The 288,358-nt window shown below is 45.9% G+C and overlaps 7 protein-coding genes, 1 long non-coding RNA gene and 1 pseudogene across 13 annotated transcripts; 8 read left to right on the top strand and 1 right to left on the bottom strand.

Annotated features, from left to right (window-relative positions):
• Positions 1 to 36,405: 36,405 nt before the first annotated feature.
• LOC130267648 (uncharacterized) lies at positions 36,406 to 49,761 on the top strand. Its single transcript, XR_008843230.1, has 3 exons — positions 36,406 to 36,490; positions 41,478 to 41,558; positions 49,232 to 49,761. It is a non-coding gene; the product is annotated as an uncharacterized LOC130267648 (long non-coding RNA).
• Positions 49,762 to 75,206: 25,445 nt separating this feature from the next.
• On the top strand, positions 75,207 to 77,389 carry LOC130267607 (E3 ubiquitin-protein ligase TRIM39-like). The gene has a single exon (XM_056517640.1). The coding sequence runs from the start codon at positions 75,239 to 75,241 to the stop codon at positions 76,964 to 76,966; it is 1,728 nt and encodes a 575-aa protein (XP_056373615.1). The 5' UTR covers positions 75,207 to 75,238; the 3' UTR covers positions 76,967 to 77,389.
• Positions 77,390 to 79,603: 2,214 nt separating this feature from the next.
• Positions 79,604 to 179,879, bottom strand: LOC130267636 (actin-binding protein WASF2-like). Of its 6 annotated transcripts, XM_056517683.1 has the most exons (5): positions 179,749 to 179,879; positions 178,555 to 178,742; positions 153,712 to 156,594; positions 153,029 to 153,141; positions 140,046 to 141,071 (listed from the first exon to the last, which is right to left on the bottom strand). In XM_056517683.1, exon 3 carries the CDS (start codon positions 155,932 to 155,934, stop codon positions 154,993 to 154,995), a length of 942 nt encoding a protein of 313 aa, XP_056373658.1. In that variant the 5' UTR covers positions 155,935 to 156,594; positions 178,555 to 178,742; positions 179,749 to 179,879; the 3' UTR covers positions 140,046 to 141,071; positions 153,029 to 153,141; positions 153,712 to 154,992. The 6 variants fall into 6 exon arrangements, with proteins under 6 accessions (XP_056373661.1, XP_056373662.1, XP_056373658.1 ...); XM_056517686.1 differs by lacking the exons at positions 140,046 to 141,071; positions 153,029 to 153,141 and adding an exon at positions 79,604 to 80,415; XM_056517687.1 differs by lacking the exons at positions 140,046 to 141,071; positions 153,029 to 153,141 and adding an exon at positions 115,733 to 115,815.
• On the top strand, positions 103,011 to 105,407 carry LOC130267606 (E3 ubiquitin/ISG15 ligase TRIM25-like). The gene has a single exon (XM_056517639.1). The coding sequence runs from the start codon at positions 103,201 to 103,203 to the stop codon at positions 104,941 to 104,943; it is 1,743 nt and encodes a 580-aa protein (XP_056373614.1). The 5' UTR covers positions 103,011 to 103,200; the 3' UTR covers positions 104,944 to 105,407.
• On the top strand, positions 113,907 to 135,551 carry LOC130367514 (uncharacterized). The gene is given in 5 exon segments (XM_056569935.1): positions 113,907 to 115,800; positions 115,803 to 115,835; positions 130,896 to 130,909; positions 131,745 to 131,865; positions 133,476 to 135,551. Coding segments are annotated over 5 exon segments (3,360 nt in total). The 5' UTR covers positions 113,907 to 114,209; the 3' UTR covers positions 135,077 to 135,551.
• On the top strand, positions 179,855 to 201,889 carry LOC130267619 (tripartite motif-containing protein 14-like). The gene is made up of 2 exons (XM_056517655.1): positions 179,855 to 179,965; positions 199,006 to 201,889. The coding sequence occupies exon 2, from the start codon at positions 199,112 to 199,114 to the stop codon at positions 200,645 to 200,647; it is 1,536 nt and encodes a 511-aa protein (XP_056373630.1). The 5' UTR covers positions 179,855 to 179,965; positions 199,006 to 199,111; the 3' UTR covers positions 200,648 to 201,889.
• Positions 191,374 to 193,932, top strand: LOC130267618 (tripartite motif-containing protein 14-like). The gene has a single exon (XM_056517654.1). It carries the CDS (start codon positions 191,741 to 191,743, stop codon positions 193,313 to 193,315), a length of 1,575 nt encoding a protein of 524 aa, XP_056373629.1. The 5' UTR covers positions 191,374 to 191,740; the 3' UTR covers positions 193,316 to 193,932.
• An 11,259-nt stretch (positions 201,890 to 213,148) lies between the features above and the next one.
• LOC130367513 (E3 ubiquitin/ISG15 ligase TRIM25-like) lies at positions 213,149 to 232,592 on the top strand (annotated as a pseudogene).
• A 15,297-nt stretch (positions 232,593 to 247,889) lies between these two features.
• Positions 247,890 to 287,984, top strand: LOC130367512 (uncharacterized). The gene is made up of 10 exons (XM_056569934.1): positions 247,890 to 248,034; positions 251,317 to 251,417; positions 255,352 to 255,455; positions 264,441 to 266,201; positions 266,914 to 267,131; positions 279,388 to 279,467; positions 279,977 to 280,186; positions 282,264 to 282,377; positions 283,178 to 283,321; positions 285,617 to 287,984. Exons 4-10 carry the CDS (start codon positions 264,443 to 264,445, stop codon positions 287,394 to 287,396), a joined length of 4,305 nt encoding a protein of 1,434 aa, XP_056425909.1. The 5' UTR covers positions 247,890 to 248,034; positions 251,317 to 251,417; positions 255,352 to 255,455; positions 264,441 to 264,442; the 3' UTR covers positions 287,397 to 287,984.
• The last annotated feature ends 374 nt before the right edge of the window (positions 287,985 to 288,358 follow it).

Raw genomic sequence — 288,358 nt, 5'->3', positions numbered from 1 at the left:
ACACCTGATCAAATCGTACCTGCTCCCCTTGTTTATCTATCTGGGCAGCGTATGTATCCTGCCAGAGGCTTACTACACTAGGGTCTACAGCCTGTTTTTCCAACTGTTATGGGGAAACAGGATGAACCTAGTCAAGAGGGAGGTTACGTACCGCACGAGGAGACTAGGGGGTTTATCTATGGTAAACCCTGTGGTGTTCTTAACCAACACCTTCTTGAAAGCTAACATCTCAAACCTCTGGTCAGAGAGGTCTTCTCCGTGGGTACTCTCCTGTAGGGAATGGTTTCGGCCTTTCTTCCAGGAATGGGAGACAGGAGGGCAAGTGAAGGACCTCCGTACGCCCCATGGATATCTTCCGGTTTACGCTACCCCGACTCTGAAGGCGATATGTCGGTGGGGTCTGGGAGTTTGGGAGATCAGGACCCAGTCAAGGCAGTTCCTTGACAAACGGGTTCTGTTGACCAACTTCCAGAAGCCTCTGGCGCTCAGGGACTGCCCAGGTCGGGATCTGAGGGTGGGGTTGTACCTTTTAAACATGAAAAGGATCCCCCAGAAGTTTTGGGACTTGGCCTGGCGCTGCTTTCAGGGGAAGCTATATGTGAGGGACAATTTGATGACCAGGGATGTCCCCGAGAAGAGTGCGGGGACACGCTGGAAAGCATGGACCATTTCCTGCTTCATTGTCCCTTTAATATAGGGGTTTATAACAGGGTGGGCGCTTCCATCGGCTGGAGTCAACTTGCCGGCCTTACCTATCAGGAGTGGGCTTATGGGGCATTCAGGAACCTGGGTGGCCGAGATCGGGGCACTTTATTCTTAGTTAGTTTAGTGGTTAGGTACTACACGTGGAATGCACGGTGTTTAGTGTCGACCCAACAGAAAATCCTCTCCGAGGTGGAGGTCTGTAGGAACATCACCGGTGACCTTGGGAAGATCAGGTCTTTGGAGCATGGCAGTCTTGGTACCAGTAGGGCTTCTCTCCTATGGAGAGGGTTTTCTTTTGATGTGCCCTAGGTACTAGACCTTTTAGGTAGAGTACCTTTATTTTGGTTAGGGACAGTGTCAGAGGGACAGAGATAGGATGAGAACAGGGTTAGTTTGAATGGAGGGATAGGATTAGGGAGAATTGTAGGGGAGTTAGGGAAAGAGTGTAAAATTATTTTGAATGTATCAAGTCTGCCATCCTTCTTCCTGGTGGTGGGCTAATGCATGTGCACGCTAGTTTTTTGTTTTGTTTTTAAGCTGATATGGTATGAAGGGCGACCAAACTTGGGCCTAAAGTGGGTTGTGGTTCAGTGTGTATAAGTTTGTGTATAAGTTGGTTGGGAGGAGTGCTAGGTGGGGAGGGTGTGCTTGTGGGTGGTGGTGTTCATCTTTGGGGGACCTGACATGGGTCAGTTAAGGACTGGACTTTGTGAACTGTAAGAACGGTATGGACTCTGACCCATGTACAAGAGGGGTGGTGTGGGTGAGGGTACAGTTTTAGTGTAGGATTTTTCCTAGGGTTTTCTATTGATTTTGTAGGTGTTTTCTGTAGTGCATATATTTTGTTTATATTATATTTTATTTATATAGTATATTTAGTAATTTTGTACCTATATTGTGTTATATCTATTGTTACGCCTAGCGCTCCGGGTCCCCGCTCCTCCCCGGAGCGCTCACGGCGTCTTTCTCCCTGCAGCTCCCCGGTCAGTCCCGCTGACCGGGAGCGCTGCACTGTCATGGCCGTTGGGGACGCGATTCGCACAGCGGGACGCGCCCGCTCGCGAATCGCATCCCAGGTCACTTACCCGTTCCCGTCCCCTGCTGTCATGTGCTGGCGCGCGCGGCTCCGCTCTCTAGGGCGCGCGCGCGCCAGCTCCCTGAGACTTAAAGGGCCAGTGCACCAATGATTGGTGCCTGGCCCAATTTGCTTAATTGGCTTCCACCTGGTCCCTGACTATATCTAACCTCCTCCCATGCACTCCCTTGCCGGATCTTGTTGCCATTGTGCCAGTGAAAGCGTTTTGTGTGTCTAAAGCCTGTGTACCAGAACTTCTGCTATCCACCCTGACTACGAACCTTGCCGCCTGCCCCCGACCTTCTGCTACGTCCGACCTTGCTTCTGTCTACTCCCTTGTACCTCGCCTATCATCAGCAGTCAGAGAGGTGACCCGTTGCTAGTGGATACGACCTGGTCACTACCGCCGCAGCAAGACCATCCCGCTTTGCGGCGGGCTCTGGTGAAAACCAGTAGTGACTTAGAACCGGTCCACTAGCGCGGTCCTCGCCAATCCCTCTCTGGCACAGAGGATCCACTACCTGCCAGCCGGCATCGTGACAGTAGATCCGGCCATGGATCCCGCTGACGTCCCTCTGCCTTATATCTCTGATATCACCACGGTGGTCGCCCAGCAATCCCGACAGATCGCCCATCTAACCCACCAGCTGTCGGAAGTATTCACCATTGTGCAGCAACTTCAGTCGCAACTTCAGCAGCAATCATCTCCTCCGCCAGCTCCTGCACCCCTTCCGCAGCGAGTGGCCACTCCTAGCCTCCGCCTGTCCTTGCCGGACAAATTTAATGGGGACTCTAAGTTTTGCCGTGGCTTCCTTTCGCAATGTTCTCTGCACTTGGAGATGATGTCGGACCAGTTTCCTACTGAAAGGTCTAAGGTGGCTTTCGTAGTCAGCCTTCTGTCTGGAAAAGCTCTGTCATGGGCCACACCGCTCTGGGACCGCAATGACCCCGTCACTGCCTCTGTACACTCCTTCTTCTCGGAAATTCGAAGTGTCTTTGAGGAACCTGCCCGAGCCTCTTCTGCTGAGACTGCCCTGCTGAACCTGGTCCAGGGTAATTCTTCCGTTGGCGAGTACGCCATACAATTCCGTACTCTTGCTTCTGAACTTTCCTGGAATAATGAGGCCCTCTGCGCGACCTTTAAAAAAGGCCTATCCAGCAACATTAAAGATGTTCTGGCCGCACGAGAAACTCCTGCTAATCTACATGAACTCATTCATCTAGCCACTCGCATTGACATGCGTTTTTCTGAGAGACATCAAGAGCTCCGCCAGGAAAAAGACTTAGATCTCTGGACTCCTCTCCCACAGTCTCCACTGCAATTTGCGCCTAGGCCTCCCGCCGAGGAAGCCATGCAAGTGGATCGGTCTCGCCTGACCCTGGAAGAGAGGAATCGCCGTAAGGAAGAGAATCTTTGTCTGTACTGTGCCAGTACCGAACATTTTTTGGTGGATTGCCCTATCCGTCCTCCACGTCTGGGAAACGCACGCTCGCACCCAGCTCTCGTGGGTGTGGCGTCTCTGGATGCTAAGTCGGCTTCTCCACGTCTCACGGTGCCTGTACGGATTTCTACTTCAGCCAGCTCTTCTCTCTCAGCCGTGGCCTGCCTGGACTCTGGTGCTTCTGGGAATTTTATTCGGGAGTCCTTGGTGAATAAATTCCGCATTCCGGTGACCCGTCTTGTCAAGCCACTCCACATTTCCGCGGTCAACGGAGCCAGGTTGGATTGCACCGTGCGTTACCGCACGGAGCCCCTCCTAATGTGCATCGGACCTCATCACGAGAAAATTGAATTTTTTGTCCTTCCCAATTGCACTTCCGAAATTCTCCTTGGACTACCCTGGCTTCTACACCATTCCCCAACCCTGGACTGGTCCACTGGGGGGATCAAGAGTTGGGGTCCCTCTTGTTCCAAGGACTGCCTTAAACCAGTTCCCAGTACTCCCTGCCGTGACCCTGTGGTTCCTCCTGTATCCGGTCCCCCTAAAGTCGTTAGGGACTCTGCCTGCCACAGAAAATGCCTCTCCCCCCCTCCCAGTCCCTTCAGGCAAGCCTCTGTGTCCCCTCATGGCTCCCGTCCTTGTGTCTCCCTGCCCCGTGCCAGGTCTCGCCCTCTGCCCTCCCTCCCCATTCCTACTCCTGCTGTACTGCCTGCCATTGAGGAAACCATCCATTCCTTCCCGGTGTCCTCATCCCAGGGGAGGCAGTCACCGGACAAAAAAAAGGGGAGACCTAAGGGGGGGGGGTACTGTTACGCCTAGCGCTCCGCCCCGGAGCGCTCACGGCGTCTTTCTCCCTGCAGCTCCCCGGTCAGTCCCGCTGACCGGGAGCGCTGCACTGTCATGGCCGTTGGGGACGCGATTCGCACAGCGGGACGCGCCCGCTCGCGAATCGCATCCCAGGTCACTTACCCGTTCCCGTCCCCTGCTGTCATGTGCTGGCGCGCGCGGCTCCGCTCTCTAGGGCGCGCGCGCGCCAGCTCCCTGAGACTTAAAGGGCCAGTGCACCAATGATTGGTGCCTGGCCCAATTTGCTTAATTGGCTTCCACCTGGTCCTTGACTATATCTAACCTCCTCCCATGCACTCCCTTGCCGGATCTTGTTGCCATTGTGCCAGTGAAAGCGTTTTGTGTGTCTAAAGCCTGTGTACCAGAACTTCTGCTATCCACCCTGACTACGAACCTTGCCGCCTGCCCCCGACCTTCTGCTACGTCCGACCTTGCTTCTGTCTACTCCCTTGTACCTCGCCTATCATCAGCAGTCAGAGAGGTGACCCGTTGCTAGTGGATACGACCTGGTCACTACCGCCGCAGCAAGACCATCCCGCTTTGCGGCGGGCTCTGGTGAAAACCAGTAGTGACTTAGAACCGGTCCACTAGCGCGGTCCTCGCCAATCCCTCTCTGGCACAGAGGATCCACTACCTGCCAGCCGGCATCGTGACATCTATATTGTTTCATATTGTTTCAGCGTTATGGTAGCCGGACCAGTTGCTGTGTTGATATGTGGTTTATTTCGTTTATTTCAGTTATTTGGTCTGTTTTATGTTTTCTTTGGTATTTTCATTAGTTCCGGATAGAGGATCCAGTTAATTTGGACGTTTTGTAAGTGAATGTATGTGTGATATGATTATTTTGATTATTATTATTATTACTATTATTATTTTTGTTTACATATATATATATATATATAGAGAGAGAGAGAGAGAGAGAGAGAGAAAGAGAGAAAAAAGATTTAAAAAAAATATATATATAAAAAAATGTAAAAAAAAATATATATACCGTATTTATCGGGGTATACCACGCACCGGCCTATAACACGCACCCTCATTTTACCAAGGATATTTGGGTAAAAAAAGTTTTTTACCCAAATATCCATGAAAAAATGAGGATGCGTGTGTGTGCGTGTATACCCCGATATACCCCCAGGAAAGGCAGGGGGAGAGAGGCCGTCGCTGCCCGCTTCTCTCCCCCTGCCTTTCCTGGGGTCTAGAGCGCTGCTGTCGGCCCTTTTCACCCCCTGGTTATCGGCGCCGCTGCCCGTTCTGTCCCCCTGACTATCGGTGCCGGCGCCGATAGCCAGGGGGAGAGAAGCGGCGCCGACAGCCAGGGGGAGAGAAGGGGCAGCGGCACCCATTGCTGGCGCCGCTGCCCCGTTGCCTCCCCCCATCCCCGGTGGCATAATTACCTGAGTCCGGTCCGCGCTGCTCCAGGCCTCCGTCGTACGTCCCCAGCGTCGTTGCTATGCACGGCGCGGCGCTCTGACGTCATGCGCCGCGCCGTTCAGCGCATAGCAATGACGCCGGGGACGCACGAGGGAGGCCTGGAGCAGCGCGGACCGGACTCAGGTAATTATGCCACCGGGGATGGGGGGAGGCAACGGGGCAGCGGCGCCGGCAATGGGTGCCGCTGCCCCTTCTCTCCCCCTGGCTATCGGCGCCGGCACCGATAGTCAGGGGGACAGAACGGGCAGCGGCGCCGATAACCAGGGGGTGAAAAGGGCCGACAGCAGCGCTCTAGACCCCAGGAAAGGCAGGGGGAGAGAAGCGGGCAGCGACGGCCTCTCTCCCCCTGCCTTTCCTGGGGGTGTATCGGCGTATAACACGCACACAGACTTTAGGCTAAAAATTTTAGCCTAAAAAGTGCGTGTTATACGCCGATAAATACGGTAATATTTTTTTTTTTTTTTGAGGTGTGCTTGCTACGTTTCTGTTTAGTTTTCTTGTTGCGTGTTCCCAAGTATGGATGGTTTTGAGTTATAGTCGGATAATGATAACTTTTATGTTTATATTTTAACAAGCCAAGTTGTGCTATTTTATTTATTTATTTATTTTTCTTATGTTAATTTTCGGTAAGTGTGTGAGTGTTTGATTAGATATTTTGGGCATATTTTAATATCTTAGTATTTTAGTATCTTAGTAAAGCTGGGCTGGCCGGTTAGGCAGGGTTTTGTTTATGAGGTTTTGTTTTTGGTTCTAGAGTATTTCTTATTTATGTTATAGCTGGTTAAGCTTGCTTTGTGTTTTGTATTTGATAAGTTTTGTATTTTTCTAATCAAAAGAGTGTCAGCAGAGAGCACTGTGGTTAGACAGAAAGGAACTTCCTGTGGAGCATACCGCAGCTGATAAGTACTGGAAGGATTAAAATGTTTATATTGAAGTAATTTACAAATCTGTATAACTTTCTGGCACCAGTTGATAAAAAAAAAAAAAAGTTTTTCACAGGAGTACCCCTTTAAATATTTTCAAACTATGGTAATTTACTTTTGAAGGAAATCTGTCATCAGTATCACCCGCACTAATCTGTCATACAGGCTTGTAGTGTGGGGGATACTGATCAAAATTATACTTACGGCGTCCGGAACTGCCACACCATTCTGCCGTTATTGCTTGTTTTCGGGGTATGCAAATTAGGTCCTTGGGGCATGGGCGGAGCTTGGACCCGAGCTCCTGGCCCTCTGAAGTAGGGATCGACCGATATCGTTTTTTTAGGGCCGATACCGATACCAATAACGGGTGGAGGTTAGGGCCGATAGCCGATAACTTATACCGATATACCGGTATAAGTTATCGGCTATTTATCCCCCGCGACACCGCTGCAGATCATTGATTTAAAGCGGTTCACCCTCCACCCGGAATGCCGCCGGACACTACAGGAAGGATGGATGGCCCGGACCACCCCCATTACGGGTAAGCTTAATTTTTTTATTGACTCGGAGGGTGGGGGAGGGGGCCCGACCGATATAGCGGTATGGGCAAAAATCCATACCGGTATACCGCCCAGCACTACGGTGGGGGGTGCGACGCGGTGCGGTGGGTCGGGGGGGCGGTCGCGGTGTGGTGCGGCGGGTTCGGGGGGGTTTGCGGTCGCAGTGCGGTGGGGTCGGGGGCGGGGCATTATCGGCTTATCGGCAAGTAAATTGCCGATACCGATAATGCCCAAAATCGTGATTATCGGCCGATAATATCGGCCATACCGATAATCGGTCGATCCCTACTCTGAAGTAATCTTCGGCCAGGTGGTCGCTCCGCCCTGCTCCTCCATATGCATAACCCCCTCCATTTTCAAAGGCTAGGGGATAAGATTTAGATTAGGAGAGGTGGTCCGATCACTGGAAACCCCCGTGATCTCCTGCACGGGACCTTGGCTCTCCCTGGGAACGGGGCGTGTCGCCCCCTGCACGCAGCGGCTGCCGACACGCCCGCACTATGTAGCTGTTTGGCTATCTCTGGCTCTTCAATAAATATACATGGATTGGGTGTGTGGACCGTCACTTTGTGCGGAAGTCGACGCGCCCCGTTCCCGGGGAGAGCCGGGGTCCTGTGCAGGAGATCATGGGCGTCCCATTAGTCAAATCTCTCTTAAATGAGAAGTATCATGCAGAAAAATGTATCCCCTATCCTAAGGATAGGGGATACATTTTTCTGCATGATACTTCTCATTTAAAGGGGTATTCCAGTTAAAAACATATTTTTTTTCATATCAACTGACTCCAGAAATTACTTCTATTAAAAAAAAATCTTAATATTTCCAGTACTTATCAGCTGCTGAAGTTGAGTTGTTATTTTCTGTCTGACCACAGTGCTCTCTGCTGACACCTCTGCCTGTCTCAGGAACTGTCCAAAACAGGATAGTTTTGCTATGGGGATTTGCTCCTACAGTTCCTGAGACAGACAGAGGTGTCAGCAGAGAGCACTGTAGTCAGACAGAAAAGAACAACTCGACTTCAGCCGCTGATAAGTACTGGAAGGATTAAGAAATTTTCAATAGAAGTTGTTTACAAATCTGTTTAACTTTTGGAGCCAGTTGATACGGAAAAAAAATGTTTTTTTTAATGAAGTACCCCTTTAAGAGAGATTGGATCATACCATATGGTGCGGCACAATTTTTACAGTGATTTTCTGAAATGTTACTGTCATTTTACTTTAAAAATTGGTAAAAAGTTATTTGAATTAATCTGTATGAGACAAAAACTATTCAATGATTTGCTCATAGCAACCAATCATAGCTCAGCTTCCATTTGTAATGGATCGCTATGGGCAAATTACTCCAGTCCCACTTATTTTTCATTGGATGGAAGGTATTGGGGGATGTCAGACATAAAAATGGGACTGTTGGGGTATCCTACCAATGGTCTCCAAGCCTTGGAGAAACTATAAGTCCCAGCACATAGATTGTCAGGTTCACAACTTCTTCGGTAGGGACACATAGACTCAAAAGGGGGCTTGAGTCCCTGCCCTTTTAAAGGATTACTCCGGTTCTGACTCATCTTATCCCCTATCCAAAGGATAGGGGATAAGATGCCTGATCGCGGGAGTCCCGCAGCTTGGGACCCCCGTGATCATGCACGCGGCACCCCGTTTGTAATCAGTGCCCGGAGCGTGTTCGCTCCGGGACTGATTATGGTCGACCGCATGGCCGTCGGCATGTGACGTCACGCCCCCGCCCCCATGTGACATCACGCTCCGCCCCTCAATGCAAGCCTACGGGAGGGGGCGTGATAGCTGTAACGCCCCCTCCCGTCGGCTTACATTGAGGGGCGGAGCGTGACGTTACACGGGGGCGGGGGCGTGACGTCACACGCCGCCAGCACTGCGGTCAACCATAATCAGTCCCGGAGCGAACACGCTCCGGGCACTGATTACAAACGGGGTGCCGCGTGCATGATCCCGGGGGTCCCCAGCTGCGGGACTCCCGCAATCAGGCATCTTATCCCCTATCCTTTGGATAGGGGATAAGATGTGTAAGCACCGGAGTACCCCTTTAATGCATCTGCCCTATGATGCCCTTACTGACTGGGACTTCACCCCTTTTGGTTGTACATAGAGAACAATGTGCAGATTGAGAAGACCATGTGATGATGATGTCCTTACTGAGATCTGAGGAGCCGTCACAGGATTGTCATGACATGTGGTCACCGATGAAGACACGAATTCTATTTTCATCCTTCAGAATCAGCAATCTTATACTGACACTGAATAATGCATGGTTGTCGCTCCTGGGGAAAACATCGCACTTTGCAAACTCCGAAAACATGTAGAGGGGTCACCAGACTCCGAGCATCAGCAAAGAGAAAACTGACCCTGGAGAACCGTCTACTGTCACACACTCACCTCAGGGAAAATAAGGGGGGCTGCACAGAAATTGTTGGGGTGTTTAGTCCGTTGGTAGACTGGTGAAGACATGGCCGATGGTATCTGGTAGTGCCCTTAGTGGGGCACATGAAACCAGGTCACCCGGAGATGGAAGAATATTGTATACTGCTGCTATCTCTATGGGATCAGGGTATATAGTAGTTATACACCTCCTCTTCAGCTCTATCTGTATACTGCTGCTACCTCTATGGGATCAGGATATATAGTAATTATACACCTCTCATCCAGCTCTATCTGTATACTGCTGCTAACTCCATGGGTCAGGATATATAGTAGTTATATACCTCCTCTCCAGCTCTATCTGTATGCTGCTGCTATCTCTATGGGATCAGGATATACATTAGTTATACACCTCCCCTCCAGCTCTATCTGTATACTGCTGCTAACTCTATGGGATCAGGGTATATAGTAGTTATACAACTCCCCTCCAGCTCTATCTGTATACTGCTGCTAACTCCATGGGATCAGGATATATAGTAGTTATATACCTCCTCTCCAGCTCTATCTGTATACTGCTGCTATATCTATGGGATTGGGATATATAGTAATTATACACCTCTCATCCAGCTCTATCTGTATACTGCTGCTATCTGTATGGGATCAGGATATATAGTAGTCATACACCTCCTATCCAGCTGTACAGTGGTGGCAAAAAAGTATTTAGTCAGCCACCAATTGTGCAAGTTCTCCCACTTATAAAGATGAGAGGCTGTAATTTTCATCATAGGTTATAACCTCAACTATGAGAGACAGAATGAGAAAAAAATCCATAAAATCACATTGTCTGATTTTTAAAGAATTTATTTGCAAATTATGGGGGAAAATAAGTATTTAGTCACCTACAAACAAACAAGATTTGTGTCTCTCACAGACCTGTAACTTCTTCTTTAAGAGTCTCCTCTGTCCTCCACTTGTTACCTGTATTAATGGCTCCTGATTGTACTTGTTATCAGTATAAAAGACACCTGTCCACAACCTCAGTCACACTCCAAACTCCACTATAGCCATGACCAAAAAGCTGTTGAAGGACACCAGAAACAAAATTGTAGACCTGCACCAGACGGGGAAGACTGAATCTGCAATAGGCAAGCAGCTTAATGTGAAGAAATCAACTGTGGGAGCAATTATTAGAAAATGGAAGACTGCCGCTCACCTTCCGTTGCCTTCTCCTGCCGTTTCCCTTTGTCCTTTGCGGGGCACGCTCACTTGCGCGCGTCTTTGCCTCCTAGGGTGCGCTGACATTTCTAAATTTAAAGGGCCAGTGCACCAATAATTGGTGCTCAGCAGAAACAGTCCCTATTTAGTTCCAGCCCTTCCTGCGGCTTGCTGCCGGATCTTTGTGTCATAGTTGTCAAGAGAAAATGATATTGTGTCTTCTCTTGCCGTGTATCCGATCCCTTGCTACAAATACTGACCTTGCTCCTGTGCTGCCTGCCTTCTGACCTCCTGCTAAGTGACCTGACCTTGCTTCATTGCCGCCTGTCCTGACCTCCTGCCTGTCCTGACTACGTCTGTGTCTCATCCTTCCTGTGCCACGTTATACCTCGGCTGCCTGTGGGGATGAGTCGTATCAGGGGTAGCGACCTGGGTGCCGCCTGCCATAGCAAGTCCATCCTGCTTTGCGGCGGGCTTTGGTGAAAACCAGCGGCACCTTAGACTCTGCTCCCTGGTACGGCCCAAGCCATCTTCCTCAACAGGTCAATGGATCCACCTAACCACAGACGTTACAGGATCAGAATGTACAGTAGTTGTACACCTCTCCTCCTCCTTTCTGTATATCTACATTTGTTTAGTCCTATATGAGTAATATTGTCTTCTAATTTTCTCTTCCTTTTATTATTTTTATACCTTATTATATGCTTTGTACCAGAATACACGGGTAACCCGATACTTACCTTTTAAGGATTACAAACAACTGTGTATTTTACTCATAGGTATTATATTGGTCTTTTACTTGTAATTATGTTTATGTGCCAACTTTATTGTCAATGTCTATTATCAATGGGGGAGATTTATCAAAACCCGTGCAAGGAAAAGTTGTCCTGTTGCCCATAGCAACCAATCAGCTCACTTCTTTCATTTTTAACAAGGCCTCTGCAAAATGAAAGAAGCGAGCTGATTGGTTGCTATGGGCAACTGGGCAACTTTTCCTTTGGACAGGTTTTGATAAATCTCCCCCAATATTCTTATTATTTATGATGGTTCTTGCTCCTCTGCTACCAAGTCTGTAATTTATACCTGTGCCTTTAAGTATGCCCCATGCGCTATATCAGTGTTCTGTAATTCAGACACGGCCCCTGTTGCCAGTGCGCATGCGCCGTTCTGGCGCCGCCGGGGAAACGGAGAGTCTCGTCTACGTCATGATGCAGTCATGTGACTTGTCCCATGCTGCGGTCATGTGACGGCGTTCATGTGCCGATGAAACGCCAAAGGTGTTAGCCATATCATCCCTTCAGGTCTGTAATCCGATTGGTACCCTGTGATTTAAATAGACAGACAGACTGGGACAGAGCCACTCCCAGATGAAGGTGAAGTACCGAAAGGTACGTTGGAGTGGTGCTGTCCCGGTCTCTGCCATTGTGTTCTACTTCCAGCATTCCTATAATCGGTCTGTATCCTGCTAATTCTATACTGAGGTTATTGTTTACATGCACCCTGCACCTTTACTATACATAGTTATTTGCTCTCACTTGAGAACCATAGGATTCTGTACAATAACTCAAATGTGCAATAAGTGTGCTGTAGCCACTACCCCTTATGTTTACATAGTATATTCAACTTCATAGTTGCTTTAGGATACGACTTATTTGAATATATTAACTATTGTAACACATGTGCAGCATTCCTCTTCTTATTATATATGTTTTTGTTACGCCGAGCGCTCCGGGTCCCCGCTCCTCCCCGGAGCGCTCGCTTCACTCTCTCCGCTGCAGCGCTCCGGTCACGTCCTCTGACCCGGGGCGCTGCGATCCCGCTGCCAGCCGGGATGCGATTCGCGATGCGGGTAGCGCCCGCTCGCGATGCGCACCCCGGCTCCCCTACCTGACTCGCTCCCCGTCTGTTCTGTCCCGGCGCGCGCGGCCCCGCTCCCTAGGGCGCGCGCGCGCCGGGTCTCTGCGATTTAAAGGGCCACTGCGCCGCTGATTGGCGCAGTGGTTCCAATTAGGGTAATCACCTGTGCACTTCCCTATATTACCTCACTTCCCTTGCACTCCCTTGCCGGATCTTGTTGCCTTAGTGCCAGTGAAAGCGTTCCTTGTGTGTTCCTTGCCTGTGTTTCCAGACCTTCTGCCGTTGCCCCTGACTACGATCCTTGCTGCCTGCCCCGACCTTCTGCTACGTCCGACCTTGCTTCTGCCTACTCCCTTGTACCGCGCCTATCTTCAGCAGCCAGAGAGGTGAGCCGTTGCTAGTGGATACGACCTGGTCACTACCGCCGCAGCAAGACCATCCCGCTTTGCGGCGGGCTCTGGTGAAAACCAGTAGTGGCTTAGAACCGGTCCACTAGCACGGTCCACGCCAATCCCTCTCTGGCACAGAGGATCCACTACCTGCCAGCCGGCATCGTGACAGTAGATCCGGCCATGGATCCCGCTGAAGTTCCTCTGCCAGTTGTCGCTGACCTCACCACGGTGGTCGCCCAGCAGTCACAACAGATAGCGCAACAAGGCCAACAGCTGTCTCAACTGACCGTTATGCTACAACAGTTACTACCACAGCTTCAGCAGTCATCTCCTCCGCCAGCTCCTGCACCTCCTCCGCAGCGAGTGGCCGCTCCTGGGATACGCTTATCCTTGCCGGATAAATTTGATGGGGACTCTAAGTTTTGCCGTGGCTTTCTTTCCCAATGTTCCCTGCATCTGGAGATGATGTCGGACCTGTTTCCCACTGAAAGGTCTAAGGTGGCTTTCGTAGTCAGTCTTCTGTCCGGAAAAGCCCTGTCATGGGCCACACCACTCTGGGACCGCAATGACCCCGTCACTGCCTCTGTACACTCCTTCTTCTCGGAAATCCGAAGTGTCTTTGAGGAACCTGCCCGAGCCTCTTCTGCTGAGACTGCCCTGTTGAACCTGGTCCAGGGTAATTCTTCCGTTGGCGAGTATGCCGTACAATTCCGTACACTTGCTTCAGAATTGTCCTGGAATAATGAGGCCCTCTGCGCGACCTTCAAAAAAGGCCTATCCAGCAACATTAAAGATGTTCTGGCCGCACGAGAAATCCCTGCTAATCTACATGAACTCATTCACCTAGCCACTCGCATTGACATGCGTTTTTCTGAAAGGCGCCAGGAACTCCGCCAAGATATGGACTCTGTTCGCACGAGGCGTTTCGTCTCCTCGGCTCCTCTCTCCTCTGGTCCCCTGCAATCTGTTCCTGTGCCTCCCGCCGTGGAGGCTATGCAGGTCGACCGGTCTCGCCTGACACCTCAAGAGAGGACACGACGCCGTATGGAGAACCTCTGCCTGTACTGTGCTAGTACCGAACACTTCCTGAAGGATTGTCCTATCCGTCCTCCCCGCCTGGAAAGACGTACGCTGACTCCGCACAAAGGTGAGACAGTCCTTGATGTCTACTCTGCTTCTCCACGTCTTACTGTGCCTGTGCGGATGTCTGCCTCTGCCTTCTCCTTCCCTGCTGTGGCCTTCTTGGACTCTGGATCTGCAGGAAATTTTATTTTGGCCTCTCTCGTCAACAGGTTCAACATCCCGGTGACCAGTCTCGCCAGACCCCTCTACATCAATTGTGTAAATAATGAAAGATTGGACTGTACCATACGTTTCCGCACGGAGCCCCTTCTTATGAGCATCGGATCTCATCATGAGAGGATTGAACTTTTGGTCCTCCCCAATTGCACCTCGGAAATTCTCCTTGGACTTCCCTGGCTTCAACTTCATTCCCCTACCCTGGATTGGTCCACTGGGGAGATCAAGAGTTGGGGGTCCTCTTGTTCCAAGAACTGTCTAAAACCGGTTCCCAGTAACCCTTGCCGTAACTCTGTGGTTCCTCCAGTAACCGGTCTCCCTAAGGCCTATATGGACTTCGCGGATGTTTTCTGCAAAAAACAAGCTGAGACACTACCTCCTCACAGGCCTTATGATTGCCCTATCGACCTCCTCCCGGGCACTACTCCACCCCGGGGCAGAATTTATCCTCTCTCTGCCCCAGAGACTCTTGCCATGTCCGAATACGTCCAGGAGAATCTAAAGAAGGGCTTTATCCGTAAATCCTCCTCTCCTGCCGGAGCCGGATTTTTCTTTGTGTCCAAAAAAGATGGCTCCCTACGTCCTTGCATTGACTACCGCGGTCTTAATAAAATCACGGTTAAGAACCGCTACCCCTTACCCCTCATCTCTGAACTCTTTGATCGCCTCCAAGGTGCCCACATCTTCACTAAATTGGACTTAAGAGGCGCCTATAACCTCATCCGCATCAGAGAGGGGGACGAGTGGAAAACGGCATTTAACACCAGAGATGGACACTTTGAGTATCTGGTCATGCCCTTTGGACTGTGCAACGCCCCTGCCGTCTTCCAAGACTTTGTCAATGAAATTTTTCGTGATCTGTTATACTCCTGTGTTGTTGTATATCTGGACGATATCCTAATTTTTTCTGCCAATCTAGAAGAACACCGCCAGCATGTCCGTATGGTTCTTCAGAGACTTCGTGACAACCAACTCTATGCCAAAATTGAGAAATGTCTGTTTGAATGCCAATCTCTTCCTTTTCTAGGATATTTGGTCTCTGGCCAGGGACTACAGATGGATCCAGACAAACTCTCTGCCGTCTTAGATTGGCCACGCCCCTCCGGACTCCGTGCTATCCAACGCTTTTTGGGGTTCGCCAATTATTACAGGCAATTTATTCCACATTTTTCTACCATTGTGGCTCCTATCGTGGCTTTAACCAAAAAAAGTGCTGATCCCAAGTCCTGGCCTCCTCAAGCAGAAGACGCCTTTAAACGACTCAAGTCTGCCTTTTCTTCGGCTCCCGTCCTCTTCAGACCTGACCCTTCCAAACCCTTCCTATTGGAGGTTGATGCCTCCTCAGTGGGAGCTGGAGCTGTTCTTCTACAAAAAAATTCTTCCGGGCATGCTGTCACTTGTGGTTTTTTCTCTAGGACCTTCTCTCCAGCGGAGAGGAACTACTCCATCGGGGATCGAGAGCTTCTAGCCATTAAATTAGCACTTGAGGAATGGAGGCATCTGCTGGAGGGATCAAGTTCTCCTGTTATTATCTACACCGACCACAAGAACCTCTCCTACCTCCAGTCTGCCCAACGGCTGAATCCTCGCCAGGCCCGGTGGTCTCTGTTCTTTGCCCGATTTAATTTTGAGATTCACTTTCGTCCTGCCGATAAGAACATTAGGGCCGATGCTCTCTCTCGTTCCTCGGATGCCTCAGAAGTTGATCTCCCTCCGCAACACATCATTCCACCTGACTGCCTGATCTCCACTTCTCCTGCCTCCATCAGGCAGACTCCTCCAGGGAAGACCTTTGTTTCTCCACGCCAACGCCTCGGAATCCTCAAATGGGGTCACTCCTCCCATCTCGCAGGTCATGCGGGCATCAAGAAATCTGTGCAACTCATCTCCCGCTTCTATTGGTGGCCGACTCTGGAGACGGATGTTGGGGACTTTGTGCGAGCCTGCACTATCTGTGCCCGGGATAAGACTCCTCGCCAGAAGCCCGCTGGTTTTCTTCATCCTCTGCCTGTCCCCGAACAGCCTTGGTCTCTGATTGGTATGGATTTTATTACTGATTTACCCCCTTCCCGTGGCAACACTGTTGTTTGGGTGGTCGTTGATCGATTCTCCAAAATGGCACATTTCATCCCTCTTCCTGGTCTTCCTTCTGCGCCTCAGTTGGCTAAACAATTTTTTGTACACATTTTTCGTCTTCACGGGTTGCCTACGCAGATTGTCTCGGATAGAGGTGTCCAATTCGTGTCTAAATTCTGGAGGGCTCTCTGTAAACAACTCAAGATTAAATTAAATTTTTCCTCTGCATATCATCCCCAGTCCAATGGACAAGTAGAAAGAATTAACCAGATCTTGGGTGATTATTTGCGACATTTTGTTTCCTCCCGCCAGGATGACTGGGCAGATCTCCTTCCATGGGCCGAATTCTCGTATAACTTCAGGGTCTCTGAATCTTCCTCCAAATCCCCATTTTTCGTGGTGTACGGCCGTCACCCTCTTCCCCCCCCTCCCTACCCCCTTGCCCTCTGGTCTGCCCGCTGTGGATGAAATTTCTCGTGACCTTTCCATTATATGGAGAGAGACCCAAAATTCTCTCTTACAGGCTTCTTCACGCATGAAGAGGTTCGCGGATAAGAAAAGAAGAGCTCCCCCCGTTTTTTCCCCTGGAGACAAGGTATGGCTCTCCGCTAAATATGTCCGCTTCCGTGTCCCTAGCTACAAGTTGGGACCACGCTATCTTGGTCCTTTCAAAATTTTGTGTCAAATTAATCCTGTCTCTTATAAACTTCTTCTTCCTCCTTCTCTTCGTATCCCTAATGCCTTTCACGTCTCTCTTCTCAAACCACTCATCCTCAACCGTTTTTCTCCCAAATCTGTTCCTCCCACTCCTGTTTCCGGCTCCTCGGACGTCTTCTCGGTCAAGGAAATTTTGGCTGCCAAAAAGGTCAGAGGGAAAATTTTTTTTTTAGTAGACTGGGAGGGTTGTGGTCCTGAAGAGAGATCCTGGGAACCTGAGGACAACATCCTTGACAAAAGTCTGCTCCTCAGGTTCTCAGGCTCCAAGAAGAGGGGGAGACCCAAGGGGGGGGGTACTGTTACGCCGAGCGCTCCGGGTCCCCGCTCCTCCCCGGAGCGCTCGCTTCACTCTCTCCGCTGCAGCGCTCCGGTCACGTCCTCTGACCCGGGGCGCTGCGATCCCGCTGCCAGCCGGGATGCGATTCGCGATGCGGGTAGCGCCCGCTCGCGATGCGCACCCCGGCTCCCCTACCTGACTCGCTCCCCGTCTGTTCTGTCCCGGCGCGCGCGGCCCCGCTCCCTAGGGCGCGCGCGCGCCGGGTCTCTGCGATTTAAAGGGCCACTGCGCCGCTGATTGGCGCAGTGGTTCCAATTAGGGTAATCACCTGTGCACTTCCCTATATTACCTCACTTCCCTTGCACTCCCTTGCCGGATCTTGTTGCCTTAGTGCCAGTGAAAGCGTTCCTTGTGTGTTCCTTGCCTGTGTTTCCAGACCTTCTGCCGTTGCCCCTGACTACGATCCTTGCTGCCTGCCCCGACCTTCTGCTACGTCCGACCTTGCTTCTGCCTACTCCCTTGTACCGCGCCTATCTTCAGCAGCCAGAGAGGTGAGCCGTTGCTAGTGGATACGACCTGGTCACTACCGCCGCAGCAAGACCATCCCGCTTTGCGGCGGGCTCTGGTGAAAACCAGTAGTGGCTTAGAACCGGTCCACTAGCACGGTCCACGCCAATCCCTCTCTGGCACAGAGGATCCACTACCTGCCAGCCGGCATCGTGACAGTTTTTTATTGTAATTGCACTGCTTTTTTCTATGGAATGAAATAGATAGATAATAGATAGATATGAGATAGATAGATAGATAGATAGATAATAGATAGATAGATATGAGATAGATAGATATGAGATAGATAGATAGATAGATAGATATGAGATAGATATGAGATAGATAGATATGAGATAGATATGTGATAGATATGAGATAGATAGATATGAGATAGATAGATATGAGATAGATATGAGATAGATAGATATGAGATAGATAGATATGAGATAGATAGATATGTGATAGATATGAGATAGATAGATATGTGATAGATATGAGATAGATAGATATGAGATAGATATGTGATAGATATGAGATAGATAGATAGATATGAGATAGATATGTGATAGATATGAGATAGATAGATATGAGATTGATAGATATGAAATAGATATATGATAGATAGATATGAGATAGATAGATATGAGATTGATAGATATGAAATAGATATATGATAGATAGATATGAGATAGATATGAGATAGATAGATATGAGATAGATAGATATGAGATAGATAGATGAGATAGATAGATATGAGATAGATAGATATGAGATAGATATATGATAGATAGATAGATAGAATTCACAGAAACAGCACATCCGCTAGGCAATTAGAATAGAGGTAGAATAGGTGCACGCTGTCATAGGAGGCTTGGTTAGAGGCTCCAACTTCAACAGCAGCAGAGAAATGTCTCAGTGCAAAAAAATGCAACGTTTCGGTAGTCTCACACCACCATCCTCAGGCATGACATGCCTATGGATGGTGGTGTGAGGCTTCCGAAACGTTGCATTTTTTTGCTTGCTAAAGATGGAATAAATCTTTTTTTGCACTGAGATACTTTGTGTGCTGCGGTCTTCTCTGCTCCTAGATAGATAGATAATAGTAAATGATTTCTCTCTCCTCTGATAATCCAGGACATGTCATCACAAGGTTCACCTCCTGGGTCACTGACACTGAGGGATTTGATCCCATTTAACTTTCGGAGACATTTCCAGCATTCTTGTTTCACAGTGGAAAAGTCTAAGCTTGAGCGAGATCATAGCCTGAGGGCCGGTCTGAACATAACGCTGCGGCTCACGTATATCTGTCGTGGAAACAACGTCTCCAATAACACATACAGAACTATAGGAGTCCACCTGTCATACATACATTGGAGTCACATTTATGGGCATCTTCAGCCTTAGGATGCCAGAGCATGATGGGAGTTGTAGTTTTGTAGTAGCTGGGGAGTCGCAGGTTGTAAATCAATTTCTGTATCTTTTATCATGTATAGCCCACCCCCCCCCCCCCCCCCCCCCCCTCCATTCAGGTGTTTGGTGCCTAGACGGGATGAGATTAGAATTCACCTTAAATCATAAGAATGGATGTAACCTTGTAATATACCATCTTTTTTAATTCCTCACATTTAGCAGCTTCTCCCTAGTTTGCAGGAATGGTTGTCAGAATAAGAAACAGTTTGGGGAATTGTCGAGAAGCGGGGTCCGCACACTACTTTCTTGTAGTCACTGGATATCATAATATGTGGTTGCCAGGCCTGGCTAGCCGAGACCAGATTGAGAAGCTAGCGAGGACAGCACAGGAGCCGACATTGAATAGGAAAGTATAATATGCGTGGTAGCCATGGGTGGTGTAGGGAAATACCTTATCACTTTGTGACGCCAGGGCACCGTTAGCTTATACATGGTCCAAAGTTGGAGACAGCTGGGCCATACAAGGGGAGTAAAGGAACACACCAACGTCAGGTTACGGATAACTGTCTTACCGAGTTGGTGCAGATGGTATTACACAAACAGTATGTTGCAGAGTGAGAGGATGCCCTGTTGCCTTGCTGGGACTTTTGGTGCTTTCACCCAATAAATTGATACTGACTTGAGAGAATTGATGATTGTTTATACTACTTCAAATAATTCAAAAACTAAGTTGGACCAGCTGATTTTCTTAAAAAAATTAAATGGTCAATAAGAGACAGAGGAGTGGGGTAACCCTATTTTTCTATAAGCAGCCAGGTAAAAAATAAAAAAACAAGCAGCAGCAGCCTAGTACTACCAGGATAAGGAGAGCAATTTGTTTTGATTCTCCCCTTCAGGCTCCAAGCTTCATTTTTGAGGCTCAGGGCCTGATCATACCCAGTTTTTCCTGGTACCCCTGGTGGCAGTGGGTACAAATGTAAAAACAGGGTGTTGGTGCTCGCTGTTTTATGGGCTAATACTAAACTACAGCTTAGTAATGGATGATGTCTTGCAGACGGCTCCGCTACTAAGCCAAGATTCTTTGATTTCCATAATTCCACAATTTTTTTTCTTGGTGTTGAGATTTAAATGTTGAGCAATGTAGATATTAGATAAATTAACAGACATATAGATGGATAGATATGAGATAGATAGATAGATAAATATGAGATAGATAGATAAAACAAAAAGAAAAATAGCCGGCACAACTACCTAATACACGGATGCACTTTTTCTTTTTGCTGTGCAATTTAGGGGGAGTGGCACTCTCTGTAACCGTGCACCCCTCCCCTGTTTCACAGGAGGTTTTTTAAATTGATAGTGGATCCAGCATGTCACCCAGTCAGAGGCTGTATGCCCAGCAGAGGTGAGTGAAATGAGCGTTAGGGTCCCATCCAAAATGAGGCCACCTCTGCGTGCGTTTTGATCAAAAAGTGCTCTAAGAACCTCCATTTTTGACCAAGAGTGCTCCTGCAACCTTATTTTTTGTATAGACAGATAGATAGATATGAGATAACTTGATAGATAGATATTAGATAGATAGATATGTGGTTGCCCAGTATTACCCCGTGCTCCTGCTGTCCTGTCAGGCAGCCTCCTTCAGTGTCCCCGGGGCCCCCTGCACTTGTTTCCCCATTGTAAATATGTTTTACCATGTAAAGTGTTATAAAATGTAATGTTGCTTTAAGAGTTATACCATGTGATATGTCATGTGATTTTTACCCAGGAGGTACCAGTGACCAGGTGACCCAAAGAGTGACCTATGGCCTCCCTGCTAGTCTCCCCCATATAAGTCCTGGGTGGAGCTTCTCTCTCTTGCTTCCTGCTGAGGTCCTGTGCAGTCGCCTAGTGTGTGTGTCCAGAGTGTTGGAGACCTCAAAGTCCAGTCCTGCAGCCGCCATCAAGTCAAGTAAGATAAAGTCACAGCTTTAGGAGTCAAGTCAAGTCAGTCCCTGTCATCTGTCAAGTCAGCTTGGTCTGCATTCAATTGTCCCAGCAAGCCCATAACCTGTTGGGTACAGGTACACCCTCCGTCCACTGCCTTTCTATAATGCGGGGCCACGTGGCAGGGACCCGTGGCTAATAGCGCGCTGCACTGTTAGCGGTGCCACACACTATTAACCCTTTAGACGCAGAGTTCAAAGTGTTGAACGCTGCGTCTAAAATGAAAGTAAATTGCTGCTCCCGGCTACCTCAGTGGGCTGTTCGGGATCGCCGGCATCCCGAACAGCTGTAGGAGAGCAGGAGGGTCCCCTACCTTCCTCCTCGCTGTCCGATCGCCGAATGACTGCTCAGTGTCTGAGATCCAGGCATGAGCAGTCAAGCGGCAGAATCATTGATCAATGAGACCTATGGGAAACCATTGATCAATGTAAAAAATCAGTGTGTGCAGTGTTATAGCCCCCTATGGAAGCTATAAGATTGCAAAAAAAAAAAGTGGAAAAAAAGTTAATAAAGATCATTTAACCCCTTCCCTAATAAAAGTTTGAATCACCCCCCTTTTCCCATTTAAAAAAACAAACTGTGTAAATAAAAATAAACATATGTGATATCGCTGCGTGTGGAAATGTCCGAATTATAAAAATATATTGTTAATTAAACCGCACGGTCAATGGCGTACGCTCAAAGAAATTCCAAAGTCAAAATAGCGTATTTTTGGTCACTTTTTACATCATGAAAAAATTAATAAAAGCGATCAAAAAGTCCAATCAATATAAAGATGGTACTGCTAAAAACTTAAGATCATGGTGCAAAAAATGAGCCCTCATACTGCCCCGTACATGGAAAAATAAAAAAGTTATAGGGGTCAGAAAATGACAATTTTAAACGTATACATTTTCCTGCATGTACCGTATATACTCAAGTATAAGCCGACCCTAGTATAAGCCGAGACCCCTAATTTCAACCCAAAATCCCAGGAAAAGTTATTGACTCGAGTATAAGCCTAGGGTGGGAAATACATCATCCCCCCCTGTCATCATCCAGACCCGTCATTAACATCCTCATCATCATCACCACCTGTCATCATCCAGACCCTCATCATCATCACCTGTCATCATCCCCTTGTCATCATCCCACACCCCCCCCTTCATCATCCCCTTGTCATCATCCCCACCCCCCTTCATCATCCCCTTGTAATCATCCCACACACCCCCTTCATCATCCCCTTGTCATCATCCCCACCCCCCTTCATCATTCCCACCCCCCTTCATCATCCCCTTGTAATCATCCCACACACCCCCCTTCATCATCCCCTTGTCATCATCCCCACCCCCCTTCATCATCCCACACCCCCCCTTCATCATCCTCTTGTCATCATCCCACACCCCCCCTTCATCATCCTCTTGTCATCATCCGCCCTCAGTGGTCTTCAACCTGCGGACCTCCAGAGGTTTCAAAACTACAACTCCCAGCAAGCCCGGGCAGCCATCGGCTGTCCGGGCTTGCTGGGAGTTGTAGTTTTGAAACCTCCGGAGGTCCGCAGGTTGAAGACCACTGCGGCCTTCGACATCATCCAGCCCCCTCTCACCCCCTTTAGTTCTGTACAGTACTCACCTCCGCTCGGCGCTGGTCCGGTGCTGCAGGACTGTCCGGTGAGGAGGTCGTCCGGTGGGATAGTGGTTCCGGGCTGCTATATTCACTGGGGGCGCCTCTTCTCCGCGCTTCGGGCCCAGAATAGAGGCGTTGCCTTGACGATGACGCAGAAGTACGTTGGCAATGAACGTACCTCTGCATCATTGTCAAGGCAACGTGACTATTCTGGGGCCGGGCCCGAATCGCTTAGAAGAGGCCTCCCCGGTGAAGATAGCAGCCCGGAACCACTATCCCACCGGACGACCTCCTCACCGGACAGTCCTGCAGCACCGGACCAGCGCCGAGCGGAGGTGAGTACTGTACAGAACTAAAGGGGGTAAGAGGGGGCTGGATGATGTCGAAGGCCGCAGTGGTCTTCAACCTGCGGACCTCCGGAGGTTTCAAAACTACAACTCCCAGCAAGCCAGGACAGCCGATGGCTGCCCGGGCTTGCTGGGAGTTGTAGTTTTGTAACCTCTGGAGGTCCTCAGGTTGAAGACCACTGCGGGTGGAGAGTTCACTCGAGTATAAGCCGAGGGGGGTGTTTTCAGCACGAAAAATGGTGCTGAAAAACTCGGCTTATACTCGAGTATATAAGGTAGTTATGATTTTTTCCGGAAGTACAACAAAATCAAACCTATATAAGTAGGGGATCATTTTAATCGTATGGACCTACAGAATAAAGAGAAAGTGTCATTCTTACTGAAAAATGTACTGTGTAGAAACGGAAGCCCCCAAAAGTTACAAAATGGCGTTTTTTCTTCAATTTTGTCGCACAATTATTTTTTTTTCCATTTCGCCGTAGATTTTTGGGTAAAATGACTGATGTCACTGCAAAGTAGAATTGGTGTTATGATTTTTAAAACGTAAGGAGGAAAAAACGAAAGTGCAAAAGCGGAAAAACCCTCCGTCCCCAAGGGGTTAAGGTCTCTGTGTCACTGGTCACCTCCTTGGGCCCTAGCTGAACTGTATAGACTTTATCACCTGTCTATCCTCAATAAAGCTACCGTTGTCCGTAACTTGGTGTTGTAGTCTTTATTGCCCCCCGTGCCTAGCCCAGGATCCAGCGGTATACCTTCGGGTGGTTATAGGCTAAACCACACCCTGGCATCACGAATACAAGGGGTTAATTCCTTCTGCCCCTAGGGTAACAACATCTGCCCTCATCGAACCCTCTACCACAGATAAATATATATGAGATAGATAGATACATATGAGATAGATAGATGATAGATAGATAGATATGATATGAGATAGATAGATATGATATGAGATAGATAGATAGATATGAGATAGAAATTAGATAGATAGATATGAGATAGATAGATAGATAGATAGATAGATAGATATGAGATAGATAGATACATATGAGATAGATAGATGATAGATAGATATGAGATAGATAGATATGATATGAGATAGATAGATAGATATGAGATAGAAATTAGATAGATAGATATGAGATAGATAGATATGATATATAGATAGATAGTTATAAGATAGATATGAGATAGATAATACTAAATGATAGATTTCTGTCCTCTGATAATCCAGGACATGTCATCACAAGGTTCACCTCCTGGGTTACTGACACTGAGGGATTTGATCCCATTTTACTGGTATTCTTGTTTCACAGTGGAAAAGTTTGAGTGAACACGAGACCCAGGAATGAGATCTTAGCCTGAGGGTCGGTCATAACATAACCCTCGCTGTGGCTTACAGGGCTGGACTGGGACCAGAAACAGGCACAGCAGCAGCAGCCCATTTTTTTTGGTGGGGGTCTGACTACTGGTTCTACAGCTGTTGCAAAGCTACAATTCCCATCATGGCTGGAAAGCCTCAGGCATTATGGGAGTTGTAGTTTTCCAACAGATTGTGGTACAGTTTCATTCATAATCCCAACAGAATTTACAAGTGAAGGGAAATGCAGGATCATCCGGCGCTGGAGAGACCGACAACCAGGTAGACATGTACCTCTCTGGCGCGGGATAATCCTGAGTTTCTGTTCTGAATCATTCCCGATTGATTCACTGCACCGGGCAGGAAGCCTGCAGGAGGACCTCATATATCTTGTGCTCTGTTCCATTGTTGAGTATGGTGTGCAGTTACATTCAGCGATTCCCCCAGCATTGTTTCTTCTCAATTCAGCCGAATCCTACCCCTGCACTGTCCCCCTCCGTCCTCTTCCTCTAGACCCCTCTGTCCTCTTTTTCCAGACCCCTCTGTCCTCCTCCTCAAGACCCCTCTTTCCTCCTTCATCCTCCTGCTCAAGACCCCTCTGTCCTCCTTCATCCTCCTCCTCCAGACCCCTCTTTCCTCCTTCAGACCCCTCTGTCCTCCTCCATCCTTCTCCTCCAGACCCCTCTTTCCTCCTTCAGACCCCTCTTTCCTCCTCCATCCTTCCCCTCCAGACCCCTTTCTCCTCCTTTATCCTCCTCCTCTAGACTCCTCTGTCCTCCTCCATCCTCCTCCAAATTCCTCTTTCCTCCTCCATCTTTCTCCTCCAGACCCCACATTTCCTTACTCTTCCAGATTCCTTCTCCATCCTCCCCCCAACCCCTAATTCTTTTTCCTGGAAGGAGACGTTGCGGAGGCCGATAATGTTGAGCTGAATCCACCCGGGGGTCTGCAACATCTGACCCCATACAGTGGGTGTCACGATGCCGGCTGGCAGGAGGTGGATCCTCTGTGCCAGAGAGGGATTGGCGTGGACCGTGCTAGTGGACCGGTTCTAAGTCACTACTGGTGTTCACCAGAGCCCGCCGCAAAGCGGGATGGTCTTGCTGCGGCGGTAGTGACCAGGTCGTATCCACTAGCAACGGCTCAACCTCTCTGACTGCTGAAGATAGGCGCGGTACAAGGGAGTAGACAGAAGCAAGGTCGGACGTAGCAGAAGGTCGGGGCAGGCAGCAAGGATCGTAGTCAGGGGCAACGGCAGGAGGTCTGGAACACAGGCTAGGAACACACAAGGAAACGCTTTCACTGGCACGATGGCAACAAGATCCGGCGAGGGAGTGCAGGGGAAGTGAGGTATACATAGGGAGTGCACAGGTGAACACACTAATTGGAACCACTGCGCCAATCAGTGGCGCAGTGGCCCTTTAAATCGCAGAGACCCGGCGCGCGCGCGCCCTAGGGAGCGGGGCCGCGCACGCCGGGACAGGACCGACGGAGAGCGAGTCAGGTACGGAAGCCGGGGTGCGCATCGCGAGCGGGCGCCACCCGCATCGCGAATCGCATCCCGGCTGGAGGCGGTATCGCAGCGCACCCGGTCAGTGGATCTGACCGGGGCGCTGCAGTAGCGAGGGTGTAGCGAGCGCTCCGGGGAGGAGCGGGGACCCGGAGCGCTCGGCGTAACAGTACCCCCCCCCTTGGGTCTCCCCCTCTTCTTGGAACCTGAGAACCTGAGGACCAGACTTTTATCTAGGATATTGTCCTCAGGTTCCCAGGATCTCTCTTCAGGACCACAGCCCTCCCAGTCAACCAAAAAAAAGGTTTTCCCTCTGACCCTTTTGGAGGCCAGTATCTCCTTTACGGAAAAGATGTCCGAAGAACCGGAGACAGGAGTGGGAGAAATGAGTTTGGGAGAGAAACGGTTGATGATGAGTGGTTTAAGAAGAGAGACATGAAAGGCATTAGGAATACGAAGAGAAGGAGGAAGAAGAAGTTTGTAAGAGACAGGATTAATTTGGCACAAGATTTTGAAAGGACCAAGATAGCTTGGTCCCAATTTGTAGCTGGGAACACGGAAGCGGACATATTTAGCGGAGAGCCATACCTTGTCTCCGGGAGAAAAAATGGGGGGAGCTCTTCTTTTCTTATCAGCAAACATCTTCATGCGTGATGAAGCCTGTAAGAGAGAATTTTGGGTCTCTTTCCATATGGTGGAAAGATCACGAGTTATTTCATCCACAGCGGGCAAACCAGAGGGCAAGGGAGTAGGGAGGGGGGGAAGAGGGTGACGGCCGTACACCACGAAAAATGGGGATTTGGAAGAAGATTCAGAGACTCTGAAGTTGTACGAGAATTCGGCCCATGGTAGAAGATCTGCCCAGTCATCCTGGCGGGAGGAAACAAAATGCCGTAAATAATCACCCAGGACCTGGTTAATTCTTTCTACTTGCCCATTGGATTGAGGATGATAAGCAGAAGAAAAGTTTAATTTAATCTTGAGTTGTTTACAGAGAGCCCTCCAGAATTTTGACACGAATTGGACGCCTCTATCCGAGACGATCTGCGTGGGCAACCCGTGAAGACGAAAAATGTGTACAAAAAATTTTTTGCCAACTGAGGCGCTGAAGGAAGACCAGGAAGAGGAATAAAATGTGCCATCTTGGAAAATCGATCAACGACCACCCAAACAACAGTGTTGCCACGGGATGGGGGTAAGTCAGTAATAAAGTCCATACCAATCAGAGACCAAGGCTGTTCGGGGACAGGCAGAGGAAGAAGGAGACCAGCAGGCTTCTGGCGAGGAGTCTTATCCCGGGCACAGACAGTGCAGGCCCGCACAAAATCAACAACATCCGTCTCCAGAGTCGGCCACCAATAGAATCGAGAGATGAGTTGCAAGGATTTCTTGATGCCCGCATGGCCTGCGAGATGGGAGGAGTGACCCCATTTGAGGATTCCGAGGCGTTGGCGTGGAGAGACAAAGGTCTTCCCTGGAGGAGTTTGCCTGATGGAGGCTGGAGAAGTGGAGATCAGGCAGTCAGGAGGAATGATGTGTTGCGGAGAGAGCTCTACTTCCGAGGCATCCGAGGAACGAGAGAGAGCATCGGCCCTAATGTTCTTGTCGGCAGGGCGAAAGTGAATTTCAAAATTAAACCGGGCAAAGAACAGAGACCACCTGGCCTGGCGAGGATTCAGCCGTTGGGCAGACTGGAGATAGGAGAGATTCTTGTGATCGGTGTAAATAATAACTGGAAATTTTGATCCCTCCAGCAGATGCCTCCATTCCTCAAGTGCTAATTTAATGGCCAGTAGCTCTCGATCCCCGATGGAGTAGTTCCTCTCCGCCGGAGAGAAGGTCCTAGAAAAAAAACCACAAGTAACAGCATGCCCGGAAGAATTTTTTTGTAGAAGAACCGCTCCAGCTCCCACTGAGGAGGCATTAACCTCCAATCGGAAGGGTTTAGATGGGTCAGGTCTGGAGAGCACGGGAGCAGAAGAAAAGGCAGACTTGAGCCGTTTAAAGGCGTCTTCCGCTTGAGGAGGCCATGACTTAGGATTGGCATTCTTCTTGGTTAAAGCCACGATAGGAGCCACAATGGTGGAAAAATGTGGAATAAATTGTCTGTAATAATTGACGAACCCCAAAAAACGTTGGATAGCACGGAGTCCGGAGGGGCGTGGCCAATCTAAGACGGCAGAGAGTTTGTCTGGGTCCATTTGTAGTCCCTGGCCAGAGACCAAGTATCCTAGGAAAGGAAGAGATTGACATTCAAACAGACATTTCTCCATTTTGGCATAAAGTTGATTGTCACGAAGTCTCTGAAGAACCATGCGGACATGCTGGCGGTGTTCTTCTAGGTTGGCAGAAAAAATCAGAATATCGTCCAGATACACAACAACACAGGAATATAAGAGATCACGAAAAATTTCATTAACAAAGTCTTGGAAGACGGCAGGGGCGTTGCACAGGCCAAAGGGCATGACCAGATACTCAAAGTGTCCATCTCTAGTGTTAAATGCCGTTTTCCATTCGTCCCCCTCCCTGATGCGGATGAGATTATAAGCACCTCTTAAGTCCAGTTTGGTAAAGATGTGGGCACCTTGGAGGCGATCAAAGAGTTCAGAGATAAGAGGTAGGGGGTAGCGGTTTTTTACCGTGATTTTATTAAGTCCGCGGTAGTCAATGCAAGGACGTAGGGAGCCATCTTTTTTGGACACAAAGAAAAATCCAGCTCCGGCAGGAGAGGAGGATTTGCGGATAAACCCCTTTTTTTAATTTTCCTGGATGTACTCAGACATAGCAAGAGTCTCAGGGGCGGACAGAGGATAAATTCTGCCCCGGGGTGGAGTAGTGCCCGGGAGGAGGTCAATAGGACAGTCATAAGGCCTGTGAGGAGGTAAAGTCTCAGCTTGTTTTTTGCAAAATACGTCAGCATAGTCCATATAGACCTTAGGGAGACCGGTTACAGGGGGAACCACAGGGTCACGGCAGGGAGTATTGGGAACCGGTTTAAGGCAGTCTTTGAAACAAGAGGTACCCCAGCTCTTGATCTCTCCTGTGGACCAATCAAGGGTTGGGGAATGGCGTTGAAGCCATGGTAGTCCAAGGAGAATTTCGGAAGTGCAATTGGAGAGGACCAAAAACTCAATTTAGGAGGGGTTAGGAGGGGTTCCGTGCGGTGACGCACGGCACAGTCCAATCTTTCATTGTTAACGCAATTGATGTAGAGGGGTCTGGCGAGACTGGTCACTGGGATGTTGAACCTGTTGATGAGAGAGGCCAAAATAAAGTTTCCTGCAGATCCGGAATCCAAGAAGGCCTTAGTGGAGAAGGAGAAGGTAGAGGCAGATATCCGCACAGGCACAGTAAGACGTGGAGAAGCAGAGTTGACATCAAGGACTGTTTCACCTTTGTGCGGAGTCAGCGTACGTCTTTCCAGGCGGGGAGGACGGATAGGACAATCCTTCAGGAAGTGTTCGGTACCGGCACAGTACAGGCAGAGATTCTCCATGCGGCGTCGTGTCCTCTCTTGAGGTGTCAGGCGAGACCGGTCAACTTGCATAGCCTCCACGGCGGGAGGCACAGGAACGGATTGCAGAGGACCAGAGGAGAGAGGAGCCGGGGAGAAAAAACGCCTCGTGCGAACAAAGTCCATATCCTGGCGGAGCTCCTGACGCCTTTCGGAAAAACGCATGTCAATGCGAGTGGCTAGATGAATGAGTTCATGTAGGTTAGCAGGAATTTCTCGTGCGGCCAGAACATCTTTAATGTTGCTGGATAGGCCTTTTTTAAAGGTCGCGCAGAGGGCCTCATCATTCCAGGACAATTCGGAAGCAAGAGTACGGAATTGTATGGCGTACTCGCCAACGGAAGAATTACCCTGGACCAGGTTCAGCAGGGCAGTCTCAGCAGAAGAGGCTCGGGCAGGTTCCTCAAAGACACTTCGAATTTCCGAGAAGAAGGAGTGTACAGAGGCAGTGACGGGGTCATTGCGGTCCCAGAGCGGTGTGGCCCATGACAGAGCTTTTCCAGACAGAAGGCTGACTACGAAAGCCACCTTAGACCTTTCAGTAGGAAACTGGTCCGACATCATCTCCAAGTGCAGGGAACATTGTGAAAGAAAGCCACGGCAAAACTTAGAGTCCCCATCAAATTTATCCGGCAAGGATAGTCGTAGGCTGGAAGCGGCCACTCGCTGCGGAGGAGGTGCAGGAGCTGGCGGAGGAGATGATTGCTGAAGCTGTGGTAGTAGCTGCTGAAGCATCACGGTCAGTTGAGACAGCTGATGGCCTTGTTGCGCTATCTGTTGTGACTGCTGGGCGACCACCGTGGTGAGGTCGGCGACAACTGGCAGAGGAACTTCAGCGGGATCCATGGCCGGATCTACTGTCACGATGCCGGCTGGCAGGAGGTGGATCCTCTGTGCCAGAGAGGGATTGGCGTGGACCGTGCTAGTGGACCGGTTCTAAGTCACTACTGGTGTTCACCAGAGCCCGCCGCAAAGCGGGATGGTCTTGCTGCGGCGGTAGTGACCAGGTCGTATCCACTAGCAACGGCTCAACCTCTCTGACTGCTGAAGATAGGCGCGGTACAAGGGAGTAGACAGAAGCAAGGTCGGACGTAGCAGAAGGTCGGGGCAGGCAGCAAGGATCGTAGTCAGGGGCAACGGCAGGAGGTCTGAAACACAGGCTAGGAACACACAAGGAAACGCTTTCACTGGCACGATGGCAACAAGATCCGGCGAGGGAGTGCAGGGGAAGTGAGGTATACATAGGGAGTGCACAGGTGAACACACTAATTGGAACCACTGCGCCAATGCGCCAGTGGCGCAGTGGCCCTTTAAATCGCAGAGACCCGGCGCGCGCGCGCCCTAGGGAGCGGGGCCGCGCGCGCCGGGACAGGACCGACGGAGAGCGAGTCAGGTACGGAAGCCGGGGTGCGCATCGCGAGCGGGCGCCACCCGCATCGCGAATCGCATCCCGGCTGGAGGCGGTATCGCAGCGCACCCGGTCAGTGGATCTGACCGGGGCGCTGCAGTAGCGAGGGTTTAGCGAGCGCTCCGGGGAGGAGCGGGGACCCGGAGCGCTCGGCGTAACAGTGGGCTCCCTGCAGGGCAAGTGGCAATGTCATCTGGCCACGACTCCGGTGGTTCGGGGAATGAGAGCAGCACCAGTCACCAGGGAGGGGCACTTATGGCCCAGATCCAGCTCCTGGAGTCTCCAGGTGACCTCCAGGACTTCACGTTTGGGAATGAGTTACCAGAGGAGGCACCTGGGGGAAGGAAAAAGAAGTCAAAGAAGACCAAGCTCCAGGAGCAGGTAACATTTGTATATACCCCCCTGCCTGAGCCCCCCAGACTGGCCGCAGAGTCAGTTCACTGTTTGAACCCCATTTCTCAGCCCAGCCTAAGTTCTCGTCACTGTTTGTAGTAACAGTGGTGGAACAGACAATGTATTGGATGTGAGGTCGGATAGGGATATTGGCACAGCGATGGGCAGTAAAGGCTCTGACACATTAAGTTGCTCCCTAATGGGAGGGGGGGGGCTGCTTTGTGCCAGAGTCTGCTACAGGAGCTCCGGTGGCTCTGAGAGTTGGCAATGCTGTTCCTTTGGAGCAGTGGAGTCATCGTGGAGGAGCTTCCGGGGCTAAAATGCCTTCGCCTCCCAGAAAGACTGGACTTAAACCTCCATTTTGTATTGGTGCCGCTTATCCAGATCAGTGGCGCCCAGGAGCAGGAAACTCCAGTACTGATGAGGCAGAGGGTACCAGTAAAAACAGGGCTGGGGCCACTAATAAACAGGCTAGGCAGGCTTCCCGTTCCTTGTATAAGGGAATGGTGACCTGTCCTGTGGCAGTGGCTCCAGCTCTGGTACCCAATACTGATGGTACAATATCTTCACCAGAACACATCAGTCCAGCCAGTATGAATGAGAAGATTAATGTTGGAGAGAATGTGTTTTAAAAATTCATCTGTTAATAAAAATCTGTCTGGGGCACATCAGCTAAAACAGGTAATAATGGTTTGAATATGGATTATGTGGAGGATGGTGGTAAAGGGGCACAGATTAGTGGTGGGGATGTAGGGCCTGGTCCAGTTGCACCCCCAGCGGTGGCAGCTGGGGGGGCACCTTCCTTGTCTTCTGGCTCTGGGGAGAGCAGCGTCTCCTGGGGGCCTTAAGGAGAGGGGATATATCAATCAATGTAGAGAGTAGGGAGGTTGATCTATCCTTTTGGATAGAGAGACATGGTCTTTCGGCCTTCCCGAGAGGAAAGAGGGGGGGATACTGTGTTGTCCTTCCCAACAGGTGGTCTCCGAAGGAATGTGGTCGGGCTGAGGTGGAGAGGCAGTGATACATGTCCTCCAAGATCTAAAGTTTTTGAGCTTCTGCTGAAGTTGGGCATTAAGGCAGCTGACATCTACGCCTTGATACGTCCTTATGGTACCCCTGGGGTGTGACAACATAAACATCTGAGGTACCAGAGATGGGAGAAGGAGAGATGTCCCTTTGAGAAAAACAGTTAAAGATGGCTGGTTTCAGGAGGGAAACATGAAAGGAATTCGGGATTTGGAGAGAGGAGGGAAGATGAAGGGAATAAGCCACAGGATTGAGCAGTTTCTTGACTTTATAGGGACCCAAATAACGAGGACCTAGTTTATAACTGGGTATCTTGAAATGGATACATTTGGTAGATAGCCAGACTTTGTCGCCAGGAGAATATTCTGCCTGAAATTTCATGCGAGAAGTAGCATGTAGAAGTGAAAGACGAGTCTTTTGCCAGATGGAGGAAAAATTCCGCACTTGTTCATCAACGGCAGGAGCTCCAGAGGGAGATGACAAGGGATGAGGAGGACGAGGGTGAGGTCAATAGACCACAAAGAAGGGTGAAGCACTTGTGGAATCTGAATCCTTGTGGTTGTAGGTGAACTATGCCCAAGGTAGCAGATCGACCCAGTCATCTTGACGTGCAGAAACAAAATGGCGTAGATAGTCTCCCAAAACTTGATTCACCCTCTCGACCTGTCCATTGGATTGTGGATGATAAGCCAAGGAGAAATTCAACTTAATTTGTAGACATGAGCATAGGGCCCGCCAGAATTTAGAGATGGACTGAACCCCTCAGTCTGAAACAATATGGGAAGGAAGGCCAGGTAGCGGTACAAAATTAGCCATTTTAGAAAATTGATCCACTACCACCCATATGACAGTATTACCATGGGAAGATGGAAGGTCTGTAATGAAGTCCATGACAATATCGGACCAAGGAAGCTTAGGAACTGGAAAGGGCTGAAGCAGACCTGTTGGCTTGGAATGGGGTGTCTTGTCCCGGGCACTGACTTAGCAGGACCGAACAAAATCAACGACATCCTTTTTCAAAGTTGGCCACCAATAATGTCTGGAGATGAGCCGTAGAGACTTACCAATACCAGGATGGCCGGCCAGAAGAGAAGAATGTCCCCATTTCAAGACTCGGAGTTTCATACGAGGAGATTTTATACGAGTCTTTCCAGGAGGTAGATGTTGGAGATGTTGGATGCTGGTGCTGTAGAAATGAGATGCCATGGCGGGATAATATGCTGTGGAAGAGATTCATCGTCGTGCACATCTGAGGACCTGGAAAGGGCGTCAGCTCGGACATTCTTTTCTGCAGGACGGAAGTGGATGAAGAAGTTGAATCTGGAGAAAAATAAAGACCATCGGGCCTGTCGTGGGTTGAGACTGACTGAACATAAAGCAAATTCTTGTGGTCAGAATAAATTGTGACAGGATGTACCAAGCCTTCCAAGAGGTGACGCCACTCTTCTAAGGCCAGCTTAATGGCTAAGAGCTTGCGATCTCCGATAGTATAATTTCTCTCTGCAGGGGAAAAGGTTTTAGAGAAAAAGCAACAGGTTAAAGTTTTTCCCTTAGTAAATTTTTGTGTTAATACTGCCCCAGCTCCAACAGAAGAAGCATCCACTTCCAAGGCTGTTAGGATCAGGTCTAGATAAAACAGGAGCAGAAGCAAAGGCGGACTTCAACTGTTTGAAAGCTTCTTCAGCCTCTGGTGTCCACCTTTGGATTAGCCGTCTTTTTGGTAAGCGAGACGATGGGAGCTACCAGAGTAGAGTAGTGAGGTATATATTGCTGATAGTAGTTGGCAAAACCAAGGAAGCGCTGGGTCGCTTTCAAACCAGAAGGTTGTGGCCAGTCCAGAACTGCTGACAACTTGTCGGGATCCATTTGGAGACCTTGACTTGTAACAATATAGCCCAAGAAAGGAAGACTGGTCTTTTCAAAAGTGCATTTTTCAAGTTTGGCATAGAGACGATTTTCACGGAGACGCTGTAAGACTTGGCAGAGGTGGGAGCGATGAGATTGAATATTGGGAGAATAGATGAGTATGTCATCCAAATAGACAACGACACAGGAGTACAGAACATCTCGAAAAATATCGTTGACGAACTCCTCAAAGACTGCTGGAACATTACAGAGTCCAAAAGGCATGACAAGATACTCAAAATGTCCATCACGGGTATTAAACGCAGTCTTCCATTCGTCCCCTTTATGAATACGAATCAAATTGTAAGCCCCAGGTAGATAATGTTTTGGGAAGATTCTGGCACCTCTCAGGCGATCAAATAATTCTGAGATTAGAGGTAGATACAAGGTCGCAAAGAATCGTCTTTTTTCTCGACGAAGAAGAACCTGGCTCCGGCAGGAGAAGAGGACTTCCTGATTATTAGGAAGGTTTTCTTGGATGTAGTCTGCCATGGCCTGAGTTTCTGGGACAGACAAGGGGTAAATTCTGCCCCTGGGAGGAGTGGTGCCAGGCAGTAAATCTATAGGGAAATCGTAGGGATGGTGTGGAGGCAATACTTCAGCTTGCTTTTCGCTGAAGACATCAGCAAAGTCCTGGAGGAAAGAGGGCAGACCAGGCAGAGGTCTAGAAGTTGGTTCCAACTTAATTACACGTAGATGGATACAATGGCTGTTACAATGTGGAGCCCAGCATAGGACTTCTCCAGTTTTCCAAACCAGCTGTGGGATATGGAGCTGTAACCAAGGCAGACCAAGCAGGAGAGGAGAAGTACAGTGTGGGAGGATGTAGAAGGACAAGTTCTCCCTATGCAGGAATCCTACTTGCATGGACAGGGATTCTGTGCGGTATAGCACAGTACAGTACAGTTTTTCTCCATTGACCGTAGAGATGTACAGGGGGTTTCAGGAGGCGTAACACTGGCAGGCGATACTTATGCACAAGGGAGGCATCAATAAAGTTTCCCACAGAGCCAGAGTCCATGAAGGCCAGAACGGAGATGATCTCTTTGGAGGGAAGAAGAAGCTGGACTGTTAAATTTAAGCTTGGAGAGGAGCAATTCACACCCAGGGAGGCCTCTCCTACGAACCCTAGATGTGAGCATTTCCCTGTGGCTGAGGGCGCAGAGGACAATCCTTAAGGAAGTGGTAAGCACTGGCTCAGTAAAGACAAAGATTTTCGGTTCGTCGGCGAGTCCTTTCTTGCAGGGTCAAGTGACACCGATCCACTTGCATAGCCTCCACTGTGGGTGGCAACATAGAAGTTTGCGGTGGTTGGTGGAAGAATGGTGCCAGACCAGGGAAGCGCTGAGATCGTGCAGACTCACTTTCTCGTCGTAGTTGCTCTCGTCGCTCAGAGAAACAGATATCTATCCGGGATGCCAATTGTATGAGTTCGTTCAAGGTAGATGGCAATTCCCAGGCAGCGAGGACATCTTTAATTTGACTTGATAATCCTCTCTTGAAGGTAGCACAGAGAGCTTCATTATTCCAGGACAACTCCGACGCCAGGGTCCGTAACCGGATGGCATACTCGCCAACAGTGGAGTTGCCCTGAGAAAGATTCAGCAGAGCAGTCTATGTGGAGGAAGCTCAAGCAGGTTCCTCAAAGACTGTGCAAATTTCTGTCAGGAATGCCTGGAGATTAGTAGTGACGACATCACTGCAATCCCACAACGGGGTTGCCCAGGCCAAAGCCCGTCCAGAAAGGAGACTAATGACGAAGGCCACCTTTGCACATTCCGTGGAGAACTGATCCGTCATGAGTTCAATGTGCATGGAGCACACAAAACCACGACAGGACTTGGGATCCCCCTCATATTTTTCTGGAAGTGACAAACAGTTTTGTTCCGGAGAAGACTGCAGCAGCGGGAGACTGTACTGGAGCTGGAGGATGTGGCAGTTGCTGCTGAGCAGAAGGCAACTGCTGCATCATGGCGGATAGCTGGTTAAGCTGCTGTGCCTGCTGGGCCAACTGCTGTGACTGGAGCGCCACAATAGATGCAAGATCCGCGTTATCTGGCAGTGGAACCCCAGTTGGATCCATGGCCGGATCTTGCTGTCACACACCTGGATGTAGGCTGTCACAAAGCTGTAAGTGGATCCTCCACCTGTGTGGCAGATGAGGAAAGCGGAGTCTAAGGTGCCGCTGGTCTTCACCAGAGCCCCCCGCAAGGCAGGATGGGCTTGCTGTGGCAGGCAACACCAAGGTCGCTACCCCCGACATGGTTTGACCACACAGGTAACTGGGCAAGGCGAGGTACCAAAGGATAAGACTGTAGCGTAATCAACGTAGCAAAGGATCTAGGCAGGTGGCAAAGGTTCGTAGTCAAAAAACATAGCAGGAAGGTCTGGATACATGGGAATGGCAAAACAGGCAATGGGAACGCTTTCTCTCAGGCAAGTGGCACTGAAGATCCGGTAGGGAAGAGTGGTAGGTGCAGGGGCTTATAGAATAGTGTCAGGTGTTTCACATAATTATGGGCGTACTGGCCCTTTAAATTTCAGAGCACCGCCCTAGGAGACAGGGACGCGCGTGCCGGAGCTGCGAGGCAGAAGCAGAGGAGTGGGGTAAGTGACGGGACATCCCACGATGCGAATCCCAGCCCCGCCGTCAGCAGAAGAGAGGGGGACAGTATACTCACGGCCAGGGGCAGTGGCCGGAGCGCGAGATGTAACAAGGACTGATTGATAGTACGGGATCCTTGAAAAGGTCCAGATCAAGGATCCTAGAGGTTGTCAGATCCTTTTACTCGCACCTCTTGTGAAGGAAGAATCTAGATCGGGATAAGGTATCAGCTTTCTTGGCTGAAGCTGTCCCCGAACCAGGAGTCGACCCGTCTCTTGACGTTTTGACAGAGATGATCTGGGAAGAGCGAGTCAGGATGGCAATTGATGGGCTTGCCCTCAAGAAGTCACCCGGTCCGGATGGCTTAACATCTGAGGTTTATGAGACCTTTAAGGACCCTTTGGTTCCCCTCTTGACCGAGGTATTTAATGAGTGTATATCCTCGGGCACTCTGCCGAAGTCATTGAGGAGGTCAGCACTGATCATCTTGTCAAAGGGTAAAGACCCGTCCCGCATTGAGAATTGGCATCCCATAGCGCTTCTCAATGCGGACAGAAAGATTCTGTCAAAAGTGCTGTTTAACTGGCTGGTGGAGTTTGCACCCCGACTCCTTTCGGGGGCTCAGCATTGCTCTGCTCCTGGCCGCAGTACATTTAATGCTGTGCTCAGTGTCCGAGAGGCTGTGGAGCAGGGTAGGGCTGGCCACTGGAAGGGGTACTTGCTGTCCTTGGATCAGACAAAAGCGTTTGATTGCATTAACCATGAGTACCTCTGGTCTGTTCTTCTGAGATATGGTCTGCCGGCAGGGTTTGTTGATTGCCTTAAGACCTTGATCCTTTCCTTAGGAGGATTGATTGTGAACCGTTGGCGGGGGTGAGAATGGACCTCGCGGTGCCGGACTCGGCTCTGGCGTATGCTGATGATGTCACCGTGTTTGTCTCCTCACAATAGGAGGGTCGATGGGTGATATCAGAGGTGGACCGCTACTCGGAGGCATCCGGGTCCAAGATCAACCAGGATAAGTGTGAGAGTCTCTGACTGGGAGATCCTGGTTTTGGTCTCCCGGACGCCCTTGAAGAGCCCCAGGAATCTGCAAAAGTCCTCGGCATCAAATTTGGCCAAGGGGATTACCCCCCAAAAAACTGGGACAGCAGGCTTAAGATCGCTGCTCAGAAGGTGGATCAGTGGAAGGGTTGGTCATTGACCCTCCAGGAAAGAGTTAACCTGATCAAAACATTCCTGCTCCCTTTGCTGATATATCTGGGCAGTGTATGCATGTTGCCAGAACCTCTCTGGACCCGGGTCTACAGTGTGTTCTTCCAAATGTTATGGGGGAATAGACTGAACCTAGTGAAGAGGGAGGTTACTTACCGTACGAGGAGACTAGGGGGGTTGTGTATGGTCAACCAAATGGTATTCTTAGTGAATACCTTTCTTAAGACCAATATTGAAAACCTCTGGAAAGAGAGGGCTCCTCCGTGGGTATCCTCTTGTAGGGGATGGTTTCGGCCTTTCTTCCAGGAATGGGAGACAGGAAGGCAAGTGAAGGATCTTCGCACACCCTTGACAAGAGGGTTCTGTCTTCTCATTTCCAGAGGCCATTGGCGCTCAAGGAGTGCCCAAGTCGGGATCTGGAGGTTGGTTTGAGGCTTTTGAATTCTATCAGGATCCCATTGAAGTTTTGGGACTTGACTAGGCGCTGCTTCCATGGGAAACTGTGTGTGAGGGACAATCTGAAGTGCAGGAGCTCTGAGGACCAGGGATGTCCCCGCGAAGAGTGTGGAGGCATGCTGGAAAGCATGGAGCTTTTTTCTGCTTCAATGTCCCTTTAACACAGAGGTTTACAACAGGGTGGGAGCTTCCATTGGTTGGCCTAGGCTGGCCAGTCTCACCTATGTGGAATGGGCCTATGGAGCATTCAGAAATCTTGGAGGCTGGGACCGGTGCACTTTATTCCTAGTTAGCTCAGTGGTCAGGTACTACACGTGGAACGCAGTGTTTAGTGTCGACGCAACGTAAAAACCTCCCTGTGGATGAGGTGGTTAGGAAGATGCTGGGTGACCTGGTGAAGGTGCGTTCTCTGGAGTATGAGAGGCTGGGTGCTGGCAGGGCTTCTCGTCTGTGGTGGGGCTCTGCCTTTAAAGTGCCTTAGCCTGTTGTCTCCTTCCTTGGTGGTGGGCTGATGCTGGCACATTAGTCTTTTTGTTTTGTGCTGTAGGTATATGGTAATATAGGGCTTGCAGGCACTGAACTTGAGCTTTAGGGGTTTGTGTGGATGAAAAGCCTCTTTGTTGTTTAGTTTTTAGTGTTATATGTATTTGTTATGGTATTTATTGTTGTAATGTATACAGTGACCCCACGACCTAAGATGGCCCCGACATACGATCATTTCAACATACAATGGCCTCTCAGAGGCCATCGCATGTTGAAGGCAGCATCAACATACGATGCTTTTGTATGTCGGGGCCATCACATAAACGGCTATCCGGCAGCGCAGACTGCTTCAGCTGCCACCGGATAGCTGCCGATCACTTACCTGTTCTCGGGGCTCCGGCGCTTCCTCTACGGGATCCCCTGCATCGTTGGCGCTCTCCATCATCGTCATCACGTCGCTACGCATGCCATCCCGTCATCCAATAGGAGCGTTGACAGCAATGGAAGGCGACATCCAGGGCAGCGGTGACAAGCGGTGACGGTCCGGAGCGGCGGGGATACGCGAGTACAACCTCCAATACCAGTGGTCTTCAACCTGCGGACCTCCAGATGTTGCAAAACTACAACTCCCAGCATGCCAGGACAGCCGTTGGCTGTCCGGGCATCCTGGGTGTTGTAGTTTTGCAACATCTGGAGGTTTGCAGGTTGTAGACCACTGTCCTATACTTTACATTGCACGGATCCTTCAACATACGATGGTTTCAACAAACGATGGTCCATTTGGAACGGATTACAATCGTTTGTTGAGGAACCACTGTACTTATGTACTGGATATATTGTTAGTCTGTGTATAATTTATGTACTGTATATATTGTGTGATGCCACCTGGGGTTTGGGTTTAGTTTAGATTAGATGGTGGGTTAAAAGGGGGAGGAGATTTCTATGGGACTTTTATATATATATATATATATATATATATATACAGAAACATCTGGTAACATGTACTGGGGGCATGGAATGCGGGACCTGCTCAGGGCCAAAAAAAAAAAAGTGGTGTTATTTTGTTTATGTTGGTTTATATTATTTTTGTATATATTATTATTGTTGTTGTTATTATTAATTTTGGTATTGGGTTTTGCTTAATTATTTGTTCTTTGGAATTGCAATTGGGTCAGGAAATTCACATTTAATAGTAGTGTATATAGTTTATTAGTATGTTATGGGTATTATAGGAAAATGTCTTGTAAATATTGTATATATTTGTTTGTGTGGTGGAATGAGTGTGGGGTGGACCGGTGTTGTATTTTATGCTACGTTGTTGGTTTTATGATTCATTATATTGATATGTTCTGTCAGATATGATATGTTTATGTTTTGTCATTATTTATTGTTATGTTTAAAATTTTTATAAAAGATTTACAGGATATAACTCAGGATCAACATAATATCACTGTTCTGCACATTAATTAGTTAATATTTTCAGTAATCTGTGTGAATTTTTTAGTATATCGTGGTTTGCACTTTTTCACAGTAATTGAGAATTCAGCTGTTCCAAGATTAATAAAAAAAAGTAAATACTTGGCTAAATTAGGACAATATAATCATCATAATCATTACTGGGGAGAGATAGTAACACAGCACAATAGCAAATAGGACTTGAGTCAACCTTTGGAATGAAGTTGCTTAACCTTCAATCCACCTCTTCTTCTCCAATGTTCCTGAGTTATATGTCACCCAGGATCAGTACAAGATACAAAATGTAATGTATGTACTCAGTGACCCCACCAGCAGAATAGTGAGTACAGCTCTGGAGTATAATACAGGTTATAACTCAGGATCAGTACAGGATAAGTAATGTAATGTATGTACACAGTGATCTCACCAGCAGAATAGTGAGTACAGCTCTGGAGTATAATACAGGATATAAATCAGGATCAGTACAGGATAAGTAATGTTATATATGTACACAGTTACCCCACCCAGCAGAATAGTGAGTACAGCTCTGGAGTATAATACAGGATATAACTCAGGATCAGTACAGGATAAGTAATGTTATATATGTACACAGTGACCCCACCAGCAGCATAGCGAGTACAGCCCTGGAGTATAATACAGGATATAACTCAGGATCAGGACAGGATAAGTAATGTAATGTACGTACACAGTGACCGCACCAGCAGAATAGTGATTGTAGCTTTGGAGAATAATACAGGATATAACTCAGGATCAGTATAGGATAAGTAATGTAATGTATGTACACAGTGAACACCACACCCAGCAGAATAGTGAGTACAGCTCTGGAGTATAATGCAGGATATAACTCAGGATCAGTACAGGATAAGTAATGTAATGTATGTACACAGTGACCACCCCACCCAGCAGAGTAGTGAGTGCAGCTCTGGAGTATAATATAGGATATAATCCCTTTAAATTCTGAGAGAGAGCTACATCTCTTTTGATTGTAATCTTTCATTCAATGAAGTTGGCGTCCATTATTGTTTTCCAGTAATTTGGAGAGACCAAGACAAGTCAGGAATGCCTCTAGGTGAGGGACTGCTCCAGACAGCGGATGCTTTAACGTCTTGAGGTAACTGGACATATAATTTTACTTCTAGTGAATTAAGGGTTTGCCCTCCACTAAACACAGGCAACGTATGAAGGAGTTTTGCCGAGGTCTTGTGGTTTCTTGCCTTCGGTCTGATAATTGGTGGTTTTCATTCCGCTCGTGTTTTCCTTCTGGTTCTCGTACTGTATAATAAATGTGGACAGGATGTAACATAAACATCATTCAAGTAGCTGATAGAGAAGAAGCCATAAACAGGAAAAATACACCATGCTGACATTTCTTTAATCAGGGAAGATTTAGGAACAAATAGATCTTGTATGTAGTGGGACACGCGGAATCAGATGGTGGAATAGATGGTAGGAAGACTCTCAAAGACACTTAAAGGGGTACTCCAATGGGAAACTGTTTTCTTTTTAATCAACTGGTGCCAGAAAGTTAAACAGATTTGTAAATTACTTCTATTTAAAAATCTTAATCCTTCCAGTACTTATCAGCTGCTATATACTACAGAGGAAGTTCTTTTCTTTTTGAATTTCTTTTCTGTCTGACCACAGTGCTCTCTGCTGACACCTCTGTCACTTGTCAGGAATTGTCCGGAGCAGGTTGGGTTTGCTATGGGGATTTTCTCCTGCTTTGGACAGTTCCTGACATGGACAGAGGTGTCAGCAGAGAGCACTGTGGTCAGACAGAAAGGAAGTTCAAAAAGAAAAGATCTTCCTGTGGAACATACAGCAGCTGATAAGTACTGGAAGGATTACTATTTTAAATAGAAGTAAATTACAAATCTGTTTATCTTTCTGGCACCAGTTGATTTAAAAAAAATGTTTTCCAGTGGAGTACTCCTTTAATGATTCAGAGAAGAATTGGGTGAACGTGTTGGGGTCAGATGAGACCAAAATCAAGCTCTTTGGCATCAACTCAACTGGTAGGGTTTGTAGTATGGGTTTGTAGATGGAATGCTGCCTATGACCCCAAGAACACTATCCCCACCATCAAACGTGGAGGAGGAAACATTATGCTTTGGGGGGGGGGGGGGGGGTTTCCTGCTAAGGGACCAGATAACTTTGCAGCACCAAAGGGATGATGGATGGGGCCATGTACCTTCAAATCTTGGGTTAGAACCTCCTTCCCTCAGGGTCTTGAAAATTCACCTGTTAGCGGTCTTAAAGGGGGTCACACCCCTCCTATAGACTTGCATTGAGGGGGCGAGGCGTGATGTCATGAGGGGGAGGGGCTATGACATAACGATCTCCCGGCGCCAGCTCCAGGGTATGGAACAGTTTGTTCCAAACACTGAGCAGCGGAGTACCCCTTTAAACGGAAACTGACAGCAGAGTCACCCGCACTAACCTTAATATAAAGGTAGATAGTGCGGATGACCCTGTTTCTAATGCTTCTTGAGAGGTAAGTATGGCACCAGAAAGTATGGTATGTCCTTCTTAAAGGTGTACTCCCCCGGAAAACATCTTATCCCCTATCCAAAGGAGCTTCTGTGTTTGTGATGCCATGCCCTCGGCTTGTACGTAGCCATCACGCCTGCTCCCATAGACATGAATGCTGAATGCGGCTGAAATTGCCAGTCAACCGGCAGGGAGTGAAGTTTGCTCAGTGCACCGGATGACTATCCTTTGGATAGAGGATGAGATGTTTTCCAGTGGAGAACCCCTTTAACTGCACTGGAAGTGGCTGCTGCTGTATGAGCAATGCTTCCTCCAGCCTGCTCCAGAGATTACCCTGCCCTTTTCTGCCGATAACTTCGCCCCTCTATAAGTATTCATCCCTCTTTCTCAGCAGACGAAGGGAGTGGGGATATCAGCTGACTGCACCAGAATCATTAGAAACAAGGTCACTTATAGTGAGGGAGCATTCACATCATGTTTCTGCTAATACAGGGCATAAGAACTCACGGCACTGTAACTTCATATTCCCCACCAGGATCCCTGATTGGTCAGATTTCACAATCCCGGCCAGGGAGTGCCGCCTGCTTCACAGGTTTATCAGGAGTAAGATCCAATGCGATCGGTACCTCAGCCCCTTTACTACTACTCCCAACATGAAACAAACTCTGTTCCATTATAGGAGTAGTAATACAAGCGCTCCCACAGAGTCACCACAGACTCCCGCAACAATAGTGCAAAACAAAAATTGTCCCAGTCCTTAAGGGGTTAATCTCCTGCCAGCTGTGACTTGTACAAGAAAATCAACACCTAATGAACTATAAAAAAAAAAAATGTGATCAAATTAAAAACAGAGCAATAAATACATATAACAACTAAACAACACATAGAAATAAAACGATAACAAGGGAGGGAGGGAGGCTGCTTTAGGGCCTCTACGTGTGGAAGAGGAGGCCTCAAGGTGGGAAATTACTATAAAGGCGGGGGGCGGGGCATACACATCACAGAAGAAGGGAACTAAGAGGTGGATGATTAGGTGTTAAAAAATCTTAATCTTTCAAGTACTTATCAAGTTAGGAAGTTGTGTAGTTCTTTTTTGTCTGACCACAGTGCTCTCTGCTGCCACCTCTATCTGTGTCAGGAACTGTCCAGAGTAGGAGCAAATCCCCATAGCAAACCTCTCCTGCTCTGGACAGTTCCTGACATGGACAGAGGTGTCAGCAGAGAGCACTGTGGTCAGACAAAAAAGAACTACACAACTTCCTATGTATTATACAGCAGCTGATAAATACTTGAAGGATTAAGATTTTTAAACAGAAGTAATTTACAAATCTGTTTAACTTTCTGGCACCAGTTGATTAGAAAAAAAATTGTTTTCCACAGGAGTTCCCCTTTAAAGATCCTTGGAATATTATTAAATCTAGAAACTCCTTAAAAAGATTAACAAACCTACGATGTACTACAACCCAGCACAATAAACATCACGTGTACTTTAGTAGCACAAGTCCATAACAAACAACAGAGGCAAGAAGCTTACACCAACCGTTACTCACTGCACTACAACAACATGATAATAAAACTTCATAGGATAAGGGATGTAAGAGTGAGAAAGAGGGGAAAGGAAGAGGAATCAGGCTGCTGCCCCACCAAGCCACCGGCTTCGGGCCACAGCCCACAGACCAAGCATCACAGTAACAATCTTCCTCCTAGCATTCTCCCAGTCCTCTGGCAGGAAGCACATGGTAGGGGTTCACACTGGTGTGGTGCTCTGTGGCGGCCATTGTTACTGTAATGCTTGGTCTGTGGGGTGGTGCGGCCCGGAGCCAGGGGCTTGGTAAGGCAGCAGTGGGGCTGCTTAGCCAATGGGTCATTCCCCCTGTGGGCATGGTGTCTCGGAAGCAGTGGTTGTCGCCCGGCGCTATGCCAGTGTTAGCTTTGGGACCCACTCTGACTAGGTGGCCTTGACGTGGCGAGTGGGCTTGTACTTTTTGATCAAAATGTATAGTAATAACCTGTTAGTTTTTGAAATTGCGCTGAGAAGCAAGTAGATCAAATATACAAATGGTGGATGTGTGGCTGTGTTTCTGTTTCTCTATTTTTGTTTTACATTCTTAGTGCCCATTGGCTGCCCTGAAAGAAGCCAAGTAGTACCAAGTAGTCTCAGCTGGGGCTGCAGGGAGCCCTGAAATAGACTTTCAGATAGGATTTTTGCTACCCTAGACAAAACCTCATTTTGCGAAGAGCTCCATGCAGCCAGGGCAGTGTAGCCCCCTGCGTGACGGTGATTTCCCCCTCCTCTGCCTACCCTATTTACACACTTGGGCTTGGGGCTCTGGATTTACTTGGCAGGAGGTAGGTCATGGTTGCCCAAAGATAGCTTACAAAATCCCAGGTGCCAGCATGAAATTCTCAGCCGCCATGATGACCTGGTGCCTGGTATTTGTCGAGCCCTGCACTGTATACATGGCATGCTCACTGCATACATTATATATACACACTGCATACACATAATGCACATTACATACATGATACACACTGAATGCACACTGCATATACTATACACGGATTCTGCTCTGAGAGATGCTGAGTCGTCTATAGAGATGCTGCATTTCCGAGCGGTCCTAGCACTGGCTTGTTTTGCCGGTGCTCACTACAGATGGAATCTCCACCGGGAATATCTCCAGGCGGATATTCCATAGTGTGAATGAGCCCTTGAGATCCTGATATATACATATTAAAAGACAGAAACTAAATTTGGGTCATTGGGTTAAATCACCACATGTAAGAGGTGTGAACTTACCCTGGAGGTCTCCAACTCTATCCTTCTCATCTGTGCTATCATGTAGATATCATAGTACTTTCCTTTCATATGAATGTGATGCCTTTGTTTCTTCCAAAACTCTCAGTTTTCCCCTAATGCTTTTCTCTGACTTCAATAACCAGAGTCTATAAGGGGTTAACCAGGACTAGAAAAAAACTTTCCTCCAAAAAAACAGAGCCAGTCCTCAGTTTGGGTGTGGTATTGCAGCTTTATTACATTTAATGGGGTACTCCGCCCCTAGACATCTTATCCCCTATCCAAAGGATAGGGGATAAGATGTCTGATCGCAGGGGTCCCACCACTGGGGACCCCCGCGATCTCGGCTGTGGCACCCAAAACATCCGATGCACGGAGGAAACTTTGCTTGTCACGCCCTACTCGTGACATCATGGCTATCACGCCCCCTCCCATAGACTTGCATTGAGGGGGCATGGCCTTGATGTCATAAGCGGGCGCAGCCGAGACGTCACGAGCCTCTGGGGTTGCACCCGACGCTCTAAACGAACACCGGGAACCCCGCGATCAGACATCGTATCCCCTATCCTTTGGATAGGGGATAAGATGTCTAGGGGTGGAGTACCCCTTTAAGTCAATGGAGACAAAGTTGTAATCCCACACACAACCTAAGGACAGGAATGTCGCTGTTTTTGGAAGAAAGCAGCATTGTAGGAGGAATCAAGGATTTCCAATGAGCAGCAATGCTAAGTCTGTTCGACATAAGACTGTGCTGGACCAGTATTCTAATTTTTCGGGGAATTTGGTCTAAATCAAGTTCTAATGTGGCTACTTTTGTTGAAAGTCATAGTATCCCAATAACAATAAGAGTCACACTAGCCACCTAAAATCCACAGTGATCCTATAACTTTAAAAGTAACAATATCCCAATAACAGCAGTAGCCTCAGGACTCTCGTAAGGCTGGGTTCAGATTATGGAATTTCTGACCAGGATAAAGAATTTCTTTAATACACCTACCATAATAATCTGATGATGTCATTGCTACTTACACAAACTGAAGTCCTTTTTTTCTTGATTGTACAATTTTGAAGAAATACTTATACATTAAATATAAAAATGGAACATAACAAAAAATATTTTTTTTTAGCATGATACGAGTTTTGTATGTAGTTGTCTACTACTGCTGCAGACTATTTCCAATAAACATGTTGCATTTGCTGGTTTTGTGTAAAATGGCGCCATCTGCTGGTCAGTTTTGACTGTCCACACTTTTCATACCTTTACCTTCATGTTTTTCATCAATATCGTAGAAAAATCCGTCCCAAACAAGCTTCTGAACAATTTCAACACGTTTTTTCAGCAATTGTACTGCCCAGCCTGAGTACCCCTTTAAACACTGAGTGGCCCCTTTGTTGGAGTCCCCAATCCTTTGATAGTTAGATTGTTCCAGTATGGAAATTAAGCACTCGGCTACTGCTAAGCGAATAGATTCAGCACGCAAATCTAGTCAAATCTGGTTTGAATTTCACACAAAAAAAATTGGATTTGTTAGAATCTGAACTTTTTGTGACTTGCTGTTTTAGATACTATTGTCCTAGCTCCTGTATACTGAGCGGCCTAAAGGTAAGCAGCAATGCTCTTTGCATCGAAGCTTGCACTCACTACATTCACAGGGAAGGATGCTCTGCACGCAGGCCAATGAATATGTACCATTGCTCACTGTACTGTAAAGGAGCAGGGACTCCTGTTTTTAGACAGGGGTCCATGCTCCTGTACATACATTATGTGGGTAATCTGTGTATTTCCAAACTGTGATGCCAAAAAAATCTGACACATTTGTCGGATCGGACCTGAAACGATTGTCAGTAGATTTGCCCATCTCTACTAATGACCTCAGACTACACCATAAAATAAAGTGATCAGTTTACTGTGGATCTGTTTAGTGTGAATCCACTCTTAAAGAGGCACTCCGGTGGAAAACTATTTATTTTCTTTTTTTTTTTCAAATCAACTGGTGCCAGAAAGGTAAACATATTTGTAAATTAAAGGAAATCTGTCATCAGAATCACCCGCACTAAACCTGTTACACAGGCTTGTAGTGCGGGTGATCCTGATTAAAACGCTTCTTACCTGGTTAAAAATGGTTCAGCGCTTCTTCAGATATCTATATTTTTAGTTTTCTGTTATTCCCTGGCTTGGGACTCAGTGGGAGGTGTTATCATCTCGGACTCGGCCACACGTCATTCTAGCTGGGCGGAGCTGCCGCCCGGCTCATGAATATTCATGACCTTATCCTCATGCACCAGACCTAGAAAAAGGAGTTAGACCAGGAGGATAAGTTCATGAATATTCATGAGCCGGGCGGCAGCTCCGCCCAGCTAGAATGACGTGTGGCCGAGTCCGAGATGATAACACCTCCCACTGAGTCCCAAGCCAGGGAATAACAGAAAACTAAAAATAAAGATATCTGAAGAAGCGCTGAACCATTTTTAACCAGGTAAGAAGCGTTTTAATCAGGATCACCCGCACTACAAGCCTGTGTAACAGGTTTAGTGCGGGTGATTCTGATGACAGATTTCCTTTAAAACAAGAATGTATTAGACCAGGCTCACTTCTACAAATCACCACCGATCGGAGCGTACCACAAAAGCTCCTTACCCTAGAAGTGAGAAAAAGATTAATAGACAAATTAATAAATGTATTAAAATACATGAATACCAGCCAGCATATCATACTGGGCTGAGACCCACTGGGCCCTAGTAGGTGCAGCTTACAGTAGGGCAAAACTGAATTCTAATAGGTATATACACTTATGCCTAGAAACTCAATAGTAAAATGAATCTAAAATACTGACAACACTATAAAAACACTGCCCTTCAAGAATATATAGCTTGCTGCCTTAAAGGGGTTATCCAGGAAAAAAAACATATATATGTATATATATATATATATATATATATATATATATATCAACTGGCTCCAGAAAGTTAAACAGATTTGTAAATTACTTCTATTTAAAAAATTCCTTACAGTACTTATGAGCTGCTAAAGTTGAGTTGTTCTTTTCTGTCTAAGTGCTCTCTGATGACACCTGTCTCGGGAACTGTCCAAAGTAGAAGCTAATCCCCATAGCAAACCTCTTCTACTCTGTGCAGTTCCTGAGACAAGCAGAGATGTCAGCAAAGAGCACTGTTGCCAGACAGAAAAGAACAACTCAACTTCAGCAGCTGATAATTATTGGCAGGATTACGTTTATTTAATAGAAGTAATTTACAAATCTGTTTAACTTTCTGGAGCCAGTTGATATATACATTTTTTTTTTCCCCCTGGAATACCCCTTTAATGTAAACACTCCTTAATCCATACAGTCTGGGAAAAGTTGGTAGAGTTGTACCACTAATATTGCACAGCGATTTCACATGCCCATAAGGAGATCAGCATCAGGATAATCATGCATATGCTGTTTAGATGTATAAACACAAGTCTTATTGCACTTTAATAAAACACTGCTTTGTTCCAGGTACCTCTCACCCTCCAATGCGCAGTCCATGGAGTGAGTGCGGGAAGGGCTCCTCTGTGGAATCCAGCTGCTGCTAATTGAAGCCGTAGACCTGCTTTGCGAGAGTATAGATTCACCGATGCTCCCGTTCACATACACTGTGCGTCTCTCTCTCAATGGGTAGTGTGATAGCAGAGAATCCTCTCGTAGTCAGCGCTCTGCCCGGTGGCGTCCTTGTGGCACTAGACCAGGTCTACAAAGGATCATGTACACAGAAGGAGGTCTAGATGGCCACACCAGGCTATTGCAGGCTGAAGCGAAATGGATCATTTGGACTGGAGCAACAGGTGCTCTGGGTCTGAATGACCGGAATGATCTGTCTTCATTTCTTTGACTATTATTATTTTTTGCAAATATTTTGTAATATTGAATCTTTCTCTTTCTTTCCTCTTTGTTTTCAATTATTATTTTTTGTATTTATTGTCTTGTACCTGTATCTGTCACAATGTATGTGATTTTATTGTGTGTTACTCTAATTGGTCAGAGGGAGGATATAGACGGTGTTCTGTCCACTCCCAACATGCCTTGACAAAGTGTCATTGGACGTGAACCAGCGCTCGTCTGCGTTTTGGTCCAGCTCCTTTTTGTCCTGCCATGCTGCAATACAGGTTTTTAATTGTAAGTATACCCAGTGCCATGGCTCTTTTCTTTCAAGTAAGGATGCTTACCATGATAAGTTGGGACACTTTTTGGTCCACAAGACCGAATCTACTGTCAGACGACGGTTCTACCTGATTGGAATGCAAAGCATTCAGTGCACTGAGTGTGCAGTCTGCAACATCACCAAGAATGGCCGCAAGGACGGCAGAGCGCCCCTCCATTCCATCCAGAGTGAAAGGCCTATCCAGTTGTTCGCACTAGACCATGTCAAGTTGTCTCCTATCCGGTCCGGGTATTGTTATGCTCTCACCATGGTAGATCACTACTCCAAGTGGGTTGTAGTCGTACAAGTCAAAGATCTTACAGCGAAAACCACAGCCCAGATGTTCTACTCCCATTGGGTACAAATTCTCGGATGTCCAGAGTCTGTCCTCACTGACCGAGGAACGGCCTTTGAGGCCCAACTCTTCCAAGAATTATGTCAATTTCATGCCTGCAAGAAACTCAGGACAACTGCTTATCACCCTCAAGGGAACGGGCTCTGTGAGAGAATCAACCAAGTCTTCATTCACATGCTGCGAGCAGCATCTGTGTCCAAACACGAAGAGTGGCCCCAGTTGTTAACAGAACTATTGGAGATTTATAACAATACCATGCACTGTTCCACTGGATACACTCCATTCTATTTGATGATGGGCCAACATGGCCAGCTACCAAAAGATAGGATGTTTGGACTCCAAGCTCCATTTAATAATTCTCCACAAGTTTCTACGGAATGGGTCACCAACCACCAGAAAAAGATCCAGGAAGCAAAACAAATTGTCAACAGAAAAATGGGTGAGGCTCAACAGAGGCAGCAGCAAGATTACAACCGTCATCCTCCGTAAAACCTCTCCAGATAGGTGATGAGGTCTGGCTGAAGAAATTCCTGAGAACCCACAAACTGGACTCCATCTGGAAAACGGAGCCCTATACGGTGACCACAGTACCCTATCCTGACTCAGATGTGTATGCAATCCAGAAGTCAGGGTACGAACCGCAAGTCGTTCATCGCAACCGAATCAAATTGTGTCACAAGGAGGATTTGCCTGTGCTCCCGAAGCCTCCCTCACCACCAGTCAAACCTGCGAGGGAGTATGTGCCCGGAGAAGGAATTCACCTGTCCATGGATGTTCACTCCTGGCTGAGCTGCACTCTTTGGGTTCATACCAGCCTGTGGGCCTGTGCAACCAACTCTAGTCACTACACCGGTTCAAGTTCTGTCACCGTTGGTACGGGAATATACCCCAATCTCCAGACCGCCTGCCTCTCCCATGTCAGAACCCCCAATTCCAAGTCCCAGTCCTGTCAGTCAAGAGCCGCCACCTACTGCAGCTCCCAAAAGGGGGAATCTGTCACCAGTCAGCTGAGTCAAGAGCTCCTGAAGAGGTTGCTATTCCTGAGTCTCAAGAAATGGTGCTGCGTAGGTCCCAACGGTCCACGCAAGGGAAGATACCCGCTAGATACAAACACTAGAGTATACCACTAATGTACACATAGTTATGTACACATAAGTCAAGTATACCTCAGTCACATAAAGTAGTACTGTATCACTTACATTTCACAGTCTACTAACAGTTATATGTCAAATGTATCTAATGTTGTCATGTATCACTATGTTTGTGCACAGGATACTTTCCTGGCCAGAAAGGTAACAGAAAAGTCATAATGTTATCTGTATTCATTGTCTATCATAAATATGTCTAGAGTAAAAATTAATAATAGTGTTCTGGGGAGATGTGTTTTGAATGCCAAGGGACCCCAGTAGCCAAGGCATTGGGCAGAGAGCCTTAGGCAACCCAATCCACCAATGTTTAATTCATAGTCATAAGTCTAGTCCTATATTAAATATCATGTTGTCTTTAGTAAACTGTTATGCAATTCAGTAAGTGCATAGTCAAAGGACCTTACAGTAAAGGTTGTCATAGTTATTACTAAGTTCGTATGGTAGATATGCATACGGCACTGTGTGTACGGGGATTTAGTGCTGAGTGCAATGGTGACAGTGGTGCTCTGGCTAGTAAAAAGCGTTCATATGTATCCAACAAAGTAGGAGACGAAATGATAGCCGGCACTCACCAGTCTTCTTAAATATCTTCTTTTATTATACTCACATATAAAATAGGTAGGGAACAGACGCAGGGGGGTTACGTGGGTTCCGGACTGAAAGGAAGTGTACACGGAGTGACATCCATACTATAGCATGGTGGAGCGAGAGCTGTCAGCTGTCCTGCTTCACCACTCCCTCACCTTTCTCACACGCTGCTCCATTCTTGCAGTGAGGGGACACCATCCACGGCAGGCCGGTGTTTGGTGACATCACATCATCGCGCCGGAGGCCGGAGATCATGTCCCCGCGGCTCTCAATCACACTGAAAGAATGGAGCAGCATGTGAAAAAGGGGGGCATGCACAGAAAAGGGCAAATTATAAGTGAGGGGCACATGTCAGGGGGGCATTATATGTGATGGGCACAGGACATGGGGCATTATATGTGGAGGTCACAGGACAGGGGGTATTATATATGAGGGGCACATGATAGGGGGCATTATATGTGGGGGCACATGACAGGGCCCCCCCCCTGTCATATGCCCCTCACATATAATGCCCCCCTGACATGTGCCCTCACTTATAATGCCCCCTGTCCTGTGCCCCTCACATATAATGCCCCAAGTCCTGTGCCCCTCACATATAATTCCCCCTAAGGGGGCAAGACAGGGGGCATTATATGTGAGGGACACAGAACATGGGGCATTATATACGAGGGGCACATGACAGGGGGGCATTATATGTGAGGGGCACATGTCAGGAGGCATTATATGTGGGTGCACATGACAGGGGCCCCCTATCATGTGCCCATATAATGCACATATAATGCCCCCCTGACATTTGCCCCTTACTTATAATGCCCCTCTGTCCTGTGCTCCTCACATATAATGCCCCATGTCCTGTGCCCTTCACATATAATGCCCCCTTGTTACGCCGAGCGCTCCGGGTCCCCGCTCCTCCCCGAAGCGCTCGCAACTTCCTCGCATTTGCAGCGCCCCGGTCAGACCTGCTGACCGGGTGCGCTGCAATGTCTCTCTCAGCCGGGATGCGATTCGCGATGCGGGAGGCGCCCGCTCGCGATGCGCATCCCGGCTCCCGTACCTGACTCGCTCCCCATCGGTCTTGTCCCGGCGCGCGCGGCCCCGCTCCTTAGGGCGCGCGCGTGCCGGGTCTCTGCAATTTAAAGGGCCACTGCGCCACTGATTGGCGCAGCAGGCTTAATTAGTGTGTTCACCTGTGCACTCCCTATTTATACATCACTTCCCCTGCACTCCCTTGCCGGATCTTGTTGCCATTGTGCCAGTGAAAGCGTTCCCTTGTGTGTTCCTAGCCTGTGTTCCAGACCTCCTGCCGTTGCCCCTGACTACGATCCTTGCTGCCTGCCCTGACCTTCTGCTACGTCCGACCTTGCTCTTGGCTACTCCCTTGTACCGCGCCTATCTTCAGCAGTCAGAGAGGTTGAGCCGTTGCTGGTGGATACGACCTGGTTGCTACCGCCGCTGCAAGACCATCCCGCTTTGCGGCGGGCTCTGGTGAATACCAGTAGCAACTTAGAACCGGTCCACCAACACGGTCCACGCCAATCCCTCTCTGGCACAGAGGATCCACCTCCAGCCAGCCGAATCATGACAGTAGATCCGGCCATGGATCCCGCTGAAGTCCCACTGCCAGTTGTCGCCGACCTCACCACGGTGGTCGCCCAGCAGTCACAACAGATAGCGCAACAAGGCCACCAGCTGTCTCAACTGACCGTGATGCTACAGCAGCTATTACCACAACTCCAGCAACAATCTCCTCCGCCAGCTCCTGCACCTCCTCCGCAGCGAGTGGCCGCTTCCGGCCTACGATTATCCCTGCCGGATAAATTTGATGGGGACTCTAAGTTTTGCCGTGGCTTTCTTTCGCAATGTTCCCTGCACTTGGAGATGATGTCGGACCAGTTTCCTACTGAAAGGTCTAAGGTGGCTTTCGTAGTCAGCCTTCTGTCTGGGAAAGCTCTGTCATGGGCCACACCGCTCTGGGACCGCAATGACCCTGTCACTGCCTCTGTACACTCCTTCTTCACGGAGATTCGAAGTGTCTTTGAGGAACCTGCCCGAGCCTCTTCTGCTGAGACTGCCCTGTTTAACCTGGTCCAGGGTAATTCTTCTGTTGGCGAGTACGCCATCCAATTCCGTACTCTTGCCTCCGAATTATCCTGGAATAATGAGGCCCTCTGCGCGACCTTTAAAAAAGGCCTATCCAGCAACATTAAAGATGTGCTGGCCGCACGAGAAATTCCTGCTAACCTGCATGAACTTATTCATCTGGCCACCCGCATTGACATGCGTTTTTCCGAAAGGCGTCAGGAGCTCCGCCAGGATATGGACTTTGTTCGCACGAGGCGGTTTCTCTCCCCGGCTCCTCTCTCCTCTGATCCTCTGCAATCCGCTCCTGTGCCTCCCGCCGTGGAGGCTATGCAAGTTGACCGGTCTCGCTTGACACCTCAAGAGAGGACACGACGCCGCATGGAGAATCTGTGCCTGTACTGTGCCAGTACCGAACACTTCTTGAAGGATTGTCCTATCCGTCCTCCCCGCCTGGAAAGACGTACGCTGACTCCGCACAAAGGTGAGACAGTTTTTGATGTCAACTCTGCTTCTCCACGCCTTACTGTGCCTGTGCGGATATCTTCCTCTACCCTCTCCTTCTCTGCTATGGCCTTCCTGGATTCCGGATCTGCAGGAAATTTTATTTTGGCCTCTCTCATCAACAGGTTCAACATCCCAGTGACCAGTCTCGCCAGACCCCTCTACATCAATTCTGTTAACAATGAAAGATTGGACTGTACCGTGCGTTACCGCACAGAACCTTTCCTAATGTGCATCGGACCTCATCACGAAAAAATTTAATTTTTGGTCCTCTCCAACTGCACTTCTGAAATTCTTCTTGGATTACCGTGGCTTCAACGCCATTCCCCAACCCTTGATTGGTCCACAGGAGAAATCAAGAACTGGGGTACTTCTTGTCTCAAGGACTGTCTTAAACCGGTTCCCAGTACTCCCTGCCGTGACCCTGTGGTTCCCCCTGTATCCGGTCTTCCTAAGGCTTATATGGACTATGCTGACGTCTTTTGCAAGAAGCAAGCGGAGACTTTACCCCCTCACAGGCCTTATGACTGTCCTATTGACCTCCTCCCGGGTACTACTCCACCCCGGGGCAGAATCTATCCTCTGTCTGCTCCAGAGATTCTTGCCATGTCAGAGTACATCCAGGAAAATTTAAAAAAGGGGTTTATCCGCAAATCCTCCTCTCCTGCCGGAGCTGGATTTTTTTTTGTGGGCTCCCTACGCCCTTGCATTGACTACCCCGGACTTAATAAAATGACGGTAAAAAACCGCTACCCCTTACCTCTTATCTCGGAACTCTTTGATCGCCTACAAGGTGCCCACATCTTTACCAAACTGGACTTAAGGGGGGCTTATAATCTCATCCGCATCAGGGAGGGGGACGAATGGAAGACTGCATTTAACACCAGAGATGGACACTTTGAGTATCTGGTCATGCCCTTTGGCCTGTGCAACGCCCCTGCCGTCTTCCAAGACTTTGTTAATGAAATTTTTCGTGATCTCTTATATTCCTGTGTTGTGGTTTATCTGGACGATATTCAGATTTTTTCTGCCAACTTAGAAGAACACCGCCAGCATGTCCGCATGGTTCTTCAGAGACTTCGGGACAATCAACTTTATGCCAAAATGGAGAAATGTCTCTTTGAATGTCAATCTCTTCCTTTCCTAGGATACTTGGTCTCTGGCCAGGGACTACAAATGGACCCAGATAAACTCTCTGCCGTCTTAGATTGGCCACGCCCCTCCGGTCTCCGTGCTATCCAACGTTTTTTGGGGTTTGCCAATTATTACAGACAATTTATTTCACACTTTTCCACTATTGTGGCTCCTATCGTGGCTTTAACCAAGAAAAATGCCAATCCCAAGTCCTGGTCTCCACAAGCGGAAGACGCATTTAAACATCTCAAGTCTGCCTTTTCTTCTGCTCCCGTGCTCTCCAGACCTGTCCCATCTAAACCCTTCCTATTGGAGGTAGATGCCTCCTCAGTGGGAGCTGGAGCTGTCCTTCTACAAAGAAATTCTTCCGGGCATGCTGTTACTTGTGGGTTTTTTTCTAGGACATTCTCTCCAGCGGAGAGAAATTACTCCATCGGGGATCGAGAACTACTGGCCATTAAATTGGCGCTTGAGGAATGGAGGCATCTGCTGGAGGGATCTAAATTTCCAGTTATCATATACACTGATCACAAGAATCTCTCCTATCTCCAGTCTGCCCAACGACTGAACCCTCGCCAGGCCAGGTGGTCGTTGTTCTTTGCCCGTTTTAACTTTGAAATTCATTTTCGCCCTGCTGACAAGAACATTAGGGCCGATGCCCTCTCTCGTTCTTCTGATGCCTCTGAAGTAGAGGTCTCTCCGCAACACATCATTCCTCCGGACTGTCTGATCTCCACTTCTCCAGCCTCCATCACGCAAACTCCTCCAGGGAAGACCTTCGTTTCTCCACGTCAGCGTCTCGGGATTCTCAAATGGGGACACTCCTCCCATCTCGCAGGCCATACGAGCATCAAAAAATCCTTGCAACTCATCTCTCGTTTTTATTGGTGGCCGACTCTGGAGACGGATGTTGTTGATTTTGTGCGGGCCTGTACTGTCTGTGCCCGGGATAAGACTCCTCACCAGAAGCCTGCTGGCCTCCTTCATCCTCTGCCCGTTCCCGAACAGCCTTGGTCACAGATTGGTATGGACTTTATTACAGACTTGCCCTCATCCCATGGCAACACAGTTGTTTGGGTGGTCGTTGATCGATTTTCCAAGATGGCACATTTTATTCCTCTTCCTGGTCTTCCTTCAGCGCCTCAGTTGGCAAAGCATTTTTTTGTACACATTTTTCGCCTTCACGGTTTGCCCACGCATATCGTCTCGGATAGAGGCGTCCAATTCGTGTCTAAATTCTGGAGGCCCCTCTGTAAACAGCTCAAGATTAAATTAAACTTCTCTTCTTCTTATCATCCCCAATCCAATGGGCAAGTAGAAAGAATTAATCAGGTCCTGGGTGACTATTTACGGCATTTTGTTTCCTCCCGCCAGGATGACTGGGCAGATCTTCTACCATGGGCCGAATTCTCATACAACTTCAGAGTCTCCGAATCTTCTGCCAAGTCCCCATTTTTCGTGGTGTACGGCCGTCACCCTCTTCCCCCCTCCCTACTCCCTTGCCCTCTGGTTTGCCCGCTGTGGATGAAGTGACTCGTGATCTTTCCACCATATGGAAAGAGACCCAAAATTCTCTCTTACAGGCTTCATCCCGGATGAAAAGATTTGCCGATAAGAAAAGAAGAACTCCCCCCATTTTTGCTCCCGGAGACAAGGTATGGCTCTCTGCTAAATATGTCCGCTTTCGTGTCCCCAGTTACAAACTGGGACCACGCTATCTTGGTCCTTTCAAAGTCTTGTGCCAGATCAACCCTGTCTCTTACAAACTCCTTCTTCCCCCTTCTCTTCGTATTCCCAATGCCTTCCATGTCTCTCTCCTTAAACCACTCATCATTAACCGCCTCTCTCCCAAACTTGTTTCTCCCACTCCTGTATCCGGTTCTTCTGACGTCTTCTCCGTGAAGGAGATTCTGGCCTCCAAGACAGTCAGAGGAAAAAAAATTTTTTGGGTGGATTGGGAAGGCTGTGGTCCAGAAGAGAGATCCTGGGAACCTGAGGACAACATCCTAGACAAAAGTCTTATTCTCAGGTTCTCAGGCTCCAAGAAGAGGGGGAGACCCAAGGGGGGGGTACTGTTACGCCGAGCGCTCCGGGTCCCCGCTCCTCCCCGGAGCGCTCGCAACTTCCTCGCATTTGCAGCGCCCCGGTCAGACCTGCTGACCGGGTGCGCTGCAATGTCTCTCTCAGCCGGGATGCGATTCGCGATGCGGGAGGCGCCCGCTCGCGATGCGCATCCCGGCTCCCGTACCTGACTCGCTCCCCGTCGGTCTTGTCCCGGCGCGCGCGGCCCCGCTCCTTAGGGCGCGCGCGCGCCGGGTCTCTGCAATTTAAAGGGCCACTGCGCCACTGATTGGCGCAGCAGGCTTAATTAGTGTGTTCACCTGTGCACTCCCTATTTATACATCACTTCCCCTGCACTCCCTTGCCGGATCTTGTTGCCATTGTGCCAGTGAAAGCGTTCCCTTGTGTGTTCCTAGCCTGTGTTCCAGACCTCCTGCCGTTGCCCCTGACTACGATCCTTGCTGCCTGCCCTGACCTTCTGCTATGTCCGACCTTGCTCTTGTCTACTCCCTTGTACCGCGCCTATCTTCAGCAGTCAGAGAGGTTGAGCCGTTGCTGGTGGATACGACCTGGTTGCTACCGCCGCTGCAAGACCATCCCGCTTTGCGTGAATACCAGTAGCAACTTAGAACCGGTCCACCAACACGGTCCACGCCAATCCCTCTCTGGCACAGAGGATCCACCTCCAGCCAGCCGAATCGTGACACCCCTGAGGGGGCAGGACAGGGGGCATTATATGTGAGGGGAACATGACAGGGGTATTATATGTGAGGGGCACAGTACAGAGTGCATTATATGAGAGAGGCACAGGACAGTGGGCATTATTATTATGTGGGGGAACAGGACGGGTTATAATTATTATATGCAGGGGCACAGGATGGAGCATTATTACTTTATATGAGGGGCATGGAGTGTTTTGCATTGCAGAGGTATAGGCCGGCATTTATCATTGAAGGTGTAAGTGAAACATTTTTCTACACCTTTTTTTGTGTGCTGATAATGTGTAGCAAATTTATTAAAAGGTAGCAGAACATTTGATAAATTTTGTGCAGGTAAACATTTTCTAAAATGTCACTCTTGACATACACCAAAAAGCTAAGCTAAGTCTGGGCTGGTGTAGTTTTAGAGACTTTTTGGTGGTTTTGCGCCTTTTTTGCGCCTTTTCACAAAAAGGTGCAGTTCATAAAACCCACCCATAACATGTGTATTGCCAAAATCAGTGGATTGCAACTCAAGCGCAAAAAAGGCACAAATAAACCCTGCTTGCGCCTTTTTTGCCCCATTTGTAGACACAAAAAACTGCCTAAAGACAATTATACATGTCGGTCATAGTGTGTATTATAAGAAATATTTCGGGTAGTATGTTTTTATGGGCCACAATACATTACGGTATTGTATTCAGAGGGTGCATGGCAAGGTTATATTCAGAGAGCACAGTATGTGGTAGTATTATATTCAGCGGGTACAGTGTGCTGTACTAATATATTCAGAGGGTTCAGTGCATAGTAGTATTATTTTCAGAGGTTACGGTGTGTGGCGGTTTTATATACAGAGGGTACGGTGTGTAGCAGTATTATATTCAGAGGGTACAGTGTGTCAGAATTATATTCAGAGGGGGGCGTGGCTTGGCCACTGCACTGAATGGCCGCGTGAAGGAAGCACTCCTGCTCTAACTACAGGATAACGGGTGATAAAGCCTGCCAGCGACACCGAGCTTCCTCAAAATAGCTCAGCGACTGCTCATGGCGACCTCCGGCAGGAAGCGAAACCACAAACCCGGTGGTTCTCAGCAACTCGCCTACTTTTTTTGCTCCGGTGACTCGAACAGGCGGTTCTCCCAAGATGACGCCTTAGACCAGGGACCGCATACTCCCTCAGGCCGCGGCAGAACCAAGCGCCCAGAGAAGGAGTTACCAGTCGACTTGCACGTCAGCCCTTACCAGTCGCTGCCTTCCACTCGGGTGCACCAGATGCTGTGCTTCGACGCCCCGGCTCCGGAGGACTCTCGGGGCCTACCCCCGCATGAGACGGCATGCCCCGCACAGAAAGGCCTCGATGTCGCAGCTGGAGGTGAGCTCCTGCAGAGCCGTGGCCCGGAGCCCAGAGCGGCCCAGAACTCCCGACAGGAATCCCCCCAGGTCAGTCCTCTAAAACAACAACGCATTGGCTTCCGCGGTCGTAGACGAGCCTCTCCCGGCTGACCTGTTTTCTGCCTACAAGACCACAGACACGGTGGTCTCTGACACTCTGTTGAAGGACATGTTGTTGGTGCTCCGCAGCTCTCTGCAGGCAGACTTCTCCAAACTGCTCCAGCCCGTACAAGAATCAGCCCTTATTTTATAACAACGGGTAGTGCGGTCTAAAGCTAAATTGGTTTCTTTTGCGAGGGCTCACAATGACCTTCAGGAGGCCCATAATGCCTTAGATGACAAAGTGGACACTAAAATGGAGGACTATAAGGATCGTAATAGGCAAAATAATGTGAAGTTCAGGGGCATCCCTGAAGATGTCCCTGGCCCGCAGCTGATCCGTTATGTTCAACACCTCACTAAACAGTTGCTCCCTGACTTGGAGAGCAATGAATATAGCATTGACAGGGCTCACAGAGTCCTCAAGAGACATTCTGTGCCAGAGGAAGTGCCTTGTGTCGTTCTGGCACGGTTTACCTTCTTCCGCACCAAGGGCCAACTGCTACAGTATTCTCGCAGACACCCCATGCTACCTGATCCGTATGAAGCTGTTAAAATATATGCAGACTTATCTGCGGCCACCCTGCAAGCGAGACGGACATTTGGGCCCCTCACAGAGACTCTCCGAGATTTGGGGGTCCCGTACCGTTGGGGAATCCCAGACAAAATCCTTATCAACTACACACACTCCTGAATGCTGCTCATGGCCTCTCCATCCTGCAAGAATGGGGTATGATCCCTTCGGCTGAGGGTGCTTTGGGTCTCCGCAACCGCTCCCCGAGTCAAAATGATCCGGACTGACCCAGCGCTTGGTTTGTGTGCTACATGATCTTGACTGTTGTCGCGCATGTTGCAGTTACTACTGCTGCGTAGTTATTTGTTCCAGTTCTCCCACCCCCATACAATCGGTGATACAGTTAGCTTTTCTTACCGACTGCTCTAGTGTTACTACTCTTGATTACTTTTGTTCTAACCCTGTTCTTCTATTTCTCGGATCTACCCCACACTCACCTCCTGTTCTCTGTCTTCCCTTTTGTCTATTTCTTCTGTATTGGCCTGTCATACCTGATTGCTTCAACGACTCTTGCTTCTGCTCATCCCAATGTCCTCTTTTGGGACTGCCTTCTTTATATTAGTCATTTCAGTTTGTGCTCTCGGAGCCCAGTCGGGTTTTTAACCTGTCTATTACAGTTCTGTTTCAGGAGCCGCCAGATAGTTGCTTGGAGCGTTGTGTGAAATCCTTGTCTGTGTCTCTAGGAGTCAAGTCAAGTTTTTTATCTTTTCTGCCCTCAGTGAGTACCTCTAACTATTGCAATTGTGACATCCTCGTCTGTGCCACCAGGTCGTAAGTTGAGTTTTTAATTAGCCCCTCACCCCCACCTCTATATTAGATGCAATGGGTATAGACGTTCTTTCCTTAAATGTTAATGGCCTTAACAGCCCACAAAAACGGCATTTCCTCTGGTGAGAGGTGGTGTGACGCCAAGCCTCAATGGTTTGCCTTCAGGAGACCCATGTGTCATTGCATATTCCGCCTCCTCTCTGCCACTGGAGATTCCCGACGATCATACATTCCTCTTTCCATAAAAAGAAGAGGGGAGTCCTGATCGCGTTTAGAGATGATTTAGCGGTCCAAATTTCTCAACAATTTATTGATCCCCAGAGCCGTTATATTATCTTAGTTGTCACGATTGATAATGCTCTGTTTACCCTGGTAAATCTGTATGCTCCTAATAGTGGGCAGAGTTGCTTTCTGAGGAGGGTCTTTAAACAGCTTGCACACAGTTTGCAAAGGCTAACTTATTGTTTGTGGGGACTTTAAATCAGTCCCGGACCAAGATTTTGATCTCTCGGGATCGGCCAGACGTAGATTTTACGACCTTGGGGGCCTCTTGTCCCAATATGATCTCTTTGATGCATGGAGAATTTACCATGCCTCGGAACGTGACTTTACCTACTTTTGTACCAGGTATCATACATATTACAGGATTGACCCCATCCTGGTTTCTAGAGGACTGTTAGATAGAGTTAGTTGGGGATAGGTGAGTTGACGTGGTCAGACCATGCACCCACTTCCCTAGCTATCTCTGACTCTCATTCAAAACACAGCGACTTTGTATGGAGGGCCAACACGCATATTCTGGCGCACGCCAACCATAGCCTGGCAGCTATCGATTCTTTTCTCCACTCTTTACACCTTCCCCGACTCTCTGACGATGCCCTTGGCTCCCTTAACACGCCCATATCCATTCCCCGTTTAAGAAACAAGCCGAGGATATGAGAGGTAGGTTTCTACAATGGGGGTACAGTCATAGATCGCTGAAAAAAGCCTACAATAGGGCAAAACAACAGTCTCGAGCCCAATTACTATGCCCAACACCTAAAACCCGTGGCGATGACAGAGTATGGTTCATCACGAATTACCACTCTCATTGGGACAAAATTAAATCCTGCATGACTAAATAGTGGTCAATTCTGACCACGGAACCGGTCCTCAGACAATATATTACATCCAAACCCCAAATTACAGCTCGACGGGCGAAAAATCTAGGAGATCTCCTAGTTAGGAGTGAATACCTATCTGAACCATGCAAAAATATTTTTGGCTCAAGGGGGCCCAGATGGGGGCCATCAGCATGTGGACATTGCGCTGCCTGTCCCCATATGAGGCGATCCATTACTTTCACGAATTCCCAGACCACGATGACACAGGATGAAACATCAGATGACATGCACTACACACTGTTACGCCGAGCGCTCCGGGTCGCTGCTCCTCCCCGGAGCGCTCGCGGCGTTCATCTCTGTGCAGCGCCCCGGTCAGACCCGCTGACCGGGAGCGCTGCACTGTTGTCACCGGCGGGGATGCGATCCGCGTAGCGGGACGCGCCCGCCCGCGGGTCGCATCCCAATCTCCTCACCTGCCCCGTCCTCTTGCTGTTCTGTCCCGGCGCGCGGCCCCGCTCTCTAGGGCGCGCGCGCGCCGGCTCTCTGAAATTTAAAGGGACAGTGCACCATTAATTGGCCCAATCAATACCTACACCTGCGCCATGTGTATAAAAACCCACTTCCCCTTCCTGTCCTTGCCGGATCTTGTTGCCTTGTGCCCTATGAAAGCGTTTAGTGTGTTCCCAAGCCTGTGTACCCAGACCTTCTGCTGTTGTCCCTGACTATGACTCTTGCTGCCTGCCCTGACCTTCTGCAACGTCGGACCTTGCTCTTGCTTTGTCCCTGTGTACCGCGCCTGTTTCAGCTGTCAGCTGGGGTTGAGTCGCTATCGGGTGGAACCACCTGGGGGTTACCTGCCGCTGCAAGTCCATCCCGCTTTGCGGCGGGCTCTGGTGAAAACCAGTAACCCCTTAGACTCCGTTCCCCTGGTACGGCCCACGCCATCACCCCACTGACACAGAGGATCCACCACCAGTGTCCTCGCTGCATACCAGTCCGGATCCTGACACACGCTATGTAGTCTATTATGCAGTGTGTCCCTGCCCAAAAATCTATCTGGGCCTTACTACATGCCCTCTCAACATCTGTATCCGGGAACACATGAGGGATATCCGAATGGCACAGACGATGGGAACTATTGAAGATCTGAAGACAATACCCAAACACTTTAAATTGTACCATGACTGTGATGACACGCTCCTCCAATTCTGCGGTATTGACAGATTATATCCTGGGACGCGTGGGGGCGACTTGGGGAAACGTTTAGCTCAACGTGAGAGCTACTGGATTTGGCGCTTGGACACAGTGCAACCCCACACGGTTTAAATGAAATGTTCTTTTTATTTTTGTTTCTTTTCCAGGACACCATATATATATAGAGAGATTGCCTTCTATACCATTTATAGATGCCTACACACTTAAGACTTCGGGCCTTGAATTCATAGATGCAACTCCACTGTGTTAATATTTATTTTTCTTTATTATATATGATTGTGGACTGGTGTACTACAACTTTGTTTTATTTAAGGTGATGTAAAGGTTTCCTTATACTTAATATTAAATATTTACACTAACCCACAATAGTTGATACAATTTTCTTTAACCTATTGATAATGTACGTTTATATATTTGGGTTAGGTGAGGTGGTATGGGGATCATGTGTTTACTATATACACTTTTCTCTTACCTGCATCATTTTTAGTTCCCGTCCACTTCTTCACCCTCCCTCTTCACACTTATTTTCACGCGTGTTTTCATATATTTTGTCACAGTTTTTTTCACATAACACCTTTTCTTTCTCTTTTCCTCTTTTGGCACCCATTATGGCCTTTCACGTTTCCAACAATTTTTCCTATACACACCATTCACGTTTATTTCATCCTCCTCACTTTCTGTCACATCACTTTACACATTATTATTTTTTACATTACTTCACTCATCTGTTTTGTTACTTTTACTTACCCAATTCTTCACTGGTTCACATATTCCCATCCCATGTATAATTCCACTTGAATTATAATTTATTACAAACATGTATTGATATGCTTGATCCGTCAGTGTTCTGCTGATCACAGATACTGCCCCTGTTGCTGGTGCGCGTGCGCCGTCTCTGCGCTGCCGGGGATCTGGGTGAGTCGAGTCTACATCATGGCACGGTCATGTGATTTCTCGCATGGCCGTGTCATGTGACGCGGCTCCTTCCGGCTTCCGCGCGGCAGCGGGGCCGGTGTTCGCGTGCGCAGTAACAGCCACAGGTGAGGACTGCATTACTTTCTTATGAAACCATCTGAATGGTGTTCCTGGATATAAATAGACAGATGGACTGGGATAGAGCCACTCCCAGATGAAGGTTGCGTACCGAAACGTACGTTGGAGTGGTGCTGTCCCGGTCTCTGCCATTTGCTGTTATACTTTGGCATACTTTTATATTGATCTGTATCCCTGCAATGTTATTTTTGTTTACATGCACACTGCACTTTACCTGGTATGCAATATTTCTGCTCTCACTGTGAGATTTGTACTCTTTATAAACTGCTAACCATCTGGATTGTGCAATTTAGTATGCTAGTTTACCGAATCATTGGTTATTCTATTGTGGTGGACCCAGTAAATAATATACTATATATACCTCAGCTTCTATTGCAGAGACGGTGATACCACCTTTTTAGCCGTATTCCTCTTTGAAATATAACAATTTTTATTACCTTTTATGTATTTACATTCTACGGAATAAATAAAATTATGTATGCTTTATAAGTGACTCCGATTTTTTTTTTCTTTTGGTGCTTGCCATTCCCCAAATAGAAAAGGCCATTAAATCACTCCCCTCAAATAAATCCCCGGGCCCCAACGGCTTGCTGAATGAATATTATAAAAGATATAAGTCAGTTCTACTACCCCATCTCCACACTGTTTTTACTGATGCCATGACCTCTGGCTCCTTCCCTCAGGAAATACTCATGGCATTAATTACGATTCCCAAGCCGGGTAAGCCCATTGACCAAACTATGAACCATAGACTTATCTCTTTGTTAAATGGAGACGTGAAACTTTATGCGAAGATCATATCGACCAGACTTCTCCCCATCCTCCCTTATCTTATAGCTCCAGATCAAGTGGGCTTTACGCCCGGGTTCCAAGCCCCAGATAATACCAGACGTGTCTTTTCCCTTCTCCAACATTGTGAACATTTTAGTACTCCTGCACAATTTCTGACTTTAGATGCCGAAAAGGCGTTCGACAGGGTGAACTGGCAATACGTGTTCTCGGCCCTATGGGTTCTCGGGCCCTATCTTAGAGGCTATTAGTGCTCTATACTCCAATCCGGCTGCTATGGTGTTTACTTAGGGCTCTCTATCTGACCGTTTCACCCTGTCGAACGGCACGAGGCAGGGTTGTTCTTTCTCTCCCATTTTGTTCATACTAACTATTGAACCCTTGGCCTGTGTAGTATGCAGATAAAGCTCATGCAGATATTGGACAAGTGGAGCATAAACTGGCTTTGTCTGCGGACGACATTATCCTTACCTTGACTGACCTTTCTTCTTCTATGTTTTCCCTCTTACGGACTTTTAGTGACATCTCTTTTTACAAACTTAACTCTTCCAAGTCACAAATCCTCCCAATTCATGTACCCAATGCCCTGTTAGCAACCCTGAATAGGAACCACCCCTTGGATTGGCCGACGAGTTCGGTAACATATTTAGGAATTCAGCTGACGTTTCCCTCTTCCCGTACATTTCATACCAATTTTCCTCCCTTATCTTCTTACCTCTGCTTCGTTGACTGACTTTTCCAAAAAATTTCCGATCTGGCTGGGTCGCCTGGCGGCTTTCAAGATGTTTCTATTACCGAAGCTCCTCTACCTGTTTAGGACTCTCCCTATTGCCATACCTCGGTCCTACTTTTCCTCTCTGAACAAAATGATTTATAGTTTTGTTTGGGCGAACAAGAGGCCTAGAGTGGCCAGGAAAATTATGACTACTCACCCGGATGCGGGGGGGGGGGGGGGGGGGGGCTGGGCATGCCTCATATTGAGGATTATTACCGTGCGTGTATCCTTGACCAACTCCAACACTGGTGGTCTGGCAGTAGGGACAAATTGTGGGTGGGTGTTGAAGAATACTCCTCCCTCCCGATCTCCCTCAAATCCTGTTTGCTCATAACATCATGTAATGGTCCTCCCCCAAATCCCTCTCATCCGTTAATGTCTCTGATAGAATATGGGCACAATTCCTGAAACACTTGTCGCAAAAGAGAATGGTACCATTGAGGGAAATCCCTGTAGGCTTCCTTGTCCACCACATCCCAGACTTAGATTTTCATCCCTGGGTGCAAAAGGGGATACTGACCCTGGGTGACCTAGTTTATGATAGAGGCTCCATTCACTTTCCATATCTGAGAGAGAAGTATGATCTTCCTCATACCAACTTCTACAAAGGGCTCCAAATAAGGAGTCTAATGACGCAGGAGTTTGTTAGCCATATTCTTCTTCCTCCCCGTACTTTAGCATTTTTCCAGAGACCGACTCCATGTAAAAGGGGCATCACACAGTTCTATGATATGATGGAGTTTGCGAAATTTCCATTTATGGTGAAATGGGAGACAGATTTGGGCGACTCATTCTCTGACGATCAATGGCAGCAAGCTTTGAGACACTCTCGTACACTATTACGTTCTACCAACCATAGAGAGGTGATTCTTAAATCTATCTACAGATGATATGATGGAGGAATTGTGGCAATCGGGGTACCCTTTAGCACACATTGAGGAGCTGCCACAAGCTCCTCCCCCTTTGGAATGGGGTTCAGTTGATCTTATGCAAACCCATAGGCAACGATTTCACACTTCACCCTAGCTTGGCTCTGCTACTATTGAATCTAGACAGATTATCTAAAGAAGTGCGCACCCCAGTAGCTCATATTCTAATGTCAACTAAACTTCTGATCGCTAGGAGATGGCACTCCTCGGATGTTCCTAGTTTATTAGAATTGATTAATATGGTGAATTTAACATGTGGTTCTGAGCGATCGAATGCACTGGTCCATTCTCATTCTACAATCTTTCATAAACGCTGGGAAAGATGGCTCGCTGGCCCTCACTGTCCTCCTGTGGACCCCACTTGATTGTACTTTATGTTGAAGGATTAGACTACTGCTTTTGTGGGTCTCTAGCGGGTTGTGGTAATTGAGTATGGCAGCCCCTCTCTTGTGGGCTTTCTCATTTTCTTCTTTCCCTGTCTCCATTCTTTCTTTCTGTTCCACAACCCCAATCCACCCCTGAACCCTTGGTCTCCACCAAGGGATTCTAGGAGAGTTCAGCTTCTCTCCTGCCTGCATTCATCATATGGTGAAAAATGTTCCTGCTGGTGATGTATATGTTAATTCTATTTGTGCATTGCACCTGTTCAGACGTTGTGCTTATGTTTTTGTTATTCAATAAAAACTATTTGAATTAAAAGAATTATATTGAGAGGGCTTGTGCCAGTATTATATTCAAAGGATACGGTGTTTGGCAGTATTATAATAATTATTGTTTTCATATAGAGGATCAGAATCCATCTGGGCGTAAAGTTCTGCTGAGGGAACATTTCGCTGAAACAAGTCCTGGCAGTATGTACCATCTGAATTAGATAAGGAAAGCCTATAGAGAAGACGTCACCTGTTGTCACTGATATCATTCTGTATTCTCCTCATTATGTCCGATCAGAGCTGGAGTCACTTGTAAGTTCTGCAGTTATGATGGGTGAAACAACAACTCCCAGCATATCCTTACCTCATACTTAAAGGGGTATTCCAGGATTTTTTTTTATTTGACTATGCTACAGGGGCTGTAAAGTTAGTGTAGTTCATAATATAGTGTCTTTACCTGTGTGTGACGGTTTTCTCACAATTCTTATGTGATTTTCATTCCAATATTTATTTTTAACAGCATACAAAATGACTGCTGTCTCGGATTTTTCCCAGCTTGCAATGCGGTCGAGACCTGACTCACTAGTCAGCTGATGACAGGGAGCCTGTCTGCGTCAATGGGTTGAGAGAGCAATCTGCAAGTAATGCAACAGCTGGAGGCACCCTGATTGAAAACCACAGGTCTGAAGCTCATTTATGTTTCAATGGGTGGGGTAGCTGATGTGTGGGAAGGAGGAAAATAGTATCATGGGATTTGTAGGCAAACAAGAAAACTGAAAACAGGAAGTACAAGTTCACAGAAAGCTAGCCACAGTGTTCTGGTAATCTCACAGCATAGCCATTTAGCCCAAGACAAACGCAGATCCTTCCTAAGCATGTCCATTACTGTCTGCCAGGTGCGTACTAAAATCACCTTATGCTGGATAACCCCTTTAAGGTCATACTGGAAGCTGTAGTTTTAAATGGTAAAAACTTCTTTGGCAATTTGTATATCTGATTATTATACTGGAAATAATTTTCTGCAACATGCTACACCACGTGTATCACAACATGCTAAAAATAAAAAATTTTAAAAATAAAATGTGACAAAAAAGCAGCAATTTTTATGTTCACGCTGTTCAACATATGGGATCAATAACATTATATTTTAATAGTTCGGACATTTACGCACGTGGCGATACCAAATATGTTTTTAATAATTTTTATGGGGGTAAAATGGGAAAAAAATACATTTTACATTTTTATCGGGGGATGGGACTTTTCAAATTTTTAAATCCGGTTGATCGCATATGTCCGCCATTACCGGCGGGTCCGGAAGCAGCCGGAACCTGCCGCGCATGACGCAAGCACCTGTCCGGTGCTCGTGGTCATGGCGGAGTGTAAATGTACGCCATGGTGCGTTAAGTACCACGGCACCATGATGTACATTTACGTCCATTGTCATTAAGGGGTTAAAGAAACATTACACTTTTAATGTATAACACATGTACAGTGGGGATCAAAAGTTTGGGCACCCCAGGTAAAAATTTGTATTAATGTGCATAAAGAAGCCAAGGAAAGATGGAAAAATTTCCAAAAGGCATCAAATTACAGATTAGACATTCTTATAATATGTCAACAAAAGTTATATTTTATTTCCATCATTAACACTTTCAAAACAACAGAAAACAAAAAAAATGGCGTCTGCAAAAGTTTGGACACCCTGCAGAATTTATAGCATGCACTGCCCCCTTTGCAAAGCTGAGACCTGCCAGTGTCATGGATTGTTCTCAATCATCATCTGGGAAGACCAAGTGATGTCAATCTCAAAGGTTTTAAATGCCCAGACTCTTCTGACCTTGCATCAACAATCAGCACCATGGGTTCTTCTAAACATCAGTCTAGAAATCTGAAACTGAAAATAGTTGACGCTCACAAAGCTGGAGAAGGCTATAAGAAGATAGCAAAATGTTTTCAGATGTCAATATCCTCTGTCTGGCATGTAATTAAGAAATGGCAGTCATCAGGAACAGCGGAAGTTAAAGCAAGATCTGGAAGACCAAGAAAAATATCAGACAGAACAGCTCACATGATTGTGAGAAAAACAATTCAAAACCCAAGTTTGACAACACAATCCCTCCAGAAAGATCTGGCAGACACTGGAGTTGTGGTACACTATTCCACTATAAAGAGATACTTGTACAAATATGGTCTTCATGGAAGAGTCATCAGAAGAAAACCTCTTCTACGTCCTCACCACAAAAATCAGCGTTTGAACGTTGCAGATGAACATATGGAAAAGCCTGATGCATTTTGGAAATAGGTTCTGTGGACAGATGAGGTTAAAATTTAACTTTTTGGCCGGAATGAGCAAAGGTACGTTTGGAGAAGATGGGGAAGAGAATTTAATTAAAAGAACCTCTGTCCAAATGTTAACCCCTTGAGGAGCCCATTTTCACCTCTAGGACAAAGCCCTTTTTTGCAAATCTGACCACTGTCACTTTAAACATTAATAACTCTGGAATGCTTTTAGTTATCATTCTGATTCTGAGATTGTTTTTTCGTGACATAATCTACTTTAACATAGTGGTAAATTTTTGTGGTAACTGAAAAATTCCCAAATTTGATGAAAAAATTGAAAATTTTGCATTTTTCTAACTTTGAAGCTCTCTGCTTGTAAGGAAAATGGATATTCCAAATAATTTTTTGGGGATTCACATATACAATATGTCTACTTTATGATTGCATCATAAAATTGATGAGTTTTTACTTTTGGAAGACACCAGAGGGCTTCAAAGTTTTTTACTTTTGGAAGACACCAGAGGGCTTCAAAGTTCAGCAGCAATTTTCCAATTTTTCCCAAAATTTTCAAACTCACAATTTTTCAGGGACCAGTTCAGGTTTGAAGTGGATTTGAAGGGTCTTCATATTAGAAATACCCCATAAATGACCCCATTATAAAAACTGCACCCCTCAAAGTATTAAAAATGACACTCAGTAAATGTTTTAACCCTTTAGGTGTTTCACAGGAAAAGCAGGAAAGTGAAGGAGAAAATTCAAAATCTTCATTTTTTACACTTGCATGTTCTTGTAGACCCAATTTTAGAATTTTTACAAGGGGTAAAAGGAGAAAATGTATACTTATGTTTGTAGCCCAATTTCGCTCGAGTAAGCACATACCTCATATGTCTATGTAAAGTGTTCGGCGGGCGCAGTAGAGGGCTCAGAAGCGAAGGAGCAACAAGGGGATTTTGGAGAGTACGTTTTTCTGAAATGTTTTTTTGGGGGCATGTCGCATTTAGGAAGCCCCTATGGTGCCAGAACAGCAAAAAAAAAAAACATGGCATACCATTTTGGAAACTAGACCCCTTGAGGAACATAACAAGGAATAAAGTGAGCCTTAATACCCCACAGGTGTTTCACGACTTTTGCATATGAAAAAAAATTATTATTTTTTCACTAAAATGTTGGTTTTCCCCCAAATTTCACATTTTTTAAAGGGTTAATAGCAGATAAGACCCCCCAATATTTGTAACCCCATCTCTTCTGAGTATGGAGGTACCCCATAAGTGGACCTTAAGTGCACTGCGGACGAACTACAATGCTCAGAAGAGAGGGAGTCATATTTGGCTTTTTGAGAGCAAATTTTGCTCGGGGGGCATGTTGCATTTAGGAAGCCCCTATGGTGCCAGGACAGCAAAAAAAAAAAAACACATGGCATACCATTTTGGAAACTAGACCCCTTGAGGAACATAACAAGGGATAAAGTGAGTCTTAATACCCCACAGGTGTTTCACGACTTTTGCCTATGTAAAAAAAATATATTTTTTTTTTCACTAAAATGTGGGTTTCCCCCCAAATTTCACATTTTTGCAAGGGTTAATAGCAGAAAAGACCCCCCAAAATTTGTAACCCCATCTCTTCTGAGTATGGAGGTACCCCATAAGTGGACCTGAAGTGCACTGCGGGCGAACTACAATGCTCAGAAGAGAAGGCGTCATATTTGGCTTTTCGAGAGCAAATTTTGCTCGGGGGGCATGTCGCATTTAGGAAGCCCCTATGGTGCCAGGACAGCTAAAAAAAAAATACATGGCATACCATTTTGGAAACTAGACCCCTCACAGAATGTAATAAGGGGTACAGTGAGCATTTACCCCCCACTGATGTCTGACAGATCTTTGGAACAGTGGGCTGTGCAAAATTTTTCATTTTCATGGACCACTGTTCCAAAGATCCGTCAGTCACCTGTGGGGTGTAAATTCTCACTGCACCCCTTATTACATTCCGTGAGGGGTGTAGTTTCCAAAATGGGGTCCCATGTGGGTGTGTTTGTTTTTTTTTGCGTTTGTCAGAGCCGCTGTAACAATCAGCCACCCCTGTGCAAATCACCTCAAATGTACATGGCGCACTCACCCTTCTGGGCCTTGTTGTACGCCCCCAGAGCACTTTGCACCAACATATGGGGTATCTCCGTACTCGGGAGAAATTGTGTTACAAATTTTGGGGTCGTTTTCCCCTTTTACCTCTTGTGAAAATGAAAAGTATAGGGCAACACCAGCATGTTAGTGTAAAAATGTTTATTTTTTTACACTAACATGCTGGTGTAGACCCCAACTGTTCCTTTTCATAAGGGGTAAAAGGAGAAAAAGCCCCCCAAAATTTGTTAGGCAATTTCTCCTGAGTACGGCGATACCCCATATGTGACCCTATTCTGTTGCCTTGAAATACGACAGGGCTCCAAAGTGAGAGCGCCATGCGCATTTGAGGCCTGAATTAGGGACTTGCATAGGGGTGGACATAGGGGTATTCTATGCCAGTGATTCCCAAACAGGGTGCCTCCAGCTGTTGTAAAACTCCCAGCATGATTGGACAGTCAATTGTTGTCCAGAAATGCTGGGAGTTTTTGTTTTGCAACAGCTGGAGGCTCCATCTTAGAAACACTGCCGTACAATACGTTTTTCATTTTTATTGGGGAAGGGGGGTGGTAGGGGGGGGGGGGGCAGTGTACATGTGTATATGCTGTGTTTTACTCTTTATGTTATGTTAGTGTAGTGTAGTGTTTTTAGGTTACATTCACACTGGAGGCAGATTACACTGAGTCTCCCGCTAGGAGTGTAAGCTGCGGCGGAAAATTTGCCGCAGCTCATATTTGAAGCGGGGAACTCACTGTAATCTGCCGCCAGTGTGAATGCAGCCTGTACATTCACATGGGAGGGGGGGTCAAAACTACAACTCCCAGCATGCACTGACAGACCATGCATGCTGGGAGTTGTAGTTTTGCAACAGCTGGAGGCACACTGGTTAGAAAACCTTGATTTAGGTTCTATGACCTAACTCAGTATTTTCCAACCAGTGTGCCTCCAGCTGTTGCAAAACTACAACTCCCAGCATGTACTGATTGCGGAAGGGCATGCTGGGAGATGTAGTTATGCAATTGCTGGAGGCACGCAAGTACAACTCCCAGCATGCCAAGACAGCCTTATGCTGTTCCTGAATGCTGGGTGTTGTAGTTTTGCAAGATTTAGAGGGGTTCAGGTTGTAAATCACTGTCCAGTGGTCTCAAAACTGTGGCCCTCCAGATGTTGCAAAACTACAACTCGCAGCATGCCCAGACAGCAAACTGCTGTCTGGGCATGCTGAGAGTTGTAGTTTTGCAACATCTGGAGGGCTACAGTTTGAGACCACTTAGTGATCTACAACCTGAACCCCTCTAAATATAGCAAAACTACAAGTCCCAGCATGCCCACACAGCAAACAGCTGTCTGGGCATGCTGGGAGTTGTAGTTTTGCAACATCTGGAGGGCCACGGTTTAGAGACCACTGTAAACTGTGGCCCTCCGGATGTTGCTAGGCAGCAACTCACCTAGCAGGACCCGGAAGTATTGCTGCCGCTTCCGCACGTGGGGGATCCCCGCATGGAGGATCGCGCTCGGGGATCCGGGATCCAGGTAAGGGACCTTCGGCGCCGACCTTCCCTGGACAGTTCCCCCGTTTTGCCCGGACACCGATAGGTGGGCAAAGCTGGGGAACCGAACTTATCGGTCGGTCGCTCGGCCGACCAATAGCAGGGATAGGAGGGGTGGCACCCCTGCCACCAAACTCCTATCCCTTCAGGGGGATCGAGGGTGTCTCGGACACCCCCGATCCCTCTTATTTTCCGGGTCACCAGGTCACCAGTGACCCGTATGACCCGGAATCGTGCAGATCGCAGGTCTGAATTGACCTGCGATTTGCGCCCATCGCGGTCATGGGGGGGTCTCAGGACCCCCCTCGGCGATGTGCCGGGATGCCTGCTGTCAGATAACAGCAGTCATCCCGGCCCGATCACCGCTACAGGTGACGCGGCGCTCCCGGAACCCCGCGACGTACATGTACATCGCCGCGCGCCAAGTGACACTTTGCGGCGCCGTACATGTACGTCGCTCGTTGTGAAGGGGTTAAGCATGGGGAGGATCAATCATGCTTTGGGGTTGTATTGCAGCCAGTGGCACAGGGAACATCTCACGAGTAGAAGGTAAAATGGATTCAATCAAATTTCAGCAAATTTTGAATGCTAACTTGATGCCATCTGTGAAAAAGCTGAAGTTAAAGAGAGGATGGCTTCTACAAATGGATAATGATTCTAAACACACCTCGAAATCCACGGGGGATTACATCAAGAGGCGTAAACTGAAGGTTTTGCCATGGCCTTCACAATCTCCTGACCTTAACATAATTGAAAATCTATGGATAGACCTTAAAAGAGCAGTGCGTGACAAACAGCCCAGAAATCTCAAAGAACTGGAAGACTTTTGTAAGAAAGAATGGGCAAAGATACCTCAAACAAGAATTGAAAGACACCAAGTCTCAAGAATTGAAAGTTTCCACGCTGTGATACTTGCCAAAGGGGGCAGTACAATATATTAACTCTGCAGGGTGCCCAAACTTTTGCAGATGCCATTTTTTTGTTTTCTGTTATTTTGAAAGTGTAAATGATGGAAATAAAATCTAACTTTTGTTGACATATTATAAGAATGTGTAATTTGATGCCTTTTGAAGATTTTTCCATCTTTCCTTGGCTTCTTTATGCACATTAATACAGATTTTTACCTGGGGTGCCCAAACTTTTGATCCCCACTGTACACTGTGGGTAACACTGAAGGGGGGCCCTGGGGACATGAAAGGACACTGCCTGACAGGACAGGAGAGGTACGGGGAAACACCTTCCCGTACTGAGCCACCACATGAACATAGCCTTAAGAGGAGACTGCACTCTAATAGGGGCTCAAGCAGAGTATAGACATGAAGAAATCAACTTCCTTCCCTGTAACTATAGACTGAAGACTAAATGGGTTAATACACAGCTCTTAGCAAACTCAGTGTCATGTCACGTGGCCTTGAACACACCCTATGATATCCAACTTCAGTTTCGTTTATTGTAAATCCTGAAGCCATGGCGTCTGCTGCTCAAAGAAATGAACTTCTCTGTTCCATCTGTCTAAACATATATACAGATCCTGTAACCCTGAGATGTGGACACAACTTCTGCCGGGTCTGTATTGATCAGGTCCCGAATGTACAGGAGGAGTCTGGAGTTTATTCCTGTCCTGAATGTCGAGCTGAACTGAAGAGGAACACAACTCTACACAATAGAGCAGAACATCTACTGCCTACTCAGACACATCAGGAGGAGACGACTGGGATCTGCTGCACCTACTGTATTAACTCTTCTGTACCTGCTGTAAAGTCCTGTCTGCACTGTGAGGCTTCTCTATGTGATGGTCACCTGAATGTTCACAGCAAGTCACCAGAACACGTCCTGACTGATCCCAGCACTTCCCTGAAGAACAGGAAATGCTCCATCCATAAGGAACTTTTAAAGTACTATTGTCCTACAGATGCTATCTGTATCTGTGTGTCCTGTTCATTGGCCGGAAAACATGGGGGACACCAGGTGGAGATGATGGATGAGGCCTCTGAGAAGAAGAAGAAAAAACTGAGGAATGTTCTCCAGAAACTGATCACAAAGAGAGAGGAGACTGAGGAAAGAGTCCGGAGTCTGGAGGAACGCTGGAGAAAAGCTCAAGAGAAATCATCTGGAGAAGCGGAGAGAGTCACTGCCCTGTTTATAGACATGAGGAGACGGCTGGACGACCTGGAGAAGAAGGTCCTGAGTGAGATCTCCAGGCAAGAGGTACAGGTGTCTGCTCTGATCCATCAGCTGAAAATAAAGAAGGACGAGCTGTCCAGGAAGATGAGATACATTGAGGAGCTGTGTAACATGACGGATCCACTGACTGTCTTACAGGAACCAGACACAGGTGACTTGTGTGATCCTGAGGAGGGGGGAGGTGATGAGGACACAGGGGGACATGATAAGACATATGATGTAGATGTGATTACAGGGATGATACATGCAGGCTTCTCTGATATAATGACATATCTACAGAACATCTCACCTGCAAAACCAGGTAATAAGAGGAAACGCTACCACTGGGACCGATCTCCACCCAGTCACACAAAAGCTTCTCCTGTGTCAGGTACAGAATATGGGGGCAATTGTGTAACAGTCAGGACTGGGGGTGCTGGGGAGGAGGTAATAGCTGTAGGAAAGGTGGGGATCTATGGGGAGGGTCCTGCAGACATATTACTGGATGTAAAGACAGCTCATAATAATCTCCACATATCAGACGACCTGAAAACTGCAACATGGACAAAAATAACACAGAATCGTCCAGAAACAGCAGAGAGATTCCAGTATTATCAGGTGATGAGCAGCCGGAGATTTACCTCAGGACGACATTACTGGGATGTGGAGATCAGTAGATCAGGATGGTGGATGGTGGGGATGTGTTATCCCAGTATAGACAGGAGGGAAGATCAGTCACGCATCGGAGATAATAACAAGTCCTGGAGTTTGTGGGGAGGGAAGGCATGTTATAATCAGTATTCAGTGGTACATGACAATAAAGCAAATCTGTTACCTCACCAGATCTCCAGTGATAGAGTCAGGATCTGTCTGGATTATGGGGCCGGGCAGCTGTCCTTTTATGAGCTGTGTGACCCCATCAGACACTTACACACCTTCACCACCACCTTCACCGAGCCCCTTCATGCTGCATTATATGTATATAATGGTTCTTTAAAGATATTAGGGGGAGGAGCAGCTGGGGAAAACTGAGAAATGTGTGAGAAACTGAGACAGCTGTTGAAAGTGCTTCAATCTAAGACATTCATTTTCAGATGCATTTTCAACAAAAAAAATACACTGTGTGAACAATTTCACAAATTAACAAAAAAAAAAGGAAAAAAACAGTGTATAAATATAACCATAATTTTAATTTTGTGGTCAACAATTAAAAAAATTGTGCTCACATGTGGTACTTGGAAAAAATACAGGAAAATATTTTGCAATGACAACAGAAAACACAACATACAAAACACGTGAGCACAGCCAAATAATAGCAAATAAACGTCCATTGCCAAAAATATAATGTTTATTGGGTGTTGGGTGAATGTATAAATGTACATAAAATGACCAATATAGTAATGACAATGGTTATTTGTACTCAATATTCATTTCTTTATCAATTGTCATCTATAAATAAAGCTACGGTATATTTGTACTAAATTAAATTGTAAGTTTTTTTGTTTGTTTAAAATCAGGATTTGTGAACTGTACACCTGAGCGATAAAGTGTAAAATCTTGTGGAAACAGATAATTTTTTTTAAGGAAAAGTAAAACAAAAAATAACATTGTAACATTATATATATGGGCTCTCCCGTCGTTCTCTAAGCTGATCGGGATACCGCGTTTTCACCCCAGTGGTCCTGATCAGCTCTGCTGAGCAGCCAAGATTGTTTTTCCACATTTTAGACGCTGCAATCAACTTTGATTGTCGCATCTATGGGGTTAATGCTGGGCATCACTGCGATCAGACCATCCCTCTATTATGTGTGCTCAGCTCCTGAGTACGCGTCATAGAAGGGGAGCGGGTGCAGGGCATATGTATGCCCTGCGTCCTTAGGGTAGGGTAGCACGTAACAGATCCGCCGTTGACCCGATCTGTAGTGTGCCTCCAGGTGCCTCTCCATGCATCTCTATGGGAGAGCCGGAAATACCTGAACGTTGCCATAGTCAACACTCTTTCGCCGCTCCGAGCAGTCACACAGGTGCCTGCGAGTGGGGTTGTCATGTTCCATGGAGGGCCATAAAATATATTGTCTAGTATATTCTGCTACATACCACTCCACTTACTCCATGACCCGCTGACTCATGATGGCCGGACACAGATGTGAAAAGCGTTGTTCAGCGTTGTTTCAGTTTTTACCTAAGGCAGTATAAAATCTAGAATTGGCCCTAATCATAGCACACCTTGAATGCTATGTATAGGAGCATTGTCTACTGTTTTTGACAGGTGTCCCTGCTGCTGTACATACTGTACTTTCTGTGACACCCAACATGATCGGCACATAAACTAAGCACTACAGCAGGGACTCCTGTCAAAGACAGGAGTCCTTGCTCCTGTATGAATTGAGCAGTAAGTAATATACTGTATACCTCACCGCTCAGTGAACTATTGCTGGGCTGGATACAGAGTGCCAAAACCAGTGAATGTAAGAAAATAAGTGGCAAGTGCCCAGTACAGTAAATGTACTGAGTATATGGTGAGGCATAGAGCATTCCTGCTTCTTAACCAGAATAGGGGTATTAGTCTTTGCTTCTGAACATAGTTTCTATGGCGTTAATGTTAATATACAACTATAGGAAAAGATGAAAAAAAAATTCTAGTTGTTGGCCACTAGGGGGAGCTCATGTATACATATTATTAATAAACAAGTGGGTAAGCTTCCCCTAGAGGTGATTCAGAGTTCTATATTAGAGAGCTAAAGAGTATTAGTACAAAAGAATTCTCAATAATAAACAAATTGTCCGGGATACAAAGTACTAGCGCTACTTATGTCCATGTGGCTGTGTCTGGAATAACAGCTCAGCTCTACACAAGTTACTCTAATCCTGGACTGCTCCTTTAAAAGTGATCTTATTTCTGCAATGAATGGAATCATTTCTCTATGTAATGTTCTATAAGGAGCCATTGATATAGATAATAAATCCAGATTATGACCTTTTGTTTCCTTTGTCTTTCTGTGTCCCTGGTAGAAGAAAGATGATGCCCAGCACTCACCAGTAATGCACAGTGAAGATTTATTATGCTATAGTGTAGTACAAGGATGCGTTTTGGAGCCTTCCTCAGCTGTCTGCTGATACATGTAAATTGGTATACAAAATGACTGTTGTGTTGTGATAGCTTGAATTGGGTAGTGGGTGAACTAGATCAGGTCTAGCAGGGACCACCCCGTAGAAGCAAATGACACCGCAAAGACAACTCTGTACTCAAACTTCAGACACCTACTTCTCACTTAAAGGGGTACTCCGCCCCTAGACATCTTATCCCCTATCCAAAGGATAGGAGATAAGATGTCTGATCGCGAGGGTCCCGCCGCTGAGGACCCCAGTGATCTCCCTGCTGCACTCTGCATTTGTTTAGAGCATCGGGTGCAGCGCCAGAGGTTCAAGACATCACGAGTGGGGCGTGGCCGTGATGTCATGAGACAGCTGTTGAAAGTGCTTCAATGTAAGACATTCATTTTCAGATGCATTTTCAACAACAAAAATACACTGTGTAAACAATGTCAAAAAAAGGCCAAAAGGAAACAAACAACTTTGGGTGAAAACATTAGATTATATTGCTTTGTAGTTAAATTGCCCCCTCCCCCCCTCGCAAAAAAAAAAAAAACTGTGTATAAATATAACCATAATTTTAATTTTGTGGTCAACAATTTAAAAATTGTGTTCACATATGGTTCACATACAGGAAAAATATTTGGCAATCACAGCAGAAAACACAACATAAACAACACATGTGAGCACAGCCAAATGATAGCAAATAAATGTCTATTGCCAAGAATATAACATTTTTTGGGTGTTGGGTGAAGGTATAAATGTACATAAAATGACCAATATAGTAATGACAATGGTTATTTGTACCCAATATTTATTTCTGTATCAGTTGTCAACTATAAATAAAGCTTTATTTGTACTTAATACATTGTAAGTTTTTTTGTTTGTTTAAAATTGGACATTTTCCTATCCTAGGTGACGGAAAAAATAGATTTTATGAAAGACAGGAGGCGAGCATTATATGCAAATTCTTTCTTTACTGCAGACATATAGCAGCAAAACTAAAATGTTTAACAATACTGAGAAGCAAAAAACTTTACAATAGGTAGATATAACCAAGAATGCTATATGTGATGGTTAACCAATGAGGATGCAGCATGGTTAATATAAAGAGTCACTCAATAAGCCACACCTTTCTTCGACAATTAAATTAACTGAGTATAGACATAATCTAAAGAAAAGAAAATAATAAAGCAAAAGGAATTTAGTAAAATTCAATAACAGTCCGATCTGACAAGGGAAGAAGATCAGAAATCCGGAAGGTCAGTCGAAACATCTCATAGGCTGAAGAAGTCCATGAAGTAGTCGAGTATTGAAGGTCAATAGGTAGAAAGTTCACAGGAAAGACTTGCGGAAAGATTAATCCACTTGTGTTGGAGATCAATAGGCTGTGAACAAAAAATATATGTGATAAAAACATATAGGGATGGGATAAGGGAGGAATAATGCTTGGCTCCTGTCTTTCATAAAATCTATATTTTCTGTCACCTAGGATAGGAAAATCTCAAATTTTATTTCAAGGAGGCCTCGCATTATATGCATATTCAAAGCTATAATAGTAACCATTAAAATACATGTTAAACATATTTAAATAATTATAGCAGATTCATAGATACATGAGATTAAAGGGGTACTCCGCCCCCTGACATCTTATTCCCTATCCAAAGAATAGGGGATAAGATGTCAGATCGCTGCGGTCCCGCTGCTGGGGAGCCCCAGGATCGCCGCTGCGGCACCGCGCTATCATTGCTGCACAAAGCGAGTTCGCTCTGTGCGTAATGACGGGCAATACAGGGGACGGAGCAGCGTGATGTCATGACTCCACCCCTTGTGAAATCACGGCCCGTCCCCTTAATGCAAGTCTATGGCAGGCGGCATGACGACCGCCATGCCCCCTCCCATAGACATGTATTTAGGGGGGCGGAGCCATGACGTAACGATGCTCCGGCCCCTGTATTGCCTGCCATTACGTGCAGAGCGAACTCGCTCTGTGCAGTAATGATAGCGTAGTGCCGCAGCAGCGGGACCGTGGCAATCTGACATCTAATCCCCTATCCTTTGGATAGGGGATAAGATGTCATGGGGTAGAGTACCCCTTTAAGGTCTGAAATAGAAGGTTTTGAAGGTGGAGTCAGACGACCAGTTGTCTGCTTTAAGGAGGAAGAAGATGAATGACGTAGGGGATTTGTTTTAGACTCATAGTATTTAAGACATTGAACTACACAAAGTTTATCTTGATGAGGAAAGGCAGGATAGAAGACCTGATGCAAATTGGTTTTAGTGCGTCTATGAATGGTAAACATCACTCCATCAGGAGTATATTGTCTACGAGAAATGTCTAAGGCTTTGACATCAGAAACTCATTAAATAGATATAAGACAAAGTAAAGTTGTAAGTTTAATGGATAACAATTTTAGAGGAAGGGAATCATTATCATCCCAGGAAATAAATAAATCAAGAAGTGAGCTGACGTGGACTGATATTTAGGTAGAGGGGGACGTTTGAAACATATGCCCTTAAGATGTTTGCAAACTAACCGGTGTTTAACTATAGGGATAGAATCAATAGGTTATCAGTGCTATGGTTGATTTCTGAATGGATACTTAAAGGAGAACTCTGGGAATCAGAGCGAAGGGGGGATAGCATAAAGTTTCTTCTGGGGCCAAATTTGTAGGAATGAATCTACCTCTGCTGCTTCTGGATCATGATGCCAACTGAAGAATAGAGGAAGTTGACGATTTAGACAAGATGCGAAAAGGTCCAGATGTAAAGGACCCCACAGAAGATTGAGTTGGTGAAAAACAGATTGATCCAGCTTTCAATCGCTGGAATCGACTAGATAACGTGAGTTCCAATCTGCTACAGTATTGGAAAGACCTGGAACACACTCCGCTTTTAGAGTAATATTTCTGTCCAGGCAAAAATGCCAAAGATCTTTGGCGATATTGGCAACAAATGCAGATTTTTGTCCATTGGACTGCAGAAATGTTGTTCATCCGAATCAGAATACAAATGTGAGATAACTCTTTCGCAAAGCTTTTCAAAGCAAAATAGCCTGCTAAGAGTTCTAGACAGTTGATGTGGAGAAGAGATTCTGGAGGGGACCATTTTCCATGTGTCAAAAGAGTACCATAACGAGCTCCTCAACCGTTGAGGCTGGCATCCGATTCCAAAACCAAGTATGGATTGGAATGGAAGATTGCCTTGCCGTTCCATTCTTGAACATGGTGAAGCTGTCATAAGAGTTCTTCTTTGGCTTCTGATGATAGACGAATTTCGTCTGAGTATCCTAAGCCTTCTCTTGAATTTTTAATCTTTGAAGAGCTCTGTAATGTAGAGGTGCTGGGAATATAGCTTTGATGGAAGAGGATAACAGACCTACAATTCGAGCTTGTCAGGATCCGGACTGGTATGCAGAGAGGACACTCGAGGTGGATCCTCTGTGTCAGTGAGGTGATGGCGTGGGCTGTACCAGGGGAACGGAATCTAAGGGGTTACTGGTTTTCACCAGAGCCCGCCGCAAAGCGGGATGGACTTGCAGCGGCAGGTAACCCCCAGGTCGTTCCACCCGATAGCGACTCAACCCCACTGACAGCTGAGACAGGCGCGGTACACAGGGACAAGGCAAGAGCAAGGTCGTACGTAGCAGAAGGGCAGGGCAGGCAGCAATGGTTCGTAGTCAGGGGCAACGGCAAAGGTCTGGATACACAGGCTTGGGATACACAAAACGCTTTCTCAGGGCACTAGGGCAACAAGATCCGGCGAGGACTGGAAGGGGAAGTGGGTTTATATAGGAAATGGAGGTGATTGCACTTGATTGGGCCAGCCACCAATTAGTGGTGCACTGGCCCTTTAAATTTCAGAGAGCCGGCGCATGTGCGCCCTAGAGAACGGGGCCGCGCGCGCCGGGATGGGACGGAAGGAGGACGGGGCAGGTGAGCAGAACGTGATGCGACCCGAGGGCAGGCACGTCATGCCGCACGGATCGCATCCCCGCCGGGGGACTCAGAGCAACGCTCCAGGAGCAGGGACCCGGAGCGCTCGGCGTAACAGTACCTCCCCCCCCTTAGGTCTCCCCCTCTTTTTGAAGCCCAGGAATCTGCAGACAACCTCCTTGTCAAAAATGTTGGCCTCAGGTTCCCAGGACCTCTCTTCAGGGCCACAATTCTCCCAATCAATTAAAAAAAATCTTTTACCTCGGACGATCTTGGAGGCAAGGATCTCTTTGACAGCGAAGACATCAGAGGAGCCAGAAACAGGAGCAGTAACCTGGGTAGAAAAACGGTTAAGCACAAGAGGTTTGAGAAGAGACACATGGAAAGAGTTAGGAATGCGAAGAGAAGAAGGAAGATGAAGTTTGTAAGAGACAGAATTAATTTGATTCTTGATTTTAAAAGGACCGAGGTAGCGAGGACCCAACTTGTAGCTAGGGACACGAAAGCGTATGTATTTGGCAGAGAGCCACACTTTGTCCCCAGGGAGAAAGACAGGAGGAGTTCTTCTCTTTTTATCTGCATGTCTCTTCATTCGAGACGAGGCCAGTAGGAGCAAATTTTGAGTCTCCTTCCAGATAGCGGAGAAGTCCCGGGTTACTTCATCCACGACAGGAACTCCAGAAGAAGTGGGAATGGGGAGGGGGGGCAGAGGGTGACGGCCGTACACCACAAAGAATGGGGATTTGGCGGAGGATTCAGAATTTTTGAAATTGTACGAGAATTCAGCCCAGGGCAGAAGGTTGACCCAATCATCTTGGCGGGAGGAGACAAAATGTCGCAAGTAGTCACCAAGGATCTGGTTTACTCTCTCTACTTGTCCATTGGATTGGGGGTGATAGGAGGATGAGAAATTTAATTTGATCTTTAATTGGTTACAGAGAGCTCTCCAAACTTTTGACACAAATTGAACGCCTCTATCCGAGACGATATGCGTGGGAAGCCCATGAAGACGAAAAATCTGCAGAAAAAAATGCTTCGCCAACTGTGGCGCAGAAGGAAGGCCTGGAAGCGGAATGAAGTAAGCCATTTTGGAAAAACGATCAACGACCACCCAGATGACGGTGTTGCCATGGGATATGGGAAGATCTGTAATGAAATCCATGGCAATTTGGGACCATGGTTGCTCAGGGACAGGCGAAGGATGGAGGAGTCCAGCAGGCTTCTGGCGAGGGGTTTTATTCCGGGCACAAACAGTACAAGCCCGAACAAAATCAGTAACGTCAACCTCCAATGTAGGCCACCACAGACGGGAGATTAGCTGAATGGACTTTTTAATGCCAGCATGACCAGCCAGGTGAGAAGAATGCCCCCCTTTGAGGATCCTGAGGCGGAGGCGTGGAGGAACAAAAGTCTTTCCAGGGTGGGTTTGCCCCAGTGAGGCTGGAGCAGAGGAGACCAGGCACTCAGGTGGTATAATATGCTGCAGAGGGGCTTCAGACTCGGAAGCATCAGAGGAATGAGAAAGGGTGACAGCTCTGACATTCTTGTCAGCGGGACGGAAGTGTATCTCGAAGTTGAAGCGGGCAAAAAACAACGACCATCTAGCCTGGCGAGGATTCAGACGCTGAGCGGACTGGAGGTAAGACAAATTCTTGTGGTCAGTGTAGATGACAATGGGGTGTTTGGAACCCTCCAAAAGATGTCTCCACTCCTCGAGTGCTAACTTGATGGCCAGGAGTTCACGATCTTCAATAGAGTAGTTCTTTTCTGCCGGAGAGAAAGTCTTAGAGAAAAAAACCACAAGTAATGTTACGTCCGGTAGCGTTTTTTTTTTTTGCAAAAGTATGGCTCCGGCTCCGACTGAGGAAGCATCTACTTCCAGGAAGAATGGTTTCAACGGATTAGGTCTGGACAAAACTGGTGCAGAGGCGAAGGCAGCTTTGAGACGTTTGAAGGCCTCATCCACTTGTGGAGGCCACGACTTTGGATTAGCATTCTTCCTAGTCAGAGCCACAATAGGGGCCACAATGGTGGAGAAGTGGGGAATAAACTGTCGATAATAGTTGGCGAATCCCAGGAAGCGTTGGATAGCACGGAGTCCAGAAGGGCGTGGCCAATCCAAAACCACAACAGCTTGTCTGGATCCATTTGAAGCCCTTGGCCAGAGACTAGGTAACCAAGGAAAGGAAGACTGTTGCATTCAAAGAGACATTTTTCAAATTTAGCGTACAGGTGGTTTTCACGGAGTCTTTGGAGCACTTTACGGACATGACGACGGTGTTCCTCTAAGTTAGAGGAAAAAATCAAGATGTCATCCAAGTAGACCACAACACAGGTATACAATAAGTCCCGAAAGATCTCATTAACAAAGTCCTGGAAGACTGCAGGGGCGTTGCAGAGCCCAAAGGGCATAACTAGATATTTAAAATGTCCATCTCTGGTATTGAAAGCGGTTTTCCACTCATCCCCTGTTACGCCGAGCGCTCCGGGTCCCCGCTCCTCCCCGGAGCGCTCGCTTCTCTCTCGCTACCGCAGCGCTCCGGGCAGCTCCACTGACCCGGTGCGCTGCGATACCGTCTCCAGCCGGGATGCGATTCGCGATGCGGGTAGCGCCCGCTCGCGATGCGCATCCCGGCTCCCGTACCTGACTCGCTCTCCGTCTGTCCTGTCCCGGCGCGCGCGGCCCCGCTCCCTAGGGCGCGCGCGCGCCGGGTCTCTGCGATTTAAAGGGCCACTGCGCCGCTGATTGGCGCAGTGGTTCCAATTAGTGTGTTCACCTGTGCACTCCCTATTTATACCTCACTTCCCCTTCACTCCCTCGCCGGATCTTGTTGCCATTGTGCCAGTGAAAGCGTTTCCTTGTGTGTTCCTAGCCTGTGTTCCAGACCTCCTGCCGTTGCCCCCGACTACGATCCTTGCTGCCTGCCCCGACCTTCTGCTACGTCCGACCTTGCTTCTGTCTACTCCCTTGTACCGCGCCTATCTTCAGCAGTCAGAGAGGTTGAGCAGTTGCTAGTGGATACGACCTGGTCACTACCGCCGCAGCAAGACCATCCCGCTTTGCGGCGGGCTCTGGTGAAAACCAGTAGTGACTTAGAACCGATCCACTAGCACGGTCCACGCCAATCCCTCTCTGGCACAGAGGATCCACTACCTGCCAGCCGGCATCGTGACAGTAGATCCGGCCATGGATCCCGCTGAAGTTCCTCTGCCAGTTGTCGCCGACCTCACCACGGTGGTCGCCCAGCAGTCACAACAGATAGCGCAACAAGGCCAACAGCTGTCTCAACTGACCGTGATGCTACAGCAGCTACTACCACAGCTTCAGCAATCATCTCCTCCGCCAGCTCCTGCACCTCCTCCGCAGCGAGTGGCCGCTTCTGGTCTACGACTATCCTTGCCGGATAAATTTGATGGGGACTCTAAATTCTGCCGTGGCTTTCTTTCCCAATGTTCCCTGCACTTGGAGATGATGTCGGACCAGTTTCCTACTGAAAGGTCTAAGGTGGCTTTCGTAGTCAGCCTTCTGTCTGGAAAAGCTCTGTCATGGGCCACACCGCTCTGGGACCGCAATGACCCCGTCACTGCCTCTATACACTCCTTCTTCTCGGAAATTCGAAGTGTCTTTGAGGAACCTGCCCGAGCCTCTTCTGCTGAGACTGCCCTGTTGAACCTGGTCCAGGGTAATTCTTCCGTTGGCGAGTACGCCGTACAATTCCGTACTCTTGCTTCAGAATTATCCTGGAATAATGAGGCCCTCTGCGCGACCTTTAAAAAAGGCCTATCCAGCAACATTAAAGATGTTCTGGCCGCACGAGAAATCCCTGCTAACCTACATGAACTCATCCATCTTGCCACTCGCATTGACATGCGTTTTTCCGAAAGGCGTCAGGAGCTCCGCCAGGATATGGACTTTGTTCGCACAAGGCGTTTTTTCTCCCCGGCTCCTCTCTCCTCTGGTCCCCTGCAATCCGTTCCTGTGCCTCCCGCCGTGGAGGCTATGCAGGTCGACCGGTCTCGCCTGACACCTCAAGAGAGGACACGACGCCGCATGGAGAATCTCTGCCTGTACTGTGCCAGTACCGAACACTTCCTGAAGGATTGTCCTATCCGTCCTCCCCGCCTGGAAAGACGTACGCTGACTCCGCACAAAGGTGAGACAGTCCTTGATGTCTACTCTGCTTCTCCACGTCTTACTGTGCCTGTGCGGATATCTGCCTCTGCCTTCTCCTTCTCTACTATGGCCTTCTTGGATTCCGGATCTGCAGGAAATTTTATTTTGGCCTCCCTCGTCAACAGGTTCAACATCCCAGTGACCAGTCTCGCCAGACCCCTCTACATCAATTGTGTAAACAATGAAAGATTGGACTGTACCATACGTTTCCGCACGGAGCCCCTTCTAATGTGCATCGGACCTCATCACGAGAAGATTGAATTTTTGGTCCTCCCCAATTGCACTTCCGAAATCCTCCTTGGACTACCCTGGCTTCAACTCCATTCCCCAACCCTGGATTGGTCCACTGGGGAGATCAAGAGTTGGGGGCCCTCTTGTTTCAAGGACTGCCTAAAACCGGTTCCCAGTACCCCTTGCCGTGACTCTGTGGTTCCCCCTGTAACCGGTCTCCCTAAGGCCTATATGGACTTTGCGGATGTTTTTTGCAAAAAACAAGCTGAGACTCTACCTCCTCACAGGCCTTATGATTGTCCTATTGACCTCCTCCCGGGCACTACTCCACCCCGGGGCAGAATCTATCCTCTGTCCGCCCCAGAGACTCTTGCTATGTCGGAGTACATCCAGGAAAATTTAAAAAAAGGCTTTATCCGTAAATCCTCCTCTCCTGCCGGAGCCGGATTTTTCTTTGTGTCCAAAAAAGATGGCTCTCTACGTCCTTGCATTGACTACCGCGGTCTTAATAAAATCACGGTAAAGAACCGCTACCCCCTACCCCTCATCTCTGAACTCTTTGATCGCCTCCAAGGTGCCCACATCTTTACCAAACTGGACTTAAGAGGTGCTTATAATCTCATCCGCATCAGAGAGGGGGATGAATGGAAAACGCCATTTAACACTAGAGATGGACACTTTGAGTATCTGGTCATGCCCTTTGGCCTGTGCAACGCCCCTGCCGTCTTCCAAGACTTTGTTAATGAAATTTTTCGTGATCTCTTATACTCCTGTGTTGTTGTATATCTGGACGATATCCTGATTTTTTCTGCCAATCTAGAAGAACACCGCCAGCATGTCCGTATGGTTCTTCAGAGACTTCGTGACAATCAACTTTATGCCAAGATAGAGAAATGTCTGTTTGAATGCCAATCTCTTCCTTTCCTAGGATACTTGGTCTCTGGCCAGGGACTACAAATGGATCCAGACAAACTCTCTGCCGTCTTAGATTGGCCACGCCCCTCCGGACTCCGTGCTATCCAACGTTTTTTGGGGTTCGCCAATTATTACAGGCAATTTATTCCACATTTTTCTACCGTTGTGGCCCCTATCGTGGCTTTAACCAAAAAAAATGCCAATCCCAAGTCTTGGCCTCCTCAAGCGGAAGACGCCTTTAAACGGCTCAAGTCTGCCTTTTCTTCGGCTCCCGTGCTCTCCAGACCTGACCCATCTAAACCCTTCCTATTGGAGGTTGATGCCTCCTCTGTAGGAGCTGGAGCGGTCCTTCTACAAAAAAATTCTTCTGGGCATGCTGTTACTTGTGGTTTTTTTTCTAGGACCTTCTCTCCGGCGGAGAGGAACTACTCCATCGGGGATCGAGAGCTTCTAGCCATTAAATTAGCACTTGAGGAATGGAGGCATCTGCTGGAGGGATCAAGATTTCCAGTTATTATTTACACCGATCACAAGAACCTCTCCTATCTCCAGTCTGCCCAACGGCTGAATCCTCGCCAGGCCAGGTGGTCTCTGTTCTTTGCCCGATTTAATTTTGAAATTCACTTTCGGCCTGCCGATAAGAACATTAGGGCCGATGCTCTCTCTCGTTCCTCGGATGCCTCGGAAGTTGAACTCTCTCCGCAACACATCATTCCTCCTGACTGCCTGATTTCCACTTCTCCAGCCTCCATCAGGCAAACTCCTCCAGGAAAGACCTTCGTCTCTCCACGCGAACGCCTCGGAATCCTCAAATGGGGTCACTCCTCCCATCTCGCAGGTCATGCAGGCATCAAGAAATCTGTGCAACTCATCTCTCGCTTCTATTGGTGGCCGACTCTGGAGACGGATGTCGTGGACTTTGTGCGAGCCTGCACTGTCTGTGCCCGGGATAAGACTCCTCGCCAGAAGCCCGCTGGTTTTCTTCATCCTCTGCCTGTCCCCGAACAGCCTTGGTCTCTGATTGGTATGGATTTTATTACAGACCTACCCCCATCCCGTGGCAACACTGTGGTTTGGGTGGTCGTTGATCGATTCTCCAAGATGGCACATTTTATCCCTCTTCCTGGTCTTCCTTCAGCGCCTCAGTTGGCTAAACAATTTTTTGTACACATTTTTCGTCTTCACGGGTTGCCCACACAGATAGTCTCGGATAGAGGCGTCCAATTCGTGTCAAAATTCTGGAGGGCTCTCTGTAAACAACTCAAGATTAAATTAAACTTTTCTTCTGCATATCATCCTCAATCCAATGGACAAGTAGAAAGAATTAACCAGGTCTTGGGTGATTATTTACGACATTTTGTTTCCTCCCGCCAGGATGATTGGGCAGATCTTCTACCATGGGCCGAATTCTCGTATAACTTTAGAGTCTCTGAATCTTCCTCCAAATCCCCATTTTTCGTGGTGTACGGCCGTCACCCTCTTCCCCCCCTCCCTACTCCCTTGCCCTCTGGTTTGCCCGCTGTAGATGAAGTGACTCGTGATCTTTCCACCATATGGAAAGAGACCCAAGATTCTCTTTTACAGGCTTCATCTCGCATGAAAAAGTTTGCCGATAAGAAAAGAAGAGCTCCCCCCATTTTTGCTCCCGGAGACAAGGTATGGCTCTCCGCTAAATATGTCCGCTTTCGTGTCCCCAGTTACAAACTGGGTCCACGCTATCTTGGTCCTTTCAAAGTCTTGTGCCAAATTAATCCTGTCTCTTACAAACTTCTTCTTCCTCCTTCTCTCCGTATTCCTAATGCCTTTCATGTCTCTCTTCTTAAACCACTCATCATCAACCGTTTCTCTCCCAAATTAGTTTCTCCCACTCCTGTCTCCGGTTCTTCTGACGTCTTCTCAGTGAAAGAGATACTGGCCTCCAAGACGGTCAGAGGAAAAAGGTTCTTTTTGGTGGATTGGGAGGGCTGTGGACCTGAAGAGAGATCCTGGGAACCTGAGGACAACATCCTAGACAAAAGTCTGCTCCTCAGGTTCTCAGGCTCTAAGAAGAGGGGGAGACCCAAGGGGGGGGGTACTGTTACGCCGAGCGCTCCGGGTCCCCGCTCCTCCCCGGAGCGCTCGCTTCTCTCTCGCTACCGCAGCGCTCCGGGCAGCTCCACTGACCCGGTGCGCTGCGATACCGTCTCCAGCCGGGATGCGATTCGCGATGCGGGTAGCGCCCGCTCGCGATGCGCATCCCGGCTCCCGTACCTGACTCGCTCTCCGTCTGTCCTGTCCCGGCGCGCGCGGCCCCGCTCCCTAGGGCGCGCACGCGCCGGGTCTCTGCGATTTAAAGGGCCACTGCGCCGCTGATTGGCGCAGTGGTTCCAATTAGTGTGTTCACCTGTGCACTCCCTATTTATACCTCACTTCCCCTTCACTCCCTCGCCGGATCTTGTTGCCATTGTGCCAGTGAAAGCGTTTCCTTGTGTGTTCCTAGCCTGTGTTCCAGACCTCCTGCCGTTGCCCCCGACTACGATCCTTGCTGCCTGCCCCGACATTCTGCTACGTCCGACCTTGCTTCTGTCTACTCCCTTGTACCGCGCCTATCTTCAGCAGTCAGAGAGGTTGAGCCGTTGCTAGTGGATACGACCTGGTCACTACCGCCGCAGCAAGACCATCCCGCTTTGCGGCGGGCTCTGGTGAAAACCAGTAGTGACTTAGAACCGATCCACTAGCACGGTCCACGCCAATCCCTCTCTGGCACAGAGGATCCACTACCTGCCAGCCGGCATCGTGACATCCCCTTTACGGATGCGAAAAAGATTATACGCGCCCCTTAAGTCCAGTTTGGTGAAGATACTTGCTCAGCGTAGACGGTCAAAGAGTTCGGAGATCAAAGGCAGGGGATAGCGGTTTTTGATGGTAATCTTGTTTAAACCACGGTAGTCAATACATGGGCGTAAGGATCCATCCTTTTTAGAAACAAAGAAGAACCCCGCTCCAGCAGGGGATGAGGATTTCCGAATAAAACCTCTCTTTAGGTTCTCCTGGATATACTCCGTCATGGCTTGAGTCTCAGGGGCTGACAGAGGGTAAATCCTGCCACGGGGCAGAGTGGCACCAGGAAGAAGGTCAATGGGACAATCATAAGGTCTATGAGCAGGTAAGACCTCTGCTTGCTTTTTGCAGAATACATCTGAATAGTCCTGGTAAGCCTTGGGAAGGCCTGGTAAAGAAGAAGCCTCAGGGGTTTGACTAGTGGAAGGAGATGTGAGACATCGTTTGTGACAATAAAGACCCCAACTTTTGATCTCCGCGGTGGTCCAGTCGAGGGTAGGAGCATGACGCTGGAAGCCGAGAAGAACTTCAGAGGTGCAGTTAGGCAGAACGAAAAATGCAATTTTTTCATGATGAAGTCCAATGCTCATGGGCAGGGGTTCAGTGCGGTAGCGCACAGCGCAGTCCAATTTCTCTTCGTTTACTGAAGAGATAAAGAGCGGCTTGACGAGACGGGTTACTGGAATACTGAACCTATTAACAAAAGAGGCCAAGATAAAGTTTCCTGCAGAACCTGAGTCCAAGAAGGCCACTGCTGAGAAGGAGGAGTTGGCGGATGGAGAAATCCGCACAGGTACAGTCATCCGCACAGGTACAGTGTCGTTTCACCCTTGTGAACTAGGTGCGTGCGTTTCTCCTGACGCGGAGGGCGGATAGGACAGTCTTTTAGGAAATGTTCGCTACTAGCACAGTACAGGCACAAATTCTCGTTTCGGGGGCGAGTCCTCTCTTGTAGGGTTAGGCGAGACCGATCCACTTGCATAGCCTCCTCGGCGGAAGGCACAGGAACAGATTGCAAAGGACGTTGGAAGAGAGGAGCCTGGGAGAAAAATCGCCTGGTGCGAACAAGATCCTTTTCCTGACGAAGTTCCTGGCATCTTTCCGAGAAACGCATGTCGATGCGGGTGGCCAAATAGATGAGTTCTGATAGATTATCAGGAATTTCTCGTGCGGCCAGGACATCTTTGATGTTACTGGATAAGCCTTTCTTGAAGGTCGCTCAGAGGGCCTCATTATTCCAGGATAGCTCTGAGGCGAGGGTGCGGAACTGGATGGCGTATTCACCCACAGAAGAACTCCCTTGGACGAGGTTCAGCAAAGCAGTCTCGGCAGAGGAAGCCCGGGTTGGCTCCTTAAAAACACTTCGTACTTCAGAGAGCAAGGACTGGATAGTAGCGGTGGCGGGATCGTTGCGATCCCAAAGCGGTGTGGCCCATGACACGGCCTTTCCAGACAGGAGACTGACCACGAAAGCCACCTTAGACCATTCAGTAGGGAATTGGTCCGACATCATCTCCAGGTGTAGGGAACACTGGGACAGGAATCCACAGCACTGTTTAGAGTCCCCATCAAACTTGTCCGGTAGAGACAGGCGGAAGCTGGGAGCAGCCACTTGCTGCGGAGGAGATGCAGGAGCTGGCGGAGGAGATGGTTGCTGTAGTTGCGGCAGAAGCTGTTGCAGCATAACGGTCAGTTGAGTCAGCTGCTGTCCTTGTTGCGCGATCTGCTCTGATTGCTGGGCGACCACGGTGGTTAGGTCAGCAACACTAGGCAGCGGGACCTCAGCGGGATCCATGGCCGGATCTACTGTCAGGATCCGGACTGGTATGCAGAGAGGACACTGGAGGTGGATCCTCTGTGTCAGTGAGGTGATGGCGTGGGCCGTACCAGGGGAACGGAATGTAAGGGGTTACTGGTTTTCACCAGAGCCTGCCGCAAAGCGGGATGGACTTGCAGCGGCAGGTAACCCCCAGGTCGTTCCACCCGATAGCGACTCAACCCCACTGACAGCTGAGACAGGCGCGGTACACAGGGACAAGGCAAGAGCAAGATCGGACGTAGCAGAAGGGCAGGGCAGGCAGCAATGGTTCGTAGTCAGGGGCAATGGCAAGGGTTTGGATACAGAGGCTTGGGATACACAAAACGCTTTCTCAGGGCACTAGGGCAACAAGATCCGGCAAGGACCGGAAGGGGAAGTGGGTTTATATAGGAAATGGAGGTGATTGCACTTGATTGGGCCAGGCACCAATTAGTGGTGCACTGGCCCTTTAAATTTCAGAGCCGGGATGGGACGGAAGGAGGACAGGGCAGGTGAGCAGAACGGGATGCGACCCGCGGGCAGGCACGTCCTGCCGTGCGGATAGCAACCCCCTCGGGGGACTCAGAGCAGCGCTCCTGGTCAGCGAGTCTGACCGGGGCACTGCTAACAGAAGATGAATGCCGCGAGTGCTCCGGGGAGGAGCAGGGACCCGATGCGCTCGGCGTAACAGAGCTATCGCACAAAGAGATATCTTGTCTTTGTTGAGGAGGGAACGGATTTCCTTTTAAATAGTCTTTCATTTTTGGGAGGAAGGCTCAGTAGTGTGAAAATCCCAGAAATTCCACCTCCTTGGAGGGTATGAATATAGATTTTTCATGGTTATTACAAATCAGAGATTGGAAAGGAGGGATAACATCCATTCCATGTGTAAACATACCAGGTGACGAGATTTGGCCATAATAAGAATGTTGTCTAAATAAATGATTAGACAAAAGCCCAGAGAACGAAGAGAAGCCACTACAGGTTTCATTAGTTTTGGGAAACACCAAGGGGCTGAAGAAAAGGCAAGTAAATTGCCATTTTTGGTTGTTCCATATAAATTGTAGGTAAGGTTGAAAGTTATGATGAATAGGGACCGTGAGATATGCATCTTTTAGGTCTATCTTTATCAATCAATCTTCTCTTAATAAGAGGTCTCTTAACCCCTTAAGGACACATGACGTTCTCATACGTCTCCATTTCCGAGTCCTTAAGGACACATGACGTATGAGAACGTCATGTGTTTTACCGGCCCCCCGCAACCATCTGGAGCGGAGCCGGTCCCCGATGCCTGCTGAAATCGTTCGGCAGGCATCGGGGCATATCGCCCAGGGGGGTCATTATGACCCCCCATGTCGGCGATGGCCGCAGATCGCTGGACAATTCAGTCCAGCGATCTGCGGCGGATTCCGGGTCAATCGGGTCTCCAGTGACCCGGTGACCCGGAATTATTGGCTGATCGGGGCCGTCAGAGACGGCCCCGATCAGCCAGAGCCAGCAGGGGTGAGGTGGCACTGGTGCCACCTCACGATCGCCCTGATTCGTCGGCCGGATTACCGGCCGACCAATCAGGGCGCCTGCTGCGGGTGTCACTCCCGCAACCCGCTCCGCCCCTCTTCCGGAGGACGTGAGCGGGTGCGGGACGTGCACCCCGGGTGCTGGGGACCCCGATCCCCGGCGCCCCTGTTGGGATCGGGGCCCCAGGAGCAGCGGCGGCGGCGGAGACGACGAGGGACTGACCTGTGCGGCGAGGATCGTTGGAGGTGAGTGACAGCCTCCTGCTGTTGCTTAGCAACAGCTCCCAGCATGCAACAAGGGCATGCTGGGAGCTGTAGTTATGCAACAGCAGGAGGCAGACCACCACAACTCCCAGCATGCCCTTATGGGCATGCTGGGACTTGTAGTTTTGCAACAGCTGGAGGCACATTCTTTCTATGGAAAAGTGTACCTTCAGCTGTTGTGTAACTACAACTCCCAGCTTGCACAATCAGCTAAAGTGCATGCTGGGAGTTGTAGTGGTGCATCTGCTGGTTGCATAACTCCCAGCATGCCCGTTGGCTGTCGGTGACTGCTGAGAGTTGTAGTTTTGCAACAGCTGAAGGCACACTGAGTTAAGTAGCAAACCAGTGTGTCTCCAGCTGTTGCATAACTACAATCCCCAGCATCCCCAGCCAAAGTAGTATGCCTCCAGCTGTTGCATAACTACAACACCCAGCATGCCCTTCCGCTGTCCGTACATGCTGGGGGTTGTAGCTTTTGCAACAGCTGAAGGCACACTGGTTGCAAAACACTGAGTTTGTTACCAAACTCTGTGTTTCACAACCAGTGTGCCTCCAGCTGTTGCAAAACTACAACTCCCAGCATGCACTGATAGACCGTACATGCTGGGAGTTGTAGTTTTGCAACAGCTGGATGTTCCCCCCCCCCCCCCAATGTGAACGTACAGGGTACACTCACATGGGCGGAGGATTACAGTAAGTATCCGGCTGCAAGTTTGAGGTGCGGCAAAATTTCTGCCGCAGCTCAAACTGCCAGCGAGAAACTACTGTGAACCCCCCGCCCGTGCGACTGTACCCTAAAAACACTACACTACACTACACTAACACACAATAAAATAAAAAGTAAAAAAACACTACATATACACATACCCCTACACAGCCCCCCTCCCCTCCCCAATAAAAATGTAAAACGTCTGGTACGCCACTGTTTCCAAAACGGAGCCTCCAGCAGTTGCAAAACTACAACTCCCAGCATGCACTGATAGACCGTACATGCTGGGAGTTGTAGTTTTGCAACAGCTGGATGTCCCACCCCCCAATGTGAACGTACAGGGTACACTCACATGGGCGGAGGATTACTGTAAGTATCCGGCTGCAAGTTTGAGCTGCGTCAAATTTTCTGCCGTAGCTCAAACTGCCAGCGAGAAACTACTGTGAACCCCCGCCCGTGTGACTGTACCCTAAAAACACTACACTACACTACCACAAAATAAAATAAAAAGTAAAAAACACTACATATGCACATACCCCTACACAGCCCCCCTCCCCAATAAAAATGAAAAACGTCTGGTACGCCACTGTTTCCAAAACGGAGCCTCCAGCTGTTGCAAAACAACTACTCCCAGTATTGCCAGATAGCCGTTGACTGTCCAGGCGTGCTGGGAGTTTTACAACAGCTGGAGGCACCCTCTTTGGGAATCACTGGCGTAGAATACCCCTATGTCCACCCCTATGCAAGTCCCTAATTTAGGCCTCAAATGCGCATGGCGCTCTCACTTTGGAGCCCTGTCGTATTTCAAGGCAACAGTTTAGGGCCACATATGGGGTATCGCCGTACTCGGGAGAAATTGGGCTTCAAATTTTGGGGGTATTTTCTGCTATTACCCTTTTAAAAAATGTAAAATATTTGGGAAAACAAGCATTTTAGGTAAAAAAAAATATATATTTTTTTACATATGCAAAAGTCGTGAAACACCTGTAGGGTATTAAGGTTCAAATTACCCCTTGTTACATTCCCCGAGGGGTCTAGTTTCCAAAATGGTATGCCATGTGTTTTTTTTTTGCTGTCCTGGCACCATAGGGGCTTCCTAAATGTGGCATGCCCCCAGAGCAAAATTCGCTTTCAAAAAGCCAAATGTGACTCCTTCTCTTCTGAGACCTGTAGTGCGCCAGCAGAGCACTTTTCACCCCCATGCGAGGTGTTTTCTGTATCGGGAGAAATTGGGCTTCAAATTTTGGGGGGTATTTTCTGCTATTACCCTTTTTAAAAATGTAAAATTTTTGGGAAACCAAGCATTTTAGGTAAAAAAAATATATATTTTTTTTACATATGCAAAAGTCGTGAATCACCTGTAGGGTATTAAGGTTCACATTACCCCTTGTTACGTTCCCTGAGGGGTCTAGTTTCCAAAATGGTATGCCATGTGTTTTTTTTTGCTGTCCTGGCACCATAGGGGCTTCCTAAATGCGGCATGCCCCCCAAAAACCATTTGTCGCTCCTTCCCTTCTGAGCCCTCTACTGCGCCCGCCGAACAATTAACATAGACATATGAGGTATGTGCTTACTCGAGAGAAATTGGGTTTCAAATACAACTAAAAATTTTCTCCTTTTTACCCCTTGCAAAAATTCAAAAATTGGGTCTACAAGAACATGCGAGTGTAAAAAATGAAGATTTTGAATTTTCTCCTTCACTTTGCTGCTATTCCTGTGAAACACCTAAAGGGTTAATACACTTACTGAATGTTTTTTTGAATACTTTAGGGGGTGTAGTTTTTATAATGGGGTCTTTTATGGGGTATTTCTAATATGAAGACCCTTCAAATCCACTTCAAAACTGAACTGGTCCCTGAAAAATAGTGAGTTTGAAAATTTTGTGAAAAATTTCAAAATTGCTACTGAACTTTGAAGCCCTCTGGTGTCTTCCAAAAGTAAAAACTCATAAATTTTATGATGCAAACATAAAGTAGACATATTGTATATGTGAACCCAAAAAAAATATTTTTTGAATATCCATTTTCCTTACAAGCAGAGAGCTTCAAAGTTAGAAAAATGCAAAATTTTCATTTTTTTTCATCAAATTTTGGGATTTTTCACCAAGAAAGGATGCAAGTTACCAAAAAATTTTACCACTACGTTAAAGTAGAATATGTCACGAAAAAACAATCTCGGAATCAGAATGATAACTAAAAGCATTCCAGAGTTATTAATGTTTAAAGTGACAGTGGTCAGAATTGCAAAAAACGCTCCGGTCCTTAAGGTATAAAATGGCCTGGTCCTTAAGGGGTTAATAGATGGATATCTTCTATCTCGAAATGACGGTAGTGAACAAAGTTGTTCAATAATTTCAGATTTATTACCCGTCTGTGACCTCCATCTTTATATTTTACAAGAAAAAGATTGCTGATAAACCCTTGGTTGTCCAGAGGAACTTGGATAATTGCGTTCTTGGAATAAAGGTCTTTGATCTCAGCCTCTACTAGTATTAAATCTGGTTTTGGAAATTGTATTGGATGTGGAGGATGAAGTTGGAAGGGAATGGATAGGAATTCTGCTAACCCTGTACAGTATTCAGAATCCACTGATCGGAATAGATCATTTTCCGCCCACTGGAATTTGGAAAAAATGTGGATTCGGACTTACCTGTAGATGGTCTGGAGTGGGAGGAACCTCGCTGGCCTCTTGCCCTCCAGGGCCATCCTCGGTAAGGAAAGAAGGGTTGTGGTGGAGGCATAGGGACATTGTATGGTAGTCTGTCCTATTGAGGGGGGCCTCAGTACTGGGGTTTAAATTGTGGGGCTCGGCTGGGAAAACTGCTCCGGCTTTTCCCAGCCTTCCCAAAAATTTTACTGGACAACACTTTTTTAAGTGACGTTTGAGCTTTGTCCAGGGTTGAGAACAAGCCAACGTATTTTGAGATTTCTTTAATAAATATATATAAGATATAAGAATACCCCTCCTACCGCGATGTACGGTACCTTGTAGTTCCTCCCACATTAGGTAGGCATCATGTTCCCCCACATTAGGTAGGCAGTATAGTTCCCCCACAATAGTAGGCAGCTCCCCCACAATAGGTCGGGAGTTACCCCACATTAGGTCAGCAGTTACCCCACATTAGTAGGCAGCTCCCCCACATTAGTAGCAGTTTCCCCACATTAGTAGGCAGCTCCCCCACATTTGTAGGCAGCTCCCCCCGACATTTGTAGGCAGCTTCCCCCACATTAGGTCAGCAGTTCCCCCACAATAGTAGGCAGCTCTCCCACATTTGTAGGCAATTCCCCCACAATAGTAGGCAGTTCCCCCACAATAGTAGGCAGCTCCCCCCACATTTGTAGGCAGCTCCCCCCACATTTGTAGGCAGCTCCCCCCACAATAGTAGGCAGCTCCCCCCACATTTGTAGGCAGCTCCCCCCACATTTGTAGGCAGCTCCCCCCACATTTGTAGGCAGCTCCCCCCACATTAGGTCAGCAGTTCCCCCACAATAGTAGGCAGCTCCCCCCACATTAGATTGGCAGCTCCCCCCAACAGACATACAGCTTCCAGCCATATACAGTGTATGGCTGCAGGCTGTATGTCTGTACTGGTCTGCCCCCACAGTGTTCTGATCACCGCTCCTCCGGCCCGGGTCACCATCTACTGCTATGACCTATGGACCATAGCAGTAGGTGCCGGGACTGGATCACTTAAGATAGCACGGCCGGTCACTCACCAGGCTCCGGTCGGCGTGCGTCCTCCTGCGGTCCTCCTGGTCCTGCGCTTCTCTGCCTCTATGGTTGTAGGCACGTGACGTCACTGACGTCCCGTGCGTACAACCATAGAGACGGAGGACCGCAGGAGGACCGAAGGAGGATCGCAGGAGGACGCCGGGGAATGGTAAGTGACCGGCGGACATCCTTATGTCCCGAAAAGATTTTTCGGGACACAAGGATGTCCGGGATAGGAATACCTATGATTATCTGCCCGGGCCGGCTCCCGTGTGTGGCTGCAGGTGGGGGCCGACCAGAGCAAGTAAAAACTAATACTGTATACTAAAAACCAGGGGGCCTCCAGCTGTTGTAAAACTACAACTCCCAGCATGCCCGGACAGCCTTTGCCATGCTGGGAGTTCTAGTTTCACAACAGCTGGAGGCACCCTGGTTTTTAGTATACAGTATTAGTTTTTACTTGCTCTGGCCGGCCCCCGCCTGCAGCCACACACGGGAGCCGGCCTGGGCAGATAATCAGAAGTTTTCCTATCCCGGACCTCAATAAGACGACCCCCGACTTTTCAGAAGAAAATTCGGGGTTAAAAAGTCGTCTTATACGCTGGGATATACGGTATATATAAATATATATATGAGTAAGCACAGGGCTAAATATGGAGAAGCTGTATAAATTATAAGGTATTTAATATGCACAGTATCACAGAAATAAGAGAATTAATAAACATGTACTTATGCTGCGGTAGCAGCAAAGAAAGAGGTTGTGGCTTATTGAGTGACTCCTAATATTAACCATGCTGCATTCTCATAGGTTAACCATCATATATAGCATTCTTGGTTGTATCTACCTATTGTAAGGTTTTTTGCTTCTCATTAGTGATGAGCGGCATAGGCCATATTTGAATTGCCGATATTTTGCGAATATATGGACGAATATTCGTCAAATATTCGCGAACTTCGCATATTCGTTATATTCTTTTTTTATGCGCATATGCAAAAATGTATGTGCATATGCAAAAATGTATGCGCATATGCGCATATTCGCGAATATTGAGCCCTCCCTTCTTTAATGGAATATGGAACTAATGGGCTAGTGCAGTGGTCTGCAACCTGCGGACCTCCAGATGTAGCAAAACTACAACTCCCAGAATGCCCGGACAGCCGTTGGCTGTCCGTGTACGCTGGAATTGTAATTTTGCAACATCTGGAGGTCTGCAGGTTGGAGACCCCTGCACTAGTGCATTAACTCTGTGATTTTTTGCCCATTGAAACCAATAGGCCCATTGTGGTCTATGGGAATCTCACCTTATGTAAAACTGAAAGATAAGCAGGAAGGTCTTGGCAGTACAGTGGATGGGAGACCCTGCTGGTGGTTCGAGTCACAGGGTGGGATGGAGTGTTACAGTGTTGTGGTTAAACTTTACTTTCCTGGAAAAGCTGCTGAGTTGTCCATAGCAACCAATCAGATCGCTTCTTTCATTTTTCACAAGGCCTCTGCAAAATGAAAGAAGAGATCTGATTGGTTGCTATGGACAACTCAGCAGCTTTTCCAGGAAAAGCTGCTGAGTTGCCCATAGCAACCAATCAGATCGCTTCTTTCATTTTTCACAAGGCCTCTGCAAAATGAAAGAAGCGATCTGATTGGTTGCTATGGGCAACTGGACAACTTTTCCTTTGAACAGGTTTTGATATATTTTTGAAAAGGCCCCTGAAAAATGAAGGAGGCAATCTGATTGGTTGCTATGGGCAACTCAAAAACTTTTCCTCTGGACAGATTTTGATAAATCTCCCTCTATGGGGGAGATTCATCAAAACCAGTGAAGAGGAAGAGTGGTGCAGTTGCCCAGAGCAACCAATCAGATTGCTTCTTTCCATTTTAACAAGGCCTTTGAAAAATGAAAGAAGCAATCTGGTTGCTATGGGCAACCTTTACTCTGCTCAGGTATTGATATATATCCCATTATGTTCCTTAACCTCCCATTCATTCATTCATACCCAGCCTTACACATTACATCCAGTTTCAATTAACCCCAATACCCATATTTGGTACCCAATTAACCTAGTTCCCACGGTTCAAAGGCTTTCTTAATTACCAATTGACCTACATTTGTCATTCACGAGTAAAAAAGTTAAACCACTGTAACACTACCTGCAACAGGGTCTCCCATCCACTGTACTGCCGAGACCCTCCTGCTTATCTAACAGTTTTACATACCGTGAGAGTTAATGCACTAGTGCAGTGGTTTCCAACCTGTGGACCTCCAGATGTTGCAAAACTACAACTCCCAGCATGCATGGACAGCCAACGGCTGTCCAGGCATGCTGGGAGTTGTTGTTTTGCAACATCTGGAGATCCGCAGGTTGGAGACCACTGCACTAGCCCATTAGTACCCTATACCATTAAAGAAGGGAGGGCTCAATATTCGTGAATATGCACATATGCGAAGAGCAGAGAGGGATGTTCAGTGATCACTGTGATGTGTACTGTAAAAAAAAAGCGAATATTCGTAATTGAGAATATATAGTGCTATATTCGCAAAATTCGCAAATTCGCGAATATGCGATGTTCGTGATTAAAATTCGAATTGCGAATATTCGCGAGCAACACTACTTCTCATTATTGTTAAACGTTTTAGTTTTGCTGCTATATGTTTGCAGTAAAGAAAGAATTTTCATATAATGCGAGGCCTCCTGTCTCGAAATAAAATCAGGATTTGTGAACTGTACACCTGAGCAATACAGTGTAAAGTCTTGTTGATATAGATCAGTTTTTAAAGAAAAAGTTAAATTAAAAATTAACAATGCAATGTTATATATATGAGCTCTCCCGCCATCCTCTAAGCTGATTGGGATAGCGCGTTTTCACCCCAGTGGTCCTGATCAGCTCTGCTGAGCCGCCAAGATAGTTTTTTCACATTTTAGATGCTGCAATCAACTTCGCTTGTGGCATCTATGGGGTTAATGCTGGGCATCACTGCGATCAGACCAATCCCCTATTATGTGTGCTCAGCTCCTGAGTACGTGTCATAGAAGGGGAGCGGGTGCAAAGCATATGTGGTCAACACTCTTCCGCCGCTCTGAGCAGCCACATAGGTGCCTGCGAGTGGGGGAGGGAGGTTTTTCATGTTCCATGGAGGGCCATAAAATATATTGTCTAGCATATTCTGCTGCACACCACTAACTCCATTGACCGCATGGCCTGCTGACCATTGATGGCCGGACACAGATGTAAAAAGAAAGGCAATTAGAATTTTCTTTTTTTTTACTATGATTTTCAGCATTGTTTCAGTTTTTACCTAAGGCAGTATAAAAGATAGAATTGTCCCTAATCATAGCACACCCTTGAAAGCTATGTACAGGAGCAATATCTCCTGTTTTTGACAGGAGTCCATGCTGCTGTACATACTGTACTTTCTGTGGCACCCAACATGATTGGCACATAGACTATGCACTAAAGCACTTGCTTCTATTTGAACTGAGCAGTAAGTAATATACTGCATGCCTCGCCGCTCAGTGAACTATTGCTGGGCTGGATGCAGAGTGCCGGAACCAGTGAATGTCAGAACAGAAATGGCAATCCCCAGCCCAGTAAATGTACTGAGTATGTGGTGAGGCATAGAGCATTCCTGCTTCTTAACATGAATAGGGGTATTAGTCTTTGCTTCTGAACATAGTTTCTATGGCGTCTAAGTTAATATACAACTACAGTATAGGAAAAGATGACAAAAAATTCTAGTTGTTGGCCACTAGGGAGAGCTAATGTATACATCTTAAGCTTCCCCTAGAGGTGATTCAGAGTTATATATTAGAGAGCTAAAGAGTATTAGTACAAAAGAATTCTCAATAATAAACAAATTGTCTGGGATACAAAGTACTAGCGCTACTTATGTCCACGTGGCTGTGTCTGGAATAACAGTTCTACTCTAATAGGGGCTCAAGCAGAGTATAGACATGAAGAAATCAATTTCCTCCCCTGTAACTATAGACTGAAGGCTCAATGGGTTAATACACAGCTCTTAGCAAACTCAGTGTCATGTCACGTGGCCTTGAACACACCCTATGATATCCAACTTAAGTTTCGTTTATTGTAAATCCTGAAGCCATGGCGTCTGTTGCTCAAAGAAATGAGCTTCTCTGTTCCATCTGTCTAAACATATATACAGATCCTGTAACCCTGAGATGTGGACACAACTTCTGCCGGGTCTGTATTGATCAGGTCCCGAATGTACAGGAGGAGTCTGGAGTTTATTCCTGTCCTGAATGTCGAGCTGAACTGAAGGGGAACACAACTCTACACAATAGAGCAGAACATCTACTGCCTACTCAGACACATCAGGAGGAGACGACTGGGATCTGCTGCACCTACTGTATTAACTCTTCTGTACCTGCTGTAAAGTCCTGTCTGCACTGTGAGGCTTCTCTATGTGATGGTCACCTGAATGTTCACAGCAAGTCACCAGAACACGTCCTGACTGATCCCAGCACTTCCCTGAAGAACAGGAAATGCTCCATCCATAAGGAACTTTTAAAGTACTATTGTCCTAAGGATGCTATCTGTATCTGTGTGTCCTGTACATTGGCCGGAAAACATGGGGGACACCAGGTGGAGATGATGGATGAGGCCTCTGAGAAGAAGAAGAAAAAACTGAGGAATGTTCTTCAGAAACTGATCCCAAAGAGAGAGGAGACTGAGGAAAGAGTCCGGAGTCTGGAGGAACGCAGGAGAAAAGCTCAAGAGAAATCATCTGGAGAAGCGGAGAGAGTCACTGCCCTGTTTATAGACATGAGGAGACGGCTGGACGACCTGGAGAAGAAGGTCCTGAGTGAGATCTCCAGGCAGGAAAAGGAAGAGTCACTGTCACTGTCTGCTCTGATCCATCAGCTGGAAATAAAGAAGGACGAGCTGTCCAGGAAGATGAGACACATTGAGGAGCTGTGTAACATGACGGATCCACTGACTGTCTTACAGGAACCAGACACAGGTGACTTGTGTGATCCTGAGGAGGGGGGAGGTGATGAGGACACAGGGGGACATGATAAGACACATGATGTAGATGTGGATGTGATTACAGGGATGATACATGCAGGCTTCTCTGATATAATGAAATATCTGAAGAACATCTCACCCGCAAAACAAGGTAATAAGAGGAAACGCTACCACTGGTACCGATCTCCACCCAGTCACACAAAAGCTTCTCCTGTGTCAAGTACAGAATATGGGGGCAATTGTGTAATAGTCAGGACTGGGGGTGCAGGGGAGGAGGTAATAGCTGTAGGAAAGGTGGGGATCTACGGGGAGGGTCCTGCAGACATATTACTGGATGTAAAGACAGCTCATAATAATATCAACATATCAGACAACCTAAAAACTGCAACGTGGACAAAAATAACACAGAATCGTCCAGAGAGATTCCAGTATTATCAGGTGATGAGCAGAAAGGGATTTACCTCAGGACGACATTATTGGGATGTGGAGGGCAGTGGGTCAGGATTGTGGAGGGTGGGGATGTGTTATCCCAGTATAGACAGGAGGGGAGGACGGTCATTCATTGGTGACAATAACAAGTCCTGGTGTTTGAGGAGGTATAATAGTCAGTATTCATTGAGACATGACAGTAAAGTAATACGGTTATCTGACAACATCTCCACTGATAGAGTCATCAGGATCTGTCTGGATTATGAGGCCGGGCAGCTGTCCTTTTATGAGCTGTGTGACCCCATCAGACACTTACACACCTTCATCACCACCTTCACCGAGCCCCTTCATGCTGCATTATATGTATATAATGGTTCTTTAAAGATATCAGGGGAGGAGCAGCTGTGGAAAACTGAGAAATGTGAATAGAAACAACCTATAGGAGACAGCTGTTGAAAGTGCTTCAATCTAAGACATTAATTTTCAGATGCATTTTCAACAACAACAAAAAAATCGTGTGTGAACAATTCACAAATTGACCAAAAAAAAACATGCCAAAAGGAAAAAAACTACTTTGGGTGAAAACATTAGAACATATTGCTTTGTAGTTGAATTGCAGTTTGTAACTGCATCATGTCAATTTACAATAGTAAGTAATGGAAGAAGTTTGGTTTAAAAAAAGCGTTTGGATGCTTGGAAATAATATAGGAAAAATATTTTGCAATCACAACAGAAAACACAACATAAACAACACGTGAGCACAGCCAAATGATAGCAAATAAACCTCCATTGCCAAAACATAACGTGTGTTGGGTGAAGGTATAAATGTACATAAAATGACCTAGTAATGACAATGGTGATTGGTACCCAATATTCATTTCTGTAACAATTGCCATCTATAAATAAAGCTTTATTTGTACTGAATTACATTGTAAGTGTTTTTGTTTGTTTAAAATCAGGATTTGTGAACTGTACACCTGAGCAATACAGTGTAAAGTCTTGTTGATACAGATCAGTTTTTTAAAGGAATAGTAAAACAAAAAATAACAATGTAATGTTATATATATGGGCTCTCCCGCCGTCCTCTAAGCTGATCGGGATACCGCGTTTTCACCCCAGGATAGGTTTTCTATAGGGATTTGCTCCTACTCTGGATAGTTCCTGACATGGACAGAGGTGTCAGCAGAGAGCACTGTGGTCAGGCAGAAAGGAAATTCAAAAATAAAATAACTTCCTGTGGATCATACAGCAGCTGATAAGTACTGGAAGGATTAAGATTTTTTAATAGAAGTAATTTACAAATCATTTAAATTTTCCATAATTTGACCCCAACGTACCAAGTCCAAGTTTTAACCACATAAACCACTAAATTGCCCAAAATAATGTTTCATCTGAAAAAAAAAAAAAAAAAAAACTGATAAGACCTCTGGGGGTATGTTTTTACAAAAAATGGGTCATGGGTCACTGAGTCACTATCATCGGGGACTTTTCATGTTGCCTCAAATGCGCAGCGCTCTCTATCTACCTGAGCGGGGTGCGCATTTGAGGCAACATGTTGGGGACGGCCACACACATCACATTCCCAGAATGATGATTCAGAGCACAGGGTTTGGGGTGGGCATATTTTTTAGTTTTGGCTATGCTCTGGGTCATCATTCTGGGAACATAATTTATAATTTTATGTCCCACTGTACCCCATTTTAGTTATTTAGTGTACCCCAGTTATTTTCCCCATGTAATGCCCCTTGAGGGGGGGTCCCACTGTTCTCGCTCCATAGGAGAAAGCCAAAGCTCAAGGATCCTGACTGATCTCCGGCACCTCTGAGACCGGTGTGCATGCTGTTTACGCCAATAAATGAGGTATGTCCTTACTCCAAAGAAATGTATTTACACATTTACAATGACATTTTCTCCTTTTACCACTTGTGAAAGTGAAAAATTTGGGGTAACCCCAGCATTTTAGTGTAAAAAAAATAAAATTTTTCATTTTCACATCCCACTTCATGAATATTTATCAAACACCTGGGGGGTGTTAAGGCTCACTGTACCCCTTGTTACGTTCCTTGTAGTTTCTAAAATAGTATGCCAAGTGGTTTTTTTTTCGCTGTCCTGGCACCATAGGGGCTTCCTAAATGCGATATGCCCCCATTTCAGCAAAATTTGCAAATGTGACTCCTTCTCTTCTGAGGATTGTAGTGTGCCCACAGTGCACTTGGCGTCCACACATGGAGTATTTCCATACTCAGAAAAGATGGGGTTACACATTTTGGGGGGCATTTCTCTTATTACCCCTTGTAAAAATGTAAAATTTTTGGAAAAAACAGCATTTTAGTGGAAAATAAGAATAAAAAATAATTTACACATCCAAAGTCGTCAAACACCTGTGGGGTGTTAAGGCTCACAGTACCCCTTGTTACGCTCCTTGAGGGGTGTAGTTTCCAAAATAGTATGCCATGTTTTTTTTTTTTTTTGCTGTCCTGGCACCATAGGGACTTCCTAAATGGGACATGCCCCCAAAAAACCATTTCAGCAAAATTTACTTTGCAAAAGCCAAATGTGACTCCTTCTCTTCTGAGCATTGTAGTACGCCAACAGAGCACTTGATGTGCACATATGAGGTATTTCCATACTCAGAAGAGATGGGGTAACAAATTTTGGGGGGCATTCTTTCCTATTAACCCTTGTAAAAATAAAAAATTGGGGGGAAAACTAGCATTTTAGTGAAAAAAAAAATCATTTACACATCCAACTTTAAGAAAAAGTTGCGAAACACCAGTGGTTTGTTAAGACTCACTGGACCCCTTGTTACGTGCCTTGAGGGGTCTAGTTTCCAAAATAGTAAGCTTGTGTTTTTTTTTTTGCTGTTCTGGCACCATAGGGGCTTCCTAAATGTGACATGCCCCCCCAAAAAAAAATCAGAAAAACTCACTCTCCACAATCCCACTGTTGCTCATTCCTTTCTGATCCCTCTACTGCGCCCGCCGAACACTTAACATACACATATGAGGTATTTCCTTACTCTAGAGAAATTGGGTTACACATTTTAGGAAGATTTCTCTCCTTTTACCCCTTGTAAAAATTCAAAAACTGGGTCTACAAGAACATGCCAGTTTAAAAAATGAAGATTTGGAATTTTCTCCTCTCCTTTTACCCCTTGTAAAAATTCAAAAACTGGGTCTACAAGAACATGCCAGTTTAAAAAATGAAGATTTGGAATTTTCTCCTTTCTCCTTCGCTATTCCTGTGAAACACCTAAAGGGTTAACAAACCTTTTGAATGTAATTTTGAATACTTTGAGGGGTGTAGTTTTTATAATAGGGTCATTTGTGGGGTATTTCTAATATGAAGACCCTTCAAATCCACTTCAAAACAGAACTGGTCCCTGAAAAATAGATTTTGAAAATTTTGTGAAAAATTGGAAAATTGCTGCTATACTTTGAAGCCCCCTGATGTCTTCCAAAAGTAAAAACATGTCAACTTTATGATGCAAACATAAAGTAGACATATTGTATATGTGAATCAATATATAATTTATTTGGAATATTCATTTTCCTTATAAGCAGAGAGCTTCAAAGTTAAAAAAAATGCAACATTTTAAATTTTTTCATCAAATTTTGGAATTTTTCACCAATTTTTCTACAAAATTTTACAACTAATATAAAGTAGAATATGTCACGAAAAAACAATCTCGGAATCAGAATGAAAGGTAAAAGCATCCCAGAGTTATTAATGTTTAAAGTGACAGTGGTCAGATGTGCAAAACATGGCCGTGTCCTACACTGAAAATTGGCTGGGTCCTTAAGGGGTTAAATAGAACATATTATACCCCTGGGTTATTACATAGGATAGGAAGATGGTAAAATAGTAACTGGCCCATATATGGAAAGGAAGGAGTAGATTTGATGAATGGGTGGGGGTGCAGTGAGATACAAATGTAATATCTGTCCTGGTCTGTGTTCACACACAGCTATTGGTTTGCTGTGTGTGTACAGTTTTACGTCTATGGCTTTTCAGCCCCACCCTCTGTCAGCCAATACACTTTTGGGTGTGTCTATTTATAGTCAGCCCAGCCTAGCCTCTGGGCTGGTGATACTTAATTTACTGAATGACTGCCTGATGTCTAGCTGCTATGCTGGACATGCTGCTAATTGAGGCTGTGGGTGAAACACTTCTTATTTGAGCTTTTAAATCTACTATCTGTTTTTTTTCACAAACAAACGCCATCGTTACTCGGCGGGACAATGCTCTTTACTCCCCCTTTTCTGTTTCCATACTTATTAACTCCCCACCCTTGTTTCTCCCCCCAATTTCTCCCTCTCTCTCCTCCTATCCTCTCCTCTGCTACTCCAGCACTGCCCGTATTTCATCATCATAGCCTTCTGATTCTTGAAAGAGAACCCACTTCCTCCAAGTACAGAAAAATTCAGTGTTAGTATTATGTCACCCTGACCGTTAATTTTCTATCTCTGTTTTAGCATGCACTTTGTATTTTCTGGTTTTAGCCATGTTATGTGGCATGCTCTTAGGATTTGTTTATCCTTTCTGCTGTGTCTGTTCACACTGTGTTTGCTCTTGTATCCATTTATGTGAAGTTCTGTGTTTTTATATTTGTTTTTCTATTGGGCCAGCATCCTGACCTCGGTGGAGTGTGCCGCTGGCCAGTAGTCTATTTGGATTTATTATTAATGGTCAGTGGCATACAAAGGGAGGGCGGGGTGAGGGCGCTCACAAGGGGGGTGCCAGGGGCGGACTGACCCGCCGCAGCCGCCACCACTACTGAGGATCCGGAACACTCGTCCCAGATCCCCAACAGACAGAAGTGCCTTCTCCTGTATGCGCGATACACGCACATACAGGAGAAGGAATCCCCTCTGTGTGAGCCGCATCTGCAGCTGCACAGAGGAGACGTGACCTCCGCCCCCACGCAGCATGCAGTACAGGAGCCGGTGACGTCACTCATCAGCACCTGTACTGTGGAGGGGAGAAGACGCGGGCCCTGCAGCTGAGGAGATCGCTGCGTGGGACATCAGGTGAGCATCCTTTTTTAATTTATTTTTCTCTACATATACCTATAGGGGAGGAGGGGGGTTACTCTACATATACCTATAGGGGAGGAGAGGGGGTTACTCTACATATACCTATGGGGGAGGGGGTTACTCTAAATATACCTATAGCGGAGGAGAGGGGGGTTACTCTACATATACCTATGGGGGAGGGGGTTACTCTACATATATCTATAGGGGAGGAGGGGGTTACTCTACATATACCTATGGGGAAGGGGAGGGGGGGTTACTCTGCATATACCTATGGGGAAGGGGGGGGTTACTCTACATATACCTAAGAGGAGGGGGGTTACTCTACATATACCTATGGGGAAGGGAAGGGGGGTTACTCTACATATACCAATGGGGAAGGGGAGGGGGGGGGTTACTCTACATATACCTATATGGGAGGGGGGGTTACTCTACATATACCTATGGGGAAGGGGAGGGGGGGAAACTCTACATATACCTATGGGGAAGGGGAGGGGGGGTTACTCTACATATACCTATGGGGAAGGGGAGGGGGGGTTACCTATGGGGAAGAGGGGGGGGGGGTGCAGCTGCATATACATATGGGAAAGAGGGGGGTGTAACTGCATATACCTATGGGAAAGGGGGGGTGTATCTGCATATACTTATGGGAAAGGTGGGGTGTAACTGCATATACCTATGGGGAAGAGGGGGGTGTAGCTGCATATACATATGGGAAAGAGGGGGGTGTAACTGCATATACCTATGGGAAAGGGGGGGTGTAACTGCATATACCTATGGGAAAGGGGGTGGGGTGTGTCTGCATATACCTATGGGAAAGGGGGGGTGCAACTGCATATACACCTATGGGAAAGAGGGGGGGGTGTAGCTGCATATACCTATGAGAAAGAGGGGGTGTAACTGCATATACCTATGGGAAAGAGGGGGGGTGCAACTGCATATACCTATGGGAAAGAGGGGGGGAGTAACTGCATATACCTATGGGAAAGGGGGGGTGTAACTGCATATACCTATGGGAAAGGGGGGTTGTAACTGCATATACCTATGGGAAAGGGGGTGTAACTGCATATACCTATGGGAAAGGGGGGGGTATAACTGCATATACCTATGGGAAGGGGGGGGGTAACTGCATATATCTATAGGAAAGGGGGGGATGTAACTGCATATACCTATGGGAATGAGGGGGGGGGTGTAACTGCACATACCTATGGGAAAGAGGGGGGGTGTAACTGCATACACCAATGGGAAAGAGGGGGGTGTAACTGCATATACCTATGGGAAAGATGGGGGGTGTACCTGCTTATACCTATGGGAAAGAGGGGGGGAGGTAACTCTGCCTATACCTATGGGAAAAGGGGGGGGGGGTAACTGCCTATACCAATGGGGAAGAGGGGGGTAACTCTGCCTATACCAATGGGGAAAAGGGGGGTAACTCTGCCTATACCAATGGGGAAGAGGGGGGTAACTCTGCCTATACCAATTGGGGAGAGGAGGGGGGGGGAATCTGCCTATACCTATGGGAAAAAAGGGGTTTAACTCTGCCTATACCTATGGGAAACGGGGAGGGGGGGTTTAACTCTGCCTATACCTACGGGGAAAGGGGGTGGGGGGACTCTGCTGCCTATACCTAAGGAGAAACCTTAACTCTGTTCCTATACCTATTGGGAAGGGGGTTTAACTCTGCTGCCTATACCTACAGGGAAGGGGGGCTACCTAACTTTGTACTTGGATGCCTAACTACTTACCTACATACCCAGCTACCTAACTATGTACATACCTGGCCTTCATACATGGCTGCCTAACTACCTAGCTAGCACCCTACCTACCTAACTTGTCACCTACCTACAATATCTGGCTTCCTGATCTACTTACCTAGTTACCTATTTACCTGGCTACCTACCTACCCGTTTACTGTGCAGGACACCAAGGAGGGCATTATTACAGTTTGTGGGCCTATAGATTGAAAGATTGTGTAGAGGAGGGCACTGGAAAAATGCAGAGTCTGATATGTTTTTCCTGCAGATGTTAAGAAATCCACATGGCGGTCTTATACAGGTGGAGAAGAAAAAGAAAGAGGACGCCGCTGATCAGAAAAGGCGTAATTGTGAGTCCCAAAATGTAACTGCAATCACTTATATGGTATACACATCCTGTGTACAGCTGTTATCTACCGCCATATGGTCCTGTATATAATCACTTATACAGATCCTATATAGTATACTGGCCTGTGTATAGTGGTTTTATTCAGTACAGTATGGCGGTATTATCCAGTTATTGTGTGGTGGTATATATTTACTCCTTGTATACCAGTATTATTGGTCTTGGAAATTTACCTATGGGTAAATAAAGGGGGGGAGGGAGGGGGGTGTAATTAAGAAGGGAGGGTGCAGGTGGGGGGGTGCCAAACAAAAGGTCTGCCCCGGGTGCCAAATGCTCTAGGTACGCCCCTGTTAATGGTTACTCCTATAGTGGAGTGGAGTGTCCAGTTTGTGTGTCCAGTGTGAACAGTGTCCTATCTGGCATCCCTGTTTCCGCTCCATGGGACTCCTTGTGTTCTGGAGGTGTTCTGAAGGGATTGCGATTATTCCTGTCTTATAGTCAGTGTGAACTGTGTTCTATAAATATATCCTGTGTATCTGGCATTCCTATTACATGTCCATGGGGACTTCGTGTCTACTGCAGGTTTTGCATGGGGAATGCGTATATTCCTGATTAATGATAGATCCCTGTTTCTGGTCCATGGGGACTTTGTGTCTTCTGGACGTTCTGGGGGATTATGCTATATTTCTGTCTGTTCCTATAGTCTGTTGACTTATCCGTTCTCCTGTCTGGTGTTTTTGAACTCTATGTTTATTAGTTCTGTACATGACTACTGATCTATAGTGTCCTCTGTTCACGACCACCGATCTATAGTGTCCTCTGTTCATGTCCGCTGAAAGTGTCCTCTGGTGCTCACTGATCTGTGTCCTCTGAACTTATATATTATAGAGTTGAATGTCCCTGTTATGTTTCTGGTTTGTGACCAACTATTTATTAGTAAGTGTTTTTATTAGGCCCCTGCACTTTAGTTCAGGAAGGGACCGGCGCCCAGTTGTCGATCCACCGTTTAGGGTGGATGGTCAAGTAGGCAGGGAGAGATGATTTTAGGGTCAGTTGAGGGCTCACTCTCCCTGTCCCCCGGTCGGTCCATGACAACAAATATTTTGATCACAGATATATGACAAAACTGTTAAAAAATGAAAAAAGGATCCAAAGCAACAACACTAGCTGAAAAATGTGTTACCTGCAAATGATCCTGTCTGATATGCATGCTTCCTGTGGCCTCTGCTGTCTTATCTGACTGCTTGATATTCTTTGCCATTCTGCAGCATGAATACTACATTACCCAACAGCTATTGTGGCTTTCCTCTTACTGCTGTCCAACTCCCTTTCTGAGTGCAGCTCCACCCTCCTGCTCTGTGAGGAGAGATACAGTGTGTGATTGGCTGAGGGTGCACACACCATCCAGCTAAAGGGAGCATGGCTCATCAGTGCAGGGCAGAAACCAAGAAACCATACGGTCTGTGTCTCTGAGGAGGGTGGGGGCTGCTTTCAGAGAGGGACTTGGATAGAGACACTGAGGATGGTGGGATGAAGTATTTTCCTCATCTGCACATACGTGACAACTGAAAGAGTAGAAAAAGCTCTATATAGCTAATGAGTGATATTTAGTACAAAAAATAGGTTGGTGAGAGGGAACGGATGGGCTTTGGGTTTAGTTCCCATGATTATCCATTTAGTACAATGGAACTGAGAGTGAATTTCTACTCAAAAATTGCCATTTTAGGAGCTGAATTAAATTTGAAAATCCTCATAAGGAAAATAAAAAGCAGGAGGAGCAGCTGAGCATACTATGCAGGACAGTATACCAAAGGACCCCACACATTCCATCACTGGTGGTGACTTCCTCAGGGGTCACCACCACCACCCCTGAGGAAGTCACCACCAGTGATGGAATGTGTGGGGTCCTTTGGTATCCTGTCCTGCATTATATGCTCAGCTACCCTCCTTTTGTGGTTTGCTACCCTCCATTTGTTTTATGTTCTAGATAATTTGTGCACTGTGGCGATTATTTATTTATGTATTTATTTATTTATATGTCATACCAGATGCACTGTGTCACTTTGGACTAGCAGCTATTATTATATCTCATTATTGGAGGACAGGAGAGTGGATAGAGGGAGTTCATGGTCCCTCTCTGATGTTGTGCTTTGCTCCTTTAGAGTCTATTTTAATTACTTTTAATTGCCCTTGTGTTTTCAATTCTTTGTAATTGTTTGTAATATATCGTTGTCATAATAAAGATATTATACTTGAACATTGTTCTTTTGAGTGTGCACTTTATACAGTAATATCTCTCCTTTGGTGTGATAAAAAAACATTGACTACAATAAAAGCAAACAACAGGAGGCTGAACAAGTGGCCATGCTTGTGGTGGGGAAAGAGTATACGCACTGAGTTTTCTTCTTTCTAACTGTAAACCAAAGACAAGGCATCTTCTCCCATCTAGCAAATACTGGGGTTAATAGGCGTCTCTCAGATGTAAGTTATGCAATGTCACATGTGCTGAAACAAACACTATTAATTGCACCATAAGTTTCGTTTCTTTTACATCCTGAAGCCATGGCGTCTGCTGATCAGAGGGACGAGCTGCAATGCTCTATCTGTCAGGGCACTTTAACAGATTATATAACCCTGAGATGTGGGCACAACTACTGCCGAGTCTGTACTGATCTATTCCTAAAGAAACAGGAGAAGTCTGGCATGTATTCCTGTCCTAAATGTAGAGAAGAGTTTCAGGAGCAGCCTACACCGATGCAAAAGGTAGCAGAAAATAAACTGTCCACTCAACCACATCAGGAGAAGATTGCCAGGATCTGCTGCACTTACTGTATTCACTCTCCTGTACCTGCTGTGAAGTCCTGTCTGCACTGTGAGGCCTCTCTGTGTGATGATCACCTAAGAATTCATAGCAAGGAAGAAGAACATGTCCTGACTGATCCCTGCACTTCTATGGAGAACAGGAAATGCTCTGTCCATAAGGAACCTCTAAAGTACTATTGTCCTACAGATGCTATCTGTATCTGTGTGACCTGTACATTGGCCGGAGAACATCGGGGACACCAGGTGGAGATGCTGGATGAGGCCTTGGAGAAGAAGAAGAAGAAACTGAGAAATGTTCTCCAGAAACTGATCCCAAAGAGAGAGAAGACTGAGAAAAGTGTCCGGAGTCTGGAGGAACGCAGGAGAAAAGCTCAAGAGAAATCATCTGGAGAAGCGGAGAGAGTCACTGCCCTGTTTATAGACATCAGGAGACGGCTGGACGACCTGGAGAAGAAGGTCCTGAGTGAGATCTCCAGGCAGGAGAAGGAAGAGTCACTGTCACTGTCTGCTCTGATCCATCAGCTGGAAATAAAGAAGGACGAGCTGTCCAGGAAGATGAGACACATTGAGGAGCTGTGTAACATGACGGATCCACTGACTGTCTTACAGGATCCAGACACAGGTGACTTGTGTGATCCTGAGGAGGGGGGAGGGGATGAGGACACAGGGGGACATGATAAGACATATGAGGTAGATGTGGATGTGATTACAAGGATGTTACATGAAGGTTTTTCTGCTATGTCATATCTACAGACCATCTCACTTGGAAAACTAACATCTACAACAAAGGGAGAGATCTATGGGGAGGATCCTGCAGACATATTACTGGATGTAAACACGGCTCATAATAATCTCCTTATATCAAACAACCTGAAAACTGCAACCAGGACAAAAATAACACAGAATCGTCCAGAAGCAGCAGAGAGATTCCAGAAATATCCTCAGGTGATGAGCAGAAGGAGATTTACCTCAGGACGACATTACTGGGATGTGGAGATCAGTAGATCAGGATTGTGGATGGTGGGGATGTGTTATCCCAGTATAGACAGGAGGGGAGATCAGTCATTCATTGGCGATAATAACAAATCCTGGAGTTTGTGGGGAGGGAAGGACTGTAATAATCAGTATTCAGTGATACATGACAGTAAGGTGATCCAGTTACCTCACCAGGTCTCCAGTGATAGATTCAGGATCTGTCTGGATTATGAGGCCGGGCAGCTGTCCTTTTATGAGCTGTGTGACCCCATCAGACACTTACACACCTTCACCACCACCTTCACCGAGCCCCTTCATGCTGTATTACATGTACATAGCGGTTCTATAAAGATATCACAGGGAGCAGAAGCTGGGAAAAAATGAAAGAATGTAAATGGAGGCACAATCAATCTATAGGAGACAACTGTGGGCTTTATCAATATTTCCCTTCTTAGGGACAGATTTACCCAAATAACAGTTAAAGTGACCCTTTCATTTGAAAAAATTGTAACATGTTACAGAGACATTTTAAAAGTTTTGATTGGTCAGGCTCTGGGAGTTCAGACACCCATCAATCATTATACCGAGCCAGGAGAACCACGTGGCTTGGTGCTTAAGGGGTACTACGCCCCCAGACATCTTATCCCCTATACAAAGGTTAGGGGATATGATGTCTGATGGCGGGGGTCCCGCCGCTATGGAACCCCGCGATCTCCCTGTACTGTTCAATTAGAGCATCAGGTGCAGCGCTGGAGGCTTGTGATGTCACGGCAACGCCACCTCAATGCAAGTCTATGGGAGGTGACATGATGGCCGTCAGGCCTCCTCCCATAGACTTGCATTGAGGGGGCGTGACCATGACATCACAAGTGGGGCGTGGCCTTGATGTCACGAGCCTCCACCTCGCATCGCCAGTTATCCGGCACCGAACACAGCCTATATCTAGCAATAAGGAAATGCAAAAATACATTCATACCTGAATCAGATACTACACTATAGATTTTTTTTTTGTTCACTTTCTTATACTTAGAGATGTAACCACATTCATAGTGGCCGCTGTTTGTCATCAGTTGCTGGGAAGTTTCCAGAAAAGTGATAGGAATAGGATTCCAAAAATATAATGTTTGTTGGGTATTGGGTGAAGCTATTAATGTAAATGTTATGAATTTATAAAATGATCAATATAGCCATGTGACAATGGTGATTTGTAACCAATAAATATTAATTTCTGTAAAATGTGTCATATATTAACCCCTTAAGGACACATGACGTTCTCATACGTCTCCATTTCCGAGTCCTTAAGGACACATGACGTATGAGAACGTCATGTGTTTTACCGGCCCCCCGCAACCATCTGGAGCGGAGCCGGTCCCCGATGCCTGCTGAAATCGTTCAGCAGGCATCGGGGCATATCGCCCAGGGGGGTCATTATGACCCCCCATGTCGGCGATGGCAGCAGATCGCTGGACAATTCAGTCCAGCGATCTGCGGCGGATTCCGGGTCAATCGGGTCTCCAGTGACCCGGTGACCCGGAATTATTGGCTGATCGGGGCCGTCAGAGATGGCCCCGAACAGCCAGAGCCAGCAGGGGTGAGGTGGCACTGGTGCCACCTCACGATCGCCCTGATTCGTCGGCCGGATTACCGGCCGACCAATCAGGGCGCCTGCTGCGGGTGTCACTCCCGCAACCCGCTCCGCCCCTCTTCCGGAGGACGTGAGCGGGTGCGGGACGTGCACCCCGGTGCTGGGGACCCCGATCCCCGGCGCCCCTGTTGGGATCGGGGCCCCAGGAGCAGCAGCGGCGGCGGCGGAGACGACGAGGGACTGACCTGTGCGGCGAGGATCGTTGGAGGTGAGTGACAGCCTCCTGCTGTTGCTTAGCAACAGCTCCCAGCATGCAAAAAGGGCATGCTGGGAGCTGTAGTTATGCAACAGCAGGAGGCAGACCACCACAACTCCCAGCATGCCCTTATGGGCATGCTGGGACTTGTAGTTTTGCAACAGCTGGAGGCACATTCTTTCTATGGAAAAGTGTACCTTCAGCTGTTGTGTAACTACAACTCCCAGCTTGCACAATCAGCTAAAGTGCATGCTGGGAGTTGTAGTGGTGCATCTGTTGGTTGCATAACTACAACTCCCAGCATGCCCGTTGGCTGTCGGTGACTGTTGAGAGTTGTAGTTTTGCAACAGCTGAAGGCACACTGAGTTAAGTAGCAAACCAGTGTGTCTCCAGCTGTTGCATAACTACAATCCCCAGCATCCCCAGCCAAAGTAGTATGCCTCCAGCTGTTGCATAACTACAACACCCAGCATGCCCTTCCGCTGTCCGTACATGCTGGGGGTTGTAGCTTTTGCAACAGCTGAAGGCACACTGGTTGCAAAACACTGAGTTTGTTACCAAACTCGGTGTTTCACAACCAGTGTGCCTCCAGCTGTTGCAAAACTACAACTCCCAGCATGCACTAATAGACCGTACATGCTGGGAGTTGTAGTTTTGCAACAGCTGGATGTTCCCCCCCCCAATGTGAACGTACAGGGTACACTCACATGGGCGGAGGATTACAGTAAGTATCCGGCTGCAAGTTTGAGGTGCGGCAAAATTTCTGCCGCAGCTCAAACTGCCAGCGAGAAACTACTGTGAACCCCCGCCCGTGCCACTGTACCCTAAAAACACTACACTACACTAACACAATAAAAGAAAAAGTAAAAAACACTACATATACACATACCCCTACACAGCCCCCCTCCCCAATAAAAATGAAAAACGTCTGGTACGCCACTGTTTCCAAAACGGAGCCTCCAGCGGTTGCAAAACTACAACTCCCAGCATGCACTGATAGACCGTACATGCTGGGAGTTGTAGTTTTGCAACAGCTGGATTCCCCCCCCCCCCCCCCCCAATGTGAACGTACAGGGTACACTCACATGGGCGGAGGATTACAGTAAGTATCCGGCTGCAAGTTTGAGCTGCGTCAAATTTTCTGCCGTAGCTCAAACTGCCAGCGAGAAACTACTGTGAACCCCCCGCCCGTGCGACTGTACCCTAAAAACACTACACTACACTAACACAAAATAAAAAGTAAAAGACACTACATATACACATACCCCTATACAACCCCCCTCCCCAATAAAAATGAAAAACGTCTGGTACGCCACTGTTTCCAAAACGGAGCCTCCAGCTGTTGCAAAACAACTACTCCCAGTATTGCCAGATAGCCGTTGACTGTCCAGGCATGCTGGGAGTTTTACAACAGCTGGAGGCCCCCTGTTTGGGAATCACTGGCGTAGAATACCCCTATGTCCACCCCTATGCAAGTCCCTAATTTAGGCCTCAAATGCGCATGGCGCTCTCACTTTGGAGCCCTGTCGTATTTCAAGGCAACAGTTTAGGGCCACATATGGGGTATCGCCGTACTCGGGAGAAATTGGGCTTCAAATTTTGTAGGGTATTTTCTGCTATTACCCTTTTAAAAAATGTAAAATTTTTGCTAAACAAGCATTTTAGGTAAAAAAAATATATATTTTTTTACATATGCAAAAGTCGTGAAACACCTGTAGGGTATTAAGGTTCAAATTACCCCTTGTTACGTTCCCCGAGGGGTCTAGTTTCCAAAATGGTATGCCATGTGTTTTTTTTTTTTGCTGTCCTGGCACCATAGGGCTTCCTAAATGCGGCATGCCCCCAGAGCAAAATTCGCTTTCAAAAAGCCAAATGTGATTCCTTCTCTTCTGAGACCTGTAGTGCGCCAGCAGAGCACTTTTCACACCCATATGGGGTGTTTTCTGAATCGGGAGAAATTGGGCTTCAAATTTTGGGGGGTATTTTCTGCTATTACCCTTTTTAAAATTGTAAAAATTTTGGGAAACCAAGCATTTTAGGTAAAAAATATATATATTTTTTTACATATGCAAAAGTCGTGAAACACCTGTAGGGTATTAAGGTTCACATTACCCCTTGTTACGTTCCCCGAGGGGTCTAGTTTCCAAAATGGTATGCCATGTGTTTTTTTTTTGCTGTTCTGGCACCATAGGGGCTTCCTAAATGCGACATGCCCCCAGAGCAAAATTTGCTTTCAAAAAGCCAAATGTTACTCCTTCTCTTCTGAGACCTGTAGTGCGCCAGCAGAGCACTTTTCACCCCCATATGGGGTGTTTTCTGAATCGGGAGAAATTGGGCTTCAAATTTTGGGGGGTATTTTCCGCTATTACCCTTTTTAAAAATGTAAACATTTTGGGAAAACAAGCATTTTAGGTAAAAAAAATTTTTTTTTTTTACATATGCAAAAGTCGTGAAACACCTGTAGGGCATTAAGGTTCACGTTACCCCTTGTTACGTTCCCCGAGGGGTCTAGTTTCCAAAATGGTATGCCATGTGTTTTTTTTTGCTGTTCTGGCACCATAGGGGCTTCCTAAATGCGGCATGCCCCCAGAGCAAAATTTGCTTTCAAAAAGCCAAATGTGACTCCTTCTCTTCTGAGACCTGTAGTGCACCAGCAGAGCACTTTTCACCCCCATGTGAGGTGTTTTCTGTATCGGGAGAAATTGGGCTTCAAATTTTGGGGGGTATTTTCTGCTATTACCCTTTTTAAAAATGTAAAATTTTTGGGAAACCAAGCATTTTAGGTAAAAAAAATACATATTTTTTTTACATATGCAAAAGTCGTGAATCACCTGTAGGGTATTAAGGTTCACTTTACCCCTTGTTACGTTCCCTGAGGGGTCTAGTTTCCAAAATGGTATGCCTTGTGTTTTTTTTTGCTGTCCTGGCACCATAGGGGCTTCCTAAATGCGGCATGCCCCCCAAAAACCATTTGTTGCTCCTTCCCTTCTGAGCCCTCTACTGCGCCCGCCGAACAATTAACAAAGACATATGAGGTATGTGCTTACTCGAGAGAAATTGGGTTTCAAATACAAGTAAAAATTTTCTCCTTTTTATCCCTTGCAAAAATTCAAAAATTGGGTCTACAAGAACATGCGAGTGTAAAAAAATGAAGATTTTGAATTTTCTCCTTCACTTTGCTGCTATTCCTGTGAAACACCTAAAGGGTTAATACACTTACTGAATGTTTTTTTGAATACTTTAGGGGGTATAGTTTTTATAATGGGGTCTTTTATGGGGTATATCTAATATGAAGACCCTTCAAATCCACTTCAAAACTGAACTGGTCCCTGAAAAATAGTGAGTTTGAAAATTTTGTGAAAAATTTCAAAATTGCTACTGAACTTTGAAGCCCTATGGTGTCTTCCAAAAGTAAAAACTCATAAATTTTATGATGCAAACATAAAGTAGACATATTGTATATGTGAACCCAAAAAAAATATATTTTGAATATCCATTTTCCTTACAAGCAGAGAGCTTCAAAGTTAGAAAAATGCAAAATTTTCATTTTTTTCATCAAATTTTGGGATTTTTCACCAAGAAAGGATGCAAGTTACCATAAAATTTTACCACTAAGTTAAAGTAGAATATGTCACGAAAAAACAATCTCGGAATCAGAATGATAACTAAAAGCATTCCAGAGTTATTAATGTTTAAAGTGACAGTGGTCAGAATTGCAAAAAACGCTCCGGTCCTTAAGGTATAAAATGGCCTGGTCCTTAAGGGGTTAATAAGGTAATAAGGGTTTTATTGTACTAAATGTCTTATATTATTAGGTAAAATATTACACTGTGTTTTTATTTTTTTTGGGGGGGGGTTAAATAAGGATTTCTTAGAAGCTGTGAATTTTACATTTGGGCAATGCAAAGTCTTGTTCATGCAGATTATTATTATTTCTTTTTTTTTTAAATAACATAACACTGTAATGGTGGTGCCTGATTGGTTCTAACCCGGTGTCTGACATCCCCTCGCCACTTCTTAACTTGGCTCTGTGCACCTAGCTAGGAAAGAGACCGTTGCCCAGTTAGGGGCCACCTTTTAGGGTGGAAATGTGATAGTAGGTAAAGAAAGTGATATGGGTGGAGATCAGGCTGCACTGATGCCCCCCCCCCCCCTTTATAAGATGCTCAATGTGTGTGAATTATTTTGAAAATTGTGACAAAACAAAAGTTTTTTTTTCCATCTCAGCAATGCAAGATAACATTTCCTTCGAAAAAGTTAAAGAGATTTGTATATTACTTCTACTTAAAAATCGTAACCCTTCCAGTACTAATCAGCTGCTGTATGCTCCACAGGAAGTTATTTTCTTTTTGAATTTATTTTCAGTTTGACCACAGGTCTCCTCAGACACCTCTGTCCATGTCAGGAACTGTCCAGAGCAGGATAGGTTTGCTATGGGGATTTGCTCCTGTTTTTGACAGTTCGTGACATGAACAGAGGTGTCAGCAGAGAGCACTGTGGTCAGACAGAAAGAAAAACCTTCAAAAAGAAAAGAACTTCCTCTGTAGTATACATCAGCTGATAAGTACTGGAAGGATTAAGATTTTTAAATAGAAGTAATTTACAAATCTGTTTAACTTTCTTTTTGAGCTGATCACGGGGGGTCACAACGTCACGTCATGTCAGAACCCAGCGTTCTGAATATAATATTTAGAACACCAGGTGACTGCACGGAGATCGTGGGGGTCCCAACAGCCAAACCCCCATGATCAGACATCTTATCCTCTATCCTTTGGATAGGGAATAAGATGTGTAGGGGCGGAGTACCCCTTTAAAAAACATTATTAAAATGGATACAAAAAGGAGAAAAAAAAATGTGATACACTCAAGGAAGAGATATGCAGGGGTTAAATCACATTAATAGGCAAATTATATCAAATAAACAGCCCAGAGATCCAGAAAACCAGACGAAGGAATGGATCTGTAATGAACAGATGGACAGCACTAACAGGTTAAAGGAGCAAAGAGCGGTAATAGTAACGTGACTTCAAGATAACAAGACTTTATCACACTAGCCAGCCATATATATATTTAGTACCACAGACTAACCGAATATACCGTATTTTTCGCTGTATAAGACGCACTTTTTCTTCCCCAAAACTGGGGGGAAAAAGTTGGTGCGTCTTATACGGCGAATACACCCCTATCGCGGCGGTCCCTGCGGCAATCAACGGCCAGGACCCGCGGCTAATACAGGACATCACCAATCGCGGTGATGCCCTGTATTAACCCTTCAGACGCAGCGATCAAAGCTGACCGCCGCGTCTGAAGGGAAAGTGACACTAACCCGGCTGTTCAGTCGGGCTGTTTGCGATTTCACCGCGGCGGTCCCGAACAGCCCGACTGAATAGCCGGGTTAGTGCTTACAGGACACCGGGAGGGACCTTACCTGCCTCCTCGGTGTCTTCTCCGTTCAGGGATCCCCTGTATGGCCGGTGCTTTCCTTCCTCGTCATCACGTACGTGCGTCGGCGTGCGTAGCAACGTGATGGCGGCGACGGAGAGCAAGGATACCCAGCCGGCAGCAGAGACGTTCCGGAGCGGCGGGGACACGGCGACAGCGATGGAGCGACATCCAGGGCAGCGGTGATGGGTCCGGAGCGGCGGGGACACGTGAGTATTACCTCCTATGCAGTGGTCTTCAATCTGCGGACCACCAGATGTTGCAAAACTACAACTCCCAGCAAATCTTTATTTTTTTAGATTTTGCACCTATAAATTGGGTGCGTCTTATACGCCGGTGCGTCCTATAGGAAGAAAAATACGGTATATCCCAACGTACGTTTTTCTATACAGTCGCTTCATCGGGGGGCACATCATATATCAGAAAATATATAAAAAGATATCACAAAGTCGCATCTAAACTAAAATGATACCAATAATAAATACAGATCACGGTGCAAAAAATAAGCCCCAAGCAGCCTCATAAACAGAAAAATAAAAAAAACGTAATATGGGTCATAATAGGGCAATTTTAAACATACTTATTTTGTTAAAAACTTTGACCTTGGTTAAAAGTAGTAAAATAATACATAAACAATGTAAATATGGGTATCATTGTAATCATATTGACCCCCAGAAAAAAGGAATAACGATAACATGCCAGTTTTACTGTACAGTGAAAAATTAGCAAAATTGTTTGTTTTTTTTTATTTCCTCCCAAGACCCAAACAGACTCTGGCCTTAACCCCTTAAGGACAATGGATGTAAATGTATGTCCTAATGCAATGGGACTTAACGCACCAGGACATACATTTATGTCCTGTACATGACGCGAGCACCGGTGCATGCATGGCAGGTCCCGGCAGCCAGGGACCCGCCAGTAATTGCGGACATCAGTGACTGGACATCACATCCCACAATAAATTAAATAAAAAGTGATCAAAAAGGGGTACTCCGGTGAAAACCTTTTTTCTTTTAACCCCTTAAGGACGCAGGACGTAAATGTACGTCCTGGTGCGGTGGTACTTAACGCACCAGGACGTACATTTACATCCTAAGCATAACCGCGGGCATCGGAGCGATGCCCGTGTCATGCGCGGCTGATCCCGGCTGCTGATCGCAGCCAGGGACCCGCCGGCAATGGCCGACGCCCGCGACCTCGCGGGCGTCCGCCATTAACCCCTCAGGTGCTGGGATCAATACAGATCCCGGCATCTGCGGCAGTGCGCGATTTGAATGAATGATCGGATCGCCCGCAGCGCTGCTGCGGGGATCCGATCATTCATAACGCCGCACGGAGGTCCCCTCTCCTTCCTCCGTGCGGCTCCCGGCGTCTCCTGCTCTGGTCTGTGATCGAGCAGACCAGAGCAGAAGATGACCGAAAACACTGATCTGTTCTATGTCCTATACATAGAACAGATCAGTATTAGCAATCATGGTATTGCTATGAATAGTCCCCTATGGGGACTATTCAAGTGTAAAAAAAAATGTTAAAAAATGTAAAAGTAAAAGTAAAAAAAAAGTGAAAAATCCCCTCCCCCAATAAAAAAGTAAAACGTCCGTTTTTTCCTATTTTACCCCCAAAAAGCGTAAAAAATTTTTTTTAGAGACATATTTGGTATCGCCGCGTGCGTAAATGTCCGAACTATTAAAATAAAATGTTAATGATCCCGTACTGTGAACGGCGTGAACGAAAAAAAAAAAAAAAGTCCAAAATTCCTACTTTTTTAATACATTTTATTAAAATAAAAATTATAAAAAATGTATTAAAAGTTTTTTATATGCAAATGTGGTATCAAAAAAAAGTACAGATCATGGCGCAAAAAATGAGCCCCCATACCGCCGCTTATACGGAAAAATTAAAAAGTTATAGGTCATCAAAATAAAGGGATTATAAACGTACTAATTTGGTTAAAAAGTTTGTGATTTTTTTTAAGTGCAACAATAATAGAAAAGTATGTAATAATGGGTATCATTTTAATCGTATTGACCCTCAGAATAAAGAACACATGTCATTTTTACCATAAATTGTACCGCGTGAAAACGAAACCTTCCAAAATTAGCAAAATTGCATTTTTCTTTTTAATTTCCCCACAAAAATAGTGTTTTTTGGTTGCACCATACATTTTATGATATAATGAGTTATGTCATTACAAAGGATAACTGGTCGCGCAAAAAACAAGCCCTCATACTAGTCTGTGGATGAAAATATAAAAGAGTTATGATTTTTAGAAGGCGAGGAGGAAAAAATGAAAACGTAAAAATTTAATTGTCTGAGTCCTTAAGGCCAAAATGGGCTGAGTCCTTAAGGGGTTAAATCAACTGGTGGCAGAAAGTTAAAGGGTACCTCTCATCAAAAAAACTTTTGATATATTATAGATTAATGTATGCAGAATAACTTCACAATTGCATGTTATTAAAAAATATGCTTCTTTCTATTTAATTTTCCACTTTGAAGAAATGACCACTAGGGGTCTCCCTACCAGTCCTGGCAGCAAGCATTTCAGACTCATGCTGGAGTCCTAAACACTACGAGCTGCCAGTCTGCTTTGTTCACAAAGGAGAACACTCAGAGCTGCCAGCCTGCTTTGTTCACAGCCTGTTTGGCTGTGAACAAAGCAGGCTGGCAGCTCTGAGTGTTTAGGACTCCAGCATGAGTCAGAAATGCTTGCTGACAGGACTGATCAGGAAAAATACAATAGAAAGAAGCATATTTTTCATTAACATGCTATTGGAAAGTTATTCAACATTCATTAATCTAAAATATATCAAAAGTTTATTTGATGAGAGGTACCCTTTAAACATATTTGTAAATTACTTCTATTAAAAAATCTTAATCCTTCCAGTACTTATTAGCTGCTTAATGCTACAGAGGAAATTCCTTTCTTTTTGGAACACTGATAACATCACAAACACAGTGCTCTCTGCTGACATCTCTGTCCATTTTAGGACAACAATAAATAAAGCGTTATTATTATTATAATAACGTCAGCAGAGAGAACTGTGGTCGTAATGTCATCAGAGAGCATTCCAAAAAGAAAAGAATTTCCTCTGTAGTATTAAGCAGCTAATAAGTACAGGAAGGATTAAGATTTTTTAATAGAAGTAATTTACAAATATGTTTAACTTTCTGCCACCAGTTGATTTAAAAGAAAAAAGGTTTTCACCGGAGTACCCCTTTAAGGACTCAGCCCTTTTTTGCAATTCTGACCACTGTCACTTTATGCATTAATAACTCTGAGATGCTTTTACCGATTATTCTGATTCCGAGATAGTTTTTTTGTGACATATTCTTCTTTATGTTAGTGGTAAATTTTTGTCGATACTTGCATCATTTCTTTGTGAAAAATTTCAAAATTTGATGAAAAAATAGAAAATTTCGCATTTTTCTAACTTTGAAGCTCTCTGCTTGTAAGGAAAATGGATATTCCAAATAAATGTTATATTGATTCACATATACAATATGTCTTCTTTGTGTTGACATCATAAAGTTGACATGTTTTTACTTTTTGCAGACATTAGAGGGCTTCAAAGTATAGCAGCAATTTTCAAAATTTTCACAATCTGAATTTTTTAGGGACCAGTTAAGTTTGAAGTGGATTTGAGGGGCCTTTCTGTGATAAATACCCCATAAATGACCCCATTATAGAAACTACACCCCTCAAAGGATTCAAAAACACATTCAGAAAGTTTTTTAACCCTTTAGGTGTTTCACAAGAATAGCAGCAAAGTGGAGGAGAAAAATCTAAATCTGCATTTTTTACACTAACATGTTCTTGTAGCCCCATTTTTTTCATTTTAAAAGTGGTATTAGGTGAAAAAGCCCTCAAAATTTGTAGCCCAATTTCTCTCGAGTATGGAAATACCTCATATGTTTACATAAAGTGCTCTGTGAGCTCACAACATGACTCAAGAGGGAAAGAGCAACTGTGGAATTTTTTTAAACAAATTTAGCTGTCTTGGTTTTTGGGGGCCATGTTGTATTTAGGAAGCCCCCATGGTGCCAGAACAGCAAAAAAGACACACATGGCATACTATTTTGGAAACTACACCCCTCAAGGAACGTAAAAAGGGGTATAGTGAGCACTAACACCTAACAGGTGTTTGACGACTTTGCGTTGAAGTTGGACGTGAAAATGGAAAATTTTATTTTTAACACTAAAATGATGGTGTTACCCCAAATTTTTCTTTTTCACAAGGGGTAATTGGAAAAAATGGACCCCAAAATTTGAAGCCCAATTTCTCCCAATTAAGAAAATGCCCCATATGTGGATGTTTAGTGCTCTGCTGGCGCACTACAGGTCTCAGAACAGAAGGAGCGCCACTGGTCTTTTGAAGAAAGAATTTTGCTGGAATTGAAGTCGGGGGCCATGTGAATTTTCAAACCTCCCATGGAGCCAGAACAGCAGAAACCCCCCACATGTGACACCATTTTGGAAACTAGACCCCTCCAGGAATGTAACAAGGGTTACAGTGAGTACTTACACCTCACAGGTTTTTTGAACAGTGGGCTGTAAAAGTGAAAAATTAGATTTTTAATACTAAATTGTTGGTTTTAACCCAAATTTTTTTTAGTTTTCACAAGTAGTAAGAGAAAAAAGCTCCACAAAACTTGTGGCCCAATTTCTCCAGAATAAGGATATACCCCATATATGGCGGTAAAGCACTATGCGGGTGCAAAACGGCTTAGGAGTGAGACAGCACTGATGAGATTTGAGGCCTAAAGTGGTGCTTTGCACTGCAATGGTTGAGGTTCTGAAGTAAAATCTAAAAAAAAAAAAAAAACCCTGCAAGTGACCACAATTTTGAAACTACGCACCTCAAGGAAGGTAACAAGGGGTACAGTGAGTACTTATACCTCACAGGTTTTTTGAACAGTGGGCCGTGAAATGAAAAATTTGATTTACACTGAAATGCTGGGGTTACCCAATTTTTTACATTTTCACAAAGGGTAATTGGAGAAATTGGGTTACTAATTTTGGAGGGCTTTTTCTCCTGAAAATAAATCCACCTATGGGGTAACGTGCTGGGTGGGTGCACAACAAGGCTCAGAAGTCATAGAGGCCTGTTTGCATTTGAGGCCTATGGCATATCAGTAGCTGACGGTTACATACATTCAGAGGAAAATACAAAAAAGAAACACCCACATGTGAAACCATTACAGAAAGTACCCACCCTGAGGAACGGGTGTTTCCTAAATTTATTTTCCAGGAATGGATGAAGGATAGCTTTTGGAAATTGCAATTTTCAACCTATGCTCTGCTTTATCTTTCTGTGATTACGAATTGCCGCCTGGAGATACGACAGAGCTCATGAGCGAGAACTCTTCGCATTTAAGGCCGATGTTTGTTACGGACCTAACAGTTACATACATTCAGAGGAAAATACAAGAAAGGAACACCCACATGTGAGCTTATTACAAACAGTACACCCCCTAGGGAAGGTTTATAGGTGTGAAGTGCAAAAGTTGCAAAATTGCAGTTTTCTTTTACATTTTCCCACAAAATAATATTTTTTTGGTTGTGCCGAACTTTTTATTGTACAATAAAAGGTGTGGTTACAAAAAGTACAATTGGTCATGCAGAAAACAAGCCCTCATATGGATCTCCGCTGCAGCATCCTGCTTTCATTACTGCACAGAGCAAACTAGCACTGTGTGTTACGGCCCGCCCCCTTAATGCAAGTCTATGGGAGGGAGCGTGATGGTCGCCATGCCCCCTCCCATAGACTTGTATTGAGGGGGCGGGCCGTGATGTCACGATGCTCCGGCCCCTGTATTGCCCATCATTACGCACAGAGCAGATCTGACATCTTAACCCCTATCCTATGGATAGGGGATAAGATGCTAGGGGCGGAGTACCCCTTTAAGGCCCAAATGGGCTGTGTCCTTAAGGCGTTACACAAAACCTTAATTTGCAGGACAAAACACAAACATATTAAAACATAGCACACACATTTCATATATGTGTCTATCTTACAAATGTGTTATGAAGCCAGCACCACAAGGATAAATTTGGTGTAGTCCAACACTATAATGTATATACTTTATTAGAATTGCATCACAAAAAATGTATAAACCACGCAATTAAAACCACTTAAAATAAGGGAGCCAGATAACTCATAGCTTCCCTATGCCACGGAGGGGAACTCCAGTTGCCTGGAGACTCCCCCCCAAGGGACACTCGCCTATCCCAAAAGTGTAAATATCACAGTCCCTCAAAACCACTAACCCCTGTACATAGTATAATGAATACAATATTGCACAATGCCTAGCAGCCACAAAACAATATATACTAGTGTCAATGAATAAAATAAATACAACATTGCACAATCACTAGCAGCCACTTGGGAGTATATACTAATATCAACAAATGAATATACGGTCAAGGGAGAAAGAGAAATATATCACACTGCATCTTCTGGAGCGGGTGTCCCCCCAAAAAAGGTCCCCACGCGTTCCGTCACTTCAGGTGACTTCCTCAGGGGCACACACTCCTGAGCCTCATTGGGACTTGTTTTAAGGACATTACATAAAGTTGGATCAGCCTGTAGTGAGGTTTTCCACTGTGATTTTGAGTGTGACTCCATATCCAGACCTCCATGGGTTGATACATTTGATTTCCATTGATAATTTTTGTGTGATTTTGTTGTCAGCGCATTCAACTATGTAAAGATGAAAGTATTTCATACGATTAGTTCATTCATTCACATCTAGGATGTGTTATCTTAGTGTTCCCTTTATGTTTTTGAGCAGTGTATATCACATAGCAGGGTGACTGATAAATAACCCATTGCTCCTCTGTGATCCCACAACTAACTTTTTGTCAAGGAAGCTGTTACCATATGCAAAGTGCAGGATGAGACCTCTGGACACAAGGATTCTATTGAAAACTTTACTCAACCTTCTGGTGCCTTTCCAAAATAATGCAGGTGACTTTAGTATAACTTGGAATGTTACAGCTTTTCAGCAAGAAGAATGGATATTTAGTCACTGTCCCTTTAATTAGTGCTATTAGCTTCACTGAATTTAGCAATACATTGGTGCTTTCTTAGCACTCGTACGGTTAATGACTTATTGCAGATGTGTATGTTAACCTGTTGGGGACAGAGGGCGCCCTCCGTATTTCCAATCACCACCGCTCGCCGGGCGGTGATCGGAACGGGATGACTGCTGATATCTATCAGCAGGCATCCCGTGGCAATGGATAGGGTGGTCCTGAGACATCCCCATGTTGGGGATCGCTGCAAATCGCTGGTCAATTCAAACCGACAATTTACGGCGATTTTGGGCCAATTGGATCACTGGTGACGTGACCGCCCGGAAAATAAAATAAGAGTGATCAGAGCTGTCAGAGACAACTCCGACCATCCTAAAGGATAGGAGCGAGGTGGCAGGAGTGCCACCTCCTCCTATCCCCTGCCATTGGTCGATCAGGACTAACTGACCAATGGCTGTTGGGGGCTGGGGGGTTAAAGTTCATTTCCCCCGCCAGAGGCTGTCTGGGAATGCTGGGAGTTGTAGTTTTGCAACATCTGGAGGGCCACAGTTTGGAGACCACTGTGTAGTGGTCTCCAAACTGTGGTCCTCCAGATGTTGAAAAACTACAACTTTCAGCATGCACTGACTGTCTGGGCATGCTGGGAGTTATAGTTATGCAACATCTGAAGTGGCAGAGTTTGGAGACCACTATATGGTGGTCTACAAACTGTAGCCATCCAGATGTTGCAAAACTACAATTCCCAGAATGTCCAGACAGTCAGTGCATGCTGAAAGTTGTAGTTTTGCAACATCTGTATTTCCGTACAGGATGTTAGGTCTTTGACGAATTTTCATTAAATGTGGCTCACTGTACCCCTTGTTACGTTCCTTGAGGGGTGTAGTTTCATAAATAGTATGCCATGGAGGATTTTTTTTTACTGTTCTGGCATCATGGGGGCTTCCTAAATCCAACATGCCCCCAAAAACCATTTCAGCAAAATGCGCTCTCCAAAAGCCAAATGTCCCTCCTTCCCTTCTGAGCCCTCTAATGCACCCACAGAGCACTTTACATCCACATATGAGGTATTTCCTTACTCAAGAGAAATGAAGATTTGCCGAACTTTCTGGAAATGTTTGGTTCTCTTCTTAGTTTGCTGCGAGACGGCAAGAAAATAAGCATGAAAGCCTTGTATAACACTGCTGGGAATGTATTAAAGTAGTTTTAAAGTGGCTTAAAGGTTCAATTATGGTGACGTGGTAACCCATGGTAACCAATAGCTCATTTAGAAACACACTGCGCTAGCAGATTTTGTATGCATATTAACACTAAAATAAAGCTGCATAAAGTAATCTTGGTTGTTGGTTGATGCCTGCCGATATTAAAATGCATAATGGCTTATTCCAAGCATTCCAAAAATTAGCAACAGGTTTTCAGTCTGGCAAGTGAAGAAGACGCCTTGGCTTTTTACAAGTGTTTCAAAAAATTATTCGTTTTTGGGAGTTGCAACAGTAGGGGGTGGTGGACTAATAGTAGCCAGCATACAGGAAATGGTGGACTGGTGAGAGTTGTAGTATCCAGCATTCATCCGGAGGTGGCAGACTGATAGTAGCCAGCAAACATGTGTCGGACTGGTGGGGGATATAGTAGCCAACGTACAACAGGAGGTGGCAGACTTGTAATAGCCAGCAAACAGATGGCAGACTGGTGGGAGTGTACTACCCAGAGTACAGCTAGAGGTGGCGGACTAGTAGTTGCCAGCGGACATCAGGTGGTGTCAGACTGGTGGGAGTAGTAGTAGCCAGCAGACAAGAGAGCTGTTGGTGGTAATGTCTAATCAGTGGCATATATCATAAGAGGTTTAAATTCTTCACTGATCTATGCCAGATTAATTTTAACAAACGTGAGTTTTTCCACGTTGCGGCCAAACAATCTTGTTTGCTCATAGGGTAAGGACATTGCCTGCTGCACTAAACAATTTCTCTGATGCTTTTCTAGTAGGTGGATAAAGTATTTCTGGTGGGAGAATTGACTCAAAGAGTCTTGAAGAAAGGCTACCCAGCTCAAATTATTAAAACCACTTATGAGCGGGCCAAGAGCCTTAAACGAAGGAATCTCTTAGGTAACAAACCACGCAATAGGAAACCCAAGCATTTCGTTTTTTGTTCAAACGTTCCCCCATTGATACTACTGTACACAGGCACATGATTGAGGGTAGTCACGTCCTTAGCGAGATAGCCATGCAAAAGCCCCTATTCTCTTAAAGACAGACATGGGAAGATGGCTTGATAAAGTCCCACCTGAAAATAATCATAGATGTCGCCATTGCTCCTTCTGTACTATGAATAGTGAAAAGAAGTTATGCTAGCTAGGAGTGTTGAATGGAAGGTACCCCATTTCAGTACTTGTGAAACAAATTTGTTGTTTATTTTATGTCTTGCCCAAGCTATTTGTTTTACATAGGCAACACTATCAGCAGTCTATATGTTTTCAGGAACATTTGAATTCAAGCAAAACGGGAATTGGTTGCCTATGCCTTATTGATTATGTTAGACAACAACATAACAGTAATACCAGTGTCCTTTATTTAGCAAGATTGAAGTTAGTGAAGTATTCTTATAATAGTGGCAATTGCCATAGACTACTGTTGCAAAAAGAAGCTGCCTGGATTCTGCAAACCATTGTGCTTTACCCGTCCTGCGTTAATAATGCATTTGTGCTCTGTTTTACTTTGTAAGGTATAGTCATGCTATTTTGCATAATGTATGTAATGCTATTCTATGTTTAGGCTTCTATAGGCTTCATACATGTGGTGCCCAGGAATTTACATTTTTTTATATCAATCTGAGGTATTTAGCCTGTGCCGATTGCATGACAGACTCAGGAAGCCAGAAGAAGCACTAGCATAAAAAAAACTCTGTTTAATAGCAATTAAAGGGGTACTCCACTGTCCCAGCATCCGGAACATTTTGTTCCGAATGCTGGGTGTGGGCTGAGGGGGTTGTCACGGAATGCCCCCTCAATGCAAGTCTATGGGAGGAGGCGTGGCTACCGTCACTCACCCTCCCATAGACTTGCACTGAGGGGGCGTGGCGTGACCCCAACAGCCTGCATTCAGCGTTCGGAACTAAATTTTCAGGATGCTGGGGCAGTGGAGTACCCCTTTAAAGCTTAAAGAAATACACAGTGGTGAATGCTACCTTTTTATTTAGCTTACTTGTTGATGTCTGGAACTTGGAATGCTTTTCTGGGCTGACCACTGCCAGCAGCAAGCCAGCTATACATTGACTGTGCCCAATAGCCTGAGGGTGTCATTTAGGTGCTTAACTGCATGAATACTAGTAGTACCAGCTGGCTATCACTTGGATATTATTTCAGATAAAGAAACATTGACTTTAATACCGGCAAACAATAGGAGGAGAATGACAAGTGATGGTTCTGCTCCAAGTGGGGGCAGAGTATACACATTGAGAATTTTTCCTTCAAATTGTAAACAAAGGCAAGGCATCTACTCCAATCTAGCAGATTATAGGGTTAATAAACAGTTCAAGGCTGTAGGTTGTGCAATGTTATGTGCTAGAACACGCCCAATAAAATGCAACTTGAGTTTCGTTTCTTACAAATCCGGAAGTCATGGCGTCTACTGATGTGAGAGACTATCTACTCTGCTCCATCTGCCTGAACTTTTTTATGGAACTCTGAGATGTGGACACAAACTGTCGAGTCTATGATGATCGTCAGCTGAACACAAAGAGCCTGAAGTTTATTCCTGTCCTCAATGTAGAGCAGAGCGTCAGGATCAGCCTGCAACAATACAGAACATGAGTCTGCAAACGATAGCAGAAAATATCCAGTCTCCACAACCACCTCAGGAAGAGATGACCGGGATCTTCTGCACCTACTGTATTCACTCTCCTGTACCTGCTGTGAAGTCCTGTCTGCACTGTGAGGCTTCTCTATGTGATGATCACCAGAAAGTTCACAAGTCAGAGGAACACATCCTGATTGATCCCAGCACTTCACTACAGAACCGGAAATGCTCTGACCATAAGGAACTTTTAAAGTATTATTGTCCTAAAGATGATATTATTATCTGTGTGTCCTGTACCTTGGCTGGAAAGCATCGGGGACATCAAGTTGAGACGCTGGATGAGGCTTCTGAGAAGAAGAAGGAGAAACTGAGAAATGTTCTCCAGAAACTGAACGCAAAGAGAGAGAAGACTGAGGAAAGAGTCCAGAGAGTGGAGGAGCGCAGGAGAAAATCTCAAGAAGAAGCCGATAGAGTCACTGCCCTGTTTATAGAGATCAAGATACAGCTGGATGAACTGGAGAAGAGGATCCTGAGTGAGATCTCCAGAGAAGAAGAGTTGGTGTCACAGTCACTGTCTGATGTGATCCAGAAGCTGGAAATAGAGAAGGACGAACTGTCCAGGAAGATGAAACACATTGAGGAGCTGTGTAACATGGCGGATCCACTGACTGTCTTACAGGAACCAGACACAGGTGACTTGTGTGATCCTGAGAAGGGGGGAGGGGATGAGGACACAGGGGGACATGATAAGACATATGAGGTAAATGTGGATGTGATTACAAGGATGATACATAAAGGTTTATCTGATATAGTGACATATCTGCATACTGTTGCACCTCTAAAACCAAAAAGAAAGAGGCCACACTCTCCTAGCGTACATATTTCTCCCAATCACACTAAAGTTTCAACTGTGTCAAGTACAGAATATGAGGGCGATGATGTGGTCATGACTGGGGGTGCTGGGGGGAAGGTAACAGATGCAGGAAATGGAGTGATCTATGCTGAGGATCCTGCAGACATATTACTGGATGTAAACACAGCTGCTGATAATCTCCTTATATCAGATGACCTGAAAACTGCAACATGGACACTAGAGAAGCAGAATTGTCCAGAAACAGCAAAGAGATTCCAGAAATATCAGGTGATGAGCAGCAGAGGATTTACCTCAGGACGACATTACTGGGATGTGGAGTTCAGTGGAATGGGGAAGGTGGGGATGTGTTATCCCAGTATAGAGAGGAGGGGAGGTCAGTCATACATTGGGTCTAATGACAAGTCCTGGTGTTTGTGTAGAGAGCAGGAGTATAATAATCTGTATTCATTGATACATGACGGTAAAGAAATCCAGCTATCTCACCAGATCTCCAGTAATAGAGTCAGGATCTGTCTGGATTATAAGGCCGGGCAGCTGTCCTTTTATGAGCTGTGTGACCCCATCAGACACTTACACACCTTCACCACCACCTTCACCGAGCCCCTTCATGCTGCATTATATGTATGGAGAGGTAACATAAAAGTATGAGCAGGAGCAGAATTTGGGAGAAATGGCGGAGCCTGCTTGGTGCAGCATTTAGATACAGTAGTAGAATGGTTTTTTTTTGTTGACAATTTAAGGAGTTTTTAATCACAAGCTTTCAACCTGTCAATGTAGAATCATGTACATTATCGCATATGTAATCACTGCTGTATGTAATTTCCACTGAATGTCATACATGTACATAATAGGGATCACATGGGCACTAAAGCTGTGCTCATGGAGTCACTGGGGTTTCTGGTGGCAAATTATAGCTGGTTCCTGTGGTAAAATAAAAAGGGACTCTTAGAAAGGATTATCAGGTATTCATGTGACCAGATGGGAGATTTGGTAAACTGTCTGTAGTTACCGTATATACTCGAGTATAAGCCGAGTTTTTCAGCACGATTTTTCGTGCTGAAAACACCCCCCTCGGCTTATACTCAAGTGAACTCCCCCACCCGCAGTGGTCTTCAACCTGCGGACTTCCAGAGGTTTCAAAACTACAACTCCCAGCAAGCCAGGGCAGCCATCGGCTGTCCGGGCTTGCTGGGAGTTGTAGTTTTGAAACCTCCGGAGGTCCGCAGGTTGAAGACCACTGCGGCCTTCAACATCATCCAGCCCCCTCTCACCCCCTTTAGTTCTGAGTACTCACCTCCGCTCGGCGCTGGTCCGGTCCTGCAGGGCTGTCCGGTAAGGAGGTGGTCCGGTGAGGAGGTGGTCCGGGCTGCTATCTTCACCGGGGAGGCCTCTTCTAAGCGCTTCGGGCCCGGCCTCAGAATAGTCACGTTGCCTTGACAACGACGCAGATACGTCGTTGTCAAGGCAACGGCTCTATTCCGGGCCGGAAGCGCGGAGAAGAGGCGCCCCCGGTGAAGATAGCAGCCCGGACCACCTCCTCACCGGACCACCTCCTTACCGGACAGCCCTGCAGGACCGGACCAGCGCCGAGCGGAGGTGAGTACTCAGAACTAAAGGGGGGTGAGAGGGGGCTGGATGATGTTGAAGGCCGCAGTGGTCTTCAACCTGCGGACCTCCGGAGGTTTCAAAACTACAACTCCCAGCAAGCCCGGACAGCCGATGGCTGCCCGGGCTTGCTGGGAGTTGTAGTTTTGAAACCTCTGGAGGTCCGCAGGTTGAAGACCACTGAGGGCGAATGATGAGAAGAGGATGATGAAGGGGGGGGGGGGATGATGAAGGGGGGTGGGGATGATGAAGGGGGGGGGGTGTGGGATGATTACAAGGGGATGATGAAGGGGGGATGTGTGGGATGATAAGGGGATGTGTGGGATGATGACAAGGGGATGATGAAGGGGGGATGTGTGGGATGATGACAAGGGGATGATGAAGGGGGGATGTGTGGGATAAGGGGATGTGTGGGATGATGACAAGGGGATGATGAAGGGGGGATGTGTGGGATAAGGGGATGTGTGGGATGATGACAAGGGGATGATGAAGGGGGGATGTGTGGGATGATGACAAGGGGATGATGAAGGGGGGATGTGTGGGATGATAAGGGGATGTGTGGGATGATGACAAGGGGATGATGAAGGGGGGATGTGTGGGATGATAAGGGGATGTGTGGGATGATGACAAGGGGATGATGAAGGGGGGATGTGTGGGATGATGACAAGGGGATGATGAGGATGTTAATGACGGGTCTGGATGATGACAGGGGGGGATGAGGTATTTCCCACCCTAGGCTTATACTCGAGTCAATAACTTTTCCTGGGATTTTGGGTTGAAATTAGGGGTCTCGGCTTATACTCGGGTCGGCTTATACTCGAGTATATACGGTAGGACCTAGAAAGGTAATCAGGCACGCTATAGCTTGGGTCATATCTCTATTCAGGGCCTCCATCACAGATTCTGTACAGCAGCGAAAACTAATACATTGTAATAATAAAATAAAGTAACAAAATAGTAATCCCTTAAAGAGAATTTGTCAACAGTGTGCAAACTGCTGATAGTGTGTATCATAAGGAAACACATAGTACCTCTGGTTCAGCTTGGTAAGCTTCTATATTGGTGCTGACTTACTGGTGGCAAGTGTCAAAGAGGTGTTCTGTAGCCTTGGTCTCCCCTCCCTCGCCTTGGGTAATTGGCAAACGGTGTTCAGCATCCAGCACTGTGTAAATTGTTCACAAGTGCCGTGCATTCAATCAAACATGATGAATGATGCTGCTGTCCAAAGTGTTGGCCTCAATATAAAAGTGTGGTGGATGTGTGAGCTTTAGACAGGGCTTGGTGCTTGAAGCTGAGCACTGTATGTCAATCAAGCTGGGAGAGGGTGTAGGGAGGGGTGCCAGCCCAGGGCACTTCAGAAGCCAGGGAACACCTCAATTTTCCATCTACAGACCCATATGTGGTCCTGTTTTTTGCGAGGCTAATTGTACTTTGTAATGACACCTTATATTTTATCATAAAATGTACTGCAAAAACAGATTTTTTTTTTTGTGAAATAAAAAAAATAGAATTTTGCTATTTAATTTTTGGAGGGAGGGAGGGGCTATAAATTTAAACTGTTTTGTTACATGGGGCAAGTAAAGGTGCAGACCTGAGCACACCCACTGCCGCTTTCCCTGCCTCCTTAAGTATCTGCCCTATCGACAGATCCTCAACTGGATGGCAGTCCCTGTTCTCAGTTACTGCAGGGACATAACAAGGTCCAAAACAATAAACAACACAGTACAGAAGTCAGGGAAGCAGGTCAGGGAACAAAGGGTTGACCGGCAAAGTATAGGAAACAAAACACTGGGAGTAAACACGCAAACAAATAGAAAGTGGTCAAGCAAGCCGAGTCTAAACCGAGATAGCATTTTTTCAATATTCTTTCCCCCTTGCTTCTGTCTAAAACTACAACTCCCAGCAGTCAGCGCGGCTGAGCTCTGACTGCGGAACTATTCCTATTGGCCTGAGGCTCTTCTCTGCTAGCTTGTAACACAGGGAGCTGAGGGGAGTGGGGTTGGGGCTTGCTATGAGGAGATGTTGCTGCTTCCCTGTTAGATCGGTTCACATAGGGAGGGGAGGGGGATTGGGCCTTTCAGCCATACACTGTGAAGCTAAACAGGACATAGGTCATGTAGGCTTGTCTTGGAGAACTGAGACTAGCCCCCACCTCTTTAAGACAGAATGGACCTGATTGTGCTTTGTACCACTTGCTGCATGTAAGTGACAGCTGAAACAGGAAAACTGCTGTATATAGGTAATGCATGATATTTAGACAGATAAATAGGTTGGGAAGAAGGAAAGGATGGGCTATGCGTTTAGTTCCCCGGAGTACCCCTTTAACCCTTCTGCCCAAACCAGGTTGAATCATTACATGTTCACTGTGCAGTAAAATTACATTTTATGGTAAAATGAAAAGTGTCTTAATTTTTTTTGCATACGTACAGTTTATTCGATTCTATTGTTTAGAATCGTAAATCTAGACGTATCCATTTATTTCTACTGACAAATCGTTTCTAACGCATGCACTTGTTTTGGTCCGTTTATGGTTTGGTTTGATTTTTTTGGTCAGTTGTAAAACCATGGTTGGCCACAATTTTTCTTTTATATTCAAAAACAGATTAAAATTGTATTGATTCGTTTAATCACACACATATTTTTTTAAACATGCACAGTAGCTTCGGTATATTCTTTTAAAAGCTCATCTGACAGATAAGATTTTTGGATACATCTGATTAGATTTTTTAGCATTCCCTTTTATATGATTTTAGGCCATCTGTGTTAACAATGCGTCCGACAAATGTAAAACATTGTAATGTGGATGTGGCATTATGTTTCTTAGAAGATGAGAAGCTACAAACAAGGCAAAAATCATTGATGGAGGAAGGATTTTTTTTACGAATATGTATGGGTACTTTAAGGTTATAAGGCTATGTTCACATGCAAGAATTCTGCATGGAATTCTGTGTGAATATTCTGCATGAATTTATCGCCAATACCCTTCAGTGGTGCTGCAGGAATTCCAATGAAGTGAATGGGCTATACATTCATGCAGAATTGTTATGCAGAATTCCGTGCAGAAATTCTGCCATAAGAACATAGCCTATGGGGATTATCCAGAACCTGGATTGTTTGCTTTCACAACATAAAGCGCAGCATATACAACCCATGCGAACACAGCCTAGAACTAGCAATACATAAATGGCAAAATGTATTAACATCAATCTGATTTTCTAAATTAAAATTTTACTGGGAGATTATTTCTACCTAACAATGGTCATATATTTGTTAATCTTATCAAATGTTTATGATATATCCATGTCCATTATGGCTGCTGCAGGATTCATCTCTATAATGGTTTGTCACCAGTTTCTAAGAAGTTACCAAAAAAGTGACACCCAAAATGACGGTGGATATAGTTTATGTTTTTGTAAAAAAAAAAAAAATGGCCATAAATGTTTGTTTTCGGTGTTGGTTGATGATTAAATTCTGAATAAAAAAAAATTGATGTAATGATAAATACTCTATTGGTTATATAAATGGTGATTTACAACTGATAAATATTTTCTGGGAAAGAAGAATTTTGTTTTAGTGATTTTTTGTTTAAACCATCTAGTAGATCGCATGCAAAGAATATAGGTGTAAATTTCTTGCTATCAGATTGAAGAGGAACAGATTAGAGTAGCAGTTGAATGGATGAGTTAGGCTATGTTCACATGACGAAAAATTTGCAGAATGTCCGCCCTGAAAACATGGGCAGACATTTTGCAAATTTGCATGTTCTGCCGCTGAGGATCTAAGAACTCAATTAACAAAAGATCTGCATTTCAACAGAGAAGGATAGGGGATAAGATGTCCTCCGTGCTGCACCCGACATTCGTTTAGAGCATCGGCTTCACCGCAAGAAGCTCGTGACTTCACGGCCGTGCCCCACTCGTGACGTCACGACCGTGCCCCCTCAATGCAAGTCTATGGGAGGGGGCGTGACGCCCCCTCCCATAGACTTGCATTGATGGGACATGGCCGTGACGTCATGAGCGGGGCGTAACCGTGACATCACAAGCCTTCGCCCTGCATCACCAGTCATCTGGCAGTTCGCTCCGTGCACCGAATATCTGGGGTGCCGCAGCTGAGATTGCGGTGGTCTCGCCACTGGATAGGAAATAAGGTGTCTAGGTGGATTACCCCTTTAAAGGAGCTGCCCAATGTCAGATAAACATGTCAAGGAAGTATTTATCAAGGCTTTCACAATTGAGTGGTTGCTCAAACATGTGCAGAAATATTTTACCAAAATCTACACAAAAACCATTGATAAATTCTCCTCCCCATCTTTCCTTCAGAAACAGCTCCATACCTACCCATGGGTTGTTGCTGATATTATAGCTCAACTTCTTTGAAATTAATCAGACTGAGCTGCTTTACCACAAATAGGCGTGACACTGTTTTTATTTTTTCAAACTTATTAGTTCAGTCATGACTAAGGGCTTAAGCAGCCTGAAACATGTAGATTGTGCCTATGGCAACAGTTTTTCCATCACTGCTCTGTATATATCACTGCTGGAGGGATATGATTTTTATTATTGCTACAATAAACTTTGGAGGTCCTTTTATCCAAGCACTGGATCCAAGACCCTTATTTCTTCGTTACTGTGGAGGTTACACAAGGATCTGTGTGCCGAGCACAGGTGAGCTGGATAAGACTTTTTATGTGTTAATTTGCTTGCTTACAAGTTCAATCCATGAAAAAATTCGAATAAAAATGAAGAACTATGAAGATCGGAAAGTCCTGGGGGTAGGGGTTGATGTTTATCAAGTTATTTCATCATCATCTTCTCTGTGTAGACTTGTCCAAATAACTCTTTGTCTCCAGCTGATATTGTTCTGTGGTTAAGAACATTTGATTACAGTAATTATAGTTTAATTAGATTTCAATGTTTTTAAAAACGTTCCTTGGGGCTTCCATATACATTTTCTCCTACCCTGGTATCTCTGTGTATACAATGCGTTTGGAAAGTCTTGTGACTTTTTTCACATTTAGTTATGTTGCGGACTTGTCCTACAATTAAAAATATATATTTTTCCTCATCATTCTGCACTCTCATAATGAGAATAGAAATAGTATTTTAGAAACTTTAGCTGATTTATGACAAATGGAAAAATTAGATCTTGAAGTGACATAAGTATTCATACCCTTTACTTAGGACTTAGTTGAAGCCCCTTTGGTAGTGATTACAGCCTCCAGTCTTCTTGGGCATAAGGACAAGGTTTACATACCTGGATTTGGGGATTTTCTGAAATTCCTCTCTGCCGATCCTCTAAAGCTTTGTAAGGATGGATGGAGACCATCATTTATTATATGCAACCTTTTGAAAACGTCAAAAAAACAATTGCGCAACTCCACTTTACTCAATTGATGGATTAAAAACCACGTGACAAAAAATTGCATACAATTCACCATACACCACATCACAGTTTCATTAATTATTTACAACACCAAAAAGAAGCACTGGCAACAATACTGTTGAAAAATACAAGAATTCACATTATTAATGCAACATGCAAATAATGCAAAAAAAAAAAAAAAGGATTAAACAAATATACAGTTTAATGGCAAAACAACACACACATGGATGATACACCATGACCTACATGATAGTGTGCAAATATCAATATTTTGTAACAGAGTGAGTCATCGTATTATGTAGGGGTAAATTGTACAATACAACTAAATATATGATGTAACAATAAAGTGCCACAGTGTTAGAAGAAAATTATCACAATGCTGATAATTTAGAAATTAAGGGACCATGAGGATTGTCCCTGATACCTGCCATGTACAATGCCCTTATTCAGTACATACATACCCCAACATAAGTTTTGCTCAAAACTTCAAAGCAGATATAAAGTGACCTGAAGACAGTGGAAGACATGTCGATCCAAGGGCGCCACATCGTATAATGTTTTTTCAGAAAATGTTAGGAATCAGACATCAATTACTCCATCTTTGTTGACACATGACTTCCTAAGCTAGTCCAAAATGCAACTATCAGGTACGAATGGGTAAATCTTGAAATGAGCACAAGTACTCTGTACCATCTTGTCAATATCTTGCAATTCATTTCCTGGGCCTTACAAGAGATTACAAAAGGCAAAAAGGTCTAAGCATTGATGATGTGGAAACACACAGGTCCTCAAAGAATTGGAGAGAAGACTGCTGTCACAAACGTTCTATAGAAGTGTCATAAAAGTGTTTGAGTTGAACATATTGTAGTACGTGAAATGGGCAAAAGTCAGTATACTGAAAAATATAGGTGTTTCAGACTGTACTCTCTTAAAAAGTGGGAAAAATGTACTCCAGTTACCTGGTGAAGATCAAGAAAAAAAGCGGACAAACATGCGGGAGAAAGGTCAGCATTACCCATAATCGGTGTAAGAGGGCCATCTAAAGAGAAAAGTTTGGATGCTATAAATAGGCATTGTTGATACATGATTTCCTAGAGCTAGTCCAAAATTAAACCATTTGTGAGGCTGCAAATAGTGTTGTGTGGGAGGAGTATAGTCTATGTTAAGTTTGAGGATGGTAGTCCCCCTTCTGTATCACGTGGCAAGAGTGGTGCAACCATATAGAACCCTAGTCTGATGAAAGTGTAGATTATAAACATAGGGAGATTAGCTTCCTTTATTGTAACTGTAGACCGAAGAATAGACATCTGTTCTGTGCTTGGACATAAGTTCTGCACTATTTCTGCCAAGGCTGAATTGATCAGGTACTGGGCCGAGTCTAAAATCTTTTTGTGTCCTAGATACAAAACAGTCTAAGAAGTGACTTTTATCAATAAGAAACACAAATCTACATGTAGCAGAACGTCCCCTGTCTTCTCAGCCACAACAGGAGATCACCGGCATCTGCTGCACTTACTGTGTGGACTCTCCTGTACCTGCTGTGAAGTCCTGTCTACACTGTGAGGCTTCTCTGTGTGATGACCACCTGAAAGTCCACAGCAAGGAAGCAGAAAACATCTTGACTGATCCAAGCAGTTGAAGGACAGGAAATGCTCTATCCATAAGGAACTTTTAAAGTACTGTGGTGGCCCAGTACCGGAGATGTTGCCCCGTACCCTTGCTGCCCTGTCAGTCAGCCTCCTTCAGTGTCCCCAGGGACCCTTGTACCTGTTTCCCTCCTGTACATATGTTCTGCAGTGTATTGTATTATGAAATGTGTTGTATCTTTAAGAGTTATGTCATGTGATTGTTACCCAGGAGGTACCAGTGACCAGGTGGTCCCAAGAGTGACCTATGGGCTCCCTGCTAGTCTCCCCCATATAAGCCATGGGTGGAGCTTTTCTCTCTTGGAGCTCTGCTCTTTTGCTGAGGTCCAGTGCAGTCGCCTAGTGTGTGTGTCCAGAGTGTTGGAGACCTCAAAGTCAAGTCCTGCAGCCGCCATCAAGTCATGTAAGATAAAGTCACAGCTTTATGAGTCAAGTCAGTCCCTGTCATCTGTCAAGTCAGCATGGTCTGTATTCAATTGTCTAGTCCTACTTCCTACGTCCTAAGTCCCAGCAAGCCCTTAAGGTCTATATGTCACTGGTCACCTCCGTGGGCCCTGGCTGAACTGTATAGACTTTACCAACTGTCTACCCTCAGTAAAGCTACCGTTGTCCATAACTTGGCGTTGGAGTCTTTATTGCCCCCGTGCCTAGCCCAGGATCCAACGGTATACCTTCGGGTGGTTTTAGGCTAAATCACACCCTGGCGTCATGAATACAAGGGGTTAATGCCATCTGCCCCTAGGGTAAAAACATCTGCCCTCATCACACCCTGCAACCATAGTACTATTGAAGCTATCTGTATCTGTTTGTCCTGTAATTTAGCTGGAGAACATCAGGGACACCAGGTGGAGATGCTGGAATGAGGCCTCTGAGAAGAAGGAGAAACTGAGAAATGTTCTCCAGAAACTGATCACAAAGAGAGAGGAGACTGAGGAAAGAGTCCGGAGTCTGGAGGAGCACAGGAGAAAAGCTCAAGAAAAATCATCTGGAGAAGTGGAGAGAGTCACTGCCCTGTTTATAGACATGAGGAGACGGCTGGACGACCGGGAGAAGAAGGTCCTGAGTGAGATCTCCAGGCAGGAAAAGGAAGAGTCACTGTCACTGTCTGCTCTGATCCATCAGCTGGAAATAAAGAAGGACGAGCTGTCCAGGAAGATGAGACACATTGAGGAGCTGTGTAACATGACGGATCCACTGACTGTCTTACAGGAACCAGACACAGGTGACTTGTGTGATCCTGGGGAGGAGGGAGGTGATGAGGACACAGGGGGATATAAGACACATGATGTAGATGTGGATGTGATTACAAGGTTAATACATGAAGGAGTCTCTAAAATAAAGACATATCTCCCGACTATCTCACCTACAAAACCAAAAAAAAGGAGGCAACAACCCCCATCTTCACCCAAGGAAAAATATTACCTTTGTCAGGTGCAGAATATCGGGCGATGATGTAATAGTCAGGACTGGGGTGCTGGGGGGAAGGTAAAGGCTGCAGGAGAGGAAGGGATCTATAGACAGGGTAGCAAGTAGTCTATTTTTTTGTGTATTGTGGAATGCATTTTGCAGTGGATATTAATTTATCATGTGCGTTTTTTTGTTTAGACACATTTTTTTTGCGGAAAAACAGGGGGGGGTTTTACGCAAAAATACACCATCAAAAAGGATACGTAGGAAAGTGTTCTACCGAGACATCCGGCGGATGCAGGAGCCTTCCCTTAACACTGCTAAATTACAACTAGTAGTTGTAGTACCGCAGCTCTGAGGGGCGGCACTTGCACATCCCCTGGCTGCAGGACTCTTTTGAGACAGTTAGGACTACTACTCCCATCATGGACAGACTGTCCAGGGGCTGAGGGGCAGATCGCACCTGGTCATTCTCGAGACCCCCTGCAATACGCATTTATTAACTGTACAAGCAAGCGGCACATGCGGCTACACTGCGCTCCACGCCAGCTCCTGTATACACTGTCATAATTCATAATTACTGCCGCTGGGAGACCGGAGCTCTGATTGGTGAATAGCTATTCACCAATCAGAGCTCCGTCTCACGGCAGGGATTATGAAATGTGAGACCGTATACAGTATTCCCAATCTCTATACAGCATTCCCCGTCTGTATACAGTATTCCCCATCTGTGCCTCCAGCTTGAAAAGTTAATAAATGCAGATCGCAGCAGGTCATTCTCCAGAGACCCACTGCAATCCACATTTATAAACTTTACAAGCCGGTGGCACATGGGGCTACACTGCGCTCCCCGCCGGCCCCAGGCGGGGAATACTGTACACGCTGTCACATTTCATAATCCCTGCCGCCGGGAGACCGGAGCTCTGATTGGTGAATAGCTATTATGAATTATGAGAGCTGTATGCAAGAGCCAGCGGGGAGCACAGTGGAGCCGCATGTGCTGCCGGCTTGTAAAGTTCATACATGTGGATCGCAGCAGGTCTCTGGAGAATGACCTACGATCTGCCCCTCAGCCCCTGGACTATAACTCCCATCATGGGCACAGTCTGTCCATGATGGGAGTAGTAGTCCTAACAGTTCAAAATAAGTCCTGCAGCCGAGGGATGTGCAAGTGCCATCCCTCAGCACTGCGGTACTACAACTACTCCCATCATGGGACACAGTATGTCCCATAATGGGAGTAGTCCAAGGGCAGAGGGACAGTTCACAGAGGGACCTTTACTGCTCCACCCCCAAGTGATGATGTCATTAGGGGGCGGAGCTACACAGTCCAGGCCTGAACCCAGGGTGGTAAGTAAGAATGGCTCTGTTCTCATTATGTGTTTTGCATAGTGGGAATAGAGCCTTTCTGGCAGTGTGTTTCCAAAAAGGTAGACCCCAGCTGTTGCTTAAATACGCATGATGGGAGTTGTAGTTTAGCCACAATTGGAGTCTCCCTGTTTAGGAACACGCTGCATTATGTGCGCTCTTCCCAGGGGAGAGCGTAAAAAATGTACTGAACCATTTTTCTTGTTTTTCTTTTCTTCTTATTTCAGATACATGAATGCGGAGGACTACGTCAGATTCGGTGGACTGCAACGATGACCAGCAATTTTTTATGTCAATAAAAGGGTTAACGAGGACTGTGGGGGAGTGCTTTTTTAAATAAAAATTTTTTTCAATGTGTAGTGTTTTTTATAATTGAACTTTCAGGCTTAGTAGTGGAAGGCGTCTTGTAGATGAAATCCATTACTAAGCTGGGGCTTAGCGTTAGCCCCAAAAAAGCTAGCGCTAACCCAAAATTATTACCCCGGTACCCACCACCCAGGGGTGCCGGGAAGAGCCGTTGCCAGCAACCCCGGTGTGTCAAAAATGGCACTCCTTGGTCTAGGCAGTAACAGGCTGGCGCTATTTAGGCTGGGGAGGGCCAGTAACAATGGTTCTCGACCACCCTGATAACGTCAGGCTGTTTCTGCTTGGTTGGTACTTGGCTGATACTAAAAATAGGGGGAACCCTATGCGTTTTTATGTTTTTATATATATATATATATATATAGAGAGAGAGAGAGAGAGAGAGAGAGAGAGAGAGAGAGAGAGAGAGAGAGAGAGAGAGAGAGAGAGAGAGAAAGAGACAGAGAGATATATAGATTAAATTATAAAAAACGTGTGTGGTTCCCCTATTTTCAGTATCAGCCAGATACCAACCAAGCAACAACAGCCTGACGTTACCAGGGTGGGCAAGAACCATTGTTACTGGCCCTCCCCAGCCTAAATAACACCAGTCTGTTACCGCCTACGTCCAGGAGCACCATATTTGATGCTCCGGGCCTGTTGGTACTGGCTCTTCCCGGCACACTGTATATGTATATGCTATACATCACTCCTTACGTCCTTATACTCCGTGGGCCGGGCGCACTGCATCCGACCCATGGAGTGGTACTCTGAAGGCAGTGAAAAAATCCCCACAGGGTACAAAAATTACTGTTTCCACACATCAGCAAAAAAGCAAGAAAAACTGAAAAAATGCAGGAAAAGACTGTGACAGTTTTTCTGCCATTTTTGCTGGTGGACAAAAACAATCCAGGCCTCAAAGCAATAGAACAAAATCCCTGTGTACACATCCCTGTGACGTGAAGCTCAGGTGTACAAATAGAACTGTGCAGAGATTTAGAACTTTGCACAAAATTTATCATGTGCCTTGCACAAGTACGGTAAATTTGGTGCAAGTGCACCAAATTTAGGCCAACCAAACGATCTACAAAAAACTTCCACCAACACCAATATTGATAAATTTCCCCCAGTTAGGGCACAGCCTATAACTGTGTCCCCTCAAAATAACAACACACAGCCATTAATGTCTTAACCTTGGCAACAAATGTGACTACAACCCTAAGTGAAAATTTAAAAATTAGGCCCAAAGTGTCAATATTTTGTGTGGCCACCATTATTTTCCAGCACTGCCTTAAGCCTCTTGGGCATGGAGTTCACCAGAGCTTCACAGGTTGCTATTGGCATCCTCCTCCGCCTCTCCAGGGGGCTGTTGGATGTTAAAGACTTTGCGCTCTAACACATTCCGTTTGAGGATGTCCCACAGGTGATGGTCAATAGAGTTTAGGTCTGGAGACATTCTTAGCCAGTCCATCACCTTAACCCTCAGCTTCTTTAGCAAGGCAGAGGTCAGCAGGGTGGAATCCTGCCCTGCAGCCCATTCTATGAAGGGAGGGGGTGTCATGCTCTGTCACAGTACATGTTGGCATTTATGGTTCCCTCAATGAACTGTAGCTCCCCAGTGGCAGCAACACTTATGCAGGCCCAGACCATGACACTTCCATTACCAAGCTTTACTGTAGGCAAGACATACTTTGCCTTTGTACTCCCTTTCCTGGTTGCGCTACACATGCTTGACACCATCTGATCTAAATAAGTTTATCTTGGTCTCATCAGTTACAGAAATCAATGTCCTTACACTGCTTGTCTTTAGCAAACTGTTTGCAGGCTTTCTTGCGCTTTATCTTTGAAGAGGCTTCCTTCTGGGATGACACTCATGCAGACCATTTTGATGCAGTGTGTGGCGTTTGGTCCGAGCACTGACAGACTGAACACCACCCATTCAACCTCTGCAGCAATGCTGGCAGCACTCATACGTCTATTTCCCAAAGACAGCCTTTGGATATGATGCTGAGCACGTGCACTCAATTACTTTGGTCGACCACTGTCTTGCCCACCGTGCTGCTCCTCATTTTTAGGGTCTTGGCAATTTTCTTATAGCCTAGGCCATCTTTATGAAACAATTCCTTTTTTCAGATCCTCAGAGTTCTTTGGCATAAGATGCCATGTTAAATTTCCAGTGACCAGTATTAGAGTGTAAGAGCGATAACAGCAAGTTTAAAATACCTGTTCCCCATTCTTACCTGATAGCTTCTAACACTAACAAGTCACATGACACCAAGGAGGGAAAATGGTAAATTGGGCCCAATTTGGACATTTCCCTTAGGGATTAGGTTTAGACATTAACCCCTTAACCCCCCTTTAGTTTTTTCACTTTCATTTTTTCCTCCTGATCTTCTAAAAATCATAACGCCTTCAATTTTGCGCCTACAGACCCATATAAGGGCTTGTTGTTTGCGTCACCAATTGTACTTAGTATTGACCTTACTTATTTTAAAACATAATCTGCGGCGAAACAAGAAATAATTATTTGTGGGATGAAATGAAAAAAACACACCATTTTGCCACTTTTTAGGGGGGAGAAATAATAGCACAAGGCATTAGGATGGAGAGGGGGATAGGAATAGGAATAGGTTAATCATTACTCCCCCCACCTCTGTATTAATCCACTAGTGCCAATATTCCCCCCTCCATCTTAATCCCCTTATGCTATTATTATACCCGCGGACATACTTTCAGCCTTTGGGGGTACAGTCGCCAAAAAGGTTGAGAACCACTGATTTAAACTTTTATTAGGAGGGCTTATTCACATTTATTATCTTTTTTTTTTTTTGGCCCCCTTATGGGGCTATACCATGCTATCTTTTGATTGCATACACTGATCAATGCTAAGCCATAGCATAGCATTGATTAGTGTTATCGGCGCTCTGCTGCTCAAGCCTGCTGAGCAGGAATGGAGGAGTAGATTGCCGATTGGACAACGAGGAGGTAGGTGAAGACCCTCTTGTCGTCCAGTAAGCTGATCGGGACATCGCGATTCTGTCACGATAGTTCTAATCAGCTCCGCTGAGCTGCCATAGTTTTACTTTCACTTTAGACGCCATGATCAACTTTGATTGTGGCGTCTAAAGGGTTAATGCCGGGTATCGGCCTGATCGGCGGTGCCCGGGATCAGCCGTGGGTCCTGGCTGCCCGTAGCAACTGGAACCCACAAGGTTTAACCCGTATCTGCTCGTGAGAACGGTTTAAACCCTGTTAGCGGGACTCAGGACACACAGGTATGCCCTGAGTCCTTAAATGGGCACTGTCACCAACTTTATTTTTTGATATGTTTTAGTACTTATGTACTACAACATATCTCTAATATACTTTTATTTATTTTTTTTAAATTAAAATGCTTTAATTTACATTTGAAAACCGGCCACTAGGGGTCTCCCTCCTAGTGGCCGGCTGCAGCCTGGCGTGACGTCACGCCTGAAAAAGGACTGATGAGGCCGGGCATCGGTCCTTTTTCATTCAGCCTGCGCTCGCTCCCTGCCTGTCAATCAGACAGGCAGGGAGTGAGCGCTTTGGCTCCCCGGCCACTGGCTGGGAGGCCACTCCTCCCGCACATCGCCGCAGCCTTGTCGCCGCCGCTGTCCCTGCACGCCCGCTGCCGGACTATGTAGTAATTGTGATGAGGGAACGAGGTTTGCGGGAGGGGGGTTTGTGATGGAGGGAACGGGGTATGGCGCGGGGGGAGGGAGACGGAGGGGACGGGCTAGCGCCGCATGTAACCAACTAATAGTTTATCTACACAGGGTCCCTCCAGCTGTTTCAATACTACAACTCCCAGCATGCCCTGACAGCCAATAGATGTCAGGGCAAGCTGGGAGTTGTAGTGGTGAAACAGCTGGAGGCACCCTGTGTAGATGAACAAAGGGCGGAAGTCCCCCCCAGCAGGCATCAGTGACGTGGTGCCTGCTGGGGAAGTCTGCCTGGTAGTGAGCACACTGCCAGGCAGACAAAAGGCATTTTTAATATAGTAAAAATTAAAATTAAAAGCAGGGAGGGGGTTAGGGATAGATTGGCAATAGGAAGGACAGAAAAAAAATATAGGATGGTGGGAGCTACCCTTTAAGGACTTGGGAACGGGGGCGTGCGTCCTTAACTGGCTAATGGCTGTGTGTTGAGAAGTGCCTAGTCCCATATCTTTATCCCAGGAGAGGAATATTGCCTAAATCTGTAAGAACCAATCTATGTACGACTTTTGCAAGAGCAACATTTCCTAGCTCTGCATCTGCTGAGTAATCTAGTCAACAAGATATTTCCTAGCCTTGTTATTGATAGGCATAACTACACCTAGGCTACATGTCTGCTACCTAGGAACAATCCAGTCACTGTTCCTGCCCAAACTGGCAGGATATTATTTCTACAAGTTTCAACATCTCAGAGAGGGATAATATAATTTATTTTAGAGAGGAGAACTCTGCAATACAATGATTTGTATGTTGACCTACAGTCAGAGTTAGTGCTGCTTGACCTCCATGTCAGGAAGATTTCCCTGGATACATCCTTCTGGGTTCTGTGTCACTGCCACCATTGTGTGAGTAGTGTTTACCTACTGTGCCATAGTAGGCCAATCTGTCAGTTATATTGGACTGAGAACTTAAAGGGGTACTCCACCCCTAGACATCTTATTAGATGTCTGATCACGGAGATCCCGCTGCTGGGGACCCCCACGATCTCGGCTTCGGTACCCCAGACATCCGGTGCATGGAGCGAACTTTGCTCCATGCCGGATGACTGGAAATGCGGGGCGGAGGCTCGTGATGACATAGTCCCGCCCCCCATAGACTTGCATTGAGGGGGCGTGGCCGTGACATCACGAGCCTCTGGCGCTGCACCCGACGCACTAAATGAACTCCGGGTGCAGCAGGGAGATCGTGGGGGTCCCCAGAAGATAGGGGATAAGATGTTTAGGGTCGGAGTACCCCTTTAAGAACCAAGGAACAATTACAGATGCATTACACGTACATGTGCTAAGAAGCAAATATTGCTAAAATCAGTAGGGAAAGTGACCAAATATATATTGTTCTGGCTAAAAAGCTGTTACAATCCAAACTAAGGAACTGCATTTTATTGGCCTTGCCCCAGAAGTTTAAAGGGGTAGTCCAGTGGTGAAAAACTTATCCCCTATCCTAAGGATAGGGGATAAGTTTGAGATCGCGGGGGTCCGACCGCTGGGGCCCCCTGCGATCTCTCTGTACGGGGCCCCGGCTCTCCGCCGAGATAGCGGGTGTCGACCCCCGCACGAGGCGGCGGCCGACACGCCCCCTCAATACATCTCAATGGCAGAGCCGGAGATTGCCGAAGGCAGCGCTTCGGCTCTGCCATAGAGTTGTATTGAGGGGGCGTGTCGGCCGCCTCCTCGTGCGGAGGTCGACACACCCCCTTCCCGCCGGCTGTCGGGGCTCCGTACAGGAGATCGCGGGGGGCCCCAGGGGTCGGACCCCCCGCGATCTGCAACTTATCCCCTATCCTTAAGATAGGGGATAAGTTGTAAACCACTGAGTCACCACTGGACTACTCCTTTAAGTAAATTTGTTTTAAAGGGGTACTCCGCCCCTGGCATCTTATCCCCTATCCAAAGGATAGGGGATAAGATGTAAGATCGCCGCGGTCCCGCTGTTGGGGACCCCGGGGATTGCCGCTGCGGCACCCCGCCATCATTACTTCACAGAGCGAGTTCGCTCTGTGCGTAATGACGGGCGATACAGGGGCCGGAGCAGCGTGACGTCATGGCTCCGCCCCTCATGACATCACGGCCCGTCCCCTTAATGCAAGTCTATGGCAGGGGGCGCCACGCCCCCTTCCCATAGACTTGTATTGATGGGGGTGGGCCGAGATGTCATGAGGGGCGGAGCCATGACGTCACGCTGCTCCGGCCCCTCTGCGCTGCTCTCGCTCTGCGCAGTAATGATAGTGGGGTGCCGCAGCAGCGATCCCCGGGGTCCCCAGCAGTGGCACTCCGGCGATCTGACATCTTATCCCCTATCCTTTGGATAGGGGATAAGATGTCTAGGGGCAGAGTACCCCTTTAAGTAATTTCACGGGTCTCATTCCTGTACTTTGCATACTGGAACAGCTTCAGTGACAAAAAGGTAGTGGTTGGGTTACAGGGAACACCACCCTGCACCACCCTATCATGTAACACATTTCAAGGACTACTACTGCCAGCATAACCCTTCATCATCCTCTGTTCAGGAATCATGCCTCATATAACAGCTCAGCTTCACTGAATGGAGGAGAAAAGCAGAATCAATAAGGTAATTATGTTGTATGTTGTTTTGGCTTTTTAGGCAGTTTCCATAACTTCCATTCCTTTCAATGGAGGGTGACATTTGTGAGTCTCCGGTTCTCTACTGACAGCTACATAAAGCTTTACTTACATATGTTATATATACTTTCATTTATTATGGCTTAGCTAAATGAATCCTTGACATCTGTTATCCTCACATCCAAGGGCATGCATACCATAGTGGTAGACCATGCAGCTACTATGGGGCCCTTGTAAAGAAGGGGCCCTGTCCTAATTGATCCAATCATTCCTTTTGCTACTGTCAGTAAACTGTGCAGCACTGGGAGAAGTGACCAAAGAGTCGTGGAAAGCAATTGGATAGAAACACCAGACCTTGCTTTTTTAAGAGGCAAATTAGACGCCATATTTGAAGGTCCGTTTAGATCTTTGCTATGCGGCTCCCTTTCTTATACTGTATAATATTCCTCTAAACAAAACAAGCAATAAAAAAAAAAAAAAAGATTATTTATCTTGTCCACCTTATAAACTTATTTGGATAATGTCCTTTACCTCTTTTGGTAATTATTGGTTATTGCATCATTTCTATATTGATGTATGAGTGTCAGGGCCTCTTGTTTGAGTTCTTTTATTTTTTATTTAAAGGTTTTTATTTTTCAAACAACCTAACAAAGTACAATAAGAGAAGTGCAGTCAGTGAGTCAGTATAAAAAGAAAACAAATAAATGGGTAATAAACCCGCTTATCTAACGAAAATAAACTACCCTTGAGGTAGATAAATAGCGTCAAGTTCCATACACTGAATGCAAAAACATTTCGAAGGCACCTACAATAACAATTCAATAAAAAGAGTAGGAGGGTTTGTTCACCGTGCAACAGTTAAGTCGATATCAGTACACATAAATGACTATCGCTCCGAAAAACATGCATTGCTATCAATGAGAAAGTAAGGAGAGAAGACTACCAAAATGTCAATATAGACGAGGGATAAAGTAGATGACTAGAGAAGAGGTAGAAAGAGGAAGAACAAGGTAACACAAGAGCATTAGAGACTACCAACCCACCATGAGAGAAAGGAGAACATATCTAGCCTCTGGGTCAATCCTGCTGTTCAGGACCTGATGAGGGAGGGATTAATGAACAGCAACCGCCGTCCCACAGGACCTGGAGTGAGGATTGTCCGCGCAATACCAGGATGTGTAGTGTGGGTGCTGGAGGGAGGGAGCATGTCCTACCTTAAAATGAGTTTCTTGCAGGCATACCAACTGTACTCTTTGCTTATGGAAATGGTGAAGCACTTGTGAGCGTTTTTCGGCGTATTCAGTCCCTTGGCGTTGAACGTAGCAACCTTAAGATTCACCTCAGCCATGGTGGAAGAGAGGAACAACAATCAGCAAAGTACAGTGGCACCAGTAAGGGGGAAAAAGAAGAAAACTCCCCTGTGGGTAGGGAGGGGGGGCAACACACACTAGGAGTGGGATGGACACAAAAGGAATGGAAACACAAGGAAAAGAGACGCCAGACAGGAGAGGGTGGGAAGAACACAAAACCAAACCAGAGAAGGAACTCCAAGGGAAGACCAAGGATGCCAATAAAGCAGAGGAAAAAGAAACAAAAAAGCGTAGAAAAGAAAACTAAAATAGAAAGAATAGTAAAAAGAGGAAACTCAAAAAGCAGTAGAGGACAGAGAAAATTCTACTGCTGCAGTATCTAAGAGAAAAGAAACAACAAGGACCCAAGGTCGACAGACCCCGGTACTCGCTACCTACGAGGGGGTAAGGTAAGTCAGACCACAGACACATACAGCGGGAGACTCCCGCCGCCGCCAACTCAAGAAAGTAACATAGAAGAGTGACTACCACCACCGGAGAGGACCGGGGATGAAGCTTGGGAGACATAGTTAGAAGAACAGGACAGGGAGAAGAGCAAGTGACACAACACAACCCTTCAAGGACATGTAATGTTGAACGAAGTTTCAATCAGCCTGAAAGAAAATCAGAGAATAACAGAGGCAAAGTGCATTAGCCACACCAATAACTCCATCACATATCAATATCCACCATTACTACCCCCCAGTCTAGGTAGGCTGCAGAGAGGAGCCAACAGGATGCATCTGTAGAGCAGCACGGGGACCTTTGCGGGAAGGGCCCCTCGGTGGGAGGCCCGCTCTCGGGGTCTTCGCAGGGGGGGGAAACCAACCCCTGTGGGGTGCGATGCAGAGGACGCTTGTTAGAGAAAGTCTGTGGCAGAGGCCAATCCGGCAAGGACAAATCAGTGAGTTTGAGATCCTGAAGAAAGCTGGGCAGGTCATCCGGGGACCGCAATGTGAGAAAACGACCATTGTGTTTCACATTGAGAGAGAAGGGGAAGCCCCAGCAATATTGAATCCCCTTCTCACGTAAGGCAGACAGTAAAGGCTTGAGAGCTGCCCTTTGTGCCAAAGTATGGCGAGAAAGGTCCTGGTATAGCTGAATCGGCACATCCTTATAGAAGATCTTTTGAAACCGTCTAGCGTTTCACAGAATGTCCTCCTTTAGTCCATAGAAATGAGCCCGGCAGATTACATCTTGAGGGTTAGTATTATCATTACTTGGAGGTCTCAAGGCCCTGTGGGCTCTGTCCATCTCAATATATGTATCAGGTGGACGATCTAGCAGGTCATTGAATATAGAGGTAAGGGCATCCCAAAGTTCACTAGAGGAGACCGCTTCCGGCAGACCCCGGACACGGATATTATTCTGACGGCTACGATTTTCCAGGTCGTCAAGGTGTTGTTGCATGGAAAACAGTTGTTCTTTTTGACCATTCACCACAGATTGTAAAGCCTGAACAGAACTGGAAGTAGATTTGTGGGCTGTTTCCACCACAGAGATTCTGGTATCAAGAGTAGATAGATCTGAATGGAATTGCGCAAATTCTTGTTTGCATTCAGTGACAATCTGTTGAGCAAGATTAGAAATATAAGCCTTGGTAGGGAAGGCATGCATCAAGGATTGTAGATCCGCCAGAGTAATGGGTGTAGAGGGAGGTTGGGTGCACTGCATACCAGCCAGTTGGCCCTGTGGGACCCCAGGATGAGGACAATGCAGATGAGATGGAGTATAACTTAAATGAAACACAGGAGGAGTGGAGTCCAGACTGCAGGCAGGTGGAAGTGGGGATGGAGCTGGCAGATTAATGAGAATCCCAGGGGGGCTGCACTCATTCCCCCTAGGAAGGAACCCGGGGTTCATAGAGGAAGGGGGGCAGGCATCCCCCTCAGGAGATGGTGCTGGAGCTTCAAACCAGGGGGACCCCGAGGCCCAGTTAGGGGATGGAACCGGGGCCCGATTGGAGGAGGGTGAGGATGGTGGCAGGGCCCTGTGCACCGCAGGCGAGCCCATCTGTGTTCCAGCAGCAGGAGAGAGGTGCGAGGCCGGGCCAAGGGCATCCCGGTCAGAGTGAGGAGAAGGCCCCATAGGAGGCTGCAAGCGTGGCTCAGGAGGGGTCAATGCACAGTCCCGTCAACAGATCCAAAGGTGGGGGCCTCACTGGGGTGGATCCTTGCACTAGCGGCCGAGGAGAAAGCCGCGGGGAGTCTGGGGGTAAGCACAGGGGCTGCAGGCCCTGATTTCTCTGACTCACCCCTTCGGCCGCGTTGCGCGCTGGCTGCGACTCAGCAGGAGCTTGTTGGCGGGACTGCAGTGCAGCCGGCGGTGACTCCACTGTCACGGCCCAGACCTTCGGCAGCGATGACAGTGCCGATCCCTCCAAGACTTCGGCAGCAGGTGCGCTTGGCAGGGAAGCGGAGGTCGGGGTCCGGTGCGTAGGCTGGCTGTTCTTCTCCATAGGCCCCTCCAAGATGGCGCCTGGCGAGGCTGGCCGAAGCGCGGGTCCCGAGCGGAGGGTCTGGGAGCGGGTAAAGTAGCTCTCCAGATCCATCTTGGGGGTCAGGGATGTCAAGGCTGACTTCTTCTTCCCCCGTTGGTGAGTCTTCCCCATCAATTCCGGCAGGGCAAGCTTGAATATAGCAGCGGCAGGCAGGAACTCCAAGAGATGCGACTTCATGCGGCCATGAGCAGACACGCCCCTCTCATGTTTGAGTTTTGTCTAAGATCTCCCGAACTCTAAAGTCCCCTCTAACAAAACACAAACACAGTAAACACACATCGAAAACACAAACACAGTTTACACTGTATGTTGCTCATACATATGTCTATCCTGAGCTATTTAGATAAATTTGGTTCAAAAACGATCAAGATATCATCAACTCCAGAATAGGACACACACACACACACACACACTGTATGGCTTTTTTTATTAACCCCTTCCCCCAGCATGCCTTCTGGTTCTAAGTGCCCAAGCTATTTTTTTAATTTTCCATTGTCAAATTCCAAGTGCCTGAAAGGAGTACTGTATAAATCCGAAGGATAGGGATAAGTTATCGACCGCAGGGGTCCGTTTGCTTGGACCCCCTGCAGGAAGCAGCGGCAGACGCTCCCTCCATGTATCTCTATGCTGCAGCGTCATCCGGGGATGGAGCGCCCCCTTCCAGCAGACTGCCGCGGCCCCGTACAGGAGATTGCGAGGGGGGCCAGCAGTTGGACTCCCTGCAATCTACAACTATGTTGATCGAAAAATAAAAGTGTTAAAGGAATACTGTAGTGGAATATAACTTATCCGTTATTTTCCACTACAGTATTCCTTTAACGCTTTTATTTTTTCATCAACATAGCGATATGAAGACTTTTCTTTGTGGGACAAGATGTATTTTTTAATGCCACTATTTTGGGGTTCAAATATCTTATTGGTTAATTTTTATTAACCCTTTTTGCTAGAAAAAAATAATTTTTTGTCATTCCTTTTTTTTGCATCTTAATTCACACCCGTATTATAAAAATAACAATATAGCTTTATTCTGTAGTTCAGTACAATTACAGCTAGACCAATTGTATCTGTTTTTTTTTTTTCTTCTTTACTTTGGCCCAATAGAAACATAAAAAAAAAAAAAAAATCGCCACCTTACAACACCCAAAACCTTACCTAAAGGCACTATGTTCAGGCTCGTTTTTTTTTTTTTTTTTCTAGTTTTATTGTAAAAAAAGCATTTATACGCTGGACCTTCTTTGGCCTCCAGAACCACAGTGATTTGTTGTGTCAAACAGTCCATAAGGTGATAAAATCATTCTCCCGGTTCCCACAAGCAGTATAGGTGTAGTAGTCCAGGATAGCTAGGGGTAGAAGTCCCTCCGATTAAATATATTGCAGTGTTACATGTTTTGGAAACAGGGGTCTTGAACAGTATACAAAGTGCTTGACCCCTGGGATACACTAGGTGAGTTGTCTGGTGGTGCACCCTTAATGTAATGGGCAGCAAGAATACCCCAGAAACGGTTGTAATCAAGAAACAGAATGCAGCTGTACTGATGTCCCTAAAATATAGATATTCCAGTGACTTTATATCTGAGGGTGGCAATATACAAGACTTCAGGTTGAATGTATAGAATTTGGTCACAGGAACTGTGACCAAATTCTATACATTCAACCTGAAGTCTTGTAAATTGTAAAAGTCTTGGTAGTTGCTGTGTAAAATGTTATACTGACTAAATGTATAATATTATTCACACTTTAAGTCCCTATTCACCTGGCAGAATTCCGGACGAACTTTTCGATGGCAGCAGGCACCAGCACCAGCAGGCACCAGATGGTGCTAGGACAGCTCCGAAATGCGTTGTCTCCATAGATTGCAATGCATTTTGAGCGGATTCCTCAGAAAGAAATGACATGTTCATACTTCGTAATGTTGGTAATGGAGTTACCCTGCTATGGGCGGCCTACACAGGTTGAGTCACTGTACTTGAAAGACTTTCCTATCAGTTATATGTCACAATTCCCTATCGCAGGGCATATGCTTAAGTTGATACATAATAGTTGTTACATAATAGCCATGCAGAACTAATTCTAACTGGAAGACCACAAGATGTTAAATATAAGCAGAAGAGATATCTCATAGAAAGAAAAGGAATCAGGCACTGCAACACTGCAAACAAGCTAGTGCGGGGGGTGGATAACACATAGGCTGTATAGGACAACCGCATATAGTCCTTATGGGGGTGCACACTTATAATGAAACAAAGTCCAGGTAATCCAGATAGCGGAGAGAAATGTTGTAAAGCAGCACTCACCCCAGATGACTTGTGCAGACAGGAACGATTCTTTATTCCAAATAACGGTAAAACAGGGAGTAGGAGAACATACAGCGGGGAGGACAAAGACCGTAGCCACGGTCAGACGCGGGGGCACACCAATGAACAGCTGTTCATTGGTGTGCCCCCGCATCTGATCGTGGCTACGGTCTTTGTCCTCCCTGCTGTATGTTCTGCAGGGAGGACCGTTATTTGGAATAAAGAATCGTTCCTGTCTGCACAAGTCATCTGGGGTGAGTGCTGCTTTACAACATTTCTCTCCGCTATCTGGATAAGCAGAAGAGACCTTGCTCAGCTTTTCCTCTCTAACTAGACAATTCTCCTTCTTCAAGCAGAAACAGGATTTTAAAAACAACTGCCCTCTCAGCATGGACTAGATACCGTCTTGGGTGAAAACTTGCTAAATGTAACATGGTGACATGATCACAGTGATCAAACCCAGGACTGCCACAGGGTAAATTCTAGCAACTTGAACTGGTCTTGTTTGAAGCAGGCATTTGCTTGAATAGGTTGCTTGCTGGCATAAACTTGTCTCATGTGTGACCTAGCAAAGCAAATGTAAACACAGGTCTGCACTCAACTCTGGGCTGGGCAAGACTCTGATCTACCCAGCAGGAGCAGAGCCGGGAGACCTTATCACCCTCCTATAGCTAAAGCCAGACTAAACTGGTTTGGTTTCAGTCCCCTGGGGATAGAGGGTTGTACTTGAGAGACTCCTCCCTCCGGCTCTCTAGGAGTTTCTATATAGAAACTAATTAAGTGGAGTCATGTGACCAAGATTCTATATATTCTTACACATGTATGCAGCTCAGCAGTGGTAGAGGCAAAGAGTAAACTTTTAACCCTTACACAGCTATAATACATCAATGTATGCAGTGAAAGACCTGTATTGCAGAAAACAAATAAGGCATGTATACTAATGATACTGAGAACTGAAGTTATAACCTCCTCAGCCACCTGAGAAGTTTATTCATTAGTAGCTGGGAGACAGTACCAGGAGTGAACATAGTGCAATAAAAGGTGAGATTCATGTTATCTGGCAATATTTATCCACTGATCGGAGATTCAATTTTTGCTCTCTTTTGCCCCTGGAGTCTTGCCTTTTATTTAGACAGCACTGGAACTCAAACTGATTGTCTTCTGTTAAAGCTGATTTATGCTTGGTAAAGATAAGTAAATGCTTAGTAAAAAATAGTAAATGCTTAGTAAAAATAGTTGTATACAGCTACAGTTTCCTTGACTGCACCACCTGTTCATCACAACAATTGATATCCTCCAGTGACCACTATTCATTAATAGTTGTTAACATCCACAGGATGCCCTTGGATGATTTTTCCCAATCATAGAGTGCCATTTACTGTATACTCACACAGCCCTGCCTATATAAGGTCTCACAATGCATATCAGAGCAAAAAGAAACATGCTATGAGGTGGAAAGAACTGGCTGTAGACCTCAGAGACAGGATTGTGAGCACAGATCTGGAGAAGGGCACAGAAATGTTCTGCTGCACTGAAAACTCCCAAGAGGACACAGACCTCCATAATTCATGCATTAAAGGGGTCTTCCAGGATTTTTTTTTATTTGACTATGCTACAGTGGCTGTAAAGTTAGTGTAGTTCATAATATAGTGTCTGTACCTGTGTGTGATGGTTTTCTCACAATTTTTCTGTGATTTTCAACCCATTATTTATTTTTAACAGCATGCAAAATGACTGTTGTCTCAGATTTTTTCCAGGTTGCAATGCGGCCGAGACCTGACCTCACTAGTCAGCTGATGACAGGGAGCCTGTCTGCTTCTATGGGTGGACGGATCACTTGGTGGGAGTAAGATCAATCTGCAACTGATGCAACAGCTGTAGGCACCCTGATTGAAAACCACAGGTCTTTTGAATGGATGCAGCTCATTTATGTTTGAATGGGTGGGGTGGCTGATGTGTGGGAGGGAGGAAAATTGAATTATGGGATTTGTAGTCAAAAAAAAGAAAAATCAAACAGGAAATACCAGTTCACAAAAAGCTAGCCACAGTGTTATGGTAATCTCACAACATAGCCATTTAGCCCCAAGACAAGCGCAGACCCTTCCTAAGCATGTCCATTTCTGTCTGCCAGGTACGTACTAAAATCCCCTTATAGTGGATAACCCCTTTAACCTCTTAGGGACTCAGCCTATTTTCACCTTAAGGACTCAGCAAATTTTCGTTTTTGCATTTTCGCTTTTTCCTCTTTCCTTTCTAAAAAATCATAAGGCTTTCAATTTTCCACCTACAGACCCATATAAGGGCTTGTTTTTTGCATCACCAATTGTACTTTGCAAGGACATCACTTATTTTAGAATATAACCTGCAGCAAAACAAAAAAAAAATTATTTGAGGGGTGAAATAAAAAAACAAAACGCCAGTTTGTAACTTTTGGAGGCTCCCGTTTCTACACAGTACAATATTTGGTAAAATGACACCTTATCTTTATTCTGTAGGTCCATACGGTTACAAGGATACCCAATTTATGTAGGTTTTATTTTATTTTAATACTTAAAAAAATTATAAACTACATGCACCAAAATGAATATGTTTAAAATTGGCATCTTATGACCCCTATAACTTTTTTTTTATTTTTCTGTGTACGGGGCGGTATGAGGGCTCATTTGTTGCGCCGTCATCTTTACTTTGTATAGGTACCATTTTTGTTTTGATGGGACTTTTTGATCGAGCTTCTGGGATTCTTTCACTTTCATTTTAGACGCCACCATCAACTTTGATCACGGCGTCTAAAGGGTTAATGCCGGGCATCGGCCCGATCGGCCATGCCCGGCATTAGCTGTGGGTCCTGGCTGCCCGTAGCAACCGGGAGCCCCCGGGTTTAACCCGTTCTCTGCTGGTGAGAACGGTTTAAACCCGATAAGCGGGACCAGGGCGTACAGGTACTCCCTGAGTCCTTAAGGATCGGGGATGCAGGGCGTATGCATACGCCCTGCTTCCCAAAGAGGTTAAAGGGGTACTCTGGTAAAAAAACTTTTTTTTTTTTTTCTGGCACCATCAACTGGTGCCAGAAAGTTAAACAGATTTGTGAATTAGTAGTAAATAAAGAAAAAAGGTGTCCTGTACTCACCGCTTCAGTCCAGGTAATCCTGCTCCCATCTCGGGTCACGACTCGAACACGGAGGACATGGATAGTGGAGCGCTCAGAGGCGACTGCCGGCGGTTTCACGCATAGGAATGCGCTTCATCCGGCCTCGTTAACGTCATCGCGCTGTGCGAATTATAAAGGTGCAGCTGGTGAGTCACATGATTCCAGGTGAACTCTCACCCCGTGTTGCGTTAAGAAATAAACGGAACAAAAACCACATAAGGAAGCAAAAAGCAAGTTAGGTAAGTACATCAATACTAATAAACCTAAAACTGCCCTGAAGAAAGAGAAACTTATAAAAAAGGGGAAAAGTCTAATTTATCATTTAACTCTAACGGCCCCTGCGCGTCAAGGCGCAATATCCATCGCGCCTCAGCACGGAGGAGCAGATGGCGTCTATCTCCTCCAGAAGGGTGACAAGGGATTGTTTCAAGACCTCCAAATTTTATAGAGGTGCAATTTCCACCATGTATGGATTGCATATGTTGAACAAATCTTGGGGACCCGCCTCCTTTTCGAACTGAATATATAAGCTCTCGTACTCGGGCCCGGAGCTGTCTCTCGGTTTTTCCAATATAGAAGAATTGGCAACTACAAAATAAAAAATATACAACAAAGGTGCTCCGGCAGGTGATAAGGTGTTTTATTTCAAAAACGTAACTCCCTAATTTAATAGAAATTGCATTGATATTATGAGGGCATTGAGGACAGAAACCGCACTTCTTATTCCCTTTCGGGGCTATACCAGACAACCAAGTCTCCTTGGGATGGGCTTCTCTATTCAACTTCTGAACCTTCAATAAGTCAGCGATCGTCTTGTTTTTTCTGAAGGTCACTTTAGGTCTATTCTGGGCTGTATTCACAATATCTTTGTGAATTACTTCTATTAAAAATGGACAGAGATGTCAGCAGAGAGCACTGTGGTCATGATGTCAGCAGACAGCTCTGTGTTTCAAAAAGAAAATAATTTCCACTGTAGTATTCAGCAGCTAATAAGTACAGGAAGGATTAAGATTTTTTAATAGAAGTAATTTACAAATTTGTTTAACTTTCTGGCACCAGTTGATTTAAAAAAAAAAAAAAAGTTTTTCACCGGAGTACCCCTTTAAAGAAGGTTTCAACAATCATGACTCTAACTAGAGCTGGCCTCCCTAACAAAGTAATCAAGGGAGTAGAGCCTTGCTAAGAGAGGTGACAGAACCCAATGATCACTCTGGCAGAGCTCCAAACATCCTGTGCGCAGAAGGGAGAAACTTCCAGAAGGTCCTCCACCACTGCAGCACTCTATAATCTGGGCTAATCTGTCTCAGTAAAAGACATATGAAAGCTCACTTGCAAAAAAGCACTCTGAGACTCAGCACCCTGAGTCTTAGGCCTCAATTCTAATTCATGCTTCATGTTTGGAGGAAACCAGGCATTGCTCATCACTTGTCCAGTACCATCCCTACAATCCGGGTCGTACATACAATTGGGGCCCCACAGCAAAAAAAAATCCCCGCCCACAAGGTGTCAGAGAGCGGGCTCCTAGTGGAGGAGGTCTGGCTATTTTGAGCCATTGATATTTAATTCAGTGCAGCTGTTGATGTCACTGAGATTGCAGGCATCTCGGGACACATGCCATATATGCCCGTCGGCAACAATGGGTAGAAGGAGAACCAGAGGCTCAAAGGTCATGCAGTCAGTCTGGGCTCAGTGTAAATTAATATACATCATATACAAAAGATAAGAAGAGAAGAAAAATAAACATTGACTACAATATAGGAGTTTGAACAAGCGATGGTTCTGCTCCTAGTATTTTTTTTTTGTAACTGTATAAATAAAATATATATCTGATTCCATCTAGTAGAATATAGGGTTAATAAGCAGCTCTTGGTTGTAGGTTGTGCAATGTCATGTGCTGGAACACGCCCTTTAAAATGCAAGTTAAGTTTCGCTTCTTGTAAATCCTGTAGTTATGGCGTCTGCTGTTATGAGAGACTATCTGCTCCGCTCCATCTGTCTGAACACAGAACTTTGAGATGTGGACACATTCTTTCGAGTCTGTAATGATCGTGAGCTGAACACACAGGAAGAGCTTGGAGACTGTTCCTGTCCTAAGTGTAGAGCAGAGATTGAGGAGCGGCCTTCAACAATACTGAACATGAGTCTACAAAAGGTAACAGAAAATATCCAATCTCCTCAGACAAATCAGGAGGAGATGACCGGGATCTTCTGCACCTACTGTATTCACTCTCCTGTCCCTGCTGTGAAGTCCTGTCTGCACTGTGAGGCTTCTCTATGTGATGATCACCAGAAAGTTCACAGCAAATCAGAGGAACACATCCTGATTGATCCCAGCACTTCACTACAGAACCGGAAATGCTCTGACCATAAGGAACTTTTAAAGTACTATTGTACTGAGGATGATATTATTATCTGTTTGTCCTGTACCTTGGCCGGAAAACATTGGGGACACCAGGTGGAGACACTGGATGAGGCCTCTGAGAAGAAGAAGAAGAAACTGAGAAATGTTCATGGGAAATTGATCAAAAAGAGAGAGGAGACTGAGGAAAATATCAAGAAAGTGAAGGAGCGTCGGAGAAAAGCTCAAGAAGAAGCAGAGAGAGTCACTGCCATATTTAAAGAAATCAGGAGACGGCTGGACAACTTGGAGAAAAGGGTCCAGAGTAAGATCTCCAGGGAGGAAGAGTTGGTGTCACAGTCACTGTCTGATGTGATCCAAAAGTTTGAAACCCAGAAGGACGAGCTGTCCAGGAAGATGAGGCACATTGAGGAGCTGTGTAACATGACGGATCCACTGACTGTCTTACAGGAACCAGACACAGGTGACTTGTGTGATCCTGAGGAGGGGGGAGGGGATGAGGACAAAGAGGAACATTACAAGACACATGATGTAGATGTGGATGTGATTACAAGGATGTTACATGAAGGTTTATCTGATATAATGAGATATCTGCCAACTGATGCACCTTTAAAACCAAACAGAAAGAGGCCACACTCTCCTAGCATCCAATTTCTTCCCAGTCACGCAAAAGTTTCACCTTTGTCAGGTACAGAATATGAGGGCAATGATGTAATAGTCAGGCCTGAGGGTAATGAGTGGGAGGTAACAGATGCACAAAATGGAGACATCTATGGGGAGGGTCCTGAAGACATATTACTGGATGTAAACACAGCTGCTGATAATATCCGTATATCAGGCGACCTGAAAATTGCAACATGGACACTAGAGAAGCAGAATTGTCCAGAAACAGCAGAGAGATTCCAGAAATATCAGGTGATAAGCAGCCAAGGATTTTCCTCAGGACGACATTACTGGGATGTGGAGATCAGTGGAATGGGGAAGGTGGGGATGTGTTATCCCAGTATAGACAGGAGGAGAGGTCAGTCATACATTGGACATAATAACAAGTCCTGGTGTTTGTGTAGAGAGCAGGAGGGTAGTACTAAGTGTTCAATTATACATAACGGTAAAGAGATCCAGCTACCTGACGATATTTCCAGTGATAGATTTAGGATATATCTGGATTATCAGGCCGGACAGCTGTCTTTTTATGAGCTGTGTGACCCCATCAGACACTTACACACCTTCACCACCACCTTCACCGAGCCCCTTCATGCTGTATTATATGTATGGAGAGGTTATATAAAGGTATGAAAAGCAGCATTTCGGAGGAAGTGAGAAACCTGCATGGCAAAGCATTTAGATACAGTAGTAGAAGGGGTTTCATCAAGGGGTTCTCCTTCCCTTCTCATCTAGACAATTAACGAAGTTTTTAATTGTGAGCTTTCAACCTGTTATTGTCAATTACTGTACATTTTTAAGTATGCAATCACTGCTGTATGTAATTTCCACTGAATGCTATACATGTACATCATGGTGATTATGGGCACTGAAGCTGTGTTTTGATCCAAAGATATTAGCACGTGGAGAAAACTAATACAGTGTAATAATAAAGTGGTAAAATAATAATCCCGTAAATGGAACTTGTCAGCTGATAAACAATAGTGTGGTATAGCTAGTATGATGAGGACACACATGGTACCTCTGGTTTAGCTGTCCAGACTTTTTTCTGTTAGCAAGTGTCAAAGAGGCATTCCATAGACTCTGAAGTGCCTTGGCTTAAAGGGGTACTCCGCTGCTAGACATCGTATTCCCTATCCAAGGGATAAGATGTCTGATCTCAGGGGGTCCCGCTGCTGGGGCCCCCTGCAATCTCCTGCAGGAGCCGCGTTCTAAATAGACACCAGGCTCCTGCGGCAGTGGTCGTGGCGTCACGGCCAGGCCCCCTTGTGACATCACACCCCTCCATTCATGTCTATGGAAGGGGACGTGTCATCAAAATGTTCAGAACGCTGGAGCATCGGAGTACCCCTTTAAATGCCTCTCCACTTCCTTTCCTGGCATAATTGACAAACAGGACAGCCTCCAACACTGTGTAAATCTTTTGCATGTGCCTTGCATTCAATGGTGAATGATGTTGCTGTCCAAAGCGTGTGCCACAATATAAAAGCAAGGTGGATGTATGAGATTTAGACAGGGCTTGGTGTTGGAAGCTGAGCCCTGTATGTCAATCAAGCTGGGAGAGGGAGAGGAAAGGGAACAGGTCACTCCAGCTCAGGGGACTTTAGAGGCTGGGGAATGCCTCATGGATACTTGTCAGCTGCAGCAAAAAAAAAAAAGTACTTCTACTATTTTAGAAGCACGGACAGCTAATCCAGAAGTAACATGTGCTTCCTTGTCTTTCTAGTTATACCACACTATCAGCAGTTGTCACAGTGTCTACAGATTTCCTTTAACCCCTTGAAGACACAGCATATTTTCATTTTTGCATTTTTATTTTTTCCTCCTTGTCTCCTATGAGCCATAATGTATTTTTCAATCTACAGAGCCACATGAGGGCTTGTTTTTTGTGGGACTAATTGTACTTAGTGTACTAATAGTGACACCTTAGTGTACTGCAAAACAGGAAAAAAATGGGAGTTTCTGTTTACCTAGTTCAAAAGAATTGCGATATTCTGACTTTTTAAAACTTTTTTTTACTGTTCTGTCTAAATTTTTGTGCCAAATTTTGTAGTTTTCATTGGTTTCATTTATCGTCAGTTGCATCTTACAGTAAGGCTGTGCTCACAAGTGCGACTTTTGCCACCATAAAATTGTATTAAAATATTTCACTTTTATAGCAGATAAAAGCATAAACAACCCATGGAAGCACAGTCTATAACTAGCAATACATAAAAGGCAAAATGTATTTACACCTGATTTTCAAATTGATAATTTGTTCACATAACAATGGTCAAATATTTGTGAATCTAATGTTAAATCTGTAGAGTTTCATTTTGCTTTTCATATCCAAGTTCACAGCGGCTGCTGCAGGATTCACCTCTATATTGGTTTGTGTTAAGTTTTTACTACCAGAAAAGTGACAACGAAAATGATGGTAAATACAGTTTCTACTATTGTAAAAAGTATATAAATAAATAAATAATAATCGCAATAGCCCTCAATGGGTTTGTCGGGTGTTGGTTGACAAATAAAATGTGAGTTTAATGAAGTGTCAAAAAGAAAATAGATTACATGTAAATAATGATTTTATAACTAATAAATATTCATAACTTGGAGTAAAAATTTTGTTTTAGTGAAGTTCTTGAAAACATCTAGTAACTCTCATGCAATGAATACAGGTGTATATTTCTTCTTGGCCCATTTTTTGTAATTAAATTGATGAGAGGAACCAATGGTAATAGTAGTTTTGCAGAACGGACCTATATGTATTACTGTGTGGAGGGTGGGCTATATTTGTGCCTAGTGTATTACTGTGAGGAGGGTAGGGTATATGGGCGCCTAGTAAATTACTGTGAGGATGGCGGTGTATATGGGTAACTAGTGTATTGCTGGAACCCCCCCCTTAAAGGAGTAGTCCAGTCCTGAAAAACTTATCCCTATCCTAAGGATAGGGGATAAGTTTCAGATCGTGGGGGGTCCGACCACAGGGGTCCACCACAATCTCCGCAAGGGCCCACCGCGATCTCCTCTATGGCAGAGCCGGAGCGCTGCCTTCGGCAAGCTCCGGCTCTGCCATAGCGCTGTATTGAGGGGGTGTGTCGGCCGCCACTTCGTGCGGTGGTCAACATGCCCCCTTCCCGCGAGCTGCCGGGGTCCCGTACAGGAGATCACGGGGGCCTCTGCGGTCGGACCCCCCCCCCCCCCCGCGAACTGAAACTTAACCCCTATCCTTAGGATAGGGGATGTGTTATCCAGCACTGGACTACTCCTTTAATACAAGGGGGATATATGGAATTCTGCTCCCTACCCCTTTTTTATATGTTGCTTTATATGTTAGGGTTTTTAGTTTGTTCCTGCACTTGTTTGTTTGTTTTTTTTTTGTCCACCCTTTTTCTTTATTTTCTTTCTGTTTAACTGGTTCCAGAAAGTTAAACAGATTTGCAAATTACTTCTATTAAAAAATCCATAATCTTAAAGGACATCTGCAGCGTGATCAACGCTTATCCCCTATCCACAGGATAGGGGATAAGTGTTTCATAGCGGGGGGTCCGACTGCTGGGACCCCCTGTGATCTCCTTTACGGGGCCGCGGCTGTCCCGTGCAGGGGGCGTACCGGCCACAGCATGATGTTGCAGCCGGCACGCCTCCCCCATAGAACTGTATGGGGATGGGGAGGATACGGGGCGTCACCGTCGACCTCTAGGTCGACGCTACGTGCCTTAGCGCACACCATGAGCGCTAATGGCGGCGCCCCGTTAGGGAGATTGCAGGGGGTCCCAGCGGTCGGACCCCCCGCAATCAAACACTTGTCCCCTATCCTGTGGATAGGGGATAAGTGTCATGCCTCTGCAGTTGTCCTTTAATCCTTAGCTGCTGAATACTACAAAGAAAATTATTTTCTTTTTGGAACACAGAGCTCTCTGCTGACATCATGACCACAGTGCTCTCTGCTGACATCTCTGTACATTTTAAGAACTGTCCAGAGTAGGAGAAAATCCCCATAGAAAACATATGCTGCTCTAAAATGGACAGAGATGTCAGCAGAGAGCACTGTGGTCATGATGTCAGCAGAGAGCTCTGTGTTCTAAAAAGAAAATAATTTCCTCATGTAGTATTCAGCAGCTAATAAGTACTGGAAGGATTAAGATTTTTTAATAGAAGTAATTTACAAATCTGTTTAACTTTCTGGCACCAGTTGATAAAAAAAAAAAAAAAAAGTTTTCCAACGGAGTACCCCTTTAATAGTGCGGGTTTAGTCTCCCAGCATATGCAGGCAGGACATGGTTGATTTACAGATGATCATTAAGGTTTTAATAAATGGTCATTTCTGTTACTTTTAACCCCTTAAGGACACGGGGGGGGGGGGGGGGGGAGATTTATCAAAATCCAGAGGAAAAGTTGCTGAGTTGCCCATAGCAACCATTCAGAAGCTCTCTGATTGGTTTCTATGGGCAACTCAGCAACTTTTCCTCTGGACAGCTTTTGATAAGTCTCCCCCAGGGTTTTTTAATTTTTGCACTTTCGTTTGTTCCATCTCACCTTCTAAAAATCAACGTTTAAAATTTTTTCCCTATAGACCTATATGAGGGCTTGTTTTTTGCCCCACCATTTGTACATTGTAATTACATCAATCATTTCACCACAAAATCTATGGCGAAACCCCCCAAAAATTATTTGTGGGGCAAAATTGAAGAAAAAGCCATTTTGTTACTTTTGGGGGCTTCCAATTCTATGCAGTGCACATTCCGGTAAAAATGACACTTTATCTTTATTGTGTAGGTCCATAAGATTAAAATGATACCCAACTTATATAGGTTTGATTTTGTTTTACTTCTTTAAAAACATTATAACTTTTTGTACAAAAATTAGCATGTTTAAAAATGTCCTCTTCTGACCCCTATAACTTTTAAATTTTTCAGTACACAGGGTTATATGATGGCTCATTTTTTGCGCCACGCTCTGTAGATTTTATCAGTACCATTGGGATGGGACTTTTTGATAGCTTTTTATACATTTTATAGGGTATTCAAAATGACCAAAAATACACAGTTCTGAACGATTTTTTTACGTACCGTATTTATCGGGGTATACCACGCACCGGCCTATAACACGCACCCTCATTTTACCAAGGATATTTGGGTAAAAAAAGTTTTTTACCCAAATATCCATGAAAAAATGAGGGTGCATGTGTGCGCGTGTATACCCCGATATACCCCCAGGAAAGGCAGGGGGAGAGAGGCCGTCGCTGCCCGCTTCTCTCCCCCTGCCTTTCCTGGGGTCTAGAGCGCTGCTGTCGGCCCTTTTCACCCCCTGGTTATCGGCGCCGCTGCCCGTTCTGTCCCCCTGACTATCGGTGCCGGCGCCGATAGCCAGGGGGAGAGAAGCGGCGCCGACAGCCAGGGGGAGAGAAGGGGCAGCGGCACCCATTGCCGGCGCCGCTGCCCCGTTGCCTCCCCCCATCCCCGGTGGCATAATTACCTGAGTCGGGTCCGCGCTGCTCCAGGCCTCCGTCGTGCGTCCCCAGCGTCGTTGCTATGCACGGCGCGGCGCTCTGACGTCATGCGCCGCGCCGTTCAGCGCATAGCAATGACGCCGGGGACGCACGACGGAGGCCTGGAGCAGCGCGGACCGAACTCAGGTAATTATGCCACCGGGGATGGGGGGAGGCAACGGGGCAGCGGCGCCGGCAATGGGTGCCGCTGCCCCTTCTCTCCCCCTGGCTGTCGGCGCCGCTTCTCTCTCCCTGGCAATCGGCGCCGGCACCGATAGTCAGGGGGACAGAACGGGCAGCGGCGCCGATAACCAGGGGGTGAAAAGGGCCGACAGCAGCGCTCTAGACCCCAGGAAAGGCAGGGGGAGAGAAGCGGGCAGCGACGGCCTCTCTACCCCTGCCTTTCCTGGGGGTGTATGGGCGTATAACACGCACACAGACTTTAGGCTAAAAATTTTAGCCTAAAAAGTGCGTGTTATACGCCGATAAATATGGTATACACCATTGACCGTGCACTTTATTTAAAATGATATTTTTATAGGTCGGACATTTACGCACGCGACGATACCACATGCGTTTATTTTTGTGTACATATTTTTTTTAATGGGAAAAGGGGGTTGATTTAACCTGTTAAGGATGATATAACGTGGGGTCATACCGTGGCTAATACCGGACATCACCGGTCGCAGTGATGTCCGGTATTAACCCCTTAGACACATTAATCAAAGTTGATCTCTGTGTCTAAAATGTAAAAAAATGCTTCCTGGCAGCTCAGTGGGGCTGATCGGGATCAACGCAGTAAAACCGCACTGTCCCGATCAGCTGGGCACACATGAGGAGGATCCCTACCTTCCTCCTCAGTGTCCGATCGGCGATTGATTGCTCCATACCTGAGATCCAGGCTGGAGCAACGGAGCACCGATAACAGTGATCAATGCTATGCTATGGCATAGCATTAATCAGTGTATGCAATCAAGGTATTGCATGATATAGTCCCCTATGGGGGCTATAAAAGTGTAAAAAAAAAGAAGTTAATAAATGTGATTTAACCCCTTCCCTAATAAAAGTTTGTATCCCCCCCTTTTCCAATTTAAAAAATAAAAAACCTTTGTAAATAAAAATACATATAAACATATGTGGTATCGCCACGTGCGTAAATGATTCCAGAATACAACATAGCGTATTTTTGGTCACTTTTTTTTGGTCACTTTTTATACCATAAAAAACAAACATGGTACCGATAAAAACTTCAGATCACCACGCAAAAAATGGGCCCTCATACATCCCTGTATGCAGAAAAATAAAAAAGGGGTCAGAAGAGGACATTTTTAAATGTATTAATTTCCAGAAGTAAAACAAAATTATACCTATATAAGTAGGGTATCATTTTAATTGTACGGACCTACAGAATAAAGATAATGTGTAATTTTTACCGATTAATGCACTGCGTAGAAATGGAAGCCCCCAAATGTTATAAAATGGCGTTTTTTTTTTTTTTATTTTGTTCCACAAATTTTTGGGGGGGGTTTTGCTGTTGTTTTTTTTTTATAAAATTACTGATTGTATTACAAAGTACAATTGGTGGTGCAAAAAACAAGCCATCATATGGGCCTGTAGGTGCAAAATTGAAAGGGGTTATGATTTCTACAAGATAAGGAGGAAAAAACGAAAGTGCAAAAACGGAAAAATGCTCAGTCCTTAAGGGGTTAAACTTTTATTAGGGAAGGGGTTAAATCACATTTATTAACTATTTTTTCTCTTTTTTTTTCTTTTTTTCTTTTTTTTTCTTTATTTTTTTACACAATTTTTTAGTCCCCATAGGGGACTATTACATGCAATCATTAGCTTGCATATACTGTTCAATGCTATGCCATAGTATAGCATTGATCAGTGTTATCAGTACTCCATTGCTGCTGAGTGGAGACTTGGAGAATCAATCAGATGGCAAGGAGGCAGGTAAGGGCCCTCCCGCCATCCTCTAAGCTGATTGGGACATCGCAATTTCTCAGCGATGATCCCAATCAACCCTGCTGAGCTGCCGGCAGTGCATTTTCTAATAACTTAACAAGTACCCCCATTTTCGGAATTTTTGACAGCGCAATCAACTTTCATTGCGCTGTTTAAAGAGTTCATGCCGGTCATCGGTCCGATTGCCGATGTCCCGTACTATTTTTGTTTGATGGGACTATTTGATCGCTTTTTATAAAAAGAATTCTGGTATATGAAGTGACCAAAAATCAGCAATTCTGGATTTTCGTATTTTTTACGCTTACGTCATTGATCGTGCCATTTAATTAACATTTATTTAGCTTAGTTTGTCCTGCCTGCAGAACATACTGTATATGGAGGGAGCAGATAGGCTACAGGCTGTATACATTATATACAGTATATACTATATACAGACTGCTGCCTACCTGCTCCCTCCATATGTGTTCTGCAGGCAGGGCAAATGAAGCTAAATCTGGCTTGGCCACATGCATGGGGTACATTGGTATACACTATATACCTTTAAATGTAATGGACCCTGCATGTAGCCACTGGAACTTTTTACCGGATCTCCCCATGGATGGCGGTGGCCAGGTGGCTCTGGCAGGAAGGCGACGGATAGACAGACGGTGAAGCACTGAAGATAAAGGGCGGCCCAGTGCACACTCTCCCCGTATCTGCAGCTGCTCCCTTCCTCTCTGGCAGACAGCAGAGCAGGACACAGCAGCGGCGATATCAGGGGCTGCATGCTGAAACAGCTCTGCTCTTAAATTGGCAGAGCTGCATAAGAGTGGCTGCTGGCGGCCGCACAGAGCCTGGAGCAGGAGCTCCAGGCACGCCAAGGTTAACCCGGCCCTGGCTAAACCTTTTACAGAAATCTAATGCCGACTGGTCCCTGCCCTGAAAAATACCGGCCATTGCATACCAGAAGGGTACTAAAAATACTGTCTGTACCAATAAAATACCAGCCAGCCAGTGTAGTCTCATCTTCTATATTATATAATTACATCATACACTAGTGTAGTATCAGCTTCTATATCATGTGTTGGATCAGTATTACCTCATACATCATACACTAGTGAAGTATAATCTTCTATATTATATATATGATCAGTATTACCTCATACATCATACACTAGTGTAATATCATCTTCTATATCATGTGTTGGATCAGAATGACCTCATACCACATACACTAGTGTTATATCAGCTTCTACATTATATATATGATCAGTATTACCTCATACACTAGTGTAGTCTCATCTTCTATATCATATATATGATCAGTATTACCTCATACATCATACACTAGTGTAGTCTTATCTTCTATATTATATATATATATATATATATATATATATGATCAGTATTACCTCATACATCATACACTAGTGTAGTCTCATCTTCTATATCAAGTACGACATCAGTATTACCTTATACATTAGTGTAGTCTCATCTTCTATATTATATATATATATGATCAGTATTACCTCATACATCATACACTAGTATATTATCAGCTTCTATATCAAGTATGACATCAGCATTACCTTATACACTAGTGTAGTATCATCTTCTACATTATATATATGATCAGTATTAGCTCATACATCATACACTAGTGTAGTCTCATCTTCTACATTATATATATGATCAGTATTACCTCATACATCATACACTAGTGTAGTCTCATCTTCTATATCAAGTATGACATCAGTATTACCTCATACATTAGTGTAGTCTCATCTTCTATATTATATATATATATATATATGATCAGTATTACCTCATACACCATACACTAGTGTAGTTTCATCTTCTATATTATATATATGATCAGTATTACCTCATACATCATACACTAGTGTGGTCTCATCTTCTATATCAAGTATGACATCAGTATTACCTCATACATTAGTGTAGTCTCATCTTCTATATTATATATATATATATATATATATATATATATGATCAGTATTACCTCATACACCATACACTAGTGTAGTATCATCTTCTACATTATATATATGATCAGTATTACCTCATACATCATACACTAGTGTAGTCTCATCTTCTACATTATATATATGATCAGTATTACCTCATACATCATACACTAGTGTAGTCTCATCTTCTATATCATATATATGATCAGTATTACCTCATACATCATACACTAGTGTAGTCTCATGTTCTATATTATATATATGATCAGTATTACCGCATACATCATACACTTGTGTAGTCTCATCTTCTATATCATGTATGACATCAGTATTACCTCATACATTAGTGTAGTATCATCTTCTACATTATATATATGATCAGTATTACCTCATACATCATACACTAGTGTAGTCTCATTTTCTACATTATATATATGATCAGTATTACCTCATACATCATACACTAGTGTAGTCTCATCTTCTATATCATGTATGACATCAGTATTACCTCATACATTAGTGTAGTCTCATCTTCTATATCATGTATGACATCAGTATTACCTCATACACTAGTGTAGTCTCATCTTCTACATTATATATATGATCAGTATTACCTCATACATCATACACTAGTGTAGTCTCATCTTCTACATTATATATATGATCAGTATTACCGCATACATCATACACTAGTGTAGTCTCATCTTCATGCAGGTTACCTGGCCATTTAGGCATAGGTAGCCCTGACTGCGGGGACGGAAGGGTTAAGCTTTGGGGACAAGAAATATCCCTCCCACTCTAGCATGTCATGGGGAGGGGTCAGAGGTAACGCCCATAGGGTATATACATAGCCTTCCCTGGATATTCCCCCTCTTTGTTCACCAGCATTTTAGGTAAGCAATTACCCATTATCGCTGACAAGCTTTTCTGGTCAAGTTTCCGGGAGCGGGTGCTGGCTGATAGGTCCCTTATTCCCTGTATACTGGCAGAGATCGGAGATACGGCTGCGCTGCGTGCTCTGGCTCCGGTTCATCCCCCTGCATCTGCGGCTCCGGCCATCTCCTTTACGGCCCCAATCAGTGCTTTGCCCCCGCCTGCGCCAGTGCAACGTAGCCATAGGACTGCTCGACAGTCCCATCCACCATCCCGCCTCAGCCCCAGTCCCCCTCACATTTCCGGCCGTTGCCGGCAGGGGAGATCGTCACAGCAGGCCCAGGTGGTTAGTTCTGCAGTGACTCGGGACGGGGCGCTAGCTCCGCCCCTTCCTGCACTTCCTCTCTCAGCGTGGCTCCGTCCCGGGGGTGGACAACGTCATTGCTGATTCTTTGTCTTGTTTTCAGTTTCAGGACTTTCGGAGATTGTGCCCGACAGCAGAGCTGGAGGGCCGGCCGTGCCCGCCTTTGGTTTGGGACCTAGTGACCGAAGATTGATGCCGTTGTTGGAGTCTTCACTGGTGGCTTCTACCTGGTCCGGACACGGTAAGGCGTGGGCTGAGTGGTGTTCATTGGTGGCTGGGCGCAATGTGGCGGATTGCCTGGATACGAGACTGGAGGTCACGGTGGATTATTTGTTGTCTTTGCGCTCTGCGAATCTGTCTGCCTTAGTTGGCGGGGGTTAGTTTTTATTTTTGCTTGTTGGTTTGGCAGTGGACTCATGCCCATAGGGATCTGCGCCACCCAGTTTCTTATGTGCTGCTTATCTCACTTTTGCAAACGAAGGACTATTGCTGTTCTTCCGTTTTTGAGGCCGCTCTTTACTCTGTGGCTCTTTGTGTAGCATTTTTCAGGGCCCTGCGGGTGGCAGAATTAGTTCCGTCCTCTAAGAAGGGTCGGGGTGGTTTGTTTTTTGAGGACTTTTTGTGTTCGAATGGGGTTTTGCAATTGCGCATTCGTCGATCTAAGACGGATCAGGTGGGTCAGGGCGCTTTGATTAGCCTTCAGTCGGTTGATGGTAAGGCCTGTCCAGTACGCGTGGTCACGAACTATCTGACGGTTCGGGTTTCGGGTAGCCATTTTTTCTCGCATGCTGATGGTTCTGCTTTATCGCGATATCAGTTTCAGGCTCTGTTTACGCGGTGTTTACAGTATGTGGGGGCCCCCCCCCTTTGGAACGCATTCCTTTCGGATCGGGGCGGCTACCGAGGCCTCAAGGGCTGGTTTGTCTGTGGCGGATTTTCAGTGTATTGAACGCTGGCATTCTGATTGCTATGCTGGTTATGTGCGCCCTGAATTGCCTCTCTAACACTGTTTTTCTTTTTAGATTCTCCGTTGGCTACGGTTGTGTTCTTGGGCCATTCCTATTTTCACCGGGCGGCGCAGAGAGCTGACTGCCCCCGGGGGGGAGATCGCTTGGATTTAATCAGATCGATGCACAATGGCGAGGAATCCCTGGAATGCGGTGGCCTCAGGTGCTTTCGGAGGCGGTGGAGATTTCTGGCAGGTTTCGTTCAGGTGTTGTGCTAGTGTTTCATGCTGGTGGCACTGATCTGTGCTTCACCAGGGTCCCTGAATTAATCACCGTCATGAAGGCGAATGTGGAGCGGCTCTGTTTTTTTTTCTCTGAAATGGTTTTAGTTTGGTCGGAGATTGTTCCGAGAGTCAAGTGGCAGGGAGCCAGGGATGCGGAGGCCATTGAACGGTCCCGCCGTTTGGTTAACTCGCGCATGGCGAGGTTTGTCCGGTCAAAGGGTGGGGTGGTGGTCCATCACAGGGAGCTTGAAGGTGATAATCGCAGATTTATGATCAGTGATGCTGTCCACCTCAATGACATTGGGCTGGACATCTTCCTTTCTGGCTTGCAGGATGGGGTGGAGCAGGCTCTTTTTGTTTTAAGTGGGGGTCGGAGCTCCATGTAGGAGTACACGGGCTCCTTCAGTGGCGTGAGAAGGAAAAGCAACTGTGGTATACAAGGTGCCGAAGGCATTTCATGCACGCTGTGGAGATGGCGGGGCATACTGCTTCGGCGGAAGCAGTATTTTGGCAAGCTGTTCGGTTTATGGTTACTGCTATGCAGTGTTATATATTGAATTACGGATTCAGTTTTCATATATAGATATATTTAATAAATGAGCTGCAACCACCACCCAGCCCACTTAAACGCTTCGGCGGAAGCAGTGTTTCGGCAAGCTGTTCGGTTTTTTTGGTTACTGCTATGCAGTGTTATATATTAAATTACGGATTCAGTTTTCATATATAGATATATTTAATAAATGAGCTGCGACCACCACCCAGCCCACTTAAAAGTTATACAGTGTCGAGATGCGCATCTTGGCTCCCGTACCTGACCCGTTCCCCGTCTGTGTTGTCCCGGCGCGCGCAGCCCCGCTCCTTAGGGTGCGCGCGCGCCGGGTCTCTGCGATTTAAAGGGCCACTGCGCGACTGATTGGCGCAGCAGGCCTAATCAGTATCTTCACCTGTGCACTCCCTACTTATACCTCACTTCCCCTGCACTTCCTGGCCGGATCTTGTTGCCCTTGTGCCAGTGAAAGCCTTTCCTTGAGTGTTCCTAGCCTGTGTTCCAGACCTCCTGCTGTTGCCCCTGACTACGATCCTTGCTGCCTGCCCTGACCTTCTGCTACGTCCGACCTTGCTCTTGCCTTATCCCTTGTACCATGCCTATCTCAGCAGTCAGAGAGGTTGAGCCGTTGCCGGTGGATACGACCTGGTTGCTTCCACCGCTGCAAGACCATCCCGCTTTGCGGTGGGCTCTGGTGAATACCAGTAGCAACTTAGAACCGGTTCACCGACACGGTCCACGCCAATCCCTCTCTGACACAGAGGATCCACCTTCAGCCTGCCAAATCGTGACATCAGTATTACCTCATACATCATACACTAGTGTTATATCATCTTCTATATTATATATATATGATCATTATTACCTCATACATCATACACTAGTGTAGTCTCATCTTCTATATTATATATATGATCAGTATTACCTCATACATCATACACTAGTGTAGTCTCATCTTCTCTATTATATATATGATCAGTATTACCTCATACATCATACACTAGTGTAGTCTCATCTTCTATATTATATATATGATCAGAATTACCTCATACATCATACACTAGTGAAGTATAATCTTCTACATTATATATATGATCAGTATTTCCTCATACATCATACACTAGTGTAGTCTCATCTTCTATATTATATATATATGATCAGTATTACCTCATACATCATACACTAGTGTAGTCTCATCTTCTATATTATATATATGATCAGTATTACCTCATACACTAGTGTAGTGTCATCTTCTATATCATGTATGAGATCAGTATTACCTCAGGGATTCCTGTAGTCTCCTCATGTCTCTGCTCCCACTTACCTTACACACTACACATGCTGCTGCTGCTGCTCAGTGTATACTCCCTGCAGACATGGCTGATCTATCACAGATCAATAATGAGTCCTGTGTGATAGGGGAGGATGGGGGCTGTACATGTGTCTGCCATTACTGTGCTCTATGAAGAAGCTGGGGGTCACATGCCCTGGAGACCCTGGTGAGAGGAGCAGCTGGAGGAAGAGACATCACAGAGGTGAGGATTCAGTATGGAGACTGCACTACACCTATACTCCTCTCATGTTAGCGCTGTATATACTGTATGGGATCAGTAACACCTCATATGTCATAAACAAGTGTTATATCAGCTTCTACATTATATATGGGATAAGTTTTACCTCATACATCATACACTAGTGTAGTCTCATCTTCTATATTATATATATATATATATATATATATATATATATTATCAGTATTACCTCATACATCATACACTAATGTAGTCTCATCTTCTCTATTATATATATGATCAGTATTACCTCATACATCATACACTAGTGTAATATCATCTTCTATATTATATATATGATCAGTATTAACTCATACATCATACACTAGTGTAGTCTCATCTTCTATATTATATATATGATCAGTATTACCTCATACATCATACACTAGTGTAGTCTCATCTTCTATATTATATATATGATCAGTATTTCCTCATACATCATACACTAGTGTAGTCTCATCTTCTATATTATATATATGATCAGTATTTCCTCATACATCATACACTAATGTAGTATCATCTTCTATATTATATATATGATCAGTATTACCTCATACATCATACACTAATGTAGTCTCATCTTCTATATTATATATGGGATCAGTATTACCTCATACCTCATACACTAGTGTAGTCTCATCTTCTATATTATATATATGATCAGTATTTCCTCATACATCATACACTAGTGTAGTCTCATCTTCTATATTATATATATGATCAGTATTACCTCATACATCATACACTAGTGTAGTCTCATCTTCTATATTATATATATGATCAGTATTACCTCATACATCATACACTAGTGTAGTCTCATCTTCTATATTATATATATGATCAGTATTACCTCATACACTAGTGTAGTGTCATCTTCTATATCATGTATGAGATCAGTATTACCTCAGGGATTCCTGTAGTCTCCTCATGTCTCTGCTCCCACTTACCTTACACACTACACATGCTGCTGCTGCTGCTGCTGCTCAGTGTATACTCCCTGCAGACATGGCTGATCTATCACAGATCAATAATGAGTCCTGTGTGATAGGGGAGGACGGGGGCTGTACATGTGTCTGCCATTACTGTGCTCTATGAAGAAGCTGGGGGTCACATGACCTGGAGACCCTGGTGAGAGGAGCAGCTGGAGGAAGAGACATCACAGAGGTGAGGATTCAGTATGGAGACTGCACTACACCTATATTCCTCTCATGTTAGCGCTGTATATACTGTATGGGATCAGTAACACCTCATATGTCATAAACAAGTGTTATATCAGCTTCTACATTATATATGGGATAAGTTTTACCTCATACATCATACACTAGTGTAGTCTCATCTTCTATATTATATATATATATATATATATATATATATATATATATATATATTATCAGTATTACCTCATACATCATACACTAATGTAGTATCATCTTCTATATTATATATGGGATCAGTATTACCTCATACATCATACACTAGTGTAATATCATCTTCTATATTATATATATGATCAGTATTACCTCATACATCATACACTAGTGTAATATCATCTTCTATATTATATATATGATCAGTATTACCTCATACATCATACACTAGTGTAATATCATCTTCTATATTATATATATGATCAGTATTACCTCATACATCATACACTAGTGTAGTATCATCTTCTATATTATATATATGATCAGTATTACCTCATACATCATACACTAGTGTAATATCATCTTCTATATTATATATGGGATCAGTATTACCTCATACATCATACACTAGTGTAGTGTAATCTTCTATATTATATATATGATCAATATTAGGGCTGTTTCACATCACGTTTTCTCCCATACGGGAGCGCATACGGCAGGGGGGAGATAAAACCTCGCCCTCCCGTATGCCATTCTCTCCGCTCCCGTATGCAATTCATTTCAATGAGCCGACCGCAATGAAACGTTCGCACTTTTTCCCCGCACCTAAAACCGTGGTCACCGTGGTTGTAAAAGCGCATACGGCGCAAAAATGAGCCGACCGGACCGAACTTTTCACTGCAGTCGGCTCATTGAAATGAATTACATACGGGAGCGCATAGAAAGGCATACGGGAGTGCAAGGTTTTAGCTCCCTCCTGCCATATGCGCTGCCGTATGGGAGAAAACGTGATGTGAACCCAGCCTTACCTCATACATCATACACTAGTGAAGAAAGGGATTGTCCAGTGCTGGGCTTGCGGATAAAAGCTAGTTCTTTATTTGGAAAATTCACAGAAATCACTTGACAGAGGACAAACGAAACGTGAAACGCGTCAGTCCTTGTCCACCGTCAAGTGATTTCTGTGAATTTTCCAAATAAAGAACAAGCTTTTATCCGCAAGCCCAGCGCTTGACAATCCCTTTCTTCTATAGTTTACAAGGCCGAGGGCCGGACCGGCGTGTCCGTGCGCAGGTGTAGTGGAATCAGTCGGTACAGAGAGCGATACTGGAAATTTGCTACATCATACACTAGTGTTATATCAGCTTCAATATTATATATGGAATCAGTATTACCTCATACATCATACACTAGTGTAGTATCATCTTCTATATTATATATATATATATATATATATATATACACACAAATATATATACGGTATGATCAGTTTTACCTCATACATCATACACTAGTGTAGTATCAGGTTCTATATGATAAATATGATCAGTATTACCTCATACATCATACACTAGTGTAGTATCATCTTCTATATTATATATATATATATATATATATATATATATATACACACAAATATATATACGGTATGATCAGTTTTACCTCATACATCATACACTAGTGTAGTATCAGGTTCTATATGATAAATATGATCAGTATTACCTCATACATCATACACTAGTGTAGTCTCATCTTCTATATTATATATACCGTATTTATCGGCGTATAACACGCACTTTTTAGGCAAATTTTTTTAGCCTAAAGTCTATCTGTCATGCGCCACGCCGTGCAGAGCATAGCAATGACGCAGGGGACGCACACCGGAGGCCTGAAGCAGCGCGGACCGACCCCGGCAACAGGTAATTATACAACCGGGGATGGGGGAGGCAACGGGGCAGCGTATTACCTCATACACTAGTGTTATATCAGCTTCTCAGGGCCAGTTCTCCCTATAGGCTAAATAGGCCTATAGCGCACTTTTCATGGGGGCGGAATCCCTCCCGCTCCTTCCCCCTCCCCTGCCCTTCCGGTACGCGCTGTTTCAGGCTCGCTCACCATTCACACTGTCATATACACGGAGCGCACCACCTCCAGCAGCACAACCCCCACAGCGCAGCGCACTCTGTCACAGGCACGGGTGCATAGAGCGCTTACTTCAGTAAGCAGCACACACCTGTCAGCGCCTGGTCCATACCACCAGGCGCTGACAATTTCAGTTCTGCACGGAGCTGTTTTATTCTTAACACTACACTAGTGTAGTCTCATCTTCTATATTATATATCAGCTGTTGCAAAACCACAAAAAGTCATAGTTTTGCAACAGCTGGAGGCACACAGGTTAGGAAACACTGAGTTAGAAACAGACAATGTTTCCCAACCAGTGTGTCTCCAGTTGTTGCAAAACTACAACTCCCAGCATGCCCAGACAGCTGAAGGGCATGCTGGGAATTGTAGTACGGCAACATCTGAAGGGCCAGATGTTGCTGAACTAAAACTCCCAGCATGCCTGGACAGTCAGTGCATACTGGGAGTTGTAGTTTTGCAACAGCTGGAAGAGCACAGATTGGAGACCATTATACAATGGTCTCCAAACTGGGGCCCTCCAGATGTTGCAAAACTACAACTCCCAGCATGCATGGTCTGTTAGTGCATGCTGGGAGTCATAGTTTTGCAACAGCTGGAGGCACACAGGTTAGGAAACACTGAGTTAGAAACAATGTTTCCCAACCAGTGTGTCTCCAGCTGTTGCAAAACTACAACTCCCAGCATGCCCAGACAGCTGAAGGGCATGCTGGGAGTTGTAGTTCGGCAACATCTGAAGGGCCAGATGTTGCTTAACTAAAACTCCCAGCATGCCTGGACAGTCAGTGCATGCTGGGAGTTGTAGTTTTGCAACAGCTGGAAGAGCACAGATTGGAGACCATTATACAATGGTCTCCAAACTGAGGCCCTCCAGATGTTGCAAAACTACAACTCCCAGCATGCCCAGACAGCCAAAGGCTGTCTAGGCATGCTGGGAGTTGTAGTTTTCAGACTCCTAGAAGCAGCAGTGAAGATCTTCACTGCTGCCTCTGAGGACCACATACTTACCCGTCGCTGCTCGTCCACGTGGCCGATCCCGCGCTGCTCCTCGGTCCCGCCGCTGGATCAGGTAAGTCCGCCGGTCCCCACGTGTTCCCCCCGAATGCCGCAGGTCCCCGCGAGCCCCTGCAGCCTTCTTCCCCCGTTCTGCCCGACTTCCAGGGGCGGGCAGTGCGGGGGATCTGAACTTTCACCCCAGATCACTGTGATTGGTCCACAGGGACCAATCACAGTGATCGCTGACCAGGACCATCAATTGATGGTCCTGGGGGTGAAGCAGAAGTTGTCCCCTGCTGGAAACAGCGGGACTTCTGCCAGTTAACCCGTGCGATGCTGCGCATCGCCGGGTTAACTGAATGTCATTTATAAACGCCGGGATGCGCGAACGCACTGCACAACCCGGCATTTATATATGACATTCTGCGGGAAGGGGTTAATAACTACAGCTGATAACAATGTTAAATGATATATAGTAGTGGGTGGAGATACCTGTGAGATGCTCCTAAGCATAACAGTATGGCGCCCGCAGCATGGGACGCCGTTCTCGGCGTCTCCTATTGCGAGCGACCAAGTTCCGGTCAGGTGAACATGTCACATGACCAACAGCAATCACATGATGCTGTAGTCATGGAACCCACAGACGCCTGAACTTGCGCCCGTGAGAAGCATATGGATCAGATGGAGGATGGTCTAGAGTGTGAACAGCGCCCGAGGGATGGCACACAATCAATCCTAATGTATAAAGTAATAGAAGAATATTGCACAACAAATGAAAATAAGAAAAAATGAAATAGAGATGAAATAAAATCAAATAAAAACATACTAATAAAGATTAAACAGAAGTGCATATAAAAAAATAAAATAAATAAAAAATAATAATAAAAAATAATAAAAAAAAAATAAAAAAAAATAGAAATTAATGTGGATTGATAAATCAAAAGGTACTGATACACTAAACAAATATAATTATTTATTTTTAATATTTTCTCCCCTAGGCTAGGGAAAGAGGATTAAGGCCATCTACTAAAGTCCCTCCCTGGTTTGTAGGGCGACCCCGGATGTGCCCAGAAACCGGGTCATCACCCGAGGACGCCAAAGGTTCATCCAACGAACACGAGGTTCTGTTAGGAATCCCCGGTTCGCTGGAGTTCCCACTACAGCCAAATTGGGAGTGTGCTAACATTTAAGTAGCACCATAGACTCATGCATATATATTTAGGTCCACCCACTACTATATATCATTTAACATTGTTATCAGCTGTAGTTATTAATAGATAATTATATGTACTATGAGATTTTCAAGCATGTTTTTAATCTATCGGGCACTTTATGTAATGCACTTTATATAATATGATTGTACACTTGTGATACTGCTTGCACTGCTTGTAATGCAATGTATTTTTTGCACTTATGCACTTTATTTTGATAATTGTTTACATCGATTATGATGTTGATTGCACACATATGTTTGGGTATATATACCCCCTACTTGAGTTGTGTCACTGAGCTTGAAAATGGTCCTATGGTAGGACAGAAACGTTGCTGCTATGTGAGCCAATAAACCACCACTTTTTTTCACGTATTTGAGGAGTGCTGCACTTTTTCTACATCTATATTACATGGACTTTGGGCCTGGGGCGCTGGCACCCGCTGCTGTATTGGATAAGTAGTGCTGCAGATTTTCTTCATATATATATATATATATATATATATATATATATATATATGATCAGTATTACCTCATACATCATACACTAGTGTAGTATCATTTTCTATATTATATATATGATCAGTATTACCTCATACATCATACACTAGTGTAGTATCAGCTTCTATATTATATATATGATCAGTATTACAACATATGTGGTACCTTGGGGGGGGTGTATGGCAGTTGGGGTGTTGCTATGCGGTATATCAAGGGTGTAATTAACTCTTGTCAGTCGTGACGCCAGGGTTAATACTGTGATGCTTGGCCTATCGACAGATGACAGTCTATGCAGTACAGCCAATATCCCAAGGAGGTGACCAGTGACACAGGGGGACCTTGTAGGCTTGCTGGGACTTGGTGTAGGTAGTGCAGGCCACGGTGAAAAGACAATTGACTTGACTGATGACTGACGGTGACTTTAGCTTACTTGAGCTGACTTGTGGCTGTAGACTCAATGTTTTGGACCCACTCTGTAAGACGTCTTGACTGCAATGGACCTCAGGAACAAGAGAGAGAGATTGCAGCCCCTCCCCTGATTTTATAGGGGGGCTGTGCAACAAGCCCATAGGTCACTAGGGGGGGTCACCTGGTCACTAGTGCCTCCTGGGTAACAATCACATGGTATAACTTTAATCACATGGTATAACTTTAAAGGTACAATACACTTTATCAGGAATAACATATTTACACTGGGAGTAACACTGCAGGGGGCCCTGAGGACATAGAGGGACTCTGCCTGACAAGGCAGGAGAAGAGTACGGGGAAACACCATCCCGTACTGGGCCACCATATATGGGATCAGTATTACCTCAGACAGGAGACATCACTCATGGCACTTTTGTGTATACTGACTGGCTGTGTATACTGCCTGGCCCTGTTGTGTGCACTGCTGTGTATACTGTATGGGGGAGATTTATCAAAACCTGTGCAGAGAAAAAGTTCACCCGTTGCCCATAGCAACCAATCAGATCAGATCACTTCTTTCATTTTTAAAGAGGCCTGTGAAAAATGAAACAAGGGATCTGATTGGTTGCGATGAGCAATTTGTCAACTTTTCCTCTGCACAGGTTTTGATAAATTTACCCCTATGTCCCTGTTGTGTGCACTGACCTGCTGTGTATACTGACTATACTCTGTCCATGACTGGTTATTAGTTCTTCTTCCTGTACATGGTTGTTAGTGATTTCTATGTATATCCTCTCTCTCAGTGTGTTGTATATACTGACCCTGCTGTATACAGATTGTATGTCCCCCATACATCTTCTGTACGTGGGCTACTTTCAGACATAATTACATAAGTGGTTATTCCACTACAGCAGGGTTAACAGTTCACTATAGCAACAAATAGGAATAAAGATTGTGTCATTCAGGGGGAAGATTGGTGTAATAGGCTAAGTGGGAATAATATCCCCTTGGTAGAAATAGATAGTGATGTCATGTGGCAGGGTGGTCTGGCTAACAAGATGGTTCCCCGTAAGCCCAGCAATCCTTATGTCACATGGGGTATACCTTTGGTATTATGTACATATGGTGTCCCGGTACAGGACCTGTCCTGTACCATCTTGAAGTCCCCTCAGGAAGAGTCCCTTCGGTCCATTGGGCTCTCCTGCAGGGCTCCCCCCTTGTTGCCTGATATAAATGCAATGTATATTCATTATGTGTCTCTATTGTTCATATGTATAAATTTGTACAAAAGTGTATAAAGTGTTGATCATGTGAACTACTGTCATGTGATATACCCAGAGTTCCATGGGCACTGGAACCCCAGGCACTAGCAACCAATGGGCTTTAGTCCAGTCCCCTAGTATATAAGGGGCTGTAGTCTCTAGTTTTACTCTCTTAGTTCCTGCCACTAAAGAAAGCACAAAGTCCTGTATACTGTAAACTCATCTCATCTAGACCAAAGCCTAAAGATCAGCAGCCACTTCTAAAATGTGAGTTACAATTATCTCTACAAATTAAGTGACTACTACTCAGCTAAAGAATATATTAGTAGCACAGTGGCCTGCATAAATATCTTCATAATTACAAGTCCATGCAAGCCTGCGAGGTATCCTGTGTCCCAGATGCCTCTGAGGAAACTGCATTATTGTCCAAACTGCTTCCTGCCTATTGCAAGTAAAAGTCCCAGTTACTTCAAAACCCTTGCTGTGGACATTCCTTCATTGCATGCCGTTTTTTGGGCTGGTTGTTGGCGGACCCTATACTGAAACAACCACATCCTGGTGTCGCGAACACTAAGGGGTTAACAACATCTTGCCCCCAGGGTTAATACCACCAGACCCTGCTACATCCACACCCGGTGGTCACCACATATCTGAATAAGAAAGCTGGACACTTGTGTAACTTGAAGACAATGTGGAATTTTACTAATGTCCTGGGATCCCCCGTAATTTTCTGCCCAGCACCCGGCTCTCCCTTTGCATGGAGCTGTGTTGAGGTGGTGATCAACATGCGTCCTTCATTCATCTCTCCTCCGTAGAAGTGCATGGAGGGCATGTGCGACCGACACTTCGTGCACTGGGAGAGTCGGAGCGCTGTGCAGGGGGTCTCAGTGGTTGGACCCCCCTCCCCCTCTCAAAGGTCAGATCTGGTAAGATCTCTTCCAAAAAATCTTCTCTACCTAATATTTAAGTCTAGCTGTAGTCAGTCTACTAAAGTTTCGATAAATTTTAATCATAGTTGTAGTCATCATAATTTTTAGAAATTCAAAAAGTTTGATTGACTAAAACTGTGACAAAAATGATTAGTTGACAAAATGAACACTGCTGCCAAGGACTGATAAAGACCAATTTAAAAGTTCTAAAAAAAAAACTGTGCAAACATTTTAGGAACAGAACTATTAAGCTCCAGGAAAGGTACAGTTTTCTTTCATACTCTAACAACCATCCAATAGTGTCTGCAACTCTTAACCCCTTAAGGACCGGGGGGGTTTCTGTTTTTGCATTTTCGTTTTTTGCTCCTTGCCTTTAAAAAATCATAACTCTTTAAATTTTGCACCTAAAAATCCATATGATGGCTTATTTTTTGCGCCACGAATTCTACTTTGTAATGACGTCAGTCATTTTGCCCAAAAATCTACAGTGAAACGAAAAAAAAAATCATTGTGCGACAAAATTGAAAAAAAAAACGCCGTTTTGTAACTTTTGGGGGCTTCCGTTTCTACGTAGTACATTTTTCGGTAAAAATGACACCTTATTATTCTGTAGGTCCATACGATTAAAATGATCCCCTACTTATATAGGTTTGATTTTGTCGGACTTCTGGAAAAAATCATAACTACATGCAGGAAAATTAATACGTTTAAAATTGTCATCTTCTGACCCCTATAACTTTTTTATTTTTCCGTGTATGGGGCAGTATGAGGGCTCATTTTTTGCGCCGTGATCTGAAGTTTTTAACGGTACCATTTTTGCATTGATAGGACTTATTGATTTTTTTGCGCGCACGCCATTGACCAAGCGGTTTAATTAATGATATATTTTTATAATTTTTTTTTTTTTTTATTGGAAAAGGGGGGTGATTCAAACTTTTAATAGGGGAGGAGTTAAATGATCTTTATTCACTTTTTTTTAAACTTTTTTTTTGCAGTGTTATAGGTCCCATAGGGACCTATAACACTGCACACACTGATCTTCATCATTGATCACTGGTTTCTCATAAGAAACCAGTGATCAACGATTCTGCCGCATGACTGCTCATGCCTGGATCTCAGGCACTGAGCAGTCATTCGGCGATCGGACAGCGAGGAGGCATGTAGGGGCCCTCCCGCTGTCCTGTCAGCTGTTCGGGATGCCGAGATTAGCCGCGGCTATCCCGAACAGCCCGACTGAGCTAGCCGGCCACTTTCGGTTTCGCTTTTAGCCGCGCGGCTCAGCTCTGAGCGCGCGGCTAAAGGGTTAATAGCGCGCGGCACCGCGATCGGCGCTGCGCGCTATTAGCGGCGGGTCCCGGCTTCACTATGACGCCGGGCCCGCCGTGATATGACGCGGGGTTACTGTGTAACCCCGCGTTATATCAGGAGAGCAGGACCAAGGGCGTACCTGTATGCCCTTGTTCCTTAAGGGGTTAAACACAAATATAGCTAACCTGGTTATATTGTTTAAAAGTGCAGGTAATAGTGAATCTAATGCAATTTCCATTTTCATAATTGTGCCTTTGTGTCATTCCAGATACATATCTAATCCAAATTTCCAAATCATGCTCCTGAAGCACCAGGGGTGTTACCTCCTTCCCCACCCCTCTATGAAGATCCTCCTCCAGTAGTTTTTGTAATTCAGACTTGAGAACTACAGAGCTAGAAAAACCTTAATTCCTGCATTTTCATATACATCTGTTAGTGCACTTCTAGATTTCTATAATTCAGCTAAGCTGCTCTCAAACCACTATTTCAAGTGACAGTGACCAAATCTGCATTCTTCTGACCCGATGTATGATTAAAAAAAACTGTATTTATTCTGGAATTGCAAAAAGGAGTTCAGTTAAGTTACAAATTGTTTACCGTAATCGTGGCTTCAGAGGGCTCATCACTAAGCATTGTATGCAGGAACAGCTTTATTTTAAAAATAGTTCACAAAGCAACACCACTCAGCTACGTGACATATACATCAGGGACTACTATCCTCATCATAACCCTCGACATATGTCCCAGTGACATTTAACCCTCGACATATGTCGACAGTGCTCTCCACAGATCCTCGTAGGCTTATAACTCAAGATGGACAGATGGTTTGCCAACATAATCAGCACATGTTTGTGTGTTACCATGGGTGGTGTAGGGAAATACCTTATCACTTTGTGACGCCAGGGCACTCTTATCCTATACACGGTCCGAGGTTTGAGACAGCTTCTCCTGGGCCAGACACTGGGAGTAAAGGAACACACCAACGTCAGGTTACTGATAACTGTCTTTACTGAGCAGGGTGCAGATGGTGTTACACAGACAGTCTGGTGCAGAATGAGAGGATGCAGCATAACCCCTTGGGAGCCCTGTTTCCTTGTTGGGACTTGTGGTGCTTGCACCCAATGAATTGATACTGACTTGAGAGAATTGATGATTGATCCTGGTAGCTAGGGTTCTGTCAAGAGCCTGTAGCTTTCTCTGCCATTGCATGAACTTCCACTGTTCTTTGCAGAATGACTGGATAATAAAGATTTGTTCTGGGCTTCTCCACATACCTCGCACCTTTACCATACTTGTGCTCTGCTCTCAGCTCTAGGCTGAAGTGAACTTGGGAAACTCCTCCCCCCACTACTCTATACAGCTAACAGTTTAGGGGTTCCCATTGGCAGGCAGGGTCACATGGGCTTTACACTGCTCTCTGCTTAAAAGGTACAATAATGCATACAAGTAACATATATAGGAATAACTGAACATGATAATTATAAAAATATATTTACTCTTGGCAAAAGAGCTGGGACATAATAAACACAATATTACGTCCCTCAGTGGGCCCAAAACCTATGCCGCAGGGCTCGCCTGAGGAAGTCCGAAGCCACAGGACAACCTTTGGTGCAGAGAGAACACATTTGTGTCCAGATATGGAATACAATAAGGGCCTAAGAGGTAGCATAACTCGAGACATATATACAAAAACCTGTTGCAAAAGCAACAATTTTACAAAGTAAAAACTTTCAAATGGGGGTCACCAGCCCCCTTACTAACTAGTAGATTCTTTACTGTAAAGGCAGTGAATCCGAGGAATTCTCTGTGAGAAGAAGTTGTCGTGATGAACTCACTAAGGCCCCTTTCACACTAAAAACCTGTTATTACGCAAAAAGTCCTGAAGCCGACTGTCAAAAAATCCCATTCATATCATTGGTGTTTTTTGACCATCATTTGTCCTCAGGTATGTCCGTTTTTACTAATGTCCGTTATTTTTGCCGGTACAAAAGACGGTGCATGCACTAATTTTTGGTCCGGCAAAAATAATGGTGAAGAAACAACCGTTAAAATTGAACATTGAGATCTATAGGAAACGGATGTTAAAAAAAAAAAAAACATCCGTTATCATCTGTTATTGTCCGTTTTTTTATATCCGTTTTTTGTACTGAGCATGATCAGTACAGCTTTACAAGAAAAGGGTTAAAAACCTGATTTAATAAAAAATGGATGTATCTGGTAATAACAGATGATAACGGATGAACAACATCAGGTTTTTTAAGAAGAACCCCTTTAAAAATAACGGATGATGGTCGTCAGTTATCATCCATTATTACCAGTTATTGCATCCAGTTTTTTTCACCCGTTATTGTAAAATAATGGCAGTAAAAAGGCAGGATGATACCTGTAGTGTTAAAGGGGCCTAAGAGCTTAATAGGGGCCCACATACAAAAAGTATGCAAAATGTTGATGATCCAGAGATTTATTCAAATTACAAGATTTGACAGAGAAAAATTGCCTTTTACCTCATGGCTGAAAGGGGATTCTTGCCTTTATCTTATGTCAACATTGCAATAAAATACACATAAATGGATGCCTTCTTATTCAGTTTTTAAAAATACAGTAATGGCAGAAGGTCGAATAAGTAATATTGCTGCCCACAAGAACTTGCACTCTAAAAGAACGTCAGACTATAAACATGAAGAAATCAACTCCCTTTACTGTAACGGTAGACCAAAGAATAGACATGTGTTCCTGTCTGGCAGATTATAGGGTTAACAACCAGCGCAGGAATGAAAGTTATGCAACGTCACACTTGAAGGATCACGCCCTATAAAACACACAATTTCATTTGTTGTAACTCCTAAAACCATGGCGTCTGCTGCTCTGAGAGGCGATCTCTGCTCCTTCTGATTGAACACTGCTGTAACCCTGAGACAAAAACATAACTTCTGCCAGGACTGTATTGATCAGGTCCTGAAATCTCATGAGTCTGGAGTTTATTCCTGTCCTAGATAAAGAGCGAAATTTCGGGAGCAACCTTCATCTATAAAGAACATGAATCCACATAATGTAGCAGAAAATGTCCGGTCTAGTGAGCCACATCAGGAGGAGATGACCGAGATCTGCTGCACCTACTGTATTCACTCTCCTGTACCTGCTGTGAAGTCCTGTCTGCACTGTGAGGCTTCTCTATGTGATGATCACCAGAAAGTTCACAGCAAGGAAGAAGAACATGTCCTGACTGATCCCAGCACTTCCCTACAGAACTGGAAATGCTCCATCCATAAGGAACTTTTAAAGTACTATTGTCCTAAGGATGCTATCTGTATCTGTGTGTCCTGTAACTTAGCAGGAGTGCATCAGGGACACCAGGTGGAGATGCTGGATGAGGCCTCTAAGAAGAAGAAGGGGACATTGAGAAATATTCTGCAGAAACTGATCACAAAGAGAGAGAAGACTGAGGAAAGAGTCCGGAGTCTGGAGGAACGCAGGAGAAAAGCTCACATTAAAGCAGCTGAAGAAGTGGAGAGAGTCACTGCCCTGTTTATAGACATGAGGAGACGGCTGGACGACCTGGAGAAGAGGGTCCTGAGTGAGATCTCCAGTCAGGAGGAGAAGCTGTCACTGTCATTGTCTGATGTGATCCAGAAGCTGGCGATAAAGAAGGACGAGCTGTCCAGGAAGATGAGACACATTGAGGAGCTGTGTAACATGACGGATCCACTGACTGTCTTACAGGATCCAGACATAGGTGACTTGTGTGATCCTGAGGAGGGGGGAGGGGATGAGGACACAGGGGCACATGATGTAGGTACGGATGTTATTAAAGGGATGATACATAAAGGTTTATCTGATATAATAACATATCTACCGACCATCTCAGCTACAACACCAAAAAGAAAAAGGCCACAACCTCAATCTTCACCCAAGCAAAGAAAAATCTTACTTTTGTCAGGTACAAATTATGGGGGCGATGGTGTAATAGTCAGAACTGGGAATGTTAAAATGGGGGTGACGGCTGCAGAAGAGGGAGGGATCAATGGGCAGGGTCCTGCAGACATATTCCTGGATGTAAACACAGCTGGTGAGTATATCCTTATAACAAATGACCGGAAAACTGCAAATGGGGCAGCTATTAAGCAGAACTATCCAGAAACAGCAGGGAGATTCCAGGGTCATCAGGTGATGAGCAGCAACAATTTTTTCTCGGGGCGACATTACTGGGAAGTGGAGATCAGTAGATCAGGATTGTGGATGTTGGGGATGTGTTATCCCAGTATAGACAGGAGGGGAGATCAGTCAGTCATTGGCGATAATGACAAATCCTGGAGTTTATGGGGAGGGCAGGGGAGTAATAATCAGTATTCTGTGAGACACAACTCTAGAAAGATTCAATTACCTGACAATATCTCCAGTAATAGATTCAGGATCTGTCTGGATTATGAGGCCGGGCAGCTGTCCTTTTATGAGCTGTGTGACCCTATCAGACACTTACACACCTTCACCACCACCTTCACCGAGCCCCTTCATGCTGCATTATATGTATATGATGGTTCTGTAAAGATATTAGGGGGGAGCAGCTGCTGGAAGAAATTAAAGACAGTGATTGGCGAAGCATTCAAGTTTTAGGATACATCAGTAGGAGGAGCTTTTTTTGTTCTTTTCTTTCCCCTTAAACAGTTAAAAGGGTTTATCCAAGAGTTAATGATCCATCCCATTCATATTGACCATAAAACTCTTTTTGCTGGGCTCAGTATAGAGCTTGAAAATAATCTTCTTACAGGCGTATTATAAAGAATTGGACTACTAAATTTGGTAAAGGATGATATCAAATGATTGTTTTAAAATAGATTAAAGTCCCACGTTCCTCTGCAGTAGAAGATGGGGTGCTGATGGGGATCAAATTATTTTTTGCTTCACTGTATATCGTTGTTCGATGTTCATTCTTTTGTACTGGGTTATTTGATTTGGCATTGGTATTAAAAGGAGTTTCGGTCCAGAGTTTTTTGTTGTTGTTGTTATTATTGTTACCTGTACTATATGTATTCCATGCTCAGGGGTCTCCTGTTTGATAGTCTGTTCTACTTCTACCAAGTTAAGTGGCTTTCCTTTCAATCAATTCAGGTTCTAGTTTAAGAAGCCTTCCTGTTATGATTCAGTTTTGATAATCAGGATGCAGGGCCGGTGCCACCAATAGGCCAGGTGGGCACCGGCCTAGACCACCCAGGGTATAAGCAAAATCACTGAAAAAGATGGACTACCGCATAGGGCTGGGCGGTATGACCAAATATGTGTCACGGTATTTTTTTTAACTTACAGCGGTTCCACGGTATATAACGGTATTTTCTCAAACCCCTCCCCCCCCCAATCATGTGACCCGCCAGCGCTGTTCTGTCCCCCAACCCCCCCCTCCCAATCATGTGACCCGCGTGCGGTGTTTGGCTCTCTCCCCCCCCCAAATCATCTGACCCACCAGCACTGTTCTGCTCCCCCCAATTAATGATCAGACCAGTGGGGTACTACTCACAGATGTCAAGCGCTGCCCTCCTCCTTTTTGTTGGGGGCCGGCGGCGATGAAACTCACTGTACGCCAGTGGTCTCCAACCTGCGGACCTCCAATTGTTGCAAAACTACAACTCCCAGTTGGCTGTCCGGGCATGCTGGGAGTTGTAGTTTTGCAACAGCTGGAAGTCCACAGGTTGGAGACCACTGCTGTACGCTGTATAGCTATGCCCGGGCTACAAAAGATACAGAAAATAAACTTTTAACTCACCCACCTCGGCCGCACGATGGGGACGGGGGAGGACATCCGTCAGCCTATCACCGGCCAGAGCGATGTCCCGCCCTGGTCAGTGATAGGCTGAGCCCACTGTCATGTAAGAAGCCGGCTTCTTACATGACAGTGGGCTCAGCCTATCACTGGCAGGGGCGGGACATCACTCCGGCCGGTGATAGGCTGATGGCTGTTCGGCGTTCCAGGGCCGACGTAGGTAAGTTAAAAGTTTATTTTCTTTATCTTTTGCAGCCGGCATAGGGATACAGCGTACAGCAGTGGTCTCCAACCTGCGGACCTCCAGCGGTTGCAAAACTACAACTCCCAGCATGCCCGGACAGCATTGGCTGTATAGAGTTCCAGCGCCGGTGACAGCCCGCAACAAAGAGGAGAAGGGCAGTGCTTGACATCTGTTAGTAGAACCCCGCTGGCTGGGCTGATAATTAATTGGGGGGGAGCAGAACAGCGCAGGCGGGTCACATAGGATTACCGTATATACTCGAGTATAAGCCGAGTTTTTCAGCACGATTTTTCGTGCTGAAAACACCCCCCTCGGCTTATACTCAAGTGAACTCTCCACCCGCAGTGGTCTTCAACCTGCGGACTTCCAGAGGTTTCAAAACTACAACTCACAGCAAGCCCGGGCAGCCATCGGCTGTCCGGGCTTGCTGGGAGTTGTAGTTTTGAAACCTCCGGAGGTCCGCAGGTTGAAGACCACTGCGGCCTTCAACATCATCCAGCCCCCTCTCACCCCCTTTAGTTCTGTACAGTACTCACCTCCGCTCGGCGCTGGTCCGGTGCTGCAGGGCTGTCCGGTGAGGAGGTGGTCCGGTGGGATAGTGGTTCCGGGCTGCTATCTTCACCGGGGGCGCCTCTTCTCCGCGCTTCCGGCCCGGCCTCAGAATAGTCACGTTGCCTTGACAACGACGCAGAGGTGCGTTCATTGCCAACGTACTTCTGCGTCGTTGTCAAGGCAACGCCTCTATTCCGGGCCGGAAGCGCGGAGAAGAGGCGCCCCCAGTGAAGATAGCAGCCCGGAACCACTATCCCACCGGACCACCTCCTCTCCGGACAGCCCTGCAGGACCGGACCAGCGCCGAGCGGAGGTGAGTACTCAGAACTAAAGGGGGTGAGAGGGGGCTGGATGATGTTGAAGGCCGCAGTGGTCTTCAACCTGCGGACCTCCGGAGGTTTCAAAACTACAACTCCCAGCAAGCCCGGACAGCCGATGGCTGCCCAGGCTTGCTGGGAGTTGTAGTTTTGAAACCTCTGGAGGTCCGCAGGTTGAAGACCACTGAGGGCGAATGATGAGAAGAGGATGATGAAGGGGGGGTGTGGGGATGATGAAGGGGGGTGGGGATGATGACAAGGGGATGATGAAGGGGGGGGTGTGGGATGATTACAAGGGGATGATGAAGGGGGGATGTGTGGGATGATAAGGGGATTGAAGGGGGGATGTGCGGGATTATAAGGGGATGATGAAGGGGGGATGTGTGGGATGATGACAAGGGGATGATGAAGGGGGGATGTGTGGGATGATGACAAGGGGATGATGAAGGGGGGATGTGTGGGATGATAAGGGGATGATGAAGGGGGGATGTGTGGGATGATGACAAGGGGATGATGATGAGGATGTTAATGACGGGTCTGGATGATGACAGGGGGGGATGAGGTATTTCCCACCCTAGGCTTATACTCGAGTCAATAACTTTTCCTGGGATTTTGGGTTGAAATTAGGGGTCTCGGCTTATACTCGGGTCGGCTTATACTCGAGTATATACGGTAGTTCCCCGATGTGGGGACCGCACTGCGCTGATAATACATTCCCAAGGGGGAGGGGCCCATGCGGTATTGCGGTATGGGGGAAAATTCATATCGTGCAGCCCAAAAATGTCGGTATTCGGTATGAACCGGTATACCGCCCAGCCCTACTACCGCATCCACTATAGCTAAACTCTACCTCAATTATACACAAAAATTAGCTAAAATGTCATCTTTATTAGAAAATATGACAAAATTACCAAAAAGTCCTCTAACAACAATATATTATAAAATCAGCAAACCATTTGGATTCTAGAGTCTAAATTATAGAGAAACTCTAATGGGTCAATCCCCAAAATGTCTCCCAGAGACCCGATCAGCACGGAACTCCGCAAGTCCTTGTCATTAGTCAGTGACTAACTGACTGACTAATGACAATGATCTGCAGCAGGGGACCAGTCTGATTGGTCCCCTGCTGCACAGTGTCATCGGTCAGCTGTCCAGAACAGCTGAGATGACGTTTCTATCACCATGCCGACGATCAATAAGTCCTATCAATGCAAAAATGGTACCGTTAAAAACTTCAGATCACAGCGCAAAAAATGAGCCCTCATACCGCCCCATACACGGAAAAATAAAAAGTTATAGGGGTCAGAAAATGACATTTTAAACGTATTAATTTTCCTGCATGTAGTTATGATTTTTTCCAGAAGTACGACAAAATCAAACCTATATAAGTAGGGTATCATTTTAATCGTATGGACCTACAAAATAAAGATAAGGTGTCATTTTTACCGAAAAATGTACTACATAGAAACGGAAGCCCCCAAAAGTTACAAAACTGCGTTTTTTTTTTTTCAATTTTGTCGCACAATGATTTTTTTTTCATTTCACCGTAAATTTTTGGGCAAAATGACTGACGTCATTACAAAGTAGGATTGGTGGCGCAAAAAATAAGCAGTCATATGGATTTTTAGGTGCAAAATTGAAAGAGTTATAATTTTTTAAAGGCAAGGAGCAAAAAACGAAAATGCAAAAACGGAAAAACCCCCGATCCTTAAGGGGTTAAGCAAAAACCATAGAGTTTACCTGATCACGTGACCCGCAAGTCCTGCTACGCTCCGTACAGGTAATAAACCATTTATATACATTTGTACAATTATATTTATAAAAATCCTGAGTAAACTGTAAGATAACTAATATCTAGATGAGAGGTGACAAGGGGTGGACTAGATAAGAAGGACCCCAACGTCCTAGGGACTCTGGCTATGGGGACCTCTATACAGGTACAGTAGAGGATGCAGTACCGGGACACCACACAAGTATCTGGATCGTATTGAACTGCATGAGGAGTTAAAGGGGTACTCTGGTGAAATTTTTATTTTATTTTTTTCATATCAACTTGCTCAAGAAAGTTAAACAGATTTGTAAATTACTTCTATTAAAAAATCTTAATACTTCCAGTACTTATCAGCTTCTGTATACTACAGAGGAAGTTGAGTTGTTCTTTTCTGTCTAACCACAGTGCTCTCTGCTGACACCTCTGTCTGTCTCAGGAACTGTCCAGAGCAGGAGAGGTTTGCTATGGGGATTTGTGTCAGGATCCGGATAGGTATGTAGCGAGGACACTGGTGGTGGATCCTCTGTGTCAGTGGGGTGATGACGTGGGCCGTACCAGGGGAACGGAGTCTAAGGGGTTACTGGTTTTCACCAGAGCCCGCCGCAAAGCGGGATGGACTTGCAGCGGCAGGTAACCCCCAGGTCGTTCCACCCGATAGCGACTCATCCCCAGCTGACAGCTGAGACAGGCGCGGTACACAGGGACAAGGCAAGAGCAAGGTCGGACGTAGCAGAAGGTCAGGGCAGGCAGCAAGAGTCGTAGTCAGGGGCAACAGCAGAAGGTCTGGAAACACAGGCTTGGGAACACACTAAACGCTTTCACAGGGCACAAGGCAATAAGATCCGGCGATGACAGGAAGGGGAAGTGGGTTTTTATAAGGAAGGCACAGGTGCAGGTACTGATTGGGCCAGGCGCCAATCAATGGCGCACTGGCCCTTTAAATCTCAGAGAGCCGGCGCGCGCACGCCCTAGGGAGCGGGGCCGCGCGTGTCGGGACTGAGCAGACAGAGGACGGGGCAGGTGAGGAGATTGGGATGCGACCCGTGGGCGGGCTCGTCCCGCTACGCGGATCGCATCCCCGCCGGTGACACTAGTGCAGCGCTCCCGGTCAGCGGGTCTGACCGGGGCGCTGCATGGAGACGAACGCCGCGAGCGCTCCGGGGAGGAGCAGGGCTCGGCGTAACAATTTGCTTCTTCCCTGGACAGTTCCTGACATGGACAGAGGTTTCAGCAGAGAGCTCTGTGGCCAGACAGAAAAGAACTCAACTTTCTGTGTAGTATACAGCAGCTGATAAGTACTGGAAGGATTAAGATTTTTTAATAGAAGTAATTTATAAATCTGTTTGACTTTCTTAAGCCAGTTGATATGAAAAAAATTGTTTTTCGCCGGTGTACCCCTTTAAGTCTGCAGTTGTTCATGGAAACGTAAGAAGGGTAGTTGACAGAAAGTAATGTTTTTTCAATAAGGTAAGGAAAAAAGGTTTCTACCGCATGAGGGGGGAGAGTGTAGGGTTAATAACCAGCTCTCAGCTGTAGCTTATGCAATGCCACAAGTGCTGGAACACGCCTCTATAAAACAAAGTTTCGTTTCCTGTAAATCCTGAAGCCATGACGTCTGCTGATTTGACAAATGATTTTCTCTGCTCCATCTGACCATTTATACAGATACCGTAATCCTGCGACGTGGACACAACTACTGCTGGGGCTGTATTTATGGTTCTGGAATCTATTCCTGTGCTAGATACTTGAGCGACTTGTATCAATAAGGAACATGAATCTACATAATGGAGCAGAATGTCTCCTGTCTACTCAGCAACATCAGGAGGAGACGACCTGGATCTGCTGCACCTACTGTATTCAATCCCCTGTACCTGCTGTGAAGTCCTGTCTGCACTGTGAGGCTTCTCTATGTGATGACCACCTGAAAGTTCACCGAAAATCACCAGAACACATCTTATCTGAGCCCACTACTTCCCTGAAGAACAGGAAATGCTCCATCCATAAGGAACTTTTAAAGTACTATTGTACTACAGATGCTATCTGTATCTGTGTGTCCTGTACATTGGCCGGAGAACATCGGGGACACCAGGTGGAGATGCTGGATGAGGCCTTGGAGAAGAAGAAGAAGAAACTGAGAAATCTTCTCCAGAAACTGATCACAAAGAGAGAGAAGACTGAGGAAAGAGTCCGGAGTCTGGAGGAACGCAGGAGAAAAGCTCAAGAGAAATCATCTGGAGAAGCGGAGAGAGTCACTGCCCTGTTTATAGACATGAGGAGACGGCTGGACGACCTGGAGAAGAAGGTCCTGAGTGAGATCTCCAGGCAGGAGGTACAGGTGTCTGATGTGATCCAGGAGCTGGAAATAAAGAAGGACGAGCTGTCCAGGAAGATGAGACACATTGAGGAGCTGTGTAACATGACGGATCCACTGACTGTCTTACAGGAACCAGACACAGGTGACTTGTGTGATCCTGAGGAGGGGGGAGGTGATGAGGACACAGAAGGACATGATAAGACATATGAGGTGGATGTGGATGTGATTACAAGGATGGTACATGTAGGTTTCTATGATATAATGACATATCTACAGACCATCCGACCTGCAAAACTAAAAAGAAAGAGGTCACAACCCCAATCTTCACCCAAGCAAAATAAAGTCTTTCCTGTGTCAGTTACAGAATATGGGGGCAATGTTGTAATAGTCAGGACTGGCAGTGTTGGGGGGAAGGTACCGGCTGCAGGAGAGGAAGGGATCTATGGGCAGGGTCCTGCAGACATATTACTGGATGTAAACACAGCTGGTGATTATATACTTATAACAAATGACTTGAAAACTGCAACTCGGGCAGCTGTTCGGCAATATCATCCAATAACAGTAGAGAGATTTCAATATAATCAGGTGATGAGCAGCCAAAGATTCTCCTCAGGACGACATTTCTGGGATGTGGAGAGCAGTAGATCAGGCAAATGGATGTTGGGGATGTGTTATCCCAGTATAGACAGGTGGGGAGATCGGTCATATATTGGAGGTAATAACAAGTCCTGGTGTTTGCGGAGGTCCAAAAATAATGAGTATATGGTAATGCATGGCAGTGAACAGATTCAATTACCTCACCAGATATCCAGTGATAGAGTCAGGATCTGTCTGGATTATGGGGCCGGGCAGCTGTCCTTTTATGAGCTGTGTGACCCCATCAGACACTTACACACCTTCACCACCACCTTCACCGAGCCCCTTCATGCTGCATTATATATATATGATGGTTACATAAAGATATTAAGGGGAGGAGCAGCTGGAAGACATTAAAGACAGTGATTGGCGGAGCATTCCACTCATTGGATACGGCAATAGGAGGCGCTTTATCATTGTTCTTCCCCCCTTTTTCCTTAAACTATTAAAAGGGTTTATCCAAGAAAGATCCATATCTTTGACATTGACAATAAAACTCGAGTATATAGCTTGAAATTAATCTTACAGTCTTATTAAAAATTATTTGATTTACAGATTTTTCTATATACCAAATTATGCTTGCTCACACCACGCCCCTTCCGTTCATGTCTATAGGAGGGGGCCTGGCGGCCATACAGCCCCCTCCCATAGACATGAATGGAAGGGGTGTGGCATGATGTCACAAGGGGGCGTAGCATGACATCACAACCATGGCCGCCCGCACCAAGCATTCTGAACATAATGTTCAGAATGCAGGGTGCTGCATGTAGATCGTGGGGGTCTGGCATCTGGATAGGGATAGGGGATAAGATAAGGGATAAATATGTCTAGGGGCGCAGTACACCTTTAATGCCCAAACAAATTACTTGTGTACTTTATGTAATAAATAAAGCATTTTTTGCATCTGTATATTCATATATATATATATATATATATATATATATATATATACATATATACATTAATTTATTGCCCATGTGAAGCTAGCCTAGGTAAATGATTGAATATAGAATAAAATCCGCAGCATTAAATACAAAGCCTCACATCCATAGGAAATACAGTAGGTGGGATTGTGCCCTGAAAATGACATGGAAATATTTCACCTTCACAACAGAAAACACGGCATAAACATGTAAACAGCAGAATGTATTATCACCTGAATAAGTTAGATTTATTCACATTCAATGTGTCTTCTTTAGGATCCGCTTCCATATTGGCTTGTCTGTATCATCAGTTGAAGATAAAAGTATGAACTGTATAAACTCATGAAATAATGAAGTTTGAATTAAGATACTGATTTGTAACTAATAAATATGTGTTTCTGTAACAGTTGTCATCAAGTAATAAAGGGGATGTTAAAAGTGATGCTCAGGGTAACCAGATGTTCCAGTTTTACCGGTATTGTCCCGTTTTGGGACCACTGCGTCCAGAAAAGATCTTTCAGGAAATAGGGATGTAGTGCTTTTTTCTGCCATGGACCTCTGGACACTTTGAATAAACAATGGCTGCCAGGAGGTTGCGTACGCAGGCAGTCACCAACGTGTCATGCGCCCAGTCTGGAGTAGTGGAGCAGCTGAGAAGGAAAACGTGTGGGGAAGCCGGGATGGTAACTTACCAGCATGCCACCTTGTCAGCTTCGGTGCTCCAACCACTGCTCTTCTGATCCAGGGACCAAGACCAGAGGGGGAGTGAAAGGGCATTACACAGACATACTGCCTGCAGCTTTATACGGTATATGGCTGGAGGCAGAATGTCTGTGGGACATGGGCACAGACAGAGGGGCTTACAGCTATATGGGGGCACAAAGCAAAACGGTGGCTCAGTGGTTGGCACTGTTGCCTTGTAGTGCTGGGGTCCTGGTTTTATATCCCACCAAGGACAAAATTTGCAAAGACTTTGTATGTTCTCTCCTTGTCTGCGTGGGTTTCCTCTGAGTACTCTGGTTTACTCCCATAATTCAAAACATACTGATAGGTTAAGATTGTAAGCCGCAATGGGGACAGGGGCCAATTTTAATGTATAGTGCTGTAGAATCTGTGTGTGCCATATAAATAAAGAGTTATATTATAGTATTATTATATATTATTATTATTGTTATAATATTATTATATAAAGTAGGCCTACAACTATATGAGGGCACAAAGGGGGCCTACATTGATATATGAGTCCTACAACTATATACGGGGCACAGAGGGGACCTACAACTATATATATGGGGGCACAAAGGGGGCCTACAGCTATATATGAGGCCTACAACTATATATGGGGGCACAGAGGGGCCTACAACTATATATATATGGGGGCAAGAAGGGGGCCTACAGCTGTATATGAGGGCCTATAACTATATATGGGGGTACAGAGGGGGCCTACAGCTATATATAAGAGCATAGAACTATATTTGGGGGCACTGAATGGGCCTCAAACTATATATGAGAGCACATGACCTAAAACTTAAAATGGGGTAGAATGGGCCTACAACTATATTAATAGGAGCACAAAGGTGGTCTACAACTATATAGGGCACAGAGGTGGCCCACAACTATATATATGGGGGCCTACAAAAATACATGGGAGCACAAAGTGGGCATTATTACTGTGTGGGACAATATACATAAGGAGTTTGTATAGAGTTGAGCATTGTGCTGGAGAAAGGAGCCTAAAATGTTTGTCTGGCAGATTCTGTAGAGACAAGTCTTGGCTGGGAGAATTTATTATGACTGTCTGGGCTGGATAGTGAAGAAATTGAAAAATAAACAATTCTGATCAGAGAAGACACCCCCTGGAATTCACTTAGTAAAGACAGACCTGTGAGCACTGGCTATCGGGCACACAGGGCATTTGCCCCTTAGGCCGGGCCGCACACCTGCCGTAAATAGTGGGGGTCGCATGCTGCAGCCATCGAGATAAGATAAGCGGCCGGCGGTCACTGTATCCAAAGGAAATAGGGCAATGCTGATGTGCTCTTAAACACCTCAATCTTATTCTCATATTTTCATATGCAATCCTGTAAGGGCAACAAAATTGTATTCATGTATACTCTGCACCTTGCAACTCATGTGCGCCCACCCATGTGTAAGCCACATCTATATAAATGCACCACCCATATAGAAATATATACTATATAGTAGCCTCACATATGAATTTATACTAGACTAGCTGAGTACCCGGCTTGCCCGGTTTTTCCTTCCTAATCCTTGTTGGGGAGGAAAATAAATAAAGGAGGAAGCTTTTGACTTCATATGCAGTCCTCATATATTGTTGTCATATCCCAACCCCACATCCCGACCTCCTATCCCGTCCTCCTATCTCGACCTCCTGTCCCGACCTCCTGTCCCATCCTCCTATCCCGACCTCCTATCCCGACCTCCTATCCCGTCCTCATATCCCGTCCTCCTATCTTCTCCTCCTATCCCGACCTCCTATCCCGACATCCTATCCCGACCTTCTATCCCGACCTCCTTTCCCGTCCTCATATCTCGACCCCCTATCTTGACCTCCTATCCCATCCTCCTATCTCGACATCCTATCCTGACCTCCTATCCAGACCTCCTATCCTGTCCTCCTATCCCGGCCTCCTTTCCCGTCCTCATATCTCGACCTCCTATCTTGACCTCCTATCCTGTCCTCCTATCTCGACCTCCTATCCCAACCTCCTATCCAGACCTCCTATCCCGTCCTCATATCCCGTCCCCCTATCTTCTCCTCCTATCCCGACCTCCTATCCCGACATCCTATCCCGATCTCCTACCCGACCTCATAGTCCTCATATCCCGTCCTCCTATCCCGACCTCCCATCCCGTCCTCATATCCTGACTCGTAATATGTGTACCAGGTAATGAAATAGCTCCAGCCTAACGGAAATTATATGGGAACATACATTTCCCATTGATTTGCATGGGACTTAAAAAAAAAAAAAAACCTGACCCTCACAAATGGGGGTAGTTAAGGGTTAAATTAACTATCCTATATTTTAAGTGGACATATAAGTAACATGTGACCAAGTATTATCGAAATATCTCCAGCCGTTTGGAAGTTATGGAGTAACATATATTTCCCATTGACTTGCATGGGACTTTAAACATAAGCCCCGCCCCTGACAAATGGGGGTGATTAAGGGTTAAATTACCTATCCTATGTTTGTTGTTGACATATAAGTAACATGTGTGCCAAGTTTCATGTTAATATCTTTAGCCGTTTGAAAGTTTTTGTGGAACATACATACATACATACTGTAACGGCCCGGACAGGGTACTGGAGGTGGATCCACTGGACCAGAGGAGTGATGGCGTGGGCCGTATCCAGGGAACGGAATCTAAGGAGCTACTGGTCTTCATCAGAGCCCGCCGCAAAGCGGGATGGTCTTGCTGCGGCAGGTAGCCCCCAGGTCATTCCACCAGATAGCGACTCAACCCCTCTGGTTGCTGAGCGCGGTACAGGAGGAACAGGCAGAAGCGTAGTCAGATGTAGCAAAGGTCAGGGCAGGCGGCACAGGATCAGAAGCGGTAGTCACTAGCAACAGGTCTAGGCAGGCAGCACGGGTTCAGAGGCGGTGGTCACAGGCAAGGGTCGGCAACAGTCAGGGAACACTTTAATAACAGGGAACGCTTTCTCTTGGCACTAGGCACAAAGATCAGGCAAGGGCAGGAAGGGGCAGGAATCATTTATAGAAGACTTTGAGCCAGAAACCAATTAATGGTGCGCTGGCCCTTTAAATTTCATGAAGCCGGCGCGTGCGCACCCTAGAGGGCGGGGCCGCGCGCGCCGGGACACAGAGTGGAGACGAGGAGCCACAGAAGGTAGGGGACAGTGTCGGGATGCGGCGCGTGAGCGGGAACCTCCCGCCACGCTAACCGCATCCCCGTCGGGGATCACTCTGCTCTCCCGGTCAGCGTGTCTGACCGGGATGCGCAGGGACTTAGTGGACCGGGACAGGGGCAGTGAGCCCTGGGAGGAGATAATGTACCCTAGGAAGGGCAGACTGGACTGTTCGAAGAGGCACTTCTCGATCTTGGCGTAGAGGCAATTTTTTCTGAGACAGGACAGAACTTGGCGTACATGTACCCGGTGTAGATCAAGGTTTGGGGAGAAAATGAGTATGTTGTCAAGGTATTCGACCACGCAGGTGTAAAGCATATCTCTAAAAATGTCATTGACAAATTCTTGAAATACGGCAGGTGCATTGCAGAGACCGAAGGGCATCACCAGATATTCGAAATGGCCATCCGGCGTGTTGAAGGCGGTCTTCCACTCGTCACCCTCTCTAATTCGGATCAAGTTGTAGGCTCCTCTCAGATGCAATTTGGTGAAAATCTTGGCACCTCGAAGTCGATCGAAGAGCTCAGAAATGAGTGGAAGAGGATACTGATTCTTAACGGTGATCTTGTTTAGGCCTCTGTAATCGATGCATGGACGGAGGGAACCGTCCTTTTTAACCACAAAGAAAAAAACGGCTCCTGCGGGAGAGGAGGACTACCTAATGAATCCTCTCTGCAAGTTTTCCTAAATGTAGTCCGACATGGAGAGAGTCTCTGATTGAGAGAGTGGGTAGATGCTACCACGAGGAGGTGTAGTACCCGGCAACAAGTCGATTGGGCAATCATAGGGTCTATGGGGTGGAAGAACCTCGGCTTGTTTCTTGCAAAAGACATCCGCGTAGCTGTGGTAGGGCTCAGGAAGGCCAGGTTGCGGAGGAGTTACGGGGACATGCTTAACAGGAGCTGAGCGGAGACAGCGGCCAGAGCAAGAGGGTCCCCAACTCTGGATCTTTCCGGAGGACCAATCCAGGACAGGGGCGTTGTAGCCAGGGCAGCCCCAGGAGGAGTTCAGAAGAGCAAAAAGGAAGGACTAGGAATTCCACTCTCTCGGTATGCAGGATGCCAATGTCCATCTGCAAAGGTGAAGTGCGGTACTGCACTGTAGTGGAAAGTCTCTCACCATTAACAGTAGAGATGAAGTAAGGCTTGGGCAGACGGTGAACAGGAATCTGATACTTGTCAACCAGAGAGGCGTGGATGAAATTGCCGGCAGATCCTGAATCCAAGAAGGCGGTAGCAGTGAAGGTAGACTTGGCAGGCACGGTAAGCTGTACTGATAATGTAAGACGTGGAGAGGAAGAATCCACACATAGCAACGCCTCTCCCACGTTCACTAGGTGCGTGCGTTTCCCAAACGCGGAGGACGGAGAGGACAGTCTCTAAGGAAGTTCTCGGTACAGGCGCAGTACAGACACAGATTCTCATTTCTACGACGACTCCGTTCTTGAGGGGTCAAGCGAGACAGATCCATCTGCATGGCCTCCACGGCGGGAGGACCAGAGAAGGGTTGCGGTGGATGCTGAAAAACCAGAGCCAGCTGAGGATAGCGTCTTGGACGAGCTTTCTCCTTTTCTTGCTGCTGTTCCTCTTTTCTCTCCAGGAAACGCTTGTCAATCCTAGTGGTCAGCAGTATAAGCTCACTAAGAGTAAATGGCATCTCACGTGCCGCCAGGATGTCCTTGATTTCACTGCATAGTCCCTTCTTAAATGTGGCACATAGAGCATCATCATCCCAATTCAACTCGGAGGCAAGAGTGCGGAATTGGATGGCGTAATCACCCACGGTAGAACCTCCTTGGGTCAGGTTCAGCAAAGCAGTCTCTGCAGAGGACACCCGGGCAGGTTCCTCGAACACACTGCGGAACTCTTGGCAAAAATTCTGAACGGAGGTAGTGGCTGGATCAGAGTGGTCCCACAAAGGTGTAGCCCAAGCCAGGGCCTCCCCGGTTAGCAGACTGAGAATGAAGCCCACCTTGGCACGTTCAGACAGAAACTGGTCGGCCATTAATTCAAGGTGGAGTGAGCACTGTGAAAGGAACCCACGGCACTGCTTAGGATCTCCGCCATACTTGTCAGGCAAGGACAAACGGATTCTGGAAGAGGAGACAGCTGCTGGCTGAGGCGGAACAGCCGGCATAGGTGGAGGAGACGGCTGTTGCTGGACAGGCAGGAGCTGCTGCACCATGACGGTCAACTGGGCCAGCTGTTGACCTTGCTGGGTGACCTGCTGCGTCTGCTGAGCCACTACGGTAGTGAGATCCGCAAGGCTAGGAAGAGGTACCTCAGCGGGATCCATGGCCGGATCTTATTGTAACGGCCCGGACAGGGGACTGGAGGTGGATCCACTGGACCAGAGGAGTGATGGCGTGGGCCGTATCCAGGGAACGGAATCTAAGGAGCTACTGGTCTTCACCAGAGCCTGCCGCAAAGCGGGATGGTCTTGCTGCGGCAGGTAGCCCCCAGGTTGTTCCACCAGATAGCGACTCAACCCCTCTGGTTGGTGAGCTAGCGCGGTGCAGGAGGAACAGGCAGAAGCGTAGTCAGACGTAGCAAAGGTCAGGGCAGGCGGCACAGGATCAGAAGCGGTAGTCACTAGCAACAGGTCTAGGCAGGTAGCATGGGTTCAGAGGCGGTGGTCACGGGCAAGGGTCGGCAACAGGCAGGGAACACTTTAATAACAGGGAACGCTTTCTCTTGGCACGAGGCACAAAGATCCGGCAAGGGTCAGGAACCATTTATAGAAGACTTTGGGCCAGAAACCAATTAATGGTGCGCTGGCCCTTTAAATTTCATGAAGCCGGTGCGCGCGCGTGCCCTAGAGAGCGGGGCCGCGCGCGCCGGGACACAGAGGGGAGACGAGGAGCCACAGAAGGTAGGGGACAGTGTCGGGATGCGGCTCGTGAGCGGGAACCTCCCGCCACGCTAACCGCATCCCCGTCGGGGATCACTCTGCGCTCCCGGTCAGCGTGTCTGACCGGGACGCGCAGGGACTTAGTGGACCGGGACAGGGGCAGTGAGCGCTCCGGTCCAGGAGCGGGGAACGGAGCGCACACTGTAACAAATACATATATACATACACACACACACACGTTGAGTTTTATATATATATATATATATATATATATAGATTACAACTAAAGACTGTATAAGAGATTACAGAACACTCATTTTTAGTGACTTACATGTGATGTCTTCTTTGTTCGGAGACACTTGCTTCTTATTTCTTTATTGATCTCTTCTCTTATTCTTTATCTGGCCCAGACCACCATGACAATTTCTTCCAGACATTACACATCTCTGCAGAAGTTGCCAGACAAACATCTTAGGCTCCATATTTTTCCATCACTCTCCTCATCTTTTCTTCATATATAGTGCCCCCAATTAAGTAGATAAGTGCCCCCCAAAGGAAGCACCCCGCTAGCCTGGGAAAATGGGACCCAGATTTTCTCTAGTTAGTCTAGTCCTGACATTGGTCAGAGAAGTACATGTTGCTCTGCAGCTCCTGTTACAATCCAGAGGAGACTGCAATAGTGAGCATGATATAGAGAAGCCTGACGTCTGTCAAGTCCATTGCAAGGATTAAACAGTTCTTAAGCATAATTTTCAAGAGGTATCACAGAGTTAAGATGTACAAGGACACTGATGCATTTATACTGGATCTTACTTTGCCTCCAGTTGGACCAGTGCCAATCTGTCTTCTGGATACACCTGTCACGTCTCCGTTTTCCTAAAAGGTAAGTCGAGGGAAGTTCTGCTGTTTTTCTTGTCACAGTAAGTGCCCCCACCTTTTCCATGAAAACACTTGTTCAGTTAGCTCAAGGAATTAGGACACCAAGCTAGTATATCAGAGAGTCTATATCTGCATTTGGCTGGGTTCCCATTACGTTTTCCCCCATACAGGAGCGCATACGGCAGGGGAAAGCTACCACGGTTTTAGGTCCGGTTGTAAAAGCGCATAGGGGGCAAAAATGTGCCGACCGGACCGAACGTTTCACTGCAGTCAGCTCATTGAAATGAATTACATACGGGAGCACATAGAAAGGCATACGGGAGTGCAAGTTTTTAGCTCTCCCCTGCCGTATGCACTCCCGTATGGCAGAAAAAGTAATGGGAACCCAGCCATAGACATTCACAAGGAACCATACAAGCACCATTGTAAAATATCTGCTATAAAGCTTAGTCTGAGAAGAACACCACGTCTTAAAGGAAAACTGTAACATGTTTTCTCCCGCCACATCCACATGTACTGATGTCTTCTGGAGACGCTGATTCCAATGAGCCCTACCTTGGTCGGATCCGCCCCGCCGTTCGCCCGCAATCGTACTTTTATTATATGTGGAAATCTTGCTGTAACTGGCACGGGCGGGCCTTCTGCAGCTTAACTGGGCACTGACGTCAGCACCGCTTATGAATATTCATCCCCCCTCCCTCCAGTTCTCCCTCTCTTCGCCGCTCCTAACTGGAGGGAGGGGGGATGAATATTCATAAGCGGCGCTGACGTCAGTGCCAGGTAAGCTGCAGAAGCCCCGCCCGTGCCAGTTACAGCAAGATTTCCACGTATAATAAAAGTATGATTGCGGTCGAACGGCCGGGCGGATCCGACCAAGATAGGGCTCATTGGAATCAGCGTCTCCTGCACTATCCATCAGTACCTGTGGATAGTGCGGGGGGAAACATGTGACAGTTTTCCTTTAAAGGGACAGTGACTATAGTTCTGCTTCTCCTGAATCTCATGTTGTACTCTAAGTGTACGTTCACAATGCGGAATTCCGCGAATTCTGTGCAGTGAACAGTACCATCAGTGTTAATGGGTCTTCCTCGAGACCCGTTCACACTGCGGAATTTCCACCGCTGAAATAGTTCTGCACAAAGAAAGAACATGTTCATTCTTTGCGCGCAATTTCGCAAGTACTGCATAGCTGTCAATGGTGATGGCGCAGTGCCCGCCAGTACTATCGCCGAAGTATTCTGCGCGAGCGGAAATTCCGCAGTGTGAACATACCCTAAAGCTGTACAATTCAAGTTTCCAAGCAGGGATGGATTAAGAGCACCATGAGTCTGTTGATGAGGATTTTAGTGTGCCTACAAGTGACCACTATTTAACAGCTGAGTTGTGGCCACTAGTGGCTTATAAACTGACCTAATTTACTTTCATTAGGTGTGACACAGCAGAAAACACAGAGTGTGACTTGGCGATTTTTGTTAGCATAACCCCTGTCATGGCCAAGTGGCAGATGGCCGGTCAGTAATTGCTTCTCTCGGGTGGCAGGTGCACGGTCAGTATTCTCCCCTCTTGGATACCAAGTGCCCGGTCAGTAGTTATCCCTGTCCATCCATGGCAGGTGCCCGGTCAGTAGTTATCCCTCTCCGTGGCAGGTGCCTGGTCAGTAATTATCCCTCTCAGATGCCAGACATCTGGTTAGTAGTCGCCCCTCTCTGTGGAAGGTGTTCGGTCACTCTCTGCTCCCTATGTAGGCTGCTAGATATTTGTGGCCTACAGCTTGGTGGCGCTCACTGGCCTGGGGACCTTAGACGAGTGTTCTGGATTCCCTTGCCAGCAAGAATCTTTATTTATTTATTTATTTATAGCTGGGCCTATTCTCGTTCTTCAGCCCATATGGTAATTCAGCCCTGACAGTATCTGCTTTGTATTGAACTGTATCAGAAGTAGTCTTTTTCCTGGGTTTTGAGACAGTGGAACTGCTCGGAGAATGGGATCTGCAGCAGACCAACAAGGGACCTAGGCTAGGTAAGCATCAGTTTTTTGTAGAGGTGCACGGAAATGGAAAGTTCAGAACCGAAACGAAACCGAAATAAAAAAAAATGTCCGTCCGATACCGAAACCGAAAATGACTTCTCCCCGTCTTCTGGTAAAATGCAGCGCTCCGCTCATTAGATTAGATTAGATTCCCCCACATTAGATTGCCAGCTCCCCCACATTAGGTCGGGAGTTCCCCCACATTAATAGGCAGCTCCCCCACAATAGTAGGCAGCTCCCCCACATTAATAGGCAGCTCCCCCACATTAATAGGCAGCTCCCCCACATTAATAGGCAGCTCCCCAACAATAGTAGGCAGCTCCCCCACAATAGTAGGCAGCTCCCCCACAATAGTAGGCAGCTCCCCCACATTAATAGGCAGCTCCCCAACAATAGTAGGCAGCTCCCCCACAATAGTAGCAGTTCCCCCACAATAGTAGGCAGCTCCCCCACAATAGTAGGCAGCTCCCCCACATTAATAGGCAGCTCCCCAACAATAGTAGGCAGCTCACCCACAATAGTAACAGTTCCCCCACAATAGTAGGCAGCTCCCCCACATTAGGTCAGCATTTCCCCCACATTAGGTCAGCAGTTCCCCCACAATAGTAGGCAGTTCCCCCACAATATTAGGCAGCTCCCCCCAACAATATTAGGCAGCTCCCCCCCACATTAGGTCAGCAGTTCCCCCATAATAGTAGGCAGCTTCCCCCCACCCCACAGACATACAGCTTCTAGCCATATACAGTGTATGGCTGGAGGCTGTATGTCTGTACTGCTGCCCCCACAGTGATCCGGTCACCGCTCTTCCGGCCCGGGGTCACATCTACTGCTATGGCCTATGGACCATAGCAGCAGGTGCCGGGACCGAAGGAGCGGTGACCGGAACACTGAAGAAGATGACGCGCCGCCGATCACTTACCAGGCCCCGGCCAGCGCGCGTTCTCCTGCAACGATCCTGCGGTCCTCCTGCGTCTCTATGGTTGTACGCATGGGACGTCCCGTGCCATGCGTACAACCATAGAGGCGTAGAAGCGAAGGACCGAAGGAGGACGCGCGCTGGCCGGGGAATGGTGAGTGACCGGCGGACATCTTATGTCCCGAAAAGATTTTTCGGGACACAGGGATGTCCGGGATAGGAATACTTCTTTTTATGTGCCCGGGTCCGCTCCCGTGTGTGGCTGCAGGCGGGGGCCGACCAGGGCATATAAAAACTAATACTGTATACTAAAAACCAGGGGGCCTCCAGCTGTTGTGAAACTACAACTTCCAGCATGCCCGGACAGCCTTTGCCAGTCCGGGCATGCTGGGAGTTGTAGTTTCACAACAGCTGGAGCCCCCCTGGTTTTTAGTATACAGTATTAGTTTTTATATGCTCTGGCCGGCCCCCGCCTGCAGCCACACACGGGAGCCGGCCCGGGCACATAAAAAGAAGTATTCCTATCCCAGAGAGCGCGCCCCCCCAGATGTTGCGCCCAGTGCGGCCACCCCCCCCCCTGCACCCCCCACGCTACGCCTCTGGCACTGGCAGTGTTTGTAACTTGTGCTGTGGGCGGGCAGGGGAGGTGGGTCATTATCGGCAAATTTTTAGTTGTTTCGGCATTTCCCCAAATTAGCTATTTTCGGCCGCCGATATATCGGTGCATCCCCAGTTTTTTGTTCTCTCCTTGTCCCAGCACCATATTACACTCACAGGAGTGAAGTATCGGACAGTAGGAGACATGGGAGTCATGTGGGAGGTAACAGACAGCAGGAGGCACAGGAGTCAGATCTGGGTCCGGACTGCTGAAACTCAATTTCAGCAGTGATACCCGCAGCATTTTGCACTAATTACACATGGCTAATATCGCGATTTCATTGCTTTTGAAATAAATGGTGCAGCCCTAGTTGACAGAAAGGAATGTTTTTTCATTAAGGTAAGGAAAATTGGCTTCCACCTCATAGGGGAAGGCATTGTTTGCCTTCCTCTGGATCAACATTGCAATATAATGTACAGAACTGGATCGATGCACAGGCTTACAAACTACATGGTTAACAGAAGGCTGAAAATGCCGCTGCCCACAAGAACTTACACTCTAATAGAAGGGCAAACTATGAACATGAAGGAATCAACTCCCTTTACTGTAACTTTAGACTGAATCTAGCTGTTCCATTCTAGCAGGTTATAGGGTTAATAAGCAGTGCTCTCATGTGAGTTATGCAATGTCACACATGCCGGAACACGCCTCCATGTACAGTTTCGTTTCTTGTAAATACTAAAGCAATGGCGTCTCCTCCCTGAGATGTTGACACAACTACTGCCGGGTCGGTATTGATCAGGTCCTGAATACAGAGGGTGGGTCTGAAATCTACTCCTGTCCTAGACATAGAGCAGCGTTTCAGGAGTGACCTGCATCTATAAAGAACATGAATCCCCATAATGTAGTAGAAAATGTCCTGTCTACTCAGCCACAACAGGAAGAGACAACCGGGATCTGCTGCACCTACTGTATTCACTCTCCTGTACCTGCTGTGAAGTCCTGTCTGCACTGTGAGGCTTCTCTATGTGATGATCACCAGAAAGTTCACAGTAAATCACCAGAACACGTCCTGACTGATCCCAGCACTTCCCTGAAGAACAGGAAATGCTCCATCCATAAGGAACTCTTAAAGTACTATTGTCCTAAGGATGCTATCTGTATCTGTGTGTCCTGTTCATTGGCCGGGAAACATCGGGGACACCAGGTGGAGATGCTGGATGAGGCCTCTGAGAAGAAGAAGAAGAAACTGAGAAATCTTCTCCAGAAACTGATCACAAAGAGAGAGAAGACTGAGGAAAGAGTCCGGAGTCTGGAGGAACGCAGGAGAAAAGCTCAAGAAAAAGCATCTGGAGAAGCGGAGAGAGTCACTGCCCTGTTTATAGACATGAGGAGACGGCTGGACGACCTGGAGAAGAAGGTCCTGAGTGAGATCTCTAGGCAAGAGGTAAAGGTGTCTGATGTGATCCAGGAGCTGGAAATAAAGAAGAACGAGCTGTCCAGGAAGATGAGACACATTGAGGAGCTGTGTAACATGACGGATCCACTGACTGTCTTACAGGAACCAGACACAGGTGACTTGTGTGATCCTGAGGAGGGGGGAGGGGATGAGGACACATGGGGACATGATAAGACATATGATGTAGATGTGGATGTGATTACAAGGATGATACATACAGGTTTCTCTGATATAATGAAATATCAGAACATCTCACGCGCAAAGCCAAATAGAAAGAGGTCACAACCTTCGCCCAGGCAAAGAAAAGTCTTCATTTTGTCAGATGCAGAATATGGGGACAACGTTGTAACAGAAAGGTCTGGGGGTTCTAGTGGGGAGGTAAGGGCTGCAGAAGAGGAAGAGGTCTATGGAGAGGGTCCTGCAGACATTATACTGGATGTAAACACAGCCGGCAAAGATATTCTTATAACAAAAGATCGGAAAACTGCAACTCGGGCAGATATAAAGCAGAATAGTTCAGAGAGGTTCCAGTGTCCTCAGGTGATGAGCAGCAGCAATTTTTCCTCTGGGAAACATTACTGGGATGTGGAGATCCAAGAGTCAGGATTGTGGATGGTGGGGATGTGTTATTCTAGTATGGACAGGAAGGGAGATCAGTCATTCATTGGAGATAATAACAAGTCCTGGTGTTTATGGGGGGGGCGGTGGGATGATATTCAGTATTCAGTGAGACATGACAGTAAAAAGATTAATTTACGTAAAAATATCTCCAGTGATAGATTCAGGATCTGTCTGGATTATGGGGCCGGGCAGCTGTCCTTTTATGAGCTGTGTGACCCCATCAGACACTTACACACCTTCACCGCCACCTTCACCGAGCCCCTTCATGCTGCATTATATGTATTTGACGGTTACATAAAGATACTTGGTGGAGCAGCAGCTGGAAGAAATGAAATACATTGACTGGCGGAGCATTCAAGTAATAGGATACGGCAGTAGGAGGAGCTTCATCGTATTATGCTTAAAGGGAAAGTATCACCTAATTTTTTTTTCCTGCTTACAGCTAGATACTTTTACATGTTCTTTTATTCTAATTGGTTTCTATTTTTTCACTGAAACTTGTTTTATTTCATTTTTTTATAACATTTTTTTATAGGGGCAGCCATCTTGAGTTGTTTTTAAAGGGGTATGCCGCTGTTCAGCGTTTGGAACAAACTGTTCCGAATGCTGGAGCCGGGAGCTCGTGATGTCATAACCCCGCCCCCTCAATGCTAGTGTGTGGGAGGGGGGCGTGACAGCCATCACGCCCCTCCCATATACTTGCATTGAGGGGGTAGGTCATGAGGGGGCGGGGCTATTATGTCACGAGCTCCCGGCGCTGGCTTCAGCGTTCGAAACAGTTTATTCCAAATGCTGAGCAGCGGAGTGCCCCTTTAACAGGAGATCTGACCCATGTATTTACATCTGAATATGTTTAATCCATACACCCGTTTTTTTTTTTTTCTTAATTCAGTTTCTCAAACTACATTTAATGTGTCTGCTGCAGGATCCACCCCCATATTGCTTTGTCTCTAGTTGCTGAGAAGATACAAGAAAGGTGAAAAAACATTTTTCACTTTTGCCAATGAATGGCCACCGCCACAAAATTGTATTGTTTTGGGGTATTGGGAGAAGGTAAAAATGTGAAATTAAATGAAATTATAAAACTTTTTAATTAAAATGATTTTTTTTAACTAACAAATATGTGTTTCTATAACTGTTGTCTTCTAGGCTTCATCGTAGTAAATTAATATATTATTAGGTTAAAGATTATACAATTTTTTTTAAATAACTAAGGAGGTAAAGGGTTAATGGATGCTATCAATCAGCTGAATTTGGGACTGTTCCTCATAAGGTTTTATTCAAACAACATAGGGAATATGTGTCTGATTGCCGTCGACCCCCAGGGATCTCCGGATAGGGGCCTGTCTTTTATCTCAGAGACCTCTGGCCTGCACATTCTGAGACAAACTGGTCTTGGGTGTTAAAGGGGTACTACCGTGCTGACAACTTAACCCCTATCTAAAGGATAGGGGAAAAGTTGCCTGATTGCGCAGGGTCCCGCCGCTGGGGACCCCCGCGATCTCGCACGCAACACCCCGCTCTCATCAGGCCCCAGAGCGAACATTGCTCTGGGTCTGATGACTGCCGATCACGGGGCCAGAGTATCGTGACATCACGGCTCAGCCACCCCATGTGATGTCACGCTCCGCCCCCTCAATGTAAGTCTATGGTAGGGGGCGAGACAGCTGTCTCGCCCCTGCCATAGACTTGCATTGAGGGGGCGGAGCGTGACGTCACACGGGGGCGGAGCTGTGACGTCACGATCACCGGCTCCGTCATCAGACCCGGAGCGGATATTTGCTCCGGGGCCTGATGAGAGCGGGGTGCTGCGTGCGAGATCGCGGGGGTCCCCAGCGGCGCCGCACGATCAGGCAACTTATCCCCTATCCTTTAGATAGGGGATAAGTTGTCAGCACGGTAGTACCCTTTTAAGGCCCACTCCGTCAATTACTATCCGGCAGAGATGTCCTACCTCAGCCAAAAATTGTCGGAGCACGCTATTACTCCCAAAACCAGTTCCTTGCAGAAGGTTTGGGCCGGACTGCTCTGAGGTTATAAATGGGCCCCAGTTTGAAAATTGTGGGGGTCTCAGCGATTGGACTCCTGCAAGCAGAAACGCATTCCCTATGCTGTGGATAGGGTCTAAGTTTTATTCTCCAGATTAGGGATCGACTGATATTGTTTTTTTAGGGCCGATACCGATAATCTGTGGACTTTCCGGCCGATAGCCGATAACTAATACCTATATTCCGGTATAAGTTATTGGCTATTTTACCACTCCCTCCCCCCCCCCCCCAGCCCTACAGAAGCCGCTGCAGATCAATGATTTAATGCGGGCGCTTTAAATCAATGAACTGCAGCTGCTTATTCGGGGCCAGAGACCACCGCCGCCACCCGCTTCTCTCCCCCTGCCTGTCCTGAGTTTAACGGCTGCCCCATTGCCTCCCCCATCCCGGGTTTTATAATTACCTGTTCTCGGGCCCCGGGAATAGGTAATTATAAAACCAGGGATGAGGGAGGCAATGGGGCAGTGGCGGTGCAGTGGGGGGGGGGGGGGGGCGGTGGGGGTGTGGGCCATTATTGGCCGGTCCGGAGATCGTGAGGGGTCCTCGTGGCCAGACACCCCCCCCCCCCCCCCGATCAGAGATATTATCCCCTATCCTTTGTCTAGGGGTGAAGAACACCTTTAACTCGTATTTACTGTTATTTGATCCCTCCCAGGTGGCTATTAATTAGACCAAAACAATAAGGAAGTCTTGGTCTACCGGACTGCTTTTGATATTACTTGGCATCTGTATTGAAAAGAGTCCTTCATGGCTGATTCTAAACCTTGGATGCTTCTAGAATCTCAGGCTATGATCTTCTTTAACGGCCTGCCCCTGGATACCTAAGTCAGCTTTAATGGTCACCGCTCCTGTACTCCCACCTGTGTCACACTACTTGCGAGTTGTTTGTAAAAACTCTTTCTCACAATGTCGATTATTTACTAGAGATGGCCCATTGACCACCATTGTAGGGAACTGGTTGTTTTTACCAGGCCTAGAGACACCGTCATTTCACGCTACTTTTGCCCCTTTTGCGGTTTATAATGCAATGTCTGTGTCACGATGCCGGCTGGCAGGTAGTGGATCCTCTGTGCCAGAGAGGGATTGGCGTGGACCGTGCTAGTGGACCGGTTCTAAGCCACTACTGGTTTTCACCAGAGCCCGCCGCAAAGCGGGATGGTCTTGCTGCGGCGGTAGTGACCAGGTCGTATCCACTAGCAACGGCTCACCTCTCTGGCTGCTGAAGATACTGAAGAGGCGAGGTACAAGGGAGTAGGCAGTAGCAAGGTCGGACGTAGCAGATGGTCGGGGGCAGGCGGCAAGGTTCGTAGTCAGGGGAGATAGCAAAGGTACTGGTACACAGGCTATTTAACACACAAGGAACGCTTTCACTGGCACTAAGGCAACAAGATCCGGCAAGGGAGTGCAAGGGAGGAGACTAGATATAGCCAGGGAACAGGTGGGAACCAATTAAGCTAATTGGGCCAGGCACCAATCATTGGTGCACTGGCCCTTTAAGTCTCAGGGAGCTGGCGCGCGCGCGCCCTAGAGAGCGGAGCCGCGCGCGCCAGCACATGATCGCAGGAGACGGGAACGGGTAAGTGACCTGGGATGCGACTCGCGAGCGGGCGCGTCCCGCTGTGCGAATCGCATCCCCAACGGCCAAGGCAGAGCAGCGCTCCCGGTCAGCGCTGACCGGGGAGCTGCAGAGAGAAGGACGCCGTGAGCGCTCCGGGGAGGAGCGGGGACCCGGAGCGCTAGGCGTAACAGTACCCCCCCCCTTAGGTCTCCCCTTCTCTTTATCGGGTAACTGCCTCCCCTGGGATGAGGACACCGGGAAAGGATGGAGGGATTCCTCAACGGCAGGCAGAACCGCAGGAGTAGGAATGGGGAGAGAGGGCAGAGGGCGAGACCTGGCACGGGGCAGTGTGACACCAGGACGAGGGCCATGAGGGGACACAGAAGCTTGCCTGATGGAACTGGGAGGGGGGGAGGGGCATTTCCTGTGGCAGGCAGAGTCCTTAAAGACCTTAGGGGGACCGAATACAGGAGGAACCACAGAGTTACGGCAAGGGTTACTGGGAACCGGCTTTAGACAGTTCTTGGCACAAGAGGGCCCCCAACTCTTGATCTCCCCAGTGGACCAATCCAGGATTGGGGAATGAAGTTGAAGCCAGGGAAGTCCAAGGAGAATTTCCGAGGTGCAATTGGGGAGGACCAAAAGTTCAATCCTCTCGTGATGAGATCCGATGCTCATAAGAAGGGGCTCCGTGCGGAAACGTATGGTACAGTCCAACCTGGCTCCGTTGACCGCGGAAATGTGGAGTGGCTTGACAAGACGGGTCACCGGAATACGGAATTTATTCACAAAGGACTCCCGAATAAAATTCCCAGAAGCTCCAGAGTCCAGGCAGGCCACGGCTGAGAGGGGAGAGCTGGCTGAAGTGGAAATCCGAACAGGTACCGTGAGACGTGGAGAAGCCGACTTGGCATCAAGAGACGCCACACCCACGAGAGCTGAGTGCGAGCGTGCGTTTCCCAGACGTGGAGGACGGATTGGGCAATCCACCAAAAAATGTTCAGTACTGGCACAGTACAGGCAAAGATTCTCTTCCTTACGGCGATTCCTCTCTTCCAGGGTCAGGCGAGACCGATCCACTTGCATGGCCTCCTCGGCGGGAGGCCTAGGCGCAGATTGCAGTGGAGACTGTGGGAGAGGTGGCCAGAGATCTAAGTCTTTTTCCTGGCGGAGCTCTTGATGCCTCTCAGAAAAACGCATGTCAATGCGAGTGGCTAGATGAATGAGTTCATGCAGATTAGCAGGAGTCTCTCGTGCGGCCAGAACATCTTTAATGTTGCTGGATAGGCCTTTTTTGAAGGTCGCGCAGAGGGCCTCATTATTCCAGGACAATTCTGAAGCAAGAGTACGGAATTGTACGGCATACTCGCCAACGGAAGAATTACCCTGGACCAGGTTCAACAGGGCAGTCTCAGCAGAAGAGGCTCGGGCAGGTTCCTCAAAGACACTTCGGATTTCCGAGAAGAAGGAGTGTACAGAGGCAGTGACGGGGTCATTGCGGTCCCAGAGCGGTGTGGCCCATGACAGGGCTTTTCCGGACAGAAGGCTGACTACGAAAGCCACCTTAGACCTTTCAGTGGGAAACAGGTCCGACATCATCTCCAGATGCAGGGAACATTGGGAAAGAAAGCCACGGCAAAACTTAGAGTCCCCATTAAATTTGTCCGGCAAAGACAGGCGGAGGCTAGGAGTGGCCACTCGCTGCGGAAGGGGTGCAGGAGCTGGCGGAGGAGATGGTTGTTGCTGCTGTATCTGAGACTGAACTTGCTGTAGCTGCGACTGTTGCTGCTGTTGCTGTGACTGGAGCTGCTGTAGCTGCGACTGGAGTTGCTGTGTCATGGAGGTCAAGTACGACAGCTGGTGCTCTTGTCGGGCGACCAATGTAGGGAGGTCGGCGGCAGCTGGCAGAGGAACTTCAGCGGGATCCATGGCCGGATCTACTGTCACGATGCCGGCTGGCAGGTAGTGGATCCTCTGTGCCAGAGAGGGATTGGCGTGGACCGGTTCTAAGCCACTACTGGTTTTCACCAGAGCCCGCCGCAAAGCGGGATGGTCTTGCTGCGGCGGTAGTGACCAGGTCGTATCCACTAGCAACGGCTCACCTCTCTGGCTGCTGAAGATACTGAAGAGGCGAGGTACAAGGGAGTAGGCAGTAGCAAGGTCGGACGTAGCAGATGGTCGGGGGCAGGCGGCAAGGTTCGTAGTCAGGGGAGATAGCAAAGGTACTGGTACACAGGCTATTTAACACACAAGGAACGCTTTCACTGGCACTAAGGCAACAAGATCCGGCAAGGGAGTGCAAGGGAGGAGACTAGATATAGCCAGGGAACAGGTGGGAACCAATTAAGCTAATTGGGCCAGGCACCAATCATTGGTGCACTGGCCCTTTAAGTCTCAGGGAGCTGGCGCGCGCGCGCCCTAGAGAGCGGAGCCGCGCGCGCCAGCACATGATCGCAGGAGACGGGAACGGGTAAGTGACCTGGGATGCGACTCGCGAGCGGGCGCGTCCCGCTGTGCGAATCGCATCCCCAACGGCCAAGGCAGAGCAGCGCTCCCGGTCAGCGCTGACCGGGGAGCTGCAGAGAGAAGGACGCCGTGAGCGCTCCGGGGAGGAGCGGGGACCCGGAGCGCTAGGCGTAACAGTCTGGTTCTTCTCTTTTGCCTTATAAGGTTCTTGTGTTCAAGCAGTCGCGTACAAATAGACACCTACTGGAATATAGACAACTGTAATATTTTGTGGCTTATTTTAAAGAAAGCCTTAGTTTTACTAGAGATTTGTGTCCATTTGAATCGCTCTATGTGTCGGCTCAGCCTCTTGTTAAGTCAGTCTCGATAATCTCCTCTTTGACTGCCAAATGGAGCAAAAACCCACTTTTCTTATGTGATGGATGTAACGCCACACAGGTGTGTACCCACTGTGACACAAGTGGTGGCCAGGCAGAATAGGGCAAACTGATATTATAGATGGGGTCAGACGCAGCAGAGCTGAACAAGTGTTTACAGCAGAAGCTGTGAGAACAGCTAGCCAAGATGCCTTCAGGTGCAGGCTGGCTGGAACAAGCTGCAAGCAGATATGAATCATGGTCGACAGTCCAAGATCATACACAGGAGATTCAGGTCAAAGTCCGAGAGATGAGGCAAAGCCAAAGCTTAGAATACAGGCAGGGATCAGGAACACAAGATCAGTAGACAAATTTCTGGCCAGGAAACAGACCTTAGCAGTGCAGGATACAATCCAAAATACAACCTTGCTGAGGCCAGAAACATCAGGTAGTGTAGACTTATATATGCAATGCCTAACAGGGATGGGAGGAGGATCCATTAGGAAGTTCACACTGGCTCTATAAAACTCAGCCAGTGTTCACATGTAGCCCCTAGTGGATAGAGAGGAAACTGCAGCAAGAGACACACCAGAGCAGGAAGACCAGCAAATGCAGCAGACACATGCCACTGAGAATGTCACCCGACGCTGTTAAGAACCAGGACACATGGTACACTGGCGGTTGTCAACCAGTAGCGTTACTATGGGAAAGAGAACTGAGTCTTATATTCATGGAGGAAGACTGGGCTAAGTCCTTTTTTTTGTGCCACAAAATGTTGCTTTAGGGGATGCTACACGAAACCCACTATAAAGTCCTTAATCGCTGGTATAAGGTTCCCATTTACATGGATGTTTCTGCAAACTACTTGACCAAATGTCGACCTTCTTAATGCTGAAGTTTGTGCTTGTTTTTGTTTATTCTGTTTTTTATATTCCTTTTTTTTATAGTAATACATTGAGTATACTTGCTTATGTCTTTTGATTTGCTTTTCTCCCTTTCTCTTTTTCTGTTCCCTGTTGTTTATTTTGAAAACCAATAAAAAGTTTAATGAGAAAAAAAGAAAAAGACTTTATCATTTAACTTTGCACTGACCGGGAACTGCATTTACATTAGACTTTGCACTGACCGGGAACTGCATTTACATTAGACTTTGCACTGACCGGGAACTGCATTTACATTAGACTTTGCACTGACCGGGAACTGCATTTACATTAGACTTTGCACTGACCGGGAACTGCATTTACATTAGACTTTGCACTGACCGGGAACTGCATTTACATTAGACTTTGCACTGACCGGGAACTGCATTTACATTAGACTTTGCACTGACCGGGAACTGCATTTACATTAGACTTTGCACTGACCGGGAACTGCATTTACATTAGACTTTGCACTGACCGGGAACTGCATTTACATTAGACTTTGCACTGACCGGGAACAGCATTTACATTAGACTTTGCACTGACCGGGAACAGCATTTACATTAGACTTTGCACTGACCGGGAACTGCATTTACATTAGACTTTGCACTGACCGGGAACTGCATTTACATTAGACTTTGCACTGACCGGGAACTGCATTTACATTAGACTTTGCACTGATCGGGAACTGCATTTACATTAGACTTTGCACTGACCGGGAACTGCATTTACATTAGACTTTGCACTGACCGGGAACAGCATTTACATTAGACTTTGCACTGACCGGGAACTGCATTTACATTAGACTTTGCACTGACCGGGAACAGCATTTACATTAGACTTTGCACTGACCGGGAACTGCATTTACATTAGACTTTGCACTGACTGGGAACAGCATTTACATTAGACTTTGCACTGACCGGGAACAGCATTTACATTAGACTTTGCACTGACCGGGAACTGCATTTACATTAGACTTTGCACTGACCGAGAACTGCATTTACATTAGACTTTGCACTGACCGGGAACTGCATTTACATTAGACTTTGCACTGACCGGGAACTGCATTTACATTAGACTTTGCACTGACCGGGAACTGCATTTACATTAGACTTTGCACTGACCGGGAACTGCATTTACATTAGACTTTGCACTGACCGGGAACTGCATTTACATTAGACTTTGCACTGACCGGGAACTGCATTTACATTAGACTTTGCACTGACCGGGAACTGCATTTACATTAGACTTTGCACTGACCGGGAACTGCATTTACATTAGACTTTGCACTGACCGGGAACAGCATTTACATTAGACTTTGCACTGACCGGGAACTGCATTTACATTAGACTTTGCACTGACCGGGAACAGCATTTACATTAGACTTTGCACTGACCGGGAACAGCATTTACATTAGACTTTGCACTGACCGGGAACTGCATTTACATTAGACTTTGCACTGACCGGGAACTGCATTTACATTAGACTTTGCACTGACCGGGAACTGCATTTACATTAGACTTTGCACTGACCGGGAACAGCATTTACATTAGACTTTGCACTGACCGGGAACTGCATTTACATTAGACTTTGCACTGATCGGGAACTGCATTTACATTAGACTTTGCACTGACTGGGAACAGCATTTACATTAGACTTTGCACTGACCGGGAACAGCATTTACATTAGACTTTGCACTGACCGGGAACTGCATTTACATTAGACTTTGCACTGACCGAGAACTGCATTTACATTAGACTTTGCACTGACCGGGAACAGCATTTACATTAGACTTTGCACTGACCGGGAACTGCATTTACATTAGACTTTGCACTGACCGGGAACTGCATTTACATTAGACTTTGCACTGACCGGGAACTGCATTTACATTAGACTTTGCACTGACCGGGAACTGCATTTACATTAGACTTTGCACTGACCGGGAACTGCATTTACATTAGACTTTGCACTGACCGGGAACAGCATTTACATTAGACTTTGCACTGACCGGGAACAGCATTTACATTAGACTTTGCACTGACCGGGAACTGCATTTACATTAGACTTTGCACTGACCGGGAACTGCATTTACATTAGACTTTGCACTGACCGGGAACTGCATTTACATTAGACTTTGCACTGACCGGGAACTGCATTTACATTAGACTTTGCACTGACCGGGAACTGCATTTACATTAGACTTTGCACTGACCGGGAACAGCATTTACATTAGACTTTGCACTGACCGGGAACAGCATTTACATTAGACTTTGCACTGATCGGGAACTGCATTTACATTAGACTTTGCACTGACCGGGAACTGCATTTACATTAGACTTTGCACTGACCGGGAACTGCATTTACATTAGACTTTGCACTGACCGGGAACTGCATTTACATTAGACTTTGCACTGACCGGGAACTGCATTTACATTAGACTTTGCACTGACCGGGAACAGCATTTACATTAGACTTTGCACTGACCGGGAACAGCATTTACATTAGACTTTGCACTGACCGGGAACTGCATTTACATTAGACTTTGCACTGACCGGGAACTGCATTTACATTAGACTTTGCACTGACCGGGAACAGCATTTACATTAGACTTTGCACTGACCGGGAACTGCATTTACATTAGACTTTGCACTGACCGGGAACTGCATTTACATTAGACTTTGCACTGACCGGGAACTGCATTTACATTAGACTTTGCACTGACCGGGAACTGCATTTACATTAGACTTTGCACTGACCGGGAACTGCATTTACATTAGACTTTGCACTGACCGGGAACTGCATTTACATTAGACTTTGCACTGACCGGGAACAGCATTTACATTAGACTTTGCACTGACCGGGAACAGCATTTACATTAGACTTTGCACTGACCGGGAACTGCATTTACATTAGACTTTGCACTGACCGGGAACTGCATTTACATTAGACTTTGCACTGACCGGGAACTGCATTTACATTAGACTTTGCACTGACTGGGTGCGACATTTAGACTAGAATTTGAACTTGCCGGGAGCAGCGTTTAGAGTAAACAGTGAGCTTTATACTACCGTGAAAATGTACAATGCTTTACAATCCTACCAATATTGTAAATGTAGAATAACTAGTCCTTGTCTGTACAGTAATAGCCTAATGCAGCCCCATTCATGCTTTATTCTGGACTGTGCAGTACAATACTTTTCTAGGTTCTGCGCATCTAGTAAAGTTGACTAGAGTGACTACTGTTATCAGCTGAACAGCGCCAAAAGAAATCTACCAGAAAACACTACATTAGTGTAAACACCACCATCAACCTATGCGGACCACAACTGCAGGATAAGTAGGAGGAAGTAGGGGATAGGCTTACAAAAGCAGTTGAGTGGAATGTTCTAAATCAAGCATGTCAAACTCAAAGGCTAACATGGGCCAAAAAAACAAGGTTTAAGTTTATGTGGGCCGCATCAAAAAAAAACATGTCCTCCCTGCACAACAACCCATGCCCCCCTGCACAACATCTCATGCCCTCCCAGCACAAGACCCTATGCCCCCCTGCACAATACCCCATGCCCACCCTACACAAGACCCCATGACCCCCCTTCACAAGACCCCATGCCCTTTTTGTACAACACTCCATGCCCCCTTTGTACAAGACCTCATGCCCCCCTTTGCACAAAACCCCATGCCCCCCTGCACAAGACTGTGCAGTACAGTTCCCCCACATTAGGAGCAGTACAGCACCCCCACATTTGGTGCAGTAAAGTTCCCCCACATTAGGTGCAGTATAGTTCCCCCACATTAGGTTGGCAGTATAGTTCCCCACATTAGGGGCAGTATAGTTCCCCACATTAGATGCAGTATAGTTCCCCCACATTAGGTGCAGTATAGTTCCCCACATTAGGTGCAGTACAGTTCCCCCACATTAGGTGCAGTATAGTTCCCCACATTAGGTGCAGTATAGTTCTCCCCACATTAGGTGCAGTATAGTTCCCCACATTAGGCGCAGTATAGTTCCCCACATTAGGTGCAGTACAGTTCCCCCCACATTAGGTGCAGTATAGTTCCCCACATTAGGTGCAGTATAGTTCTCCCCACATTAGGTGCAGTATAGTTCCCCACATTAGGTGCAGTATAGTTCCCCACATTAGGTGCAGTATAGTTCCCCACATTAGGTGCAGTATAGTTCCCCACATTAGGTGCAGTATAGTTCCCCACATTAGGTGCAGTATAGTTCTCCCCACATTAGGTGTAGTATAGTTCCCCACATTAGGTGCTGTAACGTTCCCCACATTAGGTGCAGTATAGTTCCGATACAGACATACAGCCCTCAGCCATATACAGTGTATGGCTGGAGGCTGTATGCCTGTTTAGTGCCCCACTTCAGTGTTCCGACCACCACTCCTCCGGTCTGGGGTCACGATCTACTGCTATGGCCTATGGGCCATAGCAGTAGGTCCCGGGACCGGAGGAGCGGTGGTCGGAACACCGAAGATGACGTGCTGGTGAGTGGTGACTTACCATGCGCGCGTGTCCTCCTCACTGCTCCACTCCGCTATGCTCTTCTCCTATGGGCGCACGCATGGGACGTCAGTGACATCCTTGCATGCGCTACCTCCCTGTGGTCCCTGGGTTTTTAAAGTTAACGCGGGGCCGCAGAGAGGTAACTGGGGCATCCTTGTGTCCTGAAAAGATTTTTCGGGACACAGGGATGCCGGGCCGCAAAGATATTCATCGCGGGCCGTATGTTTGACACCCATGTTCTAAACAGTTTCTTTTTTTTTTTTTATCCCATTCACTTTCATAGGAGTTGTACATTGAAGTCAGCTGCTCTCTTAATCCTAGATGCCATCCAGGTAGGATTGGGTTGTGGGATCCCTGAACTAGAGATAGTTGTTGTGGGATCCCTGAACTAGAGATAGTTGGGGTCCCAAATGTTGGACCAGCACTAATCATTTATGGCTTATTTTTCATAAATGTTTAATATAGGTGACTTCAAGCTGCAGAAAGAAAAAAACAAATGTTTAACAACTCGCATGTAGAACTTGCACTTTAAGGGTTAAAAATCCTGCCAGATCCTTTCTCACACACTTAAAGGACATCTGTAGTGCAATATAACTTAGTGCTGGGGCCGCAGCAGTCTGCAGGAAGTGCAGTGTCGTCCCCAGCAGAAAGCCGCAGCAGACACGCCCCCTCCATGTATCTCTATGGGGTACATGGAGCCACCGCGCCATGGAGGGACGGAACGCCACCTTTACGGCATGGACAGCCGTCACGCCCCCTCCCATAGACTTGCATTGAGGGGGCGGGGCGTGACATCATAAGCTCCCGGTTCCAGCGTTCTGAACAGTTTGTTCCAAATGCTGAGCACCCCTTTAAGGTTTCATATATTTTATCGCTCCCGCACTCACTTCATAGACAGTAAACGCTGCAGGATGTAAACGTACGTCCTGGTACATTAATTACCAGGCAACAAGGTCGTACATTTATGTCAATTGTCGCCTAATTGATGCACACACAGCCAATGAATGGCTGCTTTCTTAGAGACACCGATCTAGTAGCATGTTGTGCCTCCTTTTACCTTCAGAATCATAGAAATGTGGGGTGTCATAAAATCCAATATGTGATGAAATCATTCTCCTACAACAGTGGTTCTTAACCTGGGTTCGATCGGACCCCCAGGGGTTCGGTGAGTCAGTCCCGGGGGTTCGGCGGGGGAGGTCGCAACAGGACAGGCAAACCAAGCAATTACTTGGGGCCCCGAGCAGAGCCGGTGTTTGCCCGTCCTGCATTACTATTAACTCCCGGCGGCCCCGCGTTAAGTTTAAAAACGCAGGGGCCGCTGGGACATAGCGCACGCCGGGACGTCACTGACGTCCCGTGCGTGCGCCCATGGAAACGGAGGTGCCAAGGACCGGAGGATAGAGAAGGAGGAAGACGCGCGCTGGCCAGCTTGGTAAGTGACCAGCGGCATGTCATCTTCGGTGCTCCGACCACCGGTCCCGAGACCTACTGCTATAGCCAGAGCGGTGGTCGGAGCACTGAAGCGGGCAGTACACAGGCATACACTGTATATGGCGGGAGGCTGTATGTCTGTGGGGAAACATTGCCTACATCAGTGGTCTTCAACCTGCAGACCTCCAGATGTTGCAAAACTACAACTCCCAGCATGCCCGGACAGCCGTTGGCTGTCCGGGCATGCTGGGAGTTATAGTTTTGCAACATCTGGAGGTCCGCAGGTTGAAGACCACTGGCCTACATAATGTGGGGGAACACTGCCTGCCTAATGTGGGAGAACTCTGTCTGCCTAATGTGGGGGAACTCTGCCTGCCTAATGTGGGGGAACACTGCCTGCCTAATGTGGGGGAACTGTCTGCCTGCCTAGTGTGGGGGGAACACTGCCTGCCTAATGTGGGGGAACACTGCCTGCCTAATGTGGGGGAACACTGTCTGCCTAATGTGGGGGAACACTGCCTGCCTAATGTGGGGGAACACTGCCTGCCTAATGTGGGGGAACTCTGCCATTGTTGCGAAAATGACATGAGAGTGGCACTTGCCAAGGTAAAGCCGCGCATTTCTGAACAGGTCTCTGAAAGACAACAGCAGAAGTCACTGATCTGCAGTAAATATTCATTATGTTTTTATGTGAAAATCCTGTTTTCATGGTTTTGTTCTCTGTTCTTAATGGTTTTGTTCATTTTGGGCCCCTATGTAGAAATCTATACTTAAATATATACCTCCTATGTTTTGAATTTGAAAAAAATCATATTTTAATTTTCCAATTAAGAGGGGTTCGGTGAATGCGCATATGAAGCTGGTGGGGTTCAGTACGTCCAACAAGGTTAAGAACCACTGTCCTAGAAGATCTGTGTGGTTCCCATAGTGAGTATAGTAGTAGTCCAGGTTAGCTGGGGTCAGTAGTTCCTAGGGTAAAATATGTTGCAGTGTCACGTGTGGCAGGGCGGTCAAGCTACACTGGTGAGTACCCCGTAAGCACTTGCATCTTTTGGAAACAGGAGTCGTGCACTGTATACAAAGTCCCGTGATGTTGTGGGCAGAAAGAACACTACAGACATGCTTGTAACATGGAAACAGAATGCCAGCTTTACTAAAGCCCCCACAAAATCCACAGGGTGGCAAGTTACAAGACTTCAGATTGATTGTATAGAATTTGGGCCCAGTTTAACTAGATAATTTCTCTCAATCATAGAGTGTCATTCTCTGTATACACGTTATACCATGGCAGGAGAAAACCTCACATGGTTGGCAGATTTTGAAATCCTGGGCCAAAAAATAAATAAATAAATAAGGCTATAATTTACATACCCCTCTAATAAAGTGCATATATCTATCTATCTAGATATATATATATATTCTCCTGCTTGTGTATATTTAGCCTAGCAGCATGCACCTGTATGTATGCCGGGTCCATGCAGTAGTTTGGTATCAGTATGTGCTGGCCAACTTATCCTTTTTTGTGTTATACATATGGGGGGAGTGGCTACATCCATGTTGGTTCCTGCACCCCACCCATCTTAAGGTGCATTCACACCACGTTTTTGCTATACAGTTCCCGTATACGTTTTCTATGTGAAAACCGTATTGAACCGTAAGCATTGTACTCTCCATTGAAAAACGTATGCCAAAAGATGCATCAGGTTGTGTCCGTTTTGTCAGTTTTTTTCCCCATAACCAAAACCGTAGTCTACCCCGGTGAAAAACTGTATTAAACCGTATACGTTTTTTTGTTTTTTTAACATGGGAGTCAATGGGAACTGTACAGAACTGTATGTGCATATGGTTCCATCCGGTTTTCACCACACAGTTTTTGACTTTGCACAGTTTTTTTATTGGAATTTTAATCAAACAAGTGAAACTTTATTCAAAATGGAGTGAAAAGTTAAAAACGTATACGTTTTTTTCTTAAAAAACGGATGCAACCGGACATCATTTTTCAAACCGTATACGTTTTTAAATTGTATACGGGTTGAAATCTGTACACACGTTTTGATACAGTTTAGTCAGGTTTTGAGGAATCCGTTTTTCATTAAAAACCTGATACGGGAACTGTATTGCAAAAACTTGGTGTGAATGCACCCTTATAAAGTGCTGGATGTTTCAGATCTTACAAGCCTGGTAACTGACTGCACAGAGGCGCATTCATAGTGTAGGGTCCGTCCCAATGAGGTCACCTTATCGTGGTGGGATGGTATAAACTATTTGGCCAAATGGTGAGCGAAGCACCTCAATTTTTCATTTTTCATCGTAGCAATATAGCATTTCATGTTTTATATGTATCTTTGTGCTAGCAGTGTGCTGCTGTATTCTCCTGTGTATATATATATATATATATATATATATATATACACACACATTATTTTTAATAACATGAGGAGAGCAGATAAACACAGACTAGAATACAGGCAAACAACGGGAGACTGAACAAGTTATGACCGTGCTCCTAGTGGGGGGAGAGTTTACACATTTTTATTCTTTTCTTCTAACTGTAAAGCAAAGACAAGATATCAGCTCCCATTTAGCAGATTATAGAGTTAATAATCTGCTCTAGGAAGTTATGCAAAGTCACGTGTGCTAGAACACGCCTTATAAAATGAATAAGTTTCGTTTCTTGTGAATCCTGAAGCCATGGCGTCTGCTGATGGGAGATACGACCTGCTCTGCTCTATCTGTCTGGACCCTTTTACAGATCTAGTAACCCTCACATGCGGACACAAACTCTGTCGAGTCTGCAATGATCGTGAGCTGGATACACAGGAAGGGCCTGGAGTTCTCCCCTGTCCTAAATGTAGAGCAGGATTTCAAGAACAACCTACGACAATACAGAACGTGAGTCTACAGGTAACTATCCAGTCTCCTCGGCCACATCAAGAGGAGATCTTCTGCAATTACTGTATTCACGCTCCTGTACCTGCTGTGAAGTCCTGTCTGCACTGTGAGGCTTCTCTATGTGATGATCACCTGAAAATTCACAGCAAATCAGAGGAACACATCCTGACTGATCCCAGAACTTCTATGGAGAACAGGAAATGTTCTGTCCATAAAGAACTTTTAAAATACTATTGCACTAAGGATACTAATATTATCTGTGTGTCCTGTAGTTTGGCCGGAAAACATCAGGGACACCAGGTGGAGACACTGGATGAGGCCTCTCAGAAAAAGAAGGAAAAACTAAAAAATGTTCGTGCAAAGTTGATAACAGAGAGAGTGAAGAATGAGGAAAAAGCCAAGAGTGTGGAGGAGCGCTGCAGAAAATCCCAAAAAAAAGCAGCTGGAGAGACACACAGGGTCACTGCCCTGTTTACAGACCTCAGGAGACGGCTGGATGACGTGGAGAAGAAGGTCCTGAGTGAGATCTCCAGAAAAGAAAAGTTGGCATCACAGTCACTGTCTGAAGTGTTTCAGAAGCTGGAAATAAAGAAGGACGAGCTGTCCAGGAAGATGAGACACATTGAGGAGCTGTGTAACATGACGGATCCACTGACTGTCTTACAGGAACCAGACACAGGTGACTTGTGTGATCCTGAGGAGGGGGGAGGGGATGAGGACACAGGGGGACATGATAAGACACATGAGGTAGATGTGGATGTGATTACAGAGATGATACATACAGGTTTTACAAATATTATGACACATTTGCACACTGTCGCACCTTTAAAACCAAAAAGAAAAAGGCCACGTTCTCCTAGCATCCAATTTCCTCCCACAAAAGTGTTACCTGTGTCAGGTACAGAAAATGGGGGCAATTGTGTAATAGTCAGGACTGGGGGTGCTGGTGGGGAGGTGTTGGCTGCAAAAGAGGAAAGAATCTATGTGGAGGGTCCTGCAGACATATTACTGGATGTAAACACGGCTTCTGAAAATATCCTTATATCAGACGACCGGAAAACTGCAACCGGGACACTACAGAAGCAAAATCGTCCGGAAACAGCAAAGAGATTCCAGAAATATCAGGTGATAAGCAGCCAAGGATTTACCTCAGGACGACATTACTGGGATGTGGAGATCAGTGGAATGGGGAAGGTGGGGATGTGTTATCCCAGTATAGACAGAAGGGGGCGTCAGTCATACATTGGGCATAATAACAAGTCCTGGTGTTTGTGTAGAGAGCAGGAGGGTAATTCTAAGTATTTAATGATACATGACGGTAAAGAGATCCCGTTACCTCACCAGGTCTCCAGTGATAGGTTTAGGATATATCTGGATTATGAGGCCGGGCAGCTGTCCTTTTATGAGCTGTGTGACCCCATCAGACACTTACACACCTTCACCACCACCTTCACCGAGCCCCTTCATGCTGCATTATATGTATGGAGAGGTTATATAAAGGTATGAGGAGGAGCCACATTTGGGAGACATGGAGGAACCTGCATGGTGAAGCATTTAGGTACAGGAGTAAAAGGCGTTTTATTAATGTTCTCCTTTGTCTTTTATAAACAACTAGAAGGGAACTCCGTAAAATACATTTAAACCAACTGGTGTGAGAAAGTTATTATTATTTCTTTAAAAAAAAAAAAAATTTCAATCTTTCCAGTACTTATCAGCTGCTGTATGCCTTACAGCTGTGCAGTTCTTTCCAGTCAGAAATAGTGCTTCCTGTTACCACCTCTGTCCATGTCAAGAACTGTTCAGAGTAGGAGAGGTTCAATTTGGGGATTTGATTCGGCTCTGGACAGTTCCTGGCATGGACAGTGGTGGCAGCTGGTAGCGCCATGTCTGACTCCCAACACTACATGACGTCCTACAGCAGCTGATAAGTACTGGAAGGCTTAAGTTTTTTTTAGTTTTTTTTAAATAAAAGTAATTTACAAATCTAGATAACTTTCTCATACCAGTTGGTTTAAATTAATTTTTTTCTTCAATAGAGTACCTCTTTAAGGCATACAAGTAATTTCACAGAAAAAATAAAGCTTAGATGTTACTTACTAGGTCATAGAGATGCTTTACATGTCTTTTTATGTGTCTAGTTTCTGTATTTGGCTCCCAAAGCCCTCTGTTATGCTGCTCACTCATTCTGACAGCCACTGCTTAGAAAGGGGCATGTCCGAGGCAAGCACTGGGCCCGCCCTGATTCACTTCCTCCCTGAGTCTACTGTGCTGCACTTGGTCTCTTCATCCAATCACTGCAGGCTGCCCTGTAACTCTTTCCTAAGTGTTTGATAGGTCAGGAGTGAGCACAGAGGATTGCTAGTCCCGCCCTCACTTACTGGACTTTGGCCCTGCCTGTGCTTCAGCTGGGAAAAATATGATGCTACAGACAGAATTATGTTCTGGATCTGTTTTTTTTTTTGGTTTTTTTTTATAAGCCATGATTTCTATAAAAAAAAGTAGATACATTTTTATAATAAATTTGATTTGAAAAGTTAAAGTTTTGCTAAGATGTAAAACATACAAAAAGTTTTTCTGTATGTAAATTCTGACAGCGTCCATTTAAAGGAGTTTTCCAACACCTCTCAATGAATAGTCTTGTGCATTATCATGTATGTAACCAATGCTGTATGTCATTTCCATAGAATGCCATACATGTATGTAACGGTGATCGCATGTGCACTGAAGCTCTGCTTACGTAATCACTGGGGATTCTGGCGGGGAATAATAGCTGATTCCAGCAGTAAAATAAAAAAGGGACTCCGTTCTTTGATCAGGTCACCAGGTATTCCGCCCCTAGACATATCATCCCTTATCTAAAGGATGATAGAGGGTCCCAAGCGGCAGGACCCCCGCGATCTCTCCTGCAGCGCCCCCCGTTCATGAGCTGCATGGAGCGAAGATCACTCCGTGGCTGATGAGGGGCCATACAGGGTCGGGGGTATCGTAACGTCACGCCCCGCCTCCTCAATGCAAGTCTATGGGAGGGGGCGTGACGGCTGTCACGCCCCCTCCCATAGGCTTGCATTGAGGGGGCGGGACGTGACATCATGAGGGTCGAAGCCGTGATGTCACGATACCCCCGCCCCTGTATCACCTGTCATTTAGATAGGGGATAAGATGTCTATGGGTGGAGTACCCCTTTAAAGAAGACCAATCACAGTGGAATGTGTTTATTATTGATTAAATCTACATAATCTACAAAAAAGTAAAACATTTTTTATATAATATATATCATTTTAAAAATAACTGTCTCCTGCCGACCAATTCTGAATAGTTGGCGTAAGACAGTCCCACCAGATGTTCCTGGGTTACCTTGCAGCACTACAATGCATTGCGGAACCCTTGTGACTATCCGGATGGATTGTGCTAACTAAGCGAGGTTTTAACATCGAGATCACTTATCAGTGTGAAAACATGCCGCAATGTATTGTGAGGGAAGTCGCATTGCCGCAAGGTAAGTCAGGAATATCCGACTATGCAGAATTGGTCTGGTAAAGTGGTAAATTAATAATCCCTTAAAGGGAATTTGTCAGCTGAAAAAATGTTAAACAAATTATCCCCTATCCACATGATAAGGGATAAGTGTTTGATCGCGGGGGGGGGTCCGACACCCTAAACGGGGCCACCACATTGCCGCGATGTGCAATGGCTAATGCGCGTAGCACCGATCTCACTGAGGTCGATGGTACGTTCCCTCTCCATGCAGCTCTATGGGAGAGACGGGGAGGCATGAAGGCTGCCTCTCCCATAGAACTACATGGAGACGTGTCGGCCGCGGCGCCATGCTGAGGCCGACACGCCTCCTGCACGGGAGAGCCACAGCAGAGCCGGGGTCCTGTGCAGGAGATCGCGGGGGTCCCAGTGTTCGGACCTCCCGTGATCAAACACTTATCCCCTATCTTGTGCATAGGGAATAAGTTGAAATCGATCAGATTTGCTTTCTTGCATTTTGCTTTCTTGCATTTGGTAACATTATATGTCACTACTTATGTAACATGACCATGTAAAAAACGTAATATTTCCAATAATAAACTAGAGCATTGATATACTATTGTGTAAAATCCTTATTTCTCCCGGCCGGACAATTACTGGGGTATACGGTGTCCATTTTAGCACAGCATCAGCCGTCAAGCTGTACCTCGCTCATCCTTCAGCCAAAACGGCGTCCCGCCTCCTCTGTCAGGCATCAGCCAAAACCTTTGTCATCCTTAAGTCTGTCATACCTCAGATGAAAATGAAAGTGCTGAGTCAGCAGAGCTTCGGCAGACCTGCTAGCACAGACAGTGTGTGATTGCTTGCCAGCACAGATACTGTGATTGGTTGATGGGAGTGTAGGTGTGTGCAGTTCCGCTCCTCTCATGTACCCAGCTTTTCCCGATTCCTGCAAAACAAGCCTACACTCTCAGCTTTTCCCCTATTTCTGCAAAACCTACAGTTATGTACCCAGCTGTAGGTTTATCAGGAATTGTTAAAAGCTCAGTACATAACTGTAGGTTTTACAGGAATCGGGAAAAGCTGAGTACATAACTGTAGGTGTTAGGATTCGGCAGGCTGGAGGTGGATCCTCTGTGTCAGAGAGGGATTGGCGTGGACCGTGCCGGTGGACCGGTTCTAAGTTGCTACTGGTTTTCACCAGAGCCCGCCGCAAAGCGGGATGATCTTGCAGTGGCGGTAACAACCAGGTCGTATCCACCGGCAACGGCTCGACCTCTCTGACTGCTGAGATAGGCATGGTACAAGGGATAAGGCAAGAGCAAGGTCGGACGTAGCAGAAGGTCAGGGCAGGCAGCAAGGATCGTAGTCAGGGGCAACGGCAGGAGGTCAGGAACACAAGCTAGGAACACACAAGGAAAGGCTTTCACTGGCACAAGGGATACAAGATCCGGCAAGGAAGTGCAGGGGAAGTGAGGTAATATAGCCAGGGAGCAGGTGGAAGCTAATTAGGCTGATTGGGCCAGGCACCAATCATTGGTGCACTGGCCCTTTAAATCTAGAGAGCTGGCGCGCGCGCCCTAAGGAGCGGAGCCGCGCGCGCCAGGACATGACAGCCGGGGACCGGGACAGGTGAGTGACTTGGGATGTGATTCGCGAGCGGGCGCGTCCCGCTATGCGAATCGCATCCCCGCCGGCAATGTCAGTGCAGCGCTCTCGGTCAGTGGGTCTGACCGGGGCGCTGCAGAGAGAGGGACGCGTAACAGTAGGTTTTGCAGGAATCGGGAAAAGCTGAGTACATAGCTGTAGGTTTTTCAGGAATCGGGAAAAGCTATGTACTCAGCTTTTCCCAATTCCTGAAAAACCTACAGCTATGTACTCAGCTTTTCCCGATTCCTTCAAAACCTACAGTTATGTACTCAGCTTTTCCTGATTCCTGAAAAACCTACAGCTGAGTACATAAATGTAGGTTTTGCAGGAATCGGGAAAAGCTGAGTACATAACTGTAGGTTTTGCAGGAATTGGGAAAAGCTGAGTACATAACTGTAGGTTTTGCAGGAATCAGGAAAAGCTGAGTAAATAACTGTAGGGTTTGCAGGAATAGGGGAGAAGCTGAGAGCGTAGGTTTGTTTTGCAGGAATCGGGAAAAGCTGGGTACATGAGAGGATTAGGGTTTGTAAAGAAGTGTGTCTAAACAGTGGAGCGGGACTGCACACACCTACGCTCCCATCAACCAATCACAGTATCTGTGCTGGCAGCCAATCACACAGTGTCTGTGCTGGCAGGTCTGCCGAATGTCTGCTCTGCTGACTCAGCACTTTCGTTTTCGTCTGAGGCATGAGAGAGTTTAGGTTGACAAAGGTTTTGCCTGACGCCTGACGGAGGAGGCGGGACACAGTTTTGGCTGAAGGATGAGGGAGGTACGGCTGGAAACTGACAGCAATTTGTCTGAGGGAGGAGGAGGGATGCCGTTTTGGCTGAAGGATGAGCGAGGTACAGCTGATGGATGATGCTGTCCTAAAATGGACACCGTAGGGGTAATTTCACTCATCAAATTGCTGCCAAATTCTGTGACAATCTATACCATAATTGAGGTATTTAATGTGCCATATCCGAATCTGGTAGGGAGAATCTCTGAGGATTAATTGACAAATCAACCAGAGAAAATTAGGTAAGCCATTGTCTTACCCCCCCACGTGTGATTTATCTCTTGCCTCTGAAACTCTCCTCTGAATCAGGTGGGTTACATGTGACATATACCTTTAGATTATTCCTCCGTGCTATGTTTGATAGATTGTGTTCCCAAGGTTTATTTCTGTATACTGTGATTTTGATGTGTGTTATTGTGTACCATCTTGTTCCTACTGGTGGCAAACCCACCAATTTAAACATCATCTGCAGCATAACAAAACTAATCCCCTATCCACAGGTCCGACCGCTGGGACCCCGCGTGATCACCCAAACGGGGCCCCCGCTTTGTCGCAGGGGGCCCCGTGTGAGCGGCAAATTCGCGTAGCGTCAACTTCAGTAAGGTTGGCGGTACGACCCCTTCCCATACAACTCTATTCATGCCTCCCCGCATCTCCCATAGAGATACATGGAGGAGGCGCGTCCTCCTGCATGGAAAAGCCTTGGCAGGACGCTGCAGATTTCCTTTAATGTAAAAAAAAAATCTAACAAGCAAAAGGGTCTTGGTGTATACCGTATTTTTCGCCCTATAGGACGCTCCGGCATATAAGACGCACCCAATTTTAAATGGGGAAAATCTAAAATACAATGTAAAGTATAGGTCACAGTGATCTTCAACCAGCAGACCTCCAGATGTTGCAAAACTACAACTCCCGGCATGCCCGGACAGCCGTTGGCTGTCCGGGCATGCCAGGAGTTGTAGTTTTGCAACATCTGGAGGTCCGCAGGTTGAAGACCACTGGTATAGGAGGTAATACTCACGTGTCCCCGCCGCTCCGGACCCGTCACCGCTGCCCTGGATGTTGCCCTCCATCGCTGTTGCCGCGTCCCAGGGGTGTCGTCGCTCCGGAACGTCTCTGCTGCCCGTTATCCTCGCTCTCCGTCGCCGCCATCACGTCGCTACGCACGCCGCTCCTATTGGATGACGGGATGACGTGATGATGACGAAGGAGAGCGCCAGCCATGCAGGGGATCCCGGCACGGAGCAGACACCGAGGAGGCAGGTAAGGTCCCTCCCGATGCAGACGGGTTAGTGTCACTTTCGCTTCAGACGCGGCGGTCAGCTTTGATCGCCGCGTCTGAAGGGTTAATACAGGGCATCGCCGCGATCGGTGATGTCCTGTATTAGCCGCGGGTCCCGGACGTTGATGGCCACAGGGACCGCCGCGATAAGTGTGTATTCGCCATTAGAGATGAGCGAATTTACAGTAAATTCGATTCGTCACGAACTTCTCGGCTCGGCAGTTGATGACTTTTCCTGCATAAATTAGTTCAGCCTTCAGGTGCTCCGGTGGGCTGGAAAAGGTGGATACAGTCCTAGGAGACTCTTTCCTAGGACTGTATCCACCTTTTCCAGCCACCGGAGCACCTGAAGGCTGAACTAATTTACGCAGGATAAGTCATCAACTGCCGAGCCGAGAAGTTCTCGACGAATCGAATTTACTGTAAGTTCGCTCATCTCTAGTGCCATTATATATATTTATTTCTCACACTTTTTTTTTTACTTGATATTTGTACTGTAAAGATTCATTTCTTATTAATGGCTTTTTGTGTATGTGCACTATTTTTGGTGTAGATCTGTACACAACAGAAGTCTAAACAAAATGTAAACAAGGCTTTATGTTCTGATAACTTGGTCCCTTTTGACACTTTACTCCTCTTCCTGAGTTAAAGACAAAAACCACCCTTAAATGAAATGGGTTCCTCAGGATTCTACACTGTTGATTAAAAGGAAACTGACAGCAGGGTCACCCACACTAACCTGAATATACAGGGAGATGGTCTGGGTGACCCTGTTTTTAGCGCTTTTTACTGAGCAAAAATTGGTGCAGCGGTTCATCATCCAACATTAATCTTGTTGCTATTATGGTCATTTGTTCTGTGCAATGGAGGCGGGCTGCTGTGTGTGTATTGCTTTCTCCTACCTGCTCTGTAAGGGTATGTTCACACCACGGAATTCCCCGTGGAAATCTGCGAGCGGAATTCCGCAGTGTGAACTTAACATTAGTGTGAATGGGTCTCCGCGAGACCCGTTCACACTGCGGAATTTCAGCGGCGGACAATTCCGCCGGTGAAATTGTTCAGCGCAAAGTAAGAACATGTTCGTTCTTTGCGCGGAAGTCTGCGAGCACTGCATAGCCGTCAATGGTGACGGTGCAGTGCCGCGCGGTCCTTCCGCCGCCGCCGCCTGCCAGTCTGAATCTCCGCTCGCTGAACGGAGATTCCGTTCACACTCTGTAGTGTGAACATACCCTAATACAAATATACGTGGATATGTTGGCAAGTATCCACCTACCTCAGATAAAGCAAAGCTCCCAGCAACTATACAAAAAATCTGATCAGACGGGAGCGCAGAAAACTTAACTTTTAATTTTGTCAAAGGATAAAACCACCACCTAGATAGCAAAAGTGTAATATGGTGGTAAATACTGAATTAACAGACGTACAACAGGCCTTGTACCCTGCACGGCTCCCCGGAGGACCGGATGCATCTTCATGTTTCTGATGGATGACGCTCACACTACTGGCCTGTACCTTATTTTGTTTGCATGTTGATATACCTACCTAGGCACATGCAAGTGGAGGCCCTTTTGCTGATGTGGTACTATTGTGTATACTAATTGGTGCTGCTACAATAACTCTAGTACCTTCTTTCTCCTGTGTATCTCTATACCTCTCATACGTACACCCAACTACCTGCCCCTGAGGAGGCCACATGAACTTGCTGTCCGAAACGTGTAGGGCGACTGAATATTGTGGTGTATGAGATATGATACTTATTGGTTACCTACCTACTACGGTACATATATTTTATTTTTATAACTTGGTGTAGGACCTGTTGTACGTCTGTTAACCCCTTAAGGACGCAGGACGTAAATGTACGTCCTGGTGAGGTGGTACTTAACGCACCAGGACGTACATTTACGTCCTGTGCATAACCGCGGGCATCGGAGCGATGGCCGTGTCATGCGCGGCTGATCCCGGCTGCTGATCGCAGCCAGGGACCCGCCGGCAATGGCCGACGCCCGCGATCTCGCGGGCGCCCGCCATTAACCCCTCAGGTGCCGGGATCAATACAGATCCCGGCATCTGCGGCAGTGCGCGATTTAAATGAACGAAATCCCCTCCCCCAATAAAAAAGTAAAACGTCCATTTTTTCCTATTTTACCCCCAAAAAGCGTAAAAAACATTTTTTACAGACATATTTGGTATCGCCGCGTGCGTAAATGTCCGAACTATTAAAATAAAATGTTAATGATCCCGTACGGTGAACGGCGTGAACGAAAAAAAAAAAAGTCCCAAATTCCTACTTTTTTAATACATTTTATAAAAAAAAAAATTATAAAAAATGTATTAAAAGTTTTTTATATGCAAATGTGGTATCAAAAAAAAGTACAGATCATGGCGCAAAAAACGAGCCCCCATACCGCCGCTTATATGGAAAAATAAAAAAGTTAGAGGTCATCAAAATAAAGGGATTATAAACGTACTAATTTGGTTAAAAAGTTTGTGATTTTTTTTAAGCGCAACAATAATATAAAAGTATGTAATAATGGGTATCATTTTAATCGTATTGACCCTCAGAATAAAGAACACACGTCACTTTTACCATTAATTGTACGGTGTGAAAACAAAACCTTCCAAAATTAGCAAAATTGCGTTTTTCGTTTTAATTTCCCCACAAAAATAGTGTTTTTTGGTTGCGCCATACATTTTATGATATAATGAGTGATGTCATTGCAAAGGACAACTGGTCGCGCAAAAAACAAGCCCTCATACTAGTCTGTGGATGAAAATATAAAAGAGTTATGATTTTTAGAAGGCGAGGAGGAAAAAATGAAAACGTAAAAATTTAATTGTCTGAGTCCTTAAGGCCAAAATGGGCTGAGTCCTTAAGGGGTTAATTGAGTATTTACCACTATACTAAACTTTTGCTATCTAGGTGGTGGTTTTATCCTTTGCCAATATTAAAAGTTAAATTTTATGCACTCCCTTCCGATCAGTTTTTTTCCTACCTGCTTCGGCAATAATCCCAACCCCTTCATAAATATTCATCCCCTCTTCATCAGCACATCTAGAAGGGGGGTGGGGTTATCGTTGGGAGCGGGAAGCAGAAAGCATTGCACATACAGCAGCAGCCGCATCCATTGCACATAAAAAAGTTACCATATTAGTAACAAGATGAATATCTCCGGATCGGCCGTAGAGTTTGTCACCCTGTTAGAAGCGTCAGAAACAAGGTCACCCGGCACTACCTACCTGTATGATTAGGTTAGTGCTGTCAGTTTCCCTTTAAAGTCACCTTGTATATAGTTTATTTTATTTATTTATTTTTAACTCTTAAAAACAGAGAGCTCTTTGAACATTTAGAGAACGCTTGATTTACCTTCAGATTATTGTCCAGCAGACCAATGAAAAGACAAGGTTCCATCAAGGGGTGTGCTTAGACTGGCTCTTTAAAAAAAAGAACGCATGTTGGCGTATGCAGAATTTGATTATTTTGACAGACCAATTTTACGATTATGGAACAGCAACTGGTTAATTTAAATGTATCCAGCATTTTAAACGTTTTATTTTGAATGCATGGAGCGGGTGGTAGTGATTGTGATGTCACAGCCATGCCCCTTGTGCTGTCATGCCACGCCCCCTCAATTCAGGATCACGCCCACCTGCTTCAAGTGTTCAGAACAAATGTTTAGAACGCTGCGGCACAGGAGTACCCCTTTAAAGAGAATCTGTCTGCTTCAGTTCATGTTCTAAACTGCCTGCCCTGTCAGAGCAACGAGACACATGATACCTTTCACATATCTGTCTGTGCTTCCATAACGTACAAATTATTTTGTGCAAAAAGTCAAAGATGCGTTCCCGAGTCCCTATAGTTCTAAGGGCTGAAAGGCCTCCTTGCTCTATTCCCATCTGTTTCTGCTTGACTGACCGTCAGGGCCCGGCCTCTAAATCTCGTTGCTACTCTGCATATAAGTTGTCCTCAGGTGGGAGATTTGAAAGCGGAGCTCAGCTTCAACCTGACTGTCAATCAAGCAGGGATGAGAGGGCGGTGTAGCTGGTGATATTCAAAGAGAAGAGAAGAAATCGGCAACTCACCATCTCAGCTGGTATGTTCTTCTTTATTGAAGCATACTCACATAACAATATAACAGAGGGAGAGGGTAGTGGGGGGATAGTGATGTGCGACCGAGCTCCTGTTTCGCACACTAAGTGTGCTTCCTCCGGCCTCCTGGCCGGAGGAAGCACACTTAGTGTGCGAAACAGGAGCTCGGTCGCACATCTCTATCCCCCCACTACCCTCTCCCTCTGTTATATTGTTATGTGAGTATGCTTCAATAAAGAAGAACATACCAGCTGAGATGGTGAGTTGCCGATTTCTTCTCTTTGAATATTAATTGAATACTAGTTGAAATCCAGTTTGGATATGTTTATGTATTTTTTTATTTTTATTTTTTTTTACACTTACTCCATTGTTTAATGTGTATTAATAAACAACAACCATACAACTGATCCTTATACTGTTGCTGAAGCCTGAATTGTTTGTGTTTCAATAAAGTTTTGAACTGTGGAACTCATCTATATAAGGCTGGGTTCACACTACGTTTTCTCCCATACGGGAGCGCATACGGCAGGGGGGAGCTAAAAGCTCGCGCTCCCGTATGTCACCGTATGCGCTCCCGTATGTCATTCATTTCAATGAGCCGACCGGAGTGAAACGTTCGGTCTGGTCGGCTCATTTTTGCGCCGTATGCGCTTTTACAACTGGACCTCAAACCATGGTTGACCACAGTTTTAGGTCCGGTTGTAAAAGCGCATACGGCGCAAAAATGAGCCGACCGGACCGAACGTTTCACTCCGGCCGGCTCATTGAAATGAATGACATACGGGAGCGCATACGGTGACATACGGGAGCGCGAGCTTTTAGCTCCCCCCTGCCGTATGCGCTCCCGTATGGGAGAAAACGTAGTGTGAACCCAGCCTTATACACATTCAGTATAAGGCTCGGTTCACACTATGGAATTTCCGCCTGCAATTCCGCATTGAAATTGCAGGCAGAAATTCCGCTTGTGTAGTGAATGGGTTTCCGTTCTCAAATTAACACTTCGGAATTTGTGATTGGCAAATCCGCTTGGAAATTTCCGCCTGAAGAATGGCGTTGCTTATTCTTCATGCGGAAATACTCGCAGAACACATTGCATTCTATTGGAGACTGCAGTGTCCGCACGGTCCTAGTGCTGGTTGCACTCGGAATCTCCGGGCGGAAATTTCTTGCACGGAGATTCCGTAGTGTCAACCTAGACTAAGGAGCACATGTGATACTATAGCCAGTCTCTGTTTCCATGACCCACTACTACGGCCAGTGAGTAGTTGTAGTGGTAACAAGTCTGTGTGGACAGTGATCAGAAAGTACAGAGACCATCGGGAGACCTGGCATTGGGATGAAAGGGGTGGGGATAATCATTATTATTTTACACCATTTTGTGTGGTTATTTTTATTTTATTAATTTTTTAGCCCCTTGAGGACACAGTCCATTTTGGCCTTAAGGACACAGGAAATTTTATTTTTGCATTTTTGTTTTTTCCTTCTCAGCATTTTTAAAAATCCTAACTTGTATATTTCCATCCACAGACCATGTGAGAGCTTATTTTTTGCATGACCAATTGTGCTTCGTAATGACACCTTTTATTTTACCATAAGTATGGCATAAGTATGGCAAAACAAAAAAATATATATTATTTGCGTGGGGAAATTGAAATGAAAACTGCAATTTTGCACATTTTGAAGGGTTTTGTTTTTTCACTGTACATTTACATGGTAAAGATGGCCTGTTTTTCTTTATTCTGTAAATATGACAAAAATAATCCCCCATGACCCTTCTCACGATCCCTTCCGTAATTCTGCTACGGTTGCCGATCTGGGGGTGGCTGGTTCCGACCCAACTCATGAGGTATGCACTTTCTCCCACTGCCTGCTGTCTGCCATTACTGGCGGCTCCCTGGCTGCTGATAGCAGCCGGGACCTGCTACGCATGATGCGAGCACCGTTCCGGTGCTCGCGTCATGTATAGGATGTAAAAGTACGTCCTGGTGGGTTAAGTGCCACCTCACCATGACTTACATTTATGTCCTATGTTGTTAAGGGGTTAAATATTAAATGGTAGGACAAACCCTTTAACCCTTGGGGACCAAGGGCGTACCTGTACGCCCTGGTTCCGCTCCCATGTAATGACGCGGGCTCATGAGCTGAGCTCGCATCATAGCCGGGTGGTCCCGGCAGCTATCAGCCGTCAAGGCCGTGTCTAATTCAGGACCTCACCAATCCCAGTGATGCCTGGCATTAACACTTTAGACCCGGGGATCAAACTTGATTGCCACGTCTAAACCAAAAGTAAAATCATGCCGGCATCTCAGTGGGGCTGGTCGGGACTGCCGCGGTGAGATCGCGGCGTCCTGAACAGCAGAAAGGACGGGGGAGGGTCCCTACCTGCCTCCTTCACAGTCCAATCTGGGCTCTGCGACTCCATGCCTCGGATCCAGGCTCAAGCAGCAGAGCGCAGAGCTATGGCACAGCATTGATCAGTGTCAGGAATCAGAAGATTGCATGGCATAGTCCCCTGTTGGGGCTATACAAGTGTAAAAAAAAAAGTGTAAATAAAGAGTTAATAAATGTGATTTAACCCCTTCCCTAATAAAAGTTTAAATCACCCCCCTTTTCCCATTTAAAACAAAAATATGTAAATAAATAGAAACATATGTGGCATCACCACATGCGTAAATGTCCAAACTATAAAAATACCTTGTTAATTTAACCGCACGGTCAATGGGGTATGCGTAAAAAAAATTCCAAAGTCCAAAATAGAGTATTTTTGGTCACTTTTTATACCATAAAATTTTTTTGTAAAAAGCAATCAAAAAGTCCCATCAAAACAAAAATGTTACCCATAAAAACTTTAGATCACGGCACAAAAAATTACCCTCATACCGCCCCGTATGCGGAAAAATAAGAGTTATAGGGGTCAGAAAATGACAATTTGAAACATATACATTTTTAACCATGTAGTTATGATTTAAACCGAAATCAAACCTATATAAGTAGGGGATCATTTTAATCATATGGACCTACAGAATAAAGGTAAGGTGTCATTTTTACCAAAAAATGCACTGCGTTTGATCGGAAGCCCCCAAAAGTTTTTTATTTTTTATTTTATCCATTTTGCCCCCCAAACATTTTTTTCCGGTTTCACCATAATTTGGGTGGTAAAATGATTGATGTCATTACAAAGTAAAATTGGTGGCACAAAAAAAAAGTCTGTGGTGGAAAATTGAAAGCGTTATGATTTTTAGAGGGTCAGGAGGAAAATGAAAAGGGTTAATGTCAACATGATATGGGTCAGACAAAAACAGGTGGGGTCCATGCATAAACCCTTAGCTCCCTGCACCCAGCACGGGTCCTCAAGGGGTTATCAGTTTCCGACCAATGCCGTACAAATACTGTGAGCTGTCGCTGTGTAAGAATAGTGACAGGACGGAGGGTGTAGCCGTCATTGACAGCTGAGCATCTGTCACTAGGGCAGGTGACCAATCAGTTTTCGTGATGTAAAAGCCAAATTTTAAAAGGTTATCTGGTGAAAAGCATATATATTTACTTTTTATTATAAATTATGCCCTCCAGTATCACTGGTGTCGGGGGTCGATGCTTTACGTTGCAGCTCAGTGATTGGCTGAGCTTCAATGTGACATGTTGGGCCCCAGTATTAGAAGACCGGGCCGGGGCTCCATATGTAACAATGCTGTTTGGCCATAGACTGGCTGAGTTGGGACACCTCTGCGGCCAGTGATTCGCTGAGCTGCAGCTTGCTCCCCCCGCACTAACCAGCGGTGCTGATCAGTTTGATGGCTACCATGCCCGGATCCGCCGCGCCGTTCGCCCGTTATCTTCTTTCTTCTTGATCTGCAAAATAGCTGCTAACTGGCACTTCATTTGGCACTGTGACATAACCACCGCCCGGCTTATGAATATTCATGTTCTCCCTCTCCTCCCCACTGATTGCAGGACTCCACTGCGCAAGTGCATAGTATTGCAGATTGTGCGCTGGAATGAAGCCGCGCTGAAGTGGCTTCTGGGTGTAGACAGGAAGCCAGCACATGGGGGTCCTGTGGAGTCCTGAGATCAGCAGGGAGGAGAGGGAGAACATGAATATTCATAAGCCGGGCCAGGCAGCAGTTATATCACAGTGCCAGATTAAGGCAGTGACCCCGCCCGTGCCAGTTAGCAGATAATTTGCATATCAAGAAGATAACGGGCAAACGGCGTGGCAGATCCAGGCATGGTAGGCATCAAACTGATCAGCGTACCCATCACTACCAGCCAGTACCGCTGGTTAGTGCGGGAGGAGCAAGCTGACAGTTTTCATTTAAAGGAGAACTCCAGAATATAAAAATGATCGCCCATACTGCCGGCAGTAAAAAAATAAAGATGTACATACCTTCCTCCGCTCCCCCGCGGCCTCCGGTAACTGGCTCCGGTCTCCGCCGCGATCCTCTTCCTGGTTGCCGGTGGTCGGATGAATCATACTGCACTCAGCCAATCACCAGCCGCAGTGAAGTCCCGACTCGGCCGGCGATAGGCTGAGCGGCAGGGTGACGTTTTCGGCCCCGGCAGCAGGTGCCGGTGTAGTGAAGAATTTTGTGTCCTGAAGCGTTCTCACACTGCCGCTCAGCCTATCGCCGGCCGAGCCTTCACTGCAGCCGGTAATTGGCTGAGTGCAGTATGATTCTCCGACCACCGGCAACCAGGAAGAGGATCGCGGCGGAGACCGGAGCCGAGGGAGCGGAGGAAGGTATGTACATCTTTACTTTTTTACTGCCAGCAGTATGGAGGACAATTTTTATATTCTGGAGTTCTCCTTTAACCTCCTTCCCTACAACACACACCAGAGGGGTTCACACCGAATGCCGGGAGTAGAATACCAGAGGCAGCGGGGGACGGGGGAGTGCAGAAGGCAAGTAAAGGTTTTATTCATTAGATTTTTCTTTTTTAATGCTGAGCATATTGATTGTGGGGATTTTATATATAGATATGAGAGAGATAGATAGATATGAGAGAGATAGATAGATATGAGATAGATAGATATGAGATAGATAGATAGATATGAGATAGATAGATATGAGATAGATATGAGATAGATAGATATGAGATAGATAGATAGATATGAGATAGATAGATATGAGATAGATAGATATGAGAGAGAGAGATAGATAGATAGATATGAGATAGATAGATATGAGATAGATAGATAGATATGAGATAGATAGATATGAGATAGATAGATATGAGAGAGAGAGATAGATAGATAGATATGAGATAGATAGATAGATATGAGATAGATATGAGATAGATAGATATGAGATAGATAGATATGAGATAGATAGATAGATATGAGATAGATAGATATGAGATAGATAGATATGAGATAGATATGAGATAGATAGATATGAGATAGATAGATATGAGATAGATATGAGATAGATAGATAGATATGAGATAGATAGATATGAGATAGATAGATATAAGAGAGATAGATAGATATGAGATAGATAGATATGAGATAGATAGATATAAGAGAGATAGATAGATATGAGATAGATAGATATGAGATAGATAGATATAAGAGAGATAGATAGATATGAGATAGATATGAGATAGATAGATATGAGATAGATAGATATGAGAGAGATAGATATGAGATAGATAGATAGATAGATATGAGATAGATAGATATGAGATAGATAGATATGAGATAGATAGATATGAGATAGATAGATATGAGATAGATAGATAGATATGAGATAGATAGATAGATAGATATGAGATAGATATGAGATAGATAGATAGATAGGAGATAGATAAATATGAGATAGACAGACATCAGACAGACAGATAGATGAGATAGAATAGAAAGATGGATAGATAAAAGATCTCCGCATCTGGCAACAGACTTCCTGGTCACATGACCGGCAGAGCTAGAAAAAAAAAAAGCGGTAAGAGCCCCCCTCTGGCAGTTGGTGGTACTGCAGGCTACCACACAGGCGCGCTCACTTTAGGTCACATGACCAGCAGATAGCCTATGAGGTTATGGCTGATTTTCACTTTCACTTTACCTCAGAAGGAGACGCGGAGAGTCCGCTATCTTGAAAGACCTTTCTCCCTCATCCAGAGCAGGTAGATACATCACGGAGGGAGAGTGCTGCAGGCGGTCATTGTTATTATCACACTGTTCACACTGCTACTTGTCCTGTATGGCTGCCTCACGGTTTTCGCTTGAAAAAAAAAATGTAATCCACATTAAGGTGATTTATAGAGATCTGCGTTTTATGGCGGTGTTTACAAACCAGAGTGCCTTCAGCTGTTGTAAAACTACAACTCCCAGCATGCCTGGACAACCTTTTAGTTTTGCAACAGCTGGAGGCACCCTGAAGGGAGGGAAAAAAAAATTAGGTAAAATTTAAGGGTTTCTTCTAATCCCTAAAGTTTTAGTTTAACATTCCTACACGGGATTTTTTTGGTATTATTTTTAATCCCCCTTTTTTTTTTGTTTTTGTTTTACCAAGTGGCCAAAAATGAGCAACTTTGGACTTTGGTATTTTTTTACATGTACGCCATTCACACGGCAATATCACATGTGTTTTTTATTTTTTGTTTTATTTACATTTTAATATATTTTTTTGGAATGGGGGGGAAGGGGTTCTCCGGTGCTTACACATCTTATCCCCTATCCAAAGGATAGGGGATAAGATGCCTGATCGCGGGGGGTCCTGCCGCTGGGGACCCCCGTGATCTTGCACGCGGCACCCCGTTTGTAATCAGTCCCTGCAGCGTGTTCACTCCGAGTCTGATTACCGACGACCACAGGGCCAGCGGCGTGTGACGTCACACCTCCGCCCCCGTGTGACGTCACACCTCCGCCCCTCAATGCAAGTCTACGGGAAGGGGCGTGAGAGCCGCGTGCAAGATCCCGGGGGTGCCCAGCGGCGGGACTCCCGCGATCAAGGATAGGGGATAAGATGTGTAAGCACCGGAGAACCCCTTTAAACTTTTATAAGGGAAGGTGGTTAAAGGGGTATTCCGGGGTTATAAATCTTATCCCCTATCCAAAGGATGAGGGATAAGATGTATGATCGCTGGGGACCCCGCAATCTCTGCAGCCCCCGGCATTCTGTGCCGGGCGCTGCTTTTGAGACGGTGACGTGACATCACGCCCCTCCGTACATGTCTATCCCTCCCATAGGCATGAATGGAGGTGCGGGGCGTGATGTCACGTCACAGTCTCAGAAGCAGCGCCAGGCACTGTGCAGTGGTCTCTAAACTGTAGCCTTCCAGATCTTGCAAAACTACAACTCCCAGCATGCACTGACAGAAAATGGCAGCCTGGGCATGCTGGGAGTTGTAGTGCTGTAGTCTCTAAACTGTGTGCCTCCAGCTGTTGAATAACTACAACTCCGAGCATGCCCTTTGGCTGTCAGTACATGCTAGGAGTTGTAGTTTTGCAACAGCTTGTAATCAGTCCCCGGAGTTTGTTCGCTCCGGGACTGATTACCGGCGACTACAGGGCGGGCGGCGTGTGACGTTACGCCTCCGCCCCCGTGTGATGTCACGCTCCGCCCCTCAGTGCAAGCCTACGAGACGGGGCGTGAGGCATGACGTCACACGCCGCCCGCCTTGTAGTCGCCGGTAATCAGTCGCGGAGCGAACACGCTCCGGGGACTGATTACAAAAGGGGTTTCCGCGTGCAAGATCACTGGGGTCCCCAGCGGCGAGACCCCCGCGATCAGACATCTTATCCCCTATCCTTTGAATAGGGGATAAGATGTCTAAGCACCGGAGAACCCCTTTAATGTTTCCAAACCAGCGTGCCTCGAGTTGTTGCAAAACTGCAACACCCAGCATGTACTGACAGCCAAAGGGCATGCTGAGGGTTGTAGTTTTGCAACAGCTGGAGGTCTGCCCCTAAATATAAACACTCTTACACAGCCCCCCCCCCCATAAAAATTAAAAATGACTTGTACAGCAGTGTTTCCTAAATGGAGGCTCCAGCTGTTGCAAAACAGCAACTCCCACCATTGCGGGACAGCCAGTGACTTTCCAGGAATTCTGGGAGTTTTGCAACAGCAGGAGGCACCCTGTTAGGTAAACACTGCTGTAAGGTATTTTTGGTGGAGGTGGCAAGCGCAATCTTTGCATCCGAGTCCGCCCATATGCTAATCCCTCATTTAGGCCTCAAATGCGCATAGCGCCCTCTCACTCCGGAACCCTGTCATATTTTAAGGCAACAGTTTAGTTCCCCTTATGGGGTATTTTCGTACTCAGCAGAAATTTTTGGGTCTTTTTTTCTCCTTTTACCCCTTCAGAAAAGGAAAAATTGGGGGCTACACCAGCCTGTTAGTGTGAGGGGGAAAAAAAAAAATATATATATAAATAAATATTTATTTATTTTACACTAACATGCTGGTGTTGCCCCACACTTTTTATTTATTTATTTTTTTCACTAGAGGTAAAAGGAGAAAAAGACGTAATGTGGACGTAAAGTGACCTGCAGACGCACTACAGGGCTCAGGAGTGGGAGCGCAACCATGTACATTTAAGGCCTAAATTGGTGATTTGCATTGGAATGGATGATGGTTACAGCGGTTCTGACATAAACGGGGGGGAAAAAACACGTGACCCCATTTTGGAAGCTACACCCCTAAAGGAACGTAACAAGGGGTGCAGTAAGCATTTTAACCCCACTGGAGTTTGACAGATTTTTTTAAACAGTGGCCTGTGCAAATGATAAATGTAATTTTTCATTTGCACAGCCCACTGTTTAAAAAAAATCTGTCAGTGGGGGTTAAAATGGGGGTTAAAATGCTTACTGCACCCCTTGTTACGTTCCTTTACGGGTGTAGCTTCCCAAATAGTGTGCTACGTGTTGTTGTTTTTTTCATTTAACTTTTCAATCATTTATTTTATTTATTTATTTTGCTGTTCTGGCACCATGGGGGCTTCCTAAAGGCGAAATGCCCCCCAAAAACTATTTCAGCAAAATTCACTTTGCGAAAGCCAAATTGTGCTCCTTCTCACCTGAGTATTGTAGTGCGCCCGCAGGGCACTTTACGTCCACATATGGGGGGTGGGTATTTATGTGCTCAGAAGAAATGCGGTTACAAATTTTGGGGGGCAAATTCCCCTATTACCCCTTGTAAAAAATAAAAATAATTTGGGTAAGACCAGCATTTTAGTGAAAAAAAATCTAATTTTTCATTTTCACGTCCCACTTTAATGAAAGTTTGTCAAGCACCTGAGTGTTAAGGCTCACTATATCTCTTGTTACGTTCCTTGAGGGGTTTAGTTTCCCAAATAGTGTGCCGTGTTTTTTTTTTTTTTTTTTTTTTTCTGTTTTGGCACCATGAAGTCATATTTAGGGATTATCCTGCTAAATCAGTTTCCTTATTCTTATTCTGGTAGGAGAAGCTGCGTCTGCTACTGTGTAATCCCAGGAGACCAAGGTGAACAGGAACCACCGTACCGAATACAGCTACCGATCCTCGGCCATAAAGACCACCCGGGTAAAGAGAAACTCCGAGAAACTACTTCTGCTCTACATGGTGCCCCTGTCACTTAAATAAAAAAAACCTCCTGACATGATTACATACATCACTTTGCACGTTAATAGTGCCAGTAGTGCTGTAGCCATATGTCAGCACTTTCGTGGAATCTGCGGTGGTGCAAGAGGTAGGATAACGCCACATGTAGAAAAAAGATGATACCCAGCACTTGCCAGTAATGCACAGTGAATATTTTTTTTATGGCATAGTGTGGTACAAAGACGCGTTTCGGCGTGGGAGCCTTCCTCAGCTGTCTGCCATAGGCAGACAGCTAAGGAAGGCTTCCACGCCGAAACTTGAGAAATGTGATTTAACCTCTTTACTAATAAAAGTTTGAATCACCCACTTTTTCCATAAAAAAAAATAAATAAAAAAAATAAAATTATATATATATATATATATATATATATATATATATATATAAAAAATAAACACATATGGTACTGCCGCGTGCATAAATGTCTGAACTATAAAAAATAGAATAAAATAATTAAACCGTACAGTCAGTGGTGTACACGTAAAAAAAATTCCAAAGTCAAAAATTGCTTATTTTTGGTCACTTTTTAAACCCTAAAAATGTTTTATAAAAAGCAAACAAAAAGTCCCATCAAAACAAAAATGATACCAATAAAAACTTCAGATTACGGCGCAAAAAAAATTAGCCCTCATACAGTTATAGGGGTCAGAATATAGGGGTGCATGTAGTTGTTTTTTATTTTTTATTTTTTATAAATACTAAAATAAAACCTTGTAACCGTATGCACCTTCAGAATAAAGATAAGGTGTCATTTTTACCGTAAAGTGCACTGCATAGAAGCGGAAGACCCCAAAATTACAAAATAGGTGTGTTTTTTTTTTTTTCAATTGTGCCCTACAAATATTTTTTTTTCTGGTTTCGCCTTAAATTTTGTGGGGAAATGATTGATGCCATTACAAAGTACAATTGGTGGCACGAAAAACAAGCCTCAAATGGGTCTGTAGGTGAAAATTTTATAGCGTTATGATCTTTAGAAGGGGAGGAGGAAAAAACGAAAGTGCAGAAACATAAAAACCCTGAGTCCTTAAAGGGTTAAGGACTTGTGTTTTTCTCTTTTTGCCCTTTCGTTTTTCCTTCTCCCCTTCTAAAAATCATAACGCTATTAATTTTTCACCTACAGACCCATTTGAGGACTTTTTTTTTGGTAATTTTTTTGTAATAGCAACACAAATTTTACCACTAAATCTACAGTGAAACAAAAAAAAACTTGTGGGACAAAATTAACAAAAAACCTAACAAACCCATTTTGCAAATGTTAGGGTTTCCCTTTCTACCCATACTATTACAATGAAACCCAATGTATATAGCTTTTGTTTTATTTTACTGCTATATATATATAAAAAAAAAAATTGTACGAAAAGGAGTGTGCTTATAATTGTCCCCTTCTGACGCCTATAATACTGACACCACCCTAGTCCTATTATCCTATTCCGTACATAAGCCTGTATGTAGTTTTTTGCACCTTGATCTCTAGTTTTAGCTACCTTTTTTTTTTATTTTTATTTAATTTTTTTTCTGGTATATAAAATGGGCAAAAAAAATAAGCAATTTTGGACTTTGGTATTTTTCTATGTTTACTAGGGATGTAAGAAAAAATCGATTCGCGCGATTATCGCGATTTTTTTGTTCCGCGATACTGAATCGATTTTAAAATTCTGAGAATTGATTTTTTTATAAATTATTATAATTAACATTTACTGTATTTCACTCACTGAGTCACAGTCCTATTTGTCTGTCTTATTTTTTTTGAACACTTAAACTCCTGACCACTAGTTGGCAGTGTACCTGTTATCAGCTCTGTCCCACTCGCAGGCTGCTACCGCGAGACTACAGACTCAGAACAAACAGGAAGGAGAACGTACGCACTCACAGGACAACTCTCGCGGGACCTTGTTCTTTCTCAGCTAGAATAAGTTTTCCCAAGCTTTTAATAGGGAATATCGCAATATATCGTGATATATCGCCAACATGACAGTATCGCGATATATTGCGATATATCGAATCACCACCCTGGTATCGCGATTCGAATCGAATCGCCAAATTATTGGCAATTCACACCCCTAATGTTTACACCATTTATCTTGCAGTTGCAATAACGTTTTATTTTATTAGTTAGGACATTTCCATATGCGGTGATACCACATATGTATGTTTAATTTTGTTTACATTATTTTATTTAAAAAAAATTGGAAATGGGTGGTGATTCAAACTTCTATTAGGTAAGGGGCTTATTCACATTTTATTCAATATCTTTATTTGACATTTAATTCACTAGCTTTTAGTGCTCATAGAAGACTGTTACGTGCATTCTTTCGATTGCATGTACTAAACAATGCTGTGCTATTAGCGCTCCATTAGCTGAGGCTTCCTGCACTGATGGAACACGATCAGACTGGACCCTTCGCCTGTCCTCTGAGCTGATGGGGACACCGCAAATTTGCTGCAGTGGTCACAATCAGTTCCCCATAGCTAACTGGCAAATGGTTTTTAAACACCGCTATCATTTTGTGGCATGTAAAAGGTTAAAGGGGTACCACGCCCATGTTACCCGTTTGGCCTGCTTTTTAGGGCTGAAGTGACATGGTGTGAGTTTGTGTGTAAATCACGGCGCCACGACTTTTTAAGACTTTCAGAGAAAAGGCGCAGCACTTAATAAGTGGCCACTGCATAAAACTAGTCTAAAGCACTGCACATGGTAATTCACTTTCAGTCGCACAAAAGTCGCAGGGGAAGTGACTGAGACTTTTCATGCGACAATTTTTGATTAAAAACATTCTAAATAGCTTGATGAGTTCCCCTGATTATCCCCTATCCTTTGGATAGTGGATAAGATGTCTGCTCCTGGGGGTGGGGCGTGACATCACTACCATGGCCACCTGAACCCAGTGTTCTGAACATAATGTTCAGAATGCTGGGGTGCCGGCGTCGGGATCGTGGTGTCTCAGTAGCCGGACCCCCTGCAATCCTTTGGAGATGGGGGATAAGATGTCTAGGGGTGGAGTAACCCTTTAATTCCAGACATCACCCTGCTGTCACTTGCCAGGACCAACAGGCTATGTAGCGTGCTCAGCTCCTGAGTGCGGTTTGTAGACGGGGAGCGGGTTCAGGGTGTAAACTTAGACTGGTGCCAGAAAGTTAAACAGATTTGTAAATTACTTCTATTTAAAAATCTTAATCCTTCCAGTACTTATCAGCTGCTGTGTGCTCCACATGAAGTTTTGTAGTTCTTTCCAGTCTGACCACAGTGCTCTCTGCTGACACCTCTGTCCAGGTCAGGAACTGTCCAGAGCAGGAGAGGTTTGCTATGGAGATTTGCTTCTTCTCTGGACAGTTCCTGACACAGACAGAGGAGAGACACAGGAGAGAGCACTGTGGTCAGACTGGAAAGAACTACACAACTTCCTCTGTAGTATACAGCAGCTGATATGTACTGGAAGGATTAAGATTTTAAAATAGAAGTAACTTACAAATCTGTTAACTTTTTGGTACCTGTTGATTTTAAAAAAAAAAAAAAGTTTTCCACAGGAGTAACCCTTTAAGGAGTTAGGAGGTATTATCTGGGCACAGAAAAACATAGCTGCTTTCTTTCAGAAACTGCGTCATACCTGTCCTCGGGTCATGGGTGATATTACGACTTTGGTCCATTTACTTCAATGGAACTGAGATGAAATACCATACACAACCTGAGGATAAGAGTGGCGCTGTTTCTGAATAACCCCATTACACATGTAGATTCAGGAGCCCACAAGATCGTGTGAACCGGTCATAGACTGAGGGATCCTCCTGCTGCTCATGTTCTCAGTTTGTCTTTTAGCTGAGAGAGAAGCCACTTTCTTACAATGTGATCTATCCCGGTAGGTGAAGAAGCCGCTCCTGCTGCTGTACGATCCCAGGAGGCCGAGGTGGACCGGAACCACCACACCGAATAAACATACCGATTCTCTGCCATTAAGACCACACAGGTAACAAGAAACTTCCTTCTGCCCTACATATAGTGTCCCTGTCACTTAAAAATGTATGACAAGAAGTTTTTATCAGTTTGGATGTTTAGAACACCAATCTCTTTAGATACAGCCATGAGAAACCCTTCACTCCCTGGATTACTGCTATCTCTGTCTTAGGCTGGGTTCCCACTACGTTTTCTCCTATACGGGAGCACATACTGCAGGGGAAATCTAAAACCTCGCGCTCTCGTATGCCTTCATATGCGCTCCCGTATGTAATTCATTTCAATGAGCCGGTCGGTGTGAAACGTTCGGTCCGGTCGGCTCATTTTTGCGTCGTATGTGCTTTTACAACCGGACCTCAAACCGTGGTTGACCACAGTTTTAGGTCCGGGGGAAAAGCGCATACGGTGCAAAAATGAGCCGACCGGACAGAACGTTTCACTGTGATGACCCCTCCCTCACTCTGCTCTGACTCAGAGGGCCCTGGACCTGCCTGCAGCCCTGTCAATCACTCATGGTGTCCATGACATGTCCATAACCACTGGACACAGCTGGACTGGTATGCGTCCCAGGATGCAGGGGGACCCCTAGTGGCCTAAAAAAGCCAGTAAAAAAACTGGCCACTAGGGGTCCCCCTGCATCCTGGGACGCATACCAGTCCAGCTGTGTCCAGTGGTTATGGACATGTCATGGACACCATGAGTGATTGACAGGGCTGCAGGCAGGTCCAGGGCCCTCTGAGTCAGAGCAGAGTGAGGGAGGGGTCATCACAGTGAGAAGAGAGGAACACGCCTCATGGACAGGTTGACCACGTTTTTGTCTCCAGTTTAAAATCCGTACTGCAACCGTATACGTTCTTTTTTTTAACATGGACGTCAATGGAAAACGCACATGTATACAGTTCCATACGGGAAACGGTATACGGTTTTTACTTTGCACATGCGCATTTCTATCCTAAAGTCCCCACCCAACACCCCTCCCATTAAAAATGGACAAAATTATCAAAAATGGATAATTTTTTTTTTTTTTTTTTTTATAAACACGGACTGAACTGTATGCACTTTTAAAAACATTATACAGTTTAAAAACGCATACTGTTTACTTTTTCCCATACTGTTCTATCCGTTTTTTGCCATATGGTTTTCTTTAGAAAAACGCAAACGTGATGTGAACCCAGTCTAAGTTTTTTGTTCTACTTCTAAAATGAGCATGTTTGAGTTAAATTAGTATGTTTAACCCCTTAAGGACCAAGCTTATTTTGACCTTTAACCCCTTCAGGACCCATGACGTATGCGTACGTCTCCGCACCCTGGGCTTTAAGGACCCATGACGTATGAGTACGTCATGGTGTTTTCCGGTCTCTGCCGCTCACAAGGCGGAGATCGGAACTGCATGCCTGCTGAAATCCTTCAGCAGGCATGCCGTGCAAATGCCGAGGGGGGGACCACCACCCCCCCCATGTCGGCGATCACAGAAGATCGCATGTCAATTCAGACCCAGAAAATTGTGATGATCGGTGCTGTCAGTGACAGCCCTGATCATCTTGCAGGGTAGGAGTGAGGTTGCAATGCTGCGATCTCCTCCTATCCCCTGCCATTAGTCAGAATTGATTCTGACCAATGGCAGAGCAGGACAGTGGGTTGCCATGGCAACCCCCATTCTGGCCACCCCTGGATGTCGAGTGGATCGTGGGAAGAAGATGGAGGCCGGGTACCTTACCTGAAAATGCCTGGGAACAGCTGATCGTCGCTGGAGACTACTGGATCCTTGCTCAGGTAGGGAAGTGACGGTGGGGGGGGGGAATTGAAAGTGAAAGTAAAGTGATCTTTACTGTGGTAACCACTAGGAAGGCCAAACTGCAACTCCCAGCATGGGAGTTTTTTTTTATTTTTATTCCCTATTATATAGGGGATAAGTTGTACATCCTGGAGGTATCCTTTAAGGTGCTGGAGGTCACCCAGGTGAGCTGATTCGCCTCATATGGGTGCGGGTCAGTTCACATAATTTTTTTTTTGAGAAATATTGTCATTAGGCGAAAAGTGATCTAACCAATTGCAGTGCTTTATGAATATTTGAAATGTTTAGGCTGCATTTTTCACAAATTTATTGCTGCATTTTGGCTGTTCTTGCTTCAATTTTCCAAAATCACTAAAACTGCAAGAAATGCAACGTGTGAACACAGCCTCAGGGAAGTGTGTAACTACTACATAGTGGAGGGGTGGTGTAAAATCTGTCCACTTTATTAGGTACAACTTGCTAGTACCCGGTCGGACCCCTTTTTGCATTCGTTCTTTGTGTCCTACTTTCTACAAGGTGCTGGAAACGTTCCTCGGAGATTTTGTTCCATATGGACGGACATGATGACATCACACAGTTCCTCCATATAGACATGATGACATCACACAGTTCCTCCCTATGGACCTTGATGACATCACACAGTTCGTCCATATGGACCTTGATGACATCACACAGTTCGTCCATATGGACCTTGATGACATCACACAGTTCCTCCATATGGACATGATGACATCACACAGTTCCTTCATATGGACAGGATGACATCACACAATTCCTCCATATGGACCTTGATGACATCACACAGTTCCTCCATATGGACATGATGACATCACACAGTTCCTTCATATGGACAGGATGACATCACACAATTCCTCCATATGGACCTTGATGACATCACACAGTTCCTCCATATGGACAGGATGACATCACACAGTTCCTCCATATGGACAAGATGACATCACACAGTTCCTCCATATGGACCTTGATGACATCACACAGTTCCTCCATATAGACATGATGACATCACACAATCACATCCATGATAAGAATCTCCGGTTCCACCACATCCCAGCGGTGATCTATTGGATGAGATCTGGTGACTGTGGAGACCATTGGAGTCACGTGACCTCATTGTCCAGTATGAGATGATGTCATGTGACCTCATTGTCCTGTATGAGATGATGTCATGTGACCTCATTGTCCTGTATGAGATGATGTCATGTGACATGGGGAATTATCCTCCTAGGACTGTATCCACCTTTTCCAGCCCACCGGAGCACTGGAAAGCTGAACTAATTTATGCAGGAAAAGTCAGCAACCGCCGAGCCGAGAAGTTTGTGGCGAATCGAATTTACTGTAAGTTCGCTCACCTCTAGTCGAAATGTACTAAGGGGCCCAAAGTGCCTAGAAAATGTCCCCCACACCATTACACCCCCAGCCTGAACCTGATACAAGGCAGGATGGATTCATTCTTTCATATTGTTTTCACCTAATTCTGACCCTTCCATCTGTATGGCGCAGCTGGAATCAAGACTCTTCAGACCAGACAATGTTCTTTCAATCTTCCATTGTCCAATTCTGAATATGCAGAAAGACAAAAATGGAACAAGAAGGTACTCTATAGGGGAGATTTATCAAAACCTGTGCAGAGGAAAAGTTGCCCATAACAACCAATCAGATCGCTTCTTTCATTTTTGACAAGGCCTCTGCAAAAGGAAAGAAGCAATCTGATTGGTTGCTGTGGGCAACTAGTCAACTTTTCCTTTGCACAGGTTTTGATAAATCTCCCCCTATGTGCCTTCTTGTTACCTGGGGGTGTTTTGCTAAGATGACGCAACACTAAAGACAATATTTTAGATCAATCCTGTGGCAGCCGATATCCAACCGTGATCTAGGAAAGGACATCAAAGGGAGTGCTATGACCTACTCTTTGTTAGCAGCAGTATACAGATAGAGCTGGAGAAGAGGTGTATAACTACTATATATCCTGATCCCATAGAGATAGCAGCAGTATACAGATGGAGCTGGAGAAGAGGTGTAGAACTACTTTTTTTATCCTCATCTTTCTTTAAATGGCAGCAGTATACAGTAGAGCTGGAAGCAAGCAGGAGCATTATGTGAGGTGATGTGATACTGTAGTTCACAGGAAGTCAGCTGACCCAGGACTGACCACTTTCTCTGCCACATTAAAGGAGAACTCCAACAAAAACAAACTTGCCTATCCACGGGATAGGGGATAACTAACTGATCATTGGGTGTTCTAACTTCTGGGACCCGGTTCTCTCAGTGAGCGCAGATGATGCCAAAGTACTGTACTTGGGTCACTTCGGGCCTCCAAGAAAAATTTATGAAGCATGTGCTGTCTGCAGCATGCGCTCCTCACTAAAACCTGGGTCTCGTTCGGGAGATCGTGGGGGTCCCATTGGTCGGACCCCCTGCAATCAGCTTCTTATCCCCTATTCTGCGGACAGGGGATAGGTTAGTTTTTTGCTGGAGCCCTCCTTTTTACCCGGTTAAGGACCCATGTCATACCGGTACGTCATGGGACCCTGACATTTATGTTCGTCTGTGGGTATTTTGGCCCCCGCCGCGTACTGGGCGAGGACTGGACCGGGGTGACTGCTGATATTGATCAGCAGGCACCCTGCGCAAATGCCAAGGGGGAGTCATCAGAAAACTGCAAATCCCAGCATGCCCAAACAGCAAACAGCTGTCTCTGCATGCTGGGAGTTGTAGTTGCGTACCTCCAGCTGTTACATAACTACATCTCCCAGCATGCCCTTTGGTGATCAGTACATACTGGTTGGAAAATACTGAGTTAAGTAACAGAACTTAACTGAAGGTTTTCCAACCAGTGTGCCTACAGCTGATGCAAAAGTACAACTCCCAGCATGCACAGTCTGTCATTACATGCTTGGAGTTGTAGTTCTGAAACAGCTGGAGGTACGCAACTACAACTCCCAGCATGCAGAGACAGCTGTTTGCTGTTTGGGCATGCTGGGATTTGCACCCCCCCCAATGTGAATGTACAGGTTACGTTCACACGGGCAGTTTTACAGTACGTTTACTGCTTAAAGTATGATCTGCGTAAAATTTTTCGCCGCAGCGCAAACTCCTAGCGGGAAACTAACCTTAAACGCCCGCCAGTGCAAATGTACCCTAAAAACACTACACTAACACATAATGAAGGGTAAAACGCTACATATACACCCCCTTACACTGTCTTCTCCCCCCAATTAAAATGAAAAAAGTATTGTACGGCAGTGTTTCCAAAACAGAGCCTCCAGCTGTTGCAAAACAACAACTCCCAGCATTTCCGAACAGCTACTGACTGTCCAGGCATGCTGGGCGTTTAGCAACAGCTGGAGGAACCCTGTTTGGGAATCACTGGTGTAGAATACCTCTATGTCCACCCCTATGCAATCCCTAATTTAGTCCTGAAATGCGCATGGCGCTCTCTCACTTCGGAGCCCTGTCGTATTTCAAGGAAACAGTTTAGTGCCACATATAGGGTATTTCCGTACTCGGGAGAAATTGCACTACAAATTTTGGGCGACTTTTTCTCCTTTTACCCCTTATGAAAAGGAAAAGTTGGGGGCTACACCAGCCTATTAGTGTGTGTAAAAAAAAAAATAAATGCATTTTACACTAACATGCAGGTGTTGCCCCATACTTTTTATTTTCACAAGCAGTAAAAGGACAAAAAGACCCCCAAAGTTTGTAACGCAATTTCTCCTGAGTACGGAAGTACCCCATATGTGGGTGTAAAATGCTCTTCAAGCGCACAACAGGGCTCAGGAGTGAGAGCGCACTATGTACATTTAAGGCCTAAATTGATGCTTTGCACAGGGGTTGCTGATTTGACAGCGGTTCTGACATAAACGCAAAAAAAATAAATACCACATGTGACCCCATTTTTGAAACTACACCCCTCATGGAATGTAACAAGGGGTATAGTGAGCCTGAACACCCCACAGGTGTTTGAGGAATTTTCGTTAAATTTGGATGGAAAAATGAAGACTTTTTTTTTTTTTTTTCACAAAAATGCTGATGTTACCCTAAATTTTTCATTTTTACAAGGGAAAATAGGGAAAAAAGCCCCCCAAAATTAAGTAAGAACATACACCATATGTGGATGTAAAGTGCTCTGCGGGCGCACTACAATGCTCAGAAAAGTGCCATTGGACTTTTGAAGAGACAGTTTGTCAGGAATTGAAGGCCACGTGTGTTTACAAAGCCCCCATAGTGCCAGAACAAAGGACTCTCCCCCCACATGTGACCCCATTTTGGAAACTACACCCCTCACGTAATGTAATAAGGGGTACAGTGAGCATTTGCGCCCCACAGGTGTCTGGCAGATTTTTGGAACAGTGGTCTGTGAAAATAAAATGTAATTTTTCACTTGCACAGCCCACTGTTCCAAAGATCTGTCAAACGCCAGTGGGGTGTAAATGCTCACTGTACCCCTTATTAAATTCTGTGAGGGGGGTGTAGTTTCCAAAATGGGTTGACATGTTCTGGCACCACAGGGGCTTTGTAAACGCACAAGGCCCCCGACTTCAATTCCAATCAAATTCACTCTCCAAAAGCTTAATGGCGCTCCTTCTCTTCTGAGCATTGTAGTGCGCCAGCAGAGCACTTGACGTCCACACATGGGGTATTTCCATACTCAGAAGAAATGGGGTTACACATTTTGGGGGGAATTTTCTCCTATTACCCCTTGTAAAATTTGGGGACAAAACTGTATTTTAGTGATAATTTAATTTTTATTTTTTTTCATTCTTACATCCAAATTTAACAAAGTCGTGAAACACCTGTGGGGTGTTAAAGGGGTACTCCGCCCCTAGACATCTTATCCCCTATCCAAAGATAGGGGATAAGATGTCAGATCGCTGGGGTCCCGCTGCTGCAGCACCCAGCTATCATTATTGTGCAGAGCGAGATCGCTCTGCACGTAATGACGTGCAATACAGGGGCCGGAGCATAGTTATGTCACGGCTCCGCCCCTCGTGACGTCACGGCCAGCCCCCGTCAATACAAGTCTATGGGAGGGGGCATGGAGGTCGTCACGCCCCCTGCCATAGACTTGCATTAAGGGGATGGGCCGTGATATCATGAGGGGCGGAGCCATGACATCACGCTGCTCCGGCCCCTGTATCGCCCGTCATTACGCACAGAGCGAACTCGCTCTGTGCAGTAATGATGGCGGGGTGCCGCAACGGCGATCCCCGGGGTCCCCAGCAGCGGGACTGCGGCGATCTAACATCTTATCCCCTATCCTTTGGATAGGGGATAAGATGCCAGGGGCGGAGTACCCCTTTAAGGCTCACTGTACACCTTGTTACGTTCCTTAAGGGGTGTAGTTTCCAAAATAGTATATTTTTTATTTTTTTCTCTGGCACCACAGTGGGTTCCTAAATGCGACATGCCCCCCCAAAACCATTTCAGCTAAATTTGCTTTCCAAAGTCCAAATGTGACTCCTTCTCTTCTGAGCATTGTAGTTCGCCCGCAGAGCATTTTACGTCCTAACATGGGGAATTTCCATACTCAGTAAAGATGGGGTTACAGGGCATTTTCTCCCATTACCTTTTGTAAAAATTGTAAATTTGGGGAAAAAACTGCATCTAGTGAATTATTATTTTTTTTTCATTTACACATCCAACTTTAACGAAAAGTCGTCAAACACCTGTGGGGTGTTAAGGCTCACTGGACGACCTTGTTACATGCCTTGAGGGGTTTAGTTTCCAAAATGGTATGCCATGTGGGGTTTTCTGCTGTTCTGGCACCATAAGGGCTTCTTAAATGTGACATGCCCCCCCAAAAACCATTTTAGCAAAATTCACTGTCAAAAATCCCATTGTCGCTTCTGAGCCCTCTACTACGCCCGCCGAACACTTGACATACACATGAGGTATTTCCTTACTCTAGAGAAATTGGGTTACAATTTTTGGGGGACTTTTTCTCCTATTACCCCTTGCAAAAATAAAAAACTGGGTCTACAAGAACATTAGAGTGTAAAAAAAATTAAGATTTTGAATTTCTCCTTCACTTTGCTGCTATTCCTGTGAAACACCTAAAGGGTTAACACACTTTCTGAATGTCATTTTGAATACTTTGAGGGGTGCAGTTTTTTATAATGGGGTCATTTATGAGGTATTTATAATATGAATGCCCTTGAAATCTACTTTAAAACTGAACTGGTCCCTGAAAAATTCAGATTTTGAAAATTTTGTGGAAAATTGGTGCTGAACTTTGAAACCCTCTGATGTCTTCCAAAAGTAAAAACATCTCAACTTTATGATGCAAATATAAAGTAGACATATTGTATATGTGAATCAATATATAATTTATTTGGAATGTCTATTTTCCTTACAAGCAGAGAGCTTCAAAGTTAGAAAAATGCTAAATTTTCACTTTTCATCAAATTTGGGAATTTTTCACCAAGAAAGATGCAAGTATCGACAAAAATTTACCACTAACACGAAGTAGAATATATCACGAAAAAGCAATATCGGAATGAAAGGTAAAAGCATCCCAGAGTTATTAATGCTTAAAGTGAAAGTGGTCAGATGTGCAAAAAATGGCCGGGTCCTACAGTGAAAATTGGCTGGGTCCTTAAGGGGTTAAGCACTGGTTTTCTGTGGGTCATGCTGGTTATAACATGGCCCAGTGACAGTAAAGACAGATTCAGCTGTTCTGGAGTAAAATAGATGGCGCTGTAGGATTGATGGAGAGTTTGAGTGTTGGTGAATGTGTATGATATAAGGGGGAAAAAACCTGAAGTGCTTCTACAAAAGTAGAAGAAAGTCTTTTTTTTTTTTTTTTTTTTTCCTCCCAGATCATCTCTTGGAGAGTCAGCTTAGCCTCATACAAATAACAAGGTCCTAATCCTGCTGCTTTTTTATTTATTTATTTTTTTAAACCTTTTAATGAAAAAAACAAAATATTACCTACAATACTATATTCAGTATTATACAACGTGAAGAGCAGAAAGATGACTCTGCCTCTCCCCTTATCAGACTGTACATTCCTGAAACCAACCTTCTTCCCTGTAACTGCAGACTGAGGAGTAGACATCTGTTCCCAGCTAGGGGATTATAGGGTTAATAGGCAGCTCTCATTCATTGGTTGTGAAACGTCACATGTGGTAGAATCTGCCATTCATAATACTCTTTCCTCTTCCTCCCTTGTAAATCCTGAAGCCATGGCGTCTGCTGAACTGAGGGACGAGCTGGTCTGCTCCATCTGTCTGAACATTTTTACAGATCCTGTAACCCTGGGATGTGGACACAACTTCTGCCGGGGCTGTATTGATCATTTCCTGAATACACAGGTCAGGGCTCCACACTATTCCTGCCCTGAATGTAGAACAGTGTTTCATTGGCGGCCTGAACTGCAGAGGAACAGAAATCTGCATAATGTAGCAGAACATTTCCGGTCTTCTCAGCCACCTCAGGAGGAGGTCACCAGGATCTGCTGCACTTACTGTGTGGATTCTCCTGTACCTGCTGTAAAGTCCTGTCTGCACTGTGAGACTTCTCTATGTGATGATCACCTGAAAGTTCACAGTAAGTCACCAGAACACGTCCTGACTGATCCCAGCACTTCCCTGGAGAACAGGAAATGTTCTGTCCATAAGAAAATTCTGGAATATTACTGCACTGAGGATGATGCTTATATCTGTGCCTCCTGTCTGATTGAAGAACACAGTGGACATAAGATTCTGTCTCTAAAAGAGACATCTGAGAAAAAAAAGAGTAAAATGAGAAAAGTTCTGCAGAACCTGACCACAAAGAAACAGCAGACTGAGGTGAGGGTCCAGAGTCTGCAAAAACGCAAGAGAATAGCGCAAAGAAAAGCAACTGGAAGAGCCGAAAGAGTCACTCCCCAGTTTATAGCCTTCAGGAATCTGGTGGACAACCTGGAGATGAGGGTCCGGAATGAGCTCTCCAGGCAGAAAGAACAGCCATTACTATCTCATACGATCGAGCAGCTTGAAAGAAAGAAGGACGAGCTGTCCAGGAAGATGAGACACATTGAGGAGCTGTGTAACATGGCGGATCCACTGACTGTCTTACAGGATCCAGACACAGGTGACTTGTGTGATCCTGAGGAGGAAGGAGGAGGCGATGAGGATGCAGGGGGACATAAGACACATGATGTAGATGGGGAGGTGCTTACAAGGATGTTACATGTAGGTATCGTGGATATGATAACATATCTACAGACCATTTCACCTTCAATTGAACAAAAGAGGAAGCGCCACCGCGGAGATCAATCTTCCCTTAGTCACACACAAGGTTCACCTGTGTCGGGTACAGAATATGAAGGCAATAGTGTCATAGTCAGGACTGGGGGTTTCGAAGGGCAGGGAACAGCAGCAGGAGAAGGGATCTATGGGCAGGGTCCGGTAGATATATTACTAGATGTAAACACGGCTGCAAATGATATTCTTTTATCAGATGACCTAAAAAATGCAACCTGGACAGATACAAACCAGAATCGTCCAGAAACAGCAGAGCGATTTCAGTATTCTCAGGTGATGAGCAGCCAGAAATTTACCTCAGGTCGACATTATTGGGACTTGGAGGTCAGTAGCTCAGGGGTGTGGAGGGTGGGGATGTGTTATCCCAGTATAGACAGGAGGGGAGGTCAGTCACTCATCGGACACAATAAAAAGTCCTGGTGTTTGTGGGGAGGGGAGGTGAATACTCAGGAGTGTTCAGTGATGCATAACGGTAAGGAGGTCGAGTTACCTCACCAGATCTGCAGTGATAGAGTAAGGATCTGTCTGGATTATGAGGTCGGAGAGCTGTCGTTTTATGAGATACGTGACACTTTCCTTCACATACACACCTACAAGACCACTTTCGTTGAGCCCCTTCATGCTGCATTATATGTATATGAGAGTTCTGTAAAGAAAATGGAGAGCAGCAGCTATGAGGAGCTATTTATCCGATTCAGCAACCCATAGAACAGGAAGAGCGTATTGGAATAACTCAAACAAGACAATGATAGCATATCGACAGGTCGGGGTACAGACTTCGAGTGTTTAAAATTCACATGACCAAAATTACCAATTGCAAAGCTACCAAGATTTTACAGCAATTGTAATTTTCTGTCCTCATTTAGCTTAAAGGAAAATTGTCAGCTTTCGACATACAACCCCCCCCCCCCCCTGCACTAACCAACGGTACTGGCTGGTAGTGCGGGGGACGCTAATCAATTTGATGCTTACCGTGCCCGGATCCGCCGCGCCGTTCAGCCGTAATCTTCTATTTTTGGTATATGCTAATGAGGTCCTAACTTGCACCGACCGGGCTAGCTGGCACTCTGACGTCAGCGCCGCCCAACTCATCAATATTCCTCCCCTCCCTCCGCCTCTCTCTCTTCTCCCCGATCTATAATGAAGAGAGAGGGGAGGAATATTGATGAGTTGGGCGGCGCTGACGTCAGAGTGCCAGTTACCCCGGCTGGTGCCAGTTAGGACCTCATTAGCATATACCTAAAATAGAAGATTACGGCCCGAATGGCGCGGCGGATTCGGGCACGGTAAGCATCAAATTGATCAGCGCCCCTCCCCACGCACCACCTGCCAGTACTGCTGGTTAGTGCGGGGGGAGAAAGCTGACAGTTTTTTCCTTTTTAGTATGAAACTTAAATGGTAACGTGAAGCCCCTGCCCCCTACATTCAGAATTCAAATACTGCTGTTACTGTGGCCTGGTGGACCACAACAGTAATAGAGCAAAGACTGGATATAGCTCTGGATATTGACGTTGAAGACACGGCACCATTTTCTTTTGTCACCACCATGCTGCTGAAGTCCTGGACACTCGATGTGCTGCTTGTGCCTGGAGATGCTCTTGGGTGCCTCGTCCTTCTCACATCTGGGGTTTGGTCATTCGCTATCATCGTCAGCTCTCTTTTACAAGATAAATGTCTTAAAGGGGTACTCCGCAGCTCAGCGTTTGGAACAAACTCTTTCGAACGCTGGAGCCGGTGCTGGGATGTCATAGCCCGCCCCCTCATGATGTCACGCCCCGTCTCCTCGATGCAAGTCTATGGGAGGGGGCATGACATCCGTCACGCCCCCTCCCATAGACTTGCATTGAGGGGACGGGGCGTGACATTATGAGGGGGCAGGCCTATGACGTCACGAGCTCCCAGCGCCGGCTCCAGCGTTCGGAACAGTTTGTTCCAAACGCTGAGCTGCGGAGTACCCCTTTTAATAAGGGTCTATAGTGAATCTGAGGACTCTGCAGTAGGAAAGAACATTTAATCTTTCTGTGGAATCCCCTTGGAAATGTATTGGCATCTGTGGAGACGGCACATTTCATAGCGGTCCTAGTGTTCGCTTGTATTGCCGGCTCCAGACTCCCACAGACTGTCCATCGAGTGAATAGGGCCTTAGTGTTTTAGGTTGAGCAGTTGCTTTATTGCTGTTTGAATAGAATTAGATTATTTTAAACATTTTCCATTCTTTGTGCACAAAGTTTAGAGACCGTTATTACGGTCGCAGAAAAGCAAAACTTTATAAATGTTGTTCATAGAATAAAAATTCCAAGGGACCATTGTAAGATTAGGAGGAATAATTTTAAAATTGTAGATATCTGCCTCTTGCTTGCTATATGTCGAATCATTAAAAGTAAGAGAGAAAACAAGGAGAGGACAGCGCCTCGCGTGATTCCGTGGGTGTTTTTGCCCACTTATGCGCTCACCTGGGGGACTCTTGGAACAAGCGTATCACCCCTTCATGTGGGGTCAGATGATAGATCTCGGCCTGCAGTCTGCAGGAACTTGGCCGAACGCCTTGGTGGTGGTAGGCAAGAAAAATAGTTGCTTTAGGAAAAGGAAGATATTCTGCAGCGGCGCTTCCCTTGTGAGATCAGTAAAAAGACGACCAGGGTGCCGACAGGGATTGGAGTGGTAAAGAACCCCTTTTAATGATCCGCAGCGGCGCTTCCCTTGTGAGATCAGTAATCAGAGAGTCCGATATGGTATAAAAAGTATTCACATTTATTGTGAATACGTCTTTAAGAGAAAAAAAACAAAACAAGGTGGTTGTTACCCCTTTCTCAATTGCAGGTTAAAAAGGCTGTCTCTGAGATAGCCTTTTTAACCTGCAATTGAGAAAGGGGTAACTTAACCCCGAAACGCGTCTTGCTTTTTTTTTTCTTAAAGATGTATGCACAATAAATGTGAATACTTTTTATACCATATCGGACTCTATCTGATTGCTGATCTCACAAGGGAAGCGCCGCTGCGGATCATTAAAAGGGTTTTTTTACCACTCCAATCCCTGTCGGCACCCTGGTCGTCTTTCTTGAACGGATGTCACCTGACTGCCACAGTGTTCATGGCTGCTATCACTGATTAGTGATGCCTAAAGTAAGACATGTGACCACTAAGGCCACTGAATGGCCATGTGTCGTAATCTCAACAACAGAAAAAAAAAGACTGGGGTCCCCACAGGAGTCTTGGTGGGGGATCAGCGTAGGATCAGAGGGGGTAACTGTTTAATGCATTTGGGGACCTGTTAAATAAATAAAACCTGGATAAGGCTGCATTCACACTACGTTTTGTTAAAGGGGTATTCCAGGAATAAAAAAAACAGGACTTTTTTCTTTCAAGGACAGCGCCCTCCTTGTCTCCACTTTGGATGTGGTATTACAACTTGGCTCCATTCACTTCAATGGAACTGAGCTGCAGGTCCACACCCAACTTGGAGACAAGACAATGATGGAGCTGTCTTTGAAAGAAAAAAACCTGTTGTTTAATTCCTGGAATACCTCCTTTTTAAAGTAAAACAGTCACTAAACCTGATACACCGGGTTATAGTGTGGGTGAACAGGAGACCAATGTGGGATCTCGGACCGATATACATACCTGCAGTCCGGCAACCGGTCCCTCTGAAAGTCCACTTCTTCCTGCGATGAACTGCGCGCTGGAGGCGGGCCGACCGGCTGGATTTAAATATTCATGGGCGCTTGTGCCTACTGAGCACTCGCATGACCAGCACCCATGAATATTCAAATCCAGCAGGCGGGCCCACCTCCAGCGCGCAGTTCATCGCAGGAAGAAGCTGACCTTTTAAAGGGACCGCGCACCGGACTGCAGGTATGTATAACTGCCAGAAACCCCGTATCTGTCTCCTGTTCACCCGCACTATAACCCGGTGTATCTAGTTTAGTGAAGATGAATGGGGACAGTTTTCCCTTTAATACAGGGACCAGATCTGGCTGGGGGATGTGAAAACCAGGCACTCCAGTACCCCAGCCGGACCTGGTTTTACAGGAGATCTGTAGTGCTTATAACTTACCCCTATCCGAAGGGGATAGGTTGTAGATCGTGGGGGGGAGGGGGGGTCTGAGCGCTGGGGGCCCCCATGCGATCTCCTGTACGGGGCCGCGGCAGTCTTTCGGAAGGACTGTCGTCCCCAGCAGAAAGCTGCGGCAGGCACGCTACCTCCATGTATCTCTGGGATTCATGGAGGGGGCGTGCCGGCTGCCACCTCGTGCGGGAGATGGAACGCCCCCTTTCCTGTACATTGCTGCGGCCCCGTACAGGAGATTGTGGGGGAGGGCCCCAGCGCGCGGACCCCCCCCCCCTGTTCGGATAGGGGATAAGTTCTTAGCACTACAGATTTCCTTTAAGTCTGGTCACAAACCTGGGTACAGGGCAAAAAATTTGTCTGCTCATTCAAATGAATGAGATGGGGGTCAGAGCCGGCTGGGGTACAGTAGCACCCGGTTTTCACATCCCCCAGCCGGATCTGGTCCCCGTATTACCGAAGTGTAGTGTGAATGCAGCCTTACTCCTTTTTAAATGATCAGAAATGTAGCGAGCAAGAGGCAGAAATATGTACAATTTTTATAAAATTCCTCTTTATTTTACTAATGCAAAGTTCACATTGGAAAAAACTATATAACCTATTTAACCCCTTGGAATACTTTAAAATCCAAATACCTCCAGTAACCAGTATCTTACACTGTACAGGAAAATACACATTTCTCTGGCAACACTAAAGTACAGAAATGTGTATGATACGATTTGGACTTTATTGTTAATATTTGAAGACTGGATATGTTTGTTTAGATTTTTTTTTACGCTTGGTGTTTAGATTTTTGTTCTTTCCCTATTCTGTATTAACAAGAGCAGCAAAACGTATGTTCAATATTATGTTTCCATTGCTCTAGCCTGGATAATATATTTTTTTTTGTGTGTTTAATAAATTTAAAACTAATATTTCAAGCAATCGAGAGTCCTGTGGCATTATAATTAATTGCATTGGGTGACAACAGGAAGTCCTGCACGAGGACCTCATCTATATTGTGTAATGCAGGAGGTTCACATGTGATGCTACAGTCAATCTCGTTCATTTCGATGACCCTCTACAGCCAGTATGTAGCTGTAGTGGTAACACATCTGTGTCAAGTGTGATAAGGAAGTACAGAGACCTTTTAGCGACCACAAAAACATTGGTATGGGGACGGGATGAACCGTAAGAATGTTACGTTTTTATAATTTTATATCACCGTGTAAATGATCATAACGAAGTAGTATATACAAAATAGTGGGGCCCATACCAGCCGACTTCCGAACCAAAAACACCTACCCAGGATTGACTCTTACCCCAGGATTACCTACTAAACCCGCAGTGGTGGGTATAGGAAACCTTTGTCATCCCGAACGTAACTGGACATGAAGGGCAAGGACATAATCAAGGCATAATGGGAGGCATGTGATTAGTCGTATTTTGCGAGCATTGGGCCTGGGAGAGGAACTAAGTCTCTAACGAATTTAGTCAGCACTTCCAATGTTTGTAAGCTAACTCAGTGGAGGGCACCACAGAATTCATCAGAGTCTTCAACTTAGTAATGGTCGAAGGCCTCGGGTCCATCCATCGAAGGGCAATTGTCTTCCTAAGGAGGGACAAAATCTTTTGTGGGAAGATATGAATGTGATGGGGCCATATCTCCCCATCCATCACACCTGGTGGTGGTAGTGGTATTGGGGGGGCGCAGGCCACAAAACATGTCAGGCCACCGCTCTAGTAGTAATGATGGTCAGGGCAGCGGGATCGGCCGCCGCAGCGCAACAATTAACAGTGAGTATGGGATTAAAATCGCTGCCTATAAGGAGCGTAAGGGGAGCAGTGCACACTGCACTACATTATGCTGCAGCAGCAGGAAACAGGTCCATTATCTTTATCCCCAGCAACGGCTCTTTAAAAATCTGTGCAGGGCCGGACAGTCCAGGGGCTTCAGGGAACAGACAGGCACGTCTGCTCCAAGCCCTTGACAGGTCCCTGCGTCTGACCCCACGCCATCACCGGCAGTGTACACAGGAGCATCACCCTCCTCACATTTTACCAGCAGCACTGGAGAGTGAGTGTACATGCTTGGGGAGCAGTGAGGAGACCGTGCATGAATGGAAGGATGGGGGGTGTGTGTGAGGAGACCGTGGGGGGGGGGGGGGGGGGGGGTAAGGAGACAGTGGATGGATGTGGAGGGTGAGGAGACACTGGATGGATGTGGAGGGTGAGGAGACTGGATGGATGGGTGAGGAGATGATGGATGGATTAGGAGGGGGAGGAGACTATGGATGGCTAGGGGGTTGTTGAGGTTACTGGATGGGGGGGATGTGTTAAGAGAAATAACGTGCAGTGTCCAGCTTGCCCATAACTCCCCACTGCATCTGGGGCTGGTGAAGGGCTACAACAATAGCACAGTATAGCAAAAGAAGAGCTTGTCCATTGCAGAACGCGCAATTGTCTACAATTTTTATTAACTCCTTAAGAACACACGCCATTTATGTATGGCGCTGCATAGCGTTACTTCGCGCACAGTGCCGTACACTTACGGCTCGGCAGTGATGTGAGCGCAGGAGCTGCAATTGTTTCATTCGCGGCAGGTCTCTGCGGCTGTTGGCAGCTGCAGGCCCGCCGGTAATGGCAGATATCAACGATTGGGCTGATGTCTGCCATTTAACCCCTCCGATGCCGTGATCAATACAGATCGCGGCAGTGCGGCACTTAACCCCTTAAGGACCAAGCCCATTTTAACCTTAAGGACCAGGCCAATTTTAATTTTGCGTTTTTCGTTTTTTTTTCTCCTCGCCTTCTAAAATCCATAACTCTTTTTTTTTTTTATATTTCAATCTACAAACCCATATAAGGGCTCGTTTTTTGCGTGACCAATTCTTCTTTGTAATGAAACCTTTCATTTTACCATAAAATGTACGGTGAACCCCCCCCAAAAAAATTTTTGGGGAGGAAATTTTTATGAAAACCACAATTTTGCACGTTTTGGAAGGTTTTGTTTTCACACTGTACACTCTACTTTAAAAATGACGTGTTCTTTATTCTGTGGGTCAATACGATTTAAAATGATACCCATGGCTAGATACTTTTATATTTTTGTTCTGCTTAACAAAAATCTAAAACTTTTTGTACAAAATCAGTAATCTAAAATCGCTACCACACTTGCATGTATAAAACTTTTAGAGAATTTTTTTTTTTAATAAATTGTGACAAAAAAGCAGCATTTTTGGACTTTTTTTTTTTTTTTTTATGTTTACGCCATTCACTGTACGGGATCATTAATATTATATTTTGATAGTTCGGACATTTACGCACGCGGCGATACCAAATAGGTTTATTTTTTTTTTAATGTTTTACGCTTTTTGGGGGTAAAATGGGAAAAACGGACTATTTTAATTTTTATTGGGGGAGGGGATTTTTCACTTTTTTTTTCATTTTTTTTTTTTACACTTATGTCCCCATAGGAGACTATCTATAGCAATCCTTTGATTGCTAATACTGTTCAGTGGTATGCATAGTACATAGCACCGATCAGTATTATCGGCTATCCACTGCTCTGGTCTGCTCGATCTCAGAGCAGAAGACCCGGGAGACAGCCGGAGCCAGGTGACGGGACCTCCGGCCGCCATGCTGGACGATGGGTTCTGTTTAAAGTACCGCACTGCCTCAGATACCGTTCCGATGCTCGCGGCCATACACAGGACGTAAATGTACGTCCTGGTGCGCGAAGTACCGCCAAACCAGGACGTACGTTTACATCCGTGGTCGTTAAGGGGTTAAATTGGCTGATCTGAGTTGGCTACATCTACTCAGAACTCACCTGATGTGGTTACGTTTCCCTATATAATGAAATTCTTTCTATGGAGTAATGTGTATGCTGACACCTGCAACGCGCCACATGACTTTCCTTGTCCTGATGTTGGCTTTTGAACAATAAATTGTTGAAGATTGCGCGTTCTGCAATGGACAAACTCTTCTTTTGCTATGTATGTGTGTATGATAGGCTAAGTTCAAATTGCCATTGTCTTCGGTCCTGTTTAGGGCTTTTTTTTTTTTTTAAATTTGAGGAGGATGGACCCTTTAAATAGGTCAGAAGACAACTGACAATGCCGGTTTCAATGGACCCCATTCAAGGGATGGGGACCTGGTAGTTAAACCAAGTTTAGCAAGAAAAAAAATAGCGCAAACAGCAAAAAAAAGCGCAAAAAAAAACACACATAAAAGGACTTTGAACAGCAATACAATGATAAATCTCCTCCTACCCCCCCCCCCCCCCCCCTTCCTTATCTGCAGCTCACAGGAAAAGTGGTGTGTCCTGGACTAGGATTTTACTGATTTTTTTTTTTTTCCACCAGCAAAAACGCCAGAAAATCTACCACAGCTTTTACACACGTTTTGGCAGTTTTTCTTGCGTTTTTCCTGTTTTCGCAGGTGTATGTAAAGTAATTTTTGTACCCTGTGGTAGTTTTTTTTTTTTCACTGCCTTCAGGGTACCACTCCATGGGTTGGATGCAGAGCGCCTGGCCCATGGAGTGTAAGGAGGGGAGGAGTGATGAATAGCATATACATATACAGGGTACAGAGCATCACTACTTGCCTCTACCAGCTGTATAGTATACTGGGGTGTATGTACCCATGTATACTATACAGGAGCCCGGCTAGGAAATAGTTAAACCACGCTGCTGCTGTGCAGTGCTGGGTTAACTCTTTGGGCTCTATCCTGTATATAAAGCCATCTACAGTAGGCAGGCTTCCACTTACCACCCTTAGCTTCTTCTCTAGCCTGGTCTGTGTAGCTCCACCCCTAGTAATGGCATCATTAGGAGCAGAGTTACACTGACTAGGCCTGAAGCCAGGGTGGTAAGTATTGCTCTGTTTTCATTATGCAAAATTTTTATTTTTTATTTTAAAAAAGCATAGGGTTCCCTGTATTTTCAGCCTCTGCCAGATAAGAACCAAGTAGCAACAGCCTGATGTTACTAGGGTGGGCGAGGACCATTGTTATTGGCCTGTTACTGCCTAGGCCCAGTAGAGCCATATTTGACACTCCGGGCCTGTTGGTACCGGCTCTTCCTGCCCTGGGGCAGTGGGTGCCAGGTAATAGGGGGTTAGCGCTAGCTGTTTTTGGGGCTAACTCTTAACCCCATCTTAGTAATGGATTCTGTCTACAAGACTACTTCAACTACTAAACCTGAACATTCAATTATAAAAAACACGATACAAAAACAAAATAATAAAAACACTCCCCCACAGCCCTCTAAGCCTTTTATTGAAAAAAAAAACAAAAAAAACCAACGCTGGTCATCGTCGTAGTCCTCCACATTCATGTATCTGAAATGAGAAGAAAAGGAAAACACAAAAAGTGTGAGTACATTTTTTTTTTTTTGCGCTCTCCCCTCGGAAGAGCGCTCATAATACAGTGTATTCCTTAACAGGGAGCCTCTAATTGTTGCTAAACTACAACTCCCATCATGGGGCTGTAGTTAATGATGAAATCTATAGTTTAGCAGACTCTGTCCATGATGGGAGTTATACTACAGGTGCTAAGAGACAGATCGCAATGGGTCTCACTTATAAGACCTGCTGCGATCTGCATTTATCAACTTGACAAGCGGGCGGCACATGCTGCTCCACTGCATCCCCTGCCGGCGGGGAATATACAGCTGATGTCTGCAGTGTCACAATTCATAATGCCTGACTGGAGCCAGGAGCTCTAATTGGTGACCAATCAGGGCTCCTGTCTCCCTGCGGCAGAGATTATGAATTGTGACACTGCAGAGCTCAGCTGTATTTTTCCTGTCTGGAGCCGGCAGGGACAGCAGTGGAGCAGCATGTGCCGCCCTCTTGTTGAGTTAATAAATGCGGGCCTCAGGAGGGAGACCCGATGCGATCTGTCCCTCAGCCCCTGGAGTATAACTCCCATCATGGAGTCTGTTCATTATGGGAGTAGTGGTCCAAACAGTCCAAAAAGAGTCCTGCTGCTAGGGGGATGTGCAAGAGCTGTCCCTCAACTCTGCGGTACTATAACTGTTCCATGATGGGAGTAGTTGTAGTTTAGCAGTGCTGAGGGATGGCTCCTGCATCCCCCGGCTGTCTCGGTAGGGTTCTACCTTCTGACACTTTAGTACTTGACCCATAAGGTGTGTTAGGGCTGGATTGTGCCACAGAGAAAGATCAGGGAGAACATCATTGCATGAGTGAATCTGTTTAGTCACTCTTCAGACCTGAAGGGCCAACTTGTAAAGAGGAAGGAGAGACCCACACCAAGGAGGGGAGCCTTCCATTGGGGCTGCAAAGAGGAAGGGTTGATGAAGCGAGCCAGGTCCTCAAGTCCTTAAGACCATAACAGGTTAATGATATTGATGCAGCCAGCAACTGTGAGGTGCAAAGATCCCCAAATCCTGATTTTCTCACGGATACTGTATAAGGGAGAAGTGGCAGGACATTGAACTCCAGATCCGTAAAGGCCTTCTAATGAAAAAAAATACCCAAGTACTTAAACGATGACACCATCAGCAGGCTACACATCCTGTCAGGCTAAGTGCCCTCCGAGATCCATAATGGCAGATTTGGACCAATTTATGTAGAGGCCTGAGAAAACCACAAATCTATCCATTAACTGGATGGTACATGGGAGTGGAAGCAGGTTCGGACATAAACAACACCATGTCATCGGTATTCGGGCCTATCCTCTCTTTCCTGCTACCCATTGACTCTTCAAGGTACTATGAGTCCAGGCGTATAAGCAGGGCTAGGGGCTCCACTGCCACCGCAAACAGAAGCAAGGACAGGTACAATGGTACAATACAGAGATCTTCTTCCAGAAAATAGGGTCAAACCCGACTCTCTGAAGGACCTTAAGAAGATAAACCCATTCCACTGAATCAAGTTCCTTGGCTGCATCTTATGCAGTCTAGGTCCAATCACTGCCAAGTGCTGTTTCCACCTGGACTGCCACCTGCACTCTCCTAATATTATCAGACCGGAATTGCCAGGGATAAAGTCTGATTGATCGGGATGTATAATGAAGAGAATAACTTTATTCAAACAGTTAACAAGGACTAGGGGGTACTTATCAGATTTCAAGATTACCACTAAGGTGGCATCATAAAGGAAGTTTGGAAGGACTACCTCTAGGAATGCTTCTGTGTACATTTCCCACAGGGCTGGGAGCATGGCCTCAGAATACCTAACATAGAGCTCGAAAGGAAGGCCTTCAGCGCCTGGAGACTTACCCCTGGCCATGTCCGATAGAGCCTCCTGAATTTCAACTAAAGTAATAAAGGGATTCAAGGGACTCACAACTGTCCACAGATAAAGTAATAAGAGTCATATCGCACCTGAGAGGAATAAAGGTTAGCATAGAAGGAGAACTGACTAGCAATTCCCTTGTTATCCCACAGAAGAGATCCATCCGAGGCTTTAAAGAGGTACTCCGCTGGTCAGCATTTGGAACAAACTGTTTCGAACACTGGACCCGGCACCAGGAGCTTGTGATGTCATAGCCCTGCCCCCTCATGAGGTCACGCCCTGCCCCTCAATGCAAGTCTATGGCAGTGGGCGTGGAAGCCCTCAGGCCCCTTCCCATAGACTTGCATTGAGGGGGCTGGGTGTAATGTAATGAAGGGGCGGGGCTAAGATGTCACAAGCTCCCGATTCCAGCGTTCGGAACAGTTTGTTCCAAATGCTGAGCAGCGGAGTACCCCTTTAAGTTTAAGGATCGGAGAGGTAGAGGAGCTCACTGGACTGGTTCTCATGCTCAAAGTAGAATTGTTTAGTGAAGAACAGCTTTTGATTCATTTTTTCATTAAGATGAAGCATATATTGTCGGCCCATGGTGAGTCAGTCAGTTTTCTTAACCTTGGAAGGATTTGTAACATATCTGGCCTCCAGGTCTGAGCATTTGGCACCTAACTTCTCCCTCCTGGATGTGTCTTTCAGTGTTTCCCAAACCAAGATAGGTGATCCCTCTGCCAAGTTGTACTGAAGAAAAAACAGAAGCTGGTCAGGAATCCTATCCCGAGGCTCTAATAGGTCTAGCCAAAAGGGATGATTCTGCCACCCTCGGGGACCCCTAGAGCTTGGCATGTATATATCTACCAATATGGGGGAGTAGTCCGAGATAGACCAGGGTGGATAGGAGACATCCAGTACCTGGTAGTACATATAACGAATATATAGAATTGCTACATGCCAGATCTATACAGGAAAGTGCATTCCTACCAATGGTATGGCAGGAGTAAGTGCAAGCAGTAGGGTTTCTATGCCTATAGATGTCAAGCCAGCCAACCTCCACCAGCAGAGAGGCCAGCTCATAGGGAGAGGTGCACCTCTAGGGCTATTCCTATCCAAGGCAGGGTCCAGAACCATATAAAATCCCCTACACATAAAACCCAGGTATGGAGGTACCCGAAAGCAAACGTGACAGCTGTATGAATAATGTCCAAGGATGCAAGAGGAGGGTTATAAATAAAAAAATAGACAAAAGGGTCATTATTAAGAAATAATCAAATCCTGTGCAGAGAGTTGCTGAGTTGCCCATAGCAACCAATCAGATCGCTTCTTACAAGGACTCTGCAAAATGAAAGAAGTGATCTGATTGGTTGCTATGGGCAACTTTTCCTCCGCACAGGTTTTGATAAATCTCCCCAATGGTGAATAGGTCTTTATGCACACATATCGGCTCCCACCTTACAATCTTACGAAATGAGCAGAAGGTTGATTTTTGTCAGGAGTAACTTGAGTCTCCTGGAGTGCAACAATATGTGAATTTAATCTACAAATATGTGTAAATACCAGCGCTCATTTCTTAGGAGAGCCCACCCCCCTGAAATTCCAAGACATTAGATATACTCCCATCATGTTAACATATTAAATGTATATGAAAGCAGAGAACCTGTCCAATAGTCAAGGCCAACTAACATCAGTACGACTAGGGATAAATAGACAGAAGTAACACATGTCAGGTAGGGCGCCCTGGTAGAAAAAATAAAACTAAAATGTGCGGGATGAGGTAAAGACATAGAAACATTGATAACATTGGCACAACAGTACCAGCATAGATGTAATCATGGCTCCATCTAGTGGGGAGAGCCCCCTATTACATGCGATCCAAGATTCAACTAGAATACAATAACAGTAACCAGTAGAGATGGAAAAAAAAAAAGAGGGTAGACAAATAACTAGTACACACGGGGAAGAAAATAGAAAATTGCACTTAACAGGAATCCCCTCCATTCGAGGGGCTAAGGCGCAATAGAACGCTGTAGCAGTCTATGCACTGGTGTGATGAGACAAAAACACTCCTCAGCTGAATTTATATAACACAACAGTATAAACAACAGGTAGTTTTGCTGTAGCCAGGAGGGTTCATAAATAACTCTGGTGGGCAGATAGAATCCAGGGGGAGGATAACAGGGAACCACAAATCTCATCCCAGGTCCCCCAGGTGAACAGGGAAAAATTAAAATCCTGGACTGTTGGTGTGCCTTGAGGACTGGGTTGGGAAACACTGTACTAGCCGGTCCAGAAGACTTCAGTTAGGCATATAAAGAATATAGGTCCTGGTAAAGCCTCCAGTAGCAAGGTTGTGGAATGATAAACATTGGGAAGGGAAACCATAAGATGTCCTCCGGGGGAGCAAAGATAATTCCCCTTACACAAAGTAGTAGGAAACAAAGCGAAACTGCACTCAGTGAGATTTTTTCTGTCTTGCCAGTCGTCAACCTCCCGCAGTGTAGAAAAGAAGATTGCTCTATTGCCATCCACCACTCTCAATCTAGCCGGGTAAGCCATGGAGTACACTACACCCTTCTGTCTAAAACAGACTTTGGTGGATGCAAAGGTGTCCCTGCTTCGCTGCAAGTCCAATGAGAAATCAGAGAAAATGGACACCTTAACATTGTTGTAGGTGACATCTTGAAGACGGCCAGCAGAGCGTACAACCAGGTCTCGGTCAATTGAACAGCCTCGCCAGGAGGGGCCTCAGAGATAGGTGGTTTGGCAGGGACATGGTGTGCCCGCTCCAAAGCAAAGGCAGGGAAGAAGCAGACATCCGAGAACAGTTCCTTGAGCCAGCTTTTAATAAAAGCCCCTGGGGTCTGACCTTCCAAGAGTTATTACGGCATAGTTGGTTTTCCAGATGATAATTTTTCTGCCTGGTTTGTTTCAGTTGGTTCTGAAGAGTAGTAAGAGTCTTTGAGATTCTGGCTCTAGTGTCTGCTACAGTTGAGACCTGGGTCTCAGCTTGTGTAACACACTCCTGGAGGTTCTGTTGTTCTTGCCTTAGCAGGTCAATGTCCATTTTCATTTCCTCCATCTTGCACGTTTGTGATGTTTTGCAGGCCTGTATAGCCTGAAGGAGAGTGTCACCTCCCTCAGGATCAGTTTCGGACCCTCTACTGTGTCTTCCTCAGGGAGAGGTGTCCCTTGTGCTGCTGCAGCCTGAGAGTATGTGTTTGCTGCAGCATGGCCAGCGCCATCTTGCTTTTCAGTGCAGGGGAAATCTTGCAGCCTCTCTACCACAGAACGGTCCTATCCCAGATGCTGATCGGGTTTAGGCGGCATATTGCGGCTACTGGAGCTGGTTACGGGTTTCAAGGAATACAGGATACTGTGCAGGAGAGGTAAATTGCAGGCTCTGACTGGGAGCCCTTACTATGTGTGACCGCTCATCTCGAGCTCCAGGCCATACCCCTGGACAAGCACTTTTTAAAGGTAAATATAATATGAGCTTGACACTGCTTAAAGGGGTACTCCGCTGCTCATCGTTTGGGAGCTCGTGATGTCATAGCCCCGCCCCCTCATGATGTCACGTCCCACCCCCTCAATGCAAGTCTATGGGAAGGGGGCGTGACAGTCGTCACGCCCCCTCCCATAGACTTACATTAAGGGGGCGGGCTTTGACATCATCAGCTCCCGGCGCCAGCTCCAGCGTTCGGAACAGTTTGTTCCAAATGCTGAGCAGCAGAGTACCCCTTTAAGCACTTTATATACTTGAGAACCTGTGCTGTAATAGTACAGTGAAAGGAGCTTTTGATTTCTAACCTGCACTCATGTGGTGCCTGCAGTTACTCTCACTGTATCTAAACACAAATGGTGACAGAACAGTGCTGTAGCTGTTGTTGACAGCTCATTGGTCACATGCCCTAGCAACAGACAATAACTGCAATAACATGCTGGTCAATAATATTTGGTCAATATTTGCAGACTGGCCAATGACAAGTTTAAACCCTGGTTATAAGTTCTGATTTCCACCTCTGCTTGAGATTAGTGAGGAAATCAGCTGTGAGGAGATAAGGAAAAAAAATGTACGGTATATAAAGCCTCCTTGGTGCCATTAGATCCCTTGTAGTGCTGATTAGTCCTCCCAGACTTACTTAAACAGAGTAGCCTGCTGGGCTACCGGTTTGTTTGACTCCCATTAAAGTCAATGGAAGTTACTCAAAATGCCAAACTTCTCAGCTTCTTTCGGCTTTCCCTACCAGCTCCGGCCACTGCAAACAGGCTGAAGGTGGCCACAAATAGCAAAGTAACAAAAGTAACCCTTTTTAAGTTTTATATAAATATATATAGGACAGTGGATTTAGCAGACCAAATACTAAAGTAATATTGTGCTAAAAAGGCAACAGTATGGTAATAAGTGTCTGTTTACCTAAATTAAATATCTATACAAAAGTTTTTTTTATCGATGTGCAGGGAACAAGGAATTTTAAATACAATGCCCATTTGTGACCTTGAGGGGTGTAGACTTCTAAACGGGGTGACTTCTGAGGGGTTTGCAATGTTTGCACACATGGTGAAAAAATATGCCTGGAAATCCATTGTAACACTCACGGCAGTAGTGGATCCGCTGTACCTGTGTGGAAGATAACGTGGGCCAAACCAGGGAGCGGAGTCTAAGGTGCCGCTGGTACGACTCGTCCACACAGGTTGCTGAGATGAAACTTAGCACTGGAGGGATATGGAAACTCGTAGTCTGGATATCAGAAGGTCAGGGCAGGTGGCACAGGTGCGTGGTCAGGAACGTAAGAGGAGATCAGAAGGCAGGCGGCACAAGAGCAAGGTCAGGTCACAGAGCAGATAGGTCAGAAACACAGGGCTATACAAAGTACACCTTCTCTTAGGCACAGGACACACAAAGATCCGTCAAGGAATAGTGGGAGGTGCACATACTAATAAGGGAGGTACAGGTGCAAATCATAATCAAGGGCGCACTGGCCCTTTAAATCTTAGAGCACCAGCGCGCGTGCGCCCTAGGAGGCGGGGACACACGCGCCGGCGATGCGAGAGCACAGGAGGGACAGAAGACAGGGAAGGTGATTGACGGACCGAGATTCGCATGCGGGCAATGGACGGTGGACGGACAGGAATGGGATCGATGTGCTTTGGTGAAAACCCTTTCGGAGATAAATGGCTTGAGAATGGAAACATGGAGGGAGGATGGCAAACGGAGCTTGTAGGAGACTGGATTAATTCTCTGCAAGACCTCAAACGGTCCCAGGTAGCGAGGACCCAACTTGTAATTGGGGATCCTGAAACAGATATACTTAGAAGAAAGCCAGACCTTGTCACCAGGGAAGAAATTCGAAGGAGACCTTCTCTTTTTATCCATTTGAGATTTCATCCGGGAGGAGGCGAGCACCAAAGCGAGCAGGGTATCTTGCCAAATGGTCATAAAGTCTTGTAATTATTCATCCACAGCTGGCACACCAGAAGAGACAGGAAGAGGAGGACGAAGATGATGACCATATACTACAAAGAAGGATGTCCTCGTAGACTCAGAATCTTTGTGATTGTAAGAGAACTCGGCCCAAGGTAGGAGGCCAACCCAATCGTCCTGTCCAGCTGAGACAAAATGACGGAGATAGTCTCCCAGGATTTGATTAACTCTTTCTACCTGGCCGTTAGTTTGAGGATGGTAAGCAGAGGAAAGTCCAGCTTGATTTTAAGACGAGAGCAGAGAGCCCGCCAGAACTTGGAAATAAATTGCACTCCTTGGTCAGAGATTATTGTGAGAATGGAGGCCATGAAGGCAGAAGATATGCTGAAGGAAGTGTTTAGCCAACTGCGGGGCGGATGGAAGACCAGGCAACAGAACAAAATGAGCCATTTTGGAAAAACGATCAACAACCACCCTGATGACCGTATTGTTGCTGGAAGGTAGTAAATCGGTAAGAAAGTCCATTGCTATGTGAGACCATGGAGTTTCCGGAATAGGCAAAGGCTGAAGAAGGCCCGCTGGCAGTTGAGAAGGCACAAAAGATTTACCAGGAGGAATTTGCAGAAAATTAACAGGTGCAGCAGAAATCAATCGCTCAAGAGGAACAATAATGAGTAGGAGTAGAATCCAGACCAGCCACATCAGAGGCTCTAGAAAGAGCATCGGCTCTGACATTCTTGTTGCAGGACGGAAATGAATGAAGAAATTAAACCTTGAAGAGAAAAGAGACGATCTAGCCTGCCAGGGATTCAGGTGCTGAGCAGTTTGTAGGTATAAAAGGTTTGTGTGATCCGTATAGATGCTTACAGGATGATGAGAACCCTCCAAAAGATGCCGCCATTCCTCTAAAGCAAGCTTAATATTTTAATAGCGAGAAGTTCCCAATCTCCAATAGAGTATTTCCTCTCAGCAGGCGAAAAGGTCTTGGAGAAGAAACCACAGGTTACAGTCTTGCTCTTGGAGGATTTTTGATTCAGGATGGTGCCAGCTCCTACGGACGATGTGTCCACTTCCAAATAGAAAGGTTTCTCTGGATCAGGTATAGAGAGAACAGGTGCTGAGGCGAATGCAGATTTGAATCGCGAGAAGGCCTCAATTTTTAGGATTACAGTTTTCAGTTTTTTGTGAGAGGGAAATCTGAGCGACTACAGAAGAAAAATGAGGAATAAACTGACAATAGTAATTGGCAAACCCCAAGAATCGCTGAATGGCCCGTAGGCCAGTAGATCTAGGCCAGTCCAACACTGCTGACAGCTTGCCAGGATCCATCTGAAGACCTTTACCAGATACAATGTAACTAAGAAAGGGAAGACTTGATCTCTCAAATAGGCACTTCTCAAGTTTGGCATACAGACGATTATTTCTGAGGCACTGGAGAACCTGCCGGACATGAGAACGATGCTCCTCCAAGTTGGAAGAGAAGATCAGGAAATCATCAAGATACACGACGACACAAGTGTAAAGCAAGTCAAGGAAAATTTAATTAACAAATTCTTGAAAGACAGCTGGAGCGTTAGAGGCCAAAAGGCATCACGAGATACTCAGTGTCCATCACGAGTGTCTTCCATTTGTCTCCGTCCAGAATCCAAATGAGCTTGTATGCTCCCCGAAGATCCAATTTGGAGAAAATCTTGGCTCTCCGAATCAAAAAGTTCAGAAATTAAAGGCATAGGGTAGGGATTTTTGATCGTAATTTTATTAAGTCCCCGGTAGTCTATACAAGGACAAAGAGAACCATCCTTCTTCCCGACAAAGAAACCAGCTCCGGCAGAAGAGGAAGACTTTCAGATAAAGCCCTTTTTGGAGGTTCTCTTGGATATATTTTGCTATGGCTTGAGTCTCAGGATCTGACAATGAGACTCGGCCTGCTTTTTGCAGAATGTCTGAAAGTCTTGACATGGAAGAGGCAGACCAGGCACAGGGCACTTAAATATCCGGCAAGGAATAGTGGGAGGTGCACATACTTATAAGGGAGGTACAAGTGCAAATCATAATCAAGGGCGCACTGGCCCTTTAAATCATAGAGCAGCGGCGTGCGTGCCCTAGGAGACGGGGACACGCACGCCGGTGATGCGAGAGCACAGTAGGGACAGAAGACAGGGAAGGTGAGTGACAGACTGAGATTCACATGAGGGCGTGTCCTGCTATGCGAATCCCGGTGCCGCCGGCTGAGGTGGACGGAGCAGGGGAGCGCTCACAACCAGCGTGTTGCCAGATATAACATCCATATGTCAAGCTTTCTTTCTTTGCCCCATGTGTGCTTTTTACCATGAAAAAGTCACACATGGGGTATCTGTACTTACAGGAGAAACGGTGATTGACTGTCATATGTGATGACTCTCCAGGTGATCCCAACAGCAGTTGGGACAATGTTTCACGCTACAGCAAAGCCATTATTAAAGCACTTACCATGAGGCCTCCATACTTGAACCCGGCTGTCGTTGGATGCCAAAGAGAACCTGGATTCATAGCTACGGATCCAGTATCTAGCAGTCCATATTTATTTTACAACATCACTAGAAACTAAGGCGACGGTGGCTGGGTGGGACACATAATGGGTGAGATGACAGCAAAATGAGATGGGTGTAATGAAGATTTCATTTGTCTTTGGATAGTGGTCAAAAAAACTGGGAGCTGTTCGTGCTTGTCAGCACATCAATGATCCTCTCTTCTGGTGTCTGTCTTGGCCAGCTGGAGCCTGTTCGTCTTGTGTGCTACACTCGTGTAACCGCTGCTCTCAACAGCTTAGTCACATAGGCCTAGATGGCGGGCAGTTTGTTAAAAATGACCAACTTGCTTCTTTTGCATTGTGAATGTTTACATGGTGTGTTCGCTAAAACATGGTAACATTTAATTCTTTGTGTGTTATTAGTTTAAGAAGACTGTGATTGTCTATTGTTGTGATTACATTTTATGACCAATTTGTGCAGAAATCCACATTATTCCAAAGGGCTCACATGCTTTTTCTTGCACCTGTATAACTGTATATATTTATTTATTTATTTATTTATATATATATATATAATAGAGATATATATTTACACGGCTCACATAAATATAATTGCATATTTTCAATTACAGTTGTGGGCAATGAAGAGAGTAGTTATTAACTACAATAAAGGCGAACAGCAGAAACCTGAGTGATGACTGCACGAAGGACACTTGAATAGTTGGAGAGGGAGGGTGTACATAGAGCAGGAGATCAACTTCTTACCTGTAACACTAGATATCTGCTTACATCCAGGAGATTATAGGTTAATAGACAGCTCTTATTCATTGGTTGTCCAATGTCATGTGTGCTGAAACACACCCCTTAAAAACACACTGTTTCCAGTCTTGTAGATACTGAAGACATGGCGTCTGCAGATCTGAGAGACGAACTGCGCTGCTCCATCTGCCTGAACATCTTTACAGATCCTGTAACCCTGACGTGTGGACACAACTTCTGCCAGGCTTGTATTGATAATTGCCTGTATACACAGCGAGCCTCTCGGGCCTCTCGGGCTTATTCCTGTCCTCAGTGTAGAGCAAAGTTTCCTGTGCGGCCTGCACTGATAAAGAACATAACATTACAGAATGTAGCAGAACGTTTCCTATCTAGTCAGGAGGAGATCACCGGGATCTGCTGCACTTATTGTATTTACTCTCCTGTACGTGCTGTGAAGTCCTGTCTGCACTGTGAGGCCTCTCTGTGCGATGACCATCTGAGAGTTCACAGTAAGGAAGCAGAACATGTCCTAATAGAACCCAGCAATTCCCTGCAGAATAGGAAATGTTCTGTGCATAAGAAAATCCTGGAATATTATTGCACTGAGGACGCTACTTGTATTTGTGTGTCCTGCTGTCTGATTGGAGAACACAGTGGACATAAGATGGAGTCTCTAGAAGAGACTGCTGAGAATAAGAAAAACAAAATGAGAAACTTTTTGCAGAGACTGGTCACAAAAAGAGAGAAGACTGAGGAAAAAGTCAAGAATCTGAAGGAGCGAAAGAAAAAAGCTCAAGAGAAAGCAGCAGGAGAAACAGAGAGAGTCACTGCCCTGTTTTTACACGTCAGGCGACGACTGGACGACCTGGAGAAGAAGGTCCTGAGTGAGATCTCCAGGCAAGAAAAGGAAAAGTCACTGTCACTGTTTGTTCTGATCCATCAGCTGGAAATAAAGAAGGACGAGCTGTCCAGGAAGATGAGACACATTGAGGAGCTGTGTAACATGACGGATCCACTGACTGTCTTACAGGAACCAGACACAGGTGACTTGTGTGATCCTGAGGAGGGGGGAGGTGATGAGGACACAGAGGGACATAAGTTACATGATGTAGATGTCTTTGGAATTACAGGGATGTTACATGAAGGTTTTTCTGATATAATGACATATCTACAGACCATCTCACCTGCAAAACCAGGAAACAAGCGGAAACGCCATGACAGGGACGAATCCCCACCCAGTCACACACAAACCTCACCTGTGTCAGGTATAGAACATGGGAGTGATAACGTGAAAGTCAGATCTGGGGTTGTTCAAGGGCAGGAAACTGCAGCAGAAGGGATGTATGGGCAGGGTCCTGCAGACATATTACTAGATGAGAACACGGCTGGAAATTCTCTTCTTATATCAGACGACCTAAAAACTGCAACCAGGGCACAAGAGAAGCAGAATCGTCCAAAAACAGAAGACAGGTTCCATGGTTATCAGGTGATGAGCAGCAGTAGATTTTCTTCAGGACGACATTACTGGGATGTGGAGATCAGTATATCAAGGACTTGGATAGTGGGGATGTGTTATCCCAGTATAGACAGACAGAGAGGTCACTCATGCATTGGACATAATAACAAGTCCTGGGGTTTGTGGGGAGGACAGATGTATAATAATGAGTGTTTAGTAATACATGACAATACAGAGTTCCTGCTACCTCACCAAATTACCAGTAATAGAGTCAGGATCTGTCTGGATTATGAGGCTGGGGAGCTGTCCTTTTATGAGCTGTGTGACCCCATCATTCACATATACACCTTTACCGCCACCTTCACCGAGCCCCTTCATGCTGCATTATATCTATGTGATGGTTCAATAAAGATATTAGGGGGAGGAGCAGCTGTGATGACCATTCATTGAAGAAGTCAACCCGGAGCAGAATCTGATTGGTGGAGCATTTATTCTATAGGATATCTCATAGGAAGAACCAGAAGAGCGTGTTGGAATTAAACAAGACATTAATGACAATAAAGTACTGTATATTAAAGAAAAAATATATAAAAACAGACACACGGTTATTTATCAAGCTTCAAAAGTTATAAGTTTGAATCTTCAACAATAGGGCATTTTAGAGAACAAAAGTTTTAATTTCCAGACAGAATAATGGTTGGGAGAGAACTGATGGCTGACTTTCTAGAACTGATATATGTACGTAGGTTTGTGACATATGTTCTAGCTTCAGCAGTATTATATTGATTTTGCACATAATTAGATTTAGAAACCTCTTTATACTTCACAGACACAAGTCTGAGACCACTGTTAAATTGGGATTGAATATGCATTTTCCCACAATTTTTGGGGTGTAAAACTAAATACACATACACATTTACATGTTGATTTGGTATTCAGTGTTAACCAGATCAACCATTACAATGTTCTTTATTATATCTCCATTGCTAAAGCCTGGATTTTTTGTGTTTATAATAAAGTTTTGACCGAATATTTCAAACTTAAACCTGTGAATGTTTTTTTTTGTGGTGGGATTGGAAGACTGCAGGACACACATTAAAGGGGTTCTCCACTGCCCCAGTGTTTGGTATAATTAGTTCCAAAAGCTGGGTGTGGGGTCGTGACATCACTGTTGCATCACCCCACGCCCCCTCAATGCAAGTCTATGGGAGGGGGCGTACGCCCCCTCCCATAGACTTGCATTGAGGGGGCGTGGCCGGGACATCACGACCCCCGCACCCAAATTTCAGAATTAAATGTTCCAAAATCTGGGGCAGTGGAGTACCCCTTTAATGAAGAGGAGGTTCACGTGTGATGCTGCAGCCAATCGCTGGTCACATGTTTGTGTGAACAACCTCCACTTCTAAAACAGT

Source organism: Hyla sarda, chromosome 4, assembly GCF_029499605.1.
Source record: "Hyla sarda isolate aHylSar1 chromosome 4, aHylSar1.hap1, whole genome shotgun sequence".
Classification (NCBI taxonomy): domain Eukaryota; kingdom Metazoa; phylum Chordata; class Amphibia; order Anura; family Hylidae; genus Hyla; species Hyla sarda.
Note: the sequence above shows the minus strand (reverse complement) of the source record. Positions and strands in the feature narration are given on the sequence as shown.

What these genes read in the sequence shown, in the direction of transcription:
- LOC130267607 (XM_056517640.1), top strand. Translation starts at nt 75,239, where the DNA reads ATGGCGTCTGCTGCTCAAAGAAATGAACTTCTCTGTTCCATCTGTCTA.
- LOC130267606 (XM_056517639.1), top strand. Translation starts at nt 103,201, where the DNA reads ATGGCGTCTGTTGCTCAAAGAAATGAGCTTCTCTGTTCCATCTGTCTA.
- LOC130267636 (XM_056517686.1), bottom strand. Translation starts at nt 155,934, where the DNA reads ATGGGGCCTTCTCCTCACTCTGACCGGGATGCCCTTGGCCCGGCCTCG.
- LOC130267618 (XM_056517654.1), top strand. Translation starts at nt 191,741, where the DNA reads ATGAATCCACATAATGTAGCAGAAAATGTCCGGTCTAGTGAGCCACAT.
- LOC130267619 (XM_056517655.1), top strand. Translation starts at nt 199,112, where the DNA reads ATGAATCTACATAATGGAGCAGAATGTCTCCTGTCTACTCAGCAACAT.
- LOC130367512 (XM_056569934.1), top strand. Translation starts at nt 264,443, where the DNA reads ATGGCGTCTGCTGAACTGAGGGACGAGCTGGTCTGCTCCATCTGTCTG. An exon ending in GTAAGAGAACTCGGCCCAAG is followed by an intron (nt 282,378 to 283,177) that starts GTAGGAGGCCAA and finishes AATCTCCAATAG; the next exon opens with AGTATTTCCTCTCAGCAGGC. An exon ending in GAAAGGTTTCTCTGGATCAG is followed by an intron (nt 283,322 to 285,616) that starts GTATAGAGAGAA and finishes CACTGTTTCCAG; the next exon opens with TCTTGTAGATACTGAAGACA.